Genomic DNA, 286,169 nt, shown 5'->3' on the forward strand with positions numbered 1-286,169 from the left:
CCTATACTACAGACCCTAGCAGAAAGGGTCTGATGCCTTCCTATTGACTCAGACCACATCAGCCAACCTCTTCAAGCTTGTAAAATCAGGATGGGGGTGGGGGTGGGGGTGGAGATGGAGGCGGTGATGATAGCAAGCAGACCTCTCCCAGGGCTGCAGTAGAACTGACCGAGACACCACGCGTGCACACGTTGTGGTGTTTGACACAGTATTCGGGGGTGTCATATGCTGAGGTAGGAAGAGCAGTCCCATGCAGGTGCATGGTCCTGGGCCCTCCACCGGAGCTGTGTCACCCCCAGCAGGGTGGTCAGGGCATGTTGGGAGCGGTGGAGGCAGCCTGGATCACCTGACTGCAGACAGTGGCCACTGCAGGGAAGCAGATGCAAGGGAGCCTAAGGCTCCCAGCAGGCCCAGAGAAAGGGGGGTTGCTGCCTGGCCCCATTCCTCGGCCTCCCTGAGAAGCTCCCTGCCCAGGGCCATGCTGCCACCACCCCTTCCTGCCCGCCCGATAGATGTGCGTCTCAGACCCACACCCTCCACATCCGTCCCCTGCCCGCCTGCACCGCCTGGATCCGGGCAGCTGGTTTGTGGGCGGCTGAGCTAGGAAGAAAAAGGGGAAAAGGTGCACCCGTCTGCTGAGAGCCCACCTGGCCACCCATGCCTGCCTACGCTCCATGTGCACAGTGCCAATCACATGCCCTGGCACAGGTGATGCCACACTCCCCAGGAGTGACAGCAGGCTGTTCCAGCTCAGGGCAGGGGAGAGACGAACTTCTTCTTCCTGCATGACCTACAAGTCACACACAGAGAAGGACCCTGAGGCAGGGGCCAGGAGGACAAGACCATCTGGAGATGGGGCGCTGGGATGGCCCCTCGGCTTTCTGCCCAATCTCCCTACCCTTTGTTCCCTAGGCTGCTGCTCTCTGGTTGTCATCTCTTCTGCCACCCACTTTATCAGTCAGTCTCCTACCTGCCATCCTCCCTCCCCACCTGCCACCTGCCACTCCACATATTCTAGTCCCACTCTGGCCACTGTTCTTTCTGGTCACCCACCTCTCTGTCGCTCTGCAGCCCACCACGTCCACACCCTCCCTCCTCTCTGCCCACACCTCCCTCTCCCCCTGAGACTCTTACTCACCCCTTCCCCCCACCCCCACGGGTCTTCTCATCAGACTGTGACCCCACCCCTCACCCTCCCCTGCAGGTTCTCGGTGAAAACCCTGCTGGAGAAGTACACGGCGGAGCCCATCGATGACTCCTCCGAGGAGTTCGTGAACTTTGCAGCCATATTGGAGCAGATCCTCAGTCACCGTTTCAAAGGTGGATCCGGGCTCCTGGCACCCCACCCCCAGTCCTTCCCCACTCCCCGCCCTCAGCACTGTCACCCCAGTCAAGGACATCCACTGCTTCGGATCTTTCCTCCTGACCTCGGGGCTCTGCAGAGAGCTGGGAGGTGGCCAGGGGGCACTCGGGCCACACAAAGTGGATGCCCGCCAGCCCTATCAGTGGACATGAGCTCTATGCTAGTGTACCCTCTGAACGCATGCATGCCTGTGCACACATCTGGGGGCTGTGACGCGTGCGTGGGGCACACATAACAGTGTGTGTGTGCATGTGCGTGTGTGTGTGTGTGCGCGTGCGCCATGACATGGGCCCTCTCCAAACTCCCTGCCCTGGCTCAGCCTGTGCCCCAGCAGGTCCAGTGAGCTGGTTCAGCTCAGACGGACAGCGGGGCTTCTGGGACTATATCCGGCTGGCCTGCAGCAAAGTGCCCAACAACTGCGTGAGCAGCATTGAGAATATGGAGAACATCAGCACTGCCCGAGCCAAGGTGAGGGGCTGCCCGGGGGATGCTAGGGGTGGGGGGAGCGGAGTGGAGTCAGGGTGCCGCTCCCAGCTCGGGGTACAGGGGGCCTGCCTGCTTCTGGGTCTTCAGCCCTGTAAGAGGGGTGACAGGAAAGTCGTAAGGGTCGCTCTGGGTCTGCAAACAAAGGTGGATGTGCTCTGCAGGGCCGGGCCTGGATCCGGGTGGCACTGATGGAGAAACGCATGTCAGAATACATCAGCACAGCTCTGCGTGACACCCGAACCACCAGGTCAGACCCACCTGTCAGCCTGGCCCCAGGCCCCAGTATGCATGGTCATTGTCTGAAAGCACCTTACTTTAAGTTCCAGCAGCCACGTCTGTACCTGGACCCTAAGTGCCAGCATGCACTGCCAGCTTCCCTCCCCTAGATGGTCCCGCCAAAACCACTACCAGAGTTGGTTCTGTGGGTCTCCAGGACTCTTGTGGGAGTAGGAAACCTGGTCTTGTTCCCATGGAAGTGGCTGATGGCTTCAACCTGCAGACTGCAGCCCAACACGTGCCCACTATGCCACCAGGGCACCTCCTGAGATTCCCTTTGGCACCCTACCCTCACTTCCATGTCAAAACTTCAAACTCCTCACTCACTGCCATGGAGTGGATGCCGACTCACACTATAGGGCAGGGTAGAACTGTCCCTGTGGCCTTTCTAGGCTGTGGATCTTGATGGGAGCAGAAAGCCTTGTGTCTCGAGGAGCCGCAGGTGGGTTTGAACTGCCGACCTTGTGGCTAGCAGCCCAACATGCTAACGTGCATGGCAGCCAGGTGAGGCTGATTCCTCACCACTCCCATCATGCACAGCTCTACCTTGGGGCAAGATCTCTGGACACACCTCACACATGCATCGGTTTCTTTGTTGGCCTGCTGCCATGACCTCTGGCAGACATACAGCCCCACCTCTCCCCAGATTAACTGCAGCCAGTCTCTGTTCGCACCCGGGAACTAGGGGCCCAGCGGTTTCAGCCCCGGGGTTTGCAGGGAGGTCAGGTCCCTCTGTCTGAAGCTGCTAGATGCAGCAGGGGCCTATAACCTCCCCACAAGTTCCCTCACCCCAACGTGGCCGCCCCACACCCAATCGTTATGACAGGTCCTCACTTTTCAGAGTTCACATCCATATCGTTGCTGAGCCCTTGCTAGGTGCCACGCGCCAATTTAAACGTGTAGCCTGGCTTTGGGGATCTGGTTGCCCCAGTCCCTGGGGAGTTTGCAGGAAGATGGGGGGCGGGTCGATCCTGCTGCGGAAGCATCCTTTCCAATACTTGCTCCCCCAGAGAGAGGCGAGGCCATTGAGGCCGGCCGCAGGCTGGAGGGGACGAGAGGAGGGGCGGGGGACTCGGGCGGAGAAGGGGGCGGGACCTTCAGTTCCTGCCCTGTCCCTCAGGCGGTTCTATGATTCTGGCGCCATCATGCTTCGGGAGGAAGCCACGGTCCTCACCGGGATGCTGATTGGACTGAGCGCCATCGATTTCAGGTGGGCACGGCAGCGTGAGGGGTGGGGTCACGCCCCCTCTCCTCCTCGCCTACCTGGCCCCACCCCCTGCTCTCTGTCCCAGCTTCTGCCTGAAGGGCGAAGTGCTGGACGGGAAGACCCCTGTGGTCATCGATTACACTCCCTACCTGAAGTTCACCCAGAGGTGAGCGGCTGGGCTTGTGGGGTGCTCAGGTGAGGCGGGGCTCTGCCGGGAGATGGGGGTGGGGGGCAGCCGGGACCGCATCCCTTGCCCACTGCTGCCTCCCTGAAGCTACGACTACTTGACGGACGAGGAGGAGCGGCACAGCGCCGAGAGCAGCACCAGCGAGGACAACTCGCCTGAGCACCCGTACCTGCCCCTCGTCACCGACGAGGACAGCTGGTACAGCAAGTGGCACAAGATGGAACAGAAGTTCCGCATCGTTTACGCGCAGAAGGTGCGCGCCGAGCGGCGGGTGGGCGGGTGGCAGGGCCGCCGGCGGGGGCGGCAGTGGGGCCGGCGCTGGCCGCCCAGGCTGAGCCGCCGCCCCGCAGGGCTACCTGGAGGAGCTGGTGCGCCTGCGCGAGTCGCAGCTGAAGGATTTGGAGGCCGAGAACCGGCGGCTGCAGTTGCAGCTGGAGGAGGCGGCGGCGCAGAACCAGCGCGAGAAGCGGGAGCTGGAGGGCGTGATCCTGGAGCTGCAAGAGCAGCTGTGAGCGTGCTGCTGCCCCACCCCCACCCGCCGCCCCGCGAACCCCCTGGACAGGCGTCCTAGCGATGCCACCCCATGACTACCTTCAACCACCTTGCCTGACACCAGCATTTCCTCACTGATAAACCACTACCTTTCCCCCAAGACCCCTCACAGTATCTCCAAAGATCCCCAACATAAGATCCAGTCACCCCCAATTTCACCCTCCAGGACCACAGACAGCTGGAATGGCTGCCCCAGGCACTCCACAGAGACTGCCAGCTTTACTCCCAGGCCCCTAAGCCTTGCTGCTCAATCCTCAAAAGGCCCCCGGCCTAAGCACACAGCGGCCTCTGACTTCACCCCTAGCAATCCAGCATCAGCCTATGATCTTCCAGTGTAACCCTCAAGACACCCTTCAGGGATCTGCACTCTAGTCTCCAGTAACCTCCACAACACCCCAGCCTGCCCTCTTGCCCCCATCATTAGTGTTGTCACTCCACTGACAAGTAGATCCTTTTGCTACTACCCAGGTTTTGCCCCTGACCGCGCACCCCCCTCCCCCGCTTCTGCTCCCTTCTCAGTCAGGCCTGAACTCCCCTCCCCCCCAGGACAGGTCTGATCCCCGGTGACCACGTTCCCCTGACCCAAGGCTCCAAAGAGCTCACCACGCCCCTGGTCAACCAGTGGCCATCTCTGGGGACGCTCAGTGGGGCCGAGGGCTCCAACAACCCGAAGCTGTACAGAAGGTAAGTCCCAGCCGGGGCCACGGGATACCAGGGGGCAGTGGCATCCTGGGGACCCTCAGCAGCAGCCTGCAAACCCTGCCACGTGCTCTGCTGCAGACACAGCTTCATGAGCACGGAGCCGCTGTCAGCAGAGGCCAGCCTGAGCTCAGACTCCCAGCGTCTGGGGGACAGCAAGCGAGAGGAGCCCTGGGGCCCCATTGGTGAGCCAAGTTCCTCCCTCCTGAGAGCTTAGTAGGACAGCCACCAAAAGCTTGGGTTAGCGTTGGGGCAGATGCCAGTGCCTCTGGCTGCAGTCCCTTCACCACCCCCAAGCCCCATTCCCTCTGCCTGTGGCAGCTTCGAGGGGCTCATGAACTCACAGGGGGTGGAGCTTGCTCTTGGCTCAGACTAGCAGCGCTCACCTGAACCTTGTTCCCCTTGTCCTCTTTTCTTTGGCTGCCAGGAAGCTCACAGCCAAGTTAGTGGCTCCCTGCAAGTGAATGTTCAGGACTTGAACGCATGCCCCCTTGTGTTGTGCCTGGCTGCCTCTCCCAGCTCTCCCAGGGCCTGGAGTTCCTGTCACACGTTTTTAAGCCACAATGTGTCGGATGACCTTAGACCTTTCAGACAAAGCAGGCCATGGACGTGTATCTGCCCGCCACACTTGTTTGTGACCGTGTCTTGTCTCCCCCACCAGACTGTGAGCTCCCAGAGGGCAGGGACCCCCGTCTGCCCCTTCTCTGTATCCCAGTGCCTGGAGCGCAGCCAAGTGCTCCCTGCCTGCATAATAAAAGGAGAGGCTGACCCTCTGGGGGAGACAGAGCCCCAAGCTGGTGATTACACAACAGTGTCCCTGGTGCCCAACACGGGGCATGGTGCCAGCAGGTGTTTAATCAAGGTTAATTGAAAAGGACAAATGCTCCAGGAGTGAGCAGGGAAAGCCCCTCACTTCATCTTCCCCATGCACCCCCTCTCACATCGCACGCATGCCAAGTGGCCTCACCCAGCCTCTCTCCCCAGGGAAGGACCCCACGCCCTCCATGCTGGGTCTCTGCGGCTCCCTGGCCTCCATCCCCAGCTGCAAGTCCCTGGCGAGCTTCAAATCCAACGAGTGCCTGGTGAGCGACAGTCCCGAGGGCAGCCCGGCACTGAGCCCCAGCTGAGGAGCGGCACGGCATGGCCGTGCCAGCCCCACTGCCCAGGCCATGGACTCCTGCCACCTTGCCGCAGAGCCCCCCATCCAGACATCTCTGGGAAAACCAGGACCCTTGTGTTGTCCATTTCTGCTCACAGCTGGAGGCAGCAGGGCTCTGAGAGGAGCTGACCAGCCAGGGGGACCACCTTGGGGACACTTGCCCTCCTCCTGGCAAGCTTGGTGCCTGGCTGGCTCTGTGCTGGATACTCCCTCATTCATCTCCCCTACTTTCCCCTGGAGCTGGTGGTCCAGCTTTGCCATCCCACCACCCACCCATGTACCCTCTGGAGTCATCCTTACAGACAGGGGGCTCTGTTGAGGGGGCCACGCAAATAAAAAACAGAGGACAGAAGGCAGCCTCGTCTATGGGGGCTGGGGTAGCCAGGAATGCTGCTCAGGGAACTCACCTGGGACAGCCGGCAGGGAGCAGGGACATGGGTGGGCATGTCTCTGGCTGGGCGATCCTGCTCCCCCCTCCCCCCCCAGCAGACTTCCTGCCTTCTTGCCTGGAGGAGTACCCCTCCTTGCTCCCACCCTGGCTGCAATAGGTGGGCACTCCCTATAGGAAGAAGTCTCTTGGTCCTGGGTCCAGTCCCTGGGCTCTAGTCTGGGAGGCCCTCTAAGTGGTAAGAAAGGCCCCACCACCCTGCCCCATGCCCAGCCCCTAAGGCTCTTCACTTTGAGCCCCCCCCCCGCCCTCCCCCCGCCTACCCCTACCCCTACCCCCCAGTCACAGACACTTGACCAAAGTTTATCATCTTCAGATGTAAGGAATTAATAGAGGTAGGGGAGACTGAGGCAGGCCCAGTTACAGCAAACATACAGGGGCAGGGAGGTGGGGATAAGGTAGCAAATTTGGTCTTGAACTTGGGGGGGTAAGAAAGTGAGGATCCTTGAGTCTGGGGTATGGGGTACAGCAGGAAGAAGGCCCGGTCTGAGGAGGGCCTGAGGATGGTCCGGTGGGGGGAAGCCACAGGGCCTGCCCCTCGGTGCTGAGGAAAAGGCACTTGGCTCAGTCTCCTTCAGCCCACAGCCCACCCGAGGAGATGGGAGTCCCTGAGCCCCTTTCAAGGGCCTGGCAGCCGCTGCTGATTGAGCTTCTGGAAGAAGCTTTTGCCGAACTCGTAAGTGCTGATCATAATGGCACAGGAAGGGGCGGCCTTGATGATCCGGGGCAGGAAGCCTGCATGGGAGCAGTCGTCAGGTTAGGGACACCCGGCCCAGGCCCCCCCCCCCCCAACCAGGGCACCTGCATGCACACATCCATGTACACTCACCTGCAAAGAGCCCTTTGGTGCCCGACTCGGCCTGGATCCTCCGCAGCAGCACCCAGGTGGAGTCAACCCGTGGTGGCCTCACTACCAAGGCAAGCCATGCTTAGAATCTGAGAGCTCCCAAGCCCACCCCCGACACACTCCTGGCCGGCCCCCCTCACCTCTCAGAGCCTCCACTGTGCCCAGCGCGACTTGGCGCTGAGTCTTCACCACATCAAACGGCAGAGTCAGGATGGCTGCCACCTGGTGGGCAAGAAGAGGGCTTGGCTTTTTCCCCAGGACCCCCACTGGGTCTGGCAGCTTCACCAGAGCTCACCCCCACTCCCACCCTGCTCTGCCACCGCCCCGCCCCCCCCACAGGGCCTCCAGGGCATGAGGCGGCCTCACCCTGCCCATCAGCTTGCTTACCGTCCCTGAGATTCCGCCAGCCACAAAGCTGATGCCCACGGATGTCTGGTCCTTTGGCCTGGGCCCACTCAGCCAGCTCTTCACCAGCTCGTAGTTGAACCAATACAGGGCTTGGGAGGGGGCAGGCATGAGAAGGGAGGGCTTGGGCACAGGAGATGCCCCACCTCCCCCAAGATGCCTCAGGCCCTCTCCAGGAATGACCCTACCCCTGCTGAACTCATGTCACAGGCTCAGTGCTAACACCTGATACAGTCAGTGTTCTTTGTCCCTCCCGAGGGACTCCCGTGCCCAGCCTTGCATCCCAGGGAACTTACCTGAGAAGGGCACATCCCGCAGGGCAGTGGGCCCCCAGCCCAGCCACAGGGAACGCCAGCCGCCCCTAGCCACTGCAGCCTGCACAGAGGCGCCCAGCTCCCGATAGGACACGTGCTGAGCCTGTAACTTTGTCCTCACCAGCTCCAAGGGGCTGACCACAGTCACAGTGCCCAAGCGGGCCAGAGTGCCAGCCACCATGGGGGCATAGAGGTCAGAGGTCAAGGCTCGGTCACACAGGAAGGTCTTGAGTTGGTCATACGAGGTGAAGTAGATGGCAGTGGCAGGCACAGTCATCACCCTGGGGTTATGGACAAAGGTTAACTAGTCAGAGCCCTCCTCACCATCTCCCGCCCCTGCCCCCCACCTTCACCCAGGAGGCAAAGCACCGGAAGGGCAATAGCCAGAGGAGCTACTCACAGGGTGGCTGGGAGGCCACTCCACAGGGTCCTGGCGCCCTCGTGCCGCACAATCTTCACAAAGGCATCCTGGCCAGCAGGTCCCAGCAGAGGAGGAAGAGTGTATGAGGAAAGTGGCCTCCGGTAGAGCCCTGCTGTCCCTGGGTGCCCCTGGTCACCTGCCCAGTCCAACTGAGCCCCTTAGGAAAGTCCCGCCCTCACCGTGGTGCCGGTGAACCGGGTGGGGTCATGAAACCAGGTGGTGCAGCGCGCGCTGTGTGGGCACAGGTAGAGGGGCTCCAGGACACCGTTGCAGTGCAGGAGGCACTTCCCTGTGGGTTGGAGAGAGGAGGGCACTGGGGGAAGGGGGTGGTATCAGGTAAAGGGTCTGGGACCCTAGAGTGGAGGGGGAGGGGAGGAGCCAGCAGAGGCTGAGGTCTCTGGGTGGGTAGGTGCTCTGGCTCTAAGGGGGTGCAGTGTGAGGTGGGCGGGGTGACTGGGATAAGCAACACCCCCTAGGGTGCCCTCCCTGGGATGCGGGGCACTTACATTTGGTGTAGGAGACGCTCCAGAGTCTAGAGGGCGGCTTCAGTTCTACAACACAAGGCAGTCAGCCGTGTCAGGGCCTGGGAGGGTAGCTCCAGGAGGCCCCCTGCCTGCCCTCAAGACTGCACGGCCTGGCACTCACCGGTGGCCACCGAGGGGCGCTGGGACTGCAGACGCACCTTCACCACGTCCAGGGGCGTCACTGAGGGCGGGCGATGCAGAGGGATCCTTTCAGGTGAGCAGCCATTCTCCCCCCCCCCCGCCCCCTCCCAGCAAGCTCCCTACCCTCCACCGGGGCACCTCCAACCCCAGGCCTGCCAGTCCTCCCGCACCCCATCCCAGGCCTTACTGAAGAGAGAGGTGACCACTGCTCCAGCGCCCGAGGCCACCATTTGTTGGAGGGGGCTAATGCCCCCCGGGTCCTGGTCAGCCATCTTGCGGTCTCAATCCTGAAAAGCACAAGCCCAGTCACGTGGGAGACCAAAGCACTGAACCGGGCACGTGGGCTGGGGGCAGTGGCAGGGGTACTTCGGGGCCCTAACCCGACCCTCAACCCCTCACTCGCCAGCTATGGCCTCAGAGACACCTCCCAACAAACTTCTAAAGCCGAGTGTGGTCAACTCTGCTCTGCCGCTGAGGAAACTGAGGCTCGGGGCGGAAACGACCCGCCCAAGGTCACTGCGGAGGGAATCGGGAGGGATCAGCCCAATGGCCCGAGGCTGCGAGCTGCAGCCACACGTCCCCAACGCCGTTTACTCCTCCCCGCAACACGAGGTTGGCCGGGCACTGAAGCGCAGGCGCCCAAAGGCCGGGCCACCTCCTGCCGCTCCGCTCCGATCGTGGCACCCGCGAGCCCCGAGTCAGCGGTGTGCGGAAGCGGGGCCCGGCAGCGACCAGTGTGGGCACGGGAGCCGACGGCGACGTAGGGTCCGCCGGCTTCTGGGGGCTGCAGGGGGGCGCCCGTCCCGGAGCCTGGACGGGAAGGGCTCCCTAGAGAGCGGAGGGAGGGACCGGCCGCAGGGCAGCGCCTAGCCGACCCCGCAGGTCCCGCGCGCAGGGGCGCCGGGTGGGGCAGACGACGTCCGCCGATGGTCCGCGCCCCCGGCCCAGTCCCGGCTCCGCACCCCCGGGGACCCCCACCCGAGGCCCAGAGCCAGCCTCCACCCCGAGCTCTAGCCAGGCTCAGCCCCGCCCACCTGACTCTAGGCCGGTGCTCGCGCGGCGCGGCGCCGGGAACCGGGCGGGCCCATAGGGGCTCCGCTGCCGGAGCACGGTCCGCGGGCGTCCGCCCCGCTCAGAGGCCTCCGCTTGCTTAGAGCGGTCGGGCTGGCCCCGCCCCCGCCGCACAACGAGCCCCACCTCCGCTCGCCGCGGGCCGACTAGTCGCACGCCCGGAGTGACGCAGGCCACGCCCACTCGCGTCCTCGCCCGCCGCCCTCCCTCCTGCCGGGTGCGCCGAATGCCTCCTTGCCCAGCCCAGCCCAGCCCAGCCCAGCCCTGCCCTGCCTGCCCTGCCCTGCCCTGCCCGCCCCCTCAGGCTAACTCCTGGTAGAGCGGGCTCCCCCCGCAGGTCTTGGCGGTTGCTGGCTCTACAGTGCATCCGTTAGGCGCCAGCACCGCCCTTGAAAACTTGATGGGACCCCCACTATTCGGTGCATTTGAGTTTTGGTGCTGGCAGAGTGTTAAATACACCATGACGTGCCAGGAAGAACAAATCTGTCTTGAGAGAGGTAGGAGTGGAGCAAGATGCGCCCTAGGGGTAAGGTGGGGTGTCTTGCCTCACCTTGGACATGTTCTCAGCCTCTGAAGCCCATCATGCTTAGAGGGTTAGCCGAAAAGAGGAAGACCGTCAATGAGTGGGGGTGGCACAGTGACTGCACCATGGTGAGGGTAGCCGCCTAGGGTTGTTGCCCGTGGGGTCCCCAGAGTCACAACTGTCCCCATAGACCGCACCCTAGTAGGCTGGGGGAGAGCTACGAGGACTTTCTGCATGATGCTCAGTCCAACAGGACAGCACTCAGGGGCCACGGGCCCCCGGCAGGGTTCCCGGTGACGCTTCATAACTTAAGTGCTGCTAGGAACTACTACTGGTCGCATTTTACAGGTGGTCAAATTGAGGCCGCAACTTCAACATCACGCTATGAATGAACTGCGGGGCCTATGCAGGGCAGGCTGCTGAGTGAGAGGAAGTAAAACAGCCTATAGCCGGGCTTGGAAACCAGAGGCCCTGCTCCACCAGCCCATCCCAGATACTTACCACCTGGACAAGTTGCACCACGGGTTTGGGCCTCGGCTTCCTCCTGCCAACAACCTTAAATTTCCGGTCGAAGGAACGCAAGCCAAAAACTCACTGCCAGCTAGTCGATTTCTAACCCATAGCGACCGCTGTAAGGCCGAATAGAACTGCCCCTGTATATTTTTATGGGGTAAATAGCCTGGTCTTTCTCCCGCCCAGGGGCCCGACGGTAATCCTCTAAGCCGCCAGGGCATAGAGGGAAAGGGGCAGGCGTTTCTGGGTATTTCAGGTGGTCACTTAACATCACTCTCACTTCTAAGCTCCAAACCGCTGTCTGTATTAGGTGCTGGGGTGTCAGAAATCGCCGAATAGTGACCCCGTGTGACAGTCGGTAGACATGCAATCTTGAGTGAAGCAGAGGCCCAGGACTTGCTCCTGGGGAACTGTTGGGGGGCTTAGAACCCCGAATCTTTCGGTCAGCAGCCCAGCGGTTACTCTGCGCCCCTGGCCTCCTTTGGACCCCATTTCACACCAGCCGAGAGGGAGGCTGGAAGTCTGGAGCCCAGATTCCAGCCTGTCGAGTGTGTTTCCCTCCAGGCTGCCTCCCGGATGACAGGCAGTGAGGTCCCTGATCCTGCTGCCCAGGGAGACTCATCTCTCTCCCGGCCCAGTCTTGAGAACTCCGCCTTTAAAACTTCGCAGCATTTTGATGATTTATCCTAAGAGTAACACTCAGGTTCCGAACCTGCTCCTTTAAGAAGGGCACGCCGTGACTTTGACGTCACCACTGACCCCGCCCCTTCCTCCAAGACTGGTAGCGTCAGAGCCCAGCCTGCTTGCCATCCGGGTAGCACGTGGTTTACATCGGGCCGACCGTCAGCTTTCCCTGGGAAGAGATTTTGGCGGCCCCCAAGCGACTTCTTGGCGGGGTGACTGTCACGTGTGACTGGCTAAGTGGCCTCAGGCGTCCAAAGGGCGGTAGAGAAGGCAACCTCTCCCTTCCCTTCTCACCTCCTACTGAGTTTTGAAAATCCAGTCCCCAAAGTATGAGTTACTGAACAGTTTCAAGCCAACAGCCAATCACGTATTCTCTCTTTTAAAGAAGCAAACACTAAGGTCCTTGTGTGCAGTGATGTTACTCGTCAGGAGTAGAACCGCAGCTTCCCCACCCAAGCGCCCATTCTTCAGATAAGAAAATGGAGGCCCCTGAGTTCAAATCCCACTAAGGTCACGCAAGCAAAAGAGCCAGAAGTGTTCAAATTCCCACCTGCCTGATCCCTGAGAAGCGGCACCACCATCTCAACCCCTTCCCCGACCCCAACTTCACCCCACATTCCCCCCACACAGACATACCACCACCACCACCCTTCCCAGCCAGGCTGTTCCCAGTCTGTTGACCTATTGGGGTCACTGGCCCCAAGCACTGGCACGAAGTTCAGCAGCGTGTGCTAGGCAGCACTGAGGCCCTGAAGTCAGAGCTGGCACGTGGGAGGCAGGAACCAGGTTCCAAAAGTGACTTTCTCCTCATGCAAGTGCCTTAGCCTGCTTCCCACTCAGAAATCAAGTGGATGGCGCCCGTCCTACCCACTCGTAGCAACCCTACAGGGCAGGGTAGAACTGCCCCTGTGGCTTTCTGAGACTGCCACAGTTTACAGGAGTAGAAAGCCCCGTCTTTCCCTGGTGGTTTTCAACTGCCGACCTTGCAGGTCACAGCCCAGCCTGTAACCAGTGGGCCGCCAGGGCGCCTTTACATGAGGAGATCATGCGTGGACAGCTGGGAAGTGTTTAGAGGAGTGCCTGGCCAGACCTCAGTGACCACAGCCATTATTATGACTGCCCCTCAGGACCTGGCACAGAAGGTTCCCGAAGAGACTGACTGCCTGGGGTTCCGGGCTGCCCAGGTGTCTGATGCACCTGGATTCCAGGCCCAGACAATAACTCCTCCTACCTGACCCGCCGCAGTCTACCTCGGCCACGTGGAACAGTGAGGCAGCAAATCGAGAACCTCTGCGCCTCATTTTCCCAGCAGTGACACGAGGGCCTGCTTGTCTGCTGGCCTCAAAGACAAAAGAGATCTCAACCTCAAATGTAACTTAAGGATCGTTTATTCAGTCTCGAACAGGAGAAATACAAGCCAAAGGCACCATATCTGGATGAGAGAGACCATGAGTGTGAGGTCATAATGGTGTTCAAACGTTCAAAGCCACACCGCTGCTTAAACAAGGCACGGGACACAAAGGAAACTCACCAACTCATGATCGGTGGCAAATCCAGAGATCACAGGTACAGGTGGGAGCAGGACCATGATGGGGCACATACATTCTGTTATGTGAGTTGACAGATTGGTTCAGGGCCTTCGGACCACGGCAGACAGGGCACTCCTGGAGATGACTTGTCTCGAACAAGGACACTCCCAGGCAAGTGTCTCAGGGAGAGGGCCCTCGGCTGGTTAGAGGGAGTGGAGGTAAGCCACTCTCTAATGCACTCTGCCTGAGAGTCAGACCATTCACACTCCTGATCAAAGGACACAGGTGCCAGTGGAGGTGTAATCAGTGGGAGGGGTGGAGGCGTGGAGGACTCACCAAATGGATTTTGAGCTTTCCCTGTCCTCCATAGCCTTCTGCAAACCCAATGCTGGAAATTTAAACCCTGAAACACAGCTTGCTACCATTTAAAAAGGGTAAGGTGAGACCCTGAGCCTGCCTGGCTTAGGGTAAGGTGAGACCCTGAGCCTGCCTGGCTTAGGGAGGCTCCTCACTAAAATCACCTCTGTGGAGGCAGCCTGAACAGTCAGCTCAGGGTTCTGTGGCCCCATCCAGGACTCTGGGCTCGGTAATCACAGGCCCCTTTTCCGAGCCGGAGGGCTCCCCTCCTCCATGTAGATGCTCTGAGGCTTAGAAAACCATGGAGTGGGGGCGGGGTGGTGGTGGTGCTTTGATCCAAGCCCGCTGTGGTAACTGCAGGCTGGACATTTAGAGAGGGCATCCAATAGGCAGGGGGATACCTTGGAGCTGGTAAAGCTGCGTCCCTCCTCAAAGATGACCGCAGTAAGGGATGGGCGGAGCAGGAGGCTGACAGTGCCCCTCCCCAGAGGGGGCAGGCCCCATCCTGGAGGGGTCTCAGCCAGAGGCCGCCTTTTCCTCCTGTCATGATCTCCGCTACCAGCCTCCTCCAAACACTTACACAGCAACAAATTCCTCCATGCAACACAGAGCGATCACAGAAGCAGCCGAAGGGGGTGTTGTGTGGACAGGGGGAGCATCCATCAACGGAGGCCCATTCCTCCAGCACAGTGGTTCTCCAACTTCCTCATGCCCAGACTCTCACACAGTTCCTCATGTCGTGGTGATCCTCCCAACCGTAGCAGTATTTTTGTTACCATTTCATCGCTGTAATTTTGCTACTGTTTTGAATTGTCCTGTAAACATCTGAAATGCAGGATGTGTTTTCATTGTTACAAATTGAGCATAACTAAAGCATAGTGATTAGTCACAAACCAATATCTAATTATATATTGTGAAATATTTCTTTCTAGTGACAAATAAATGACATTTTGTCTTGAGGCATGGTGTAGCATGGGTAACAGTCTTCATGCCAGGTACTCCTAGTGAGCGTATCTGCATGTGGGTGGACCCACCTGGAGACGGACAGAGGAGCGGTGTCTCGATTCCTAAGACCATCAGAAATATGTGTTTTCCGATGGTCTTAGGGGACCCCCGTGAAGGGTCGTTGGACCCCCAAAGGCATCTCGACCCACAGGTTGAGAACCGCTGCTCTAGCTCAAGGTCTCAGAGCAAGGGCAGTGTTCCCCACCCACTGCTGTCTGACATCCCCCAGGGCACAGGCAGCAGAAGTGAGGTTCTGGGGGTACTTGGTCCTTAGCCAGTGCTATCCCCACCTAGAGCTGTCCCAGAACCCCTGAGAGAGGAAATCCACAGTCCAGGTCACAGTGTTGATTGGCTCCTGGAGGGTGGGGGAGAGTAGAGAATGTCTTCCTCTTAGGGCCCGCACGTGAAATGTTCAGAGGTGAATGAAGAGTCATGATGTCCGAAACTTGGTCTCCAATGGGCCAGCAGAGAGAGGAGCCAATAGAGCAAACTGTGGCTGCTTGTGAATTTGGCCAGGGGGAGGGGTACCCTCAGCTAAGGAGGTGTGGGGTCAGGTGACGAGGCAGAGCTGTCTATAAGACGTTTGTGCACTGCCACAGGAAAATGAGAGAGCGACGCTGCCCAGTGACCGGGTGAACCTGGAGGACAGGACGCTGAGTGAAATGAGCAATGACATAAGGACAACCATCGTGTGAGATCACGATTGTAAGGAGCCAAGAAGACAGACATTCTCCGGTGGTTGTCAGCGGTGGGAGCGGAGAGAGGGGAAGCGCGTCAAAGGGAGGGAAATTGTCAGATACAAGTCAGTCTCTTCCCACCCTCCGCGAGCTTGCTGTGCGCGGCCTGGTCCAGCACCGCCCTCACCATTCTGATGCCGAGCGCTTGGTGCAGCAACAAATGACGGAGGCTCCATGGAAGACCCTGGGAGGTTGGCAAGAGTTCAAGGCCAGAGGCAATGACCGTTACTTACACAACGGTGCAATCGCGGGATCTCCAAGCGGGTGCTTGGGTGGCTGCACAGGCGAGGCAGGGGGAGGGAGCGTATGCCCATGCATATGTAGAGATCTGACAGAGGCTGTGGGCACACGTGTATTTCCTTTGCTACAAAGAGATCCACGAGGATGGCACCTAATGGGGCAAAGGGATGAAAACCGCAGACAGAACCAAACACTTCGAGGGGAAGATTGGCTGGGTCTGGTAGATCTCGCTGGAGCTAGATCTACACCTCGGTCCTTGGCTCCGCGTGAGAAAGAATTCACACTGAAGCCTGGTTCGTGATCCAAGTGAGTTTTATGAGAATTCGAAGAAGTTTCAGGTTTACACGGCACCCATAGGACTCGCCCCGACCATGCAGCCTGGCTGGAAGCTGCTCCGTGTCACGCAAAAATGTCGCTGGACTCTGGGCTCCTGCCTTTTGAAGGATTCCACGGGGAGGCGTGGTGGATGACCCCTGATCGACCCCATTGGCTGAATTGAATTCACCTGGACTAGGTGGGCCAATCCAGGTTCAGCGCCCACCCATGCCTACCGGTGGGAAACCTGAACCTCTGAGCATGTGTAGTGCGCCACTCTCCTTTGTTTCCGCAGCTTGGCCTTCTGGGCATGCGTTACCGGACATCCCCCAGCCCTACGGTAGCCTACCTAACAGGTTTGGGGCTCAGCATCCTAGTCTCCAGGGGCCACAGTCAGTTGGCATGTAACAGAGATAGTAAAGATAAAAGTCTGCATCCTACTTTGCTGAGTATGGCTGAGGTCTCCAAAGCTCATGAGCAAGAAGAATGATGAAAAAGGAAAGACATGAACACACAAGGCCATAGACCGATGGGCCACACAAACGACCCTGAGACCAGCAGAACCAGATGGTGCCCGGTGACCACTCCCAACTGCTCGGGAAAGAATCACACCCTTAGAAGAAGGTCTTGCATAGAGAGAGGAAAATGTGAGGGGGGTGGGGGTGGAACCAACATCATAAAAATCAGGTGTACTAGTCGATAGTTTGGTAGAACTCTCACACTGGCCGTTGGTCACCCTTCAGGTCTGGAATGGACCTCACACACCCCTCCCTCGTTAGAATACTCAGCCGCGGAGACCCAAAGGGCAGCATTCAGCCACAGGCGAAGTACAGAGGGGCTGCGAAAGCCTGAGGCTGGACACAGGATACACAGGGAGGGAGTGGGGTTCGCGAGAGGGTTGAGACAGAGTGGGTGAATTGTTGAGTGTAAAGCCCATGCTCTGCCCTGTTCACCTTCACCTAATTCACCATAAAAGGCTTAAAAACACTTTTTGTTCAGTGTTTCAGTAGACGTTTCCTATTTTGGATTTTAAAATCCCCAGAGTTCATAAGCACATTTTTTGGTAAGCCCAGTTCACACGGATCAATATCATCGTGAGCAGGTTGAAACTCCATGCTAATTTTCTCTTTGAGCCTTCTCAATACCCTCGCATCAGAGCTGCCCTTTGTGCCCAGTAACAATGACGCTCCGCGCCAAGTGGCTTCGCTCAAGGGGCATGCTACCCTGATGGTCACATCTGATGTTTTCATCAACGTTTCTGGTGTCTAAGCTGCAATCTGCTGGAGCTTTGGTCGACATGGACTCCACAGCAGTGAGTTTTTTGGAAGCTGCAATTCTTTGGTTATCATCACTTTGTGTGAACCTATGTGGGGTACAGAAGGGTTTTCCCCCAGGTTGTCCCCCTAAATGTATGCCGAACCTTAAGACGCTGCTTGCAACACGCGGTAAATGACTGTACCCTTGGAGGCCAATGTCAGGTGCTTTGAGGTTATCTCCCTGAGGGTATCAGCCATCTCAGGCCAGCAGACCCTATTGTCTGTCCCACCACAGATGGGGCCCACTCCCTGCTGACGAGGATAGTAGATTGTTCCCCTGAAGGAGAGCCGAGAGACAAGGTCAAGCCAACTCAAGGAAGACCAAAGTTAGGCTGCCATCTTGAATCTAGGATCCGCCCATCTTGTCACATGTGTACCCCTGGCGTCTCCCCTTCCTGTCGCATGTATGCATATTGTACAGCCCCTTCCTGTTGTGTGCGTGGTTACCTGTAATCAGGGGGGCTTGCACGCCCCTAAGTATAGATAAGCTATGTTTGCAAATAGACTCCTCTCCTCCTGCTCTCTCTGCGAGGCCCGCTGCTGAGATCATGAGCATGCTACTATGAAATGCGTCTGACTCCTGTATCTCACTCTCTCCCTATCCCTCCTATTTCCTATGACTTTACTATAGTCTTTCTATATTATCCATTGCCCCTACGCACCCTGCCCTTGTCAGAGCCCGGCTTCCTCTGACAAACCTGAACTACCAATGTTCTTGAGATGAAACAGTAATTAAAGGAAAACTGGAGAGAAACGTAAAAAAGACTTCTTGTTAGGTAGCAGGCATAGGGACTGGGGCATCCACTGCGCATGCGCAGAGGTTCCAGCTTCTGGCCAGGAAGGACTGGTACACCTAGTTATACCTGGATTGGCCCATCTGGGCCAGGTGAATTCAACTCAGCCAGTGGAGTCAAACCCCCACCCCCAGCGGAGGACTTAAAAGCCAGAATGCAGAGCCTTGAAGCCCCTTCTGCTTCTCAAGCTGCTCCACAGAGGGTGTGCAGCGACCTCCTCTGGCCTCAGGACCCCACGTGCGGGAGGCTGTATAAACCTGAAGCGTCTTCTATCTCTCAGAAAACTCACTTGGATCACAAGCCAGGCTTCGGAGCCAGTTCTTTCTCACGCGAAGCCAAGGTCCGAGGTATATTTTTCCACAAGAGCGATGTAACATTTCCACTCAGTTATGAATAATATGATTCAACATCAAAAGACTTCATACAGCAATTTTGGTGTTAATATGTACATAATCTAAGAAATAGGAACCTTACGCAATTTCCTATTTTTACATGAAAATCCTACAGTTCATTGTAGTAGTAGTCTTTAATGGAGAGAATTCTTAGAGGTGGCCTGTCGGGGGTTCACAGGGTGTACGCCTTTGGATTTTTGAGGGTGACGACCCCAAGTGCCTTTCACGAGGTGAATCTTTCCACCCTGTTAACTGAAGGGGAAATCTTAGAAATAAAAATCCGAAGAAAAATAAACACCCATGTCCTCACCCCATATGCTTCTATGATTACAACAGGCGATAAGACGCTACTGAGGGGTCGGGGTGGGGTAGGGGTGCAGGAGCCCCAGTAAAGGTGATCGCTACTCGCAGACCTCGCTTGGAACCTCTGAAGTTTTAAGGTTGGGGGGAGGGGAATTTACGCCCTCCTTGAAATATGCATATATTACGTCAGCCTACCGTCTGGTGGGAGAGCGGGGTATGGTTCAAGGTGGTCCCCAGAGGGAAATTCCTCCCAGAATTTCTCCTCTCTCCAACCTCACCCCAGAGTTCTGACATAAGGCTCTGGAGTGGTCAGCTACCCAGGGTGGGCTGATTCGCCTGGCACTTGCCGGCCAAAGGCCCACCCCCTGTGTCCCCTCTCAGCCAACCTCAAAGATTCAGCCCCTGGTTCAATGCCGTACTGCTAACCCCAAACCTGCCTCCAAAGTCAGGCTTGGCGAGCTGCTCGTGGGGTCCTGGCAGCGCTGCTCCGCACACGCGGCGTGGAGTCCGAGGGCGCACGCACAGGCGCGATGGCCATGCAGCGGGCCTTTGTAACAGTCTTACAGTCGTGTGTGCAACGGCAAGAGGAGAAGGCGTCGGCGTTGTGGGCAGGCCCGTTGGGTGGCCGGCGCATCGCTGTGTCCTGCGGCCAAGCCAGATGTAACTGAAGAGGAAAGGGCAGGTGCTGCCCTGCACTCGGCAGTAGCCTGAGAGCGGTACTGCCCCCTGCGGGACTTTGTTTTAAATGAGGGGTGGGCTTCCTATGCCCCGAGATTGGGGATCATCCCTGGCATTTGATAGGGGGCCAAGCAGGGATGGTAAATGTCTGTCATATCAGGACTTCAGGCGGACACGATTGGCCTTCACTTGGGACGCTGGGTTAAGGAGAGGGCGATGGGTGACCAGTTGGATCTGCCCCTTCACTGCTGGCCACTTGCCACCAAGCACCTTCTAGTCCATGTAGTAGCCTCACCTCTTGGGAGCTACCAATTGGCTTCTCAGTGAGACCCAGGCTGCCTGGAGCAGGCGGGCCACCAAGCCGGAGGTTCTAAGTGTGGCCAGGGCAGGGCAGTGACTTGGACCAGGGAGGAGCTTCCCTTCCTTGCTGGGTCTGGACACAAGGCTGGCTGGTATGCACCTCTCTCTCTCTCTCTCTCTCTCTCTCTCTCTCTCTCTCTCTCTCTCTCTCTCTCTCTCTCGCTTGGCTCTGTCTATATGTTTTATTTATTTTTTTACCAGTTGTATTGGCATATAATTGACATATGCAATTCCATAGCTAATCACATCAAGTAGTTAAACCGTCCACCACCATCAGTTTCAGAACAGTTTCTTCATTCTTGTACGCATCGTTAACTCCCATTTCCTTCCAACCTCCTCTGCCATCCCTTCAAGGAACATAGCCAGTGATGTACCTGTCCTCATGGATAGAAAAACATTAAAACAAAAAACCTACCCCCTCAAAAAAAAAAAAAAAGAAACCCTAACAACAATAACAAAGTAAAGCAGACAGAAACCTCAGTCAAAAAGAAAGCAGAAAATATTAAAAACTAGAGAAATGTTGCAATGGATCAAAAGGGAGATCAAACGACAAGGTGCTACATTTTAACTTGACGTCATCGACAATAATCCACTTTCCAATGTATTCTTCGTGATAGAAAGGTCATTCACCTCCCTGGCCCATGGTCAGAGGGGATTCACCAGGGGATTCATCCAGGTGGATTTCTCCTTCCCATTTTTTTTTTAAGCTGAAATAACTTTAACATGGCTCAAAAGGAGATCGAATGCAAAGGCATTACTCTTTTCTTTCTTTGATGTACTGAACATGTGTTTCTCCTTTTCCTCCCAGGTGAGCATGCCCAGTGGTGCAGCGCTGAGTGAGCCACAGGCCCAGTCACACCGTCTAGTACAGGGGACACTGCCCACAAGGAGACATAGGACCACAAGGACATCAGTGAAAGGGTCACAGGGTAGAGAGGGACTGTGATAGGTTAGAGACAGGGACATCTAGATGGCCGCTTGTTTGACTTCAAGCCTTTAAGACCCCAGATGCTGTATCTTTTAATAGCCAGGCACCATCCACTTTCTTCACCACCTTTGCTTATGAATCCATGTTGTCTTCAGAGATGGTATCAGGAAAGTGGGTATCACCCAGAACCACGTTATTAGAACAAAGTGTTCTTGTGTTGAGGGAGGACTTAAGTAGAGGCCCAGAGTCCGTGTGATCATGAGATGTTGATGGGTACAGGTATCAGAAGTTCAAAAAACAATCACATGGGTGTGAAGGAGAGGATCAGAGTGGAGACTCAAAGGTTCATCTGTTGATAATCAGACATACCCTCACACAAGGGCCACACAGAAGGGAGGATACGTCCAGGGTGCGGTACAGCACCGACAAAACACACAACATTCCTTTAGTTCTTTATACCTTCCTCCCCCCACTTATGACCTCAAATCTGCCTCACAAATCCTGCTAGACCAGCGCATGTACATTGGTACAGATCAGAGCTTTCAGAGCAAGGAATCCAGGACAAACCCCTTAAAAAGAGTAACGAGGGTAATGATTCCATGAGGAGAAGGGAAGGGAAGGGAAGGGAAGGGGGAACTGATAACAATGATGGCAGTATAAGCCCCCTCGAGGGGGACAAATATCAGAATTGTAAGTGAAGGGATATATCAGACAGTATAAAATATGTAAAATATATGTATATATGTAATAAGGGTTCATGAGGGTGGTAGGACGGGGAGGGAAGGAATAAAGAGGAACTGGTATTAAAGGGCTCAAGAAGAAAGTGGTCTAAATCGATGATAGCAACCTCTGTACAAGTTCACTTGATACAATTGTTATATGTGAGAGCCCCCAATAAAATGATTTATTTTTTTAAGAAAAGATTTCACCAAAAGAATAAAAGGAAAATAAAAAAAACACAGGCTCTGGACTCAGTCCTCAGTTCAGTTGTTGGCTCTACTTCTGGATCAAGCCAGGAGCTGCTAACCACAAGGTAGGTGGCTCGAAACCAGCAGCCGCTTCTCAGGAGAGAGATGGGCTGTCTGCGCCTGTAAAGATTTATACTCTCAGGAACCCTATGTTGCCTTTCTGTTTTGTCCTGTGGGGTTGCTATGAGTCAGTGTGTTAGTCTGGGTACATTAAAGAAACAAATCCACAGAAACTCATGTGTATAACAGAGAGTTTTATATAAAAGGGTAAGTGCACATCAAGAAAACATCCCAACTCAGTGCTGCCCAAGCCAAGTCCAACATTAACCCATATGTCCAACACCAATCCACAAAGTCCTCCTCCAGCTTACAAAACATGCAATGATGCCAACTGCAGGAGAAAGCCGAATCCGCGAATGTGTCAGCATCTCAGTGCTGGCAGGGGTCTCCACACGGCTTCTCGAGCACCCAGGGCTGCATCAGGATAGTTCCATGTGGCTTCTCAGGGATGTCTTGCCGGAAATAAGCCTGGCCAGCCGAAGCAGGGAACTGGCTAAGGCAGCTGCACCCTGGTCCGACCATCAGGAAGCAAAAGACCCGAGAACTCGAAAGGCGAGGCTCACCGAGCCATTTATCCCTCCGCCCTTCAATTAACCCCACCTGTGTTTATGGCCAGGTTGGCACAATCCACGTTGACTATCTCAGTCGGTAAGGGCCAACAGCAGCCGCTTGGTCTGGGTCTGGCGTGACTTCGTGACTTGGGGAAAGTTGCTGGGCTTCTCGGAGTCTGAGTTCTTTGTACTGGGATCACGGTTATCTTCCTCGAAGCCGAGCTCAGCTCAGGACTCGCCGCCCTCTGGAGTCTCCGTAAGCAGGGCCTGCTTGTTAAAAACTCCGACATCTGCAGACCTGAGAATAAAGAAGACCCAGCCATTGAAGAGCATGGACCTGGAGAAGGGGGGATGGAGACAGGACACAGGGAGGAAGTGAGCTAAGTGAGGGCGCGTTGAGGGGATGGCAGCGGAGGAGATGAACGAAATATGAATGCACTATTGAATGGACAACTGATGGTCTGCTCTGTAAACCTTGCCCGACTCACGAAAAGGAAACAAACGAGAAACGACAGCTCTGAGATCCAGCGTCTCTGTGATCCCCCTAAACCAAGAGAGACTGACATCGAGTTCTAATTCGAGTCCTGGACGCCCTGCTAGGTTGCTTGGCGCGGTTTCTCAAATGGATAGAATGCAAGCTCCTGCCCTTCCTTCCCTCCTAGGGCTGCTGAGAGGCTTAAGTCCCAGGAGCTGGGATTTGGGAAGGTGTCCTGTGACTGGGAAGGAGTGCCCTGGGCCCTGGTCTCTTTCTTCCTCCTGTCCTCTTAGCAGCTGCCTGTCTGCTCACTGAGGCTTTGAGTTCTCCCGGCTCATGCAGGCTCCTTGCCTCGGAGACAGCTCACTAGGTAAAGAGGGTCACACCTCCGATGTCCAAAAGGCCAAGCAAACAAAAGAACCCTCCCATTTTACTAAGGTGTTTACAAGGCTCCGCCCCCACTCATCATCCCATTTACGGCTCACATGACTAGGTGGAGACACAGGCTTCTTGTGTGTTATTATTCTGGAGAGGAGGAAACAGCCCAGTAGGCATTCCGTGACTTGTGCATGTTGTGCAGAGCAGGTGTGGCCTGACTCCCCGCCTTCCACTGGCTCTGGCTCTGCTTGGGGGAGAGCTCGGTGGGGCTGGGAGGAGCAGAGCAGCAAACTGGGCTGGGTCTCAGCGTCCAGGGGTCCTGGTGACTTGTGTGAAAATTCTGGGGTCCGGCAGACCTGGCCTCAGATTCTGACACCCTTGTGTGCCAGTTGAGTGACCCTTAATTTATTGAGCATCATGAAATGGAGACAACTCCTTAAGTATTGTAAGAGCTTGACGGGGCGTGGGGGTGCTCAGGGGGATACTCTTGATGTGGTGGTGACTGTACCATGATCCCTGATTGAATGAGTCAACTGTTAGATGATATGTAAATCATGTGCCAATAAAACTGTTAGGGGGGAGTTGTAGCAACTTGACAGTTGTTCTCTCCCCCTTCAGCTCTCTGGACACAGTAGCTTTTCACCTCAATAGTCAATGAGTAGACAGTGTCCAAACTGCCTGCTCACGTCTCCTGACAATGGCTGGGTTCTAGTTCTCCAGGGCCCCCAGGAGCACAGTGCCCACAGGTCCTCAAATCCAGAAAACGGCACAGGTGGAGGAAGGAAGGTACTCCATTTCCCTACTAGGAGTTATGACATCACCAAGTTTGGGGGTCTGGCCCCCCTAACCCTTTCAGGCCTAGTCCCTCTCTCTTAAGGTGTCCTCAGGCCTATGGCCTGCTTCAGTGAGGAACTGGGAAAGGTTGAGCGGATCCGGGTCCCCGTCTTGGCTCAGTTAAACAGGTTTTCAATCTATCTGGCTTGGTTTTCAATACCATTCATCTTAAGGAGTAGAAAAATAGGTTCGTTTCTTCTACATAAATGCAGGTGGGTGGTCATCATTCTTTCAAACATAGGAGCAATGGAAAAGGAAGGAAGTGATGGGTTAGGTTATATCTCTGCTTTAATTAAAACATCATTTTCTTGAGGACTCTTACAACTCTTGTTACAATCCGTACATCGATTGCATCAGGCATGTTACTACATATGTTCCCTCCATTCGTTTCTAGACATTTACTCTCTTGAGTCCTTGGTATCAGCCCCCCCCCCATCACCCCTTGATAGATTATAATTATTATTATTTTCATATCCCATGCTGACTGCTGTTTCCCTCCCCCCATGTTTTCTTTTGTCCTTCTGCCTGGAGAGGGGTGTATGGTTATGTGCCGATCACTGCGATCGATTCCTCCTTTCGCCCTTCCTATCACCCACTTCCCCCTACACTTCTGGTATTGCTATTCCCACTCCTGTTCCTGGATTCCGCGTGTCGTGAGCCCCCATCTCTTATCTCTACCTGTGTCCATGCTCCTGTCTAGTCTGAATTGAGAAGCAGCACTGGGGTCATGAGAGGAGGGGGTGAGGAAGCCGCAAAGAAGCAGAGGAATTTGTTGTGTTTCATCAATGCTTTACTGCACCCTGGTTGACTCATCCCTCCCCGTGGCCCTTCTGTGGGGGGATTGTTCCATTGTCTACAGATGGGCTTTGAGTCTCTGCTCCACCCCACCTCATTCTCAATAGGCTATATCTTTTGATAAAAATCTATACTTCAAATATACATATACACTACTTCAACAATGTCTTTCTACTTGTAAAATCCAGTTGTGCCCCCTTCCTCGACAGCCTGTCTCCATATAGCTCACCAACTTTAACATAAACTCAAGGCACTCTGGTGGTGCAGTGGGTAACACCCGGAGCTGCTAACCACAAGGTCAGTGGTTCAAACCCGCCAGGCGCTCCACAGGAGAACGGTTCCTGTACCCATTTTAAAGTTTTGGAAATCCACAGGGCCAATGCCACCCTGTCCGAAAAGGTCCTTTGGAGTCAGAAGTGACTCGATCTCAGTGAGTTGAGTGTGGACAAACTCACTGCCCGCCTGAGCATCCTTTGTGCCCTTGTTAGGCACGGCTGTTACTGGGATCACAGAGAGACCATTGTGTTCAAGAGTAGAATGGTTAGCTGGTGGGGCTCGGGACTATAGTCTCAAGGGACACCAAGATCAGTTGGCTGAATACAGTCAGAAAAGACAATGTTCTATATCCTCCTCTGGGGACTGGCAGCTGGGAACTTGAAAGCTGGTGAGCAGCCTTCTAAGGTACAACTGCTGGGACCCCCCAGTCTGGAGGAACATGGAAACAATTAGCCCAAGGGCCCACAGGACCATGTGGCCAGCTATGTCTCCAGGACCCTGAGATCTGAAGAACTAGATGGTGGCCAGCCATCGAGACCAACTGCTCTGCAAGGGGTCACCTTAGAAAGCCCTAGGGAGAGTGGGAGAAAGGTGGGGGCCAGAGTCCAATGGTCCATGGGGAAGGCTTATGGATGGAGGCACGGCACTCACCCCAGGGGTTCAGTTTGCAGCCCAACAATAGCCAAGTCTGTAAGGGAACAATGACACTCCCTGGTTCATCAACACTTTGTATTTCAGAGGACAGCGTTCCCAGGTTTCAGAAAGAAGGAACAGACATGGAGCCCACAGTGGGGAAGTGAGACACCAGGATGCTGGGGGGGGGCGGGCTCCTAATTCTGGGGATGAAGCACAATGCGTGTGTGCCTTGGGGAACAAGAAACTGATCCCATGCGCTGTAAACCTTCCCCCAATTCACAATAAACAGTTACTTTGTTAACCATAATGTTGACTGCAGATACTGTTAGGCTTCAGAGCAGGGGTCCTCAAACTACGGCCCGAGGGCCACATGCGGCCACATGCGGCCCGCAGAGGACATTTATCTGGCCTCCATTTATCTGGCCTGCCCAGTGTTTTTGCCCCGTTTGTTTTTTTTTTAATTCAAAATAAGGTATGTGCAGTGTGCACAGAAATTTGTTCATAGTTTTTAAAAAAAAAAAAAAACATGGTCCGGCCCTCCAACAGGTCTGAGGGACAGTGAGCTAGCCCCCTGTTTAAAAAGTTTGAGGACCCCTGCGTCAGAGGATAGATTCAGTTCAAGGTTTAAAGATCTCGGGGAGGGGTCATCTGGCCTCTGGCTCCAGAAAGCCTCTGAGCATTTGAAACTGTTTCTCCCCTTCCCCCTTTGTGCTGCGAGGGAAAAGCCCTGTTTGTTGAGGAAGTGCTGGGTACCAGGAACTCAGCAGAGATGCTGGGACAATCAGTTCCCTCTATTGTCTGGGAAGGTTCCCTCCCATCAGAGCAGGACACGGTTCAGAACAAAGAAGTCAAGCAGCGCAGACCTGACCCAAGGCTGCTGGTAGCCACCAGAAACGATGGCAACGTGGCTGACACTCTGAGTGGAGTTTTTACTTTGTGACAGAACTGTGACAAAATAAATCGAGTTATTCTTGGAAGAACAAAGACCTCAGTCAGAGTCACGGAGCCCGTTGGAGGCCAAGCTGAGGTCTGAGTCCAGCAGGCGTCAAAGCCTTCGGCTGCTCTGAGCTCCGCCCATGTTCAAGGTTTGTCAAAACAGAGCTGACTCCTGGCACCTGCCATTTGTCCCAGAGACCACCCTGGCTTTCCAGAGGCACCATGGGACCAGCCTCTGCTCCACCCAGGAAGTTCTCAAGATTGCACCAGTAACCTCACCTCGGCATACAGGAAATGGAAATGCTAGGTAGAAGTCGGAATTGACCCCGGGTTACCTGACAGCCGCCACCACCCAGAAAGCCTCCCTCCCTCTCCTGTCCCCTCCAGTCCCCTCCCGGGCTGCTGCTGGCTCCAGCTGGGCCGGTTCCCTGCAGGAGGGCCGCAAATAACCAGGCACCGGGAACCCGCCACGTGCCATGCAGTCTACAGTTCACTTTACAAGTATTGTTTCATTCAAACCTCAGGCTAACCCGAGGCAGGGGTCCCTGGCTTGACCCCACTCCCACAGCCAGCAGCGGAAGGCTCAGAAGGGCCAGGACTTGCTCCCAGGTCCACACCTCTCACCCGGCAGAGTTGGCACTGGACCTGGGCTGACTCCAGAACTGGGGTTACTCCGGAGCTGGAGTCCTTTCAGTAGTGCCCAGTGCCACCATTCGCCACGGGCACCCCAGAGGAAACGGCACTGAGCGAGAGAGAGGAGGGGTTTGCCCCCAGAAGGTGAAGGTGAAGGCTTCGGGCTAGGGAGAAGGGGAGAAGAAAGCACCCCATCATCGGGCCAACAGCCTCTCCCGAGAGCTCCCAGCTCTGAGCTTGTGTCCTTGCCCTCCTGAGACCTGGCCCCCCCACGCCATGCCCTAGGGAGGGCCAGCCCCTGCCAGGCCACTGGGGACCACCCCAAGGCCTGCAGAGCTCTAGACCCGTCTCCACCAACCCACAGCCCTGCCCAGAGTGCTCCCTGCTCCCCTGCAGGGCTGTGCGCCTCTGGGGGCCGAAGTCCCTGAGCGCGGCAGCCTGTGTAGCCTCTGCCCCGTGGCTGAGGGGCTCAATCTTCTGCTTCTTCCTGCTGCCCCGCCTGATGGAAGCTAATTGCTTCCGTCTGAGAGGGAGAACGAGTGGAGGGTCCAAAGTGGCTTGAGGGCAAACTGGCCCAGCTTGTCCGAGTTCAGCAGAGGGAAGGGTGGGTGTGGGGGCTGGAGCAGAGAAGGTGCCATGGGCCCAGGGGACTGATGGGAATTCAAGTCGCTCAGGCTAAGGACCTGAAGGCAGGGGCCACAAGAACCAGGCCCAGGAATCCCTTCTCAGGAGGAGTCGCGTTTATTGAGCTCAGGCCCCGCGCCAAGGGCTTAGCAAGCATGACCTTGCTCTGTTGAGGGAAGGCCAGTGGCCCCCCAGGTTCTCAGTGTAAGCCCAGAGATGAGTGATGTCACACAGCCTAAGAGGGAGAGACTAGAAGGTTTTCCTCGCTGGGCCCCAGGAGAACGGACAAGATGTGGGTCCTCAGTCCTTGGCTGTGAAAGCAGCTGGGGCTGAGAACCTGGCCGAGAAGGTTCCGGAGGGCCCCTCCAGTCTTGGGTCTCTGCAGAGTGATCTGCCCTCCACTACCTACCCCTACCCCTCCCCTTCCCTGCTCCTCTCCCCTACTCCCCTGCTCCACAGCAGGATTTAAAGATACTTTCATTGTATCCCTCATCTACCTAAGCAGCTACAGGGTCAGGACCTGACACTCCCACCCTCTTCTGTAGCTGGAGCAGCTGCAAGCTGGCCAGGAGCCAGCCTCCGCCCACAGTCCAGAGGAAACCCCAGGGGTCAGGACCGATTCAGATTCAGATTCAGACCAGCACATGCAAGCTCAGCTTTCAACTGGCAGGGCAGGCTGAGGAAGGAGAAGGGGTGTGTGTTAAGATTCTCTAGAGAGATAAAACTAGGTTGCGGATAATTTTATATATGTTTATAAAGATAGATATATAACACAAGAAATGAACAGTTGAGTTATAAACAGATTGATATATAATACAAGAAATGAACAGTTAAATTATAAAGCAGTATAATGGCTCAGTGCGACTCACTCCCATGAGAGAGCTGTGAGACACTGGTAGTCCTTCAAGTCTTGAGGGCCATCCGGTTGTCCTCTGTAGAGAGAGAGAGCTAGGCTATCCCGGCACAGGCAGCAAACAGCAAGGCTGTCCTCAGCTTCGGAGATGTAAATTTCAATCTTGTGATCTTAAAGGGACCTCAACTTACAGCGACACAGTCCACAGGCTACGCGTCCCACAGGTAATGTGCCCTTTAAATTGAGGAAAAGACCAAGCAAGGCAGCTGCACACTGGTCTGATGATTAAAGAGCGAGAGACAAGAAAGGCGAGGCTCACCGAGCCACTTATCTCTCTGCCCTTCAATTAATTCCACTTGTGTTTATTGGCCAGGCTGGCACAATAAACTATCTCAGGGTGGGTGCTATGTTGTGTTATAATTTGACTTTTAGGAATTCTTTGCATGTTGTTGTCAGGTGCCCCCATTCAGTTCCAACTCATGGCAACCCCCCCCACAAAAGGCCCGAACACTGCCTGCCTGGCCCTGCACCCCCCTCACATGGCTCCTAGGTCTGACCCCCTGGTTGTAGCCACTGTGGACACCCGTCTTGTTGAAGGTCTTTTTTTTGCTGCCCCTCTACTTTCCCAAGCATGGTGTCCTTCTTCAGGGACTGATCTCTCCTGACAACACGTCCCAAATAAGTGAGACTAAGTAGGCCATTCTTACCTCGAAGGGACATTCCAGGAGTACATCTTCCAAGACAGATTTGTGTGTGTGTGTGTGTGTGTGTGTGTATGTGTGTCAGGGGAAGCCAGCCCCTAACACATCATTACGGGTCCGGTAGGCGCAATTGTACAGCGATAATAAGTAAAGATCATAGTAAAGTTATAGAGAGCATGAGAAATAGAAATATTGAAATAAATGGGAGTCAGACAAGTTTCATGGTAGCATGCTCACCTCAGCCCCACTCGATGGTCCACATGGAGGGAGAGAGAGAGAGTTTAATGGTAGCCCCGGCCCCTTTTATATTCTCTGGGGACATGCAAGCTCCCTAATTACAGGTGAGGACATACGTCACAGGAAGGGGCTGTACTATAGGTAATACAGTAATGAGAGGGGGGGCTGTCTAGGGACATACACGCAATAGGAAGAGGAGGGATTGGGGGTATACATGTGACAAGATGGGCAGATCCTAGGTTCAGGATGGCAGCCTAACTTTGACCCATTCCCTAGATATCCATAGGAACCATTATCAGTAGGATGTGAACGCTTGGTCTCAGGCCTCAAGGAGGAATCGTTTATTGTCCCCAGTAGCAGGGAGTGAGGCCTGCCATATAGTCTGGTTGACTAACTGCCCTAGAGGCCTACCCTGTAGTCTGTTGACTTAACTACCCTGGGGAGGATGTCTGTAAGTGTTTGACCTCTCCCCACATGTGTGTGTGTATGTATGTGTGTGTATGTGTGTGTGTGTGTGTGTGTTGGCAGCCCGTGTCCAATATTCATCACCCCAGCACCATAATTCAAATGCATCAATTCTTCTCGGGTCTTCCATATTTATATATTGCACTTTGCTAAAAATAGTACTTGATTAAAAAAAAATTTTTTAATGAGGAAGTGACTTGCCCATGATCACTTAGCAAGTTCCTGTCTGTACTGGGACAGAAACCAGGTCTCCTGACTTAGGCCAGTACCTCTGTGCCCAAATCCAGTGCCGCAACCTCGGGCCTGGACATGAGCTGCTTTCTGCTTCACGCATCACAGCCCAGCAGCTATTGCACCCCCACACTGGACCTTCCACTGGTCACGGGGCTCTACTATACACACACACGCATACACACACACACGCACGCACACGCCCCACCACCACCCGCCGCCACAGCTCATCTCACTAGAGATGGGTCATAAGTTAGAACAGATTGGGAAGGACACCGCTTTATCGTCGCCTGCCTGTCCCTGGGGAGCCAGGCCGCCAAGGCAGAGCCACATGGAGCAGGAATCACACCCAGCTTGGGGTGGGGGCGTGCTCGGGGAGGGAGGGTCTTCCAGGGTCCTGGGCACCCTCCTCTGCCTGATGTTCTTACTGGTGTGCAGGGGCCCCATTAGCTTGCTAACAGGGAGGGGACCTGGGCCTGCACCTGAAACCGTGCAGACCTTGGTACAGAACTTCACGACAGTGGTGACAGAACATTAAGCCAAGCCGTGAGTCTTTATAAGCACGGGACCCTGTATAACTAACTACCAGGGTGCAGGGCCTGGAGGCCAGCAGGAGGCCCGCCCCTGCGCTACGCTCCCTTTGCACCTCCGATTGCCAGCCTTCTGTAGAGCGGACTCTCCACCACCTCCCATGCGCCTGAGTCCCTGACTCACCGGGTTTCAAGGGCAGAGGCAGACAGCCGGGCCTTCTCCCAGGCAGCCTTGGCTGAACTTGAACCTCGCCTTTCAACTAGGCTGCTTTCTCACCTTCCCGTCACTCCATACCCTGTACCCCTTAGCCTCTCTCCGGCCAGGTGGTCTTGTTCGGAGCTCCACCGTGCCTCAGTTTCCTCTTCTGTGATGTGCGGACGGCGGAACCCCATGCTCCCTTCCAGCACTTGCGCCTGTTCCATGGTCTGCCCTCAGTTCCCGTTCTTCCCTGCCCCCACCCCAGTGTCCCAGAAGTCCAGAGAGGAGAGGTGGCTGGGTGCGCTCAGCAGGTGGATGAACCTCTCTGGGCTTCAGCAGTGGCAGGGGGGTGGGGGGGGAGGTGGTTGTCTCCACTGAGCAGCTGGGGCTGCAGCGCCTGACTCACCCCCCTCACCCTCCCCCCTGTGCTCCACTGGCAGGGAGTCAGGAGACTAGCTGAGAGAGAGGGCAGGCATAACAGGAACTGGGCGCTCACGGCTCACAGCCGGTGACTCAGACGAGGGGAGGAAAGAGGCAGGTGTGTTGGGGCTTGTTCCCATGCCCTCCCTCCAACTTTGGTCTTCAGGTTGCCAGATTTCGCAAATAAAAATGCCGGGGCCTCGTGAACATTTGCTTTTCAGAGACGCCACTCAGCCTCCTGGAGTAAAAGGACGCTGCGTGCAATATGTGAGACACACTTGGAGTTTGCCTGGCAACTCGGCAGCCGCAGGGGCTGTGGCGGGCACCCGCGGGCAGAGCAGTCAGTGTGCGTGCAGGAAACACCGTGAAAGGGGACGGGGGCATTTGAAAACAGAGTGGTGGCGACTGAGCACAGGATGGACACAATTAACGTCACCGAGTTGTCCGGTGAGGAATTGTTAACACAGAACCGGTGTTGTTAGGCATTTTTCACCGCAGTAGGAGGAGACGAAAACAGAAATCCTAAAGGGGCAATTGGAAGGATGAGGGAGTTGCAGACAGACGTGGAAGGAGAGAGACAGAAGGAAGGTGTGGGAGCCGGCTCCCCCTTCTGAAAGGAGCCGTCAGACTGACTTGCAGGGACTTCTTAGGGAGTGGGACACGTGGCTCCATCCACCCTGGAGGCCTCGGTCTATTCTCGGAGATCTCTTCACGCCACGCTCCTGGACAGGCCCTTCTGGTGCCTCCATCCACGGTGGACGGACGGGATCCACCTGAGGTCCAGTCCTCCCTGGCCTTCACCAGGCTTAGAACCGGACCAGGAAGAACATATGTATTTATCAAGAATTCAGGAAGAAGGGGGTGGAATAGAGGAGAAAGAAAGCAAACAACCAACAAAAAAGCAGAAGTCACAAAGGCAGAGATTGATCCATGGTGTTCCGATGACACAGCAAGGCTGAGAAGGCAATTTCTGACCACAAGACAATCCACGGAACGACGGGCGACAGGCTGCAAGAGGACGCGTGTGACTTTTCCAGACCCCAGAGTTCTTCCAGTTTAACAAGAAAGCACACAAAACGCCAGTGGGAAACTGATCAAAAGAGAGGAACAGGCAATTCACAGAAGAAACGCTCAGCCTCACCGGAAATTAAGGAAATATCAATGAAAGAACCATGTGATATCTTCTGTCATTGGAGTGTTCAAAATAATAATAAACGGGCATATCTGTTGTTGTGACTAGCTGGGAAATGTCCTTCTTCAAATACCGTGTCTGGGGGATACAAAACAATTTCACATTAAAATTTCAAATCTGCATACCCTTTGCCCAGCTTTTGTCACTATAGAGTTATCTATCCTTGAACTCATAGGCAGAAAAGCATGGAAAACAAACAAAGCTATCCAGAATAATAAAGTAAAATAATAGATCAAAGCCTCTATCCGAAACAAGACAAAGCAAAAAGCAGAATATATTAAAAACTCGAACAAATCTAAATGGATCATAATGAAAACCGAATGATAGGGTGCTAAATCTGAACTCGACAGCAAGGGCAACAATCCACTTTCCGATGCATTTGCATCCCTGGTCCGTGGTTAGCGGGGGTTCACTAGGAGCTTAAGACACGTGTACTCCACCCCGCCTTTTGTTTTTGTTGTTGTTAGACTGAAACAGCCTTAAAATGGGTTAAAAGAGAGATCAAATGATATCACATTTTGACTTACCACGTCTGCTATAATCAAGTTCACAATGCTCGCTCTCTGGTAACAGGGCTCTCCACACCCCTCAACTATGGTCAGAGGCGATCCATTCGAGGCTTAATCCATGTGTGGACGCTGCAAATGGATGCTGGGCTTCCACAGTCATCCACAGCCTTCTGCAAACCTGGTGTTCACAATTGAAGCTCTGATCCCATTCCCTCCACTAGATGTGGATTATATTATGTACAATCCTTAGGTCACACAGGCTGGTGTGCTTCTTCCCTGTGGACTTAGTTGACTCAGGGAAGCCATCTCTTACTAAGTAAAATAAGCGTTTGTAAAAAACAAATAGCTTTAGTTTGCTCAGTAACTCTGGTAGCACCTTGGTAAAATGCACTTGGCTGCTAACTCCCCAGCCATTCCATGGGAGAAATTTCCAAGGAAGAATGGTGTGGCTGTCTATGTAAGGATTTACAAACAGCTTTTGAAACACTGGCAGCAGGGTGGGGGGAGGGGTGCAATTCTACGAAGCTCATGGGGAATCAGAATTATCTTGGTGATGCTTGGTTGAAAGGTCTTATTAGGGGAGTTTTGGGGTTTAAGGTTTAAAGATGACCTCTAGGCAATCATTTCAGGTTTCAGCCAGCCTCCTTGGCTCTAGAACATCCGGATCCCACGAGAATCTGAAATTCTGAAGGTGTTCTTGCGGAATTGGGAAGCTCTTCCACAGTCCTGGGGAATCAGGTGGAGGTGGGGAAGTGCCCAAAGTCCCTTATATCCACTTGGACAAGCTGTTTAGTAAACACATCTCCCACGCCCTTGGCTTCATCGCCGTCAGCATAGTTGCATATAATGTGCACATCAGAATGTTCCCTGGGATCCCACTGTCCTGTAGGAGTGATGCTCAGAAGGCCTCTCATGTCCTGTGGGCTTCCAGGACTCTCCCATGAACGAACCCAAAGGGCCTGCCTATAGGATCTGTCACATACCCGCCATCTTCCTGTAGCCTCCTGCTGCTGGGGAATCAGAGAGCCAGCTCCACTAAGACCCAGCAAACCCTCAGGCCTCGAGTCCGTTCCAGCTCACAGAAACCCAAGGTAGGGGTTCGGAGGCTGTAAATCCTATGGGAGCAGACCGCCTCATCTTTCTCTCTCGAAGCAGCTGGTGGGTTTGAACCACTGACCTTTCGGTCACCAGCCCAGTGCTTACCCAACAGCCCACCACAGCTCCTTCTTTTATTAAAAGGAAGTGGTCAAAGGAAAGTGGCTACATCTGGGGACAATGTGGGACTCTCTCAGAGCAGGTTTGTGAGCCTGTAGGGCAGGCTCACTTTCAATGTTTAGGGCTAGATAATTCTGTGTGTGTGTGTGTGTGCATTGTAGGTTTATTTAGCCACATCCCTGGTCTCTATCCACGAGATGCCAGTAGCACTGCTCCGCCTGTGAAATGCCCTCTGGGGACAAAAGTGACTGTTAGAGACTAGACTTTGTCCTGGCAATTTCAGTCCCTTGGAAGGGGGTTCCGTCCTTCCATCTGCACCATTTCTTTGCTGGTTCTGTGGTGCTTGCGATGAATGGATTCATTTACCTAATGTTTCAGGGAAATCGTGTGTGTGTGTGTTTGTGTGTGTGTGTGTGTGTGTGTGTGTGTGTGTTGTACTGAGTAGAAGCAGAAGCTCCCCTCCCTCACTTTGGGATGCACAGGAAGGCAAGTAGAAGAGACACATCGCCAGTGTGCCGGCCTGGCTCAGTTTAGCAGCAGGGGCCCTATCTGCTCCCAAGGCCCTTTCTAGCCAAGCTAAGAAATCTGTAACACATCCCACCACTGTCACTCCTTCCCTTCCGGGACTCCCAGCCACCCTATTTGTCTCCCAACCCCGGCCCGGAGTGCCTGAGCAGTACAAACATTAAGCAACCACCAATGGAGAGCTTGCTTTGAACCCGCCCAGAGGTACCTGAGCAGACAGGCTCAGGGATGCTTCTGAAAGCTCACAGCTTGGAAAGGTGTCCCGTCCTGCGGGACGTTCACCGTGGGTCCTGGAGGAGAGAGTGGGAATTGGGGGGTACAAGAGGCACGGAGAATGAGGACAAGACAATATCCTGATCAAGTCCTGTTTTAATGAACAAAGAGTCACAGCTTATAAGGGCCAGCCAAGGGGGCAGCCTCAGCTGCACATGCAGATTAGGCTACCTTGGCAACAGGCCAATCAGGGAGTTCAGGAAAGCGTGCCCTGCCCATGAGTCAGTAAGGGCTTACAGTCTTCAAGTAGGTACTCAGAGGAATGGCATGTACATGCAAATCAAGCATAGGGGAAGACGATCTTTTGCCCAATCAAGGGGATGCAGGACGATCTTTTGCCCAATCAAGGGGATGCAGGAGCATCACCCCTTGTTTGCTCAAGCTTTACAGCTGCAGTGCTCTGTCACGCAGGCTGGGGTAGAAGAATGCCCAGAGCTCAGGCTAATAAATTCCAAGTAATGGCCGGGCCTCACGGCTCCAGGCAAGTCCTAATAAATTCCAAGCAATGGCCGGGCCTCATGGCTCCGGACAGAAAGGCCGATGGGGCACAGCGCCACTGTCCCATGGGGGTCCCTCTAAGTCCGAATGGACTGTGACCACCACCACCTAGCCTCACCCTCAGTTTCAAGCCCCATCCTCAGGCTGCAGGGCCTTTATCCCGAAGCTGAGCACTTTCCCCAAGCCTCTCCTCTCTTCTGGCCCGTCTCCCCACACTCAGCTCTGCCTGTGCCAGCCCTTTGGCACTGAGCATCCCTGGCTCCGGTCACTGGCTAGGCTGTGGAGTGTGTACATTTTCCCGCTTCACTCAGCTTGTCAATTCCTAGAAGGCAGGGTGTACTGAACTAGGGAATTCTTCCCTTTCCACCCCCAGCCCAGCCTGTGTCAGGCATGTAGCACCTACACAGGACCACGGGTACTCAAAGTGACCCTGAATCCTGCCCAACCATGCCCCTCTGAGCCATCTAGTGTTTGGATGTGCTTCCCACCCCCCCACCCCCTCCAGCCACAACTTCCTCTCACCAAAGAGTGGCCAAGTCCACTCCAGCCCAGGAAGATCCTCTCCCTGCAAAGAAGACTGTAATGAGGCCTGTCCCAGAGAAGCTTCTGGGTGGGTCCAAACCGCCCACCTTTCCAGTGCTAACCCTTTATACTACCAAGGGACTCCCGGCCCCGCTGACTAGCCCCGGTCCCCTAGAGAAGGTGCTCTGGTCTCTTCTTCCCTACCCTCTTAGCAAACCCATCACATATCTCTCACCTAGTCCCATCTAAGGCACCTGGCACATGACCTTGTGTCTTAGATCTATTCTGAGCCAGTCTTCGCTCGTATCTTTGGGTGGTAAACATCTGGAAAAACAGGCCGGGGGTGCTGTGTCTCCCAGTCCTCCATGCTCTGTGGGCCATTGTAGGATTGAGCAGAGTGGCAAACGACTGTCCATGTAGTCCACTCTGACTCTGAGCCACCCTGCAGGGCACACTGGCACTGCCCCTGGGGCTTTCCGAGACTGGATCGCTCGCTTTATGCGAGTAGAAAGCCTCGTCATTCTCCAGCTCAGGAAAGGCTGACCTTTCGGTTAGCAGCCTAACACTTAACCCACTATGCCAGCAGGGTTCCTCCAGGGTGCAGAGAGATATTTCCCCCACCCGCCCCAGAGCAGAGCAGAGCAGAGCCCAGCAGAGAGGCGTGGCTGCTGGGTTCGAACTGCCAGCCTTGGATTTAGCAGTCCAATGTTTACAAGTAGTGAAGAGATGCAAACTTGTCTTAAATTTACACCCGGGCACCCGGGTCCGGTAAACGCCCTGGAAGTTGGGGTGCCCCCTAGGCTGTTGGACTAGACAGGCGCTGCCAGATTCTCCTAGACGCCTGCTAGGGGCGGGGAGGCCGGGAAGCAGGCTAGGCGGGCAGGCGACGCCGACCGAGGAGAGTCAGCGCGGCGTCACGTGAAGCCCCAATCACATGATCCCGAGGACTGGGGAGTGGAGCGGAGAGCTAGGGGGAGTCCCTGGGGCTGGACAGCAACACGGGATTCTAGGCTGGCTCCGCCTCCATGTCGACAAGCAACCAATGGAAGCGGGGCTTCCCAGCCCCTGGCCAATAGGCATCGAGGCGGGCGGGCCCCGGGGCCCGAGGCTCTGGTCGGCGAGCCGAGCGGCTGCTGCTGCCCGAGCGCGGACCCAGACGCGGGCACGAAGGCGGCGCGGAGACGTCCTGCTCGCTCCTGCTCGGGCATCTGACCGGGACGAGGGAGCCCGAGGTTCCTCTGGGGCCTCAGCGGGAGACAGGAGGAGACTCGCGTCTAGGAAGTCCTCTGGGGATTCCTGAAGCACTGGAGGGAATTTTGAGGAAGAGCAAGCTGTAACCCCGAAAGCTGCTGCCCTTTCCCCCAAAGCAGGTACCACCCGGGTCCGGATCCCGCTCCCCCGCTGTGGACCGCAGCCGGCGCCCTTCCTCTCATGGTGGTGGGCGGGTGGGTGTGTGATGGGGGATGGTCCCGCGACTGCTGGGAACGCACGAGGCGCCGTCCCTGGGCCCAGCTCAAAGGAGGTAGGGACGCGGGGGCAGTGGCCGAGCCCTGGGGCTCCTGCCTGGTGCGCGCTTCCTTCAGTGGGACTGAGACGTGGAGAGAGCTTCCGCCTCGCTCAGCCACTTTCTTCTCCCAGCTCCCGAGGGCTAGCTCGCCTCTGGGGAGTCTCCTTCTCCGCCTGGCGCTCGGAGTTGGGGGGCTGCCCCTGGTGGAAGATGACAGGCAGGCCTGGGGGCTCGGCACGCTCCGGGGCGTTCTGCTGGGGACGTGCGGGCAGCGGGTCAGAGGCCTCCGGAGTTCGAAGCCTGTGTACTTGGCAGTGTTTGAGCGACACCACGCCCCGCCCTCGACCTCAGGATATACTGGAAGCAAAAGCTGCACTGGGTCACGGGGTCCGGGACCGGCCAGTATGTGTGTGCAGGGAGCCCACTTCCGCCCCTCCCTGTGCCTGGGGCCAGCTGCAGATCCCTTGGGCGCTCAGTGGCGGTAGGGAGAGCAGAGGACAGGCACCAGTTAGCAGCCTACATCCTTCAAAAACAGCCGCTTGGGGCTGATTTTTTGCCTCGGGAAAGAGGTGGGCACAGGAAAATCAGGTGAGGATGTGACTGGCCAGGTGGGATTTCCTGACCCACTCACCTGCTAAGCCTCAAAATCTGTTGGTGACAAGAGTAGGCCTAAATGCAGTTTCCACACAGGTACCACAGTTTCCTGTATGTACCATTTGTTAATCCCCTGCCCAACCCGCCTGCTTGGGAAATGCCTCTGGCCCCCACTCGCTGCCTGGACCCCAGGCCCCTGTCTGGGACTAAGGGGCAGGGTGCCACTATGACACAAACCCATGTCCAGTAAGCCAGCCTGTGATGGCCACGGCTTGATGACAAGGAGCAGGCTCCGCCGCAATCTCTCTGTACCTTAGTTTCTTCCCCTGACGAGTAAAGATGGTGGTGGTTCTTTGGGAGGTTGGCGCAGAGATGAAACAAGATGGAATGCTCTCCTTGGCTTCCGAGGGCCACGGCCAGCAGGGTTGCCCCTGCCCCCTGAAGAGGCAACACCTGTCAGGCCAGCGCAGTGCCCTGCCTGACCGCTGAGTGTGGGGGAAGAGTTTAGGAAGGAAGACGCTAGGTTCCTCAAATTGCTAGGTATAGATGGTGGGGACCCGGGGGTTGGAGGTTGAGTTTCTGTTCTCGGTAGCCCGGAGGCTGAGGTCTGGGGTTAGCATGTTTGGGAATCTGAAAGTAAAAGTGGTGGTATGTAAGAACATGTGTCTCAGAGGCGACTCTTAGGCCTGCCACTCCCTCCTTGGGGGCAGCGGTGGGGGACAGTCAGCTGGCCTCTGGGGAAGAGCCCAGACTCTGCTATTAGCCTTACTTCTCTTTTTAGTTCTCCCCCAGGCCTGGCAGGGCCGGTGGCCACAGGCACACCCACTGGGAAAGAGGCACCTACAGGAGCCACTACAGAGGGGAACCTCCCACCCAGGTGGCCCCTGTCCCCACAGATCAAACCCACAAAAAGCACACATCCCCCGACAATCACATGTGTGTGTCTCTACACTTGCACCTGCAGAGATTCTGGTTTGAGGCCACATTGGGGACATAGATTCACACCTATTTTTTGTTTTAGTTTAAATATTTGGCAATTTTTTCCAGCAGTTTTACTCGCAAGTAGTTTACGTACTATATAATTCAATCATTCGATCATATCACGGAGAATTGTGTAACCACCCCCACATTAATTTTAAAACATTCCCCTCCCCCATGGTCAAATCACATTTAAGATGATGCATGCAGTTACAGGTCCATCCTCGTGCAGCCTCCCCCTCCCTATTCGAGTGTCAGTGTTCCTGCTTATGAGAACACACACCCATGGTGCATGTGACACATGGGGACACGCAGAAGCGGGATGTCAGGCTCCACATCTTGGTTCCTACCTGAACCAAGGGGAATGGGGCCTTGGTGGTGACTTGGTTAAAGCACTGGGCTGCTAAGCAGTTGGCACCCGCCAGCCTCTCTGAGGAGGAGAGGAAGTGGCAGCGTGCTTCCGTACAGCCTTGGAAACCCTTTGGGGCATTTGTCAGCAATTGGGGTTGACGTGCTGGCAGTGGGTTTGAATTTTAGACCAGAAGTTGTTGGGGAGGCTCAGGTGGGTCTGGACACCTGGGTGAATGGGTGGTCCGGGAGCCAAGAGCAGCATGGGCTGTGGCCAGCTGCCAAGTGTTCATTGATACTTTGTAGGTCGGCCATGTGGACCCTGGTGAGCTGGGTGGCATTGGTGGCAGGGTTGGTGGCTGGCAGGCAGTGCCCAGATGGCCAGGTCTGCCCTGTGGCCTGCTGCCTGGACCCAGGAGGAGCAAGCTACAGCTGCTGCAGTCCCCTCATGGTGAGCACCTCTCCTCTGCCCACGCGGCCCCAGGAGCCTGACTTGCCCAGATGGCCTCCCCGGCTTGGCCCCTTGGCCTCATCCTCACCCCTCTCTTCCCAGGACCAGTGGCCCTCTCTGCCCACAGTAAGGAGCAGGCAGCTGAGCACGCCCTGCCAGGCCGATGCTCACTGCTCTGCTGGCGCCTCCTGCCTCCTCACAGTCTTAGGAACCTCCCGCTGCTGCCCGTTACCAGAGGTGAGGGTGCCAGGGGCTCCGGGGGCGGGCACACGCCTGCACCGATGCTGGCCTGGACTCCCCCACTCAGGAGAAGGGGCCTGGCCGACGCGGGCATCTCTGCATCCCACAGGCAGTGTCTTGCGGAGACGGGCATCACTGTTGCCCCCGGGGCTTCCACTGCAATGCTGACGGACAGTCCTGCTTCCGCAGACCAGGTGCGCTGGGGCTGGAGTGCGGGAAGGCAGACAGGTGATGTGGGGGGCACTCAGGCGCCTTCACGCACCTGGCTTCTTTACAGAGGGCTGGGAGGGCGGGGGCCAGGACTCTAGGTTGCTAGTCCTGGCCCTGTCGAGGTCATGTGCCTGCCAGGGGAGGCACCACCCATGCCATTTGGTTGGGGCAGGGCCTGGCCTGTGGGGGGCAGTGGTGAGAGGTCACTGAGCCCTCATGCCAGTGGTTCAGTACCCTGGTAGCTGATCTCCAGGCCCTGATGTCCCCAGCACCTTACCTGACGGGTGACAGTCACTTTGCTCTCCACAGATGCCAACCCCTTGGGTGCAGTCCAGTGCCCTGATAGCCAGTTTGAATGCCCCAACTCCTCCACGTGTTGCATTATGCGAGATGGCACCTGGGGCTGCTGCCCTATGCCCCAGGTATGACTGGGGACAATGGGTGCAGAGGGACGGATCGAGGGGGCAAAGGTGAATTGGGACTGTCTCTTTGCAGGCCTCCTGCTGTGAAGACAAGATGCACTGCTGTCCCCATGGGGCCTCCTGTGACCTGGCACAGGCCCGCTGCCTCCTGCCCACAGGCGGCACCTATTCCCTGGCCAAGAAGACCCCTGCGCGCAGGACTGGTGGGATAGGTAAGGGGGTGGGATGCAGGAGCCCTAGTGCTGTCGAGGCGAAGCGCATCAGCTCTTCAGACCGGCCAGCCACTCCTGGGGGGCTTGGGGGGGGGGGCTGCAGGGTCCTAGGAAGAAGCACTACATGCAGCTTGGAACCACTGGGTAGTTCCACTCTGTACGCTGTGGGTCAGACTGCCTTGGGAGACCAGCAGAGCAGAGAGCGGCAGGTTGGGGATTCGGAGTTTGGGGAGGCCTCTTCTGAGCCCACTGGGTCCGTTCCCCTTCACTGCCCCTCCCCTCTCCATATCCAGTGGCCCTGCCCCACGCTGTCATGTGTCCTGATGGGCATTCCCAGTGCCCTGACGATTCCACCTGCTGCAAGATGCCCGGTGGGGAGTATGGCTGCTGTCCAATGCCCAACGTGAGTGAGGAACACAGCTACCTACATGGGGGAGTTGGGGGTGGGAAGAGGGGTTGTCTCCTCTCCGTGCAGGGTGGCCCAGTAGGTGCTTGCCCTTGAGTCAGGGCTCATGCCACCCCCTAGTGGGGGGTTAGGGTAGTGCCCATTGCCAACTTGGCTGGTCTTGGACCTACCTGAGACCGCAAGTCCCAAGACCCTCTCTGTCTTGCCACCCCCAGGCTGTCTGCTGCTCCGACCATGTGCACTGCTGCCCCCAGGACACCGTATGTGACCTCATCCAGAATAAATGCCTCTCTGGGGAGAATGTCACGGGCCTCCTCACCAAGCTGCCCGCGCATGCAGGTCTGGAAGCAGGCCACAGAGCCAGCCCTCTACCCCCACAAGAGACCCCACCTGGCTGTCCCAGGAAGCCATGTGGGTGGCTGGGCGGGTGTAAGCCTTTTCCCCATATGGATGGCCCTTGCTGTTTGGGCACCACGGGCAGTGCCCTCTGCTCATCGGCCGCTGCAGACCCCCAGTGCCGTGCTGATCCCACCCCACCGCCCCACAGTGCAGGAGGTGAAGTGTGACACGGAGATGAGCTGCCCTGATGGTTACACCTGTTGCCGCCTGTCAACGGGAAGCTGGGGTTGCTGCCCGTTCGCCCAGGTACCCAGGAGTGGGGAGCTGGCCTTCAGAGGGTACAGCCAGCCAAGTCTCTGTGCCCACCATCTCCCCCCACCCCACCCCCGCTCTCCCCTAGGCTGTGTGCTGTGAGGACCACATGCACTGCTGCCCGGAAGGCTTTAGATGTGACACGCAGAAGGGGATCTGTGAGCAGGGACGCCACCAGGTGCCCTGGATGAAGAAGGGCCCCGCCCAACTCCGTCGGTCAGACCCCCAAGCCATGGAGAGTGATGTCCCTTGTGACAGCGTCACCAGCTGTCCCCCCTTCAATACCTGCTGCCGACTCCTGTCTGGGAAGTGGGGCTGCTGCCCTGCCCCTGAGGTGCGTGGGCAGGGGGGCAGCACGGGGGCAGTAGCCTGGCCTGGGCATGTGGCTAGGCTGGTTCTTGGCCCTCTGGAGCCCAAGGGTGTGGTGCCGCTCAGCCAGATTTCTTTCTGGCTAGAGGAAGGGTGGACTCAACACCTCTGCCCACATCCCAGTGCCCTGGACAGCCCTGCTTCTGCTCACCCTCCATCCAGGCTGTCTGCTGCTCGGACCACCAGCACTGCTGTCCCCATGGCTACACGTGCACAGGCGAGGGGCAGTGTCAGGATGGGGACAGGATAGTGGCCGCACTGAAGAAGGAGCCTGCTCGCCCAGCCTACCTGCCCCACCTCACAGACACCAGCTGTGACCAGCACACCAGCTGCCCGGTGGGCCAGACATGCTGCCCAAGGCTGAGCAAAGGCTGGGCCTGCTGCCAGCTGCCCCACGTGAGTGCCGCTGCCTTCCCCAGGGTAGGAAGCTCAATGCTGGGGCATGGGAAGTTCATTGCCACCATGTCCCCCACCTCCCCCAGGCCGTGTGCTGTGAGGACCGGCAACACTGCTGCCCGGCTGGGTACACCTGCAACGTGAAGGCCCGCACCTGTGAGAAGCAGGTAGCAGTAGGCCAGCCCTCCTCCCGCCTGATCCACAGCCCTCCCGTGGCCTTGGGGGATGTGGCCTGTGGGGAAAGCCACTTCTGCCACGATAACCAGACCTGCTGCCGAGACAGCCTTGGGGGCTGGGCCTGCTGCCCCTATCGCCAGGTCAGTGCCACCTCCATCTCCACCCACCCTGGGGCCGGGGACCAAGCCAGGTCCTACCTTGTCTGACTCCCTCCTCTCCCCTGTAACCCCCACAGGGCATCTGTTGTGCAGATAAGCGGCACTGTTGCCCCGCTGGCTTCCGCTGTGGGGCCAGGGGCACCAAGTGTTTGCCCAGGGAGATCCTGCCCTGGGCCATCCCCGAGAGGGGCCCAGCCCAGAGACAGCTGCTCTGAAGAGGGACGGAGGACTGAGGCTTCTTCACAGTCTAGGGAGAGACCCTACTTCTCGGGGTGCCCGTTGCTCAGGCCTTCCCACCAAATCCCCCTGCCCTTCCCATCACTGGAGGATACGGGCCCTCAACCTAAAGCCTTCCCATCTGAAAGGGGGCAAAAACCACGTTCAAAGCTGCCACCCTCCCCCTGACTTCTGTAGGCCCTGTGGCCAGGTGCTCTGTCCTATCCACAGGTAGGTGGGTGGGTGTGTGCGCATGCGCACGCTCTCTAATAAAGTTTTTACACTTTCATGTGTGTTTGCCTTACCATCACCCCTCCTTACACACACACACACACACACACACACACACACACACACACACACACACACACACACACACACACACACACACACACACACACACACACACACACACACACACACACACACACACACACCCCCCCCCCCCCCAGAGAGAGAGAGAGAAGGGCCAACCCGGAGTTCTCACCAATTTAATTTTCTGTTGTCCACAGCGGCCCCATCACATTCCCTCGAGTCCCCAGAGCTGCCCCACCACCACCAGCCTGCCACTCTGCAGCCCAGGGGTGGGCTAGTCAGCAAGCAGAACCCCGCCCCTCCCAGGGGCCCCGCAGGGGTGCCCTCTCCCCAGCGCTCACATTAGCAGCTGGGTCCCGATTGCCCCTCCAACTTTCCCACTGCACCCCCCACCCCATCCCTCCCAGTATCTCCCCTGGGGGTCTGGGCCCCTCCCACCTCCCTTGCCTGGGGGCCCACGGGGGTCCCGCCCAGACTTCAGCCAGCGCGTCTCATTGGAGAGCTCCGCAGTGCATTTTCCGGGCAGGGAGGACTGGGGCTAAGAGCCCGGTACCACCCCCACAACACACCAGGCTGCACGCCCCGGGATGCAACCCCGGAAGTGGTGTCGGCAGGGTGCTATTTGACATTGAACACCATCAGTGGGCGCTCCTCCCGACGCTGCCAAGGGCTCTTCTTGTCACCAGCCTCATCGCCCACCTCCGCCCCCAGCTCATCCTCAGGGCTGGTGAGAGAGTCGCGGCGCAGCTCGCTGGCGCTGCTGCGGGAACTGTCCCCACGGCTGCGGCCCCGCCCTCGGGGCACCGTGGCCGCCCGGCCCTCGGGCGCGGCCACCTCGTCCAGCAGTGGCGTCAGCGAGTTGTCTTCCGGGGAGCAGAGGCCCGTGCGGCTCTCGCTGCTGCTGGGCTCGGTGTCCTCGCTGAGCGCCAGGCGTGGGGGCGCGGGTGGCGGCGGCGGGACGCGCTCCTCCCTGGGGGGCCGGCGGCGCGCGGGCCGTGCCTCGTGCACGTCGACCCCGGAGTCCAGGCTGGCGTCGGTGCTGCGGCCCCCGCCACCCGCCTGCAGGTCGATGTACGAGTGGCGCACCTGGGAGTTGGAGCGCCCGTCGAGAGACACAAACCAGGCGCGCGGGTGAGGCTTCACGCCCAGTTCCAGCAGCTTCTTCTCGGTCAGCGCCTGCAGCTCCCCGTTGAGCTGCGCCATGGTGGACTCGTTGAGCAGCACCGGGATGGTGACCGAGCCGCTCACGGGCGCCGAGCGCCCCCCGCCCCAGCCCTCGCCTCCCCCGCCGCCCTCACCCACCACGCCCGGGTGGCCCTGCATCAGCGGGCGCTGGGGGTCAGCCTGGGGGAAAGGGCGCGCAGGGCCCGGGACGGGGCCCTCCAGAGGGGTGGGCTCGTCGCCCGCGGCACCCCCCTCGCCTCCGAGGCGCACGTAGTGCGCGGGGATCACCAGGGTGGGCATGACGTTGCGGTAGACGCTGTCCTTGAGGTGATCGATGGAGCCGCAGAAGATGAGCTGCCCCGCCTGGCTGAGCGAGGGCGGCCGCGCCAGCTGGTCCACCGACTGCGACAGCAGGAAGTCGGGGGTCTTGCTCTCGGCAGTCCCCTTGTGGCCCAGGTAGTGGTCGAAGGGCGGTGGTGGCGGCGAGGACGGTTCGTGCAGGAAGGCCGCGGCCCCTGGGGGCCCCCGCCTGTACTCCTCCAGGCTGGGCTCCAACCCCCCAGGGCCCTCCAGGGAGCGGGCGCCCTTGAGCCCTGCGCCCTCGCCCCCGCGGGCACCCGAAGGCTCAGCGGCCGGGCGGCTGCTAGGGCGCGGCTTGGCACGGAAGAAGTCATCCCTGGAGGCGGCCAGGTCCCGGGAGCTGGAGAAGGCCGAGTGTAGTGGCCCTGGCGGCGGAGCCTCGGGGTCCCCCGACGAAGGGGGCTCCAGGGGCCCCCCACAGATGAGGTGGAGCTGGGACATGGAGGTGGCCTGGTCTCGTTTGTTGCCCTCGGAGGGCCCGGTGAGCTGCAGCTTGCGATGCTGCTGCCTGGGCTTCAAGCAGCGCCTCCTGGAGAGGGAGGGGCAGACAGGCCGTGAAGGGGCACTTGCTGCCTGCAGCTCAGCCCTGCCCTTAGAGGCGAGGAGGTGTGATGGGGTGCTCCCACTAGGCCTGGGGGTGGGTTGTCCAGAGGGCTAGGGTGCCTTTACCCCGCCGGGGCTTCTCAGAGCCCTGGTGGCACTGTGGATTAGGCAAGTGGGCTCGTTCAGACCCACCAATCGCTCCTGGAAGAAAGCTGAAGCTGTCTGCTCCCATCACTTTTAGTGTGGGATCTGGGGGATCCTTGGAGTAGACGGCAGCGGGTTAGGAGACCTGACAGCTCAATGATTGAGCACTGGGGTCACCAACAGAAAGGTGGGCAGTTTAAACCCCCCAGCTGCTCCATGTGAAAAACCTGGCACTCTGCTTCCATGAAGATTCCAGCCTGGGAACCCCAAGCCTACTCTGCCGTCTAAGTTGGAGTCACTGCGATGGCACACTTGGGGCAAAGGGTGCTACCCTGCTCACAGGAGGCTTTGAGACCCCGAGAAGACTGTCCAAGCTGACTGTGGAGGGGTTAACTCTGGCCTGGGGGTCCTGGGAGAGCTAGGCTAATAGGAACAGCAATGGATTGTCTCATGGGGGTCCTGCCGCCCCTACACCCCTGTCTCTCAGGTCACCAGAACTTGCACCTGGGTTTCCCATCAGCACAGTGAGGCTCTGATGACGCACCCTAAGGGGTCTAGGTCTCAGGCTGACACTGGAGGCGAGCGGGGAGGCAGGGCTCAGGGTGGAAGCGCACTCACCGGCAGTAGTAGATGAGCAGACACAGCAGGGTGAGCACCAGCAAGGCCAAGGCCGCCAGGATGGTGAGCAGGAAGATGGTGTGGTAGGTGCCGATGTCCTGGATGCCAGAGGTGATGGTGACCAGCCCTGTGCAGGGCAAAGGCTTAGTGTGTCAGGTGTGGGTGCCCTTCTGCCCTCAGGAGTCCACGACCACACCTCCCTCCACTGTCCCCCACTCTTACCAGCCATGGGGGAGGCCATGGCAGCTGCCCAGTACCCCAGCTGGGAGGAGACAAAGGTCCAGTAGAGCTGCCGGCCTTCTTTGCGGATCACCCCCGTGCCGTTGCGGACCCACAGCCCTGGGAGAGGCAGGGGTTCGTCTCACTCGCTGTCTCCCCACCGAAGCCCCACTTCCCTTCCTCATATCCCTGTGGCACTCACCACTCTTGGGATCAAACCTCCAGGCAGGGATGCTAGTGCCCACGGCAAGGGCATGAGGTTCTGAGGGCACAGGCAGGGACAGGTGAATCGGGACTGAGATGGGCACCTCAGTCCCATTGCCTGTCAGCAGGTGCACGCTCACGGCAGCCAGGGGCATCAGCTCCAGCCAGGAGCCATTGCCTGGGGGCAGAGGACACAAAGGCTGAAGACTAAGACCTTGGGGAGGGGGGGGACAACCTTGCCCTGCCCAGCACTAAGCAAGCATACCTGAGCTGGAGGCCTCAGTGCCCAGGAAGGCTGGGAAAGCCCTCATTTCCTGCTGGGTGCTGGCAGGTGTGAGAGACGCCCAGAGCTGGCTATAGGTAGAGCTGATTGGCAGGCAGGCCGGCCGGCACTGGAACTGCACCCATGGCTGGGAGCGCGTACCTAGTCAGAGAGAGGTGCTGCCGTGACTTGGGGACAAGGTGACCCCGTGACCAGCGCTGGAAGCAATGATCTACAGAGAAAGGAGCCACTGGGTCAGGTCATTTGGGAAGTGCAGGGAAGGTGGCGACTTTGGGAGAGAGCTGGGTCTCAAGAGAACGCTAACCTGGAAGGGACATGAACCTGAAATCCAGTCCTGGCTGTGTGACCCTGAGCAAGTTACTGGCTGTCTCTGAAATGCTGTCGCCTTATAAACCCATAAAATTAGGAGGTTTGGATCCTTAATTATGATTGCCTACTATGTGGTCCGCACCATGTCGGGTGCTGGGGGTACAAAGACGAATCAGACACAATTCTCTGCCTTCAAGGTCTCTGGCCAGGGCAGCGCTGTCTGTCCGCCGCAATAGCAATACTCACTAGAACGTTCTGCGGGAATGGAGATGCTTTAGCTCTCTGCTGTCCACTCTGATACCCTCTGGACACAGGGGCCACGACGCACTTGAAACGTAGCCAGTGTGTCTAAGGAGTGGGATTTTTTTGTGATTAAGGCATTTTTAAAACTAAAGTCATCAGTCATGTAAAGTATGTGCCTAGTGAGTCCTGTGTTAGATTACCCAAGAGAGTGTGTGTGTGTGTGTGTTGTATGTGTGTGTGTGTTGAGATGAGGTGGAGCCACACATCTAAAGACATTTCAATGTGATGTGCTAGCAGTGGTGTTCAGTGGAGTCCAGTCTAACTCCCCTCAACAGAAAGAGCCAGCCCTGCCCATCTTCACAACTGTTCAATGTTGGAGCCCCTGGTTGCTGCCAGCCCGCCACTAACATTTCCTCAGCCGTAGGCACTACTCCAGGCAGGGGATCTAGATGAACCCCTTCCACCAGTACAGCAACCTCTGCGGCAGCTGCCTGCATAGGAGCCCCAATTGCAGCAGATATTGAGGCAGAAGTTGCCCCTTCATCAAGCCCCGGCCGCCTGCACCAGCACTCCCATACTCACCCAGTGTGCCCTCCTGCCTTGCCATTAAGGTGGCGGGAGCTGAGGGGCAGCCTGTGGGGTCTTGAAGGGCAGCAAGGAAAGAAACCGGTGGGAGGGGCCTGAGAAGCTGGGGACAGTGGCGGTCCCAGGGTCCCAGCTTGCAGCCAGCTCTTTGGAGCCATGGGGGAGAGCTTAAGTTAAGAGTCAACAAAAGCGTTGGTTTAGCATGCAGGAAAACCTTCACGGTGTCTTCTAAATCTTCCCCGTTCCTCAAGATCAGAGAGGTGAAGGTGAACTGGCATGAGTGAGTTGATGGCCCATAGACTTGAGTTGGGCTGGGTGGGACACCTTGATATAAAGTTCTTTCTTATACATTAAAAAAAAAAAAGTAATTTGGGGACAAGAACTCAAGCTGAGAATAAAATGTGGGAGAGTTCCTCTCCTTGCAGAGTCCACTGTGGCTCCCTAGAGCTAGCAGATGGTGCCTGTCCTCTGCCTGGCTCCTCATTCAGCCTGCACCAGGCACTCTGTCCTCCCGACTTCTCCCAGGCTCCCACTGCGCCTCCATGACTCCCCCCAGGCCTTCCTCTCCAATGAGGGGGGACGTCTTTGCTGTCCCTCTATAGGCCTACCTAGGTCGACAGTTCCCTCCTCTAAATTCTTGAGCCCACTAGGCTCCCAGGCCAGGGTTATCAATCTTGAATGACGCTATCTGCCCCCAGCCCTCCCTTTTCCAGAGGATTTCAGGTCAGTTGTCTCTTCCATCCTCCCTCAGCATCCCCCACAATGCCTGGCCCAGCAGAGGCGCTGCATGAAGAAGTCATCGAGAAAATCAGAAAGCCCATGGGTGGACGAGGATCACTGTGGAATCACCCCTGGACTTGCACCTGGTAGATGCTCGGTACCTGTGGAATGACCTTGCATGGCCTTCTAACAGCTAGGCACCCAGTAGGTGTGCAACTGAAGATAAAGATGGCAGGGAGTCGGTTTCTAAAGGAGGAAAGGGGAGAATAGAGACCCTAAGAAGCCCCAGTAACAGTCAACAAGTATTGAGCACCTACTGTGCCAAGGTCTTAAGAAGCACTTAGCACGATTAAATTACGAAAGCAGGATTTCTTCTTACAAATGAACAGACTGCAGCTCAGAGAGGTTAAGTAACTTGTCCAAGGTCACCCAGTGAATGCATGGAAGAAGCTCATGCTCCACCTCCAGGGCAGGGGAAAGGGAGAGGGGTTAGGTGGGGTGGAGGGAAGCCTCACCTGGAGAGCCCAGTAGGATGTGCACCAGGTCCTCATAGAGGATGAGCGTGGCTGGCCGCTCCGGGAGCAGGTAGAGGCTGACAGATGCATACACTGTGGGAGGGCCGGCCAGTCAGCTCCAGAGAAGCTGCCGCCTCCCCAGGCTGGATCCTGCTGGTCCCTGAGCTCCGGGCATCATCCTCCACCAAAGCCCCCTCTGAATGCCCAGCTCAGGCAGGAGCAGCTGCTGGGAAGCACGTCTGTCCCCCACCACTGCCCCCGCCCGACTATTTTGGGAAGGGGCTGTCCCAGAGTCAGCTGCTGCCCCCTCCTTCCCCACCTGCCTCTGCACTTACGGGGCAGCTTGTCAACACGCCAGGGCACTGAGTTGGTGAGGAAGCCAGGGCGGGCAGCAGTGACCAACACCCAGGTGCCCAGGCGGTAACTGAGGGGCAGTGTGGCCACGCCGTCAGAGTCCGTGGTGCCAGCAGCCAACAGGGTTCGATTTCCAAACACATCCACTGAGGCCCGGGCCAGAGGCACCAGCTCCCCGCTCACATACACCTGCACCTTGATCAGGAGCTCTGTGGGCAGGGCGGGGCAGGGAGGGGAAAGAGGGTATCACTATATATATTATGGGCCACTTCGGTCTGTGATGCGCTTCCTCCCTCCCATCTTACCGCTTCTGAACTCAGATGATGCGGACAGTCAGTGCTGCCGTAAGTAAAGTTGGCAGCATGTCTTTCGTGCTGGTCCACGAAGTACGGGTGCAGCTACACTTAGCACTGTCCTGGATTTGATAAAGCTTACTCTAGCTCCATTTTAAAGATAAAGACACCGAGGCTCACAGAGCTTAGGTGCTTGCAGACCAGGCGCTACAATCATGTGGTGACTCTGAGATCCAAACCCAGCAATCTGCCCACGCTCTTGGCCACTGAGCCGTACCCACGGTGTCAGGGGAAAAGGCAGAGATGGGAGGGCTGAGGGAGGAGGGACAAGTGGAGAGCCTGGACCTAAAGGTGGAAGGGGGTGGCTCTAGACTGTTCTTCCTTCAGAAAGGAGGATGTTGGGCTGGCTAAGAGTTGTGGTCCTCAGACAAAAATTCAGAAGGGGACACTGGGGAATTGGCCCTGCCTGTCATTCACCATCTTCCCAGAATCCTTTGCACAGCCTATTTCCCTTCAGATTTTGGGACTCACCCCGAAAGCCAAATAAGTACCTCCTGACCCCTCCCCCTCATATGTGTAGCCTGCCCCTTCCCAGCTGGTCAGCCAGTGGATCACCAAGACAACGGCCTCATTCCTCCCAGGATATGGGCGGAAAGCTGGGGCCCTGGCAAGAGGAAGGGGAGGTGAGGAGGCTGACCCAGGCCCAGGAAAACTGGCAGAGGCCACTAAGAGGGTCCTGGGTCACCTGTGCCCTGGAGTCCAGCTGGGCCTGCAGGAAGGGTTCTGAGTCCCGATGAGTGAGCCAGGCCTTAAACTGTCTTCCCAGACAGCCCCACTGAGCTGACACAGGCACTGCCTGACCCCATGGGGGCAGGGCCCCGCCTATTAGGGCTCAGCCCACCTGTTGCTAACCATGGGCATAGGTGTACTGCTTGGGAAGGGGCCTCGGTGCAGGACCCTGGGAGGCAGAGTTAGCCAAGTCCAGCATTGAAGCCGGCGTAGGAATCAGAGGGTCACAGGGACTTGGGGAAGGCTGGGTGGGGCTGACACTCCATGTGACAGACATCCACCCCCAGGGCCAGCACCACGCCTGTCCCTGGCATCCCATCCAGCTGTCCGCCTAAGCTTCGTCCCCCGCGCCCCAGGAGAGTAAGTGGACACAGTCCCAACCCGCTCCCACTGCATGGTCCTCCCCAAAGCTGGCAGTCCCCTCTCCCCCATCCCACCCCCACCCCCAGCACTATCCAAAAGGAATTCTGAGAAGCTGGAAGGGCTGGGCTACTCATTACACACACACAGAGCAGCTGGACTGAGCAGCTGAGAGGAGGGACCTGGGAGCTGGGCACATGGTTATTTGAGGGAGGGTCTTAGGTTCTAGGGCTAGAGCTTCAGAGGAGAGGGGGCTTGGGGGACAAAACTGGGTGGGCAGGTAAGGCCTGAAGGAGGCATCAGTGACAAGCTGGGGTGGTGGGGATAGGTGGGGCAGTGCCTGGCAGATTCCCTCCCCCTCCCTCCCAGCCTGGGCTCCCAGCCAGAGGGCTAGGAGAGCCCCCAAGCCTGGCTCCATTCCAGCCAATGGCCTAGATCCCCCTCCCCTGGGGTGCAGGGGCCTAAGGGAGAGGTTTCCTGAGAGACCAAGGCCTCCTCCTACCTGCAGAGCCAACTCCAGGCCACCCCCCAGGGAGCAGGGACGACTGAGGCCCGCAGAGATCCTTCCTGATCTCTCAGCCTGACACTGCAGTGTCGCCTCTCTGGCCTTCAAGTTGGCCTCATTCCAGGAGGAAATCCGACCCCCTCCCTCCATCCGGACCCAACTTCCCTCATCCAGACGCCCCCACCCTGTTTTTCCGACTAGCTCCTTGGTGGGGGTGGGGACGATGAAGAGCAGGGGTGAGGGAGGGGAGGGCTGCCTTTGGGGTGAGGGTGTAGGGCTGGGGTGAGCAGAGGCCCCTGAGATTCCTGCTCTCCCTGTAGCAGGCGCGCCCACCCCTCACACACACACCTGGGCCCCGTGAGACCCTGGGAGGTCTTCACTGAGAAGTGACATGAAGGGGGAGCGCGGGGCGCGGGCTGGGACAGGAGTGACCAAAGGCCTGCCGGGCGAGGACCCAGGCACCTGCCCTCCCAGCTGGCCCTGCCCACAGCCAGCCAACCAGCTCAACATGGCTTTGCGACCCTGCCATGCGCCCTGAGCTGGGGATCACAATGTAGCCCCTTTTCCTGAGCCCCCACCCCCACCAGAGCCCCACCTCCATCACGATCCGATCAGCGTTTGTGGGGTGCATCCCAGTTCTAAACCTGGGGGGCCGCTGAGGGCTGTCAGGAGCAATCCCGCCCACAGCCTCACCCACTCTCCTCCCCTCCCCCCTCCTCCATTCCCTCCCTCGCTGTCCCCCGCCCCCCCGCGCCCCACCACCTCCAGTCAAGCCTGGATCAAGACGCTCAGCCCCCGTCCGGGCCCAGGGTGGCAGCCGAAGCTCGCCCCCACCCAGCCTGGCTGCACGCAGGACCCCGCGGGGGGCTGCGGCAGACAATGGCTCCAGCTGCAGCGCCTCGAGGACCAGAAGGGAGAAAAACAAGGCGAGAGGGGAGCGCGGCGCGGGGCCCGGGGCCCCCGCCCGCTCCATTGTGTGTCCCCAAGACCCCAGACCCAATGGTGCCCCTGCCCACCTTCCCCCCCATAAGCGCCCACCCCAGCTGGCTTAGCTCCCCCCGCCCCAATCTGGCGAAGAGCATACTCCCCAGTTCAGAGCGCCGCGAAGGCGGGGCTGGCAGGCAGGGGCCAGATCGAGGGGCGCAGCGGGCGACCGCGGCCCCCTCTCCACGGAGACTCACCCTGCGGGCTGGGGGGCTCCGGAGGCGACTTGCCGGGAGCCCGGGAGGCGCCGCCGAGCAGCAGCCCCAGCAGCGGCAGCAGCCGCGCGAGCACGCTGGGGCCACTCGGCGGCGGCATCGCGGGGCTCGGCCCGGCCCTAGCGGCCCATGGCTCCCGCGCGGCCGCGCTCGCCGGCCCGCTCAGCCCCCGCGCCGCTCGCGCTCCCGCTCCCGCTCCAGCTGCGGCGCCCGCTCCGCGCGATTGTCTCCGCCCGGAGCGGCCGCCAGCGCCCCCTGCAGACGGCGCCCGCACCGCGGGCCTCCCGGCGCCGCCCCCCTCGGCCCGGCTCCGCCCGCCGCCCAGCACTGCCCCCCGCCCGCCCGCCCGCGACCCACCCTGGCGCCCCCGCCTCGCGGCACTCCCACGCCCGCCACCCGGGCTGCGACGGAGCGGGCGACCAGGGTGTCATCACGGGGGCTCCAGGGGCCCGAGAGCCCCTGAGAGTGGGTGCGGTGGGTGGAGGAGGTTCTGATGGGCCTCCGCAAAGTCCAAGGACCACTGACTGCCCTGTCCTCCCCGCGCCACCTGAGCAGAGCAGGTAGCGCGCGGGCTGGGAGGCTGTGTTTCGCGTCTGCCATTCATTTTACACCGGGAAAGCGGCACTCAGCCTTCTGGTCCTCCTGCATCCTCTTCTTCCCAACGTGGGCATTTCAATCATCTAGACCTCGTGGGGTAAAGTCGCAACGAGCTATGGGAGGAAGACCCCCAACACGGGGGCGGGGCGGGCGGGGGACACAGTGGCTGCAACAATGGACTCAAACCTTAGAACAATTGCCAGCATGGCCCCAGGACCCGGCAGGTGTTTCGTTTGTGTTGGGCACAGGCTGGCTTTGAGTCCCAGCCCACCTGTTAGCAAGCACTTCACCACCACCACCGGAGGTAAGAAGCTTAGCACCTGCTTGGCCAGAGCAGGAGCACAGTAAAATCAAATTCAGTGCCACTGAGTGGATCCTGACTCACAGTGACCCTAGAGGACAGCGTAGAGCTGTTCCTTTTGGGTTTCTGAGACTTAATCTTTATGGGGACAGACAGCCTCATCTTTCTCCCGCAGAGCCACTGGTTGGTTTGAAACTGGGGCCGAGCAGTAAGCATCTCAATGCGTAGCCCCTTGTCCCACGAGGACCCCTTAGGGGCACAATAGGCGATGTGACATTGTAGCACTAGAGCAGTGGTTCTCAATCTTCCATTTTATTTTTTCCCCAAATGCTTTTCTTGGGGGCTTTTACATCTCTTATCACAATCCATACATTCCTCCAGCGTGTCAAGCACATTTGCACATAAGCCGCCATCATCATTTCCAAAGCATTCTCTTCCCGCTTCAGCCCCTGATATCAGCTTCCCATTTCTTCCTCAACCTTCCTAATCCCTGGACCCTTTCATACAGTTCCTCATGTGGTGTTGACCCCTCCCCAACCATAAAATGATTTTCATTGTTACTTCATCACTGTCATTTTGCTACTGTTATAAATCAGGGGACACTGTGAAAGGGTCTAGACCCACAGGTTGAGAACCGCTAGTCTAGGGTGAGGTGGGGCTCACCTGGGCCCAGGTAACCGGACCCATCGGTGGGCAGTCATCATCATCATCATCATCATCATCATGGAGGAAGTGCTTCTAGAAAGTCCAGGCCCGCTTGACTCCCTCCCACTGAGCCACACCCACCTGTGCTGCCAGCTCTGGCTTCGTGAACAATAGCGGCGCTGGACTCTGCTTGGTGGCAGTGGGTTTGGCTTTGGGTGCAGATCTGCCCCACTCCGGTCCCACTTCCTTTTCTTTGCTTTCCGTGTTTCTGGCGTTAGCAATTCTCAGCTCTGTGTCAGTCGCGGAAACTCACTGGGGGAAGTTCTGCCCTGTCTTGGAGGTTCTGCCCTGTCCTGGGTCAGAATTGACCGATGGTACTGAGTTTTATCATGGCCCAGACCGCATCTCTTCTAATCTCACCTCTTTCCTGTGATGCCTAACAGGAGATTGGACACCCAGGACGAGGGCCTGATGCCGCAGAGGGGAGCAGATGGCCCTCCTGGTTGGGGTCCCTGGCTGAGTCTTCTGACTTATGCATATGGGTAAACAACAACACACACTGAAATTTCTTTTCAGCAGAAATTTCCTTCTAACCAGATTTCCTAATCCTACTCTTATGTAAGCAATTTTTTTTTTTCTTGGAAGCTCAACACAGGAGGCTGCACTCACTGCTGGTGAATTTCATCCGGTTGGTTTCCACCCAAGTTTTCCAATCTGCTAAGGCTGCCTTGAGTCACCCATTGTGTGGGAGCTTCCTCCCAGTCGGCAGCCATCTGCAGGGTAAAGAGCGCCTTCCTCTGCTTGCCTTCAAAGGGTCACAACAATGGCAGGCAGCCGGGCCAGGACGGAGCCGAGGAACAGCCTAGAGCTGGCCTTCCGCTTTATCCGAATCGTCCAGGCCGAAATCTGAGTCTCGCATTTGTTCGGTCAGTGAAGAACCAACCAGAAATGCCTGGCTGAGTCAAGAACAGTTGTTGGGCCATCCAATTACAAAGGCAGGAGTTTGGCTAGCGCTCAAATATCACCGCTTAATAGTTTCCTAAGTGGTCACAGTCACCAAATGAGGGCCCTGTTCTGAAACTTGCCATGCATGGATGTCAAACTATCCTGTTCTTCTCAGGTCTTGCCTCTAGGTAAAATCAAGTACCAGCATCTCTTTATGACGTGAGCCTGTACATTCCCTAACACATATCACATCCAAAGTTCTCTCTGTGGCCGCCAGGTGCTGCATGCCTTGTCCCAGGCCACCTCTCTGACCTCATCTTCTGGGTCCCTCCCACCCCCACCCCTACCCCCACCTCCAGCCAAATGGACCTCCCTCCTCAAGTTTGTTGGCACACACCAAACCTGCACTCACCTCAGGACCTTTGCATCGGCTCTTCTCCATCTCTAGAACACCTCCTGAGGTGTCTCCAAGGCCCCTTCACCTCTCTGCTCACCTCCTTAAAGGGGCCTTCCCTGGCTGCCCGACTACCTGACACCCCATTTGCCCCCCAACACTCACTCACCCCTTCTGTTTTACTCACAGCACGTCCTGCACCGACCACACACCTGTTTATTTATATGCTCCTACCTCCACTGCTGGAAGCTCCAGCAGGAAGAGTTGCGGTCACTGTTCCATCCCACACCTGGACTAGGGCCAGGCACAGAGTAAGCGCTTGATAAATATTTAATGAATCCAGGCCTTCCCCAGGACCGCCCCCCCCCAACCGTCCTGGACCCAAGCCCTGCCATTTGAGAGCTGTCTGTCGCCCCTTCTGGGCCTCTTGTGACACCCTTCTCCCCAGAGGCCCTGCTCCAAGGTGGGGAAGGCGGCACAGCCATAGGCATACCACTGCTTTCCTTGGGCTGAGGCTGGGCCCCCCTCGCCCTGCCTGCCACGTGCCACTCCGAACCCAGCTTCTCTCTGTGGGGAATTGTCTCCCCACCACCCTTGGGGGCGTGGCGTCTAGCTCGCCCAGCCTGGCACCCGCTTCCAGGCTGTTCCTCTTGATCTCATGGCTGCAGCCACTCTGCCATCTTCCCGCCTGTGGGCTCGTCGTCCCACACCACAGCAGACAGGACACACCTGTGAGCCGTGAGGTTCTCATGTCATCCCACACCACAGCGGACAGGACTCGCTGTGAGCCGCGAGGTTCTCACTGACCAGTCTTTGGAAGTACATTTACAGACAGGGCTGTGAGGACCCACCCAGCTTTCAAGGTCCCCATTTTTTAATGGGCGGGTTCCCTGGCTCCAGGTCCTTTTGAGGTTTTCCCCTCTGTGTAATGAAAATATGGGGGAGGGGCTTCAAGCTGCTCAGCAGGGAGTAGTCTCCCCTCTGCACCCCCAGCCCTGCAGTGTTGCTGTGGTCGATTTGGACTCAGGCACAGGGGCCCTGGGGGACAGAGAGGAGCCCCCGGGGCTTCTGAGACTGTCATCTTTGCCGGAGTCCAGGGCCAGGTCTTTTACCACGGAGTCATTGCAGTGGGAGCAGGCTTTGGTGGCCAGTCGAGAGCCGATACTGTGCCCGCCCCCCCGCGGGCTCCTGCCGCCATGCCACCTTGTTAGCTCTTAGCTTACTGGAGTGCCACTCACCCTTTAACCCTTGTTTCTCTGTCCCCTGTCACTCCTTATTCTCTACTCCTAGCCCTTCCCCAAGACCACCCCTCTCTGCTCACCCCTCAACCCCAGCTCCCTCCCAGACACTTCTTCAGAGCCTCCCCTCCTCTGACCCCCAAAGGAGCAGCCCCTGGCAGATGGGGGCCCGGCCACTTTATTAGACAGCGGGACAGGGGGAGGTAGTCTTGCTCTGCAGGGACAGGAAGGACATCAAGAGGTCCCTAGGGAACAGCTCCAACTCTGGGGTGACCGGAGCGGTGGTGGTGATGGTGGAATGGAGTCCAGAAGCCCCTCACTTGTTCTCGTCCTCTTCCAGGGGTGGGCGATTCCGCTTGAAGAAGCCGGCCTGGGCGGACATGCGGTTGGGCTCAGGCTGTGGAGCTGGCCCTTGGGCCCCACAGCCTTAGGTGTCTGAGAAGCCAGCTGGCCATGGGGTCTGCTCCCTGGCCGGCCACAGCCCACTCCCCACAGCTTCACCGGTGAAGCACGTCTCCATTTGGAGAGAATGGGTACGTAATTGTGTTTGGGGTTATTTTGCTCTGAGTTTTCCTTAAATGCAGCTCAGACTTCTCCTAAACAGATGACCGACACATGGTGGTAGGCCTCTAACAGACAGTACATTCAATGTGTGGTCACCCGGGCTCGATCTCTGGGAGTAGAAGACTTGAGAGCCCCTGGGCCACCGCAGGGCAGGCGTGAGGAGTGAGCAGGGTCTACACCAGACCCTGGGGCTCCATTCCCAGTAGGGAAAGGCAGATCTTAGAGAAAGTGAGTGCCAGCCTCGTTGGCCGTCCCAGAATTCCTGAAGGCCGGACTCCCTCTCTGGGGCAACTTTTTCAGGGTCCCTCGACTTTATAGGACAGAGTGGAACCGCCCCCTGGGGCTTCCAAGACAGCCCCTGGAGAATCAAACTGTCAACTGTTTGATTAACAGCTGACTGATTAACCACTGCACCACGAGGCCCCTCGGGGAGCACAGGCAGGGCTGGAGGAGGCTCTCTGGAGACTGGCAGGCTAATAGTGGGGAAGGATGAGAGACACTCGCTTGGGCACCCTCTCCACCTGCCCGCTTGTGGGGTAGGGCGGGGCCAAGCCTGCATGGGCTGAGCCCACTCCCTCAGCCTTACCTTCCACATGGCCAGGACCAGGAGTGTGAGCAGCAGCAGGCCCCCCAACACGCCCACCAGAATCCACCAGACAGGAATGTCCTTCTCCTCCAGGGCCTGCAGCAGCTGCGTCTCCACCTGGGAACAAAGCCAGGACTCCTCAGCCCAGGTGAGGGCACCTACACCAAGCCTCGAACCTGCAGAATGGTGACCCCCCCTGCCAAGCCATCTGCTTGCATGGCCCCTTCCACCCATCCAGGCCCTGCCTCATGGGCAAAGCCACCACCCAGGTACTCACTGTCACTTCCCCGCTGGGCAGGCTGAGGGCCGGCACTGAGTAGGGGAGGGAGGAGACGTTGAACCAAGCGTGGGACTGCAGGGTAAACTGATCCAGGGGCCTCTGGACCAGGCGGAGGGCACAAGCCATGTACACACACATAAGGCCTGTTGCTTCCAAGTTTTCAAGCCCCACCCCCCCACCCAAAGAAAACCAGGCTCTCACCTAGTTCCCTAAAGTCCCTCTGCCCACCAGGAAGCCCCACCTCTAAGGCAAGCACCCCCCTAGCCCTCCCCCACCCCCGCACCTGGCGTATGCTGGACAGCTGCAGAAAGGCCTGCACCATGACCATGGCCCGCTGCCCACGTGCCATCTCCGCCAGCTCACACTGCACAACCGTACAGGGCGCTGAGTCGCAGTTCTGGGGGGGGGGGGCACGTTGTCAGTCTTAGATGCATCACACCCTAACCCCAGGATCCAACATGGGTCCAGAGGCTCAGGTAGCCCAGCCCCACCCCTAAATAGGAGTGCTCACAGTCCCCAGAGGAAACCCCACAGGGCAGCTCTACCCTGTAGGGTTGCTGAGATTGGAGTTTGGTTCCTAAAACTGGGCAGGAGGGACCCTCTCCGGGCCCACCCAACCCTCTGCCCCTGGGAGGCCCCAGAGCCCAGCCCTCTCACCATTATCACTGGGTCTTGGCGGACAGAGGGTGGCTGGGGTGCTCTGCGCTCCCGCCTGTGATGGGACAGGTGACCGGGCGACGGACTGGGAGTGGTCCCCTGCCAATTCAGCTGGGGGGGGGGGACAGAGGAGCCGTCAGGCTGGCCCCCAGCTTCCATTCTCCCAGGTGCCCTGGTTATGGGTCTGGGACCCCTGGCTTTTGTCCGTGGGCTCTCACCTTGAGCGGGTTGGGGGAGGGCTGCGGGGAGCACTGGAGTGCGCCCTGGAGCCGCACAGCTAGGATGTAGAGAAGGTCTTCTGGCCGGGACTGGCCTGGGAGGTACAGGACGATGCGCAGGTCGCGGACAGTACCAGGGCCTTTGTTGTAGAGCTGGGAGCCAGACCAGACGGGGTGGGGTGGGGGTGGGGGCTCAGACTCACGCTGGGGCCCTCCCTGCCCAGCCCACAGCCTCCTCCTCACCTCATAGGTGTGCTCCACTTTGGGTCCCCAGAGGTCTGAACTCTTCTCCCTGTCATTGTCTTTGGCCAACACCACCAGGGAGGCTGGAAAGGAGTTCCTGCAGGTCCCCCCCACCCCCACCCCAGAGTGAGCTTGACACCCTGATCAGCCTGTGTGGCCCCCAAGGCCAGGGTCCTGCCTGCCACCCGCCTTATCTAGCCCTGGGCCCTCTCTCACCCTCGCAGTTCCACCCAGGCAGCAGCCAGGATTGGCACCTTCAGCAGCGCCAGCTCGCTGTTGGGGTTCTGGCTGTTCTTGCTGGAGGGGAGGGCCAAAGGAGAGGCAGGTGAGGGGCTCTAGCTTAGGACAGAATATCAGGGGAGTCAACAACTTTCAGAAAAACTCACCACCACCCAGTCTCCACTCATCTCTACCCTCTAAGACAGAGGGGAACGACTCCTGTGGGTTTCTGAGGCTGTAACTCTTTACGGGAGTAGAAAGCCTCATCTTTCTCCTGAGGAGCAGCTGATGGTTTTTAACTGCTGACCTGTGATTAGCAGCCCAATGTGTAACCCACTACGCCGCCACCACCACTATTATCAGGGAATCTAGGGCAAGTTAGTTCTATAAACAGCATGTCATACTGCAGTTAGACCTGGGAAAGAACTTCCTCTTGGCTTCTAAACCTCAGAAAGTAGTCTCTGGGGAAGGCAGGGAGCAAGGAGGCCTGAAGAACAGGCATCTCAGTAAGACATATCTGTCTTGAGAGCATGTGAGGGTCTCTAAACAGGGGCTAGGCATGTGGAGGGGGGCCAAGGCAAGAGTACCTTCTGATCTGCAGCCGGAAGAACACAGACTCCCCAGCCTCTTCCAGGTTCCCCACACTCACCAACATCCTGATTCCTAGCTGGACCACATGAGGACCAAAGTCACTGCCCAAATGGCCCCTTTGCAGCACCCTTCCCCCCAAATAGTCTCCAGTCCTTCCCTCCCATGGTTCACATAAGCACCCATTTTACCCAGAAGCCCCCTCACTGACTCAGGAGCATGTAGCTAAGGAGTATGAAGTTAACTCAGATCGACCCCACCCAGAGCAGGCTGACCCATAGAGGGACCCGCAAAGTCCAGCTGTCTGTGCAGAGCCCGTGGGGAGAGGCAGCGTGGCCTCCACTCTCACCCGGGCGTCGTTCCTCATGGGGTTCCCCAGTTCACACATCACCGCCTTGCTCTCATTCTCCTTCCTCGGGTTACACAGGAGCCTTTCCATTCCCTGGGAGAGACGGTGTCCAGAGCGGGGGTGGTTACCAGGTGCCCTGGGAAAGTCTGCCAAGAGTTGCAGGCTGGGGTGCGGAGTGGGGTTGGTCTCTTGGGGGTGGGAGGTTCAGGGACTGTCTTGTTCTACTTTATGTACGGCATGAGCAATTTATCCTTTTTAAAATGAAATTTCCCATCAGAAATGAAGCACATCAAAGTTTGCATACAAGGGGGCTTCAAAGGGCTCATGGAAAAATTCCATTGCCTTTTAACTCCATTTTCCCATGAACTTTTGAAGTCCCTTGAGTGAAATTTATATATATGTGTGTGTGTATACATATATGTGTGTGTGTATATATATATATACATACATATATGTGTGTGTGTGTGTGTGTGTGTGTGTATAAGAATCTGTCACCATCAAGGAAAAACAAACCGGAAAGAAAGCCACTCAACGTGACCAGAGGTTTCTGTTAACTAACACTTGGTCCCTGGGTGCCATTAGTAAATTAAACATGTCAAGGCATTATAGCTTGGACAGCAAGTCTCAGTGAAATGGGAGTCAGGCTCCGGCTCTTCCCAGGTCCCCAGGGTGGGGCCTCACCTCCATGTCGCTGAAGGCCTGCATATAATGGGCACCAGGGGGCAGATGCACGGCCAGCTCAGCCTCATAGGCCCCTTCGCCTTCGTTGCCAGCATGTATCCTCAGCTCCAGCACATTGTCAGCCCCAATGAGGAGTGGGGAGCCCTTCCTGCGCAGGGAGAGGGGGGCAAGGATGAGGCCTGGGGGATCTGGTCCAGGCCCAGGGTCTTGGCGGGGAGAGGGGCGGAGGCTCGGGTGTGGGGACTGGGGATGAGGGTGCTCCTCACACTTCCGCAGTGAGCTGGAGCTGGGGCACACACAGGTCATCGTCCCCACAATCCAGGATGATGCGGGTCTGGAGGGGACAGAGCAGAAGGACGGGGGTGGGGTAAGGCAAAGGAGAGCTGTGGATGAAAAGGAGTTTAAGGATGGAGGTTGGGGTCTGGGTGCTGAGAGCAGGGTTTATGGGCTCGCACCTACACCTTGGTGGTACGTCCACCAGTGTAAAGTCTATGGAGCTGTGGGGGCCCTGCACTGCCTGCAGAGACTCAAGGTTTAGATACGGACAGCAGAGATCATCGTTACAATGCAGACACAGAGCATGGTGGGTTACACACGGGGCTGTGAATCGCAAGGTCAGCAGTTTGAAACCACCAGCTGCTCTGCAGCAGAAAGAGGAGGCGCTGGACTCCTGCGAAAGAGTTACCGTCTCGGAAACCCACAGGGGCGGTTCGACCCCGTGAGTCGGCATGGCCTCGATGGCAGGGATTGATCGTAATCCGGGCACTAATCATCAGCCTGACTGTCTGACAGAGGCCCTGCCCCTCCTGTGCTTGTGCCGATCCCCATCCGGCCCCGGCCCAGCCCCGGCCCCACCTGCTCCTGGACGTGGGTCTCTCCGTGTAGCACGACAGCAGGGGCCACTCCAGCCTCAGGCTGCAGGGACACGTTGACACTGAGCACAATGGGGCTTAGCTTGTCCCGGAAGTCAGCCTCGTCCTGGAAGAGTACAGGGGCCAAGAGTCAGGCCATCTTGACACTGCACATCCCACCTCTGGCCTGCGGTGCCCACCCTCCTCGGCCTGGCCTACTCTGAGGAAGGCCTTGGTGGTGTGGCAGATGGAACTGCGCCTCCGGCCCAGGTCCAGGTCCAGGGAGGTGCTGGCCTGCTGAGAGCCCAGCAGCAGCACCCGCCGGCTCTGCCGCGGTTTCTGTCGGTCCAGCTGTAGCTCAACATTCAGGCCTGGCAGAGCGGGCCAGTGGCAGGTTAGGGCGGGCAGGCCTTGGGGGAACCTGGCCCTTCCTCCCTCCTGCCCTGCCACTCACGCAGCTTGGAGGGGATGCTGTGCCCTGTGGCTCCCACGCATAGCTGGATGTTGAAGCTGCAGAAATTCAAGTGGCAGATCAGGGCCCAGGGGCACCCCTGAGCAGGCCCAGGTCCTGGCTGGCCCTACCCCCTAGCCCCACCTCCTCACCAGCTCACTGCTGTGTTGGTCTGGGGCAGGGTACAGTTCTTCACAGCAGGGTTCAGCGAGTCTGGAACCAGCAGCTGGACACTGGCCGTCACTACCGGCTGGGCTCTGATGGGATGTGAGGTCTGCCGCTGTAGCCGGTGGTCCTGACCTGCCCTCCCAGATGGCGTGGACCGCTACATCCTGGGGCCCTCCCCACCCTGCTCCTGGGGCCAGTCCTCACCTGTACACTGCTACCTTGCTGGCACCATAGGCTCCCACCAGCAGGTCTATAGAGAGTGGGGGTGGGGATCAGAATCGGCAATTAGAGAGGGTATGGATCTTCACCTCATGTCCCCAGGGCCCCCCAAACTGCCTCCTCCATTGGAGGTTTGGCCTAGCATGTTGGTATCCCATGCCACATGGATTAGATAGCCCTCCGCCCTGAAGCTGCCTCTTAGCACTTGCAGCTAATTCCCGCGGGCCCAGCTGGTGGCACCTGGGTATCCATTGTCATCGATGTCAGTGGCACCTCGCAGGGAGAAGCCAAAGCCGGAGCCTTCGGGGAAGGGGCTGTTCAGAACCTGGGATGGGCGGGAGCTCAGCCCCTCACTCTGACCCAGGAACACCAGCACCTGACCCTGGCCACTGGGGCCCCCATAGGGGGCGGCCACTGCAACATCTGGAAGAAACACAGGATGGTGTATTCTTCAGCCCCAGGGGCACCCAGGAAACCCTCCTGAGGAGTTCCTTCTCAGGGAAGCGCCCAGGAGACTAGTGGAGGGGTGCCAAGGTTAGTTTTTTGTGTCCACAATCCTGCAGCCTGCTTAGTAGGAATTGTCCAAATTGTCACAGCCTTGCCCACACACTGAGCTCTCTAAGTAGATGGACACGATCTCACTGGATTCTGAAAGGCAGTGGTAGTACCATTGTAGGTGGGAAAGCTAAGCCCCAGAAGAGTGACAACAAAACCCAGTGAGTCCATCCCGACTTACGGTGGCCTGGATGGGCCAGAGGAGAGCTGCGTCCCAGCTTTCAGTGGGTGATTCTGGGGGTACAGATCACCAGGCCTTTCTTTGGAGGTGCCCCTGGGCTGACTCGCAGCACCAACCTTTCCAGGTCCCTTCAGGTATTTCAGTTAAATCGCTGAGCGAGCTATTGGACATTGGTGCTTCTTCACCAGAGGCCCCGGGGCCATGTTTCACTCTGCCAGGCAAATCCAGAGCTACACTACTAACTCTTAAGATCTTTTGAAACAATGCATTTGGGTGGGCATTAATCAGGCTGATCTTAGTAACTTTGTGTATTACAGGAACGAGATAGCTGTTAAATATTGCAGGTGTTTGGAGTAGAGGTTGCAACAGTCTTCCCTTCGCCTTCTGACTTTGTTTATGGAGTTGTTTTTAAAGATAGGTTTCTTCCCCACCCGGACCAATTGGACCAATTTATACAGCATTCACCCTCATGGCCCACTCTGACCCCAGTGGCTTCTCCAAACCCCTGGCCTCCCCTCTCCCCTGGCCTCCCAGCTTCCTCTTCATGACTAGTTGGCTACCCTTGGCCATGTCCCCACTTGGAGCTCACTCACTGTCCACCTGCCCCAGAGTTGCTGAGGAGATGGAGGTTGGAATCCGGGAGACCCACGGTGCTGCCTAGTGCCCCGGGAGGCTTTCTGCTCAGCACCAATTTCACACCTGCTCTCTTCTGCCAAGGCCCCAGCCCGTTTCCCGTGGGAAGTAGCCTCCCTCATCTTTACTCCACAAAGATAAGCCATTGGCCCCCAAGGCAACCCTCTGCTCTACATCCACACCCACTTTCTTGCACCCTTCCTCAGTCAACCCCGGGGTCCATGGCCGTCCTGTACCCCTGCCACTGGGCTCACCCCCCACCCTCTTGGCTGTGCAGGGCTTTCCTCTGGATCAGTGAAATGAAACAATCCAAATTAACAAAGCCTCCCACCTACCAGTCACACTGCGGGAGGAAGAGGAGGCTGTCTGCTCCCATAGGATTTACAGCCTCAGAAACCCACGGGGCAGTTTTGCCCCGTCCGAGGGTGGCTGGGAGTTGGAGCTTGGTTTTTCCCCTTGGCCCTTGTGGGCTTCCGGCAGTCATTTCTTCTCTCTTCCCTTTCACGGATAAGCTGCCTCGAAGTCTTCAGACCTTGACCCTTGGCATTCTGGCCTCTGTCCCCGTCCCTCACTCCAAACTCACCGCCCCCTCAGATCGGCTCTAAAGGACCGAGTTCAACGTTGCTCCTTTGGGTTTCTGAGGCTATAAAGTAGGGGTGTCAAACTGGCGGCCCCTGGGCCGAATGTGGCCCCCCAAGGTAATTTTTTGTGGCCCACGATGCACTGAAATAAAATGCAATGTGTACAATATTGTCTCAATCTATCCTAAGTGCTATTTTCTTCGTAGCAATTGTTTTCTATTTTCATTTTATTTCACACCATCACGGGGCTACAAAATATCACCTTGGGGCCCCCAGTTTGACATCCCAGCTAGAAAGCTTTATAGAAGCAGACAGCCTCATCTTTCTGCCTCAGGTCAGCTGGTGGTTTCAAACAGCTGATCTCAGTTAGCAGCTCAAAGCTTAACCTACTATGCCTCTGTCCCTACTCGCCCCTACCCCACCCCTGCAGCCCTAAAATGACTCTCCCCCATGACCTCCTTTCTTTTAGCCAGTCACCCCTTCCTTCCCCTCCTGGTTCCTGATGTCTCTGTGACTCTCCTGGGTCTCCTGCTGTGAGTACCCTAAATGGTTCTGTCCCTGGTCAATGCTCATTTCACAGGCTCCACTCTTGTGAAAGTGGGGACGGCCACCCACAACTGCTCTCTGGGCATTTCGATCATGCCCCATCAAGCTCTTCAAGCTGAACTGCCGATCTCTCCCCAGCCCAGACCTGCTGCCTGGCAGGATTCCCCTGAGCTCCTGGGGGCCACCCCCCTGCTTCCAAATAAGGACGTGCTAAGTGTCTATGCATTAGCCTCACCTCGAACTCCACCACCAAATCCAACCCGTCTCAGCCTAATGGGCCTCTTTTAACCAGCCAACCTACTCCCCACTGCTCAGCGAGTCTCTGAGTCACCTATTTGGGGGAGGGGGGTTCACCCTCTGCTTAAAGGTCTCCCTGGCTCCAGCTGCTCTGAGACCCAGGTGCAAGCCCTTCATCAACAGCAAGTGGTGCTCCCTGGCCCCTCACCATTGTAGCCATCCCGGTTGAGGTCTCCCAGGGGGGCAATGGCTGAGCCGAATCGTCCATAGAGCTGAGTGCCGGTGAGCAGGAGGCTGGGGGTGCCCCGGGTGGGGGAGTACCGGGGCTGCAGGAACAAGTACACGCGCCCCACCTCGGCCAACTTGCTGTCCATGTACAGCGGGGCGCCCACCAGTAGGTCGTGCCTCCTGTGGGCATTTGTGTGGGGCTGAGGGGGATGCTGAGGGCCAGACCACATGTCACCCGCCCTCATTTTCCCACTCCGACCGAGTGGTCACATGGGGTGGGGGTAAGTAAAGGAGATGGGGGGGGCGCCACCTCTGGTGACCCAAATGGGCTGGGGTGGTGTGCCCTCTCCTCACCCATCCCCATTGACGTCTGTGACAGCCACTGAATGTCCGAAATATGAAGCCATCTGCAGGAAGGTGAGGCGAGCTGTGACCCGCCCTCTCTCAGACATTGCCCCCTCCTCCTCCCCCATACCTGGGCTCCTGGTCCCACCCAGCCTGGGCCATGCCCACTGGGCAGGCCCCCACCTGCTCTCCATGTAGGCGGTGCAGCCTCTGGTAGTAAGAGTTCAGGATCTCCACCTGCGCGGGGGAGGGGGGGGGGTTGGAGGGGTGTGGGAGGTGTGAGCCCAGGAGCGGCAGGGGCAATGCTGCGCTGAGAACTGGGGGGGCAGGCTGAGGTGCTTCAGGGCACTCACCGCTCCCAGGGTGCAACTCCATGTAGGGGCCCCGAAGATATATTCTGCAGAAAGGAGGGTCCAGCAAGTGAGGTGGGGTGGCGGCGTAGATTTCGCCCTGGGGTTAGGCGGTCCCCCTTTTGGGCTCGGCTCCCCACCCCACAGGTCCAAGGGGTTTTCTTGCCTGTAGTGTTGGGATTCCCATCGAACTCGCCCACAGCTACTGAGTACCCTGAGGATGCAGCACGAATAAATCTTTCTAAGAGAGGGTAAGCGGGAGGGAGGCGTCCGAGGACGACCCAGGAGGGGCTCTGAGACCACCCAGGACCCATCCTGTGTGGTCTAGAGAGGAACACGTCACCGCTAGGAGGGCGAGACCAAGACCCCACTTGCGTGAGTGTGCGTGTGTGTGCGCCGCTGCCGGGAGAGGGAGAGGAGGCAGGCGGTTGGCGTGGGGACTCGAGACCCTGCGTGGCTGGGAAGCCTAGAGGGTACCAGGCGTACCCCCGTAGCTATTCAAGAGGTCTTGGTTACTGGAGTCGAAAGTGAAGCGCTGGGCCGGCACGTTCGACAAGAGGGTGTCCGGACGGTAGTTCGAGACGATCTGGGTGATGGGAGCCCGCACCAGGAGCCCTAGGGAGCAGGGACAGGGTGTGGGGGCCCTGATGGCCAGTGTCTTCCAGGACTGCGGAGCCCGGTGAAGAGAGGGAGGTGTACAGATGGGTGGGGACATACCTATGAAATAATAGCCCCCGGGAGCCCCAAGCAACAGCTCTCCAGCCTGAAAGGGAAGGCCGGAGGTGAGAGGGCGCCCGGTGGGAGGGCTGTCCCCACGCCCTTCACACTCACTACTCACTACCTGGGTGACCGCCGAGCTGAAGCCCGCTTCGCAGTAGCGCTTGTCTCCGCCTGGAAGACGCAAGAAGGAGGGGTCAGCGAGAGGCGTGGCCAAGGCGGCCCGATACAGAGGCGGGGCCTCGGGTGGTGGGGCGGGGCCGGTGGATGTGGAGGCGGGGCCAGGAGCAGGGCCCAGGGGCGAGGCCTTGGAAGTTCGTGCTCGCCGGGATAGGGACCAGATGGGGGGCGCGCCTAACTGGAAGGGCAGGGGACGGGCCGACTCGGGGCCACGCTTACTAAAGTCATTATTCTTGTAAAACCCGCTCATGCTTTTGGCCCGGCAGGGCGAGTACTCGGCGCGGCGCCCGCTCTGGAGCTCAGCCACCAAGCAGCCACCTACGGGCGTCTTCCCGGCCTCCTCTGTCTTTTCCAGCACATTCCAATGCTGCCACGGGGCGCAGGCCTGGGGCAGGGCCATCGGAGAGTGGGGAAGGCCGCGGGGATCGGGCTCCACCTCCTTCCTCCCGCCAGAAGTGTCCGTGCCCCGCCTGCTCCCCTAGGCCCAGTCCCGCGGCCACACCACAATATAGTCGCGCCAGCTGACGACGGACGCCCCCAGTCCTTGGCCGGCCTTGAAGGTCAGGAAGGTTTTGGAGTCCACTGTCTGGTTCTCATCCCCTGGGAGACAGAAGGAGGAGACGCTGAGGCCAGCCGGCCCCTGGCTTCCGGCCCCCTCCATTCCTCCTCGCCCAGGACTCACTGAGGTCGAAGGGCAGCGAGGTGCACTGGCCACCCTCAGCTCGCCAGGGACACAGGAACACGCCACCCGTCTCCTCCCCGCTGCGGCCCTGGGCTCGAGGGGCGCCCACCACGATGGCCAAGCTGTGGAGGAGAGCTGGCTGAGCGCCGCGGCCCCCGCATGGCCCGGGCCCAGCGCCAGAGCGGGGCTGGACCAGCTTTCTGCCGACGGACCTCACAGACCGCGGAGACCAGCATCTTCCGGAAGAAATCACTTTCCTAAAGCAACCCAGCCAGTTGACGGTGAGGCTGGGACTACCACGGGGCTTCAAAAAGTTCATGGAAAAAATGGAATGAAAAGATAATGGAATTTTCCACAAACCTCATCTATAACAATGGTTTGATGTGGACCGAGAGGTTTGCTATTCCCGCTGAAAAGGGGCCCATCAAGCTTCATTGCCTTCCCCCATTACATCTCTACCAAAGTCAGAGGCTCACACATCCGTAGAAGATCCTTTTGTAGATGAAGGTCTTAATTAGCTCTAGCTGATGCCAGGCATTTGTTACATTTAGGAGAGAAAAGCAAACTTGAGCCATTTCTTTAAACTGTTGTGTGTTTCTTAGATGGACCGAGTCTGACATGTCTGGAACCACGTAATTGGTGCACATTGGCGTGCTTTAAAAGGTGTGAAGATTCAGATTTGTGCTACAGCGGATGGAAATGAGTTCTCACAAAAAGGATAGGGTCTAAGACTTCACATGTGGAGACCTAAGGGTTTGTAGTGACCACCACCATGCCGGTTCCTGCGGAAAGCCAGCTGGATGGAGATTTTAACATAACTAACCCAAATAAATCCTCATAAAACAAAAAAGAGATCCTTTTTTGAGAACTGACTTCAATGACGCCAGGGGGCGCCCGCGGGGCAGGGGGAAGGTTGGTGATAGACCTGAGAACCCCAGCAGATCTTGGTCCACATCACAGCTCTGTCATTTGACCTTGCGGAGTTTGTGACCTCTTATATAAAGTGGAGTAAGGCCACCCAGTCTCCGTGACCCTGAGTAAAGGAATGCGTGAGGGACTGGCATGGTGCCAGCTAAATTAAGCAAAAACAAACCAAACCCCCCTCATGGAGTCCACTCTGAACTACAGCGACCCTAGATAAGCCAAGCTCCCTGCCCTCACATCGGTTTCCATTACAGAGGCTGTAAACATGAAGGCAGACAGCCTCATCTTTCGCTCCAGGGGCCACTGGTAGGTTTGAACTGTCAACCTGGTGGCTAGCAGCCCAACAGTGCCGCCAGGGCACCCCAGTATATAATGCTTAATAAACTGCTGCCTGCATCATTCTAGGAGTACCCACAGAGCCAGAACCTGGGAAAGGAGGTCAAAGGAGTAGATATGGGTGGGAGTCGCGTTGATATATATAAAGGATCAGTGAAAGATTTGGGCCCATTCTCAATGCCCACCCCCTCCAAGCTCTAGAGCTAGGATGTTAGGTGTCGTGGAGTCGGTTCTGACTCAGAGTGAGCCTGTGTACACCAGAACAAAACACTGGCCAGTTCTGGCACCATCGTCACAGCTGGTTTTCTGTTCAGCCCATTGTTGCTGCCACTGTGTCAATCCGTCTCTGGCTGCGCCTCCACTTTACCAAGCATGATGTCCTTCTCGGGGAAACAGCTGATGTTGGCACCTGATCCCACAACCTGGTCCATTCTAAACATGAAGACTCTTGCTTTTCAAGTATCTACGAATTTGAGAATCCGGATGAGGGAAATGGTGTAGAAGGGCAAGGTGGGTGTGAATGGCAGCCTGGTTTCGCAGAGTCAAAGTAGGACCGGTTATGTGCCTGTGTTTTGAGGGAGCCAGGGAAGAGCAAGTCTTACAACTGACCCTGGAGAGAAAACGAAGGCATTGGCTTTCTCTTCCCTTTACTCCTGCAGTCCTTGTTAGTGCCCATTTCCTCCACCGAACTGGTCCCTCCCCAGTATTTCTAACCATGACATTCTGCACAGGCCTCAGAGAAATCATCTTGCCAAACTCCACCACAAATAGGAAATTCCAGGCCCAGAGATCCAGTGGAGGGGTCAGGGGGTCTCTACCCACCCCCACCCCCAACTTCCCAAAAGGCTTACCTTCCACGGTTGTCCTTGTAGAAGTCCAACGAAAACCCAAAGTGGCTGCCACTGGGGCCTGTGTAGGTGAGTGGTACCGGGTCCAGGTTCAAGGCCCAGCTTAGAAGTGGACCACAGGGTCCTAAAAGCAGGAGCCCCCCGAGGAGCCAGAGGGAATGCAGTGGACACGGAGCTCTGGCCATCTTCCACAACCTCCTAAGGCAGGCACGGGCTAGCGCTCTCCTCTTCCCTTCAGTTTTCACCACAGGAAGTCTCTTCTTATCAAACTGGTGGCCACAGTAGCTAGTGGATGGAGCCAAGGGCTATATAGGCCCTGCACACACCCATATGGTCTCCAGGATTGCCAGGAAGGGGTTGAGGCTTAGGGTGACGCAACGACTCCTCTCTTTCCCTCAGAACCGTTTATCACTAAGTCCTGTTGGTTCTGCCTCTCAACTACGTCTCAAATATTTCTCCATCTCCACTGCTACCACTCAATTACCTGTCACTTCCTGTTTGGGATGGTTCGGTCGTGAGTTACCTAGCCCCAAGTCTATAACCTTCCTGCCTGCCCTCCCCCTGCTCCCCAAAGCTGGCCGCCCTGCTGTGGCCCTCCTCAGTGACTTGGCCAGAAGTGGGAGAAAGAGCAAGGAAGCTGCTGCCTCTTGATAAAGCCTCAGGCTCCTGTATCTTTTTGGATAAGTACCTAGCCACTTCCTTTCTAGAGCTTTCCGCAGCTCCAGCCAGCCCTACTGGGCTCGCAGCTTCCCTGCTCCTCTTCCTTCCATCTTAGGCCAAGGCTGGCTGTTGCCACAGCGGGGCAGTCAGTGCTGGGAGGGGGCTGGCAAATGGATCTTGGCCTAAGGGGTCGAGGAAACACGGAGAGTATAAGGTATTTCCAGGGTATTCTGGTTCACTGGCTGAGATCATAAACTGGCAATTTGGTTTTAAGAGGATGGCGAGGCTGCGTCTTAAATACTTTTGACATCATGTCAGGAGGAGACCAAGCCCCCAAACCAAAACTCGCTGCCATGCATCAATTCTGACTCACGGCGACCCTGCAGAACAGAGTAGGCCTGTGTCTGTAGGTTTCCCAGACCTGGCACACCACCGCACCTACTCTTCCGAGATTCCAGAATCCTTTACGGGAGTAGAAAGCTTCATCTTTCTCCCGTGCAGTGGCTGGTGGTTTCAAACTGCTGACCTTGCGGTCAGCAGTCCCCCTCCAAGGAAATGATTTGTCTTCGTGGCTGCAGCAATGGACGCACACAGGAAGATTGTGAGGATGGGCAGGCCCAGACGACATTTGCTGTACATAGAATTGCTATGCGTTGGAATGGACTCAGTTGAAGCCAGGCTCTTGCTTTTTCTCGGGGAGGGGGCGGTAAGACGACAGAGTTCTTGTTTGATTCTGCTAAGGCCAGTGCCTAGAGCAAGCCTCCAACTCTTCAGACCAGCACGCAGGGCGAACCCACGCACGGTGGAGCACTGTGTCCATGAGCTGATGGCATGGTTTCTAGCTGCAGGGCCTGGGCCTACCATGCAGTAGGCATGGCAGACGGAAAGACAAAAGACCAAAGTATGCACTAAAGATGAATGCAAAAGCAGGGTCACTTGGAATGAAGTCTTGACCAGAAAGGCAAGGACGTCTGTGGACAGGAGGAAGGGACAGGAGTGTCGAGTCTAATGGGCACTGCATGCCTTTTCAAAACAGTTCTCAGCAAGAATATTGTTAACAACTTCTCCAGGTAAAGGAACAAAGGCACGTCTTCCTTTTGATGCATCGTTTTCTTCTGATCCCTCAACCTGGCCATGCTGGAACGTCTTAGTCCCTCCCTTCCTGTCCCACTTCACCCCCTCAGCACACGGTTCCCAATCTTAGCCTTCACTAGGTTCCGTGCTCCTCGGGTTTTTGAACTCCAGTGGGGACGTTTTCCATTGCTGAATTCCCAGCGGTGGGCATACATTTGTTGAAATGAGAACTGTACATACTCGTGTATTCGCCGAGTTTTTCAGCACAGTTTTTATGGTAAAATTAGATGCCTCGGCTGATATTGGGGTCGGATTGTACTCGAGTCTATACGGTACTTAATCCAGGCCCTCTACTCACCCTCCCCAACTGTCCTCAACTGGTGCCCATTAATTCAGTGCTGGCATGTGCCCCCAAGACCATCCCCACACAAAGACCTTCCAGGACAGAGCCAACTGTCCCGACAAGTGATCATCGGTCATCGCTAAGGTGGCTTTGAACTCAGATTTCATTAGCAGCTGAGTAGTGCAGCGCTGGCGTTAACTCTTACTGTTGTCAGGTGGTGACTCAGTGACACTATGTACACCTGAACAACACACTGCTTGTCCTGTGCCAGCCTATTATGTCCGAGCCCATAGTTTGCTGCCACTGTGTCAGTCCTTCTTGTGTGCGGGGAGGTCAGAAGCTTGCAGGCATCCTCCCTGAGTGCTACCAGTTGCCAGACAGCAGTGGGCCCCTCTCCCTGCTCTTAAGGACAATGGACAGGCAGGCCTGCAGTCATCTATTTGGTTCCTGTAGGTGGGGTTTACACCCTACTGATAATGGTTCCTGTGGAGATCCAGAGAACAGATCAAACTGGCTCCATGACATCCAAATTTAAGCTGCCATCCTGAATCTAGGATCGGCCCATCTTTTCACATGTATACCCCCCTAATCCCTCTTTTATTGTATATCCCTAGATTGTCCCCCTCTCATTGCTGTATAACCTATAGTGCAACCCCTTCCTGTGATGTAGGTCTTTACCTGTAATTAGTGGGCTTGCACGACCCCAAAGGTATATAGGCCTGGGTTAGCAAGAGACCTCTCTCGCTTTCTCGGCTCCTCCCTTGTCCTCTCATAGGCTCCCTCTCCCATTCCCTCGTCCTCCTTCCCTTCCCCTTCTCTCCACGTGGACCACCAAGCTGGGCTGAGGTGAGCATGCTACCATGAAATGTGACTCCATTATTTCAATCTCTCTTATGCTATGACGTATGTATGTGTGTGTGTGTGTATATATATATATATATATATATATATATAAAATTTCAACCGGACAATTGTGCCTATGGAACCCGTGATTAGTGGTGGAGGACTGGCACCCCCAATTCCAACCGCAGCTGAGGGTCCTCCTTTTTTGATGACCCTCTGCCTGGCACGATGCCCGTGGCAGTTACACAGCTGTGGCAGGTTATGTGAAGGGCTCACGTCATACAGTCCATAGTTGGCGGAAACACAAGGTTATACTTGAGCCCATGTTTTCACTTACACTACTGCCTTTTGTCTGAGAATCAAGAAGTTTCTAGACAGAGGGCATCATGCGAGCAGAGAGCAGAGATCAATCGGAAAAGCCGGGTGGGCTGGGACACGCGCCGAGAATGGAAGATGATCAAGTCACTGGAGGCCCTAGGATAAAACCCTAAGATGGAAGAAAATCGATGCACTTGAACTCCGGTGTTGGGGAAGAATATAGATTAACATGGACTGCACAAAGAACAAAAGATCTCGGAAGAAGTACATCCAGAATGCTCCTTGGAGGCAAGAATGTCAAGTCTCCGTCTCACATACGTCAGACATGTTATTAAGAGAATCCAGTCCCTGGAGATAGACATCATGCTTGGTAAAGTGAAGGGGCAGTGAAAACGAGGAAGGCCCTCATTGGTAAGGATCGATACAGTGGCTGTAACAATGTGCGCAAACGCAAGAACAATTGTGAGGACAGCCCAAGATTGGGCGATACTTAATGGTCCACAGGATGGCTGTGACTCAATGGCACCTAACAGGGAAGTTAAACTGTAATATACGTACGACCCACTACAATTCAGCGGTTCCCAACCTGTGGGTCTTCACTCCTTTCAAAGGGGTCGCCCGATTCGTAACAGTAGCAAAATGACAGTGATGAAGTAGCAACAAAAATAATGTTATGGTTGGGGTCATCACGAGGACCTGTATGAAAGGGTCGTGGCATTAGGAGGTTGAGAACCACTGCACCACATCATCAGAGTTCCCTGTAGGTGATAAGGAGGAAATAGATGTAATTCAGGCTTTTGTGGTTGGCGGGACAGAGGTACCATTACTAGAAAGGGAAATCCAGGTGGGAGAATGGACTTGGAAGGGATTTTAGTTCTGCTGGGTATTCTTGGAGTATCAGCGCTGGCCTGAGATCTAGAATCCCTCACTGAATGAAAATGTCATGGATACATAAACCACAGCTCAGGACAGTTCTTACTCATATCTTGCTTTAACTTCTAATCCAAATGTTTGCGAGTGCTCAATTTTAAGATACCCTAAAGCAGAGGTTTTCAACCTGTGGGCTGAGACCCCTTTGGGGGGGGGGGGTGTCAAACGACCCTTTCATAGGGGCCGCCTAATTCATAACAGTAGCAATATTACAGGTATGAAGTAGCAACAAAAATAATTTTATGGTTGGGGGGTCACCACATGAGGAACTGCATTAGAGGGTCCCGGCATTAAGAAGGTTGAGAACCATTGTCCTAAGGCAAACAAAAAAGTCCAAGAATCAGTTCCGGTTTAATCAGTAGCAGTAAACGTACACACCACCACCACTCTCCATCAAGTCCACGCTGACTCACTGTAACCCTATGTAGAAGCTATCAACCTAGTTCTCCTGTGGAACCCCTGGTGGGCTGGAACCCCCAGCCTTAAGGTTAGCAGTCCAAAGCTTGTCCAGCGGTGCTCTCGGGGGTCAATGTAAACATAGGGCGGGCCTGATGAACATGCTACAGTAATTCCAGCATGAGCTGATGAGAGTTCTTTGGCAACTAAGAACCCTGATCACAACAGGAGCTTATGGAAACACAACTCTTCAGTATTTCCCAACACCCTATTCTTCTAAGAAGGGATTTTTGTCATTTTGGGAAATGGTCTGATTGGAGCACATAGGTGGTTTCAAAGGTTCTCCTCAGTGGAGGGCAGAACAGCTGGATCCTAAACACTACATTCCTTTCCTGAAAGGCAGAGAGCGAGTGGGGCAAGATTTCTAAAAATCTCCCTTTCAGCACCTCTTTTGTGATGTGTAATACAGAGGAGTGGGAGCTGGAAGCTCTTAAGCATGGCAGTGCTATTAACCGGCTAAGGAGAGGAAGCCAAGGGTGAGGTAGAGGAGCACCTACAGGTCCTGCATAGGTGTTTTTCCCTTGTCTAAGACAAGAAAAAGGGAGGAAATAGAGGGGAAAGGAGGTTGACATTCCTAACCATTTTTACCTTAGAGAAACCAAACTCTCCTTACTTCCTCCTGTTCACCCTTCACCTTGGGGAATCGGGGCTTTGAAGAGCACGACACTAAGTCTCACAAGCGTCTGCGGCTTGCTCAGCGTCAAACAGCTGATATTCGTAATGCACAGCACCGCCTCCTCGCGACTTGAGTGGACAGGGAACGATCACGCCAGACTCTGAAGTTTCCACAAATCAATGGTTTATTAGAAAGTTCTTTCCCTCATTTTACAGCATATATACCTCTATCATATGTGATAGTTAAATACAGTCTGTTTATGCTTGTAAGTAAGGTTCTTTTTTTAAGTTTTAAAATCACTATTCTGGAAGTTAAAGAAAAACTGCCCCAGGGAGGCAGAGGTGGCCAGAGTATGGCTCAATCTACAAGCTAATGGGAAGCAGCATGGAAGTGTTAATACTGTATTATTTAAATATTTACATGGGCTGAAAACAAAGAAAAACGAATGCCTTCACTTAAAACGGATGATTTCATTTTTTCCAATGTTAGTCATCCAGAAAAATCATCCTTCGGAATCAGAGGAGGAGGTAGGGCAGTCAAGAATCTCCTTCACCTACTTAGCACTTGTTTCTCAGAAACAGCGTTTCGGGAATCTGAGAAGCAAGCAAGGAACACAGAGCCTTGACCCAGGTAGGCGGGGTTTATTTTCTTCTCCGATGGCCATCCAATCAGTGCTTAGCCACAGGATATGGGCAGAAATGCCCACGAGGGACTACTGCCACCAAAGGCGTGGGCCCTGCAACGCAAGCACCTCTGGGTCAGTGTGTTAGTTAGCACTGAGAGCTGAGGGAAAGGCAGGAGGGCAGGGAGCAGAACCGAGGTGGCAACTCTTCTGGGCAATGCCCTGGGAAAAGAGGAACCGTGACTGTCTAGGCTGGGCAGAGGCATGGAAAGATGAAGCAAAAGAATCCAAAGTGTCTACAAATGTGCTCACATTCCAAACAAGAGGAAGGAAACAGACCCAACTCTTTTATCCTCTGACTAGCACACTTCAGTTTCTGGCCAACCCAAAAGGCACATTAAAAAAACCTGTCAGAGGGGACCAAGTACTAGGAAGGCCAATGGCCTGCCTGGAATGAGGGGGTCCAGGGTACCACAGAGACTCCCCTCACGGTGAGCAGACCATCCCGAGGAGTCTCTCTCACTGCTTCCAGAGAAGCACGGGCTTGGACCTGCCCTTCCTCCTCGGTGGGACCCACATGTTCCTCTGAACAAAACATAAAGCATGAGAGAGCATAGCATCCCTGACCCCAAGCTGACTGCTGCCGTTAGCGCAAAAATCCCAGTGCTGGGAGCTCCGCTAATATGTAACGGTTGTCCCAGCAAAAATGTTAAACAATGTTCCTTTTTTGTTTTAATATTTTTATAGTTCATAACTTCAAAAATACATGAGCTTGATAAAATATACATGCTTAGTCATTTTTGCATCTAGCAGAAATCGAATGCTTTATTTTTGTTTTCATTTAATAACCTTTAAAGTTTCTTAATTCAACTAGGGCAAACATATTTACATAAAGCCACCAGAACAAGGATCACTTAAAGAGCCGGATGTAAAAAATATTATTGCAGTATACTACAAATATGGAACCTTTTTATATGAGCTACAAAAAGCAGCATTTATGTTTATAGAGTTCAGTGCAATTTTTTACATTAAAAAATCCTATAAATTAAGATAACATCAACATGACAGAAGGAAAAAAATACTCCACACACATGAACTCCTCTCTGGGGAAGCACACGGGTGACTCCATGGTCCACACAGCTTCTATTCATGATAGGATCTTCTTTTCTGGGATATGCAGAGCCTCTTCTCGGATGAGAGACAGGACGAGAGTGCCACCCACGTGGCTCTGTGTGGGAAGTGGAGTGAACCACAGCCAGAGCAGCATCCAAGGCCCTGCTTCCAGGCCAGACTTCCCTTTTCCACTTCACCAGGGCTAACAGAAAGTCACCAAGAGATGACCCAAAGTGGTGGCAGTTTCACCACCTAAAGGCCGGCGTGGCCTTCCCCATGGCACTGCAAAGGCAGGCCCACATGGCCCCTGGCCACTGCCAGAAAGGAGGAAAATAGTTTTAAGATTTACAGAAGGGAAGAGCAGAGGCTATACAGTAGAGGGAGGAGGGGAGTATCTAAACATGAGTTTAGAGATGTTGCTGCACAGGGTGGGTAGCACTTACTGGTGTTCCCTAGCTTAGAAACAAGGAGAGCGAGGGACAAACAGAAAGAGGGGAAAAGAAAAAAAAAAATCCCTGATAGTAAACCCAAAGTAAATTTCAAATCTGAAACCACCCCTTTAAGCCAAAAGTCAACTCTTTGGCTTTTAAAAGACATTGCCCACTCCAGCTTCTACTTGCTGGTATTAATGGCTCAATACCCCCAAGGGAAGATTCACGGGTCACCTTCCCTGGTCCTACCTGAGCTCCCATTCCCAACTCATGTGCCATGGCTAGGGGGGTGCTGCAGGTCCTGACCTGAGAAGATGGGGTGAAGTAGTGGGTGGAGGTGGAGGGCAGTGGCAGCTGCTGCAGCCGGCCGTGGGGCAAGCAGGGTCGGATAGAGGGCAGCATGGGGGACGGGGTGGAAGGTGAAGGGCCCGGGGTGGATAGCCGAGGCAGGAATGATGTGGATGGGATGGCTAGCAAGGAAGGTGGCAGGGTGACCAGGGATGATGGAGTGAGTGAGGTGGGATAAGGAAATAGGAGTCAGGTGAGGCTGGGGAATGTGATGCACTTGGGCAAGGGGTTGGGGGTGGGGGTGGGGGTGAATGCCAATGGCGGCGGCAGCTGCTGCAGCATGATGTTGCAGGATGGCATGCTGGACAGTGGTGATGGAGGTGGCCGAGGCTGTGGCTGGCTGCTGAATGTGGATGGGCTGCAGGGCTGGAGTGGCTGGGGCCAGGGCAGCCGCGGCCGGAAAGGCCTTTACTTGCTTGGCGAGTAGCTGCTGCTGGATGTGTTGCTGGGCAGCCTGCTGGAGCTTGCTGTACTTCTCCATCTCCTCTGGAGTGAAGGTGATGGGCTGGCTCTCCAAGGGGGCTAAGGAGGCATCCTCAGCCCCCTCTGCTGACTCCATGCTAGGCTCCCCACTGGGAGGTGCATAACTGGGAAAGTGCTCGAGGTCTGGCGCCATAGGCAGCAGGCTGGAGTCCACAGGGCCTGGTTGACTGCCACTATCCAAGGACTCTACGGTGTCCCCGTCGCTGGGGTCAGGGAGGTAGTTATGAGAGACGGCTGGGTCCCCAGGGTAGCAGTCAGAGTGCACTGGAGTGCCCAATGGAGCCACAGTGTGATCAGCGGGAGCGTCTTCGGACTTTGACTCTTCTGGGGACGGGTCTGATAAGGGGCCAGCTGTTTCCTCTGAGGGGAACTGATGTCCAAATGGGGCATTGCTGCTCCCTGGGGGCCCATCTTCCGCCTCGGACTGTTCGTGATCTTCGCCCTTATCTACACTAGACTCTTCACATTTCTTGGTGTTGGGTTTCCGGGTAGCTGGAAGCTTCCCTATCAGTGGAAGGACAGGCTTATTGCCAAGGGAAGGAGGGAGCTTGGGCCCAAAGTAACCTTGTGGGGGGTCCTTGAGCTTGAGCCCTGATTTACTGGGGGTGGCCAGCACCTCCTCACTCACACTGGGCTTTCTTTCTACTCTCCTTGACTGGATCTTCTCCAGGAGCAGCTTGGCGGTGACAGAGTTCTTATCTTCTGGGCTGCAGTCACCGTCTGACCCCCTTGCTGAACCAGTGGTGCTATTCCCCAAGGGTGGGCCGGACCCTTTACCATCATCTCCTCGGCCATCATCTTTCTTCCCGGGACCTTCTCGGCCAGACCGGAAATAGTGGGGGGACTGGGAGCGGTAGATCTTGGAGCGAATGAAGTCCCGGTGACCAGACCGCCTCTCCTCTGGGCTCTCGTGACCCCACGAGCCCTTCCTGGAGCCTGACCTCTGGGAAGGGCTCCTGGTACTGCGGCTGCGATCTCGGCTATAGCTCCGGCTCCGCTGCCAGCTGTGGGCTGTGGTGCTGCGGCTCCGCCGCTTGCTCCGGCTGCGACTACAGCTGCTGCTGTGGCTACGGCCCCGGGACCTTGAGCGCTCTCTGGAATGACTCCGTGACCGGCTGCGGGACTGGCTGCAACTGAGGCTGTACTCATCTTCAGAAGAGGAGTACTTGCGCCTTTTGGACCTGCGCTTGGAGCTGGCATAGTCCGAGTCATCAGAATCGTGGGAACGCTTGGAGTGCCTTCGTGAGCGGTCACTGTAGTCGCTGTAGCTGTCGTCCGAGTAACTGCGCTGTCTACTGTAGCAGCTCTGGTCGGAAGAGGCATCTGAGCTACTAGAGTAGGAACGGCGGGAGGAGCGGTGTGAGGAATGGCGCCGGCCAGACCTTGAACGGCTGCGGGAATGCTCACTGCCCGAGTCCTCCTCCTCCTCCTCCTCCTCACTGTACTGGGATGGGGCCTTCTGGTGTGGCCGGCGTGTTGAGGCGTCATCACTGTCCTCATCCCCACTGCTGGCTCGGCTCCTGTGGCTGACTCGGCTGCTGCGTTTGGGGCCAGCTCTTCGCTGGCAAGAGGAAGCTGGAGGCTCGCCTTTGTGTTTCCTTCCACCATGCTCCTGGGAACTGCTGCCGCCCCCACCTTCGTCCTTCTTGCCACTACCCCCCTCTTCAGCAGGGAGGGATCGCCGCTGAGAATCCTCTTGGGCTCGACGCCGTCTTCTGGGTGGCGCAGGGCTGCCACTTCCAGGAGGTTCTGGTTTGGGCCCCCGCTCAGAATCTGCAGGAGCTGAGGACTTGTTCTTCTTGCGCTTCCGTTTCTTGCGCTTCTTTGACTTCTCTCCAGGCTCTGCTTTAGAACTTTTCTCTTCTGGGTCGGCCTTGTGTTTCCGCTTGTGTTTGCTAGCTTTCTTGTGCTTTTTCTTTTTGTGACGGTGAGACTTCCCAGACCGTGTTTTCTTGCTAGGAAGGCTTCTCCCGGTATCTTCCGTCTCTGACCCGTGGCTGCCCCCAGGCTCCTGCTTGTTCAGGTTGCTGCTGGCAGATCCCAAAGCAGGGGCATCCCCTCTGCCTCCTGAGGTGTGCACTGCCTTCTCTTCCTCCTTGCTTTTATTCGGCTCTGCAGGAGCAAGGTCTTGTAGATGGTCTTTTGAGGGGCCTCCTATATCCTTTGGTTTTTCTGTTCCTTTAGCTCTGGCATCCTTGTTCCTTGAAAGTTTAAAGTCAAAGTATAAAGGGTTGCAACTATATGAAATGGAGGGTTCTGCCTCGGTGAAAATTAATAGTTCTGATGGCCACTGGAGGGCAGTGCTTCCATCTTTGCTCAAAACTGGGAAGAAGGGGCCCGTAGGACGTTTGGGGCCATCCTGGCTTTCTTTCCCTGCTGGGGTAGCCTGAGAAGTTTCTGTAGAAGGAGTGGATGCACACATGTGGAGCTCTAAAGCTTTCTGACTCTCTAAGCTCTGTTCGTTCCCAACCCCTCCGGAGGCCTTCTTGGTCTCAGCTTTGCTTGCAGGCTCCGAGGACTCAGTCCCACTGTTTTCCCTCTGCTGCTCGTTCAGGTCACTAACTGTCTTTTCGGCTCCTTGACCTGCTGCCACCTTGGCGCTGCCTTTAGGCTTGGGAGAATGGCTTGCTTTGCTCTCCGAGGCAGTCCTTGGGTGCGCACTGTTCTCACCTTCCGTTTGTTCACTGGCTCGCATAAACAGTAGGAAGGGGAAATTGGGTTTCACTTTGCAGTGTGCTGGGGGGATGTAGTGGTAATATTCAGGCTCTGACACCCCTGTTCCTTCTTCTCGCTTCATTTTTTTTAACTTAGATAATGTTGAGGCAAGGGACCCTCCGTCCTGGGGGTCTTCGTCCTCTTTTTGACCGTCGAGATTACCACTACCCTCAGTGTCTCCCACCTTCTGCAGTGCTGGGTCAGAACCCTTCTCATCAGCTTTTGCTCCATCTTCAGAAGGTCCTTCCTCTGCATGGTCCTTGAAGACAGATGCTATGGATTCAAGTTTGACAGGAGCTTTCTTGGCAAAGGAAAATGACACCCCCAATTTTTGCAAGGGTGTCCCCAGGTTATTCTTAATGCCAAAGCTGATGCCTTGGGAAGCTGAGCCAGGAGCCGGAGCCAGTCCAGCAGTGGGAGTCATCTGCACTGCAGTGAAAGGGCCTCCTTTTTCTGTGGGGAGTTCAGATCCCAGGCCACTAGTGGCATTGGCACTTGTGCCACTGTTTGTAGCAGAATCATCCTTGTCATCATCTCCACCTTCTTCATCTACAGCCACTGTGGTGGGCCGGAACATGGGGCCACTTCCAGGTGCACTATAAAATGTTTAGGAAAAAGAAAAGGTAGGTTTAGGGGCACATTTCATACAGATAAAACAGAAAATACCGTAAAGTCTTATACATTAGCCATCTTTTACGTTCTACACTGCACACAAGTGATGGTTTCCTAGTTCTGAGCTACCGAGTAGAGCTACCTCAGTGAAGGCTAGTCAAGGTTACCCCACACCCAGCTAGATTTCTAGGACCACTTACTGCTGCTTTTTTCTAGATCGTGCCAACATTCAAAAAGTGAGACTCACCTCTGAATTCTAACAGCCCATCATTACTATCTGGTATAGTCTACCCTGTTCCTGTTTCCAATCTCGTTGCTCACTGTAGCATCCCACTCATTAGTTCAGTATGTTATCAAATATACACTTGCAGTCCCCAAATCAATGCTCTCAAATGTATAGTTGCATTCACAAAAGTTGTATTTTAATTTAGTTGAAAATAAAAATCTAATTTCCCATTTTCGAATTCCTTTAAAGACACCATTACTATGCTAAGTCTATGATCAATGTATCTGTGTTAGAAGCAAAGAGTCTGTATCTATCTTCTGGGTACCACCATCTAAGCATTTGTTTTGTTTGTTTGTCGACAATTTCTGGGCACTAAGCACCACTGTCATGATACCACCAAGCACTTTCTCAGCTGTGACAACAGAAGCACTTCAGTGTGAACACGGTCTGTTTTTCTTTTTTTAAAGAAAACCGTTTCAGAGGCTTATTTCAGAGCTCCGGGTAGGGAAGGGAGAGCAGAGAAAGGGATGGGAGCATCCTGAGCTCCTAGGTGAGGTTCATGAGAGCCCCCCAGTTGGGGCGGGGCAAAGTCACACTGTCCAGGAGAGAGGTGGAGAGTTCTACAGCCTGGGTCTGGGAGATAGTGAGTAGCTGGGGAATTTTTATTTGGGTTTGGCTGTTTTGCCAAGTGGGCAGTTAGAACTCAGTAACAATGTAACAATGCTATCGGAGCTGCCATCCATCTGCGTCAGGGCTTCAAAAGACCTCGTCAGTTGTTGCACACCACTCAACACTGTCCTCAGGGTATTCTTCCATTTGCCTGCCTCACCAGTTCCCGTTTCTGACTAACATTCGGATCTTTTTGGTGATAATGGGCGTGGTACTCTGTCTGGCTGCTTCCTGCTGGTGGGGGGTGCTAAGGGGCATAAATACCATAGCAGGCAGAAGGCAGCTGGTGGGCAAGTAGGTATACAAGTGGAGAAGCTGGTTCAATGTGAACCTGGATAGTTCTTGTATGCACCCCTGGTTAAATCTGAGAAAGAATGGGGCTCAGCCTCACTTCCAGGTCCACGTGGACATGGGAGACGGGAGGGCAGGAAAGAGGGGGAAGGGAAGGAGGGCAAGGGGAAAGGGAACAGGGGAGCAAGGACCAGGGGCAAGAGGGCGGGAAGAATGGAGAGAGGCCAAGGACGTGAACACTTGTGTTTTAAACTGCTTGTTTGGCTCAAAAAAAAAATTTTTTTTTAAACAGGGATCTGATTGGATTATGCCAAATTGTCTCCTTCCAGGACGAAAGGACCAGGTAGTGTTTCTCCCAGATGGCCAACCGAAAGCGTGGCTTAAAATTTTTATAGTATGTGAACTGTACAGTATGTATTCCTTGCTAAGCAGAACTGAAAGGAATGTACATATTTGAATGAAGCCCTTTATTTTAACAGTCCTGAACTTTGGTACCAAATATATTCAGATAATGCGGTGGTATCCTTGAGGTCTGAACTCTTTTCCCAAGAATAAGGGAGCCAAACAAATTTGGGTAGCAAGGGATGCTTATACCTATTTATACACAACACTGTATGGCAAAACAAACTAAAAGTTCTATCTTAGGAAAATGAAATATCTGATGACGGAACATAAAAGTTTTTTTATTTCCTTTAAAAATATTTAAAATTTATTTTTAAATCATTTAATTGGGGACTCTAACAGTTATTATAACATTCCATACATCAATTTTATCGATCATATTTGTACATATGTTGGCATCATCATTTCTAAAACATTTTCTACTTGAGCCCTTCCTATAAGCTCTTCCCCCCCTCCCCCACTCACATTATCTTTTGTTTTTCTTATGTCCCCATTTAAAGCCACTCCTGAAGAAAAAAATGTACCATAATTTGTCCTGAACTAGGGAACATCTTACTTTGGTGTCTATGTCTTAAGGATGCATCCTCACAAAGGAGTCTTAAGGTGGCACAAATAGTAAAATACCCAACTACTAACTGAAAGGATCGCAGTTTGATCCCACCTACATCGCACTCAGATTAAAGGCCTGGTCATCTGCTTCAACCAGTGGAGTACAGTTCTCCTGGGGTTGGCATCCATCTGAAATTATTTAACAACTGGATCAGATTTTTATTGTATCCTTGCAATGGATCCCAGCAGCATAGTGGTTACTTGCTGGGCTGCTAAACGCAAAGTCAGCAATTTAAAACCACCAACTGCTCCTTGGGAGTAAGGCTTTCTACTCCTGTGAAGAATTACAGTCTTAGAAACCCAATATAGCAACAATGAAACATACAACTTTCCACCAGTTCCTAAATGTTTCCTCCCTGCCACTATCATGATCCAAATTCTACCTTACAAATCTGGCTAGACCAGAAGATGTACACTGGTACAGTTAGAAACTGGAAGCACAGATGATCCCTTCAGGACCAGTGCTGAGAGTGGCGATATCGAAAGGGTGGAGTGCAAAGAAACCGACCACAAGGATCTACATAGAACCTCCTCCCTGGGGGGATGAACAGAAAAGTGGGTGAAGGGAGACATTGGAGAGTATAAGATATGAAAAAATAATAACAATTTATATATTATCAAGGGTTAGTGAAGGAGGGGGGAACAGGGAAGGAGGGGAAAAAATGAAGAGCTGATACCAAGGGCTCAAGTAGAAAGTAAATGTTTTGAGAATGATGATGGCAACAAATGTACAAATGTGCTTGACACGAAAGATGGATGTATGGATTGTTATGAGAGTTGTACAAGCCCCCAATAAAAAAAAAGAATTCAGGGGATAAAATAAACCTATTAAATTCAGGAAGCTGGGAAGTCAAGACTTCAAATTAGTCACAAATTTTTATAAGCCACAATCATAGCTTCACTTTCTACTGTGGCCACAGTTCTTTTTTTTAGTCCTGGCCAGACAGTGAAAACAAGCAGATAGAGGCACACCGTTCATGAAACTTAGAGCAGCTTTAAATGCTCAGAGACTGGGTCTCCACAGTCTGGTTGTTTCAGGTGAGTTCCATCTATAGCAGTGGTTCTCAACCTGTGAGTTGTGACCCATTTGGGGCGGGGGGGTATCAAATGATCCTTTCACAGGGGTCACCCGATTTATAACAGTAGCAAGATTACAGTTATGAAGTAGCAATGAAAATAATTTTATGAAAAAATAATAATTTTATAGGTCTACCTAGATAAGGTAGGCAAGATAAACAATCTGGAGGAGAAAACAATGGGACTGACGGTTCTAGGGGGGGACATGGGAGAGGGAGAGGCAAAGGAAAGGAAGTGGGTGTTAACAACCCCAGGGACAAGGGAACAACAAGTGATCCAAAATCGGTGGCAAGGAGAGTGTAGAAGGCTTGGTAGGGCATGATCAAGAGCAATATAATCAAGAGGAATTACTGAAACCCAAATGAAGGCTGAACATGACAGTGGGACAAGATGAAAGTAAAAGGAAATAGAGGAAAGAACCAGGTGGCAAAAGACAATTACGGAGGTCTAAATATAGGCATGTGCATATGTAAATATACTTATATATGATGATGGGGAAATAGATCTATGGGCATATATTTATAGGTTTAGTATTAAGGTAGCAGATGGACATTGGGCCTCTACTCAAGTACTCCCTCAATGCAAGAACACTTTGTTGTATTAACCTATCATTCCATGATGCTCACCTTTCCGACATGATTGCTGAAGACAAAGTGGGTGCAAAAGCAAATGTGGTGAAGAAAGCTGATGGTGCCAGGCTGTCAAAAGATATACAGCATCTGGGGTCTTAAAGGCTAGATGATAAACAGCCATCTAGCTGAGAAGCAACAAAGCCAACATGGAAGAAGCACACCAGCCTGTGTGATCACAAGGTGTCGATGGGATCAGGTATCAAAGAACAAATTATCCTATCATTATGATGAGGGAGAATGCAGAGTGGGGACCCACTGTAGGCAACAGGACATCCCCTTACAGCAGAGTTGTGGGAAGGAGACGAGCTAATCAGGGTGCAGTATAGCAATGATGAAACTTACAACTTTCCTCTAGCTCTTTAATGCTTCCTCTCCCCCACTACCATGATCCCAATTCTACCTTACAAATCCTGCTAGACCAGAACATGTATACTGGTACAGATCAGAGTTGGAAACACAGGGAATCCAGGACAGATAAAGCCCTCAGAACCAATAATGAGAGTAGAGAGAGCAGGAGGGTAAGGTGAAGGTGGAGGAGAAAGTGGGGAACCAATTACAAGGATCTACATATAACCCCCTCCCTGGGGAACACACAACAGAGAAGAAGTAGGTGAAGGGGGACATCGGTCAATATAAGACATGAAAATAATAATTTATAAATTATCAAGGGTTTGTGAGGGAGGGAAGGTAGGGGAAAAATGAGTAGCTGATATCAAGGGCTCAAGTAGAAAGAAAATGTTCTGAGAATGATGATGGTAACAAATGTACAAATGTCCATGACACAATGGATATATATATGGATTGTGATAAGAGTTGTAGAAGTCCTTAAAAATGATTTAAAAATAGTAATTTTATAGTTGGGGGGGTTCACCACAATATGAGGAACTATATTAAAGGGTCATGGCATCAGGAAGGTTGAGAACCACTGATCTAGAGCATGAAAGAGAAAAAGTGCACTCAAGAAGGCAAGAACCAGCAGAGAAATACATGGATGAATTTTTTAGGTTTTAGAGTGCTTGAGTAGTGCTGCATAATGCTTAAAAGGCAATGACAACATCTGAATCTGTGCCATAGTGGTTTCAAAGCTAAAAAACAGAATGATGTTTCATATACTTACATATGTATTTATTTCTGTGTTAGTGTGTATTGGAGAATGGAAATAGCAGTAATAGTTGTATTATTTATTAAGCATCTTCCATGTGTTAGACATTCCATTCATATTAATTCATTCAATCCTTACAACTGTTAAGAAGCAAGTTGTTAATATCTGTACATCTTCGTTGTACAGATAAGAAAAGAGAACTGTAAAGAGCTTAGTAGATCAGTTGACTAAGGTCATAAAAACAGTAAGTAGAATATGGCCTCAAAAAAAGCATATACTCTTAACCACGGTATCATATATATAAACTAAAAACCTCATGGCCAATGACTTAATGCACACTCAGCGACCCTACAGGACAGAGTAGAGCTGCCTCTGTGAGTTTCTGAGACTGTAACTCTTTATGGGAGTCAAAAGCCTCATCTTTCCCCTGCAGAGAAAGTTGTTTCGAATTGTTGGCCTTGCATTTAGCAGCCCCCAAACGGACCCACGACGCCACCAGAGCTCCTCCATATAACCAAGTCTAAATAGGGTTTTAATTTTAAAGGGTCTATTAAGTCTCCTCTTTGTCACAGACTTGACATTCTATTCTGCACATGTGGGGTCACCACGAGGCGGTCGCATACAACAGCATCCCCATCTGAGAAAAGTGTCCTCTCACCACTCAGCTTGTTTTCTCTGTTCTGCCAACTCGTGGAGCCGCCGAAGGGCCTTTTCCTGTTTCTTCTCATCCTTGCGGGATCTGGAGGAGACATTTCGAGCAAACTCTCTCTGCTTGAGATCTTTCAATCTCTGGGGTAACAAAGAAAGGAAAAGAGGGTAGATGATTTAGAATGCCATTAGAATCCTGATAGCGAAGTCGTTAGAATATTTACTCTCAACCAATAGTTACAGGGGCTGGTGTAGAATACATTATTGCACTTCATTGTAATTGAAAATACAATGGCAAATTAAAAATACTCTGGGCAAAAAACACTTAAGAGTAACTGCATGTCTATTTAAGACAACATATCACTCGATTTACTGGGCAAAATGAAATGACTTTGGGAGCAAAAAGCAAATTCTATAACACTGGGGAGAAAACGGGACTACTTCATCACCTGTTCTTCCAGGATGCAAGGACTAGACACAAAGAGCATGAATAAGTCTTAACAGCGGCCAAAGAGAACAGAAAGGGATTAGGCTAGTGCAGAAAATTACCCAGGAGTGAAATCATAAAAAGCAATGTACAGCTTACATGGGGAGGTTAGTTTATGTAATCAGAACTCACAGAGAAAGCAGACTTTATTTCACCATAAGGTGTGGTTCTTTCATTTCAGCATGAAGAGCTATTTCCTGTTACTATTAAATGAACCCTTGAGGTCTTCCAATGCTGGCATGTTCAGAGCTCACCAGTCTGACCACTGCCACCTGGTCAGTCTGCTGACATTAGAAGGCGTGTGTGTGCTTTTCACTCGTTCATGGCCCTGAGGAGGGCAGCCAGGGGATGAGGAAGGAGATCAGCACAGCCAAAGAAATTAGTATTTAAAATTCAGATAACAGAATGGGGTTTGTTATTTCTAGTTTCTGTCTGTTATTTTTGTTTCTTAAAAACAAGAACAAAATTAGAAAACAAAACAAAAGCAAAACCCCAACAATTAAAAGAAATACAAACAAACAAAAACCCAACAGTGTAATGACATACTGGTGACAGAGTCCAGACATATCTACCTGCAATGAAGACAGAACAAAAATTATCCCCAACACACCAGATAATACAAAGAGCAAATAAACAAAATAAAACAAATACTTTAGGCTATACTTTCACAACAACACTATAAGAGGAATTTGACCCCAATATAAAGTGGACATTGCTTTGTGGAAAGGCACAATGTTCAACAGACAGTGGAATTTTCTTATCTATTATTTACGAAATGTGCTTTGCATTTTTATTGAACTGGGAAGAGACAAGGGTGGGAAGACACACAAAAAAAAGGCATACAGCTAAAGACACTAGTAGAAAAACTCACTCTGGTGATCTGGGCTCCCAAATTAGAAGGATTTGCTTTCAATACATCAGCTGAAAATGTCACATCACAAAGAAAAAAAGTAAAAAATAAAACAAGAGTGGAAGAGAAAAAAAAAATAAAGCAAGCATTACTACACAAGCTCTCTTAGTGAATCTGCAAACTATTATATTGAACAATTAGGGGAAGAGCCATCAACTCTAAAAGGGTTGGGGCAGAGGAAAGCACCCATACAACACATAAAAAAGTACACACACACACAAACATATACAGTAATAATTCCACCTTGGTAAATGGGAGTATCTGTATTTCTTAACAAAAAAATGGTTCCAGACATTTGGAAAAAAAACCCCACAGCTGTCCAAAAGCGGTCGGTGCTGGATCTGTCATTTACCTTTACTTTGAGGGCAGTTCAAGTAATCAGCAGGTGAAAAAACTACTTCATGCATGTGGACAGCCCAGAAGAAGTATTTTTAGGAAACCATTTCAAGATTTTAAAAGCATTTTACATAGATATGAATCCTAATCTCCTTCCATGGGGAATGGTCCAGAGGAAAAGAAGCCATTGGACCTTCCATGTGGTTATTTTAGGCCACAAACCTACTTTTCCTCTCCACTCTCTGATGAAGTTTAAGCAGAAAAAAACATTTTCTTTACCAATCTCTCTCTAGCCACCTCTCAAAACCCTGGAAAATCTATCTGCCCATGCCCAGTCTTTCCTTCTCTCTGAAACATTTTACCAATTTTAGGAGGTGTTTCCTAAATTAAAGGACATTATCCAAAAGAGCAATCACTATCTCAAACTCCAGTCTCATGCTTCGTCAGGCAAAGATTAGGCTTCCCAATCATTTACTAAGCTAAGGGGACAGAGCCATGTGCACAGGACCCTACAAGAGCCTGCCTCAGATCAACAGTGGTGAGGACCTGGAGCAAAGTGAAAGCCATCCTAGCAATACTGTATAGGCTGTAGCCAACACGCCACTACCACCTTCAGATCTTCATAGTCAAGACTTTTGGTCTCAAAAGCAGAACTGGGAACACCAGAATTTTAATCCAAACACCTTGGAGGCAGGGCTCAGGGCTCACCCATCACCCTCAACTCAAAATGTGTATTTGAGGTCTCGCTCAGGTGAGGACATTCTGAAAGAAAAACAAACAAACCATGATTTGGGAGTTTTTAGAATTTACCATTTTGTCTACCTAGAACGTATGTCTAACTCCAAATTTCCTCACGCACAAGGTCAAACTAAAGTCCCCTCACAAAATCTCTACTAACCCCTCTGGGGAAAATGTACTTTTCCTTATTTTTGAATGACCTTCATACTTTGCATACACACCTTTACTACCAACCATCGTCCTTCGGTGCTTTACAGAAAGTATGTCTCTGACTTCAGAGTCAGAGCCACTTGGGTTCAAATCCATTCATTATTAGTCAAGTGACTGCACCTCTCTGACCTCAAGTTACCACATTAGAAAACAGTGAGCTATTAATAGATTTATGAGAGTGACAAAGTGAAGGCAAAGCACTTAGCAAGTCACAACTGTTCTATCATTGCTCCCCTTCTTGGGACTAGATCTCATCTCGGAAGGAACCCTGAAAAGCATGTAGTAGTACTAAGTCTACAGACATCGCTTGGTGAATAACAGGCTTAAATGTGGGATACATAATTCTTCCCAAATAAAAATTCTACTATTTGCAACAAAAGTTAATAGGAAATAGTTTCACCTACAAGGGTCATGGAGGAGTCCTGGACGCCCAGCGATTGGCTAACTGGAAGGCCCACGGTTTGTGAACCCACCAAGCTGCTTTATGGAAGATGCGGCTGGGTCTGCTCTGTAAAGATTACTATATTGGAAACCCTATCCTACAGGGCTCCCCGGAGTTAGAATTAACTTAATGGCAATGGATTTACTAAAAAACAAACAAAAACCTTACTGCTATGGATCAATTCTGACTGATGGTGTACTAGGGATAGTTTTTCAAGACTCAAAAATATGGTCTTCCTAGCTATTACTGTCAAATAGTAGGAAGGCTAATTCTTGAGAAACACAAATCCTAAAAACTTAAAACTCCTTACTTCACGGTAGAATAGAGCCAAATATCAAAACTGGTATTGACCAAAACTCATTTTTCAGAAATGCTGTGAGCTGCCAGAGATGTGGCACCTGCCTCGTGGTGAGCCCATGTACAAAGGAACCAAATGCTGCCTGGTTCTGTGCCATCCCCATGATCAGTTACAAATCTCACAATGTGATCCATAAGGTTTTCATGAGCTGATATTCAGAAAAGAAATCATAAATCTTTCTTCGTAGTATGTCATAGTCTAGAAGCCTCAACAGCATGTCAACATGCAAACACACACCAATAAATAGGTGCTATCTGCACACAAGTGCACTGGCTGAGAGCTGAACGGAGGCTCACCAAACCACCCTTTGATAAAGGTACAAGCCCCTGATCACTTTCAGGCTTCCCAACCTTGAAAATTTTATTCCAAAAGGTAAGAAGCCTGATTCATTTGCCACTGAATGTGCAGATGGAATTCTGTTGGATTAGCACGATGATTTTCTCAGTTTGTTCTAAAGGTGGACCTAACCAGATAGGTTCTTTAGACATGTCATCAACCGCCATGCCCCCTCCCCCCTGCCAAAAAAAAAACCCTGTCAGGCTGAGCACATAAACAAAAATTCAAGTTATATTCCAAATTGAAACAGTCTGAAGGGATGAAATTGATTATTTAAACTACAAGGTTACTATGTTGCTAAGTCTGAAAATTATTATATATACTTTCCAAAGAGCTGTTCATGAATTTGCTTATTTTGGTGAATATTCCTTTACTCATGTTTTTAATAGACTTTTAAGCCCAAATCCTCATTTATAGTGGAAAATACTTAAGGAATGAACCCAATTCAAAATGACCTTGACAACTCTATTTTGCTGCGGGAAAAATCAACAGCATACTTCAAAAAAAAAAAAGCAGCTTATTTTTGGTATATAGACTGGTAGCTGGGATTTCTATTAAACTTCCCGAAAGATTAGTAGAGGTCTTTTGACCCAGCACTTAACTGTAGCACTTGGGGATAAGACCATTTCAAAAGTGACCTTCCAATTCAGACAGCAGTTACATAGCACTGTTGACAGAAAGTGTATTCTAGATCGAAATTCCTGTTTATCATCTTCTTACTCTTAAACAAGTAAGCCGAGGGCAGGAGATTCTGGTGATCTTAACAGGCAATTAACATGGGCAATGCATTTGTAGAAAGGAGCACCGACCATTTCTCTTAAATGCAGACATCAGAAGCAGAACCATCTGCCCCGTGATGCCTAACCTACAAAACCGTAGGAAGCTGGGCAACTCAGCTTTGTAGAAAACCATTTTTTAAAACGGTCCTCAAGAAATAGGGCTTTTCTCTACAATGGGTAAAGAGGTTTTAAGCGAGTTGTCTTGTCAATAACAAGAAGAGACACTACTACTGTTAGATTGTTGGAGCTGGGGATGAGTGGACACACCAATGACTACATCTTCTCCTAACGAGGTAACACAGGCCCACCTCTAGTCAAATCGCCCTATTCACCAGCAAAACAAAATTTGACACTAGAAATTTACACTTGCTTTTCACTTCACTATACTCAGAATACATGCGATCATTATCTTTCTCAAGCATTTTTAATAAACAAATTGTTCCCACGTGAAATGAATTTCAGGTATGAAAAAAGAATGGAGGAAAGAGTATTTCTTATTGCCAACCAAAATTCCTGTTTCATATTCATTCAGCTCTGAAGGAAAACCTGATTTTGTCTCTGTAAAGTCAAAAAATGTCTTTATAGCAACCCTCCTCCTGAAGCACAGGCTGAGGTTTAATTTCCCTTTGTAACTCACCCTGCCTGCAGCGAACATATCATTGTCTATGGTGCACAAGAGATGTCCAATAAACATTTCTCAAACTGCTTTCCGCTCTACCATTAGTTGGGAAAAGAATGGTAGAATACACACCACCACTCACCCATCCCTATGCATCATTTGCCAACAGAGAGGAGTAGCAAAAGGGCGGTTGTTTGGACCACAACTTCTTTTACTGGCGAAGCATGACGCAGCTTCTCAGAAACTCAAAGTCCACCTTTCCTCCGATGCCAACAATTCTGGGGCCTCTTCCCCTCACTGTGTCTTTAGGCCTTTCTCATATCACAGTCATAGCGTAGGTCTCCTCTTCCCTCAGAGACTTTGCCTTACATACCTTGGACAGACTAGCCCCTCCAGAAGGACCTCATGTTTAATACAGAGGAGCAGCAGCAAAAAAGAGGCAGGCCCTCAAGGACCTGGATGGACAGTGGCTGCAGCAATGGGATCAAGCATAGGAACAATTGTGAGGCTGGCCCACAACTGGGCAGTGCTCTCTTCTGTCGTGCAGAGAGTCGGAACCACAACGACAACTTCTTCCCTCCCACACTGGAGTAATCATGCTGCAGTTGGCAGCGGCCAGATCACCCTGATTCTAGTCTTAGTGTAGGGAGGCTTCTGGACAAGGCCACCCAGGACACCTCCATGTGGTAAACAGACACAGGAGAGAACAGCAATGTCTCAACATTGAAACACTCAAGGAAGATTATTTTGGCTCCTATGGACTTGTTTTCATTTTCTTCGGCTTGATCCCGAATTTACATACGAGCAATAGATGGTCTGGTTCCACAGTTGACCCCTAATCTGGTATTAGTTGCTGATATTGAGCTTCTACATCATGTCTTCCCACAGATGTAGTCATTTCAATTTCTGTGTATTCCATCTGGGGAAGTTCATGTGTATTGTTTTGTTGAAAACGGTGTTTGCTATGAACAAGTAGTTGGTTTGGCAAAATTCTATCTCGATCTCCAGCTTTTTTATTTCTATCACTAAGTTCATGTTTTTCAACTTCTTTTGCTTCCAACTTTTGCATTCCAATCACCAATAACTATCAGTGCATTTTGACTGCATGTTTGATCAATTTCTGACCAAAATAATTGGTAGAATTCTTAAATTGCTTCATCACTAGCTTTTGTGGTTGGTGTATAAATCTGAGTAAAAGTTGTACTTGTTGGATTTCCTTGAAGGGGGACAGATATAATCCAAGCAACATTTGAGGGTTCCGACTGCTTCAGAGTCTCGTCAACATTTGTTAGTGTGTCTTTGTTTTAGTCATTCAAGTGTATATAAAATGGTAATTCCTTTGAGGTTTTATGGATAGTGAGTTTTAAATATATGTATACGGCTTTCCAGATCATCTCTGGAGATTTGTTTTCTAAATAAAAATGGAGACAAATAAATTAACAAGAGATCATTAGGCCCAAAGCAAATGGAGCAGCATATTCCTCCTTCAGCACTTTTACTTATGAACTTCTTTCTCATTACTACTTAGATTGCTCTTACTTTATAGATAAGGATAGAACACATGGTCTCATCCCAGATTCTCCCCACGAATCACAATTAATGAAAGTCTGTAGAGGCTGAAAGCAGTTTGAAACTTAAGAACATAAGTTAAGGGGAGTCATTGTGTGCCAGAGTGAAGAACCAGGGCTGGCCATACAGAAGAGGGCACAATGTTTAGAAGCAGTATCTGTTTTACAATGGTTTCTCACGGCCACCTCTACCCAGAAGCAGTTTCCTTGAGCAATCGCAGGTTGTGAAGGCTGGGTATAAGAAGTCTATTAGCAACACAAGCAGAGTTGGTGAGTATTTTAAAGATTTACTATTTTAGTCCCCAGGTGAAGAGTTGCAAAACCATGCTCAATTTTTGGAAGACTGGATAAATGATATAAACTGTTATCAAGCAAAAACTCTTCCAAAGCAAACACCATCCATAATGGCACAAAGTATCAGTGACCCTAACATTTTCACAATTCCGCTTCAGGCTATGAAAATAAAACTAGAATATGTTCAAGCTCTTAGGTAAAGTTCCCTTTTTATGCTTGCTTTGTTTATTTCAAAAGTAAACTGTGCAGCTTTTATCAACATTGATGATTTATAAACCGACTCACATCTTTGTAATAATTAGTTCATGGTTTCTAAGGAGAAACATTCTGTAAATACCCCAAAAGATAAACTGATTTTTCATCTTGGTCCTCTTTTTTTTTTTTTAAAGAAATCAATTTATCAGGCTCTTACAGCTCTTATAACAATCCATGCATCAATTGTATCAAGCGTATTTGTACGTATGTTGCCATCATCCTTTTAAAAACATTTTTCTTTCTACTTGAGTCCTTGGTTTCAGCTCTTCTTTTTTTATTTGGGGGGAGGGGATGTCCTCTAACTTTTAAAAAGTATTATTTTGTTTTCAGTCCTAGTATTACTTTTTCTTATCTTGCCATTTGATTCACACCTACATTTTCACCCAACTGAATATCAAAAGCACTGATGGAAAAGTAACTGGATCTGCATTTCTACAATTCTGCATTAGACTTTCCTGAGAGTACACTGGTTTTGATGTATTTATTGTGCTGTTGCTATATGAGATGGAATTGAGAGATGCTGGAATGTTTACATGAAACTCTCTCCCCTTTAAAATATATATTTTTACCTCTGTGAAAATATACAGAACATATTTGCTAATTTAATGTTTTCATATGTACAATTCAAGGAAATAAATTACATCAACTATATAGTGCAACCATGACCAATATCTGCTTTCAAAAATTCCATGGAATTTTGTTTTCAAACTCCCTTATATTTTGAGCAAATATTAGAGTATCAAATGCTACACAGTATCTTGAGAGGCAAAAATCCAAGCAGCAAATAGTGGTAATTCAAAGGGAAAGTAATCTACTCCAAACCTCAACGAAGTTGAAACATAATCACTGCTTCCATTACTGAGGAATTTCTCAGGAACAAAACAAAACAAGCTCCAGGACTCGTTTCACTTTCTGTCATTTCTATCTGTAAACCTGACTGCAAATACTCAAGCTATTTGATCCCTAATAATTTTTAAAACTTATTTAAAAAAATTTTGTGAATTAGATGAGATTACATTTCCGATCATCAATTAGTATTCCACAACTTAAATCTACTTATTAGATCTCCCTAGAGCTTGTCTTGCCCTCTTTTGAGTTATTTCCCTCCCCTGAAACACTATCTTCCCCTCCACCCAAGTTAACACCTGTCTACCCTAGCCCAGAAGTCAGCAAACAGCGGCTCTTTCAGTACATTTAAGTGGCTCTGAAGTAAAATTGAAAATGAAAAGAAAACTACTATAGTTTTATTTAAAGGATATTATTCAGATGATTTAATGTGTTTTTAAAAATATATGGATGGCTCTCAAAAAAATTTTTTTAATTGCTGTGAAGGGCAGGATTAACTTTTTTGTCTCAAAAGTTTGAAGACCTCTGCTCTAGCCTATTGCTTTCCAACACCACACTCCCTCCCCATCAAAGTCTGTTTCTTTTGTTACCCAAACCTTTGTCTTCATTTTTGTTTTATAACAGGGGTAACTAACGTACAATATTTGTCTGTTTGTGATTCATTTTGTTTCACGCAACATGTTTTCCTAGTCCATCCACTCCATGAGGTGGCTTTACAGTTTCATCACTATTTCATTGTGAATATGTACCAAAGTTTGTTTACCCTTTCCTCCAGAGATGGGCATGTAGGAACTACTTCATTTTTGAGTAATGAGGAAAATTCAAATTTCTATTTCTTGGTAGCATACACTATGAGCTACTGAAACATTCATATAAAGGACTAATGCTGTCAACAAAATCATCAGCATGGTGTGGATCATAGGTTCCCAAACATAATTGACCTACCACGTTTTCAGGGGGGGAAAAATTACTCAGTGCCCCCTGGCAATTAAAAAACTTTTGTACTATAGGCCATAGTCCAAGATAGTGTTTATGTATCTGGTTTGGAGGGCCCCTGGATTGTTCCTGTGCTTCGTAGGGGACAATACTGCCTCAGAGCTAAGTAAACTCATAGCAATGACAGACTCTATTCTATACAATTTAGACTACACAAGTCATGGTGGCTGCTACAGGTTTCATCTGTTTCAGTTCTGCTGTTTAAAACTTTGGAAACAACGTCTTTTATTTATTTATTTATTCTTTTTCACCATCTGTTTTCTTCACCACATTTGCTTACGCACCCACTTTGTCTTCAGCGATCGTGTGGGGAAGGTGAGCATCATGGAATAACAACTTCTTTTATTGACCACTAAAACAGGCCTCGTAACCTTGGTAGTAAAAGAAACTTCTATTTTTTTGGAAAACATAAAAAAAGTACAGAACTTCATAATAAATCTATTTTAGGTTAAAGACTTTATCCTCTGACCAAGATAGGAACTTTCTCTACAAATAACAATTTCTTGAAGCTGCTTTGAGTGCCAGAGTTTGATGACTGACTCAGGCTAACACAGATTGTTATGGTATATTAAAGTGAAGGCCTAATATTGTCAGATGTTCCAAGATATGCCAAAACTTGAATTCCATGAAGTCTTCTAATTTTTAAAAACTTGGGAACCAAATGAGAAAGGAGGCAACATGAACACAAGGAAGGTCAAATAATATACACGTGTGGGGCAATTTGTGCCCTCTGATGGGGAAGAACCTTTAGTGACCTAAGAATTCCAAGTACGCAATAGGTCCCAGTAAAGAAGAAAACGTGTGTAAAAACACAGGAATCTGGTACCCAAGTGAAAGAGTACAATTGTCTAATAATTATGATTAAGGACTTCTTTAGTTTATTATGAGTTGAGAAAATAAGCTACACTGGACGAAATGAAGACTGAATAATTAAGTACAATGATCAGAATTCTCCAATAGCACAAATTCAATATTTAATGATTGAAATTAAAGAAATGTTATTTTTGTGCTGGGACAAATTTATTTCTGAGAAAGAGAATGTCTTTGGGATTTAAGCTATAGGTCCCTTGAAAAAGGCAGAAAAATTTCTAATGTCATATCCATTAGCAGACATGCTTTAAAAAGACATACGAAATAATTAAAGCATCAAGGAAGTAGGAATTAAAATTTTTTAATTCCTAATTTATCTTTAAATTAATAACCAAAGCAACAAAGATAGGAAAAGATGGGTACTATGTACACTGGACATTTAAGCGTATTAGAACTAATATAAAAAGGAATCCACGTGGGTTATATTGAAAGAAACAGGCGCTTAACCTGGGAGAGCCCAAAATGTATTAAAATGTACTACTTTTAAATTAGGATTAAATGACTGAGAAGAGCCAAGAAGTCCTATTAGGTTTTTGCACCTTTGAAGATTAAGTTAGATCTTAATGTCTTAGAAAAATTGAGAAAAATGAGTGAAGACTATCAAAAATTTATATCCTGAAGGAGGGTGACCACAGAGCTGCTTTTTGAGAGATTATCTGTGCTAAATAAGGATAAGGATATGTTTGAAAACCTGCCTATACTACTACTTTACCACTACCATAATGATCTGATAGAAGATGCAAACTAGGGATTACTAATACAGGGTTGAATGTACTTACCTATTATCTCAGAGTCATAATAATCCTGTGTGCCTTCCTGGAAGACAAGACAGGGTGTCTTTATGATTTTAGAGCATGAATTTGGAAAATGGTAGGTCCATTTGTATAAGTGCATGTCCATCAAGAGGAATACAAAATAGGATCTACCTTCTGTTGGGGTTACTCAACTAAACAAAGGGCAATTAAAACTCAACCAACCAAACTTACTGCCATCAAGTCGATTCCGACTCATAGCGGACCCTACAGGACAGTGTAGAACTGTCCCTTATGGGTTTCCAAGACTGTAAGTCTTATGGGGGTAGAAAACCTAGTCTTTACCCCTTAAAGGACTGGTAACATTGTGGTTAGCAGCACCATGTATAACCACTTACCAGGGCAATTAAAGGTTTCTTAAAAATTCTAAGTAGAGGGAAGTTAAACCTCAAAATTTTAGTGTTGTATTCTGTTGTTGCTTTTTAAATTCATATGCTTATAACATTGTTTCCAGATTCTATTTCCATTAAGAAAGAAGGATGAAGAAAGGCGAAAAGCTTGCATTTTATTTGCATGAACTACAGAATATCCATTAAAAAAAAACACCCCAAAAAAGCCAATTTTATACTACATCTGTTTTGTTTTAATACCTCAGGTAAGCTTTCTGGTGAAAAATAAATTCACTTGCATTTATTAGTCAAACCAGCTAAAGATTTTCCCCAGACTGCAGGTCACAGATATGTATTACTGGCCAGGCAGTCAATGGAATGAGCGCTCTAGGTCATTCAGATGAACACTTCTGAAATATTTTCAACACAACCAGTGTGGTCAAATGATATTCATAACATTGCAATTTTAAAAGTTCTTCAGTAGTTTTAATGTTTCAGCACTATTTTAAGTTATGTAGTTCTGTATGTGTATGTTTTTTTGTGGGGGAGAGTCTTTCTTATGTATTATACAATGTTTAGCAGCATTTCCTGACTTCAGCACACTAGATGCTAGCATTCCCACCCTCCCTAGTTGTGACAACCAAAAATGTCTCCAGACATTGCCAAATGTCCCCTGGCGTGCAAAGATTTCCAAAGTTAAGAACCACTGCAAAGAGAAAAGAACCGAGTCATCACAAGGTCCAGAGGGAAAAAATATATCAAATTCAAATGCACCAGAGTCATGAAAATTTCCACTACATCCATGTAGGATTGACAGCAGTATCATGGGTACATTTGGGCCCATCATCTCACATCAATGTTGTCCATGTGAAACTTTATTAGTTTTTAATTTTGTTCATTTAGTATGTAGTCTGTTTTGTTTTGAAGGAATATCCCCCCTTTTAAATAGAACGTGTACATTATTCAAGTTGAAATTGCATCTCTCTTTTCTTCCCTACTTGAAACTTTCCTCAAAAGATTTCTCACCAACTAAAATATACTTTTTGTACATGAAGTTTCTTCTGGAGTTTTTTAATTTATCACAGACAATTCTTAATTAACAAAATTCTCAAGAGTCCACAGGGACATTAAATGTCTTAACTTTTGTTATAAATTTAATAAAAAGAATAACTTCGATATCTAGATGATAATTACATTAAAAAACTGGAAAAATTAGCAGCATTCACCTTTGCATTCTTGTTTCTTGACAAACACTTCTATGAAGGATAATAAACTAACAAGCCATCAACAGATTTTGTTCTCAGATATACTAACGTTCTCTTTGAATCACAGTATCGACAACATATTAAAACAATGTTCGAAAGTGCACAGAAGTTGAAAAACTGCCTGGAATACAAATGGATCCTTTTAATAACAATATATTAATGGAAGAATCTTAAATTGATTATTTGTACAATACATTACTGCAAAAAAATATGTGATCACAGCCAGCTTCCAAATGATCCCTGTGCGTTTAGAAGTAAAACTGGTTTGCCTTCTTCTACGTGTGTACCGAAGTTTATGATTGGATGGAAGATAAAAAAGCAGTTAAGAAAAATCTTGGTTTAACAGGTTCAGCTTAAGAGATAATATCCCAGTGATGTTCATGAATCTTACAGGCTTAACAAATAAAACTACTTTACAAATAACAACTATTGTATCGTCAAAGAACCACTAAGTACTGTTACAGTCACCTCAGTTCAATTGGCTGGCAATTCCTTAATAATTTAGAACTCCTTTGTAGATCCAATCCTTTTTTTCCTAAAATTCCCCCAGGGGAATTACTGTCATCTTTACACCAGTAACGACTTAGTACAAATTTCTTTTAGAACTGATTAAAAAAAAAAAAGAATGCGTAGAAAGCATTATTCCTTTTTTCAGTAAGCTCTTCAACATGCAGCATTAGTTTTTTGTTAAAGTTAAGGCAATTTCTAATTTTCTTTTCTTCTCAATACCTAATTACCTCCCAAGTCATACTTAAGAACCAAATGACTTAGAGACAATGAAAAGTCCCAATGATATTATGTTGAATTACCAAATTAAATAAAAATTTTGAAACCACTCAAAGCCAGAATCTCTATGTAATCTTTATGCGACAACCCATAATTTTTTGTTCTACTTGAAATAGTTGCGGGGATACGAAGGGAGGAAGAGAGGAAGAGCTACATCAGGACAGCCACTACTGTAACAAGCAAATGTGCCAGGTGACCCGAGGCGAAGACCAACTGGCAAAAGCAGTCGTTCTCATCACTTTTTCTGGTGCACTCATGAATGTTCCATCAACACCAAATACAGTAGTAGTTTCTTTGCTAAAAGGTTAACCATTCCTCACCTGCTTGTGTGCATGATCATAGGAGTTGATATGGTTGTCAAATTCCTGGTGTTTCTGATACTGCTTATCACACAGTTCACAGTAGAAGTTGGCTCTGAGGTCTTCCAAGGCTTTTGCTATTGCCTTTTCTTTGTCAACATAATCCTGTAAGAACCACAAGATACAAACAAACAAAAAAGGAACTCACTAAAAGTTTAAGTAAAAGCGATAAAGCTGCCTTCCCTGAAGGGAGGAAAAAGAGTAATGCATTGAACGTTACCAGTCAAAGCTGGAGAGTGCACAAACGGTAATTTGGTGGGGGATAATGTGGATAGTTATAGTGAACAGTCATTTTCAAATAAACAAATGTTCAAAAGAGTTTCATTTATCTTTCTCTTTAGGCACTATGGTGAACTAACTATTCTGCCATTCCCTGCTCCTAAGTTCCATTCTAAATGACCTAAAAACCAAGCAGATTTCATTTAAAATACATTTTTAATGGCATTGCTGGACTTAAAAGAAGAGAGATAAAGCTTTTAAAAAAAGGCAATTGGAGAAAATTAAAAGTTCACTATGATTTGAATCTGAAACTAGACCATGAAAGACAAGGACTTTTCTGAAGACATGTGGATGACTGGGGGTTTTTAGGTTTGAGCAAGGTGAAGGAACGAAGTTTGAGAAACTTCATTAAACCAAAGAACCTGGCAGTAGTCTGGAGAGATCTCTGGACCTTTGTGTCTTGGTAGAGAGAACCACAAACCCTCAATTTTGACCCCAAAATTTCTCTAGGTTAGGACCAACTAAACATGAGTTGCAATTAAAAAAATCACCCTACCCAAAAAGAAAGCTATCATAAGCCATAAGCTATCATAAACAGATTTCAGCCCTTGACATACTGTTAGAAAGAATGTAAAATAACTATAAAATGTTTAAAAATAAGACAAAACTATACACAAACAAGAAGCACTGTAAGTAGGTAGGTGGATCCTAGAAGCTCAGGCACCAAGGCAGAGCAACAATGGCCAGGTAACTCATATCCGGGAAGGCTCTTGGGCTACTGAGGCCTATAAGGTACACACTACACAGCAGAGAAGAGACCAGCATGATTCTCAGCACCCATCTTTTGACAGGTTAACCAAACACACATTTTCTTTAAAACACAACTTATTTTATTTAAAAACAGTATATATTCTGTAATCTTTTAAGTAAGATAATGTGATACTAGATATTTATATAAAGTGTAGGCATCATGAAGGGATAGCTCTTCTAACAAAAAAATGCACACAAACGAGGAAAGGAAGCAAAGGGAAAATAAGATGAAGTGGCTAACTAAGAAAACAAAGAGGATTAATGTGTGAAAAATGGAGAAACTAAGAACAAGGTAAGTCACTCAGTCTCTAATGAAACAGGAGAGAAAAAAGCAGAGTTTAATGTTTATCTACCATGTTATCAGTGGGTCTTGCATCTTCCTTCATGCATAAACCGGAGGGTTATTTTTACCAATGATTTTGTAAATATAGGGTTTATTATTATTATTTATTTGGTAGTAGATCTAGAAAACATTTTTTTTAACACTAGGCTTATAGACGTTGCCTATATAAATATCTCCACAGCACCCATCTTTTGACAGGTCAACCAAACACACATTTTCTTTAAAACACAACTCATTTTATTTAAAAACAGTATATATTCTGTAAACTTTTAAGTAAGCTAATATGATACTAGATATTTATATGAAGTGTAGGCTATTCAGCATTATACAACGTTTGAGATACTGGCTCTACATACCCTAAGGCCTACCTGGGTCGGTCAGCATGACAGTCTCCACTGCAGTGTATGTCTTTATAGTTTATGTTTCCTTTCTAAGAACTTTTAATGTTTCCCCAAGAACATTTTTACTACATTTATATTTATTACTGAAGTAATGCTTTCATGAATGAAACTGATTTACTGGGTTAATACTCAGTTCATGTTCACGCCAAATTGACGCGTGGTTACCTGTAAAGATAGATTTACCAGGAGGAGAATTTCAAGATTCGAAGGCTTAGAGAAAATCAACTGGGGTATATGATTTGGCTCACTAAATGGATAAAAGTCAGCTTAAATGGCAGCAGGTAAATGTAAACAGCTTCTGTAGTTTTTGTTGAGGAAACTGAAATGTGTGAAAATTATGTGTTCCATAAACCTTGTGTTAAAGAGGAAATCTTGCTTTATCCCATTCTTTAATGCTAAATGTTTTGTTTAAAAGGTGCGATCATTTACTGGTTATTTTTTTGGTACAACCAAAAAATAGTGGAATGTTGAATTGTGGGAGGCTTTGACTGTCTTGTGGGAGGGTTTCTCCACTCTTTCACAACTATTAAGTGTTTGTACAAACTACATCTGAAACTGAGAGTATTTAAAATTTATTAAAAGTTTGATTACAAATGTCATTTTTGCACTTGTGCCTGGAATTGGCTTCTTTTGGTTTCCTTAGAGGAAAGATAACAATAATAGTGCTTGTAAAATAAGGATTTAACCCAGGAGTAAATTTTTCAAAACATTCCCACTTCTCCCTCTTTTTGTTCCCCCTTACCTTGAAATTATCCAACTACTGGCTAAACATTTGCAAGATAGGCCAGGTTAACTAATTTTTTCCCACCCCACCCCCATCCAGGTTAACTTTTTAGAGAAGGTGTTTGAATGAAATCTCTATCTTGAAGGTTAGCCAACTTTTAATTATGGTAGGAGCTTTAAGTAAAAAATCAAACTCAATGTCATTCAATCAATTCTAAGTCACAGCAACCCTGAAACAGAGCAGAATTGTCTCTTTGGGTTTCCAGGGCTGTAAACCTTTATGGGAGCAAACACGTCACCTTTCTCTATAGGAGCAGCTGGTGTTTGAACGGCAAAATCTACTAGCAGTACTTTTGAACTTACCTCAAGTAAATACGCTGTGTGTATGTATATCAGTTCCCTTCCCTTTTATTGGTGTGTGTGTGTGTGCACGCGCGCGCTGTTCCTATACTTGGGGAGAGAGAGATAAATGTAACTTTTAAAAAACTGTTTTTTCCTGATGACATGTCCAAAGTAAGGGAGTCAAAGTCTGTGACCTCTCCCTTCTCTGAAGCATTCTGGCTATCTCTGCCGGATGGGTTTGTTTGTTCTCCCAGCAGTCCATCCTTCACCAACCCCACATTTTAAGTGTATTCATTCTTCTATTTTTCATTGTCCACCTTTTGCATGCATCTAAGGCAACTGAAAAGATCATGGCTTGGGTCCGTGGTACTTTAGTAATCAATTTTTGTTTCATAAAACATTATTGTCTTTCACAGCAGATTTGCTTACTGTAAAAGAAATCATTTGATTTCTTGACCTATGCTTCTGTGGGAAGAGAGCTCAATAGTGTTTTTTTTTTCCTCATTAGGATACTCCCCAGGAAAGAGTAACTAAAGAGTTTGCTAACCTGGAAAAAGATATGTGAAGTCCCTGAAAAGGCAGGGAAGGCTAAGGTCTAGAAATCAAAGATATAAATATAGATGATCACGTTAACAAACGGTGACACAAGAAAGACTCATGGATGACAGTAGGTGTAACCAAGTTTACTGCAGTGAATTATAGGTAGAACAAGAAATTCCACTGGAAGATCTGCACGTTCTTTATTAAGTTATCTTTTAGAGGTAAGGAAGGAGGAAGGTAGGACAAGAGTGGCAGAGAGGGGAAGAAAGCCTGAGAATAAGAGATTAACCATCAAGGGAACTGAGAGAAATTACATATAAAGGAATTACTTGGAAGCTCTAAAAGCCAAGTAAACTTGGCAATAGTCAGTCCTCCACAGGACTTACAGAAATGTTGTATAAATGAGGGATACAAGTATTTGTACTGGCTGGGAATAAACTTTTGATAAGGAAGCATGAGAGGGATTAGAAGGAAACTGCGCTAGGATCAAAGTGCTGAGTGACCAAAGAGAAAAAGGTTGTGAAGAGGAAAGCAGTTTTGCTATCGCCTCAGCCCGAGGGCCTCCCTCAATGCATCTCCTCAGTATAATGAGCTTCCTCAAAGGTGTCCTTCCACCAAGGGACGGCAACAGCAACAGGCAGACACCGAGGCTGTGCTGGACAGAAAGCAACGAGAAACCGGCACCCTTCCCTTCCTTGAGAGCCGCCTGTCTTAGTCAGAGGCCTCTGGGTTAGGATTACCCTCCGAGCACCCTGCCATCAGTTTACATGCTGTGTCTGAGATCTAAATGCTTATCACATATATCTATGTTATGGTGAATGCAAATTTGGAGAAGAATCGAAAGATTTTGTTGATGATAATGAAGAGGAAGACAGTGATGATGATGTTGAACTTATTGCTGAATTTAGATTTTTGTCTACAATAAATAAGCATTAGAAGCAGTGCTCACTGCAATGTGTGACTAACAAGCTTTGCATCCAGATCCGGGGGATGAAGATTCGTATGATGATGATGATGATGATGATGGACAACAGTAGGAATGGAGAAGCATGTAAACAAGGGCAGGGGACATTCTTACATTTTATCCCTGCAGGATTATCCCATTTAACAACAGAAGGCCAAGCCCCACTGGAGAGATTAGAAGGTTTGTTTCCCAGTCTGTGAACAGCCAGTATAACATGGCTGGGGATCCGGGCAGAAGGCTCAATAAGAGATTTTGAAGATGGGATGGAAGTAGCTATTACGCTGATAGTTGCTGGGCAATTTGAGGGTGCAGATGTGGATCACTGAAAATGACTTTAAGACTGTGCCCTTAACTAGAGGAGACCTTGGTGCCTCCCACATTGTGGAGTCGGGCTAATGAAATGCCTTTTCCTTCTCAAAACTCACCTCACCCAGTTCTTGCTTCAGGCAGACTGTATTGTGATAGTAAATTGTCACCAGCAGAAGAAACTGAGGACGAGTTCACAAAGGTGAATTAACTAAGAGGGTATTTGTAGTTTACTGTTGACCCCGAAACTTTCTGAATCTCAGTACTTCTGAGTAGCTTTATAGTTTCTCCCTTCATGATCTGCCTCTTCTATAAGCTTAAGTGGTGAGAGTACACAGAAGCTTAGAGGTGGAAGTAAACTCACTGGGGAAGGAGAGACAGAAATCTCAGAGAAATCTTATCCTCTTTGTTTTCCATAGGGCAAGGATCTTTCAGTAATTTGGGAGCCCAGATTAATTAATTCAGGCATCTCTAGTGAGTCTCTTCAAAAACATCCCAGCCCCACAGTGTTGGGCATCTTTCACCATGCTTACCCCGTAAAACTACTTTGTTATAACCCGTTAGGTTATAGCCTTCAGTCCCCAGTCTTTTAAAGGGTCATTTTCTGTAACAGAAAAAGTGAAATTGGAATGAAGTTCTCAATGTACTTCATGAGAATTGTTTTATATTTCTAAGAGTTAAACAAATACAAGATACGACAAAATAATAATTTATAAATTATCTAGGATTCATGAGGGAGGGGAAGCAGGGAGGGAGGGGGGGAAATTGAGGAGCAGAGCCAGGGGCTTAAGTGGAAAGCAAATGTTTTGAGAATGACGAGGGCAATGAATGTACAAATGTGCTTTACACAATGTATGTGTGGAATGTGAAAAGAGTTGTATGACTCCTAATAAAGTGATTTTTTTAAAAGTTAAACAAATAAATCTGGGTTTTCTATTAAAAAGGGGAAGGAGGGGAGTAAGTACAAATGAAGGGGAGAACACCTGGCTAAAACCAAGGTTCCAAAATGTGCAACGAGGAACAGACAGAGTAGAGTAAAGGCGAGCAGACAGGAAAAGAGCTGTGGTCCGATAGGAGAGCAGGTTTAGAACTTCTGAAATGGTCACTGTTCTGTGCCGGGTCTCCTTATAACTATCAACAAACGGGATCAGTAATTCCTACCTCAGAGTTCTAATAAGAAAGAAATATTTGAGAAAAAAAGAGGCCTCTAACTCCGAAGTATTATCTTAAGATGTTATAAATAACTCATTTCTTCCATTATTTATTACATAGCCCAACAACAAAAGTTTCTCCTTGTTGTCTTGGTTTTCAGGCCTGTTCCTGGGGTTATGTGGGGCATCGATTCTAAAAATTACATTGGATAGACCGCATCAGCTCTAGTATCTTAGTATGTTTCACTCTATTTTCAGCTATTGATGCTACAATTTGTTAATTTATCATCCTAGTTTTAAATACGAAAAGAATTCAGAAGCACAAATTACAACGTAAGACAAAAAGGATAAATATTTGAAAAAGAATGACGTTGTCTATGGATTCATGGTAGTTTGTTGGTTACACAATACACCAACTTTGCAGTTCACAGTTGGCCAGCAGTGCCACCTGGGCTCCTTGCTATTTACTGTAACTGTACCTAAAACATACATTTACAGAGAAGCTGAGACGGAAGGGATAGAAAAATAAGTATCAGGCAAATCTAAGCAATTGATGGAAAAAGAGAAAAACTCTGCCCCCTTTGATTCCTATTCCCTTGCTGTTTCTGTGCAGTCTCTTGTTTTTGCCTAACCTGCCAATGTTGAGATTCTTCCAGCTCAGATCTGGCCCTCTTTTTTCAGTCTCCCCTGTTCCTAGACCCTGGAATCCTCATGACATGTTTCCTTGTCTTTCGTGTGATTAACCTTCTATCCTTTAGATCTTAAAACTATTGCTTTATTAGAGACCTTCTTTAGCCATCCAATTTAAATAGATTCTCCACTCTCTCTTATTTCCTTGCAAACTTTCTTCTATAATTTATTATACATTTTTATTTGTTTACTTGTTTAGAGGTCTGGGTACTCTACTAGACAGAAAGGACCATGAGGAGGACTATGTCTATTTTGTTTGCAAGTGTATATCCTGCATCCAGCACAGTTCCTGGCACAGATGTCATATATGGCTTTATTTAAAGTAGCTGATTTTATACTAAATATTTAGGTCAAGTTATACTTCACATGGTGTCTCTTTTAATCCAAAGATATATTTGATCAGTGTAAGTTACATGAAGTTGACTCAGAATCAAACATTTAGAATGTAAAGTGGTTTATGTCAACTCAAATGATCACTTCTGCAGTATCTATAAATCATTTATAAAGATGGCAGTAAAAATTCAAAAGAGAAACAAAATTTTTAAGTCCTTGTATAGTTAATCTATACCCAAGTTTATCTACATTTTGACAAAGAAAGAAGGAAAAGTGGCACAGTAGGTTAAGCCTAGGCTAACCAAAAGTTGAGTGATTTCTAACCCATTAGCTGCTTTGTGGGAGCAAGATTGCTTCTGTAAAGATTTATAGCCTGCAAAGCCCACAGGTAGTTCAACTCTGTCCTGTATCGTTGCTAGGAGTTGGAATTGACTACATGGCAGTGGGTTTTAAACACATAATGTAAATAATAAGTCCTTGCTTTTTAGGACTGAAAAACTGATTCTTACTACACTAGGCTGGCATATTACTCATTCCCTAAGCCTCACAAAGTTAGGGAATTCAAGTAACTTTGCTAAATTTGTGAGCAGTTAAAAGTAGTTGTGAACTTTTTAAGGTGTCTTACAGACCTTACAAACTTACAAAATTGACAGCCTATGGGTTCATGTCATTTCTGCCTCCTTTTTAGTGATATAAAGATTCTTATAAATTAATCACTTTTCCTCTTCCCATTGATCAAAATCAGGTTGGATATGATAATCTTAACTAAGCCACTTTTGATCTTCAAATACATCATCTACTTTATGGTAGAGACTAGGCATTCCTACAACACTTTAAAAGACATTTCCCCTAAATATCATTTAAAAAGCTAACTGGTAAGATGTTGAAGGTCCAGAATTTTCTGTAGCTACCAAAATTAATTTTTTTTTAAATTAATAAATTCAACTTCTTGCTTCTACACAGCAAAATGACATTCTGCTTTAGAACTGAGTTTAATTAATAATGAACAATTTTTTTAATGAATAAAATTTTCAATTATTTTCAAGCTATCTCATTCATTAAAAAGAAACAAAATGCAAAGCTTTATCAATGGGTATTATCAAGCTTTCCAAGGACTTTAAATTAATTGCTACAATTTTTCCTGCCATGACTTACTTGTGAAAAGCATCCTGTTTTCAAACACTAACTAATGAAACCCTTCCAATATATTTACCAAGTAGTATTATCTCTCTCGTCTTTATAAAGACAGTAAGCAGGGAAATAATAGACACCTGAGATCCACTGATTTCTACCAGATGTCAAACTCACGCTGCTGCTGACACCAATACTAGTCACCAAATATGAGTATTTCTCCTTCAGGTGAGCACCCCAAGCACGAGGACGACTTTAAGTACCTTGTACTTCTGCCTCAGTTCTTCGGTATCTTCTTTTTCTACCTCTAGGACACGGCGTCGTTCGGTAGCATCTTCAGCATAATCAAGCTTAATTTAGAAAGACATAATTAGTTTCAATTTCTAAATAAAAAATACCAAACCCACTGCTATCAAGTCAATTCCAACTCAAAGGACCCTAGAGGACGGAGTAGAACCACCTTACAGGATTTCCAAGGCTGTGTACATCTTTATGAAAACAAACTGTTTCATCTTTCTTCTACAGAGTAGCTGGTGGATTCAAAGTGCTGGTCTCTGGATTAGCATCTTAGGCTTTAACCACTGTGCCAGTAAGACTCCTTTAATTCCTAACAGAACCCAGATTCGTTATGGAAAAGCCACTTGCACAACTACACTATTACTTGAGAACAGAAAACTATTTTGCTCAGCTACCTTTTGTTTTATGATCATTCCACCGAGAAAAATAGCAAAAGTGTTCATTAAGCTTTCATGCTGGTGGTTCCCAACAGGCACATTTGTGGAGAATGCCAAAGAACTCAGAGTAAATAGGAAAAATATTGTAGCACTGAAAAGCAGGTATCGTGGGTGACTGTCATACATGGCTCTAGAAGGGCAAAACTTTCAGCACAAGAAGTTATTTTAAGAGTTACACAAAATTGCCTACTAAAATAAATTAGGATCTGAATCTTCAGTTTGATTTTGTCGCGTTGCCCAATTCTGGGGAAAACAGTATGCTTCTTTATGCCTTACTGTGAAAGCAGGAACATGATTTACCATCCACCTGCTCTGGTGGTACTATGGACTAGGTGTGGGCTGCTAGCCACGAGGTCAGTGGTTCAAACCCACCAGCCCTTCCATAGGAGAACGATGAAGCTATCTGCTCCGTAGAGATTTAAATTCTCAGAAACTTTACAGAGATAGCCATGAGTCAAATCAACTCAGTGACTTAATGGCAGTAGGTTTAGGTTTTTTTTTTTTCGGTTTAGGAGTAAAATAATCTCAAAATTACTTGGGGGCGGGGGCGGCCTGGAGAGGGGACAACTAAAACCACATCCCATCTAGTAATTGTGTTCTTACACTGGCTTCTGAACTCGACATTAACAACAATCTAAAATGCCACTTTGAAAGAGCTGTTGAGATCAATTTACCTCCATTTCCATGCGGCCCATGCCCATGACATCATACTTGACAACGATCGGGATGGGATCTGTTCGCCCTGTAACAGGAACACACAATTAAGGTAAGAGGTAAAGCCAAGTCAACAGCTTACTTTACACATTGGGTTTGGGTGGTTAGAGCTCTTGCCTTGGAGTGCAGAGACCAGAAAGCTACAGTGAACCAAACAAGAGCCATTCTCACAGCTTACCTTCAAAACCTGTCTCTCCCTGCTTAAACCCACCAAGCGTCGTGCCTGGTCTCCCAGCTGCGGATAATTCCATATTGCCATAGCAAAATCATCCATAAGTGCAAAGCACTCCACGCAGTGACAAAAGGAGGTTGAAATGAAAACTTTTAAAATAACCTCCCAGTAGCAAAGCAATCACTTCACTCTCATTGTCCACTAACATCCTCCCATACACTTCTTGGTGTACTTAATATTTTGGTTTGTTTTCAGAAGATATTTTACAATGAACGATGCTCTAAAAATTTCCATGAAAAGCAATGGTTGCTGCGTTTCAGAACAGAGGATGGCTTTCCACTTAAACTACTGCTCTCAGGGCCCGCTTCCTAGTGTGGGTTTAACACTGGCAGTGGTAATCGGTAAGCTGTGAAAAGGACTAGTTGCGAAGAAAACTGACTTTAAACTAATCAATCTATGCTGGAGATTTTTTATAAATGTATATTTAATCCACTCAGAACCAGCCAAACAAAGCAAATGGGGCAGACAAGCACTTTACTACCACAGCTGTTTTACATCACAACTTGCGCTGTTCATTGTGATGTAAGCCCACTGAAAGAGGACTTACCTTATCCGATGTACACCTTTAGTGAGAAAACACAATGTTTACTTCCCTCATCATTTCACTCAGGCTGGTGTAAACAATTGTTTTTTGTCGTTTTGTTTGTTATATGCACGTATATATTATACCTTTGGGCTAAAAACTGGGTTTTGCCTGACTAAAATATGAAGCATGACCAAAAAAAAAGTAAGTAAGTAAATGTTATTACTATGACTTAAACTGATTCTGGAAGAAAATAAATGAAACCATTTAAATATGACAGGCCACCTCTTCAGCTGTTCTGTATTTGCAGGATTATTTTTCATCTTAAAAAATAACACAAAAGTGAATTCAGAAGTTTAACTCTTATCATCATTATCCCATTATTGCTTTAAAATTACAAAAAGGGATATAGTGGTAAACAATTATCACAGTGAGGATAAAGTTTAAATAAAGAACCTTCTCACATCAGCAAAAAAAAATAAAATCTAGGACACAGTCTTCTTTTAGATTCTATCGGACTATCAGTTAAAGAAACAAAAATGCACTCTACCTTCTGCCCAAAGGTATAATAAATAAGCAGTGACTGCAATCTTTAGCAAAAGGACCAAATTAAAGACGGGTTATAAAAATGACCTCCTAGGTGCAATATCACTTTCATAACGTCTGAATCAGGGATTTACTGATGAAAATAAATGGTCCAATGAAATAATTCAAAATACATGTCAAAGGAATTTACTTTTTGTTGTTTTTATATCCTTTTTGGTTTGCAAGAATTTGTTTTGCAAGACTCAAGGAGGTTTTGGTACAAATTCATTACTTCTGTAAACCCCTGTTTATAAACTCTGCATTAGTACTTTTGCCTTCTAAGGCAGTCAAAATTTGTTTTATTTATAAATTGCAGTAGCAAGTGCTAGTGCCCATTACATTGTGGGGAAATCAAGTCTTGACAGTATTAGAATTTAATGTTTTAACTGATTTTTGACAGTTCTAACACAAACAGGTAACATCCCTTCTTAACATTACCCTTTAATGAACAAGGATCAGACAAGTTGCATAAGGAAAGGAAAGGAAAATGAAAAAGACCAAGCAGAAGGATGAAGGCTACAACAGAGAAAGTAAGCCTAACATATTGGTGCACTGATGACAAAAGGAGTAATTCAGTCTGAAAATAAAAAATTACCACTGCTAAGTTTACCATCACCACAACAAGTCCAGGATCATAATGCTGTAAAAAAGAAACACCATTTGTTAGGCAGAAACCATTAGGGTAGGAAATAGGCCTTCTAGCAGGCAGACAGGATGGGGGTAAAGTAACAATTGGGCTTTGTCCCTCCCCCGGATTTCAACTGAAGACAGAGAAGAACATCTTGTGCTACAGCAGCTGTTTTCATAGTGGTAGGCAGGGCCCGGGTGTGAGATTTTTGTTCTGCTTCTTGAGAACTCCACCCTCCTCCTCAATAGTGCCCTGAGAGTGAGGGGCCGCTCTCCAGATGAGAGAAGTTCAAGCTTCCACTCTCACTTTGGTAGGTTAGCATTGAGGCCCACTGTCAAGGCTTTCCCTTAAAGAAATCACATCTAAGACTGAATCAGATCAACTGGACACTGATCAAGTCATTTGTTTCACTAAAATAACTCCAGGAGGAGAATTTGGAAGGGGAGGGTGGAGTCTTCAAGACCTCTCCCCACCCCCAAAAAATACAGCAAGAAAGAGGCCTGGAAAATATCTTTGAACCCTGGTGTGTGGAAAACTTAGGTATATTTGAGTTCTGTTATGAATAAATGAAACTCAAAGGCTCTCCTTAGAACTGTATTTCCTTTAAATGAACCGTTTTCCCAGGCCTGCCAACATCTTTCTTTTTGCACACCACAAAGCTAACCAACCTTTGAAGGAGACCAGGAAGTCCAGACAAAGCAGTATCAATGAACCCACTCAGAGGTAACTCAGGAAATAAACAGCCTGGCCTTCAAAGAACTCTGAAAGTGCCATACTGCGCAGCTCAAGTATAATTTCTTTTCATAGTTAAAAAGGTTCCAGAACAAGACACTGACCAATGCATACAAGAGGCTGAAACATTAAAATATTTAAAAATTATGCTCCATTTATTCATTTGCTATCATTGATAAATCCATAAAGGTACACTACTTGGATGGGGACCTCAGGGCTTAAATGGGAAAAGTACTGTTACATGAAGGGAATTGCAATTCACGACACAGAACAAAATATATATACACTGTTGAATTGAAAACAAATTGCTTTGTAAACTTTCACCTGAACTATAACAACAAAAAAATCACTTGGGATACCTGAATGACAACATTCTATGACAACTTTTCAAATGATACATAACAACAAGTTGCCGTTGTGATTATTTTCTAGAAACCTCAACTTCTTTTAAAATAAAATGAAATTAACTAAATCCAGGTTTCCGGTTTCTTAGCTTAAAAGAAACAAATATTACAAAGTATGAGGAATATGTTGGGGTTTTTTTTTCACGCCAGCGAGGCAAATCAACCAGAATACTAAATACTCACTTCAAAAGAAATTGTCAGTATCCTGGAATCTGGCCAATTGGAAAGAGAAAGAAGAAAATATACAAAATCTAGATTATGGCAATACTATTGAATTCATATGGAAGGAACTGGTGCCCCTTGTCTCTCAATCAAAACTTTAAATGGTATTCTACTAAGCAACTAGAATTATACATATTTTGAAAGGTAAATCTTTCTGTAACAAAAATGCCAAAATGTTCATATATGCAGCTCTTGCTAAAATGTGAAAGCCTAAAGACTTCTAACAACTGAAAAGACTAAAATTAAAAACCCACTGGTTACCTATAGCTTACTCTGTTTCTAAGGATAACTTCTCATGAAGTGGTTTTGATTTTAAAGCAGCAAGGATACACCACCCTACAGAAATGTGTCAAAAAAACTGAACTGTAGAGGAATAATATTTTTAAAGAGATAACTTCTAGGGATAATTAGGAATGAAACATGAAAGGAAAGTCATAATTTGTGAAGGCAGGGGTAGCTCGATGGTATAATTCTTGCCTTTTATGTGGGAGACCAGGATTTGACTGCGAGATCAGGCACTCACTACAAGCACAGCCACGACTCATCTGTCAGTGGAAGGATGCATGCTGCTCTGATACGGAATTGGCTTTAGCAGAACTTCCAGAAAAAGACAGATGGGAAGAAATGTCTTGCAATCTACTCGTAAAAATAAGCCAATGAAAACTCTACAGATCACAAGAGTCTAACCCAAATGTGCATAAAGTTACCAGGAGATGAGGGACAACCTAACAGTGCAGCTAACAATGAGTGGTAACCATGACATCGTCTGGTTTTCAGCTACACTTCAAAAACACAAGATGAATTACTTTTACTCTGTAAAATGAATTAGAAATGGTTAAATTGTAAAGGGATTAAAACACCCCTTCTATTGTCAACAGATGTTAAGAACACTACAACTTATCTTTATTACAGTTCACCTAGGATCCATTAGCTGGTGCAAATAGCTGCTAACTGAAGGAGCCCAGGTTTGAGTCCACCCAGGGACGCCTTAGAAAAAAAGGACTGATGATAAGTAGGGGTAACCCTTGGTTAGCCATAAAGGGGCTCTCCTGCTCTCGCTCTTGGGCTCTCCCCATGAGGACCAACAGGCAGAGCTAAGGTGAGCATGCTACCATGAAAAAAAAAGAAAAAAGGACTGATGATCATCCACTGAAGACCCTATGGAGCAAGTTCTAGTCTGACACACCTGGGTCCCCGTGAGACAGAACGCACTCGATGGCAAAGAGTCTTTCAATTTACAGCGATTCATTCAATGGCTAATTGTTAGAGTTCCTACCACAGCAGTGAATGAAACAAAGTTCTACACCTCATGAATAAAAATCCTCTCAACTTGAACTTGAAGCATGAAATAGGAAGAAAACAGAACATTATGGGTCCAATTCAACAAGTTAATGTTTAAAGTTGTCTGTTAAAACAGGTATTTTTCTCAATAACTATAATAAGGTAACACATGCTATCTATGAGGAAATAGCAAGCATATTAATGATTCCCTATGTAGTTCATAAGGTTGAAAAAACAGCTTCCTATTCAAAACAGAATTCACACCATTCAGTAATATAAAAACTAGCCATAATAGGGGAAGGAGGAGAGGGGAAGCAACAGGCTAGAGAGGAGCCAGGGGAGGATAACCTGTGAGAAGGGGAAGATATACACAAACCAAGAGGGAGGTGAGAGCAGGAAACAGGGCAAGTCACTGGGATGTTTGATAAGTTATTTAAGTTGTAGAAAGCTAAAATGATGATCTGATCTGTAAGCTATCAATTAATTCACAAGTCTTATGCAATAACAATACAGATTTGATTTTCAAATAGGAATGTCTTCTAATATAAACAAATTCTCACCATTCACACTTCTAAGTTTAAGGAGTTTTCTGGCTGTTCTTGTTCTAAGACATTTGTTTGTTCTTTTGGCAGTCCACCTTCAATATTCTTCACCAATACCATAAACCAAGTGCATGTTCTCTCGTCTTCCTTATTCACGCTCTAGCTTTTGCATGCATTTAAGGGAATCAAAAATATCACAGCTTGGGTCAGCACACCTCTTAGTCCACAAAGTGTTAACTTTGCTCCTTAACACTTGAAAGAAATCCTGTGCAGCTATGTCCAATGCATCATTTAATTCATCATTTAATTCTTTATGGGCCCAAGTTAAGTGAAATCCTTGACAACCTCAATCTTTTCTGTTTATTAGTCCAGCTGTGAGAATTTGTTTCCTTTACATGGAGTTGTAATCCATACTAAAGCTGCAGCCTTTGATCTTCATCAATAAGTGCTTCAACAATTCAATGCCTTCATGGAACTGTATTCTCTATTGGTTAAGTCTTCTTTGCCTACATTAAGGACGTCTTACTATCCATGACACATCTATGGCCTAGACTCTTCCCTTTCACTAACCCGCCCTCATGCACTCTCACAGCAACTCCCTTTCAACCTGGACATGTTCTGTCTATATTCTTAGGTACTCCCTAAAGACAACTGGGCTGTAAACTGAAGGTGCTCTAGATATGTTGTTAGACTCCACATCCATCATTTCCTTGTCTTTCCCCCCTTATTTTTATTGGGGGCTCTTACATCTCTTGTCACAATCCAAACATTCATCCAGTGTGTCAAGCACATTTGCACATATGCTGCCATCATCATTTTCAAAGCATTCTCTTCCCACGTGAGCTCCTGATATCAGTTCCCCATTTATAGCCCCTTCCTCCCCCGTCTGCCCTCCCTCATGAACCCTTGAGAAGTTACAGACTATTATTTTCATATCTTACATCATCCTCCACTGCCCTTCACCCACTTTTCCATTATTCGTCCCCCTGGGAGGGGGCTATAAGTTGATTCCATTTCAAGTCTTCAGGTAACAAAAATGTATTCATCTTCCATTTATTTTTAAATTTGGAAATTTTGAAAATCAGTATCTTAAAATTAAAGATACTCGTCCAGGAGTAATGTTTCACATACACTTTAGTGTAATAAGATGGCAGTGGTTAGGTGCTTGGGTGCTAACCAGAGGTTGGTGGTTTCAATCTGCCAGTTGTTTCATGCAAGAAAGACGAGCTACCTGTATATAAAATGACAGCCTGTGAAATCCTAAGCATTCTATTCTACTCTGTCCTATAAGGTCACTATGAATCAGAATAAACTCAAAGGCAACAGTTCTGTTTTATTTATTGTTTACTTACAGATGGAGAAAATTATTATCCAAGATCAATCTAAGAATGGCAATGGGGTGTCATCTGACCTTGTCTAACTTGAGGGCAGAGAGAAAAATCAAGATCAGCAGCAGCCACCCAAGGTTAATTCCTAAGAGATAAAGGTCAGATATGCTTCCACCCTCCAACCGTTACACCAATTCTGACTGATTGCACAGACCCTGTCCACAGCACTTTTTAAACTTCTTTGCTGGGTTCAAAATTCACTGCAATGGCCACACAAAAGACACAAACCATAGTCACAATTTTGGGGCTTATTAGAGAAGTAACAAGTTACAATTTCAAGATTAGAAACACTAAGGATACAGTTCCTCTATCAGGTCAGTCTCCTCTCAGTCATGCCTCTTTCTAGATTTTGGCTCCTTTGCTCTCCCAATGTCCAGAGGTATCCCACTCTTCCACCATACATGATGCCTGAAGACACTGAGCTTTCTGTATCCATGGGTCTGGATACCCACCCTCGCCATTGCCTGCTCATCTCCTGGTTCTGCTACTTCTGCTGTCGCCACCTCTGTCATGCTTTTGCCATCTCTAGCTCTCTTTGGGATTCTAACTCTTTACGTCTACTGGATCAAGGATGTTCAACAAAAGAATCTTGGATTCAAAGGACATGCTCCTGTCCTGGTAGTAAAAATCCTCTTTCCACCTCTAGAATGGCTCATTTTAAGCCCAGTGAGATGGTAAAATTACACAGTCCTCATGTTAAGAGTTCCATACAACTTATTTGCATAGTCTCACTCTTACACAGATGTCATACACTTTTTTTTTACACTATTAGCATGCTACCCAACTCCCTTGGTGTGCTACAAGTTCCTCATATTTACAAAGTGCTACCCAATCATTTGGTGGGTGTTACAAAGACTATGGTTTGGCTTGAAAGGTCATCTAAGAAATTCACTGGACCACAATCAATAATGAAAACAAAACTCAATAGTCCTGTCTAGATATTAACCCACCAACAAAATGTGACCAATGTGAAAACAATATTATACAAATTAATACAATTATATGAATAAGCCAAAAGAATGAACTTAAAGTATAACTTAGCAAGATCATATTCAAATTAAATATAGTACAGATCACCTAATAAAAAAACATAGCAAAATAGATGGAAAAATTATTCAAATATTATTTCACTATTACCAACACCTGAAAGGGGACAATAGTACGTATGTATGTATATATGTATGCACGTATGTATGTATGTAAACTAACTGTTGAAAGGTATAAAGCCAGTGTCTATCCTGATGCCATAATGGCTTATATGTTGGACTGCTAACCACATGGTCAGCAGTTTGAAACCACCAGCTACTATGAGGGAGAAACATGAGCCTTTCTACTCATGTCAAGAGTCAGTCTGGGAAACCCACAAGGGGAAGTTGTACACTGTCCTGTAGGGTTGCTTACTGATCTATCCAATTATTTTTCGAGGTGTGATCCATTCCATTAAATCAAATATTACCTGGAGGCTTATTGAAAACACAATTTCTTGAGCCCAGGGCCAGATCTGCTGAATTGTGCTAGGTGGGAGGCTACATTTCCAACCAGTACCCAAGTCTGATAACAAAAAGTCTACTGGAAAAAGCACTAGTGTGGAGATCAGAAAACTTGTCCCATGTTACTCTTCTTTCAAGGGTTGATCTTGTGTAAACACTTAATCTCTTCATTGGCAATAGCTCTCATTCTATATAATAGGGAGAAAAATGAGACGGTATACAGATATATAGAACATATGTTATATCATGCTTAATTTTCAAACTCCTAAAATCTTTTAAACATCTGATTTGGTAGGGTTTACTGCAAAGCCATAGTGCTAACTAGCTGCAAAGATAGTTTTAAACCCATGTCAAATTATAGATGACATTGCAAAACTGGTGACCAGTGAGCCAAATAAGGAGTCCTGGTGGTGTAGTGCTTCTGAGTTGGGTACTAACTGCAGAACAGCAGTTCGAAACCACAAGCCACTTAAGAGAGAGAAAGAGGGGGCTCTCTACTTCAATAACGAGTTACACTCTCACAAATTTACAGGGGTAGTTCTACCTTTCCAATGGCGGTGGGTTTGGTTTTGGTGGGTCACATACATGTATATGTTCTGTTCATCCTGGTGGCACTGTTTCCTGGAGCTCTAAAAGAGGAATGCAGACTAAAAGAAAACCCAAGAGTATTGCTGAGTTACCCGTTGAGCTTGGAACTGAAGCTATTACAGGTAAGTAATATGCTCCCTTAAACAATCAACTACATGAGAATAAATGGTCAACATTACACAAAAGTAAGGAGGAGAAGGGAGGAGGAAAAAGGAAGTTAAATAAATGGAAACAATAACAACATAAATGAGAATAACTGATATATTATAATTGTTAACAATATCATGGGACACAATTTGTAGTTTTAAAAATGTCAAATGGAAACCTAATTTGCTTTTGTAAACTTTCACCTAATCACACATTATATTTGTTTAAAAAAAATAAATCTAAGAGATCTCCCTAAACCAACGATCCTTGTGCTAAATGCATGTACGAACTAGCAAGCACGGTTAAGCAGATGTTAAGCAGTTTCTTGCTTCCATATTCTCACATTCTGAGAAATTCAAAATCTAAATCAATCTGTTGTTCTCATTTCTTCACAGCCCCTTTAACTTCCTAATTACAATAGTCACTGCACTACATTAAATCTGTTTATTAGCATCTATCTCCCTGTTAGATATAAGCTGTGGGAAAGAGGCAGTATCTTACGTTTGAACTATTAAAACTTAGTACAGGCCTGGCATAATAAAGATTCAATCAATATAAGTAAACTTTTTCTTTTAAATGGAAAATAATAGAGACCTAGTAAGTGTGCAGATTTTCCATTATAAGCTTTCCTTTAAAAGCTTAAAGAATAATGGGGAGAGGGTATATAAAGCCTCAAATTATGCAAGCTATAATAGTAAAAATTGTCAGAAGAGAAATATAAACTGCAAGAAGAAATCTGAGAGAAAACTTTAGCACAAGACAGATTACAGTATTTCTTTTTCCCCCGGAGACCAATTACAGTCCCCAGAAATCTGGCCAATGTTCTTATGGCTCCAATTAGTCTCAAGACTCTAGTGAATTTACTCAAATTTATATTAATTATAAAGAATATATAAGAAAACTAGCGGTTCCTTCAATAGCCCAGTTGGTAGAGCGGAGGACTGTAGAGGAAACTGCCAAGAAAACTTAAGAAAAAACATCACGTTCAATGCTACCTCCCATTTTGGCAGGGGAGGGGGTAGATTACTGTCCATTTTAATTCTGTAGGACTTGGATGAGAGTGAGTCAAAAAGTAATGCTATTCTGGTCCCAGTTCATACGGAATAACATTATTTAAACATGTCTCTGTGATCAGTGGATGGCTGCATTCCAAGGGATCTGCTCTGTCAGTTAAATTTAAGGCACAGGTGGTAGTAGTGACTGTTTTGTTTTTCTTTGTTCTGAAGGAGTAACCTTGACAGATCATTTAAAAGGACAGAAGACAGTCATGGTAGCTTATTAGGAAACATTTTTAAGAACACTGAAAAGTGGACTGGAGATAAAGGCCAGAAAAGTTGTGTGAAGGATTCCCTCCCACCCACCCCACCACCACACCTGCTTATGTTTTTAAATAGCAAGGATTATCCTATGAGAATTTAGTTGGAAAACCTTATCCTGTCTACCCTGCAGCCCTGATCCTACGCTTTAGGACTACTTTTTGTTTCCCAGACTCAAAAAACAATGAGAAGGGACAGGATTAGAACTCTTGGCGGATGGTAAAACTGTCATCTAGATACAGTAGAAATTAAGGAGTGCAGAATTCTTTAAGGACTAGAGAGGAAGAAGCACCACCCTCAGAGTGTACAGACCTAAATGGAGGGCTATCTACGTCAATAAACAATAGCTTCACATTTTGGGATTTTTTAATTAATTGGGTTTTAATACATAGATCATGTCCTTCCATAGTTCAACCACAGCGAGTAGAATTGTACACCTGCTACTACAATCAGTTTCCAAACATTCTTTATCAACCTGGGCTCCTTGACATCATCTCCCTATATCTCCAACAAACCCCACCCATCCTACTGTACCCCGCTCCTCCTGGAACCTTTATTCTACTTGCTGTCCCCACAGGTTCATCCTTCCCGGGTTTCATACACACACACATACAAAAACAGAAAACCATGTAACTTCAAAAGGGTGACCTCTAATGACATAACACCTCTGATATATAAGGGGGTACCCCTTCAAAACCAGATGCACCCTGCAAAGCTATGTATTTAAGTATTTTTAGAAAACAATCTTATCACCTTCAAAGTACTCTCTACTGCACTTAAAACATCTGTCCAATCTGTGATTCCACTCTCAGAAACATTTTCAAATTCTTCTGTATGGATGGCTGGCAGCACCTCCCTAATTTTTTCTTCACCTCTTTTACAATGCTAACCTTTCTTGCCCCTCTTCATTCACAAAAAACAAAAAGCAGTCGCCTGGAGTGAGGTGAGGTGAGTAAGGTGCATGGGGCAAGAGAGACATGCTGTTTTTTGCCAAAAACTGGTGCACTGAGATGGCTGTGTGAGCAGGTGCATTGTTGTGATGGGAAAACCAGTCCCCCATTGCCAGAAATCAGGTTTGTTATTTTTGGTCACACAGATATGCAATCTTTTTAGAACTGCTAAACAGAAAGCTTGATTAACAGTCTTAACTGGTGGAAGGAACTTCTAATGCACTATCCCCCTCACATTAAAAAAAAAAGTGCACTGTCTCGATCTTTGATTTCAGATGACAAGCTTTTTTGGGGTGAGGTGATGGTGACATCCTCCACTGGCTTGATTGATGCTTGATTTCAGTAAAAATAGCACCATATCCCGTCACCAGTAATAACCTTGGAAAAAAGTCTGGGTCACTTTGTAGCTGTTCCTTTTTTTTTTTTAAGATCATTTTATTATGGGCTCTTACAGCTCTAGAGCTGTTCCTTCAAAGTACAGCACGTTTCCACTCTTTTTCCTGGTCACTCAGAACACAAGGCACAAATTTCACAACACCCATGACGCATTCCCAAATCTTCTGTTAAAATTCACTGAACCAAGCTCCAAAGACAGTCCAGATGGCTTCCCCATCTCTTTAATGGTCCACTGTTTTTGAGCACAAATTATGTAGACATTTTCATCCTTTTAGGAAGCTTACAGACAACCAGAACAAGGCTTATAACATTTAACCTTGTTTAAAACAAGAAAACCACTCGTATGTTTGAGTTTTTCCCATAGTCCTTGTAAACTCTGTTTAACATCACAACAGTTTCTGAAGCACTTTTTTCCTGAGCAGGAGGTAAAATTTCACAGCCACACACTGTTCTCTTAAATCTGACATCACAAAAAAGATTTGAGTAAAACTGCTTTTATGAGAAAATTCATTGTAGCCAAAGAGAATCTTTCCAGGCAATGCCACTTGATGCACTAACTCAGAGTGAGGTGGCTCAATGCTCGTCTAGTAGGAAAAATGCATACTATGAAAGCTCTGTTTAGCAGAGCTTTTTCCCAGTACACCCTAATATGTACCCCCCCAAAAAATTACAAACCAAAAACCCAGAAAATTCTGGAAACCAGATCAGACCCAGCCTGAATCATAAGACGGGAAATCCACTGATAAGAGTTTTGACTGTTCAAATCAGATTTATGCCTTCAATCTTCTATGCTCATCTCTCCAAGAGACTGTTCAGTGGCCACTTTCCTTCCATCCCTCAATTGTAGATAGAAGGAGTTCTCTGGAGGATTATTCCCCATGTAGTTCCACAACTGAATCTTGGGCTCCCACTGTCATCCATAGCCTTCTGAACATCAGATTCTCACCAGTCAGGATATGATATTAATAACTCCTTCGACTTGGGATTATATACGGTTTACAATCCTTCAGTGACTGATGATGGTGTGCTTGAGGTTTTTAATAAAGGTTTCTATTATCTTATAGCAATACTTCCTAACTTAGCCTCTTATTTCTCATTATCCTATTTCTCCAAGAGGCAAAAATGAGTCATATCATACTCACCTTCCCAACACAACCACTAAAGAAAGACAAAGTGGGTGCATAAGCAAATGTGGTGAAGAAAGCTGATGGTGCCCAGCTATGAAAAGATATAGCATCTGGGGTCTTAAAAGCTTGAGGGTAAACAAGCGGCCATCTAGCTCAGAAGCAACAAAGCCCACATGGAAGAAGCACACCAGCCTGTGCGATCATGAGTTGCCGAAGAGATCAGTTATCAGGCATCAAAGAACAAAACATCATATCATTGTGTGCTCACCTCCATGAAACGATCACTGAAGACAAAAGGGTGCATAAGCAAATGTGGCGAAGAAAACTGATGGTGCCCGGCTATCAAAAGATTTAACATAAGGGATCTTAAAGGCTTGAAGGTAAACAAGCGGCCATCTAGCTCAGAAGCAACAAAGTCCACATGGAAGAAGCACATCAGCCTGTGCAATCACGAAGTGTTGAAGGGATCAGGTATCAGGCATCTCCAAAACAAAAAAATTTACCATAGTGAATGAGGGGGAGAGTACAGAGTGGAGATCCAAAGCCCATTTGTAGGCCACTGGAGATCCCCTTGCAGAGGGGTCTCGGGGAGTAGACAAGCCAGACAGGGTGTGATGTAGCAACGATGAAAAATACAACTTTCCTCTAGTTCCTAAATGCTTCCTCCCCCACCCCCCATCCCATCATGATCCCAATTCTACTTTGCAAGTCTGGCTAGACTTGGTACACTGGTATAGATAGGAACCAGAAACACAGGGAATACAGGGCAGATGATCCCTTCATAACAGTGGTGTGAGTGGGAATGTAGAGGGAGGGTGGGTTGGAAAGGGGGACCCATTTACAAGGATCTACATGTGACCTTCTCCATGGGGAACTGACAATATAAAAGTGGGTGAAGGGAGATGTCGGCCAAGGCAAATATGACAAAATAATAATTTTTAAAGTATCAAGGGCTCATGAGGGAGTGGGGAGCAGGGAGGGAGGGGAAAAAATGAGGACCTGATGCCAGGGGCTTAAGTGGAGAGCAAATGTTTTGAGAATGATGAGGGCAATGAATGTACAAATGTGGTTTACACAATTGATGTATGTATGGATTGTGATGAGTTGTATGAGCCCCTAATAAAATGATTTTAAAAAGGGAAAATTAACCTGACAATACATGATATTAATGTAGCATTATTACTTTGGCAGTTGTGAAACTGATATTATATTTGTTTTTCAAAGAAATGCATATTGAAGTATGGATAGAGATGATTTATGGGATTTGCTTTTAAGAACATCACAGAAAAATGGGACTAAACAATTCAGATTGCCAATAAATAAGATTGGTATTGACTGATTAAAAAAAAGTTATATCTACAAGTTAAGACACATTAGGGCACATAAGTCAAAAGCATAGGTTTCAGTTGTTTGCTAAAAAACAAATTAATGCTCAGGACATCAATTTCTTCACCACTACGAGGAGTATTGTATCTATATCAAAGAGAATTTCAATTACATAATCCATGTGCAAGTACTCACCAAATGCTTAATAAATGTTAAGCTTATATTGGGGGTGGGGAGCTAGCTATTATTACAAGGGGCTACCACTAAACCCACTGAATAAAAACTTCCTGGTCAAAACTTACATGAACTGACTATACAGTGTACTTTTATCATCTTTTATATCTATATTTTCTTTTCCATTTCCATTGCTAATACTCTATTCCAAATCCTCATCAATTCATACCCAGACAACTGTCTAAATGGCTTTTCATTTCAAACTTCAGGCATATTTTGATCAAACTAGTATTTGTACTTTCACCACAAATATCTGTAATAACAGGAAGAGCAAAAAACATTATGTATCAGAGAATTGTAGTTCTGGTCTCAGCACTATTACAAACACATTTTGGACTACTAATTTAAGTTTTTTTTTTTAATTTAAGTTTCTTCAGCTGTAAAATGAACTTTTAAATGATCTTTAACGTCTCTGCTAGTTATGAAAGTCTTTGCTTCTCCTCTCTCAAATACTGCCTTTGGCTTACAGAATAAAACTTCATATTCCTGGAGCAGCACTCAAATCTTTCATGTTCAACATGGGTGCTGGAGCCAGGAATACCATGGTTTGAGTCCCGATTCTAGTTTATTGCCTGTTTATCGTGGGACGACTTACTAATTCTAAAGCACATTTTCTTCTTCTGTGAAATGGGAAGACAGTATTTATCACAAACTTGTCAGAAGAATTAAATGAGATGATATGCATAAAATGCTTTGTTGTTGATTATTAGCCACCATCAAGTTAATTCCAACTCATAGGAATCCCATGTATTAAAGAGCAGACCTGCAATAGGGTATTCTTCATTGTAATCCTAATGGAAAGAGCCCTGGTGAAACAGTTAAGCATTGAGTTACTACCCATAAGGTTGGCAGGCAGAACCTATGAAGCAAGGCTTGAAAGATTTTGCTATGAATTTAACATATACTTGATGTCTTTTTATGTGTCCTTCCATTGTGATGGTCTCTGTGCACAAATGGTCTCTAGCAAGTGAGTTCAGCAGTCCTGCTTCCCCCTCTCTATTAGACTCCTAAAAATGAGAGCTCTTAATGTGAACTGGAAAAAACTTTAATTTTATTTACTTACTATCTGTGCTTCATTTCTTCCCTTTATATTAAGTTAATTCTATTACAAAGGTTCTATAGAATCTTTTAGGCTAATACATGAGTCACTGACATTATGCTTGATTTTTTGCTGTATAAAGACTTCAATGCCCATTTTAGCTAAGAATTGTTATGGGGTGTCAAGTTAGTTCCTAGTCATAGAACAGATAGCTACAAGCTCCTTCTATCAATACCTTGCTTTGTGATTTAGGGGCACTGCATGTTTGTTGTCTTTCCCAACCCATTCCTATTTTCAATATTAACTTTTCCCAAGGCGGGAACCTGTATCAAGGTAGTAACACAAATTTCAAGGTCAGACTTATATTTCAATGGCAGAAACTTGGTAGCAATATGATCTTCCCGATATCATTGCTTCATTTATAAAATGAACATACTAATACCTATTATCTAATCTATTGGGTCAGTGCAAAACATCTAGGTTTCAGATCACTATTTGACAAATAATATGTATTTATTTAGCATCATTTCTTTTTCTGAAAGGAAAAGATAAACTCTAAAGGGAAATTAAAGTAGGAAAATAACAATTTAGCTTTGGTAAGGTTCTCTATTCAGAATTATATTGATGTCAATTCACTATTAAGAAAAGGTTCCTGCCGAGGATGGAGGAAGAAGAAATGAGGAGCTGACATCATGGGCTCAAGTGGGAAGAGAATGCTTTGAAAATGATGATGGCAGCATATGGGTAAATGTGCTTGACACACTGGAGGAATGTAGGGATTGTGATAAGAGATGTAAGAGCCCCCAATGAAAGTATTAAAAAAAAAGGAAAGGTTCCTGGTTGGTAAAGTAAGGTACAAAGGATTTGCACTGGACTATTAACCAAAAGGCTAGGGCTTTGAATCCACCCAGCAATACTATGTAAGAGAGGCCTGTCCACCACTTGCATCTGTAAAAATTATAATCAAAATATTATGAAGTTCTTAAAACATGGTCAAAATGAATTGGAACCAATTCAATGAAAACTGGTTTAATATTAAGGAAAAGCTATTTCTCTTAGCCAAAGAGTAGTTCTTTCTAAGAAATAAGTGATGTTTTAAAGGTCAACATTCTATTTTAACAAAGTCTAAATTGTAACACTACATATTTCTAGTCCATTCAAGTTTAGTTTAATTGATAAGACATAGTATCAATATAATTGAGACATATCTACTACAATCCTTATCCTACAATGTCCACCATTTATTTCCTAATGAAAATAAGGGGTTGTGGGTAGGAACATACAATTAACAAAGGAAACACCCTCACCCTACTCTGCCTCTGCTAAGTCAAATTTTTTTAAAACAACTTAAAAAATGTTTTTCTATTTTTAATAGCAATACAAGTACATGTTTAAAATAGATAGTTAAAAGCAATTCAGGGTAAATCTTAATTGAAATATTGAATTGTATGGTATGTGAATTATATGAAATAAAATAATTTTAAAAGTACCTTTTCCCTTTACAGTATATCATTTTCTTTGAATATAATCAAGTAAATACAAGCAAATGTAAATATATACAAATAAGCCATAGAATATATTCACTCGCAATATTTTCACAAAATGCCTGTTTCAAGGTCCACACACACTATAATGTAAAAGGCAACTTTTGTCAGTCAATGTCTTCTATAAAGTAAAATACCTGTTTCCAATTAAAAATTTTTACTTAGCACTTTAAAGAAAAATAGAGAAATCTGGAGATAGTCCCACTAAATCTAGAAGATCTTTGGAAAAACTGTCTAATGTCAACAAAAAGGAACATGCTACTATATACAACGTGTTTGCTAACAAGTATATTAATTGTTTGATAATCAAGAAATGTTTCAGCATTTTATCTGGTAACACTTTTTAAAAAGTTTTAAGTAAGCAGCTTTCTACGTTTCAATTGTGTAATTAAAATTGACTAAGGGCAATTTGACATGCTGATTTCCACACACGATATATACTTTTCCAGAACAAAGCACCAATTTTATTTAGTGCAGTGAAACTATTAACACCAGAAATAGATGACAGGGCTTCAAACTGGTTCTTTTCATTTAGCCAACAAAGCAAAACTGGTGGAATAGCCCATATTTAGAAAATGGGGGTGAATCAAAGAGTAATTGAAATAGCAACCAAAATGGGCAAAAAATTGTAGGCTAGTCCCTACTAGACACCTCGTCTCCCTCTTAGACTCCGAGGGCATGTACATGGTACACAGCAAATATATTTCTTGACAACAGAGCCAATGGGCCATGTCCTCCTCAAAGGAGGAACCACACCACATGCTCTGAATGTGTGTCACGCTCCCTAGCTGTGGCAATAACCCAGTCTCCTGATTCAGGTTCTCACAGGGACTTGGTAGACCTCTGCAGGGTCTCCCATGCCAGGGCTTTGACTGAAATGTATCCTGTTCTGGTTACGGCTCTGCTTCACTCACACAGTTTAAAAATGGGGCTGTTGAGCTTTCACTACGATGGCGATGGCTGACCAATCTGAACTGGTTCAAAGTTCTGTTCAATGGGGCTGTTTTAGTGGAAAATTTGTGCATTTTCCTTCTCTAACATGTTTCCTTTTCATACATGTTCCAGTTTCTGTGATACTATTAGATACACACGTACAAATTTACACATATCTCCTGCTTAAAATACTTAACACACACACACACACGAGGGTTTCAAAAAGTTTGTGGGAAAATGAGAATGGAATTTTTCCATAAACTTTTTGAAAGACCCCTTATATACATATACTCACACATTGGTAAGTTAAAAAGCATTGCTACAAAATCATAAAAGCCTTTATTACACAAAAATATCAAAATTTGAAGCTGTTGTTTGTCAACACATCCTCTTATCTAGGTCTACAAACTCCTGGAGGCGGTGTTTCAGTTTCTCTAACCCTTCCCCCAGAGAATCCTATGCTCCTACTAGGCTTATCTTTGAGGGCTTCTAGATTTCTTTAACATGCTCAATCCATCTTAAAATTCATTTTAACCAATAGCAATGATATATGCATAATCCCCGAGGGGAAGAACAACAGAAACGTGGGTGGCGGGAGACAGTGATGTAAGATACGAAAATAATAATAATTTTTTTGTAATTTATCAAGGAGTCATGAGGATGGGCGGGGGTGGGGAGTGGGGGAGGGAAGAGGAGCTGATACCGCAGGCTCAAATAGTGAATGTTTATAGACAAGCGGCCATCTAGCTGAGAAGCAACAAAGCCCACATGGAAGAAGCACACCAGCCTGTGTGATCACGAGGTGCCAAAGGGATCAGGTATAAGGCATCATCAGAACAAATAATCATATCATTGTGAATGAGGTGAAGTACGGAGTGGAGACCCAAAGCCCATCTGTAGGCATTTGGACATCCCCTTACGGAAGGGTCACGGGGAGGAGATGAGCCAGTCAGTGTGCAGTGTAGCAACAATGAAACATCCAATTTTCCTCTAGTTCCTATTCCACCCCCCCACCCCCCCACTATCAATTCTACCTTACAAATCTGGCTAGACCAGAGGATGTACACTGGTACAGTTAGGAACTGGAAACACAGGGAATCCAGGGAGGATGATCCCTTCAGGTCCAGTGGTAAGAATGTCGAAACCGGGAGGGTGGGGTGGAAAGGGGCAACCGATTACCAGGATCTATGTATAACCTCCTACCTAGGGGATGGACAACAGAAAAGTGGGCAAAGGGAAACTTCGGACAGTACAAGATATGACAAAATAATAATTTATAAATTATCAAGGATTCATGAGGGAGGGGGGAGCAGGGAGAGGGGAAAAAATGAGGAGCTGATGCCAGGGGCTTAAGTGGAGAGCAAATGTTTTGAGAATGATGAGGGCAATGAATGTACAAATGTGCTTTACACAAATTGATGTATGTATGGATTGTGATAAGAGTTGTATGTGCCACTAATAAAATGATTTTTTTAAAAAGAAAGTAAATGTTTAGAAAACGACGATGGCAACAGATGTACAAATATGCTTGATACAATTGATGAACGGAATGTTGTGACTTGTAAGAGCCTCCAATAAAATGATGTAATTTTTAAAAAAAACAAACTTGTTTTATAAGGGACAGCATTCCATAAACTTGTTTAACAGTGTCAATGATTTGGGAAAATATCTATCCACACATTTGAGTACTGCTAAAAACTTGATTTAGCTCTGACTTCAAAGGCTTTTTTTTTAACATGGCAACCCTCCCCGGTTTATAGGTTTATATTGAGCCTAATATGGAGCTCTGGTGGTGTAGTGGTTATGAGTTGGGCTTTAACCTTGAGGTTCGCAGTGCAAAACCACCAGTCACTCAGCAGGGAAAAGATGGGAGCAGAAAGCGAGTCCCATGAAGAGCTGCAGTTTGGGAAACCCACAGGGCTATTTTCTACCCTGTCCTGTAGGGGCACCGTGAATTAAAACTGACTCAATGGCAGTGAGTTTAGTTTTGATTTTAAATGATATTAAGAGAAGAGTATTACTGAGAGAACTTGTCTGCAAGTTCAGAGATATTTCAAACCCATTTTGCATGAAATAAACCCATAAATGTATCAACTGGGACCCTAGTTAGAAATTTTTTTTCTTACCTTATTATATTGTCTTCAGGTTGCTGTTTCATTTAATAAGCTCTCCAGGTTTTTTTTTCCTTTTGTTCCCAGTTTTTTATACCAGTTTAGAACTGTTTTTCTTCACATCTTAATACTATTAATCATAAAACTTATTATTTTATATGCCTTTGGGGGCAGGGATTATTTATTACTTCATGCTTTTTATGAACTCGTGTTAAGGCATAAAAGAATAGCTGGGGGGAAAAAAGACTAGTTGAACTCAGGATATATTCATTTCAGCCTTTAAGTAATACATCTAAATTGTGCTCTCATAGAATTGTGCTCTCATAGTTTTATCAATTTATGTTTACCAACTATAATATACAAGTAGAGTCCTGGTTGGAAGGTAGACAGTTTAAGTTCACTGGAAGACAGGTCACAAGAAAGGCCTAGAGATCTGCTTTCAAAAATCCAGCCAATGAAAATTCTGCAGACCACAGCTCTCTTCTGTGGAGTCACTAAGAGTCAAAACGGATTCAACTGTAACTGGTTTTGTTAAGTTTATGATATAATGCCTGTTTTCTAATGTTCTGGTCAGGTTAAATATTTTACCTTTTACATCCAGCTAGTGGAAAATGGTGCCTCACTGTGGTTTAATATGAGTAACATTTTCACACTTAAAGGTGATCCTGGTAGATTGTTGTAAGATTTGTAAGAGCCCCAATAAAATGATAAATGAAATATAACTAAATGTATCCTTTATTTAATGGCTTCTAGCATTCAACTTAATTTGGAAAGACTCTGCACATTATAAGACTATTAAAAGCATAAGCTCCCCATTATTTACCCTGGTAATTTTACGATTCTTTTTTTGTTTTGTTTTTTTATTAAATACTTTTATTGGGGGCTTTTACATGCCCCATCACAATCCATAGATTTATCCATTGTCAAACACATTTGTTCCTGTGTTGCCATCATCATTTTCAAAGCATTGTCTTCAACTTGAGCCCTTGATATCAGCTCCTCATTTTCCCCCATCCCTTCATTGCCCTCCCTCCCTCCCTCATGGACACTTGATAAGTTTCGGATTATTTTCATATCTTACATCGTCCTCTGTCGCCCTTCACCCACTTTTCTGTTGTTTGTCCCCCCTGGGAGGGGGTTATGTTGATCTTTGTGATCAATTCCCTCTTTCTCCCCTGACCTTTCCCTTATGCTCCTGATATCTCTATTCTCATTATTGGCCCTGAGGGGTTTTATCTATCCTGGATTCCTTGTGATGTGGGCTGTTACCTGTAGCACTGTGCATTTTTGGTCTAATCCAATTTGTAAGGAAGAAATGAGGTCATGATAGTGGGGGGAAGGAAGCATTAAAGAACTAGAAGAAAGTTGTGTGTTTCATTGATGTGATTTTAAAAAAAAAACATTTAAATCTCCAATTTACCTAGAATTTAAAAGGAGCAAAGGAGGTCTGGTGGCATCGTGGGTTACACGTTGGGCTGCTAACCACAGTGTTGGCAGTTCAAACCTACCAGTCGCTCTGAGGGAGAAAGATGAGGCTTTCTACTCCAGGAAAGACTTACAGGGACAATTCCACTCTTACATAGTTGCGATGAATCATAAATGACTACATGGTAATGATAATGGTACGGATTCAACATTAGGGTTTTTCTGAGATTCTATCCAGTTACCATAATATCACAGTCAAATAACTGAGGCTCTTTTCAGATATTGTATAGGTCCAAGCTTGGAATAAGTGAGACAGACACCTAGGGGCTTGTAGATCCTAAAAAACACAAATTATCCTGAAGTCAGATATCTAACATATATTAAGCAGACATTAGGTACTACTGTTGATTAGTTCTGGGATATAGACAGTAGTTAAGATAGAAATTTACCTATTTGTTTTCTATGCTTTTGTGATTGAGACCTAAAAGTGAACTGTCTCTTATTTAATGAAAATGACTAAATTTTTTACTATATGTACAAAAGGTATTAGTAACAGTAAGTATTTATATAGCATTTAGCAGGCTTTATAAAGTGACTTCACTTATATTTGATTTACTTCATATCCTCATAACTACTCTGTGAGAAGATAGACAAAGGTTTTAATTTTCCTTTATGGTTAAGGATAGTAAGTGGTGGTAACATCCCTTTATTCAAAGGAAATACAAATGTCAAACTCAAACCTAGACCATGTTTCTACATGCTATTAACAACATACTGTCTTCATACCCTGTACCAAATACTTTAAATACATAAAAATAAATGAAAAATTCTATTCTCAGAAAACCCAGAATAATTTGTCAGTTAAATACTCAGAGTGATCACATACTTCATTCTAAGTATGGAAAGAATATACACAAGTATAAAACATGGTCCATGGTCTCAAGAAGCCTTCAAAGACATATAATTCTTTTAAAATCATTTTATTAGGGGCTCATACAACTCTTATCACAATCCATACATACATCGTGTCCAGCACATTCGTACATACATTGCCATCATCATTCTCAAAACACCTGCTTTCTACTTGAGCCCCTGGCATCCGCTCATTTTTTTCTCCTCCCTCCCCACTCCCCCCTCCCTAGTATTTTTTTAAAGAGCAAGATTTATACAAGTAGAAAGTAAACCTGAAGGGAAGGAACCGTGTCTTATCTATTCTGTCCAAGACTTTTGTTAGCTACTTTACGTGGTTTGCCTGACTAGAATATATTACTATTAGCTCATAAAATATTTGTTGGATGTCTAACTATTATTGACTGAACCCTCTGGCAGGGCGGAATATAAAAGATCTGATTTCATTCACCTTTACCTGGGGTAAACTTTTGAGTGAAATCAGAGAACTAGCCAAATCAACAACAGCTCTTAAGACTATATATAAAAACAACAAAAGACACTATGAAACAAAGGAAGTTTAGACACCATTCTGGGCTGTGCCTATTGGCTAAATATAGTTCATAGCAAAATAAAGATTTTAAGGCACAGCATTTCATTACATTTCAAATTTTCCAGAAGTAAATCTAGTGCAACTGTCACAAAAATAGCCATCATCTACTGTTGCCTTATTCCTAATTAAACACATCTCAGGCCTCTACAAAAAGCAATTATTCACAATACTTTTTATCAACAGGTGTTTGTGTTGCTTCTTTCAGATATCTTGTTAACATCTTTCCTACAAGCATATTTTTAATTTCAAGGATAACTTACCTGCTACACAATATAATTTTTTTAATTTTTTGAGAATTTACGGAATGAGAATACTTAAATAAATTTGAAATATAAAATTAAACCCAGTGTACAAAATAACACTGTCTACCCTGCCATATATAATTTTGCTCCAGTCAGCAAGCCCTGTTCTCCAGTCTACCAATGAGTTGAGATATCTACACACTAGCCCCAAGGACTGGTACAGTTTATATACCCTTGCAAGGGTCAAATCATTTTAAATATTTAACTAAAAAACCAAAAGAGACCAGTAGGCTGATTTAGTGGGTTGATGCATATTATTTTAAAATTCCAATTCAATAAAAAGGAGAACAGAACACGTTGGCAATAAACTAATAAATGCAGAGAACTCTTACAAAACTACACATCTAGAAATTACATGAAATAACAAGTATGTACAATACTGAGGAGCATTATTATTTTCACTAGAGGGACAATGGCTTTGTTCGGTGGTTAGGTACAGTGAACAATCTTTTATGAGTTGCCTCAGTAAACCATAAATGTGTTCCTACTTTAGGACAAGTATGTTGGTATTACAGAAAGAAAAAAAGTAAGTGAAAGAAACCAGCACAATGCTTTTCACATTGTGTTGAATTTCATGCTAGAAGATAGTCATTTATGAGACTATTAAACTTGGCCTCGTTGCTGGCAAAAAACTAAGGTTCCATTCTTTTTGAAGAGTGAAAATATTGTTTTAGCCATTCAAAGCACATAAGCTTCATATCTCCCTTGTATTTTAAAATAATAGATTTATGAGTCACTAAGTGCTTACTGTAAGCCTACTGCCATGAGAGGAGATAGAAGTAACATATGTATAAAAGCTAATTCTATCTTTCAAATGGCTCAAAGTTTAAAGAGAACCAAAGTTCTAAAGTGTTCTTAAAAATAAAATTTAGAGAGCCCGCTGCGGAACGCGAAGGTGCTGCCATGGCTTCCACCGGCGTCGGCGCGAGCGCTGCGGGGTTCCGCAAACGAGGCGCCCGAGATCCCCGACAACGTGGGCGATTGGCTTCGGGGCGTCTACCGCTTCGCCAGCGACAGGAATGATTTCCAGAGGAACTTGATCCTCATCTTGGGACTTTTTGCAGCAGGCGTTTGGCTGGCCAGGAACTTGAGCGACATTGATCTAATGGCACCCCAGCCAGGGGTGTAGCCCCCCTGGACACTTGGGTCCCTTGTGCTGTACTTGAACCTTCCCCACACAGCCTCCATTTCTGTGCTGCCACAAGATTGGCCCCGAGGGCAACTGAAGTTTGATTCGGATATGCACCCACCCGCCCCTGCCTGCTGTCCCTTCCTTTGGCTCCTCTGCGGTCAAGCAGGCGCTAAAGGGCTGCTCGCTGTCATGTAAACTTGTGTGCCTAGCCTCTTCCAAGTTTCTGGAGGGGGCCATCTGGACTCGCATCCTGGGGAAGAGCCTAGTGGTATTTCATAAATACTTGAAATAAAGAATGGATACACACAAAAAAATAAAATAAAATTTAAAATTAGTTATCATCCACAGCTAGGTGGGTATTGATTTATAGCCCCTTTAAACAAAACAAAAACACTACAGGCTTTAGTTGTACTATATATTACAATGAAAAAAATCCTAGAATTCAAATAGATTGGCTAACTCCTATGAAGCTCCAAAATTCTACTCCAAGTAGCCAACTACAGAAACTAACAATGCCTCTGGATATCCCTGTATAAAAAGAAATGTTTCAGGGAGAAAGAGAAAATAAAATCCTCTTGGTACCCTCTTCTCTGTGATCATCTCCATTCAAATTGAGACAACATATTCAAGTATGCAAACCACTGGATAAATTCTTTTAAGAATCCTTTTTCAAGGCATTTATACAGGTCTAAATACAAGCATGTACATATGTAAATATATTTATATGATGATGGGGAAATAGATGTGCATATATTTATAGGTTTAGTATTAAGGTAGCAGATGGACATTGGACGCCCACTCAAGAACTCCCTCAATGAAAGAACGCTTTATTCTATTAAATTGGCATTCCATGATGCTCACCTTCTTGACACAATCGCTGAAGACAAATGTGTGTGCATAAGCAAATGTGGTGAAGAAAGCTGATGGTGCCCGGCTATAAAAAGATATAGTGTCTGGGGTCTTAAAGGCTTGAAGGTAAACAAGTGGCTATCTAGCTCAGAAACAACAAAGCCCACATGGAAGAAACACACCAACCTGTGTGATCACAAGGTGTCGAAGGGATCAGGTATCAGGCCATCAAAGAACAAAAAATCCTATCATTGTGAATGAGAGGGAGTATGGAATGGGGACCCAAAGTCCATCTGTAGGCAACTGGACAGCCCCTTACAGACGAGTCACGGGGAAGAGACAAGCCAGGCAGGGTACAGTATAGCAACGATGAAACAAACTTTCCTCTAGTTCTTAAATGCTTCCTCCCCCTCCCTGCCCCACTATCATGATCCCAAGTCTACCTTACAAATCTGGCTAGACCAGAGGATGTACACTGGTATAGATAAGAATTGGAAACACAGGGAATCCAGAACAGATGATTCCTTCAGGACCAGTGGTGAGAGTGGCTATACCGGGAGGTTGGAGGGAAGGTGGTGTAGAAAGGGGCAACCAATTACAAGGATCTACATATAACCTCCTCCCTGGGGGATGGACAACAGAAAAATGGGTGAAGGGAGACGTCAGACAATGTAAGATATGACAAAATAATAATTATCAAGGGTTCATGAGGGAGGGGGTGATGGGGAGGGGGAAAATGAGGAGCTGATACCAAGGGTTCAAGTAGAAAACAAGTGTTTTGAGAATGATGATGGCAACAAATGTACAAATGTGCTTGACACAATGGATGGATGTATGGATTGTGATAAGAGTTGTAGGAGCCGCCAATAAAATGAATTTTTAAAAAATTCATTTTCCACTTCAGTCCTCCCTCATCTAGACTCTTACAAAATCTGTGGCCTATTCCATCCAAAGGTTTGTAACTATAGTGTTCCTTGTGTTATTCACAGTAAGTACTTGTGTCCACTTTATGTTTAATATTAAATGCTCATTCGAAACAAATTTATTAAGCATCTCCTAAGAAAAAAATTTGTAGAATAATTTAAAAAGCAAAAGTTAAAATGGTGGAAAAAGCTTATTTCATGTTCTATCCTCTCGTTCCTTTTACAAACATACACAGATTACAGCTTTCCACATTCACACTGTGCAAAGAACTAGTTAACATTAGCAGTCCTCTACCCACAGGATCCCTTTCTAAAATAGTCCTTCCAAGACTAGCTGTCAGAGGTAGTGTTCACACCATGCAAAGAACAATCAGTAGTTCTTAAATTTGAGAACTCAAAAATGAATAGAGCTTGTTGGTTTCGAACTAGCAAGAACTCTGAAGCAGAAATGTTAGTAATTTTTACCTCAATGATTCATATACATAAAAGAAAAAATAAATGCAATGAAACTTTATCACATTATCTATCACACACTTTCCAGAACCTGACTGGAATCTGAGAAATGGCCTCCCTCTGAGCACTAGGAAATCTCTGCTTTTCACAAGGGTCACTTTTTCTCTCCACCATCCACATGGCTTCTGATAATAGAGCAAAACGTTCAGAACAATCACAAGCTTCAGGGCGAATTCAGCAGGGCAATATTTACAGCCTACTGCTCAATAGTTCTCTTTATAATACAGAAGACCACAATACAAAGTCACTAAATGACACAAAGAAAGCACACTCATGTACTCCCCTTTTACTTCACTCCCCCTTTACTTAATCCACTACCAAAAAAAATAAAAATTAAAAACCGGATGAGCCACATGTAACTTTGACCTGAAGTTTTAATAACAAAGCAACTTACTCGTCAAGTTATTAGCAAACATGGAGGCTTCATCGTGACATAAAATACAGTCATAGGAAAAAAGGACTATTCTAGAGGGGGCACAAGCAAACAGAAGGGGGGGAAATGCCAAACACTTTTTTAAAAGGCAACAAACATAATAAGGCACAAGATCTGCATAAAAAACAGTAACATTGTATTCTCTCCCCGCCCCACCCCGCCCCACCCCCTAAATATAAAAAACTTACCCTGAAGAGATTTTCCCAATCCCTGGCCCAGCTTCCACCCATGTTTCTGGAGTAAGCGGTGTCCAATATTATCCTGACAGACAGAACAGAGAGACAAACCAAAAATATTCCAATAATATATTCTTCCCTTCCTAGTGACATTTAAACAGGTGATGAGCAAGAGATAATTCTACATATATGCATGCAAAAAGGTGCTAATAATAGGGTAAATGTGTCCAATAAAAGAGACATTAATGTAAAAAGAAATGCTGGCTAGTATTTTATATGAGAAGAACATATGGGATACAGGTCCTTTCTGATGGTGTACTGGGCAACTTTTGTACCTCACACTACAAAGGAGAACAAGGAAAAGGGGAAGGAATACATTTATGAAATTTAAAACTAACATTAAAAAGCATAAAATCAAAGTACAATCATATCCACCACCTAGAAAGCACCGCTTTGATTTCTTTTTAAACAAAATTTACATTGTGTTTAGCTATTTTGTTTATGTGTCAGGCTTTCATGATACAAAGTAAGTTGTAAATGTAAGACTGCCCCACCACTAGAAATGAAAACACAATCAGAGCAAAATCCAGGCTAGACTTGATTGGTTTTTTAAAATATATATATAAATAAATATTTAACTAGCATGCAGCCAATATTAAACTGAAAAACAGTGAGGTTAGTAAAACAAGAAATTAAATTGATTAAACAGAAAAATAAAATGAGCTCAAGCACAGACTGAGTGATGCATTTCAACATGTAATCTAACAAAAATGCTAACATGTTAGAATGAAACAGGCCTAGCAGTAAGTTAACAGTAAAGAACCATTAGTGCATGTAGGGGTGGGGTAGGACCAACATACATAATGTCTCATCTTCCTGGGAGCACACTGGATAAATGAAGGAGGGAGTTCAAATCGCATGAAAACACCTCAGGAACAACAATTAAATGTCAGCTTTCATATAAGGCGTCAATAGGCCTCAGAAATCTCTGCAGCCTTTATCCAATTCTTTCATTTTGACAATTACTGTGAAGTATCAGGGCAAAGCTAACGTAACGTAACTGTATCAGATAACGTCATGCTACCTGTCCAATGGAAAACATTAAAAAATAATATAAGCAAAGTATTCATCACACATAATTCTATTTATATCAATCTAGCATTGCCATTTGAAAATACTTCTATTTCCCCAAATTAATTATAAAGTAGCAAAACCCCAAACCTTTTCATTAAAATCCATGAGCTACTTGTTACTTTTTAATTTCATAATCCAATGATAAAATGATCTTTCAAGTCATAAAGGAAAGAAAACAATTCATTTATTGTTATCTCTCTTACATGTACTTAAGATGATTAAGTCTCCCCAATGTTCTGTTTAAAACAAAAAAGAAAAAAATAACTCTCTCCAACAAAGTTTTGACAACATGTGAAAATTACGACAAGCAATAATTTATTTAACTCTATCGAGTGGGAGACAAAAATCATACCTTTTTAAAAGCAAAACCAACAGGCAAATGACAAAAAGTATTTCTAAGACAAAAGATACTATTTTAAATATATATACAACTAACTGCTCTTCACTGATCAGTTAACCAAAAATCTATCCAACTATGTTTGCACATTAACAACTGCACAGTGACAGTAATGCTGGCTTGTGGCGTCTACAGTTAAATGTCAACTGAACTGGGCCATGATTCTCAGTGGTTTGACGGTTATGTAGTGATGTAGTCATTCTCCATTTTCTCATCCCAATTTTCACATAATGACCTGATATTGGAACCTAACTATGCGACTAAATGAGGAATAAGTATATTTAAAAAATCATTAGTCTTCAAAAGGTCACCTGAAATTAATTTTGCTAAAAAGAATAATTACTATAAAACTCTATGGTATGTGTAACCCCAGGAGATGACGTTCATGTTACTAGAAATGTCTTCCACCATTATTAGACTTCACAAAAACATAAACCTAAACTGCTGCCTCCTCTTCTTCCCGTCTTCCATCCCAAATGAAATACCAGGAAAGGTATCACGAATTAGTATTACCCATTTATAAGTAACTTTATTATCAAAGAAATTATGTCTTTGTATAAGGAACAACAGAAAATGAAAAAAGGTAAAAACTTTTGTCGTATTACTATGAAAACAAACTTACCTGCATATAAAATTCATAACATAATTTCTACAACTGAGTAATCCTAGAATGGAAAAGGATAGCAAAATGATGCTAAGATTGCGTGATTTACTTAAGCTAATGTTTCATCTTTCACAGGCTAGTGTAACTATTTGGCACAGAGATTTCAGGCATTAAATAATGCTGACAAAAACTGTTGCCTCCTCTTTTTATTGAAGAAAACTCAATCTTTAGTGAAGTAGAGATGAGACATTATGTTAACTGTGTTATATCATGAATGCACTAAAATAAACAGACAGATGAAGCAGTATGCTATTTCCAAAAGCAGTGCAAGTGGAGTGAAAGCATTTCCATACGAACCTGGCTTTAAAAACTGGGCTGTCAAAAGAACAGTTAAATGTAACACAAAGTAAGAAACTGTCCAATCACTAATGGTCGTTTTATTTATTGTTTTTGTCTTGTTTTCAATTCACTGCTTGCAAGTAATGTATTGATTACAGAAGAGGGAAAGCATAAGTAAATTCACGAGTCAAGACCAGCTGAGAGAGTCAAGAGCAGCGTGTTGTGACTGACAACAGTGAAAGGAAAAGCATATGTTAAAAGGAAGAAAAAAAGAAAAACTTAAGGTTATACACATTAGCACCACTTTTACAAAACCACTCAAGAGAGGAGCTGCCACCTTCTCAAAGAAAACGGCAGTGGCATTTCTCTACTAAAACTTTGGGTGAAAACGGTTTTTTAAGTAAGCTAACTTTCCCGAATATGAATAGAGAACAAAATGTTGAGGGTTATAGTAAAGTTAAGAACATGCCACTCTTAGCCCTTCGGATAACAACCAAGGCAACAAAAACAATAGCTTGTCTCACAGAGTCTCTTTTTCTCAGGGGAATCACAAACTTGTAGTTTAGAGCAAATGACAAATACAGAAAACCTGGGCCTTTCCTGTCATTCCTGCTCTTTGAAGAAAAATGACAGCGCTGTGACTCTGCTAACAAGGCTAGTACTCAATGTGGTCCCCTTTGTCACCAAGAAAGAAAAAGAGTTTTACAAATGCTATTCAAAAATCTAAGCAGGAAAAAAAAACATCTAAGCAGGCTCAAGGATGATGGATAAACAGGGAAGGCCCACCAGAGCACCTCGTAACAATGTAAGACAAAAGTAGATGTTGTTTATCTCTAAATGTTCAAGTGTTTATTAAACTTTTAGTGTGAAGGAACAAAGGATTCTCAACTGCCAGCCTGGGAAAATGATTAATTTAGTCTCTCTGCTTAGGGTTATTTTTTTCAAATTATTCCCATAGATGCTTGTTACAACAATACACTAGACTGGTTCAAGTGGATAATCTACACAGATAAAAGCAATGAGCACAAAATTTATCTCTAAAAAAGGTTTTTGTTTTTTTAAGTATCGTGTATACTTGAGTATAAGCCGACCCGAATATCAGCTGAGGCACCTAATTTTACCACAAAAATAGCATTTAAAATGTGCTGAAAAGCTCAGCTTATACACGAGTATATAGGGTACTTACTTTTTTTGTCATTATAACAATGACTAGAAAATCTTTCCAGTTTTTCAAGTGAAATATACTACTGGGAGTCTAATTGTAATCTCATAGGAGCAAAAATAAGTTGAAACATTTTCTGTTTCTAGCACAGACAGGTTCAAAACTACCAAAAAGACATGACAGTGATAGCTGTTTATAATTTCAAAGCATGCAGAAAAACTGCAACAACAAAAAAACTTTTTTAAAAATCCTAATTTCAGGCTAATTAATATGGCCACTGAACTTTGGCCCTGGTAGTAGGCAAGAAGTCAGTTTTCCACATAATTGTTCCCACAAATCACTTGTTTCTCTCTTGTGCTCAAAATCCCAAATTCGTGGCAGTGTAAGCAATATCTTTGGCTGAATATAGAGTTCTTCTAATTCTGGTTACATTGTGAGCCGAGTGAGCTGAAATCCAAACTTTTATTTCACCTACGATTACCTAAATTGTCCTTTACCTTTTCTATTTCTAAACTCAAATGTATAATTAAAATGACACATTCTTATCCTTTGTTCCCTTCTATTATATGTATTATAAAAATGAGAAAGAATACAATTTTTAAACAGAAAGATCTTTGAAAGCAAGAAGTGGTAAAAACTACCAATAATATGCTGAAAAGTACAATTGCTACCATCAAATCCATGCTGACTCAAAATGACCCCACAGGCAGAGTAGAACTGCCCCAGTGAGTTTCCAAGATGGTAACTTTACAGAGTAGAAAGCGCCATCTTTCTTCCTCAGAGCAGCTGGTGGTTTCTAACTAAATTATGCATTGACCTTGTGGATAGCAGCTCAACACATTACCACTACACCAGCAAGGCGCTCCAAGAAAGCAATTAAAACAAAAACACCACCTCATTGTTTTAGCCATTCTCCAATATTTTATTAATTAAACACCAAGCAGAAAGATTCTCAGGAAATCTCTCTCTCAAAATGAAGAAACATTTTAGCAATAGCACCACCAATCTGTATAGTGCCAGCTATCAAAATATAAGTAAAAATCTACTATATATACTCGTGTATAAGCTGAGTTTTCCAGCACATTTTTAATGCCGTTTTTGTGGTAAAATTAGGTGCCTCGGCGGATATTCGGGGTGACTTATACTCGAATATATACGGTATTTTATGGCATGGCGCACATCTCAAGAGAACACTATACTAACAAATATGTCAGTGACTGGATAAGTATTAATTCCCCACTGAATTTTCATTTAGTTGACAGTTATAATCAATTTACACTAATTAGCTCATGTTTAACAGTGGCAAAAATTATAGGACTCTTGAGTGGATTGTAAGCTTTGCTGATTGTGTATTAAAGAATCTATAAGCAAGAACCGAATGCTAATAGGTGAACCCATGCAAACAAGAAGTTGCAAAAATATCCCCCCCACCCACCAAAAAAAATTGTCTAGCTCACTACAGATGGCACAATGAAGACTGGAGAGAAAAGCCACATAGTAATGCTACATCATTCAGCTCCAAGAAGCACATTATTTATAGTGCAGACCACATATGGTCACTGCTAAATGTCAAATTAGCAGTCTCATAGAGTTACAGTTTGGAACTAGTGGAGTCCACAGATCTAAACAGATATACATGACAAATCCTAATTATACACATACGTCTAAATCCCTAGATGCACAAGCTAAACAGCTTCAACTGAAGTCTGAAAACTTACATTAACTGTTAAAACCTGTTTGGTCAACCCAAAAACTATTAAGACAGAATTTTAGTCAGGCAGGAAAGGCCAATTAATGAGCTAATGGGTAGTTTTACAATGACAATGTATTTTTTTCTTTTTTGATGACCATGTATTTTGTAAGCCTATGATGCAAACATTTTGCTTTCTACATAGCTTAAAATAATTGACCCATTTTGCATCTGTTTTCTATAATAAAAGGTAAAAAAGACCACATACCCAAAATCATACCAACTAATTCTTGGAAGTATGGTAGTGTTTGTTCTCAGTTGGCTTATGGCTGTAGATCAAACTTATTGTTCACTGAATTTTAAACTTTAAGTGTGTAAAGTCTATAACGATCATGGCTGAGATCTAAAACTCTCAAAGCAGTAGCAACTTTTAAAATTAAAATTCCAAAAACACTATTTGTACTAAGTCAAAAGTTAATGTTTTCTACCTTCTCTTTACATTCAGATAATCAAGTTTTCTGACAATTTTATTAAAAATTTTCTTAATCACTACATTTTATTGAAAGCCATTTGGTTGGGAAAAATAAGACTTTATAACAAGATTATTAAATTCTTTACACCTGCTGGATGAATTTTGATGTATCTCCAACATTTGCCTACTGAAACTGAAAATACCTGTTAACATACATCTCACTATAAAAATTAGATTTTAAAAATTCACTAAAACGATAATGTACTAGTGCAGCATTTTTATATCTCATTTTTCATCTTTCTCATATGCATCAAATTTATCCTAGTTCAAAACAAAGAGACCTTAATCCTATACTCACAATAACCCTTCATACAGGGATATCCTTGGCACAAACCTGTGCAGAGACTTCCACGGTTACCAGCTGCTGTAGATTACCTTGTTAAAAAAAAAATGACTAGACCTTTAGCTCCTGAAATGATCTGTAGACTCCCAAAGCTGCATATTTCCAGCCACTTTTGAGTTGCATGCTGTAGCAAAACAGTCAGCACCTCGTAATAGATATTGCTGCAGAGAAAGATTTTAATTCAGCACAGACTTTTTCATGTGTTAGAAGCCACGCCATTCCCTCTAAGAGCAAGACAGCTCAATGTAGGCAGCCAGTCATGTAATAATAAACACTAGCATTTGGAGGGCATTCCTTAGGAGCGAGGGGACTTTTGTTTGAGGAAAGGAAGAAGGAAACACAAGCTACTTTGGTGCCAGTCATTTTATGAGTCTCTTTAAATTCTATTCCTAAATGATTTGGTAGATAAGATCCCTCCTATCTTGCGTGCCCTGCTTCCATAACACAAAGTATGAGTACAAAGTTCCTGCTGTTAGATCCTAAACTACCACATCGCACACAATGTGTAATTTTATATGTATCAGAAGTACATTCCATAAATAAATGTCCAGAGTTACATATTATACATCTCTGAACAGATATTTATTTCAAAAATTCAGCTTAAGTATATTATTTGCTATTTTAAATGGAAAAGATAATTCCATTTAGCAAATAGGCATATTAATTCTACTCAAAATTCCCTGAGATTACTCAACAATAACTAGTCAGAATTGTTCCTCTTTGATATGTGCCACAATTTATGACATGTACTAGAAAGTGAATTTCCTATCAACCAAGTATGAGACATGAAATAGCATTACCCTCACTTGACACAGTATTGAATTCTTCAGAAATCTTTAAAGGCTAGCCTGGTGGTTAATAATGAACACTAGGCTGTAAATTTAGCCTAAATTTCCTACTATGGTCAAGTCAAAGTAGCCCCAAAATTACAACCTGTACAAATATACTAACCAATCATGTACCTTACAGAATGCAGTACTGGGGATTTGCTTCTAACAGATCCAATCTTAAACTCTGACCCAAAGAGCATTTAAATTAAAATTAAACACTAATTTATTTTTCAAGTGCAAAATAGTGATAGTTTGCGGACTGTATTATAAAATCCAACCTTGTGATCATCCCCAAGATGGAATGGGACAAGGCACAAATTTCAATTGTTTTTAATTTAGCAAAGTTGGCATTTTATCCTTATGTCAAAACACAAGACTGGGCTTTTTTAGGGCATCAGATGTGATTTCTCCCTCTGCAGCATTATCACATGCGTCATCAATTACTGCCATGCCTAAGTCTAGCATCATGCCAGCACATTAAGACAGAAAGTACTATATGCAGTGTTCACTGGACCAGAAGAACAGAAATAAGAAGGGAAGGTGGGGGAGAAAGAAACCCTAGAGAAAAAATTAAAAAAAGGCAGACCGTGCAATACAAACCAGATCATGGCTGCTTAGCTAAAATGGGCCAACTGCTGTGGAAGAAAAATGTCGAACACCCCAAGTTGTGTAAATTTCTGTAAACATCTAAACACACACACAAACACACACACAACACCAACCTAATTAGGAACATAAATATATGTTGATCCTTTACTATGTTACAGTTTTGAAAATGAAAGTTACAGTTAAAATATCTGTACTCTCTAAATTGCCTTGTTTCCTGAGAGGAGAGGAGAAACTAGTATTTCCTATAGGTGAAGAGGCTTGCCTTGACTATTAAGATTCCCTCTTTATTATTTCCACTTAAATCATACCACTAAAATTCTTATTAAATATGTACACTTAAGCACAAATACTAACTGCTGACAATATTGACAAGTTTAGACAACTTATTAACAGACTGTAATTTAAAATGATGAGTTTTTAAAAATGAAAATAGTGTTAAAAAATTAGTAGGCTTGGGTTTTTGGGGGGAGCATTCTGTGTTGTTGTTTTAAGTAAGAATAAAATCTGTTTATTCTGTTGTCACTATTAATCTCCAAATGCTGTGTGAAAAGACAGAAAGGATCCATTTTTTACAACACCAGACAATTCTTATGTTACAGAAATCAAATTTGCCATGTTCCATATGAGTCTGGTGAGTAAAATGTATTAACTCTTAACTGTTTCTAAGGGAGCATTCCACACAATTGCCTTGCCCAAGAAAAGTGAAGCTATTAAAGGATCAAAATACATTTCACTCCTTTAAATTATAAAAACACTAAATTTTAACTTGCTATCTTTAATAGAATATCAGTATGGACCAAAATATTTATCCAAAAGTCTAATTTGCTTTTAGATTTCTTTGGATTAATTTCCCAACATATTAAATACTATCCTCTATCCCAAACTCTACTTGATTATTGTAGGGCATGCAGTAACTCTAAACTGTACTCTCAGTAATTAGTAAATTTAATTTCATTCACATCAAGTGTCACACGAACACTACCTCGCTAACTATGTCCCAAAATTAAACATTGATCATCTTACCGATTCTATAGGCTTATCAAGTGACGCTTGTTCAATTTCCAAGTGTCCTTCTTCATACTGATCAAAGTGATTACCCTGAAAAAAGAAGACTATAGTTATTTTTTAGCAATACAGGTCAAAATTATTAAAGCCTAATCAAACTAGAGGCTATTTTTAATTTTACATTCCTTTTATAAATGTACCTAAGTTAGGCCATAAATTCAGATATTTTTAATCTACAAGAATCATTTATTATGAGTCTAGGCCTAGTAATCTGAATTATCCTTCCACGACAAACACTGAAATTGCTAAAACACACCAGCCATTTGGAACACCAACTCCTTCCTAGACAGGAACACTGTAGTATCCTGTAAGCATAGAAGCCATGCTGTATTTAATGAATGTTCATGTACAGAATTTTTAATGCTAAACAAAATAAGTCATAGTAATACAAATAATACATAATAGCTCATGGTAATAATATACTGGTTTGATTACAACTGGTAAACATTTATCACCACTCTATTAACAGCTTCCAAATGATCTGCCAAGAGAAATAAACATGCCTCTGTAATGCTCTCTTTGATCCTATTTATGCAAGCTGCCACTGCAATAAAGACAAGACAAAACAGTTCAACTAATGATAGTTGTAGAGGGAAGTGTTCAGTACTGATAATTTTCTCTGCTCCCTTAAAAAGGAAGAGTTAATAAATTGGCTTTCATCAAAATATCAATTTTCTGATTCCCTCTGGTTACAAAATGAAGGGCATGAAGACTTAAGAGTCCTGGATTGACCGAAGTAAAAAAATCGAAAAAACTCAACTTTGCCTAAATTAATTGTATAGGATGAAGGATGACATGACACTTGACTGTTAGCCTAACAAAAAGTTACTTTGCTCTCAAAGTATAAATAAAATTCTAGTTAAATTAACAAATCTTTTAAGAGCCCTGTTGTTCTAGGTTATACATTAAGCTGTTCATTAAAAAGTCAACAGTTCAAAACCACCAGATACTCAAAGATGAGGCTTTCTAAATCCCTAGAGATTTACAGTCTTGGTAACCCGAAGGGGTACTTCTACTCTGTTTTACAAGATTGTCATCAGAATTGATTTAATGGCAATGAGTTGGGTTTGGCAACAAATCCTTAGAAGGAGATCTAACACAATTTGCTATGCTTTATCATAAATATTAGGTTATTTGATTCCTTTTTTAGACTACAAAGTCTTTAAGAATAAGAAGCGAGGCTTGACTTCTATAACTCCTACCATGTAATAAGGTTTAAGTAATACACACTGAAAAGCACTAAATAAGCATAAGAGTTAAACTGAGTGACGGTATGAGAAGTTCTGGAACTCGATTGTGGTTATGTTAAGGTTGCTTAATGCCACTGAACTGTACACTTTAAGATGATATTTTTTAAAAAACTGATAATTTTTGGTGTGCATTTGACAATAGAAAAATAAAATAAACAATATTTTGTGGAAACATTTACCCAAAAGAAAAAAGGAACAAATGGGGGCAGAAATGGGTTTTCCAAAGACAAAAAGGAGAACTTAAGCATGGGATAACGTTTAAGAAATATTCCAAGACTTTCTCTTTCCTCCGTGGAGTCCCTGGTCAGAACAAATGGTTAACATGCTAGGCTAAGGCCAGGGGAAGCAGTACCATTCACTGAGGAAGAAAAGCCTGGCCATCTTACTTCCAAAGTCTTAAAAATCCCACAGAGCACAGTGCTACTCTACACACAACGAAGTAATCAAAGGTCAAAGTTAACTGATGACAACTAACAACATTTCAGATTGTAAATGTCAGCAAACACCACATTCTTAACAAAATTCTAAGTATCACTGGCTATTTATGTAAGCTTCTTAATAATTTTTGGTATAATACAAAGTAGTATTCATATATAGTTTGAGTACAGAAGAACATTCACATATTTTTAATTTACTGGTTTTCAACTTTTAATACATGACGCTGGAAACTGGGGATATAGTGGCAAGGGGGTTAACAATAACAAAAAACCTCACAACAAAAGAAATAAAACTAAAATAAAACAAACCTCAGACCACTACAAAAACTCTCAAATTATAGAAATAAAAACCGAAAACTCTATGGAAAATCTTTGTGACTTAAGATTAGACAAAGATGTCTTAGATATGAACAAAAAGCACAATTCATAAAAGGAAAAACTGGTAAATTGGGCTGGGAGAAAATATTTACAAATACTACATCTGATAAAGATCTTATATCCATAATATTTTTTAATCTCAAAATTTAAGAGGACAACCCAATTTATTTATTTTTTAAAGGCTGCCTCATTTCTTAATATTTATAAAATCACATATATATTTTTTAGTTTAAATGCATTTTATTTTTAGACAAACTACATGTTTTCTTTTTCCTTTAAAAAAAAAAAAAAGCCTCCACTCCAAATAAATCAAGGTCAAAAGTAAATGAAGAGCTCGCGATGACATCAGTTCCGTTTGTCTAAGTCCTGGTGTCGTGTGGATGAACAGCAGCCAGTTAGGATGAGAGGCATCGGTTGTGAGTTGCCACTGTGTTAACATTTCTCCAACTCTAAGCCATCCTTAAAGAAGATCATATATGGGGTCACACCATCCTCACGGTAGTCCAGCCCAGCAACCATGCCATCTGGGTTCATGTTCTCACCAATAAAAAAACTGGTACTTTTTGAAATTTGCAAGGATGTTCTTGATTTGTTCTGCAGCACCTGTCATAAAAGGCTTTACTCTTTCTGGTTTCTGCGCTTGAAGTCTGCCTTTGATTGATTTCATGTAGTCTTTGATGTACTTCTTGTTGGCTTCTTTTGTGAAGCTGGTTTCCTGCAAGTGATGGTTCACGACAATATCAACACCAGTGACCACTGTGCTTTCTGCTGCATCACCATCGGGGGCCTTCAGCTGAGGCATTACCACCAATGAGGGAGTCACCGATGTTACCTTCAGTCCTACTGACCATCTTCCCCTCCACTTCCAGACACAGCCTGTCTGCGATCTCCTGGATCTTGTAGGTGTCAGAGAACATCTCATCATGGTTGATGAGATCCCGGTAGATGATCAGGATGGCGGCTATGGGAGGCAGCAGCAGCACTAGCTTAGCAGGAGCCTGAAGCTCGGAGTGTGCATGGCCGGAGAAGAGCGGTGCTTGGGGGGGGGGGCTGGTGGAAAGGGCTAAATTACATATAATTATTAATGGGATACAGAGTCACCCTCTTAAATACTACATTTTCTAGATGACCTTGTCTCCAGATGTGGTATGGGAAGACAACGTGATTTGAAAGCAGACAAAAATACACAGTTTTGTTTTCAAAGTTCAAAAGTAGGAACTGATACCCCACTCGAGGGGAATGAATATCAGAATAGTAGGTGAACAGATACATTGGATAGTGTAAGATATGGCAATATATATATAATAAAATAATAAGGGTTCCTGGGGAATAGGGTAGGAGAGGGAGGGGATAAAGGGGAGCTGATATCAAAACGTTCAAGAAGAAAGAAAATGTTTTGAAACAGTGGCAGATATCGTACAATTATGCTTGATCTAACTGAATTATGGATTGTTTTAATACCTGTAAGAGCGCCCAATAAAATGATTAAACCCTCCCAAAAGAATCAAAGTTCAAAAGTAGAAACAAAAAGATGCTGACGATTTCTACTAGGTTTTTTTTAAGCTTATACATTAGTCATAAAAGGGCACACACTAAAGTTCATTTTTATGCCAGTAATCTGGTTATAAAAAACTGGGCATCTACCAATTTTATACAATGTAATTATTATTTTTTAAAACTAATCAGTTGAGACAGGAAAAAAATAAGTGAAAGGTATCAAGCCATCTAGAGTCAGAAATTAAATTTTAACTATATTATCTTCTCAATGAAACCAAGAAATTTATATATAAAAGCACACGTGCTCTGCTAGCATTTAAAACTAATTCACAGTCTAAATTATAGTTTTTAAATAAAATGTCAATTTTAACAATTTGTTCATGTGGTATTGACAAGTGGCCCACCTGTAACAGCTACCTTTTTATGGACAAATAGGTGCTCAGTACTCTATCAATTTACCACAAAGGCATTCTTACTTAATACCCTCAATGATCCAAATAACGTACATTTATCTTTTATTATTCTCATTTTCAGATGTAGAACTCTGAGAGTGTAAAGAAGTTTATTCAAAGTTACCTGAATAGTGATTGCAGGAGCCCAAATTCTAACCCAAATTCAACAACCTCAGAGCTCCTAACCTTTCTGTTATACTGCTTCTTTACTTATCCAGAGAAAAAGACACAAGAACACACAGAAAATAATACATTAACATGGCAGACAATAATCCCTGTAGCACTTCTCTAGTATGACAGAATTTTAAGAACTAAAATTAAAATTTTTTAACTAAAAACAAATTTCCAGCAAGTTAATACTGCTTTTTTAAATGGGACAAATTAGGGAGTTACCATAAATTTTTTTAAGTTGCTCAGAAATGTTAATTTTAAGTTAAATGGAGGGGAGTGGGCACTAAAACAGTAGTCCACTGATTACGACCATGTGAGACTGTTGATGTAAACAAGAACCAATCAGTATTTCGCGAATGTAACAGAAGTTGTGCTATAGAATTACAACATATTATTTCTCGTTATTCTTGAAAATTAGCATTAGAGTTTAATAGGATAAAAGTATCGATGTTTGATTCGTAAAGGAACAAGTGTAGGGCTGTTAACTGCAAGGCCAACAGTAGAAACCCATCATGAGGATGAGGCGGTTTGCTCCTCAAAAACCATATCAAGGGTCATTATGAGTTGGAATCAATGGTGGCGATGAATTTGGGTTTATGCACTGCTGAAGAAAATGCCTGACAAATATCTAAAGTTCACCTTTTTAAGAAATTAGTGACTGCTGGTTTTAGTGGTGGCAATTGACTTTATCAAGCCAGAAAAGAAATGTTCTACAAGTAATCATAATTAATTTAGTTAATTGAGATTAATGACCAGTATTTACATACATAATTCATTGGTTTGCCCTAATAAATAAATAAAATCAATTAGCGACATTAAAAATTTTTTCAATCATTTTATTAGGGGCTCATACAACTCTTATCACAATCCATCCATACATCAATTGTGTAAAGCACATCTGCACATTCATTGCTCTCATCATTCTCAAAACATTTCTCTCCACCTAAGCCCTTGGCATTAGGTCCACATTTTTCCCCTCCCTCCCTGCTCCCCCCTCCACATGAGCCCTTGATAATTTATAAATTACTATTTTGTCATATCTTGCCCTGTCCATCGTCTCCCTTCACCCACTTTTCTGTTGTCCATCCCCCAGGGAGGAGGTCACATGTAGATCCTTGTAATCGGTTCCCTCTTTCCAACCCACTCTCCCTCTGCCCTCCTGGTATCGCCACTTGTACCACTGTTCCTGAAGGGATCATCCGCCCCAGATTCCGTTTCTGGTTCCTATCTGTACCAGTGTACATCCTCTGGTCTAGCCAGACTTGCAAGGTAGAATTCGGATCACGATAGTGTATGTGTTTCGGGGGGGAGGGGGGTGGAAGCATTTAGAAACTAGAGTAAAGTTGTATTTTTCATCATTGCTACATTGCACTTTGAATGGCTCGTCTCTTCCCCTAGACCTCTCTGCAAGGGATCTCCAGTGGCCTACAAATGGGTTTTGGGTCTCCACTCTGCACTCCCCCCTCATTCACTATGGTAGGATTTTTTTGTTCTGATGATGCCTAATACCTGATCCCTTCAACACCACATGATCGCACAGGCTGGTGTGCTTCTTCCATGTGGGCTTTGTTGCTTGAGCTAGATGGCCGCTTGTTTACCTTCAAGCCTTTAAGACCCCAGAAGCTATACCTTTTGATAGCCGGGCACCATCAGCTTTCTTCGCCACATTTGCTTATGCACCCGCTTTGTCTTCAGCAATTGTGTCATAGAGGTGAGCACCCAATGATATGATTTTTTGTTCTTTGATGCCTGATAACTGCTCTCTTCAGCACCTCGTGGTCACACAGGCTGGTGTGCTTCTTCCATGTGGGCTCTCTGTTGCTTCTGAGCTAGAAGGCCGCTTGTTTATCCTCAAGCTTTTAAGACCCCAGACGCTATATCTTTTCATAGCCAGGCACCATCAGCTTTCTTCACCACCTTTGCTTATTCACCCGCTTTGTCTTCAGCAGTTGTGTTGGGAAGGTGAGCATCATAGGATGCCAATTTAATAGAAGTATTCTTGCATTGAGGGAGTACTTAAGTGGAGGCCCAATGTCCTTCTGATACCTTAATATTAAATCTATAACTATAAGCACATAGATCTATTTCCCCATCCTCATATATAAATATATTTGCATATGTACTGTCTCTATCCAGACCTCTATAAATGCCCTTTGCCTCCCAGTTCTTTCCTTTATTTCCCTTTGACTTTCCTCCTGTTCCACTATCATGCTAAGGTCCCCACCTAGGTTTCAGCAATTCCTCTTGGTTACATTACCCTTGATCACGCCCTCCCACCCCCACCTCACCACCAATTGGGATCACTTGTTGTTCCCTTGTCCCTGGGTTTGTTAACACCACTTCCTTTCCCCCCACCTCCCTCAATCCCATGTCCCCCCCGGAACTGTCAATCCCGTTGTTTTTTCCTTCAGATTGTTCACCCTGCCTATCTTATTTAGACAGACCTGTGGAGATAATAACATGCACAAAAACAAGACAGAGCAAAACCAAGCAACAATATACAACAAAACAACAACAACAAAGCACTGACAAAGAACAAAACACAAGAAAAGCTTGTAGTTAGTTCAAGGACTGTTTGTTGGCCTTTAGGAGTGTTTTCCAGTCCAGTCTGTTGGGGCACATTGCCCTGGCCCCAAAGTCCACCTTCACATTCCCTGGGGACCTGGCGGCTCCCTTCCCTTGCTGTTCCGCTTCACTCCCCCAGTGCTTTGCCTTGGTGTGGCGGGATCAGATAGGGCGCAATTCCCACACTGTGTCTCAGGTGCTGTCCCCTGCAGGGCCATGGGTCAGTGAGGGGTGTCATGTCTCATAGTGTGGGGCTGGCCATGTGGTCCTCTCTGTGGACTGGCTGCTCTAATTGGGGTCATCGTCCTCAAGGCCTGGTGGGCCAGGATGTGCTCCACTCTCTCCTACTCCCCCTTCATCTGCTCAATCAGATATGTCCCTCTCTGGGAGCTGCAGATTCAATGCTGTCCTTTGAAATAAATTCTTCTGGGGGAGAGGGACAGGCGTCTACTTAGTATTTGGGACTGGGAGCTACATTTTTTTAAAGTTAAAAACAAATCAGTTTTAAAATTAATTCCTAAAAACCAAACAAACAAAAATAAACTTAATTCCTTTACAAATTTTTGCCTACTACTAAAATAAATGTAATGGGCACTTTGCTACCAAGCTCCCTGTAAATCATCCTAATGTCATGAAAATCAAGTAAACACAAAGAAGGGGTTAGGGAAAGAAGAGACCAAGAGGAAAAAAACTAATAATTTGAAGAATCCTATACATGATGCTTTTTATTTTTAAACTATTTATTTTATTGGCTTATATATTTTACACATCATACTACAATTCTTTTTTAAAAATATTTCTTTTACAATATAAGATCAAACCAGCAATTTGAGAGGTTAGACAGAAACCTTAGGGGGCAAGAAAGGTGTGAAAACAGCTGCACAAAACAAAGAATGCAATTAATGTCACTGAATTGTACATGCCGAACATGAACTGGCATAGGGTTTGCTATGCATATTCACAACAACAAAATAATTATTTGTTTTTAAAATCACTTATATGAGATGAAATGGTCAAAAATTACTCTAAGGCTAAAATGAGAAGGTAAGGGAGCAGGGAAGCTAGAAATGGGACAATCAGAATCCAATAATATCACACATGGTGAAATGTAACAAACAACACTGAATAATTGGTTTAGAAACTGCTAAATAGGAACCTAAATGTGCTCTGTAAATTTTCCTTAGATTCTGTAAACTTATCTTAGATTCTGTGAATACCTTAGATTCAATAAAATATTATCTTTTTTTTAGTTTTTAAATATCAGTTTTATTGGAACTTAATCCACATATTACACAATTTAATAGTTCAACTATTACACGAAGAGTTGTACAATCATCACCACAATCAATTTTAGAACACTTTGTTTTTCTCTGTACTCATTATAACTCATTCATGTAACTTTTTTTAATTTTGGCAAAAATATACATATCAAAACATTCACCAATTCAACAACTTCTACATGTATAATTCAGTGACATTGATTATACTCTTGTTATCCCTCTCCAAATTGTTCCACCAAATATTATCTTTAAATATATATCTGTCCAGTGCTCGTTTGGGCAGCACATATACTAAAAACATATTTGTCCAAACAACTAGCAATAGAAATTCCATGCAATCTAGCAATGCTTCTACTGGGTACACCCTAAAGAACTAAGAGCCACAAAGCAAACAGACACATGAACTCCCAAGTTCATCTCAGTATTATTTCCCAAAGAAGTTGGAAACAGTTCAAATACCCATCAGAATAATGAATAAAGAAACTTTGGTACATACACACAATAAAATACGAAGCATTCCTAACAAACAATGAAACCACAAAGCACCTCATCACATGGCTAGAACTTGAGATCACTATGCTGAGGGCAGTTAAACACGAAGGGTAAACTCTGCATGAGACCACTACTATACAGATACAAACCAAGACTGAGACTTGCACACCAAAAGGAACAGACTTTGGAGGTTACCAAGGCAGGGAGAGTAGGGAAGAAAGATGAAGCAACAAACCAGAGGCTTGACCAGTATTGACCTGTGTGAAAGGGAAGATGGAAGACCAAAGAGGGAGAAGATAAATCAGAGGAGGGCAGAAAAAGGCAGCGGAGGAAGGGTGAGGCTGGTTGATGAATAGTTTGAACTATTGATTGCAGAGTTGATTGTCTGAAATGTAAACTTTCCATCAATTCACACCTAAGGTGGGAGAGGGGGAAGCTTTTTTTCCAGATTTAATATTGTGAAAATGACAATACTACCCAAAATGATCTATAAATATAACTAGTTTCAAGTCCAGACACCAGCATCATTCTTTAAAGAGATGGAGAAACTAATTACCAACTTTATACAAAAAAAGAAAGAGATCTATAGGATAAGCAACACACTACTAAAGAAAAACAGAGGGGTGAAGAAGGGGCCGGCCTTCCAGAGACAGCAACGCAAGATGGCAGCCACCACGGGCTCGGGAGTAAAAGTCCCTCGCAATTTCCGACTGTTGGAAGAACTCGAAGAAGGCCAGAAAGGAGTAGGAGATGGCACAGTTAGCTGGGGTCTAGAAGATGACGAAGACATGACACTGACCAGATGGACAGGGATGGTAATTGGGCCTCCAAGAACAATTTACGAAAACCGGATATACAGCCTTAAAATAGAATGTGGACCTAAATACCCAGAAGCACCCCCCTTTGTAAGATTTGTAACAAAAATTAATATGAATGGAGTTAATAGTTCTAATGGAGTGGTGGACCCCAGAGTCATATCAGTGCTAGCAAAATGGCAGAATTCCTACAGCATCAAAGTTGTCCTGCAAGAGCTCCGGCGCCTAATGGTGTCTAAAGAAAACATGAAGCTCCCTCAGCCGCCCAAAGGACAGTGTTACAGCAATTAATCACCAAGAGAAACCACAGGCCCTCCCCTCCCCCATTCGATTTAAGCAGTCTTCATTTTCCACGGTAGTACATTTTTTAGATAACGTCTTGTAGACCTCAAAGTACTGGACAGGAAGCTCCCATTCAAGGGCAAGTTATCTTAAGACACTGTACATGATACTAATGTTTTGTCCATTTGAAATATATAAGTTGTGCTCTAAAAAAAAAAAAGAAAGAAAAACAGAGTTGGGAAGCTTATCACTTCTCAATCTCAAAACATACTATTACAGCTACCGTAGTAAAAACAATCTGATAGTGGTATGAGAGACACGTAGACCAATGGAACAGAATAGAGAACCCAGAAATAAATCCATCCACCTACAAGACAACTTATTTTTCATCAAAGATTAGAACACATTAAGTGGGAAAGAGACAGTCTCTTCAACAAATGGTGCTGGCAAAATTGGATTTCCAGTTTTAAAAATGTTTAAAAAACCTCAAGATGGAATAAAGACCTAAATGAAATCCTAGAACTTTAAAGATCATCAATGAAAAAAGTAGGGACAAACCGAGGGGCCCTAATATATAGCATAAATACACTATAAGGCCTTAATGAAAAAACACACACACACAGAAGACTGCATAGATGACTGGGACTTCCTAAAAACAAGAAATTTAGAGGCTTGTGTGCATCAAAAGATTTCACCAGAATAAAAAGAAAATTCAGAGACTGGTGGGTGGGTGTGGGGGGTGGGTGTGACCATGACATATAGGATATGGGATTAATATCTAAAATCTACAGAAAACTTCAACAAGAAAAAGACAACTAGCCCAATTTAAAAACGGGCAGTTTACCAAAGAATATATTCAAGCAGCCAACAAATATCTGAAGAAATGCTTGAGATCATTAGCTATTTGAGAGATGCAAATCAAAACAATGATGAAATACCACCTCACCAGAGCACTGATAGCAAAGTTCACAAAAACAAATGCTAAAGGAGGGCTAGAGAGACTGGAATCCTCATATACTGCTGTTGGGACTGTGAAACAGTACAACTACTGTGGGAAAAGGTATGGTGCTTCAAACAATTGGACATACAAATATCATATTATTTGGTATATAACTTTTACTTATTTTATAATCACTTTATTGGGGACTCTTACAGCTCTTATCACAATCCATATACACATTGTATCAAGCACATTTATTTGTACATATGTTACCATCATTTTCAACTTTTTTCTTTCTACTTTAAACCCTTGATATCAGCTCATTTTCCCCCTCTTCTCCACCCTCCCTCCCTCATGAACCCTGGTTAATTTATAAATTAATATTATTTTTTCATGTCTTACACTGACCAGTCTCCTTTCACCCACTTTTCTGTTGCCTGTCCCCCTGGGAGGGGGTTATATGTAGATTATTGTGATCAGTTCCCCCATTCTCCCCCCATCTTCCCCTTACCTTCCTGTTATCACTACTCTTTTTAGCCCTGAGGGGTTTATCTGTCCTGAATTCCCTGTTTCCAGCTCTTATCTGTAACCGTGTACATGCTCTAGCCTAGCCAAATTTGTAAGGTAGAATTGGGATTCATGAGTGTGTGGGGAGGGTGAAGCATTAAAGAAATGGAGGAAAGTTGTATGATACAAATACAAGTGGGTCTATTTTCATCGGTGCTCTATTGTACCCGGACTGCCTCATCTCTTCCTTGTGACCCTTCTGTAAGTGGATGTCCAATTGTCTACAGATGGGCTTTGTGCCTCCACTCCGTACTCGCCTTCATTAACATTGATGTTTGTTCTGGGTCTTTGATGCCTGATCCCTGATCCCATCAACCCCTCATGATCACACAGGCTGGTGTGCTTCTCCCATATGGACTTTGTTGCTTCTCAGCTTGTTTATCTTCAAGCCTTAAGACCCCAGTATTTGGCATAAATCTTATAAAAATAAAGAAGCTATATGCACACCCATGTTGATGGCAGCATTACTTACAATACCAGGAGATGGAAACAATCTAAATGCTCATTGCTGGAGGAATGAACAAATAAATTTTGGTATATATTCACAGTACAATACTACACATGGCTAAAGAATAATTATTTTAAAAATTAAAAATAAAGAATAATGATAAAACTGCAAAATACTAATGATGGACTTAAAAAAGACATTATACTGAGTAAAACTAGGGAAAATTGGGCAAATATTGTACGAGAATATAGTTTTATGGGTATTTAAAAATTAAGATAATTGGCTTTTCATACCAAAAGACAGATGGTTATCAAGATGGGAGGGGTGGTGGAAAAAAGAGGACCTGATACAAGGGGCTTAAGTGGAGAGCAAAAGCCTTGAGAATGATTGGGGCAGGGAATGTATGGATGTGCTTAATACAATTGATGTATGTATATGTATGGATTGTGGTAAGAGTTGTTTGAGTCCCTAATAAAATGTAAAAGAAGAGAAAAAAATGATTAGGGCAAAGACTGTACAGATGTGCTTTATACAATTGATGTATATATATGTATGAACTGTGAAAAGAATTGTATCAGCCCCAATAAATTGTTAAAATAAAAAAAAAAAGATGGGAGGGGTAGGGAGGAAAGGCTAGAGGGTAGACGGGTGTTAACTTTGAAGGGAAAGATACTACACTACAGGAGGAAAATGTGAAAAGGGGAGGGGAGAGACAGGGCAAACCATTAGGAGGTTTGATAGGTTGTTGAATCCAAAACTGATGATCTAATATGTAATCACTATCAAGAGTCAATTCTGACTCATAGTGACCCGTAAGACAGGGTATAAATGCCTCTGTGGGTTTCTAAGACTGAAACTCTTTACAGGAGTAGAAAGCCTCATCACTCACCCACGACCAGTTGTTTCGGCCACCCACCTTGCTGTTAACCAATGCACCAGGAGAGTTCACCTGATATGTAAATCCCTAGCTAATTCACAATAAAACGTTTGGGGAAAATTTAAAAAGTACTTTTTCCAAATAGTGGGGTATTTTTCCCTCCCTTTCTTTAGTATGCCCATTTTTAAATGTTAAGTTTCTATTTCTTGCTTTTAACAACATTTTAATAAGAGGGTACAATGTTCTAAAAAAAAAAGTAATGACATAGCTAGCAAGTTTCCTTGTCTGTAACATGAAGCTGTTGAACTAGGTGACATATCTAGGTCTAAGATTTAAGTTGTACCTACAATTCAATCTAAGGAATGTCTGGAGAAGAGCATTTAAAAAAAACACACAAAAAAACAACTGAAACCCTATTAGGCTTATAATTTCAACAATGCAAATCACCTAAGTAAACTGGGACAAAAACAAAATAAACATTCAAATAAAAACACTTCAGAAAAAAAAATAAATTAAAAAAAACACTTCAGATGCAAGATATGTGAAAGTACTAACTCTTTACAATGGCTAATTTTTAAAATTGTTTTGTATAAACTGGTCTCTTGATATAAAGAGATATACTATTTGAGCACAATACATTATTCATTAGTTTTCTGCTATCTATTAGGAAATGTTCTGTCACAAGCCATATAAATGAAGAGAACCTAGATTTTTAAAATCCACTTTAAAACTACCTATGGTGTGTTTGCTTCAGCAACACATGTGCTAACATTGGAACGATACAGAGAAGATTAGCATGGCCCCTGCACAAGGATGACACGCAAATCCGTGAAGCGTTCCATATTTTAAATAAATAAAACGACCTATGGTGGAAGAAACAAGTATGCAGAATTTCAATATGATAAATGCCATAACAAAGATATCAACAAAAAACTGGAGAAGACTTGGAATGTGAGGCAAGACTTTAAAGTGAAGGTAAGCTGGATTCCTGGCCAAGTGGGAGGGGGTGGAGGTATCAATGTAGGTAGGGAAAAAGAAGCCATTGAGAAGGTGCTAGGCAGTTGTAGGTACAAGGCTATGTAAGCCATAGATTTAATTTAGCCTCTTTGTGCAGCTGCCAGAGATCTTTAAGAAAGAGTGCTGCATGATTGCCTTTTTAAAAAACTGTATATTGAGATTTTAAAAAGGGGAGGGACAGGATAACAAATATATAGAAAACAAAGAGAAACATTGTTGGAAGAAGAAAAAGGACATGCAGATCTGGGAAGAATTGTCTGAAAACTCAGACAGCTCCTTTCTCCAGAAAGAGGAGTTAAGAATGGGTATAGAAGATACAGGAAGGGTTAAAAAGTTTGTGGAAAAATTTCACTAGTTTTATTTTTTTTGAAGCTATCTCATACAAGAAACACTGTTTCTTTCTTTTACTCAAAAGAAGCATGCAATTCATGGCTTGACACAGCATTGTAACAAAAACCTTCCTCCACCACCACCACCCCTGCCCCCTGCCCCACCCTGTAGGAACAATGTTAAATGTCAGATCCATGCTCTGAATGTAGGGTTTTATATCAAATAAATGATACACGTATCTAGCAATGCCAAATGATACGTTATCTAGCAATGCCACAAAGTACAAGTCTAAGTGCGTGCTTTAAAGTAGCAAACAAATATAAACATGAGTCACAGAGGTCACACTGTGGTAACAAGAATAAAGTACTTAAAATAAATGGAACTATTAATGAAATCTGACCCAAAATGAATAATTATAAATATTAACTAAAAGAACCATAAAAGACATGGAAAGATTAAGAAATTATTACAGAAAAGAAATAACTAAATGCAATCAATGTGAACTCTTGGATAGGATCCTGGAACGGAAAAGCTAGTAAAATTCAAATAAGGTCCATGGTTTAGTTAACAATTATATATCAATGGCAATTTCCTGCTTGGATAAGTAAGGTGCACCTAAACCAACACTACCTTTTGAGTCGATTCTGACCCATAGTGACTCTAGGGCAGAACAGAGCTGCCCCTTTGGGTTTCTAAGCTGTAAATCTTTATAGGAACAGAAAGCTTCATTTCTCTCCTGGTGGTCTTGAAATGCTGACCTTGTGGCTACAAGTCTAATTCTTAACCCACTATGCCACCAGGACTCCTTTTGGGCCTGAACCACCCACATGGCTTCATATGCATATGAAAGCTAGACAATGATTAAGGAAGAGCAAGAAGAATTGATGCATTTGAATTATAGTAATGGCAAAGAATATTAAAAATGTATGGACTTCCAGAAGAACAAATAAGCCTGTCTAGAAAGAAGTCAAGTCACGATGCTCCTTCATAGGACGACACTTTGCCTCATGTACTTTGAACATATTATCAAGAGAGAGCCCATGGAAAAGGAAATCATGCTTGGTAAAGTAGAGTCAATGAAAAAGAGAAATAGTCTAGGCTAGTTGAGATGGATTGACCCCATGGCCGCAACAACTTGCTCAGTCATAACAATGCTGAATGTTGGCGTGAACTCAACAGCACCTAACAACAAGAACAATTATGTTTACTGTGCCAGGTACACTAGCATTCTTTACACTATTTTATTTAGAAGTCTAGAATTATTTACAAACAAAAAAAAAATTCAGACTATTCCCCAAAGAATTTTGGTAAGAGGAAAATGTCAGAGTGCTGAAAATGAGCTTGCATGCTACTCGTTGAGAATGTTTGATCATATATATAATATCATACAAGGGGGTTTCAAAATATATATAGAAGAATGAAATCAAAATGTTAATTTTTTCCAGAAATTTTTTGAAGCTCTCTGGTACATATGGTGGTCATCATTAGTTGATAGACACCTTAACATCTGAATTCACAGGTAACTGGAAATAGTGAGGGAGGGGTTGCTTGTTTTTTTGTAAATCATTTTACTGGGGGCTTGTACAACTCTTAGCACAATCCATACATCCGTCCACTGTGTCAAGCACATTTGTACATTTGTTGCCATCATCATTCTCAAAACATTTTCTTTCTACTTGAGCCCTTGGTATCAGTTCATTCCCCCATCCCATGAACTCTTGATAATTTATAAATCATTATGTCATGTCTTACACTGTCCAATGTCTCCCTTCACCCACTTTTCCATTGTCCGTCCCCCAGGGAGGGGGTTATATGTAGATCATTGTGATCGGTTCCCCCTTTCTCCCCCACCTTACCCTTACCCTCCTGGTATCTCTACTCTCATTATTGGTCCCGAGGGGCTTATCTGTCCTGGATTCCCTATGTTATAGTGGTTGTTTTTAAGAAAGTTACTAAGAGGTTGACTTTTCACATTGTAACTTCTGAATGTTGCACTAGAAAAACAAAAAAGAAAATGTAATTTCAAAGCCACATAGTAATAATGATGATAAAAATCCTTCCTTCCTTCCTTCTTTCTGGAAAGGCTTTATTATTTTGGGGAGGGGGGCCAGGGGCGACACTCAGTCCTCCTTGGCAGTGGTCTTCCTCATGGAGGCAAGCATGTTACTCAGCTATTTTCTCTTCCTCTTGGCCCGGATGTGTATCCCCACCTGCTTCTTGATGCCCACTTGTCCTTGGAGACCTTGAGCAGCTCTTTGGCCCTTCACTCCTAGGGTGTGAAGCCACACACTTCCCAGATCATGTCCCTCACAAACTCGGTGTGCTTGGTAAGGCGCCCCCGGTAGCAGCTGTGCCTCGGCTTGCTCATACTCTTGGTCACCTTGGGGCCCTTGTAGGGGCCCTTGTCGAGGCCCACAGCCATAGGGTAGGGCACAGCCATGGCTACTACTCTTCGATGGCTGCCGCAGTGAAAGGAATGTTTCTTGCTTCCCACCAAAATTCTGATGATGAGGGCCTCAACAAAATTTGATTCGAAGTATTTTCTATGGCTTTACCTTGCTTTAAAAAAAAAATTAGATCGCTCAAATTGCATTAGATAATGTATCACCCAAACCAGGGCACTTCTGATACTAAAAAAGGGAGCACTATTACTAATTATGCTAAGACAAAAGGCAAAAACTAAAACAGTCATCATACTAAAAATTTCAGACCCTATGTTAGAGCATTCTTAAAATTTAGCTTTAGTGAGTGCTTAGAATAACATTCCAGTGTCCAAATCAACTTTGCTTTTCAGAGTTGAATACATTTATTAATCAGAAATTGAAGTTCAAAAATATCAGGCTAAAAGTAATTTCATTTTAAAAAAAGATTTAAAGATGCACACACACCTAAGCTGACTTTTCTTTGACTTCATCCCCCCAAAATCTCAGCATGTCCAAGGCTGAACTGCCTACGGAAGAGGTGGTCCTAGTGGAGGAAAAAGATTCTTTTGTCAAAGATAGAACAAATGTGGGAACTTCTTTATTACACATTTAGCTGTGGTGACTATTTAAATATAAACAGAATGTAAGAGGAATCTTGTTCTTTGCTAACTGTGCTGATTTTGGCAGCAACACAATCCTCACAGCTGTACCCAAGATTAATTGTACGGTAATTAGTAAGGAGAAACTAACAATGAAAAGTAAATTATCAGGATACCTTAAAATCTTTATCAAGAGTCCAAAATTTCAAATAGCACAACACAATGCTAAGAGTCAAGAAGCGAATCTTATTTCTCTTCCCTTTTCCTCAATTAAAATTTAATAAAACTTCTTCAAAAAAGAGAAATATAACTCACTGTTAAAGGCAGTAGATCAGAAATTTCTGATGAATACTCAAAACTAATTAACATGTACATTACCAAGAGTGTTTTAATTCTTGCCTGATTTTTCCTGTTTAAACTAGGTCTGAGCCAAGTTGAAAATGGTTCTATCTTTGGCAGTATGTTTTACCACATCTTTGTTCGTGATCCTTACCTTTTGTAAAAAGCACAAGTTTCTGGCTATAAGTTCCATATTAAAGATGTTTCTGCTTTCTCCTTGCTACAAATCTTCCCAACCAAAATGTTCTTTTGTACTCTATGTACCATTACCTCAGAGACTGTCTAATGCTACTGAGTAGTTATATTAGTCATAGTCTTACTTCACCACTAAAGTAACTTTTTTGTCTATAATTTGAAGTGACTAAATTCAAAATGGAGCCCTGGTGGTGGAGTGACTTATGGTTTGGATTTGGCGAGATCAGTAGTTCAAAACCATCAGCAACTCTGCAGGAGAAAGATGAGGCTTCCTGCCCCTTTAAGGCTTGATTTCCAGCCTTGGAAAGCCACAGGGGCAGTTCCTATTTGTCAAATAGAATCACTCAATGGCAGTGAGAGACCAATCCAAATTATAATGATGCTGATTTCACTTGTCCTGAACAAAAACTGGTATGTTTAGCAAAATTCATATAAGATAGCCTTATATTCCATCTATGAATATCCACTGTCATAAGTAACAGACTTCATATGTGTCCTCCTTTCCCCTACATATTCTAAAAAAATTTTATTATTAGCCCCAACAGGAAACATGTCAAAAGTAGAAACCTATTCCAAAAAGAAAAGGACATGTCTGGCTATTACTGATGTCACTTCATTGCTATTAAAATTTATTTCAATTTAAAATGTGGACAGAAACCCATGTCACTGTGGTTAATTACCTCCATTCTTCACTACTGTTTTATAACTAGTCAGATTTATCATAATTTTCCATAGCACTGTAAAAAACAAAGCTCTACTGTCAGAGATCCAGAAATCACATCACTACTCTATATTAGCTAGCTATATAACCCTGGACAAATTACCAAACTTCTCTCTCAGCCTGTTTCCCAACTGTAAAATCTAGATGCTTGTACTAGAGAACTACTGCACAGGTTGAAATGTTTAAAGGCACATTAAGTAATTAATTATTATCCTAAAGCAATGTTGAACCCATTCAATAACCCAAAGGAATAGATTTAGTAATCTTAATTTTATGTAAACTGGTAGGAAAAAGAGTTGGCTAGCAATCTCTGCAAATAGCTAAGAACTTGACAAACATTACACTAGGTCAAGGGTATAAGTATATCACACACTCTTCTAAAAATACATGTACACCTGTTTGACATATCAAATTCTAGGGATAATATGGTAATAGGGTAAGAAAGAATTGTTTGTTTTTAAAAATCAATACATTGGAAAACTTGTAACTTTTAAAAACCCTATTGTTAGCTGAGATTCATAATCACCCCATGTACAAAAGGACAAAATACTGCCCAATCCTGCACCATGGCAATAAACAGAAACTTTATTTTCAGAATTGACTCGATGGCAATGGATCCAGCATCATATTAAGCTATGACAGCATATGACAAAACAAGACTGCCACCCTCATATCCACGTTAGATGCCTCAGGTCCTTAACTTTTCCTATAATCACCTGAGTCATTCGCTCCCATGGTCATTACCATTAGGTAAAACCCAACCTTCTATAATCTCAAAATCAAACACTGTACTCTGTAATCACCACCTATGATCTCTCTAGCTCATTCTCTCTAGTACTCTCAGTTCAATCATTCTTAAATTCCACCAAAACCTACAGTCCATTGACCCTAACATCTTTGTATTGTCTCTTCCCGTCAAGCTTGGATGTTATGATCACTCTTACATAAGGGGGCTTCAATAAGTGTGTGAAAAAATTCTGTTATCTTTCAATTCCATGTTTCCATGTACTTTTGAAGTCCTTTACTATACAACTTCTACTCCTTTGTCACCAACTCAATTAATTCTCTGAATTAGTCTTTCTACTGTGGAGCCCGGGTGGTATAGTGGTTAAGCACTGAACTTCGATCTACATGGTAGGCAGTTCAAAACTGGAGAAAAACTGGGCTTTCAAAAGGGAAAAAAAAAAAAAGAAGAAAATGATTAGGGCAAAGAATGTACAGATGTGCTTTATACAACTGATGTATGTATATGTATGGATTGTGATAAGAGTTGTATGAGCCCCTAATAAAATGTTTTAAAAAAAACAAACTGGGCTTTCTACTCCCATAAACAGTTACAGTCTCGGAAACCCACAAGGGGGTCTGCTATGAGCAATGACTCAATAGCAGTGAGTTTTATATAAAATACTGTTTGACATCTACCCTCCTGATTAAACATTTTAAATAACAGCTAACTCTAGTTTTAAGGATTAAGTTTACCATTACAACTCATTTTTTCCTGGTAGCATATGGTTTATTCATTGACCAAAAAAATCAAATTCCACTTTGAGGTATAGTAAATTACTTGATACAGTTCTTCTAGTCCTATTGTTAGATTCAGAACAAAACATTGCCCAATTCTATGCCAGCCTCACAATTTTTGTTATGCTTGAACCCACTGTTCAACCCCTGTGCCAATCCACCTGATAGAGGGCCACCTTTCTTACTAACCTACTTTATCAAGCATGATGCCCTTTCCCAGGAACCAATCTCTCCTGCTAACGTGTTCAAAGACTGTGAGATAGTCTCACAATCCTCTCTTCTAAGGAGTACTCTGACTATACTTCTTCCAACACAGATTTGTTCTTCTGACAGTCCATGGTACTTTCAATAATTTTTGCCAATGCTATCATTCAAACGTATCAATTATTTTGTGGTCTTCCTATTCACTGTTCAACTTTCAGGGGCTTATGAGGTGAAAGGAAACACCTTGGCTTAGGGCAGGTGCTCCTTAGCTTACAAAGCAATATCCTTGCTCTTCAATAAGAGGCTGTCAGATGGACCCAATTCAATATGTTGATTACTTGACTGCTGCTCCCCTGAGTATTGATTTTTGAGCCAAGCAAAATAAAGCCTTTGACCATTGTTATCTTTTCTCTGTTTATTACGACGTTGCCTACTAGTCCAAGCAGTGAAGATTTTGGTTTTCTTTATATTAAGCTATAATACACACTGCAGGCTACAGTCTTTGATCTTCATCAGCATGTGCTTCAAGTTCTGGCTCTCACTTTCAACTAGCAAGATTGTATCATCTGCATGTCACTGGTTGTTAACAAGCCTTTCCTGATCCTAACCCACTGAAACCAAAAAAACCCAAACTCACTGTCACTGGATGTCGATCACAGCAACCCTGCTTCTAACAGGGCAGAACTGCTCTTGTGAGTTTCCGAGACTATAACCCTTACAGGTGCAGAAAACCCCATCTTTGTTCTATGGAGATGGTTTCAAACTGCTGACCTTGCTGTCCAACGCATAACCACTCTGCCACCAGGGCTCCTCTGGTGCCACATTCTTCTTCATACAGTCCAACTTCTAAGATTATCTGCTGAGCTTATAAGCTGAATATATATAGTAAAAAGATACAACCCTGACTCATAGCTTCCTGACTTTAAACCACGCAGTAGTTCCTTGTTCTGTTCATATAATTGGCACTTGGTCCATGTACCAGGTTGAGCATGACCACAATGAAGTATTCTGAAATTCCCATTCTTCTCTAACATTATTAATAGTTTTGTATGACTCGCCAATCAAATTAGTATTCTCTACTTCAGCCAAGATCCATGTGATGTCAGCAATGATATCCTTCATACAATGTTCTTTTCTAAATCCAACTTGAAATTCTGGCAGATCCCTGTCGATTTACTGTTGCAGCAAGTTACTGAATGATCTTCACTAATATTTTACTCGTAATCATCTCAACTCTCAAAATCAAAGCCATTTATTTAGTCAATTCTGTCTCATAGTGATCCTATAGGACAGATCCTATAGAACTGCCCCTGTGGATTTCCAAGACTATAAATATTTATGGAAGTAAGAAGTCTCATCTTTCTGCAGAGTAATAGCTCTCAAACCAAAAACCCAATTCACTATCATCAAGTTGATGATGACCCACAGCGACCCAAAGTACAGAGTAGAACTGCCTTTATGAGTTTCTGAGATTGTAACTTTTTACAGGAGCAGAAAACCCTGTCTTTCTTCTGGGAATAGCTTGTGGTTTCAAAATGCTGACCTCAAGGTTGGTGGCCCAATGCTTAAACCACTGTGCCACTAGGGTTCTTAACCATAATCTTTGTAATTCCTAAGTGACTGATAAGTAACTAAAACCAAACCAAACTCAATGCCATCAAGTTGATTCTGAATGACTGAGCAGAACTATGCAAATATAAGGTGTTTGTGACCCGCCCAAAGGAGTAAACAGATTATCAGTAGTGTAAATAAGGTACAGGGCACCATGTGGGTGGGACCATGCAAATGAAGTATATGTCAGTTTTGCCACAACAGCAGGTTTAAAATTGGCTATCTCATTCAAGAATGAGGGGATCTTACTACCATCAATAAAAAAGAACCAAGAATGGAATGAGACCCATCCTTCAGACTCCAAGGTTCACCAAACCTACTCAACCCAGGAGAGACACAAGGGGTGGGAGAGAAGCAGCAGCAGTTGTCTTCAGTAGGAGACTTGTCTGCAAAGTAGAACACAATGTGAACATCTGTCTAGGTTTCTAAGTTTGCCAACCCAGAACGAGAGCTCAGTGCATTAGAGCTGAGGCTTACTCGCATAGTAGAGTACCTTTGGGGCATTTCTGAAGTGGACTAAAAGAGCTTAACAACACTTGCCAAAGCGAGGCAGCGAGGTCAAGGGGCCGAATGTCTGCAAAGCCAAAAACAGGAGTGGGCTGCCTATGGGAGTAACAGTGCTAATCAAAGAATGTATCCTGAGCATTTATGATCCTGAGTTGTAACCTGTTAAACTCCCTAATAAGCCCTATAATCATAAAAATGGTATCAGTTCTATGTGGTAAATGCAAATCCAGCAGAGAAGTGAAGAGTGCTTGGAAATGACAGTAGTGTTAAAAGTGAGAGAGAGTTTCAGGGTAAAGGAATGTCTGATCTCTGCCTCATTGGAATCAATCATGGACTGATGTTGAATTTGATTCTCCTTTCCGCTTGTGAGGACTGCTGGTAGCACTGTCAAGTAAGCAATGGACTGTCAACCACAAGGGTAGAGGTTCAAAGCCACCAGCTGCTCTGTGCAAGAAAGATGAAGCTATCTGCTCCTGTAAAGACTGACTGCTGCACAAACACTATATAGGATCATCATCACAATTCTGTTTATTGTAAAATGTCCATGATTTCCACAGTAAGTGCTCTCAAAATTTAATTACAAGTGTTTTGGTTAAATGCCATCAAGTTGGCTCCACTCATAACATCCGTACACATATCCCTCACAATGGTTCCTATGTTTGAGACACTGTGTCAACACGCCTAAAGATCTTCCTTTTTTTGATGACCCTTCTCCCAGCAGGCTTTCCTTCTCCAGTGACTGGTTCTACCTGATAAAACATAGCATTCAATTATTGTTAGTAGGAGGAGATTAAGGAGCCATGATAGTGTAGCAGTGTTGTGTTTGGCTGCTAACAGCAAGGCCAACAATTCAAAACCACCAGCTGGTCCACAAGAGAAGGCTGGGTTTTCTACTCCGGTTAAAAAGCTACCATCTCAAAAACTCACCTGTTCTATAAGGTGACTGTGAGTTTACATCTACTCAATGACAGTGAGTTTGAGTGAAGATGAGATTTAGTCTTTTATTATTAAATTATACTAAGCTGTACAGTGAAAGAGAGGTAGAAATATAAAGTTTGGCTGTATATTGGTTTTTTTTACCCCTTCCCGCAGTCCTGGCTATATATTGTTGTTGTTAGGTACTATTCATTCGGTTCTGACCCAAAGCTATTCATGCACAAGAGGATGAAACAATGCCAGGCCCTGTACCATTCTCACAATTGTTTCTATGCTTGAGCCCATTGTTGCAGTCCTGGTGTCAATCCATCTCTTTGAGGACCTTTCTCTCCCCTTCACTGTCCCTCTACCAAACCTGATGTCCTTCTCCAGGGACTGGTATCTCTTGACATCGTATGTTGACTGACATATGTAAGTATCACCATCCTTGCCTCTAATGAACACTTAAAATATTGAGGCCTGAAGTAATCTACACATCTAGATATTTAGTAATTAGGAATTTATAAGTACTTTGGAATTAATAACCACAAGGTCAGTGGTTCAAACTCACCACCCATAGTGAGAAAAATGAGGTGGTCTTTTCCTGTACAGATTTAGTCTCAGAAACCTTAAAGAGCAGTTCTACTATGTCCTACTGGATCATTATGAATCAGAATCAACTCAATGAGCACAAGTGTGTGGGGAGAGGTTCTTGTTGTTAATTAATTTTTCTTAAATTCTTACAAGTGTTTATAAAAAGATATTGGCCAAAAGACTAGAAATCCAGGCTGATTTAGTATAGACTTTCAGAACCAATAGCTATTTCTCATTTTAGCATTTATTCATATATATACATTACAGCTGATATCAAGCTGATTTCAACTCAGTGACCCCATGTATATGAGAGTAAAACTGTGTTCCATAGAACTTTTTTTTTTAAGCTAAGAACAAACACAATTGCTCAATTCTCTCTGCAGCCCAACCCATAGATTTTCAATAACTACTTACCAAGATGTAAATCAGCAGGTCTTTCTTCCAAGACACTTCTGGGTAGACTCAAAATGCTGACCTTTCCATTAGCAGCCAAGTTAACCGTGTGTCCCACCCAGGGAGTTCAGTTTCATCTAGAGCACTAATCAAAACATGATGTGCTACTGTATATAAAGAGCCCTAATGGCACAATGGTTAAGCACTTGGCTGCTAACCAAAAGTTGGCAGTTTGAACTCACACTGCAGCTCTGTGGGAGAAAGATCCAACAAGCTGCTTCCATAAGAATTACAGCCAAGAAATCCTTCTAGAGTGGTTCTACTCTATCACGTGTTCATTATGAGACAGAATCAACACACTAACATCCAACAACATATATGTGCAGTGCCAGATCAACTTCAGCTACTTTTTCTCCTCATACATCTCTAAATTCAGTATAAAATATTTTTAAATGGATCTCATTCCTAAGAAATAATGTAGTAAAAGCATGTTTATACAGAATATTCCTTTCAGCCTGAACATAATTAACTTTTTTCATTTTTTTATACAATATGCACTTAGCACATTTGGTTAGATTTTCAGTTCAGTGAACAATTCACTTTTCAGAAGTGGAAAATGATTACAACATCTTCTGGTAGTCACTGCAATATCAAATCAATGCCTTCTTTCATACTATATGTGGTGGTTGTTTGTAATGCCTCTGATAATCACCATGAATCAGCATTCACTTAATACTAAATGGCAATGCTAATATGAAAAGAAAATTAATGTCAGACAAAGAAACAGAAAGTACCAAGTTTTTCCAGAAAATAAATTTTAATAGAATATATTCTAATAGAATTCTAAGAACTGGATAGCTCCTCTACCCTCAAGCTAGAATCCATTTTCATGAATAAATCAGTAGGAACTTATTAAGTCACAAGAGAAGATGAACCCCAGACATACGTTTCAGATTCATAATCCAAGATCTCATGAACTTCTGCTACAACTTTTTAGAAAATGGTAATTTTGAATATATTAGGAAACTACATCAACCTTCTTTCTATCATGAACCCAAACAGACAGACATCAAATGGAAATGTAACTCAACTATGATTTCATATGTACTTAGCTACTTTTTAAGTCATGAGTTTTACTTTTAATTATATATACCTGAGAAAATGTGATAGATGAATCCTTGAATACTCCTCTAGATAAAGAATTGTGTGGCATGAACAGAATAAAAGGAAAGAAAGAGGAACATGTTTTTACAAAAAAAAATTACAGCACTATAAACAATCCTGCAACTACCGGCCTAAAAATAGTATACTTGTCCAGATCTGGTTTTTCTTGGTTCCCCACCCCAGGCCTACTTTGGGGGGGGGGGGGAATACATACATGTGTGTGTGTGTATATATATATATATACACATACATACACACACACACATATATATATGCAGCCCTTTGATCAAAAATCTTGCCAACTTATCACCCAGCGAAACTTACAAATACCTCTGTGTAATATTATCCCTTGATTATTTTCACATTTTAAATGTCTTTTGCCTAAGTATGTATCATCTACCTTTCAGCTCCCCTTAGAAGCCCTGGTGATATAATGGTTATTGGGCCTCGATCCAACTTCAAAACCACCAGCAGCTCCTGGGGAGAAAGACAGGGCTTTCTACTCCCAGAAACAAAGTCTCGGAAACCATAGGGGTCACTATGAGACAGCATTGACCCAAAGGCGGTGATTTCAACTCCCCTTATTCTAACCTTTTTAGATCACTATCAAGAGCTCCTGAAAATGTACTAAGCAGTAGCATGTGCTCAGAAATTATGGCCCCTCGAAGTGACAGTTTGCACTTGACTGCCAACTTGAAAGTTGGTAGTTTGAACCCATTCAGAGCTATCACAAAATAAAAGCTCTGGCCATCCGTTTTCACAGAGATTACGGCCAAGAAAGCCCTCCGGAGCGAGCAGTTCTAACTCTGTCACACAGGGGGATTCATCACTGATTGGAGTTGACTCACCAGCAATGTATCATTTTGGATTTGGTACAATTAGACTTCTAACCCTTTCCCTCCGTCATACTATGGGAAAGGCAGTAGTAATGATTTTGCCTAAGTGTCAGTACCCTAAGCAAAGCAGACGCTGGTTTTCGAGATTAGTGGCAGCTCTTCCAGATAATAAGGAAGAAGACTCAGACAACTGGCATGCATGCACTAGAATGTAAGCTAGTTCACATCGCTTCTCAGCCTTGTGGCTAAAATCAAGTGCTGTAAACTAGTTCATATAGTACCATATAGAACATACACTGATAGGCTTCCATGATCGAAATATTTTAAAATTGCAAGCACCTCACTTAGTGGCCTTCACTAAATTATCCTGAAGACCACACCCTGATACATGAAACTCAAAGAATCCTTCAAACACTACATAAAAGTAATACATTATTTTTATTAGTATGTGCAATAGCTACTCAGTAGATTATATAATAAAATGCTTATTTTATTATTTTAAAAATATTTATCTCTCTCATGACCTTCTCACTTATCAATCTATCATCACAGCTCCTTTCATTAGAAATTGAATGAAAAAAGAAAGTTGTAATGAGAAGCTACTTTAAATCACCAGTCCTCTGCAGGTATACAAACCGAGGAGTAATCCTCACTAGCAGACAACTGGATCACTATTAGTAGTTGTGCAACTACAAAATGCTAAGCACTACATCTTTTATAGAACACTGTAATAAATAAATAAATAGATAAAAAAATAAAAGAATACTGTACAAATAAAACTTTTGTGCCTATATTTCTTATTGGTAAATGCACTTTTATCTTAAATTATAATACATATTTTCAATTAATTTGTATGACGTTTCAATCTGCAAAGGATAAACCTCAATCTAGTAAATGTAGCTATGTCTCATTTTGAAAGTGAGGTCAGATTCTTAAAGTAGTTGAAACTCAAAATGTTTATTAAGAAAATTAAAATAAACCCATCAATCTTGATCAAAGATTTCCAAAGATCAAGCATCATTTTAAAAGGTTAAACACAAAAGAATATTTACACTAAAATGAAGGTAAACAATATTCCTCTATGATGGATACAGTGTAACTTATCATTGCCCGAGGCCTCCCTAGAAGCCCTTGGGAGACTAAGAAGTAACATATCTGGACATATCTGGACAAAACAGAATAGAGTAACAACTGTAATTCTATCACCTCTCTAAAGCTCAATTACTCCTTGTGACCTGTTCTGGTTGTCCTCCACATTTGATGACTCAAGTACAATTATATAAAATATAAAACTGCCAGTAGAGCTAGCATAGCAATGGTCATCACCCCACAGAGTTCAGAAGTCACAAAGCCCAGATCTGATCCAGGCTCCGCCTTCTACTAGCTGTGTGTACTTGGCCAAGTTACTTAACTCCCTGTACCTCAGTTCCCTTTTGAAAATAGGAGTAACCAGTGTTGTTGTTAGGTGCCTCGAGTCAGTTCTGATTCATGAATAACGTAATGAAACATTGCCCAGTCCTGTACCATCTTTATCTTTTGTGATAGTTATGAAAATTATAAAATGATACACAAAAAGCCTGTAAGACAATGATTGTTATCATAAAGCTACCAAATTATTAAGTATATCCCGATAACTAGTACTTTCCATATTTAGAAAGGCTTCCAGTGGCATACTATAGTTAAGCTTCTTGCTTTTATCGCACAAAACACCTTTGAAATTAACCCCCCAATATCCAATCAATAGATAACCCTGGGGACTCAGGACCATCATCTCAGGGGACATCAAGGTCAACTGGTGGAACACAGTCCACAGTATCTATATTCTGCTTTGTTGAGTACAGACTGTGGTCTTAAAAGCTAATGAGCAGCCATCTAAGTCACAACTGTTTGTCTCTCCCCTTCTGGAGGGGAAAAAAATGATGAAAATTAAAGACACGTGGAAGCAATTAGTGAACTAGCTCAGGGAAACATCATTACCCCTCCCTTGAGACCAAAGAGCTAGATAATGACACACACCCTGCCCATCCCACTACCAACTGCTCTGAAAAGGATCACATTAGATGGTCTTAGATAGAATGGGAGAAACTGAGGAACAAACTTCAAAATCGTGAAAGAGATCAGACTTGCAGGCAGAAGAGAGACTGGAAGAACCCTAGAGAATATGGCCATTAGACACTCTTCAGGTCTGGAAGTGAACTCAAACCTGTGGCTCAATTTTCAGCCAAATAATAAGTCAGGGAATAAGGGAAACAATAACCCTAATGTGGTATGCATCTCTTAAAATAACTGACCCTTTGGGATAAAAAACAAAACAAAAACCCTCACTACCATGAAGTCAATCCCAGCTCATGGTGACCCTATAGGGCAGGGTAGAACTGCCCCTGTAGGTTTCCAAAACTGTAACTCTTTGCAGGAGTAGAAAGTCTCCCCTTTCTCCCGAAGAGCAGCTGGTGGTTTGCAACTGCTGCTAACCTTGCAGTTAGCAGCCCAACACACATCCACTCTGCCACTAGGGCTCCTTTTCTGGGACCAAAGGGGCAGCATTTACCAAGGACAAAGTTCAGCAGGGTTAGGAAAAGAGGAATGGAGCAGGAAACATAGGGAAGAGGTGGCAGGGTAATGTTATAATGAGAAAACTGCAATGAACAAGATGAAACAGACTTTGAATGAATTACTCAATGTAAAATTGATGATTTGCTCTGTAAATATGCCTTTAACTCAATTCAAAATAAAAGTTACTTAAATTTCAAATGAGTCCTCCTCTGACTCCACCCTAAATTCAAAAGATAACAAACTCTGCAACATTTATACTTGATGGTAGATTGGCAAAGTGAATTTTTGTAATTCTAAATTATCTTGCTAAAAAAATAAAGGGGAGAAAAACAACAGACATCTGGAACTTACCAGAGAAGACGGCACAGAGAAATTTCCATTGCTATTAGAACTGTTTAAAGGAAAAGGGCCTATCTACTGTGTTTGGAAAGCTAGCTTGGATTTGTCAAGCCCGTAAGACAAATAGCAATGATGACTTTCAGCAGCTTTCCTTATGTATCATTTAAAAACTTGAAAAGGTCATACTTAATTTTTTGTATGATAGCTACATTTTATGTTGAATAATCTGAACTTAAGAACCATGTCCTCTATACCACACAAAGCATATCCTACTGTGCTACTTTGCCTAAGAACCTTGGATCCAAAAATGGGCAGCCTCGATGAAAGCCAGTGTGCTTTTCTTTTTACTGACAGAGAAAATGCCACGTTAGCTATTTTTAATGAATTACTTTAAATGTTATTAGCACAATAACTTACAAACATTTTAACATCTCATGCTAGGACATCTGAATTTAAAAAGCAAACCTTTCTGGTTGACCCAATGCCAGAGTTGGTTATTTCAACACAAGAAGCAGAGCATGCAGTATCTTCAGAGAGCTACCAAGCAACTACAATCTGGTTTACCATAAACCCAATAATGAAAACATTTTCAGAGAGCACCGTCTTAGAAACTGGATACTGAAAAACTAAAAGCTAGCCAGAAGTTTTTCAGCTGACAGCATTCATACTCATACTGAAAACTGTTAGTTTTCAAGGCCTTCATTCAAGGGCTTGCAAGCCCTCCATTCTTTTGTTGTTGTTGCTTTAAAGGCTGCTGAAATTTCTGTGGTTAACAGTCATTTTCTCCTAAAACTTAGTTGTCCCTATTTATCTTTGTTCAGTTTTATCAGGTCGCCTTGAAATTCTCACCTCTTCTTAAAAAAATCATTTTATTGGGGGCTGGTACAATTCTTATCACAATCCATACCTACATCCATTGTGCCAAGCACATATGTACATTTGTTGCCATCACCATTCTCAGAAATTCTCACCTCTTACAAGTATCCAAGGGTGTTATCAATGTGTCTCTTTAAAGAGGGGCAGACTTGGCAGCCCACTAGGGCTTTGTGATGCATGCTAAAGAGTAACCTTTCTCGGAAATCAAATGGCTAAGACAAAGGGCTTCAAACTTCCCTGGACCTGCATCATATCCTTCAAGCACCTTGAGATGCTGGGCTGTGCTGCAGGCTAATAGAGAGCAGGCGCATGGTCACAAGGCTTTAACCGCCGCCCCCCCACCCCGCCCCAAAATCCCTCCCGCTGCCAAACTTGATCTAAGCGTTGTGTGCCGAGTCCGCTGAGAACTGCTGCATGGCTTTCGTGCCCTGTGTGTTTACTAACCCAAGCGTCTCAATTCTTCCAAACCCCTCAAAATGCCCTCAAACACCGCTGGAGTATCCTCATGTAGCTTTCTGGAACATCTGCAGCGGGATAAAAACTTAAGCGGCCCAGGTTCAGCCCCTGACCCAAATTGCTGTTGCCTGGATATTCGGTCCTAATGCCGTGGTTTTTCACCCTAGAAATAACCAATCTCTCAATCCTTCAGGTCTCCCAGATTGTCACGGGGACACTACCCAACCGCAAGGTAGTTGACACAGCCTGAGGACATTCTAATTCGGCCTTCCTCTCCTCCACCCCAACCCCCCAATAAGGCTGACCATCACAAGGACATTTGTGCACACCAACGTTTGCAACTGGCGAAGGAAAAAATCGCGCTTCTACCACTAGTTTGCACCCGCTCCCAAAGCCCCCTTTTATCCCCGCTCTCCCGCAGCATCTTTCTTTCGGGGGAGGGGCTCGGGGTGGTCGGCGCCCCAGCCAACCACGGTCGGCTACCCAAACGGTGGCCCAAGCCTGGGTCACAGCAACAACCTCAGAGCCCGCTGAAAGCCCACGTCTGACTAGCCCAGAACGCACCCTTTGGCCAGGCGAGGAAATGGAAGGAGGAGCAATCAAAGGGCTTTATTATCACGGTGAGGGAAGAGGGGAGAAGGCCCCCCCCCCCCAGGAGTGGTCTGAGCAAACGCTAGGGGTTCCCAAGTCCTGGCCTCATCAACACTCGCCCCCAAACCCTTCCAACCGAGCCCTCTTCCCGCCCCCCCTCGGGAGTCAGCCTTGCGCCCCCACAGGCCCCGCAGCCCCGCCGGGAGCACAGCCCCCTAGCCTCCGGGCTGGGGTTCCGGAACTCGCAGCCCCACCAGGCCGCAGCGGCAGCAGGCGGCGCCTGGAGTTTGAAGAAACAAGAGGACGCGGATGAGGGAAGATGCGGCCTCCGCGAAGCTGGGAGGCCCCTTGAGACATCGCGGGTGGGAGAGCAAGCCGGTTCGGAAGCCCTAGCAGAAGCTGGAAGGAGAGAGAGCTGGGAGCCGGGGACGAAGAAGGTTCCAGGAGCGGCCGGCGCTCTCCCCGGGTCCTCGGCAGCGCCGTGTTTACCTGAAAGTCTCGGTCCTCGTTGAAGCGGGAGAAGCGGTCCGCCATTTTGCCGCCTTCACTTCTCTCAGGACGACGCTCTCCGGTTCGCTCCTTCCCTCCCGCGACACCCGCCCCCTCTGCATTCGCTCCCCCGTTCCCCGCCTCCTCCGACGCCCACCGGACGCGCGCAAGCCGGAGGGAGGGAGGGAGCGAGCGGGCGGGCGGGCGGGCGGGCGGGGACGCGCGTCTGGACCGGAGCCCCGCCGGCGCATGCGTCCTGCGGCCCCGGGGGCGGAGCCTCCCCTCGCGGCCCCGCTCGGCGCGCGGCCTGGAGCGACCCCAGCGGCGCCGCGGACGCGCCGGCACCCGAGGGTGGCAAGCGCTTCCGGGGGGAAAGGTCAGCGGAGGCGCGGGGAGGGCGAGGCCGCCTGTGCTTCCACCTGCTCACTTCCCGGTGTGGCCGTCCCTTCGTGGCCGCTTTGCTTCCTGCGTACGCACACCTTATTTTCCTCTTAACGTAATACGGCGTTTGAAAGCTCCGTTTCGCATCCTGGTTTCCCGAGTGTAAACGATGCACAGACCAGAAAAGATGCTTCTGCCATCGGGCTGACAGTCTGTGAGGGGCGGCAGCCTAGATATAGCTATATGTTCTAGATATATACATAGATATATCTATAATTATACAGGTATAATTATAAGATAGTTGTAGCCAGCCTAGATATTTTTGTAAGTGCAGTGATGAGAGGGATCAGCTACCAAGTGACTTCAGAAACCGAAAGGGGCTGTCAGCCTTGTAAGGTCACAAAGCAGAAGGAGCATGTCTGAAAAGAGCCCGGCATTTACAATCCCTTGAGAGAAGGGGTGATTATTTCTCAAGGAACAGAAGTTGATGCAAATCAACTAAAACTCTGGGCCTCGGTTTCTTTTTGAGAAAAAAACCCAAAAAATTAAACTCACTGCCATCGAGTAGATTCTACCCCTGTGGGTTTCTGAGACGGAAACTCTTTGTGGAAGTAGGAAACCGTCTTTCTCTCGTGGAGCGGCTGGTGGTTTGGAACCACGGACCTCGCTGTTAGCAGCCAAATGTCACCACTACAATTGAATTTGATGCGATTTGCCCGCCTGCTCAGTAATCCATCCCATAGCCCTCCTGGAGGAGCCCTGGTGGCTTAGTGCTTATGCATTGGGCTGCTAACGGCTAGGTCAGCAGTTTAAAACTACCAGGCACACGGCGTGAAAAAGACGGCGCTTTCTATTCCCACCAAGAGTTAGTCTGGGAAACTCACCGGGCGAGTTCTACCCCGCCCTATAGGATCACTGTGAGTCCGACTCGATGGCAGGGAGTTGTTACAACCTTCCTAAGGCTCCCACCTAGCTCTCAGACAAAATGCATAGAACACAGTCGGTGTGGCAAGAATGCTTAACTTTTGAAAAGGGTCGGTAGTGGTGGTGGCAGCTGCAGCTGCCATTGAGTCAATTCCATGTGGGCAGAGTAGAACAGCAGCATGTGATTTACAAGATTGTGATCTTTCAGAAGTAAATGGAGTCAATCACCAGACCTTCCTTCTAAGGCACCTCTGGGATGAGTTTGAACCACCATCCTTTTGATTAGTGGGCCAGGGTTTAATCATTTCACCACCCCAAAGGCTTTTTAAAAAAGGATTGCCAACATAAGTCACATAATGGAAAAGTGATCCTTACCCTGGCCACCCTTTCTCTCTCTCTCTCTCTCTCTCTCTCTCTCTCTCTCTCTCTCTCTCTCTCTCTCTCTCTCTCTCTCTCTCTCACACACACACACACACACACACACACACACACACACACTTGAGTCGTTGTGACTCATAGTGACCCTCTCTATAAAGGGTTTGCTTCTTGGGAGAAAGACAAGGCTTTCTACCCCATAAAGAACTGCAGTCCTAGCAAAGATGACTGTATAACCCCACTCGAGGGGAACAAATAACAGAAATCTAGGGGAACAGATACAGTGAACAGTGTAAGATAGGGATCAGATAATGATAAAACAATAAAACTATGTATAATAAAAGAATAAGGGTTCCTGGGGGAGGGATGGGACAAAGGGGAGCTAATATCAACTAGTTCAAGAAGAAAGAAAATGTTTTGAAAATGATGGTGGCAGTAATTGTACAATTATGCTTGATCTAATTGAATGATGGATTGCTATAATATCTGTAAGAGCTCCCAATAAAATGATTTTAAAAAGAATTATGGTCTCTGACACCTACAAGGGCAATGTGACCCTGTCCTATAGGGTCCCGATGAGTCAGAATTGACTGGAGGGCAGTGAGTTTTGGGAACTTTTACAGGAGCAGAAAGCCTCATCATTCTCTTGAGGAGTGGCTGATGTGTTTGAACTGCTGACCTTGTCTAGTGCTTACCAGACAGTGCTATCAGAATATAATTTGTTGGAGGAAAGGTATGTATCTTCTTTTCCTTTGTTAAACTCTATCCTACCAGACCCAAGCACAATGGATACCTTCTTCTGTGGGGAGATGAAATACACACAATTCAAACATTATAAAGTGGCTTGAGGGGAAAGTGGCAGATTGAATCACATGAATGTACACCATAAATTTGCTTCTCTCTCCAAACCCCACTAGAATGAGAGTTAAGAATAAGAAGGGCATAAACCCACATGGACAAAGAGGGGAGGAGAAGGGGAAATGGCAAGACAAGGGATGTGAACAAAATTTTAGAAGCCAGATAGCCTAGCTTAGTGGAAATGGCTTTGCTAGAGTGGAGATAGCAAAGTCCTGGAGTGAGGGAAGCCAGGAAGCAAGCTGATTTACTGCCCAGCACCAGAGAAGCCTGGGAATTGGAACCTTAAGAGGGGCCTCTTAGGGGCCCTGGTGTCACAGTGATGACATTTTGGACTGCTCACTGCAGAGTCAGTAGTCCAAGACCACCAGCTGCTCTGAGGGGAAAAGGTAAGGCTTTATACGCCTATAAAGCTAAAATCCGAAGAGTTAGTCTTTGGAAATCCACGGGGGCAGTTCTGCATTGCCCTTTAGCGACATTATGAGTCAGATTGGCTTGCTGGCTGTAAGGGTTTGGGGATGGGGGTGTGCCTCTTCAAGTGAGAGTGTGGATGAGGCTACAAACCTGGGGATAGGTCGGAGGCAATTCAGGGAGGAAATAGACCCTAAATTCCAAGCGGGAGTTTTACTCTAGAAAGGCTGAACCAGAGAGACTGGCTTTTTATATATGACCCAGCTGTGGTAGGGGATGCCATGGCGAGGATGGGAGAAGACAGGAAAAAGCAGCATTCTGGAAAAAGATCACAGGATCCCTCCCTGGGGAAAGTGGCTTGCTAAGGCCCATAAAATACCTACAAGTCCCCACAATGGGAGGAGGTTATTCCCCAACAAAGATGTCATGTTCTTGCCCAAATACCATCCGAGAAGCCCAGCACTCAGCAAGCCCATCCACGCGGAGGCCTCAGCCCTTGTCAGCATCTCACCCTAAGCATAGATAGAGAGCCAAGGAGTATCAAATATTTGAGGCAACAAGAAAAGCCAGCCCTTCTCCCAGACACACTACAAAACAGCAAAAAAGAATGTAGAAGCATCAAAGATATTGAAGTAACCCTGGTCACTAGAAGGTTAAATACTAGTCTGCTAACCAAGAGGTTGGTGATTCAAACCACCACCACCCCTCCAAGGGGAAAATCCTGACCATCTGCTCCCATGAAGATTACACCCTAGAAGACCCTGTAGGGCAGTTCCACCCTGTCATAAGGAGTCACTATGAGATAAAATGAACTCAATCACATCTAAGACTAAATGTAAAGAAAGGAATGAGAAAACATCCAGAGACTTCTAATCAATAAATACAATATGATTAGGACCATCGGATTGTATGATATGTGAATTATATATCAATGAACTATTAAAAAAGAAAATGATAATCAATATACTTGGAGATATAGTGGAGCCCTGGTGTCATAGTGGTTATGCATTGGGCTGTGATCTACAAGGCCAGCAATTCAAAACCACCAGCAGATGCACAGGAGAAAAATGAAGCATTCTTCCATAAAGTCTCTGAAATCCACAGGCACAGTTCTACCCTGTCCTATAGGGTCGCCATGAATCAATTAACTTGATGGCAGTGAGTTTGGTTTTTAGACATAGAGACAGAAATCACCTTGGAGCTCTGGCGATGCAGTAGTTACCCATTCGGCTGCAACCCACAAGGTCAGCAGTTCAAAACCACCATGCATTCCTCAGGAGAAAGATGGAGCTTTCCATCCCCATAAAGAGCGACAGTCTCAGAAACTCACAGGGGTGGTTCTAGCCGGTCCTCTAGCGTCACTCTGACAGTGGTTATAGACCACATGAGGGACCGAGGATATCAAATTCCCAAGCCCACTGCCATCAAGTTGAGTCAGACTCATAGCTTCTGAGACTATAAATCTCTAGAGAAGCAAGCAGCCTCATCTTTCTGATGGTTGGTGGGTTTGAACCTTGACCTTGCTGTTAGCTGCCCAAGGTTTATCCCACAGCACCCAGTTAGAGATTAAGTAAGAACCTTTGGAAATAAAAAAATGAATGAAAAATTCCACAGAAGGGTTAGAAAATTAAGCTGAGACTTGCTTAATTTTGTCTTCTGTTTCTATTCCCATAGACAGTTGCGGTCTCGGAAACCCACAGGGGTCGCTATGAGTCAGCATTGACTCAATGGCAGTGAGTTGGTTGATCCCATGGTCCTGAAATTTGCTAGTGCTGTGTCTGGAAGTGAGTTACATTTCATCCATTGTGCTAGGCTCTCAGTAATTTCTTTAATACGTTGTTCCACTTCTCCTGAACTTCTGCAGTAGCTGCTAAAAGTCCCCCTGCCTCCATCTTTTCCCATGCGTTGTACACAGCTGCTATGGCGATCCAGTTAAAAGTCAGGTCATGTCAGTCTCCTGTTTCAACTTTTGGGAGGTTTTCCCTGCCGTTCACAGTATAAAGTTCACCTACCACCACCCTCTGCCTTTCAGGCCTCTTCTTTCTGGGCCCACCAATCTTCTAGGCGTCCTTGGATTCCCCCACCTTCCTCCTCCAGACAGGCTCCAGCTCGACCTGCTCTGTTTTGGGGCCTTATGCGTGTGCTCTTCTTTCTTCCTGGATCATTCTTTCCCAGATAGCCACAGCATTTGTGCCCTCGTCTTCTGGTCCTTGCTCAAAAATGTTAATTTCCTAGTAAAATCTTCCTGATCATAGTTTTTAAAATTATAGAGCCCTATATTCTGAACTCCTTAGCCTCTTCCGCCATGTTATTTCCCCCACAGCACTTGGCCTTTTTCCAGCATACTATATCATTGCTCACATTGACTTACTGTCTGTATTCTTCCATTAGAATGTAAGCTCCACAGAGGCAGAAAGTTTGGTTTTTTACTCCTTGGTTTTGTTTCTTCTCTATCCCAGCACCCAGAACAACAACTGGCACAGAGTGGGTACTGAATAAAGATTTGTTCAATGGAAGAGATAGAAAAAAGGAAGTAACAAGAACGTGAGCATCAATCCAATATCTGAATTGCAAGGTGTCCTTAAAAAATATATATATATGAAGAACAGTATATTAAAGAAATGACATGTGAAAAAAAAAGAAATGACGTGGACACTGTCCAGTACTGAGAGATGTCTCAAGTCTAACAAACACCCTTCTAGATGAGAACAAGAGAACACAGGAGGACAGAGGTTCCCAGGAAGGCCGCCAGCAAGACAAAAAGGAATCTCATAGCATGCCTAGTTGGTCTGAAAGAGAGATTTATTTACTTCACCACCGTCTTCAACTCTAAAACTGCCACATTTACTTTGTTTCTCCCTTAGTATGTGTCTGCCTTTGTCTTTGTATTGACCCATTTGAAAAGAAGTTGCAAATAACTTGATCCTTCATCCCTAAAAACTTTTATATGTATGGCTTAAGAATAAAATCACCCACCTACACACTGTTGTCATGTCACTCAAGAAATGTAACATTGATGCAATATTATCTAATGTACAGCCCTAGTAAAAATCCCCAAATGCTCCTCCGCCCTCTTCGCTTCTTACGGCTGGCTATGCTGGTACGCCTCTTCGTCATGCCTCGCAAAAGTGAAGAGATCAAGGGCTTCCTGCTCATGGCCCGGCGAAAGGACACCAAGTCTGTCATGATCAAGAAGAACAAGGATAACATGAAGTTCAAGGTACCTCTACACCCTGGTCATCACCGACAAGTAGGTCAAGAAGCTGAAGAAGTTTCTGCCCCCAGGTCTGGCAGGAAGGAGCTGAAATGAATCCGGCTGGCTGATGTGAACTCTAATAAAAAAATTTTCAAATTCTTAAAAAAAAATCCCAAATTATGGTCTTCATAGATACGGCTTTGGATCTAGGATCCAATCAAAGATTAGGCATTGCATTTTGCTGTCTTGTCTCTTCAACATTCTTTAGCATAACTTTGGTTGACTTTGGTTGTCTATCATGACATTGACACCTTGAAAGAATTCAGGTCAGTTATTTCGTAGAATATCCCTCGATTGAGATTTGTCTGGCTCAGGGTTAGAGTCAGTCTAAGTATTTTGCAACATTAAATAGATGGTGCTGTGTCCTTTTCAGTGCACCCCATCAAGTAGTTCCTGGTGTCAACTTGTCCTGTATTTGGAACGTTGAGTTTCATTTCTCTGTGCTGTCAGCCAGATCACTCCATTGTGCAAAAGCCTAGTAAATAATCAGTTGGAGTGGTACTCTGAGGCAATGCTAACATCTTTTCAATGGCATTGTGTTGGGGTTTTGGTGAAAACGTACACAGTCAGGTTCCCACTTGAAAATTTTCAACAAAAAAAGAAGAAGAAGAAAAATTTCACACAAATTATTTGGTGATGAGTTGCACACAACGTGTCAGCATTCTCACTGCTTTCTATCTGTTCCCTTTCCGTACTCTAGTCTCCCTGCCCAGTTATCTTTTCACCTTTGTTGTTGAGAAATTGATGACTTCTTGGCCTCATACTGATGGTTTTAAGTAGGCCAGTAATAATAGCCTTTATTTTGTGTGCCACTCCACTGTTTCTCTAAAAGGTGATCTCAGGCTGGGATCGGGTCTAGGTTCCAGTGGTGTCTCATGGAGATAGTGTCAGGGGGGCCTCTGGTCTCTACCTTTCCAATTTTTATGTTGATAAGAATTTGATTTCTTCATATTTTTCTCCCAGTTGGGACACTAGGCTAACCACAAGGTCAAGAGTTCAAATCCACCCCCTGCTCCATGGGAGAAAGAGGTAGGCTGCTCCCATACAGACTTACAGTGTTGGAAACTCCATATAGGGTCTTTATCAGTTGGAAATGATTGACTGGCAGTGGGATCTGTGACCAACTATTGTGGCCCCAGTCGGTGGTGGTAGCTAGGCACCATGTAATTCTTTTGATCTCGGGGTAGGAGAGGTTATGGATCTTGTAGACTTGATTCTTCTCTGCACCTTTGGTTACTGCAGTAAGGAGGAATTACTTGGTCTCCAAAACACAAAGCGCACCTGCCCTCAAGTTGACTGCATCTCAAAGTGACCCTATAGGACAGTGGAGAACTGCCCTTTTGGATTTCATGGCTTGTTAATCTGTATGTGAGCAGAAAGACTCATCTTGCAGATTGGCTAGTGATTTTGAACTGCTGACCATGTCGTTAGCAGCCCAGTGCATAACCCACTACACCACCAGGGCTCCTTGTAACTTGGGGGTGGTGGAGGTGGGTGAGTATGGAGCACGCGAATAGAGTGTATAAGGACTCTAAAGATGTGGTTGGTCCGTTTTGCCAGTTTTCGCAAAAGCAGGAGAGTCTCACCAAGAAGATATGACCAGAAGTAGAACCTGTCTGAGATACCTGCACAGAGAAGTGGCAATGGCAGCAGAGACTTCAGAACTGCAGCACTAAAGCCATGAGACAGAGTGCCATGGTTTCCAGCCCACAGATCAAATAAAACTGAGTGCCTGCAGGCAAGATGCTGACTTGCACAAAGAGGAGCCCTTTGGGTATTTATGAGTGTTAAAGCAGCTTTGTAACAGTTGCCAGAGCAGGGCAGAGGCCAAGGGGCCATGTGCGTAAGAGGTATGCCTGCCAGCATGGCTGAGAAGCACTGCATACAAAAGAACTGTGCCCTTAACATTTCGGAGCCTGACTTGTAACCTGTTAGCTTCCTTAATAAACCCTATAATTGTGAGTATTGTCTCTGAGATCTGTGTGGCCATTGTAATGAGCCCAGCAGAGAAGTAGAGGGTCCAGAGGGAGAGAGTTTGCATCAGAATAGGGAAAAGAAGGCTAGAGGGTAGGGGTGTGTTTGATTTCTTCTTCTTTGGGGGTGTGTAGTTGGATTGTCCTTGCCCCTAGAGAAGCTGAAGATAGTCAGATTGGGCCTCTGCGCCATTTCCTCAGTTACCTTCTTGGCAACTTTGCTTCTGGTAAGTGGGGACCTTTAGCTGTGACTTAGATGGTCACTCTCAAGCTTTTAAGACCCTGAATGCTAATCACTCCATGCAGATCAGGACTTTTGTTCCGCCAGCTACCTGACTTGTCCCATAAGACCAATGTTAGAAGGTGTTTATGTCTGACCAGTGTCTGTATCTTGCCTTCAATGAATACTGAGGTGAGTCAAAAAGTGTTGCTACACAATCATAGCAATCTTTATGAAACAAAACTCTTAAATGTGAAGCTCTTGTTTCTTTTTTTTTTTTTAATCATTTTATTGGGGGCTCATACAGCTCTTATCACAATCCATTTTTACATCCATTGTGTCAGACACATTTGGGAAGCTCTTGTTTCTTAACATTATCTTCAAGACCTAAACAATTCTGAAGGCAGGGTTTCTATCTCTCTACCCCTTACCTGAAGAACCCTGTACTCTTTGATTTCCACTACCTCAACCCACATGTTGGCGTCCTCCTCAAGGGACTCAAAGTGTGTTGCTTTTCAACATTCTTTAAACAAAAAGAAGTCTTAAAGGGCAAGATCAAGGTTATGGGGTGATGATAATCAAATTATCAAAGAGCAGCCCTTGCTGCCCTCAGAGAATGAGCAGGTATATTTTTAAAATGGAAAAAAATACCTAGGCACAACTTTTTTGGCCTTTTTCTCACCGATGCCCTTTTCAACTTTCTGAAAACGTCTTCCTAATAAGCCCCTGTGATCATCCTGGTCCTGTGTCCTTCAAGAAATTCTGACAAAATCCCCCCAAATAGTCCTCATAACTTCTGAGTTGATCTCTCAGCCCTGAATTTAAGTGGGCCAGCAGGTCCCCTCAGAAGTCACTGTTTTGATTGGGCTTTTTAAAAAGGCACCTAAAAATACCATGAAAAGTTTATTACCAAGGGAAGTTGAGTGCAGCCACCCACTGATGGCAGACGTGTTGAAGCATGGTTTGCTTGTAATAGACCCATGCGTACACAGGACCTGGAAACCCTAGTAGCAACACTTTCTGACTTACTCGAATATGTGTGCTATCCCCACCTATTTGTGTGTTTACACAGACCGATCTACAGCGACTTCTAAGAACCTCTGTGGTGCTCTGGGCTGTGCCCTGGTCTACTCCCTGCCAGGTTGGCAGTTCAAACGCACCACTCCAGCAGAGAAAATCCTGTACAGATTTGCACTCTCAGACATACTGTGGAGCAGCCTGCTTTTTCCTACAGGGTCCCTGCGAGTCTTGCCATCCTTGCTTCTAAGGAGCATTCTGACTACAAGACAGATTTTTCTGCTCCTTTGGCAGTCCATGGAACTGTCAATATTCTTGCACCATCCTGCAAACACATAGATTCTTCTTCAATCATTCGTAGTCAATGTCAAACTTTCAAAGGCATACGAGGCAATTAAAACTACCAGGGCTTGGGTCAGAGGCACCTTAGGATGCCAAGTGCCACAATCCATTATATGTGTGTACCACAGTTGAACATCTTATTATTTTTGACAGCCTTTCATTCAATTATTTGATCATCTACTGTTAATCTTCCCTCGAATCTGTTCCTACCCTGGTGGTTGCAAAATGATATTCTCTAATTCTGTCATTCCTCTACAGTGATAAGTATGGATTCCGAGAACTTTCTTCCCTTTGATTCTTCATGTGGACTCATGAATTCTCTCTCTCTCTCTCTCTCTCTCTTAAATCATTTTTTAAACAACTTTGAGACCTACTAACATCATGATTCATTCTGAAGCTCAAAATAGTCCGCACTTGTGTGGAGAGTAGTTATTAAAATTTCTTCTGCATTTTCCAAATGAAACTGAAACTCACAAATGTCAAAGTGAAACTGCTGGTCAGAAGTGGAGTCTGGATTCAGGTGGGATCTGCCCAACCCCAGAACCCCACCCTCATCCTTTACTCCATGCTACTAGACTAGAGGTTTGTCCAGGAAGCACTGGCAGCAGCTGTGACTGTAAGCTGACAGGGAAGGCTAATGGAGGCAGGGGAAGGACAAGGCAGTGAGGGCCAAGGTGGCAGCTTCCAAAGGGGAAGGAGCTGGGGACAGGCTTCAGCAGCTCTCCTTGGCTTCCAGAGCCCCAACCCCCACCCTTACTGAGTCATTCTCTTGGCAGTCACAGAGCAGGAGTGGGTAGGACTGGTTGTATGAACCTTTCGACTGCAAGTGCAGGAGCAGAGGCGGCAATATGTATGGACAGAGGGCTGGAACCCTGTGCCTATGGGAAGGTAACCTACCGGCTCAGCTGTGAAGTCAGACTTTGTTTCTTTTCCATCATGGAAAAGAGCCAGTTTGCATGGTGAAACAAAGCAGTGCCTCTCTTTGGGTCTGGGGACCTCACTGTGTCTCCTGGGGAGTCCCACCAGCGTAGGCCCCTGGTGACTGCCCCTTATCCATCCTAAAGTTCCTTCCCTTTGTTTCTCCAGGGAAAGGTAAGAAGATTTCACACCTTGTCCCTCAAACTTCTGTTGTCTCCAAGTCACACTAGGTGAGAAGGTGTCCTGCTACCCTCACTACTTTGGAGAAGAGGAGCCAGAGGCTCAGACACGTCAAACTACTTGGTCAAGCTCTCAAAAGACCAAGTGAAGCACCAGGACCAGAACCAGTGTCCATCCCATTTCATCAGTGTTCTTCAGTGCTGATGAGTTCCGACTCATAGTGACCATGTGAGCAACACTGCCTGGTCCTGCACATCCTCAATTGCTCTGTTCAAGCCCATCAGTGCAGTCACTGTGTCAATACACCTTGTTGCTGCTGCTCTACTGTACCACACATGATGTCCTTCTCCAGGGACTGGTTTCTCTTGACACCATGTCCAAAGTACGTAAGACAAAGTTTCATCATCCTGCAAAGAAAACAAAAATCTTCACAACTGGACCAGTAGGTAACATCATCTGGCTGCACGTCTTCCAAGACAGATTTGTTTGTTCTCGGGGAAGACCATGGTACTTTCAACATCCTTCTCTTTGCCAGCACCTTCATTCAAATGCATTGATTTCTTCTTCAGTCTTCCTTATTCAGTGTCCAGCTTTCGTAAGCATATGAGGTGACCGGAAATACCATGGCTTGGATCAGGTGCACCTCAGTCCTCAACATAACATCTTTGCTTTTCAACACTTTAAAGAGGCCTTGTGGAGCAGATTGACCCAAACCAATGTGTCCTTTGATCTTTTCTTTATTGCTTAAAAATCATTTTATTAGGGGCTCGTATAGCTCTTACCACAATCCATACCACATCCATTGTGCCAAGCACATTTGTACATATGTTGCCATAATTTTCAAAACATTTTATTGCTACTTGAGCCCTTGGTATCAGCTCATTCCCCCCCTTACCCACCCCCTCCCTCATGAACCCTTGATAATTTTATTTTTTTTTACTTCCTTACATAGACCATGGTCTCCCTTCACCAACTTTTTTGTTGTTCGTCCCCGTGGTAGGGTGTTATATGTCGATGATGTGTTTGGTTCCCCCTTTCTCCCTCCACCTTCCCCTTCTCCACCTGGTATTTCTACTCTTATTATTGGTCCTGAGGTGTTTGTCTGTCCTGGATTCCCTGTGTTTCTAGCTCTTATCTGTACCTCTGTACATGCTCTGGTCTAGCTGGCTTTGTAAGGTAAATTTGGGGTCATGATAGTAGAAGGGAGGAAGCATTAAACAACTAGAGGGGAAAAAAACTAGAGGAACGTTGTATGTTTCCTCAGTGCTATACTGCACCCTGACTGCCTCATCTCTTCCTTGTGACCCTTCTGTGAGGGGATGTCCAATTGTCTACAGATAGGCTTTGGGTCTTCACTCCACCCTCCCCTTCATTCACATCGATATGATTTTTATTTTAATGTGTGTAAGAGTTGATATGAGTTTTTGTTCTGGATCTTTGATGCCTGATACCTGATCTCGACACCTCATGATCGCACAGGCTAATGTGCTTCTTCCATGTAGATTTTGCTGTTTCTCAACTAGATGGCAGCTTGTTTATCTTCAAGCCTTTTTAGGACTCCAGGTGCTATATCTTTTGCCAGCTGGGCACCATCAGCTTTCTTCACCACATTTGCTTATGCAACCATTTTGTCTTTAGTGATTGGTGTCAAGAAGGTGAGAATCACAGAAAGCCAGGTTATTAGAACAAAATGGTCTTGTGTTAGGGAGTACTTGAGTAGAGGCCCAATGTTCATCTGCTACCTTAATGGTTATAAATATATGTACATAGATCTATTTCCCTATAATTATATATAACTATATTTATATATGTACATGTCTGTGTGGTGGGGTCGGATCGGGCCGGTGTCTCCAGTGCTGTCCCTTGGGCACAATTCCCGCTCTGTGCCTCCAGTATTGTCCTTCATAGCCATATGGGTCAGTGAGGGACGTCTCATCTCCTATTGCATTGGCTGCTCTAAGCAGGCCTCGGGGGCTTGGTGGTGTCCTTTGATCTTTTGATTGCTGCTTCCATGAGCATTGGTTTTGGATCCAAGCAAAATGGGACCCTTGACAACTTCCATCTTTTCTCCATTTATCATGGTGTGACCTATTGGCCCAATTGTGAGGGTTTTTATTTTGTTTACATTGAGCTGTCATCCACATTGAAAGCTGTAGTCCTTGATCTTCATCAGCAAGTGCTTCAAATCCTGAAAGTCTTCCTCCAATCCTGATGCCATGTTCTTCTTCATACAGGCCAAATGGCTTCTCTGCATACAATGCCTCCCTTAATAACAGTAGCAAGTGTTAAACATTCTCAAATTTACATGTAATTTATAGGTGTCATTTAGTAAACTCTCTAAAGAATCCAAATAACTGATAGCATAATTATCCAGCAAGGAGATGAAAAAGTGAGGCTGAAAAAAAAAAAAAAAAAGAAAAGAAAAAGTGAGGCTGTTGGTAGGTTCCCCTCCAGTTGGTCTGAGTACGTTGGGCCTCTTCTGAGGCCTAGTAATGTGTTCAAGATCACATAGCTCATAGGATTAAAGTGTGGCCAGTCCATCCCTGCTAGCACAGAGGAGGAACATCCTAAAGGTGTGAACTGGGCTGGACTTCGGATGTTGGGGGAAAGGAGTCATTCACAAGTAATTTAAAGAAAGACAGTACACTTCCCCTGGCCTAAGGAGTCCCCTGCAGTAGGTGATGGTATGCTAGGCCAGCCTCCTGGGGTGCCGCCTTCTGCATTTTTATTCCTTCACTTGTGCATTATTTATCCTGTGGCTCCTCTAGTCTGCATCCCTGCTCTGGGTGCCCTGCTGCAGCAACCGCTGAGCGTGGCAGGGCGGCCCTTGTTCTCACTGGGTTTGTGTTCTGGCCAAGGAGTAGGCAGGGAGACAGACAATACACTGGTAAACAGATGAGAACATTTCAGGAAGAACAGGGCTGTTGGAAGATATTCACACTGGGTGATGTGACAGAGGAACTAGGTGAGGCTACTTTAAATTCAGCGCTGGTCGGGCGAGACCTCGGGAGGAGGTGACATTTGAGCTGACAGCTGGATGTTAGAAACTGGGGCAGAGTGTTCCAGGCAGAGTCACAGCCAGTGGTAGCAACAAGACAACTTCGTAACAGGGTGGGCGCTGGCCCCTAGCCACCACACAGGGCCCAGCACCCAGAGGGGTTCCATATTTAAGTTATTGATTTGTCAGCAGCTTAAAATTCTTATTAATATTTCAACTAGAATATTATATCTCATTTTCCACTGGGTTCTGTATATTAGGTATCCAGACCTGGTGAGAGGCACTGTAAGAGGTGGAGGAAGAAGACCATGAAGAGAAGTAGATAGAGAGGCAGGGGCCCACTCACCTAGGGAGGCCTTGAATTCTTGGCAAGGAATTGAAACATATTCCACACATGACCACTGACAGATTCTGAGAAGAGGAGCACTGTGCTCCTGCTTGCATGTCTCAGAGATCCATCTTTGCCTGTATGTGAAGATGAATTGTAAGGGAGCCAGAATGGAAGTGAGGAGACCAGAGAAAACACAGCAGTAATAAAGTCCATGAGAGATGGACTCAGGGTTGGGGGTGGTAGAGATGGAGAGAACATAGCCTTGGTAAGAAGATGGTGGATTGGCTGTTAGAGGTGAGAGAAAGGTAGAGTTAAGAATTGCTTCCTAAAAAAAGAAATAAAATTTAAAAAAAAAAGAATTGCTTCCAGGCTGATGGCCTAAGTAATCAGGTGGAATATAAGGAGATGATAAATGGAAGGCATTGGGGGGTGGGCTGTGGACAAATTTAGAGGGAAAGAAGAGCTGTGTTTTGGACACATGAAGTTTGAGCTGCCTCTCAGAGTTGAAGTGGCGATGAAAAGAAACCAATGAGCTCTGTGGATCTTAGCTTAGAGGAGATTTCAGAGAGGGGTCAGCATAATGTTGGGGTAATTGTTAAAAATTCAAATTATTGTCTCATTGACCCCTACCAAATCAGAATACTTCTACCAGTCCATATGCCACCACTACCACCACCTTCACCACTTCCACAAGCACCTCCACTTCTACCACTGGGTTCCTAACTGTCAGCAGTTCAAAACCACCAGCTATTCCTTCCTCAGGAGAAAGATAAGGTGTCCTACTAACTTAAAGAGTTACAGTCCAAAAAAACAAAAAACAAAAGAGTTACAGTCAAAATAAATAGATAAATAGAAATTTAAGAGTTACAGTCTCAGAAACCCACAGGGGCATTTCCACCCTGTCCTATAGAGTTGCCAGGAGTCACAATTGGCCTGACAGCAGGAAGTTGGGTTTCAGTTCCATGAACTATCTTTTAACCAGCTTGCCACTTTTCTATGGGCGGCTTTTTCTTGTCCCTGTGAAGATCTTTTCGCATAGGAGAACTGTTAACCCATGATTTGCTATCTGGGATTTATTTTTATAGATAGCTCAAAGTTCTCATTTCATTTTGTTCCATTTGTTAAGTCTGCTGAAACCACGTTTACTCTCTTCTTTGAACTGAAAAATCCCCTATATTAGAATTTTCTAAGGAGTTGCATTGCTCTCTGGATTCTCTATTGTGTACAGACCCATGTCTATGCCCATAGCACTGCGACCTTGATTCAAGGTCTGCTCTGATATTTAGCCAAGTAAGTCCTCCCATTCCATGCGTTTCTTGGCACTCATTATCATAACATTTAACCTCATTTTAAACAATCCATCAGGCAAAAACAAACGAAGAACACTTTGACCTGAGCATGGTTTTGAGGGTGGGCTGGAAAGGCATTTCAGAAGGTTGACCAGTAAGGCAAAAGATCAGGTAGGGGGAAAGCCACCCTGCACCTGAAAGCAGAATTTGGTGGGGCACAGGGACACGAAGCGCAGGAGGCGAGGCTGCAGGGAGAGGCTAGAAGAGAGGCCCCACACTTTAGGGTCAAACTTATGGAAAAGGAGTCCAGGTTGGGGTGGTCACATTCCTTCATGCAGGGTTAGATGGTCCAATATACCCAAAGGTGCCCTACAGCGTCCTGGGTTTACAATAGGAATTCATGTGCTGCCACCTACAGTCCTGCTGGGGCAAGACAGTTGCCTTGAGCCTTTTTTTGGTCCTCCCAGGATGTAGTGGTTATGCTTTGGGCTGTGATCCACATGGTCAGTAGTTCGAAACCAACAGCAGGTCCGCAGGAGAAAGACTGGGTTTTCTACTCCTGTAAACATACAGTCTCAGAAACCCACAGGGGGTTGCCATGAGTCAGCATTGACTCAATGGGTGTGTTGTTTGTTTGGCTTTTCTTGGGAAGGGTATCTTAGACCAGAAGTTTTCAAGCCTAAAACTTCCCAAAGTGGGTGATAGCACCTCCTGGGGTTCTTGGGAGACTCCCGGCAGACTGCAAAAGCAGTGCCTCTGCTTTATCCTACATTATGAGCTATTGGAGTACAAAAGGTGTTCATTAGGGTATAGGTCGGGGAACACCGAGTACATTTTCTTCTAAATATGGGATGGGTAGGCCAAGTAAGCTTGGGAACTTCTGCTCTAGAGTAGCGGTTCTCAACCTGTGGGTCATAACCCCTTTTGGGGGTCAAACAACCCTTTCACGGGGGTTGCGCAATTCATAGTAGCAAAATGACAGTTATGAAGTAGCATTGAAAATAATGTTATGGTTGGGGGTCATCACAATATGAGGAACTGGATTAAAGGGTCACAGCCTTAGGAAGGTTGAGAACCACTGCTCTAGAGCCTCCAGCTCTAGAGAGGACACTCTCTGAGGTCAGTGGTAGCCAGGGGTGTAGGAAATGTCCCTCACCTGCACAGCCAAACAGCTGGTCAGACTCTGGAAACTACTTCACACCTTCTGATGGGGAATCTCCCCCCTCCCCGCTCCACTCCTTGACTTGTATGGATTTGAGGCCACTGGTTCCTGCTATTCTTGCTTTCCCTGAGCTTTCCCTAATCTGTGAGACAATAAGTCAAGTCATAAATGCTTTGATAAGTCAATGATACAAGAGAAAGTCCACTAAAGGGGAAAGAGTATGCCCTAGTTATGAAGTAGGAAAACAGCAAAAGGTAAGAAGAGAAAACATTGATGGAAGAGATGGGATTGGATGAGGTCTTTGGAATTTGGGACAGCCAGCAAGGAAGGGAGACACAGCAAGCAGAAGGAATGATGGGCATGGTAGGATTTCCATCGCTGGTACTGACGGGCTAACTAATTCAGACCAGCCTTTCAACTGAAAACAACTGTAAATACCGGATAAAAGATGTGTTTTACTATCTCTTTATCAATGTTACAAAGTTTGAGAAGATGTGAATTTCCAGGCCAAAGCCTAAGGGAAAGTGAGATCCCAGGAGGACATTGGAAGATGGATCAGAAGACACACAATGCAGAAAAGATCAGGTAAAGAGAAGAAAAAGTAGGAGACACGGGAGATACAGTTAAAAGGTTTCGTGAGAGCTCTAGAAGAAAAGAATAAGAAAAAAAGAAGAAGAAAATAATAAGATAATAGGGCAAAGGCAATATTTGAAAAGGGCTGCGAACATTTCAGTACCAATGAGGTACCAATCCACTAGCTCTAGAAGCTCAAAGAGTCCCAAGCAGGATAAATAAAACAGAATACCAAATAAATAAATAAAACAATACATACATGAGTTCATCACAATGAAACTGTAGACTGCCAGAGATTTAAAGTATAAAATAAAATGTAAACATTTTTAAAGCAGCCTAAAGGACAAAAAAAGGATTAGTTTTATTCATTTTATTGGGAGTTCTTAAGCTACCATAACATTTCATAGCTCGATCAGATCAAGCAGTATTGTACCATTGCTGCCACAGTCAGTTTCAAAACATTTTCGTTCTCCTTGACTCCTTGACTCCACTTTATCCCCCCCCCCCACCCATTTCCCCTCCAGGAACCCTTGTTTTATTTTGGTTTTGTTGTCATATCTTTACCCAGTCCAGTATATCCATTCACACACAATTCTATTGTCCACTCCCCTGAGTGGGGGTATATAGTCATCAGTGCTATCAGCTCCCCTCATTTCCTGTTCCCTCAGGGAACTATTACTTCTGTTACTGTTTCTGAAGGGTTATCTATCTCTGCTTTCATGTATCGAACAATCTTAATTATATAATGAACATAAGCAAATCTAACATGATTAATGAGGTGAAACAAATACAAATCATAATAGCAAGGTGTGGGGGGAGGTCAGATGCTTACAGACATCAGACTACTGTAGACCCTGCTCCCTGCTGTTAAGGACAATGGACAGGCCTGCAATCACTGATTTGGTTCCTGCAGGTGGAGTTCACACCTTACTGATAATGGTTCCTATGGAGATCCAGAGAACAGGTCAAAGTTAAGCTGTCCTCCTGACTCTAGGATCCGCCCATCTTGTCACATGTATATCCCCATCCCTCCTCTTCCTAGTGCGTGTTTATCTCTCTCATTGCTGTATAACCTATAGTGCAACCCCTTCCTGTGACGTATGTCTTTACCTGTCATCAGTGGGCTTGCACGCCCCCCAAAGGTATATAGGCCTGGGTTAGCAATAGAGATCTCTCTCACTCAAGGTTCCTCCTCTCCTCTGCCATCCTCGCTCCCTTGTTCTCTTGCCCTCCTTCCCTTCCCCCTCTCTCCATGTGGACCACCAAGGAGGGCTGAGGTGAGCAATGCTACCATGAAATGCGTCTGACTCCATGATTTGACTCTCTCTTCTATCTCCCATGCTCTCGATGACTTTAATATAATATTTATATATCTCCACTGTGCAATTGTGCTTACTGAACTCGTGATTAGTGGTGGGGGGCTGGCACCCCAACTCATGCCACAGTGCGGGGAGGAAATATTAAAGAACTAAAGGATAGTTATGTATTTCATCAGTGCTCTACCACATCCTACATTTGTTATCCCTTCTGGGTGGCCCTTCTGAGAGGGACTGTCCAATTAACTTGGAGGTGGGTTTTGGGTCTCCACTACATTTTCACCCCTTCACATAGAGTTGGTTGCTTGTTTTTGAACTTCTGACCCCTTTTTCAGTCGACACCCTAAGATCACACAGGTTGGTGTATTTCTTCCTTGTGGGCTTTGTTGCTTCCTGGCTAGATGGCCACATGTCTAACTACAAACCTTTAAGACCCTAGACCAGCGGTTCTCTACCTGTGGGTCTCCACCACTTCAGGGGATCAAAGGACTCTTTCACAGGGGTCATCTAAGGCCATCGGAAAACACATTATTTTGGATGGTCTTAGAAACCGAGACACCGCTTGCTCCTCTATCCGTCTCCAGGTGGGTCCACCCACATGCAGATTTGCCCACATGAGTACCTGGCAAAAAGACTGTTACCCATGCTATATCATGCTTCAAAACAAAATTTCATTTATTTGTCATTAGAAATAAATATTTCACCATATATAATGACGTATTGTGTTTGTGATTAATCACTATGCTTTAATTATGTTCAATTGGTAACAATGAAAATATATCCTGCTTATCAGATATTTACATGACAATTCATAACAGTAGCAAAATTACAGTTATGAAGTAGCAACGAAAATAATTTTATGGTTGGGGGTCACCACCACAAGAGGAACTGTATTAAAGGATCAAGGCATTAGGAAGGTTGAGAACCACTGCCCTAGACACTATATCTTTAAATAGCCAGGCACCTTCATCTTTCTTCACCACATTTGCTTATGTACCCATTTTGTCTTCAGCAATCTCTCAGGAAGGTGTGCGTCATACAATGCCACACTATTAGAACAAACCGTTCTTGTGCTGAGGTAAGACTTAAGTAGAAGCCCAAAGTCCATCCACTTTCTTGTTGCATTTGCATTTATATATACATATATAAACAAATATACCTATATTTAAATAATTACATATGTATATACATATATAGATACCTATATGTTTTTTCTTCTTTCATCTTTTTCTTTTTTCTTTCCTCCTGCCCCACTATCATGTTTACCCATCATTCACCTCTCAGTAATTCCTCTCGGATACAATTCTATTGATTAAACATGGCCAGTAAAGCTACATCTTCCTCGCCATCAATTTTAGAACCTTTACTATTCCCCTGTACCTGTCATTATTGGCTCACTGCTGTCCTCCCCCTGCCTCTTCCCCTCCCATGCCACCCAGGAACCATTCGTCCAAGACAAGTTCCTTCTAAGAAGCAATAGTTCACCTGAAAACTGACCTCACTTCTCAACAGCAAGAAAGGAAGTCAGAGATCATAGAATGCTATCTGAACATACTGGAAGCAAATAATTTCAGATCTCAAATTCCAGAGTGAGTTTTCAAATATCTAAAACCTTAAGAAATGTACTTAAGGCAGAGGAGAGGCTCACTGAAGAACATTCTAAAGGATGTTGTTCAGGCAGAAGAAAACGATCCTAGACAGAAGGTCTGAAGTTCAAGAAGGAACGAAAACTAATATTCATGGTCAAAGTATTTATGATAACCAAAAAGTGGGAAATGACCCAAATCTTCACCAATGAACACATAGATAAAGGAAGTCTGGTAACTCCACAGTCTCCATGATAAAGAAGGGACTACTGATTCTTGCAACAACATGGATGGACCTTGCAAACATTATACTAAGTGAAAGAGGCCAGACACGAAGACTATATAATTCAATGCACATGAAATGTCCAGAACTGGCAAAGCCATACATTAGTAGTTACCAGGGGCTGTGAGATGCATTTGAATTATGGTACTGGAGAAGGATGTGGAAGGTATTATGAGCTGCTGAAAGGACAAACTGATCCGTCATCGAAGAAGTACGGCCAGAGTGCTCTTTAGAGGCAAGGATGATGAGACTTCATCTTACATAATTTGGACGTGTTCTCAGGAGAGACCAGTCCCTGGAGAAGGACACCATGTTTGGTAAAGTAGAGAGGCAACGAAAGAGAAGGAGGCCCTCCAGGAGATGGACCGGCCCAGTGGCTGCAGCAAGGGGCCAAGCCTGGAAACAATTGTGAGGATGACGCAGGACCAAGTGCAGTGTTTCGTTCTGTTGTGCAAGGGCTCCCCATGGGTGGGAACTGCCTGGACGGCACCTCACAGCAACAACCTGGGAAAGAGCCATGGGAATGACTCCTGACAGATCGAGTTTCCTTCATGGGTGACGGAAAGGTTGTGGAAGTAGATAGTGGTGATTGTTCTACTAATATACTAAAGAAAAACATTTCATTGTATACTTTAAGATATGAATTTTATCAAGCACCAAAGAAAAAAAAACCATATCATCGTGAATGAGGGGAGTGCACGATGGGGACCCAAGGCCCATCTGTAGACAACTGGACATCCCTTGCAGAGGAGTAGTGGGGAGGAAATGAGTCACTCAGGGTGCAGTGTAGCATTGATGAAACACACAACTTTCCTCTAGTTCATAAACACTTTCCCCCCTCCCCCCCACTACCATGATCCCAACTCTAACTAAAAACCTGGTTAGACCAGAGGATGTACACTGGTACTGATGGGAACTAGAAATACAGGGAATCCAGGACAGATGAACCCCTCAGGACCAGTGGTGAGAGTGGTGATACCGGGAGGGAGGAGGGAAGGGGGAGTAGAAAGGGGGAACCGATTACAAGGATCTACATATAATGTCCCCTCTGGGTATAGATAACAGAAAAGTGGGTGAAGGGAGGCGTCGAGCAGTGTAAGATATGATAAAATAATAATTTATAAATTATCAAGGGTTCATAAGGGAGAGGGAGCAGAGAGGGCGGGGGGAAAATGAGCTGATTCCAGGAGCCCAAGCGGAAAGCGAGTGCTTTGAGAATGATGAGGGCAATTGTGTAAGTGTGCTTTACACAATTGTTGTATGTGTGGACTGTGATAAGAGTTGTATGAGTCCCAATAAAATGATTTTTTAAGATATGAATTTTATAGTATGAATATAACTCAATAAAAGTGCTTTTTTAAAAAGAATGAAGAGGAGATACATAGATATATCTAAACAAGTATTGACTATATAAATAATAATAATAATGTCTGATGTGGTTAAAAAAGAGAATTACAATATACTTCGTAAATGATAAATGAAGTTAAAGTGCTCTATGGTCCAGGAAGAAGGTAAGTAAAAGTATTGATTAACTTTGATGCACATTGTAATTTTTAAAGTATAGGTCTAAACCTACATTCTGTATATACCTGTACAGAAAGGCTATCATTTGTAGGGTAATCATTAGGAGAACAGAAACTAAGGTGTAGAAGTGGTAATAAGGTGTGATAGAGCCCCTTGGGGCAACCCATCAGGTCTACTCACATACCACGCTGGTGGCGACATCTTTTTCTGGAGCAAGCACACAGGCTGAAGAATCAGACAGGGCCTTATGGGCTAGCTGATTCAACATGCTCTTCAGGCAGATCATTTCTGTCATGCAACAAGTATGTGTTGGCTCCTCCTGTGTGCCAGGCACGGAGCTAGCTGCTAAGGCCAGGAGAAGGGGCTGGGCGTGCCAGCTGGAGCCCAGCCATTCAGAAGTTGGTGGCCCTACTGAGGAGCTCAGCATCGCCACCAGGAGCAACCGAAAGCCATGCAGGAATCTCCAGGGGTGGTCACATGTTCGCTTTGGCCTTTGTGTTGAATGGATTGGAAAGCAGCAGGAGTGATAAAGACAGACAGCTACTCCAGAGACCTCAGCCCAAGACAATGGAGATGGAGCATCCTGGTCAGTTGTGAAAGAGTAAGAGGTAGATGCTAGAGTGTAAGACAAGGGAGGAGTTGGGCAAACAGAGGCAGGCAGAGATGGGTCCAGAGACTTGGCAAAGTCCTCAGGCAGCCAGTAGCAAAGCCAAGACGACTAGATTGGGGTCTTTCACCACCTTTTATTTGAGACATGTCAACATCTGAGTGGAAACAGACGAATGAAAACCAGACAATCTGAAGTTGGGAGATCTGGACTGGGGGGCCTTAGCCTACATGTGGCGGCTAAACCCAGCAGAGGCCAAAACCTCTGGGGAAAGAGTGTGAGGGAGACACAGGAGCCTGGGCACCCAGCTGGACTAGCATGTGGAAGTGGAACTCACACACGCGCGCGTGCACACACACACACACTCACAGAGCAGAGCTATCCACAGACCACTCAACAGGCCTCTCTGGGCGTAAGCTTCCTGTATCAGAGTCTACGATCTCCTCTATGACCTCCCTTCCTGGTGTCCCCATGGTAATACTCTTCCCAGGAGTGGGGGTGGAGCCTGTGATTATGTGGTGTTGCTGACAGGTGGACTTTAGATGTTGCTCGTTTTGCATAAGCCTCCCCCACTCTGACCAAGTGTTTCAGATTTGTGAGCCACCTGGAGTGTCTTGTGAACAGGAAGGACTACACCTGACCCAGGCCCTTGCCCTGCCCAGAACAATATTTGTCATCCCCTCCCTCTGCGGTGGGTCCCCCAGGCTTCATGTCCAGCAGAGGGCGCCGTGACTTCAGGCAGCGCTAGTGAGGGAGCGCGGCGCTAGTGAGGGAGCGCGTGGGCGGCGGGGTGTCGGGAAGAGCTACCTCTAACCTATCTCTTTAGCCCAAAGAGTCCTAACCCCAAACTCCGTATCACGCCCAGCTCGCTGGTTCTCCAAACCTGACCCTGTTGTGTGAAGCACTTTCTGAAGGCCCGAGCCCTCTCTTCTTTGAAGCCGGGAAGCTTCTTTCTGACTGTGAATCATCCCAGCCTCATGCTGAGTCTTCACTCTTCAAATCCCAGCTGGAAACCGGTGGCCTGGCCCTCCGAGCAGCCTCCTACCAGCCACCCACAGCCTTGCCCTGAGCCCCGCCTCAAACGCCCCCCTGCCCCCCATCTTACCTCTGTCTCCAGCTGCTGGAGGACAAAGGCCCATTTTTTTTTCCACTCAGTTTTTCAGCCAAGGATTGTTTGCAGCCAGCCATTGTTCTGAGCACCTCCCGCGATCCTCACAGCAACCCCAGTGGGTTGCTATGCCCATTGGACCGATGAGACAGCCAAGGGAGGGGGTGGCTCAGGGAGGAGTCAGAGGTGAGCAAATGAGCCAGGATTCCCAACCTGGGAAATCTGGGTCCTGCAGCTGGCCGTTTCCCACAAGGTGTGGTGTGGACTTCTAACTCAAGCCCTGGACCTTCGGTCCGTGTTCTCTAGAACTGTTGTCCCAGATGGCCGTCACACTACACAGGGTTACTGAGTACGACCAGACCAAATTCCGATGTGCTGTGACTGTGAAGCACAAACTGAATTTCAAAGCTTTCATTTGAACAAACAAAAGAACTATTGATAATTTTTTATATGCAGCACACATTGAAACGATAATGTTTTAGGTCTGTAGAAATCCCCAAACCCAATCCAGTACATTCAAGTACATTCCAACTCACAGCGACCCTCAAAGGACAGAGGAGAACCGCACACTGTGGTTTCCACACTGTAAATCTTGAGAGCAGGCCGCCTCATCTTTCTCCCTTGAGACAGCAGGTGGGTTTGACCAGTCAAACTGGCAGTTAGCTAGAGGCCCCATGTGTAACTGTGGTGCCACCAATGACTCTAGAAAGCCCCAAGGGCAAGTTCTACTCTGACAAAAGAATGACTCCATCTCTAAGGACCATCCCTATCCCTGGGGAAGTATGAATTCTATTTGGGAACAAGGTCTCTTTGTTATGTTAATGAGGCCATATCCTTGTGGCCTGTGTTTTAACCCAGCTATTTTTGAGATGCAAGAGGAGACTGAGCACAGAGGACAAGGGAAGGTGCCACACCTCACGGTAAGACCAAGATTGAGAAATTGAAAAGAGACACTAAGGCCTCTCCCTAGAATCCACGGAGCTGGCGCCCTACATCCAGACTTCTGTCAGGTTCTTGAACTAGAGACAGAGCCAAGAGTGTAAGGATGGTGCAGGACGTAGCAGAGTTTTGTTCTATCGCCCACAGGGTCCCACTCAACAGCACCTAACAACACAGAGAAAATACAGCTTTACTCATGAAGGGCACCTATGTGTGGTATTTGTTACAGCAGCACTGAGAAACTGAGTCAAGAGGCCAAGGCTGGGTGGTCCTCTGTCACTAGGCCTCAGGCTGCAGGGGCCTTGGATGCAGGGCTGGCAGCTGGAGGGCAGTCCTCTGGAAGTGTGTACCCTGTTTGGAGACGGTCTGGAGACTGGGGAAGTGGCCGGCCACTCCAGCAGGGATGGGAAAGACGTGGGATGGGGGGGGGCAGAGCTTCTGCAGTTTCTGGGGGGGAGTGTGGCTGACACCCTCCTGGGAAGAAGATGCTGGCTGTGGGAGGATGGATGGCTCTTGAGCATTTCCTGCTGTTGGTTCACAAGTGCTTCCTGCCCAGGGCTCCCAACACTTGACCCCCATTAAATTCCTTCCTCCTGGGGGAGGTGGATGGCCCTGAGGGTGTAGTGGACTTCACAAGTCCAGAGACCCAGGTGTCTGAAGCCCAGTCCTGGCCTTTCTGGAGAACAACTAACGCCCCACCTCAAAGTGAAATGCCTCATAGACAGATTTATGCGCCTCTCCTCCCTCAGAATAGGACCGCATCTTCCCTCATTTTGGCCTGTTTGCCCTTTTCACTCCCTCAGCCCTGGTGGGGGGAACTCACATCCCTTCTTTCATTTATGGGACTACCCTCCCCCCAAGCAGAGGTGGTAGGATTTCTGAAGGCAAAGGAGGTCTACAAGAAATGATCCTGATTCTTTCCCATGCCCACATGAGGCCAAAGACCTTCCTAGTTTGAGGTGTGAGACCAGTTTCCAAGGAAGTGTGCTTGTGAGAGCCCATCAAAGGGGGATACACAGGTCAGATCTGTATTTTCATTTCCCAAAACTAAACTTGTCTTACAGCAGAACCACCCCGAATGACTCCTAGGCTGTAGGCTTTAAGGGAGCACCTTTCCTACCAGGGAGAGAGTGGGCTTGAGATTTAGCAGCCTCTTGCTTAGCTACTGCACCACCCACCAGGGAGGACTCCTTGATCCTAAATGCAAGCCCTAACATTGCCCTTGAGGTGATTCCGGTGGCAGTGGCTTAGTGGGTTACTTGTTGGGCTGCTAACGTCAAGTTCAGCAGTTGGAAACCACCAGCCACTCTTCAAGAGAAAGATGCCACTTCAGAAAAGAGTTACAGTCTTGGAAACATACTGGGGCAATTTTTACCCTATCCTATAAAATCTGTGAAGCCTGAATTAGGCGGCTCCATCAGTCCCTCGTACTGAAAGTGGAAAGAGGGCTGTCGGAAAGAACCCAGGCCTTCTCAATTAAATGGGAGCCTGTGCAGGGGTACACAGCCAGCAGCCCCTGCCCTACTCCCCCCATGAATCCTGCAGACCCTTAGGACCTACCTACCTACCTACCACCACCACCACACAAGCCAGCCCTCTTCAGGGTCTGGGGAGAGTCCCCTTAGAGATGACAGAATCGCTGCTCTCCACCCAAGGAGGCTCAGCTTCTGTCCTTGGGTGTACAGGGAGTGAGGGGCGGATGGGTGAGGGCATGAATGCACCCCCACCTCCTGGCTGCCTTGAGCCCCCACCATGCGGAGGGAGGGCACCCTCTGCTGAACAAAGGGAGAGCCCCCAGAGACTGGGAAGGAGGGGAAGGGAGCACCCTCAGGGGAAACAGACAGTTGGGGGCAAAGAGCTTGAAGAGGGGTCCCTAAGGTTCCCCACCTCCACCCCATTTTGAGGCCAGACTCCAAGGAGTGGATGAGTGTGCGTCTGAAATGGGCGCTGGGGCTCTAGCTAATCTTTGTACCTTTTCAAACCTGCCCCCAGGCTGGGATCAGACCAGAGGGCTCTAGACCCCTTAGCCTTCCTTCGGGATGCAGGGGAAGCTCCAAGGCAGCATTGCATCCAGGGAAAGAGGAAGGTCCCTTTATCGGGGAGGCACCTCCTCCCCTCCCCAAATGCCCCCCGCCCAGCTTCAGATCTCTTTTCGGAAGCTCGGCCCCCAAGTCTTCTACAGACCCCAAAGCTACGTCTGAGTTGCAGAAGGGGTTGCATGTAGAAAGAGAGGAGGGCAGCAGCATAAGGGTTAAAGAGGGGCAGTTGGGGCTTCCCCAGCTTCAACACCGTCCCGCCCCTCAGCCCACCCCCTATCCCCCCCTCCCCGCCCAAATCGCCCCTGTCCCGGAGCCCTCTGGGCGGTTTATCATTTAAAGAACTCCTGGGACACAGCGGCTAGACTAGCTGGTGCTGGGTGTGGGGTGGAGGGCCCAGTCCAGGAAGCTGCCTAGGGATGCAGGCCAGATTCCGGTGAGGGCCCGAGTCCCCCTCAAGCCCGTGGGGGGATATGCAAAGAATAGCTAATTGCAACTAAACGAGGCCTGGGCGTGGGGGAAGGGGCAGTCTAGGCGACCAGGGGCTACCTCCTCTTTGAGCGCTGGGTAAGGCCAGGCCAGCCCGCTCTTCTCATGTAAAGCAGCTTTTTGTCTGGGGGAGCCTGGGCTGGGGCCTGGGGCTGGGGAAGGGGCCCAAGCCATTAGCAAGTTTCTTGTTCCCCAGAATGGGAAGAGGGTGCCCAGGCCTCCCCAGAGTGCGGGACAACCCCCTCCTCCACGTTCAAGCTTTGTGTGGTGGGGGCTGATGGGGTGCTGCCCAGCAGGAGGGGCTGGGCCTGGGATCCCAGCACCCCTGAGCTGGGCTGTGGGAAAAAACTGAGCACAAAGAAGGGGGCTGGCCCAGTGGGGTCCGATGCCGATGCCGGGACGGCTGAAGTTGAAGTGCTCTTTGCTGGAGAGTACTAGCCTTCTGCCTCGGAGACCGCCCTGTGGCCTGTGGCCACGTGTGCCTGAGCTGCTCAACTGGGCCCCTTTCACCCTTTCAGACACCCCCCCCACCTCCACCCATCCCACAAATTCTGCTCTGAGGGAGGGGCGCTTGAGGGGTCTCCATCTGCTTTTTCCCTAGACTTGCTCTGAAACCTGCAATCAGGGAATGAAGCCTGCATACTGCAGGGTCCTTTGAAAACCCCAGAGCCTTGCTTTTTAATGCAGACGGCCCAGTGCGCTCCTGTAAACCCGGACAAGGAGTCCCCAAGTGGTGCAAAGGGTTAAGCACTGAACTCATAACTGAAAGGCTGGCAGCTCAGACTCACCTAGACGTGCTGTGGAAGTAAGGCCTGGCTGCCATTGGCTTCTGAAAGGTCACAGGCTTGAAGCCCCTGTGGAGCAATTCTACTCTGCACATGTGCAAGGGTGGGGACCCAGCCCGTTTTCTGCCAAGGGCCACTTGGATATTGATTTTTACATCATTCACGGGCCCTCCTGATCAAACATTTCTGGTGTTTTTTTTAAATCATTGTTTTACTGGTGGCTCATACAGCTCTTATCACCATACATACATGCACCCATTGTGTCAAGCACATTTGTACATTTGTTTCCCTGATCAAACATTTAATTAGCTCATCCCTACTGTGATGGTGAGGAGCCCCCGTGGCAGAGTGGTTACTTGTTGGGCTGCAATCTGCAAGATTGGCAGTTTGAAGCCACCAGCGGCAATGTGGGTAAAAGATGGCCTTTCAACACTTGTAAACAGTTACAGTCTCAGCCACTCACAAGAGCAGTTCTAACCTGGCCTACAGGGTCGCTGTGATGTCAGCATGGACTCAGTGGCAGTGAGTTTAGCATTTTTGTACTGTGATGGCTGGAAGTGCCCCTCTTTGGTGGGGCAGGTAATGTTAACTGGTATTAGTGATTTCATCTGATACTGATGATTTCATGGACCTTAAACAACGGCTCTTGAGCCAGACATTCCCCACCCCTGAGATGCGGGGTCACCGTGAGTTGAAAGAGACTCAACTGTAACTAATGACCACAAACTTGGGCAGGCTACTTAATCTTATTGAGCCTCTATTCTCTCCTCTGTGACATGAGGACCACTACCCCATCTTCTGGAAGTCCTTGTGACTATGTAGAGACAAGCCATCTCCATTGAAATTCCTGATTCCCAAGGAGTTTCCCCATCTTCCTGGCAACACCCCTCCCTTCATACCCACAAACACCTCAGGGAGAATGACATCTGGGTACCTCATACTCATGTAAAAACCAAACCCACTGCTGCTTCTGATTCCAACCCTTAGCAACTGTACAGGACAGAGTTGCCCTGCCCCAGGGGGGTTCCAAGGCTGTGGATCTATGTTTCCCCAGTGGAGGCCCTGAGGGGCTGAAAATGCTGGCCGGCCCTTTAATCGCAGGACCACTGGAGAACATCACAGTCACAAAGCACTTTACAATGTCCAGGATGCACATGCCATCTCTTGACAGTGTGCTACTTAATAGATGAAGCAGATTTTTATTTTTTCTTTAGCGATGAAACCAATATTCAGACCCCCCTGACTCCTACATCAGATCTCATCCCATCTCACAGGTCAGCCAAAAGAAGCCCAGGAGCCTGAGCAAAACCAGCCCTGGACGAAGCAGTCCAAGAAGTCACCCAGTATCTCCTGGTTGCCCAGCGGCCACCATGGCTCTTCCAGGCATCATGTTCTGTTCACATGGGAACCTTAGAACTAAGGGGGTCTCCTTCATTCTGTCTCACATAGGATCCCTGAGCAGTAAAGAACGGGCTGGAGGGAAGAAAGAGCAGTAAAGAGCGGGCTGGAGGGAAGAAAGGCTGTCCTGACCACTCACCCACGGAATCTTTGGAAGGGCTAAACCAGGAGAGGCTGGTAAAGTGGTGGAGAGTCAGGCCGTACCTTCCCCCCTTTTCCTGTGGACATGCACTAGGCCACCAGAATGTCCTCTCTCTCTCTTTCTCTCCCTATGCAGGGCCCCAACTCTCCTGGCCCCTCAGCCAGGTGGAGGGTGCTGATCCCCACCACCACAACCACCAGACACCCAGGGCTCCTGGCTTGGTCCCCAGGGCTGCCGGCCAAGGGGCTCTGGCATTGGGCCAGAGCCTTTCTCTCTGCTGGCTCCCTCCCCATAGGCCCCTAATCCATCTCACCCAGCAGGAAGCCCTTAAGCTGCCTTTTCAGTGGCTTCCCCAGCAGGCAGGGGGCTCTGCAGGGGGCTTAGAGCCTCTCTATGCCACCCTTGACAGGGGCTGTGTTATACAAGCTGGGGAGCACACTCCACCTCCCTTCCCTGCAAAGAGGTCATTGGCCTAAAGCAGCTTCCCGCTCCAGCAGCCTCTTTTCTAGCCCCCTCCCCAGGACTCCCCTTTTAGGATACTGCCTGTCCAAAGCACATCAAAGCCCCAGGCCAGGCCCAGGTGGGGGTAGGGACAGCAGGCCCAGGGGACAACAGGCAGGAGGCCAGAGGCTGGGGAAGTGTGGCGGCTGGCGGCAGGAGGGCCCCTCTGGCTCAGTGCCCTCAGTCCTTTAGGCTGGTCTCGCCAGCTTTCCTGACTCCAGTCCCTGCCACTCACTCCCCAGAGCCCATTCACAGCCTCCCCCATACTCAGTTAATGCAGGGAAGACCTGAGCCAGTCTGGGGAGACCTGGGCTTCTGGCCCCTCTCCTCACCCATCTCAACAGCACGTCAGATGAAAAGAGAGGGGAGAACTGAAGAGGAAAGCTGGGGTCTCTCTCTCCTCCTGGTTCTATGTGGTTGGCAACTTGTCCCTCCTGGGATGGGACCACGCACACCCTGGATCATTCTACAACAGGCCCGATTCCAAGTCTGCATCCTGAGCGGCCCAGCAAGTATACTCATTCTGATTCTCGGTTTGTAAAATATGGTCCTTGTATGACTTAGTCCCCACCCAGTGCTCTCCAGGGAAAACCCCCCACCTAGTCTCCTTCTCCACAGTCCAAACCCTAGACCCAGTCTCCGCTCCAGGAAGCCGGCCTTTTCTGGCTCGGAGTGGTTAGAGGCAGGCGAGCAGGGGGTGCCTCTGGGAGGTCTGTTTGTAGTTCAGATTCTTCTCATTCCAGAATCAGCAGGCTCTCTCTAAGGGCCCGGATGGGGGGCAGGAATCCTGGGGCACCAGCTGCAGGGAAGAAAAGTTTCCTAGGGAGAGGAGGGGGTATTTTCTTCTCCCCAAAACCTGGCTCTCCCAAATCAATCTTTGGGGTCCCCCTAGAAGCTGCCTCGACATCACGTTCTCCCCCCAAAAGGGAGATATTCAGAGGCCACACTGAAGTCCTGGTCTCTCTCGTTTGCCTTTGAGGCCTAAGGACTCTCTTACTTCTTCTGGGATGCTGAGCTCTATTTGGGGATGGAGATGGGTGGGAGGGATGTCTGGGAGCTACTGAGTTAACCCCAACTTCAAGGAAGCCCCCAAAATATAATCCCCTGCAGATTCCGGCTTTCACCTGGCATTAGCATCTTTGTCCCAAGCCACAGAATTCTTCAAGGGTCAATCTAGGAGTGACCCTAGCCAGAGGGGGTGGAGTAGGAGGGCACCGTGTGAACCCCCCAGGTCTTAGAAGTCTGACACCTGCCCTGACTCCCTGGAAATCCTTTCTCCAGTTGCCTCCACCTTTGGAGAACAAACACTAAATAAAGCCCTGGGTGCACTGTCTGCTGAGGGATCTGCTCACTCATAGGTTCAGTTCATTCACCCAAGCTTCTGAGCGATAAGATTAATGTCCCTTCTTACAGTGGAAGAAGAGTCTCGAGACAGGGAAATAGTGGATCCCTGGAGAAAAATCCCCAAAGAAGCCATTCTCATTAAAAACAAAAACAAAAAACCTTGAGAATGTTATGCTATCAGGTAAGCGCTCTCAATAAAGTGAATATATATATATATATATATATATATATATATATATATATATATATATATACATACATACACACACAGACACACACACACACAGACATACTTGAAAGGGAGAAGGTCCTCATGTCATGGAGAAACGCCAGGAGCTCAGTGTTACTGAGAGAGCCCGCTTGCCCAACAGGTTGTGGTTCCAGCCCGTGGACCCACAAGCCTGCACACCCCCAGGCCCACCTCCCAACGTGCTAAATACCACTGCTACTGAAGCTGATTCTGGCTCCTAGCCACCTCTATAAGGTTTCTGAGGCTATCAGTCTTCACAGAGGCAGATAGTGCCAACTGTCTCCCATGGAGCAACTGGGGGGTTTGAACCACCGACCTTGCAGTGGTTGAGCAATACAATGCTTTCCCCAATAGATAGCAACCTTTTATTGAACGTTGTCTTTTAGAAAGAATCCGTTCTGCTGAGTCATCCTGACTGGCATATATCCTCCACTAGAATGCACAGATGCAACATCCCAGAATAAGTCCTGCTACTCCTACCCAGAAGCCCTGGCAAACGGAATCCATCTTGAAGATTAATAACATGCATATCTGACTAGCATAGCCCTGCCCATTCCAGGCACCACCACCCCCTTTCCCTGAATTGTAATGGATAGGTAGGTATAAGGCAAGTGAACACATACTATAAGCTCCTTCACTTCCTAGGAGCAAGGGTAGTGTTGCATGGTCCATCCTGGTCTTCACTTCCAAGACGAACAAGCCTCTGCCTTTCAATAAACCTGTGCTCCTGGGTGAATTTTACCCTCACCTGACTATTCTTATTCAGCCAAAGGTAGTTGGCTGTAGAAAGGTGTCTCCTGAGTCTCAGAGGGCTTGCATGAGTCTCAGTCTGAGTCTCAGAGGGCTTGCATGACTCAGTCAATGGACTAGAGTAAAGCAGTAGAGGGCAGAACCTCAAACTTCCTCCTCAAAAGCCCCATCTGGGAATCATCGCATGATCTTCTCTTCCTGAGTCTATGTTCACACCTCTGGGCTGCCCTCTGGCAGTCTCCTTCCAGGTTCAAAGAGCAGGTGGGCCACCCTGTTTCTGTTCCCAAAGTAGTTGGGTCCTCAAATCCGCTTTTCTCACTTCAAAGGGAACAAGACAGGTGTACCAGGCCCATTCAGCTGTTGGCAAAACTGATATGCAGAGAAGCAAAGTGAGTCCCTGAAGATCAGAGTACTAGTAAGCTCCAAGGACAGGCCCTAAGTGCTTTTGCTCCTCTGGGACCATGTCATGGTCGATGTCAAATGTGGCTTTCCCTTCACTCCTCCTCTGAGTGAGGGTCTGACCACTGAGGAGGAATTAGAGAGGGTGTCAAGACAGGAAATGACTTTGGCAAACCTAGAGGCAGGAAGCTGGATGAATAGGGTGACCTGGCTTGCAATGTTTCCTCTGGAGAACTTGCTTTCTCCCCTCTCTAAGCTTGGGTTCCAGAAGGACCACAGAGAGGGGCTCAGTGGGTAAAGCCAGTCAAATAAACGCCAAGGGGTTTCCTTGAGTTGTGACTCACAGGACCTGGAGGATTTCAGTTGCAGGGCTTCCACTAGAGAGTGTCTTGAGGAGTTGAAGGATACAAAGAAGAAGAGAGGTGGGGGGGTGGGGGGGAGGGAGACTAGATGTATCTATTCAGAGAGAGAGAGAGATACTGCCACCCCAAATGGCCTCAAGCCCCCATTCGAAGCAAGTGTTGTCTGTCACCCATGCTAAATTTCAAGACAAAATCATCTAGTAAAATAGATTTTCCTTTCCCTTCTCATGTCTTTCCTCGTACTCCTCTTGGCTCCTACCACCCCCTACTTTGGGGGCAAAGAAGACCAAGGATAGATGAAAGAAGATTGGCCTCCATCAATTAGCACCCCAACCCCCTATTTGGGAGTTTCCTGGGCTTCTGGGCTATCCTGCTTCCCAAACATATCCTCCCCCGGCTCTGGAGAGCCTGGGACCCCTTTAGAAGTTCCTGCAGTCAGACTTAGTTAGAGCCCCCCAGGCTTAGCCCCTGAGGACTGGTGCTCCCAGAACAAGAACAGACTTTTGAGTTGGGGGAGGGGTCAGTCCCTTCCACCCCCAGGTTGTCACCACAAAGCAAAGTCTGGGGAAGGAGGGAGAGTGGGCAGGGGTTGGGGGGGGGGGCGGTGGCTGGCAAGCGTGATTGAGCCAGGTTCTTGCTAGTAAATCAAAGTTGGTTTCCCAGATGGAGTGGCTGCAGCTTTGATTTCTGGAGTTGCCCCCTCCCCCTCCTGGGGCTGCCTCCCCTCTTCGTCCCCCAGCTCCAGGGTTTCAATTCCTCCCTGAAAAGCAGTGGGGCCTCCTTTCAAACCAGCCCTGCTCCTCCAACCCCCAAGAACAGCTTAAGTTACAGGAAAGAGAAGGGAGGGTGGGGGTGAGATGGCCCAGCCTGCAGGAAAAGGAGATTCTGGGAGAAGTGAGGGGGAGAGGGGGAGTGGAAAGAGAGGAAGGGAAAAGAGCGAGCAAGTCAGAGGATGAGGGAAAGCATACTCTGCTGGGGTCGCAGGGGAGCCTCACCTGGAAGTCAACCTAGCTTGCTCCACCCACCCACCCCCTCCTTCATCCTCAGCAAGCAAGACTTCCACTGCCCCCACCCCTGAAGACCCTCCATGTTTGCCAGTCTATGACTCAGACTTCGACATTCCTCTAGTCTTGGTGCTGTTGGCTTTAGAAGGTTCTGGGAGACAGAATAGCTGATTTTTTGTTGGGGCCGTTTGTTTCCTTGGCCAAGAGGTTTCAAGCACTTCACTAACCAAGTTCTGCACTGATGTTTCTGAGCTGACCGTGCCTGTGCTCCCCAGACGCACTTATCACCAGGTCCTTTCACATTCATGGGGCCCGTGTTTGTCAGAGTAGAACTGTGCTTCATAGGGTTTCAACAGCCAATCTCTTTGGAAGAAAATTGCCAGGCTTTTTGTAGACTTGGGCTACTGACAATCCTTACCTAATTGATCATCTATTATATCTGTTTACATATTTATAGCCCAGTTTGCCATCCAGAAGGAGCCCACCCTGCACAGCAGAAACCATTGTACTGAGTAAGCTGAGATGATGGGCAGTACTGCCCCAGGATTTGAAGGAGAAGTGGTACTGCCCACTGGGGACACCTAGGTTCCCAGCCCACAGCAGGGGCCAACAGAAATGTTTGTCGTGGGAGAGGCGCCACAGCCCTGCTCCACATGAAGCTGGAGCCAGGTCTCTGTAGACTGGCTGCTTTGCATATAGTGGGTGCTCAATAATTTGCTGGATAATAATAATAGCAACTGTTTACCAATTTTTTTAGGTATCATGCCAAGTGAGTGTCACACGCGAACTCATTCGGTCCTTACAACTGAAACTCATTTCCTGCCACCCCGTCGGTGCAGACTCAGAGCCACCCTACCAGACAGAGGAGAACTGCCCCTGGGGGTTTCCAAGACTGTCACTCTTTATAGAAGTACAAAGCCTTCTTTTTCTCCCTAGGAGCAGCTGGAGGTTTCAAACTGCTGACCTGGTGCTAGCAGACAGTGCAATACTCACTATTACCACCAGGGCTGCTCTACAACTGAAATTAGGCAAGTAAATATTCTGACTCAAGGCTCCAAACCCCCGTTTTGAGCCTCATGGCATTCTCCAGAAGTAGAGTGCTGGCTGAAATGTCTCCTGGCTCCACTACTTCTTCCCAGTCTCCTCCCTCCTGTGCCCTATGGCTTTTAGATATTGGGTCCACCACCCACCCACCCACCCATTCTCATAGCTCTAGCCTCTGGTTAGCATATCCCCCTGCCTTGTGGTCACCTTTGTTTGGATGGACTGCATGCTCGGTCTTGCTTAATTGCACTATCTGCTTCTTCTCTGAACTCCACAGTCTGCTGAATGGCATCAGGGCTGCTAGGCACACACCTCGGCTGGCCTCGTCCCTTCCTCTCTCCTCTGTGTCCACACATCCGCATCATCTTTTGCCTGGTCTCTTGCAATGGGTTCCTGGCTGCTGATTCCAGTCTGCTCCTCCAAGCCTGTGGCCCTCACGGCTGCCCAAATGCCTGACCTAAAACCCAAATGTCACCACTCAGTCCCTTCCTTAACACTCCAGAGGATACCCACTTCCTGGAGCTCAGATTGTGTGGCAGGTATCTAAAGCCACTGTTTACTTATGAGCCTCCTAGATGCCCCTGGGGCTCTTCACAGGGCCTAAGTATCCATCCCTTCTATTTCACCCCACCTGGTCTTTCACTGGCTTTTCCCTTGGTCTGGAATGCCTGCCTTACGCATATGCATATTTCCCTTGTTAGATTGCAAATACCTGCGTTTATCTCCAGCACCTCACATGTGGTCTGCAAAGCCCTAACCGTCTAATCCCTATTATTCTCTTTTTACCCTATCCCTCCTTCTCTCTTCCCTCCAATTCCCCAGGTCCCCTCCAACCTCCAGACCCATTCAGAGTCCCTGCCAGGTTATCCCACAGCCCTGTGGTCCTTTCCTTCACAGTGCTGAATCCTGTTGCAATTTTACAACCATGGAAGTGGCAGTGTAAGGAATGGGGAACTTTCCCACAGGAACCAGGGCTGGGCTCGGGCTCATCTTGTGCCCTGTGTCGTGTATCCATAGCACCCATCCCAGTGCCTGGCCCACAGTTGCCGCTCAATACATATTTGTTAAGCACACGAAAGCACACAATCCATACAGATGGCAGGTGGGGCGGTGTGCTGTGAAGACAGAGCACACTGGGCACACCGCTGACAACAAGCAGACCTCACTTGAAATCTCTGCCTGGCCACTGTGACCTTGAGAAAGTCAACTTCTCCATCTACAAACAAACTAAAATACCCGCTCGGTCAGCGTGCACATCATTTATGTGCAGGCTTAAATGGAACTCATTTAATGCTGAAACGCAAACAAATGCTGCCAGTTACCTGTGGCATCCTAGGAGGCTGGCTGAATAAATATTTGTCGACTTACTGCTTTGAAAGGTGCTTGCTTATGAAATTGATTTTTGTCATTGGAAGTTATTTTGGATGGGTACTCTCATAGGAGTTCCATGTCAAGCTATGATCCGCAAGGTCAGCAGTTCGGAACCACCAGTATTCCACAGGAGAAATATGAGACTTTCTACTCCTCTAAAGGGTTACAAGCAGGGGGCGTGGGGGAGGGAGGTGGAAAAATGAGAAGCTGATGCCAGAGGCTCAAGTAGAAGGAAAATGTTTTGAAAAAGATGACAACATATGTAAAGATGTGTTTGACAAAATGGATACATGTATGGATAATGATAAGAGCTGTAAGATCTCTCAATAAACCAAAAACAAAACAAAGAGTTACAATCAGGTAATAATTTACAAATTATCAAGGGTATAAGAGGGAGGGGGGCATGGAGGGAGAAGAAAAATGAGGAGCTGATCCCAAGGGCTCAAGTATAAAAAAATGTTTTGAGAATGATGATGGCAACAAATGTACAAATGTACTTAACACAATGGATGGATGTATGGATTGTGATAAGAGTTGTATGAGCCCCCAATAAAATGATTTTTTTTAAAAAAAGGGTATTCCCAACCTCATTATGCACACCAAACAAACAAAAGAATTACAATGTCAGAAACTCACAGAGGCAGTTCTACCCTGCCCTATATGGCTGCTATGAGTCGGCATTGACTTGATGGCAGTGTTTTTTTGTTTGTTTGTTTTGAGAGTCTCACAACTTAATAAGCTGTTGCCTTATTGCCACTTTGAGGTGTGAAAAGGGAGGATGCAAAGCTAGGGGTAGACTTAGGAACAACATTCAGGTCAATGCTCAAGTTAAGTTTTGTAAACCTTGTATTGTGAATTGGGTGATGGTTTACAAAGCAGATCAGTTTTCCATGAAATAATCCATACACATTTTGTTTCATGTATTGATAGCAATCCCATAATGTAACATTCCTTACCCTACTTCTTCCTGATGTTTCCTATTCCCATTCCTCCTTTTCTTCTAATCCTTTTGAACATGTTCTTGGGTAAATGCTGCCTTTCTTTTGAATCTCAAATGGTTATTTTAAGGTGTTTATGTATGCCACCTTCAGTGTGATTGTTCCAATATGCACCTATTGTTTAACTGAAAATTGAGACAGGGGAGTGAATTCATTTCCAGACGTGTATGGGTGACAGACTCAGGCCTAGAGCCTGGAGGTTGCCACCAGTCCCTAGTCAACCAGTAAACCCGGTCTTTTTGATGTGTTGAACTTTGTTCTGAGTTTTTTTCCCACTTTTTTTTTTTTAACATTTCAGGTGACAAGGTTTACAAACACTCTCTACAGGAAGCATGTGCATGTCAGTGCTACATTTAGAAACAATTGCTAAAAAAAAAAAAAAAGAAAAGGAACAATTGCTCAATTAGTTGTAGTTCAGGTAGAACTACTTCTCAGAGGCTCAGAGGGCTTCCCTTAATGTCTGGAGGATGGATTGTGTGTCTTCATGTACTTAACAAATATGTATTGAAGTGCAAAGAAGTGTCCGGAGAATTCTCTAGTTCTAGTTAAGTGGATCGAGGGAGTTTCCAGAGCAGTCAGGCACCTTTTGTGACTGGATCCAGACAGCTGCCCGTATGATGGTCTGTTTGGTCTGTTCTCATTTTCAGTGCAGACAACACAGATGCGGAGACAGGAGGAAAGGAGCTAGGAGGTCCTCTTTTCTTCTTCCTGCCTCTCCCTGCGGCCCAGCTGGAGCTTGGACTGGAAGCAGAAAGCATATGGTCACAGTCATAGGGTGGAGTTGGGGTTGAGCAGCTCTCTGAGGCTTGGGTATCCACACCCCTCAAGATGTTGGCATCTTCTGAAGCCTTAACTAAGGAGAATTACTTTTGCTGAGCTACCATCCAGATGAGGGAGGCCACAGGGACATAACAGCATCCAAGGATTCAGTCAGGAAGCCAGTCAGAGAAAGGTGGAACAAAGGAGCCACAGCATGGCAGGGCAGTGCGGATAAAGTGCACACTTCGGCGCCCTAGTACAGGTGAACCAGATGGTGCCCTGACACTGGTCGCCAGCGTCTAGCAGCAGCACATTGGGCTCGGAGTTGCGGACCTGCTTCACTTTGGTAAAGAGCCCTGCCACCCCTCCCACGCAGAGGCTGGTGTTGACACACTTGCCCGAGTCCTCATTGGGCTGCTCCAGCCGGCTGTGCAAGTCGGTTGGTGTGCAGAATGGTGAGCTTCCAGGCGCCCGCGGAGGACCACACAGAAGCACGAGCAATGAATAGCAGCAAGGGTGGGGCTCTGGGAGGCATGGCTGTAGCAAGGAGTCAGAGGGCGAGAGTGGGTGCCCCGCAGCAGCAAGGGAGGTGGCCCCGAAGGCTGGGGCAGGGTGGTGCTGCCTGAGTTTTTCTCCCACTTTATCTAGGACTATCTAGTGTGACCCCTTTCAGAGTATTGGTCCTGGTAGCTAAGCACCATCTAGTTCTGGTCTCAGGTGCACGAAAACTGATGTTCAAATGGTCCATTCGTCCCTTGGAGTGTTTCCATGTATCTGTGATTTTCATCACTCTTTTCCTCAGAGGGCCATTCATGAGCTTTTATGCACTACTTTCTAAAGCAGGATGTAAAACGTTGTTTAGTTTTGTGGACTATGTATGCTCAAGGTAATTTTGTTGTTGTTCTTGTTGTTAGCTGGTGTTAAGTAGGATACAACTCGGGGTGGGGATCTATGTCTCATAGAAGAAAACCTTTCCTGGGCCTGGGCTATCTTTAAACTCTTGGTGTATGAGCCCAGTGTTGTGGCTGTTGTGTTAATCCATCTCCCTGTGAGGTCTCTTGTTTTTGTTTACCATTTCCTCTATTAACCCTGATGTCCTTTTCTAGCAAGTAGTCTTTCCAGATTACTTATCCAAAGGGAGCCTACGGGGCTCGGCTCACCATTTTAATTTCTCAGGAGCATTTTAGTTGCTTTTCTTAAAAAAAAAAAAACAACCCCTAACATCAGGAATAAGTGTTTGATCTATGAAATGACGGCATGATAACCTCTCAACTGAGAGTCTATTAATTTTCTGTATTAGTTACAGATCTCATGAGGTCCAGATATAGAGTGGCAAGTTCTGTGGTTAGAGCAGAACTGTGAAGATGCTAGTCCTAGTCTTAGCCATACTTGTTTCTTTTCCGTGTAAGGAACAAACAAACAAAAGCCTGCCAGTGGGCAGGGATGCTGTTAAAGTTATTGTTGGATTGATCTACATATACCACCTACCTTGGTGGCTTGACATCTGAAGCTGTCTCAATAAAAGTGGGTTGAAAGAATAGAAAGTTGATAGAGCAAATACAAGAAATACCCTTTTATTTCCTTTTTCTAGTCCCAGGTTGCCTTTCTGCTGGACTGGGTAATGTCAATAGAACCTGGCCCTGGGACAGGAAAAGGAGGCTGTTAGGGATAGAGATGGAAGGTGCTGGGTTTACATCAGAGATTTGCTTTCTACTTCCTATCAGATTGGATAGGGTGGGTGTGGAAGCCTGTCTTAATCACACTGGTTGCTCTGCCGCCACTCAGCTCCCAAGCTTGGTATTGACTCCAGAGCTGCCCCAGAGCCATACTAGAAGGGCATGGTTGGAAGTTTAGTTTGGGTTCTGGGGAGCAGGAAGAGATGATTTTCCCATCCCCAGACTGCTCTGTGGGGAGAAGGAAGAGGGTGTCTACTCCTCTAAAGTTAGTGTCAGAGACCCATAGGGGCAGTTCTACCCTGTCTTAGAGGGTTGCTATGGGTTGGAAGCCACTGAGTAGCCGTCGGTTTGGTTGGGGTTTTTAGGGAAGTGGAAATTGGATAGAGAACAAAAAGAAGAAATTATTTCTGGAGTAGGAAAAAGACAACTTCTCTAGGATACAATAAAGCGTAGATTCCTATTCTCTTAAGAATCTGAGAGACTTTAAATCAATCAGGGAAAAACATTATTTTGGTCCATCAAACCTAAATCTCTACTTGGGGGTTTCTTTCCTTCCCTTGTCTACTTTCTCTCTTTGTAAAATAAATAAATAACAACAATGTGTTTTCCTTTTTAAATTTCTTTTAAAAGTTTGTTTTTTTAACATTAAAAGCAATTCTTTTCTACATTGGAGCAGGAAGCAGTTTGCCAGGCTGGATATGGCCCACACTGAGAGGCAAAGGGACCTTCTCAACTCAATTTTCCTTCATCTTTTTAAGTCCCCTACTTCCCCTCCAGAGAGACAAAAGAAATAATTGATCCATCATCCAGTTCTAGGCCCAGGAGATTTACATACAAATCCCCTTTCCCTCCAGAGCTTCACTCTCAAATGTGAAATTCAAGAAAGGGGGGGGGGGCAGGGAAGAAAATCTTTCGAAACTACCCGAAAGTCTGTTGGCCATCCTCTTCCCAACCCTCCCGACCCCCCAGGTGAGAGATGGAAGAGTTAGGGAACAATACACTTTCACCACCGCCACCCACTCTCCCCCTCGGCCACAAGAACCACTTTTTCGGGGTGTGGAACCACTTGGGGTCTAGATCAAGCTCCTTTCTCTCCCTAAGAGAAGATATCCGGAAGCTGTGGGGGGCGGGGCAAAGGTGGGGAGGGAAAGGGAAAATTTCTCCAAACTTTCGTCCGGTCCTTGTAGGGCCTAAAAGAGTCATCTCAGCACTCGGGGCTGCCGGTCCCACACTCCTCCTCCTCCCATTAACCTTCGATTAAGACCTCCTCGTTAAGGCAACTGAACTTTACTTTGCATAATTAAGATTTGCCTCGAAAGAAGGGGGAGGTAAGAGGCTCGGCTCCAGGCCATTCTCCTTCACCTCACTCTCCCCACCCCCCACAACCCTCCAGCCCCAGGCCTCTGAGTTCCTGAGTTTTCTCACTTTGAGGTGCCACCGAACACAAAGAACCATAATGGACTCCTTTGTGCTCGCTACGGGGCAATTACGCCCTGGAGTCTTGGCCCCTTTAAGAGCCTCTTAAAGAGACAGGGCCTCTTTTTTCAGAAGGTTATTTAAGGGTGTGGGGCAGGCAAAGAGGAGGGGCAAGACGAACACTTAGGAGTCTACAAATGGACTGAAAAGAAACTTTTGCCCGAACTCCTTGAAGCGAGGTGAGAGAAGACTTTGTAAACAATTTTCTTTCTTTCCTCTCTCCTCTTTTAAGTCTCCTGTATTCAAAACTTTTTTTTTCACTTGGATCTGAAAATTTTGACTGGTTTTTATGGAGTTCCAGGAGCAGGAGTGAGGGGGCAAAAATGTAAAGAGCTCCTGCCCTGGAGATCGCCTTGGTTCCCAGAAGGGCAGCGATTGTGGGTCGAACGACCTGAGTCTACTGCAGATTTAGAGCGCAAGTCTCTAGCTCTCGTCGTGGCGACTCCGGAGAAACCCCGGGCTGGGCCAACTGCCCTTAATGTAATAATAGCTTGTCTCTTTAAAAAGCAAAAGCGGCGCGCGGAGGGGGGGGGGCAGTTTTGTTGGCATCTGGTTTCTGATCTCAATATGTTGTGGTCCACCAATCCAGCCCTCAGGGCTGATCCCCGGGTTTGAATCTGATTGGCCAACAGCACATTTTGGGCCGGGGCTTCGAGCTCGACGGGGCGGTTTCCAAGATCCCTTTTTTGGGGGGCTGGGGAGAGGGCGGGGCCGCCAGCGGGGGCCCCCTTGAAACGGACTAATTGGGATCGGAGAGGCCGAGGTGCGGGCTGGAGGAGGCACAAAGAAGCTAGGCGGAGGAGGGAGCGGAGAGGCAAAAGGAGGTGGACGAGGAGAGGGCACCGGCGCGCGGCGACTCCGACGGCGCAGTCCGAGCGCTACGAGCTAGCTGGCCTGCGCGCCGCCCCCTCCCCCGCCCGACCTCCCCAGACCTGCGGCCCGGAGCAAAGTTTGCTGAAAGGCGCGGAGGCGGCGGCCGGCCGCGGCCGCGAAGGCTCGCAGTCTCCGGGCCGGGGGTGGGGGCGGGGGGACGCCCGGGAGCTGGGTGGGGGGCGGCGGCCAGCATGCGGCCCCGCAGCGCCCTGCCCCGCTTGCTGCTACCCCTGCTGTTGCTGCCCGCCGCGGGGCCGGCGCAGTTCCACGGGGAGAAAGGCATTTCCATCCCGGACCACGGCTTCTGCCAGCCCATCTCCATCCCGCTGTGCACGGACATCGCCTACAACCAGACCATCATGCCCAACCTTCTGGGCCACACGAACCAGGAGGACGCGGGCCTGGAGGTGCACCAGTTCTACCCGCTGGTGAAGGTGCAGTGCTCGCCCGAGCTGCGCTTCTTTCTGTGCTCCATGTACGCTCCCGTGTGCACTGTGCTGGAGCAGGCCATCCCGCCGTGCCGCTCCATCTGCGAGCGCGCGCGCCAGGGCTGCGAGGCACTTATGAACAAGTTCGGCTTTCAGTGGCCTGAGCGCCTCCGCTGCGAACACTTCCCGCGCCACGGAGCTGAGCAGATCTGCGTGGGCCAGAACCACTCAGAGGATGGGGCCCCAGCGCTGCTCACCACCGCCCCGCCGCCGGGCCTGCAGCCGGGCGCAGGGGGTACCCCAGGAGGCCCAGGTGGTGGCGGAGTGCCCCCTCGCTATGCTACGTTGGAGCACCCGTTCCACTGCCCCCGCGTCCTCAAGGTGCCGACCTATCTCAGCTATAAGTTCCTGGGTGAGCGAGACTGTGCAGCACCCTGCGAGCCGGCGCGCCCCGACGGCTCCATGTTCTTCTCGCAGGAGGAGACTCGCTTCGCCCGCCTTTGGATCCTCACCTGGTCTGTTCTGTGCTGCGCCTCCACCTTCTTCACCGTCACCACGTACCTGGTGGACATGCAGCGCTTCCGCTACCCGGAGCGGCCCATCATCTTCCTGTCGGGCTGCTACACCATGGTGTCGGTGGCTTACATCGCGGGCTTCGTGCTGCAGGAGCGCGTGGTGTGCAACGAGCGCTTCTCGGAGGACGGCTACCGCACGGTGGTGCAGGGTACGAAGAAGGAGGGCTGCACCATCCTCTTCATGATGCTCTACTTCTTCAGCATGGCCAGCTCCATCTGGTGGGTCATCCTGTCGCTCACCTGGTTCCTGGCGGCCGGCATGAAGTGGGGTCACGAGGCCATCGAGGCCAACTCGCAGTACTTCCACCTGGCCGCGTGGGCTGTGCCCGCCGTCAAGACCATCACCATCCTGGCCATGGGCCAGATCGACGGTGACCTGCTGAGCGGCGTGTGCTTCGTGGGCCTCAACAGCCTGGACCCGCTGCGCGGCTTTGTGCTGGCACCGCTCTTCGTGTACCTGTTCATCGGCACGTCCTTCCTCCTGGCCGGCTTCGTGTCGCTCTTCCGCATCCGCACCATCATGAAGCACGACGGCACCAAGACCGAGAAGCTGGAGCGGCTCATGGTGCGGATCGGCGTCTTCTCGGTGCTCTACACGGTGCCCGCCACCATCGTCATCGCCTGCTACTTCTACGAGCAGGCCTTCCGCGAGCACTGGGAGCGCTCGTGGGTGAGCCAGCACTGCAAGAGCCTGGCCATCCCGTGCCCCGCGCACTACACGCCGCGCATGTCGCCCGACTTCACCGTCTACATGATCAAGTACCTCATGACGCTCATCGTGGGCATCACGTCCGGCTTCTGGATCTGGTCCGGCAAGACGCTGCATTCGTGGAGGAAGTTCTACACCCGCCTCACCAACAGCCGGCACGGCGAGACCACTGTGTGAGGGGCGACCCAGCGCCCCGACATCCACCAAGCCAGCAGGCGCCGACCGACTTTAATTTTTAAATCACTTTTTAAAGGGAACTCTGCCCACCAGCCCCCCTCCAGGTTTGTAATTAAAACTGTAAATAGTCTCTGTAAATTTAATTATATATTTTCTATTTAAAAAAAAAGAAAAGAAAAAAGGGAAAGTGTGTGTGTGTGTGTGTGTGTGTGTGTGTGTGTGTGTGTGTGTGCAGTGAAGGGTACCCCGGCTGAAGACTGGGGAGGGGAAGGACGTGGCATTCTCTATTTTCTTAAGTGCCCTTTTCAAAACAGCTCCCCACTTGGGTTGGAATTTTTGGGTGATCTGGCAGGGCTGGGCCTGCTGGAAGAGGCACCTAGCCTGCTGTGCTGTTTTTCTTGGCGTGGAGGAGTTAGTTGGGAGTTTGTTACCTTCAACTTCTTGAGAAGCCAAATTTGTGAACCTCCTCGCTGATGCTGGGCCTTTGGAAGCTGTCGGATTTGCAAATAAGACTTGGATTCTTCATGTTTTATTTGTTTTCTTTCGCCCCTTTTTCTCCCTTCGATAGTTCTGTCTCCTGGGTGCAATCTTTGGAAACCTCCCAATGGAGGTGAAGACGTGGAGGGAAAAACAAAAAACCTCTGGAGTGGTGGTAGGGGACAATGGCCTCCCCCCACCTGGCCCACTCTCCTGCGAACAGGAAGATCTTTCTCCTTTGACTCTCTTACTTTTCAGCTTGTTGCCCCACGCGCTTGAGTGGGCAGACAGTGCGTTGTGGAAAAAAAGTCTGTTTTGAAATGAAAACATCTTTCCCCAGACACACACTCACACCCGCACTCACACTCCCAGTACCAATTTTGACCGGTGCCTGCATTTTTAGGGAGAGCGGTAATTTTTACTAAGTATTTTGGCCTGCAAATGTTGGGGTCTTAGGATTCCTTGGCTCTCCAGGCTACTTTCCCCTGCAATCAGCTTCTCCCAGGCCCAGTATCCTCATGGGCATTTCAGGGTAGCCACTTGCTGGTTGGTTTTTTATATGTGAGTTTTTGTTATGTTTGGGGTTTATTTTTCTCAAAAAGCAATAAAGTTGGGTTGGGGTGGAGGGAAGGCAGGGATGGGCTGGTGGGAATTGAGTTTTCCTTTGACAAAAAAGACTGGTTTCTTTTCAAACTTGTGCAGTGGGAGTGGAAGGTGACATAAAAGGTGGATATGTGTGCTTTGAAAAAAGGCTCTGGGTAGGCTCTTTGTGAAGATGGGGTTGGGGTGGGGGTGGGGGTGGGGTTGAGTGTTTACATGACATTCTAGATCACAAGATTGATAGAATGTTTATAACAGATGTTTCTTATCTTCCTCCCCCCACAAATAAAAGTCAAGACTTTGGGTAAAAGCTCACAGCCTGAGAAGTGATGTATGAAGTATCTTTGACACTGGTATGCGAATTCTAGTTTCCAACACACAGTTTCCCTCAGCTATCAGGAATATTTTAGAGTTGGGACTCTAAAGGGTGCATCGGAAGGCTGAGGGATGGGGGTGGGGTGGACATGTATACCACATAAGTCAAAATTTCACTATCTCCTGCTTCTTGATAATAATGTGAATTAAAAGCTAATAATCATCATAATAAAGTTCGTTTAATTATCTTCCAGAGATCTAGGCCTTTAATTGTATTTAATAGGGTTGTAACATTTTATTAGTTTAACCAAACCCTCAACCCCACACCCCACCCCTGCCTGGTTTGGTGGGAGGTGGGGCAGTGGGGTGGAGGGGTGGGGAGGCTGGACTCTCCTAGCCCAGGCCTGTCTTTAGCTGTATTGCTGGGGCGAAATGGTACCTAACCCAGCTTCGTTGGTTGTCTTTTGGAACCAGGGAGAAAGTTAGAACCCCAGCTTCAAAGTGTTTGTGTTAGTTTATGTTGGGGGGAGGGGAACTGGAATCGTTGGGTGGTAATTGAACTCATATGTGGGCCTTTGTTTGGAATTGTATGAAGCCTGGGGATTCCAGCAGAGCCCCACCCCACCTCTAAAGTATATATATAGAGATGTATGCATATAATTGGCTCCAAATTGTACCATTTTAAGTTGAAACGAGATTATCGAATGGTGATCCATGTGCAGTCTGAACATGAGGTTCTTTCAACTATTAAAGAAGGTGGGGGGCAGGGAAGGTGTTGCTGCCCAGTAGCTCTGTTTGAAGATTCTGCAGGCACCGCACCAGGGCCACAGGAGAAAGTTAAGTTACAAACAAATTGTGAGGGCCTAGGAGTTAGAATTGACTCAATGGCAGGGAGAAAGCCCCCTCCCACCCCCCATTGAGGACTCTCACCTTGAGGGCAAGAGGAAATGGTGAACAATTGTCCTTTTCTTCCCTGAGTGGAGGTGGGAAGGAGGGCATTTGGGTCAAGATGTTCTTTCTCCCTTCTTTTCAAACTCCCAATTACCTTAGAGTAGGGAGTGGAGAGCCACCCCCCACCCCAGCTGCTCCCCTGCTGTAGGAAAACCTGCTTAGAAGAAGGGCAGCCCTCTGCTCTGTAGGAACGGATCAGGGCCAGTGGGGAACAATGCCATGGGTGTAGATCCAAAGGTGAAACTCCTGAGCTCACTGCTGCACCCGGAGGGGGTGGTGTCCCATTCCCCTGGCAGGAAAACCAGCTTTAAAGGTGTGCTTAGAGGTCTGTGTTTGCAGACCTCAAGGTCTTCTACTAACAGGAAACTTGCATGTTGTAAATTGGTTAGTCCCTCAGGAAGAATAGGCTTTTTGTCTGGTGGAAGGGCAGGGCCAGAAGGGAGCCCCTCACCTGAGCTCCTGCCCAACCCCAGGTCAGGTCTTAGACTTCATTTCTACAGATTCCCACCCCTCTCACTACTGCCTGTCCTCCAAACCCACTCTCTTCACTGATCAGACTGTGCTTTCCTCCCCTCACCCCCAGACTCTGCTCCTGAAAGCCTTTTTATTAGTTCATTCCAAACTCTGTCCTTAAAGAGGATCCCCCTGAGCCAGCCAGAGAGAGGCCACTGTGGTTTTCGGCCCACACCCCCAGAGAGGGGGGCTCAGCTTCTGCTCTACAGAACTCACAGCTGCTACTTCGGATGATTCCAAATGCTCCACAAGAGTGTTTGGGCCTTGGTTGGTTGGGATGGGGAGACAAGGCCCCAGGGAGCAGTGGGGACACCTACCTGGGGCAGCAGACTAAGCTTCTGCCTGTCCAGAGGCCAGACATCCCCTCCCTGGACTCATTTCTCTTCACATCTTAGAACTTCCTGGGGCCACTAACCCCTCTGAGAATTTGAAAAACCTTTGGACCATCTGTGACAAAGGCTCAGCCCCACATGAACACCAGTTTTGCTCATAGCTTCAAGAAGTTCCCCAAACTAGTCCTGGTCTAGACATTCTCTAGTCTTGATGACTTGTCCAAAGGACAGCTTTTCCCACCTCAGACGCCTGTGTCCCTCTGCCTCGAGTCACCTTGGCTGTGGAGATGCGAGATCAAGAGGGAAACCCTCCAAACACAGGCATCCTTGAAACCAGTTTATCCCCTCCTTCCTGCCCCTCACTCAGGTAGCAAGTTAGGCAGGTGTGGCAGGGTGGGATGAACCTGTAATACTTCAGTCAGGGGAGAAAGGAGGGGGGGAGAGTGTGGAGGGCCATCTTGTCTGCCTGACCCTGCTGCAGACCAGCTGTGAGCCTATGCGGATGTTTCACCTCTGAGCCCTCATCTGGAGAAAAAAAAATACGAAACGGGGCTATGTGCATACTAAGACTGATGGTGACGTTTGAACTTGTCTCAGCAGACCTGTTTCTTTTAAAAAGGTCTTTTCTGCAGAAAAAGCACTAGCACCCTTTGGAAGCAGCAGATAACCAGCAAAACCTTCCTTGGGGGCTCTTCAGTTCTAACCCGTCAGGACCCTAGAGGCCAGAGGCACTGTCACTTAGGGTTCCCTTGACTGTAATCGGAGAGGGAGCCCACTGCCTCATCTTTCTCCCGCAGAGCACTGCTGACCTTTCCATTAGCCACTGGACTCTTAACCGCTGTGCCCTCAGACCTCTTCGGAGACCGGCTGATGTGTATATTCACTGCCATGGGGTCGATTCCGGCTCCCAGTTGGCAGAGGTGAAGCTCAATAGATCGCGCGTCTCTAGTTATTTGGGTACATTTCTAATAGGATCACGGTATCCAACAACACATTTCTGAAAGACTTTTAAACTTTTTCTGTAGTTTTAGCAGAAGAGAATCGTCTGCTCCCAGCTTTTGTCTGGCCCTGGTTCCTCCTGGTGGAGCGGGTTCTTGGGGAAGGGAGAGTAATGGGGTAAGGGAGGGAGTGTATTCCCCCTTCCCTCTCCTCTGATTAGGACAGAAATGTCTTGGCTGCCTGAGCAAGCCAGCGAGCAAGGCACACTCAGCGGCTTCCTCTGCAGCAGCTTTGAAGCTGCTTAATTAGGGCTAGGGCCTTCACAGCTGGCTTCCCCTGTGCCTCCCCTGGCTCCTGCCCCATCCCCAGCTGCCTTGCCTGCAGGTCTTCCAAGCCATCTGGGAAGGACCCAACATTTGAGATGGGAAGGGCCAAGGAGAAGGCAGCTAAGAAAGGACAGGGTGGGACTTGGGACATGAAACTTCGGGGCCATTGCTCAGGCCTGGGACCCTCCTCATTTGGCCTGGAGTCTGGGGAGGAGCTGGCCTGGGCTATAGGATTGAGCCCTGGAACCTTTGTTTGAAAGCCAAGCTCTCAGAAGGTTCCAGCCTCCTAACCTGGCCCTTATAATTAGCCCCAATCAGAGTGTTTATGTCGGGGCCTTGTGCGGAACTCAGAATCCTGGTGATTTCATTCCAAACCTGGGGGGAGGAGAGGCAAGGGAGAGGGGTTTGTGTGGGGACAAGCAAAATGGAGGATGGGGCAGAGGGTCCGGCCCCCAAGGGTGAGGGGAAGAGGAGGAGGCCCCTCAGCTTGGCCCCTCCCTTTCCAGTGTAATTGGGGCCCAAATCTGACCCTGGCTGGCCTGGGCTGCCCATCTTAGCCTTCCGGGCAGGCAGGCTCTGTGGGTGGGTGGGCTTATGCCAATCGGAAATGGCTTGGATATAATTAACCCCACTAATCACCAGCCTCAGCCTGGTGGGAGGGGAAGGGACAGGCTAGAGCTATGGTCCCCCAGGATGTGCCAGTCTCCCCATTCTCCCTCTGAAAGGGTTTGGGGTGTGCCCAACTACAGAGCTGCTTTGGGTGGTGGAGTCAGGGCTGGCTGTGGGAAGGGAGGCTGCTCATGGTGGAATGTGACAGGAGAGAGACTGCCTGAGGTGGCAGGTTGTGAAGCAACAGCAGGAGTTGTGGGCAGGAGGGCTGGAGGGAGGATCCTCAGTCACTGCTCCCAGGTGGCACTGGGTGTGTCCCAGGCTGAATTCTCCATTTCCCTCCAGTCTGGGCCTCACCAGAAATTCACATCTCCCATGAAATTCTGTGTACTGGGTTTGGTGTCCCGTTGAGGGGGACGGGGCCTGCAGTTGCAACCAGGATTGTTTAAAATCTTACCAGGCTTCCCCTCAGCCTCCAAGGAGTGTCCAACCCCCTTCACTCACTCAGTAAAGCCTGCCATCATCTGGTCTCTGTCTGGTTTCCTGTGGCTCTCTTCCATACTCCTGGGCTTCCTGCTCCCAGAAACCTGTGTTCTCTGGACCAACCATGTCCCATGACTTGGCACATACTATTCTTGTGCCCATAATGTCCTCCCCTAATTCCCTTCAGCGTGGATATTAACTACTGTTACCTCAGAGCTCAGGGGCCTCTGGGTGGAGCAAATGATTCAGAGCTGGACTACTCTGTTAGGTGCACTGTTCAAACCCACTCAAGGTACCTTGAAAGACATGCCTGGCAATTTGCTTCCCAGAGGTGAGAACTTGATGGAGCAGTTCTACTCTGCATGCAGGTGGTTGCCGTAAGTGGAAATAGACTGGACAGCAACTAGCCACGATAGCAGCAACCTTGGGACTGGACTAAGTCATCCCCATCTGATCGCATCGTTGGCTCTCTGTCCCCAGCTTTCTGTTCTCGCCTGTCACAGCACATCCCACTGTTATTAGTTGTCTCCCTTCTGGAGTGTGAGGAGACTTTCTGGTGCAGGAAGTGTGTTTCATGACTTCTATTTCAGAGCCTAGAAATATGCCTGGTACATAGCAGGTGCCTGAGACCATAGGCTTTGGAACCTGGGCTCGAAAACAGTGCCTGGCACATAGTAAATGCTTTAATAAGTGGTGGTTGTGATCATCCATGTATTGGGTGCAGAACTTGAACTGGGGCATTTTGGTTTGACTGTGCCTGGATGCACTGTTCCCCAGCAAACACTCTAACCGCTATTCTTGCCTTCAACAGATGAAGATTAATCAGGTTGAGGCCAAAGTGTCCACCTGAGCAAAGGTTTATTAAAAGGAAAGAATCTTGTTTGTGAAGATGAGGAGGGACTGGGTGGTGCTACCCTTGCTTCCCAGAAGGGAAGCATTTACATGAATGATATAGCCTCTTTCCTATGCTAAGGACACTTTATTAAATTGGGGGAAAGGCAAGATTTCCCTGGAATGGGTTAGGCTGTGATAATCAGGTACGCACACAATCGTTCTCCGAGACGGATTCCATTTGCGGGGCTTCTGGGTGGGGGTTAGCAAGACTTATTCTGGAATGTCGTATCAATGTATTCTAAGGGAGGTTACACTGCCAGTTAGAATTACTTGGCTAGAACTGGTTCTTTCTGAAAGAGAGTTTTCAAGAAAAAAATCCTTCTCTCTTCTTTGAAGTGTTGAAGAACAGGATGTCACTTTGAACCAAATCATGGTATTTTCAATCACCTTGTATGCATGTGAACGTTGGGCAATGGATAAGAAAGACCAAAGAATTGATGCATTTGAATTACGATGATGGTGAAAAATATTACAGTTACCATGGACTGCCAGAAAAACACATCTTTCATGAAGAAGTACAGCCAGAATGCTCCCTTAGAAGGGAGGATGATGAGACTTCATCTCACGTGCTTTGGACCTGTTGTCATGGCCTAGAAAAAGACATCATGCTTGGTGAAGTGGCACAGGGATAAAGAGGAAGACCCTTGAGGAGATGGATTGACACTGTGGCTGCAGTAGTTGGCACAAACATAGTGAGTGTGAAGATGGCATAGATGTTATAAGCAATTCAAAGAAGAATCCAAAGAGTAGAGCATGTATAAGGCGTCCAGAATGCTGCTAAATAAATATGCTTAACACTGGTCAATGTCTACTTGGTAGTCTTTACAGGGTAAACAACTGCATCTCTTCCAGTTACAGTTTTCATTTCTATGGGCAAGAATCATTTCCATTATGATCAGCTTAGCTATATAAAAGTCCAAGATAAAAGAAAAAAGTCCAAGATAACCTGTAAGGCCTCTCAGCAATTGTAATCATGTGGACCATTTCAAAAATTTTAACAATTTTTTTAGATCATTTTATTGGGGGCTCATACAACTCTGATCACAATCCATACATCGTCCATTGTGTCAAACACATTTATACATTTGTTGCCATCATCATTCTCAAAACATTTTCTTTCTACTTGAGCCCTTGGTATCAGCTCATTTTTCCCCTCCCACCCCTACCCTCCCTCACAAACCCTTGATAATTTAGAAATTGTTTTTTTTCAGATCTTACACTGTCTGATGTCTCCCTTCACCCACTTTTCTGTTGTCTGTCCCCAGGGAGGGGTTATAGGTAGATCATTGTGATTTGTACCCGTTTCCTTCCCACCTTCCCCTTCCCCTCCTGGTATCTCTACTCTCATTATTGGTCCCCAGGGGTTTATCTGTCCTGGATTCCCTGTGTTTCTAGCTCTGATCCTCTGGTCTAGCCAGATTTGTAAGGTAGAATTGGGATCATGATAGTGGAGGGGAGAGGAAGCATTAAAACTAGAGGAAAGTTGTATGTTTCCTTGGTGCTGTACTGTACCCTGATTGGCTTGTCTCCTCCCTGAGACCTTTCTATAAGGGGAGGTTCACTTGCCTACACATGGGCTTTGGGTCTTTACTCTGCACTTCTCCTCATTCATAATGATATGATTTTGTGTCCTTTGATGCCTGATACCTGGTAGTAGTATCAATCTCATGATCACACAGGCTGGTGTGCTTCTTCCATGTGGGCTTTGTTGCTTCTCAGCTAGATGGCCACTTGTTTATCTTCAAGCCTTTAAGACCCCAGACACTATATCTATGGATAGCTGAGCACCATCAGCTTTCTTCACCACTTTTGCTTATGCATCCCCTTTGTCTTCAGCAATTGTGTCGGGAATGTGAGCATCGTGGAATTATAGGTTAATAGAACAAAGTGTTCTTGCATAGGGAGAACTTGAGTAGAGGCCCAAAGGCCATCTGCTACCTTAATACTAAACCTATAAGTATATGCACAAATATATATTTCCCTATGATCATATATAAATATATTTACATATGTACTAACCCACTTAGGGGAGAATATTGTTCATATCTCTACAGGGAAAGAGGGACTAGACTTCAACCCGGTGCTCCAAGATGTGAAAGCACATTTTTTTTTAAAGTAAGTTTTGAACTCAGATTATCTCAAGTTGACAGGTGCCACTCACCCCTCCAAAGAGCATGAGTGCCAATAGGGAGCCCAGTTCTACCCAGGGAAAGCTGAGAATCTTCAGGCATCTCCACGTTGGCACAACCTTTGGTCACGTATTCTTCCATATTCCTAGTTATTGGCTCCTCTCTATCCCTTGTCTGCCTCTTTCCTAACCCCTCTAATTGAGCACCCAGTTTATTCAGCCCTCTACATGGTACTCTGCCATCAAGTTGAGTCCAACTCATACAAGCCCTTTAAGACAGGGTAGAACTATAGATCCATGTGCCTATATTTATAGGTTTAGTATTAAAGTAGCAGAAGTACATTGAGTCTCCACTCAAGTACTCCCTCATTGCAAGAATACTTTCTTCTATTAAGTTGGCATTCTATAATGCTCACCTTCCCGACACAACCGCTGAAGACAAAGTGGATGCATAAGCAAATGTGATGAAGAAAGCTGATGGTGCCCGGCTATGAAAAGATATAGCTTCTGGGGTCTTAAAAGCTTGAGGGTAAACAAGCGGCCATCTAGCTCAGAAGCTACAAAGCCCACATGGAAGAACACACCAACCTGTGTGATCACGAGGTGCTGAAGGGATCAATTATCAGGCATCAAAGAACAAAAAATCATATCATTGGATGCACACCTCCATAATACGATCGCTGAAGAAAAATGGGTGCATAAGCAAATGTGGCGAAGAAAGTTGATGGTGCCCGGCTATCAAAAGGTATAGATAGCATCTGGGGTCTTAAAGGCTTGAAGGTAAACAAGCGGCCATCTAGCTCATAAGCAACAAAGTCCACATGGAAGAAGCACACCAGCTTGTGCGATCACGAGGTATCGAAGGGATCAGGTATAAGGCATCATCAGAACAAAAAAAAATCTTACCATATTGAATGAGGGGGGGAGTGCAGAGTGGAGACCCAAAGCCCATTTGTAGGCCACTGGAGATCCCCTTGCAGGGAGAGTAGACGAGCCAGTCAAGGTACGATGTAGCAATGGTGAAAAATACAACTTTCCTCTAGTTCCTAAGTGTTTCCTCCCCCCTCCCTGCCCCCACTATCATGATCCGAATTCTACCTTGCAAGTCTGGCTAGACCAGAGGATGTACACTGTTATAGATAGTAACTGGAAACACAGGGAATCCAGGGCGGATGATTCCTTCAGGAACAGTGGTATGAGTGGCGATACTGGGAGGGTGGGTTGGAAAGAGGGAACCGATTACAAGGATCTATATGCGACCTCCTCCCTGGGGTACGGAGAGCAGAAAAGTGGGTGAAGGGAGACATTGGACAGGGCAAGATATGACAAAATAATTTATAAATTATCACGGGCTCATGAGGGAGGGGGAGAAGGGAGGGAGGGGGGAAAATGAGCTGATGCAAGGGGCTTAAGTGGAGAGCAAATGTTTTGAGAATGATGAGGGCAATGAATGTAGAAATGTGCTTTACACAATTGATGCATGTATGGATTGCAATAAGAGTTGTTTGAGCCCCTCATAAAACGGTTAAAAAAAAAGAAACAAAAAGACAGGGTAGAACTGTCCCTGTAGATTTCTGAGACTAACTTCATGGTTGCCACCATTTCTTGAATAATTTCAATTTGCCAGATACTGTGGTAAGCATGACTTCTTAATTGCCATCAATTCTGACTGATGGTGGCCCCCTAGGTGTCAGAGTAGAACTGTTTCGTGGGGCTTTCAAGGCTTTGACCTTTTAGAGGCAGATGGCTTGGCCTTCCAAGGCGCCTCTGGGTAGGTTCAGATGGCCAACCTGTAGACAAGTAGAGAAGCTCTTGACTGTTTATACCACCCAGGCACTTTTCATGTGCTAGGCACAGTGCTAAGTGCTGTGTGCTCACAATATCATTTACTGCTCAAAATAACCATGAAGTGGTGCTATCTTTATCTCAAATCACAGAGCATTAAAGTAACTGAAGTTTGTGGACGTAACATGTCCAAGGGCATCTAGCTAGCCAGAGCAGAGAGAAGGCAGTCAGATTCTTAACCACAATGCTAGAAATAACAAATAGGGTCATCTCTCATGTCAACTGAAATCTATTGGTAGTGACTACCTGGAGTACTGGGTTGAAATGGATTGTGAGTTATCTGCTGGATTTAGTGAAAGAGAATGTGGGGGTCAACCAGTAATGTCTGCCATGGACATCGACTGGAGAATGAAGGGCTATTAAACGAACATGACAGGTGTTTTGTCAGGCTGACATCTCTGTATATTGTCTCCTGTAACACCTTGTCTCATCTGGCCATTTTTTCACATGGCTAAGGGCAGCCTCTTCCTTCAAGGCGTGAGCCCTCTGTGTGGCTTATACTGCCAGTCTTCGAGACTTGCTACTCAGAGAGTGACCTCGCCACCTCTAGTGCCAGCAGCACCACTGTCTGGAAGTCTGTTAGAAAACTAGCATCTCGGGTCCCACCCTATACCTACTGAATCAGAAGCTTCATTTTAATGAGATTCTCGGGATTTAATGAGAATCTTGAATAATGCACACTCAAGAGTGAGGAGCACTGGTTTAGGGGAAACCTTTTTCTACCACCTCTGCCTCAGCAGTCACAATCAACTGATTCCAGGAAGACTCTGGCTTTGGCCCAGGTCTAAGTATTTCCACCCGACCCTGTTACTTAACCCAGCAGAATCAGGTGCATTTCTGGACTCTTTCAGTAGACGCATGAAGACTCTGGACATCTTCCCCTCGGAAAGACAGGAAAAACCTTGCTAGGTTTTTCTGGCTTTTCTTACTAGAGATGTAAATGCCTTTGGATCTGCTGGTTACATACAACTCTACAGCTCAGCCCTACGTCCATCTCTGTTTGAGAATCTGAAGAGTCTCCCTGGGGTCTCAAGAACCCAATGCTAACTTTCCATTCTAGCCTTTAAGACCTCTACCCTTTCTCACATAGGGGCCCAGGGAGTTGGGGAGGCAAGGAACACCCAGTGCAGTGCAGGAGGAAACAGTTGAATTGGAAAGCAAGAGTTTCTCATTCAATCATTTGTTCAACCAGTGTTTGTTGAGTGTGCCAGACACTAAAGATATAGCAATGAATACAAGTTGTCCCCTGCTCTTGAAGAAAATGGACATTAAAACAAGTAACTGTAATGCTATGTAAGACAAATTGAACAAAGAAGCACCAAAAGACGATGGAAGGAACACACAGTCAAACGGTTCAAGAGGCAGTATGCAATCACAAACTGATGGTCCTGAAGGAAGAAGTCCAAGCTGCACTGAAGACGTTAGTGTAAAACAAGGCTCCAGGAATTGATGCTACACCAGTGGAAATGTTTCAATAACTGATGAAGCACTGGAAGCACTCACTTACCAAGGCTAAAAAATTTGGAAGACAGCTACCTGACAAAATTGATTGGAAGAGATCCAGATTTGTACCCCTTCTAAAGAAAGGTGATCCATCAAAGAAATTATTGAACAGTATCACTAATATCGTGTTAGTAAAATTTTGCTGAAGATCATTCAACAACTACAGTTGCTGCAGTACATTGGCAGAGAGCTGGTAGAAATTCAAGCCAGATTCAGAAAAAGATAAGGAACAAAGGATATAATTGATGGTGTCAGATGGCTCTTGACCCAAAGCAAAGAATGCCAGAAAGAGGTTTACTTGGTAAAACAGAAGGGCAAAGAAAAAGCAGTTCACCAACAAGATGGACTGACACACTGGCTGCAACAGTGAGTTCAGACATAATGCGGAGAAGAGCACGGTAAGGACGATTTGGGTAGGGACCAGGCGATGTTTCCCTCTGGTGTGCAGAGTCACGTGAGTTGAGACAGACCTAACAGCACATAGCAACATAACCACAAGATGGATCAGAGCATTCCATGCAGTGTGCAAAAGCACGGAGGGGTGGAAGTAGATGGCATGTTCAAGGAATGGTGGGAGAGATGGTGTGCTTGAGACATAGGATGAGTGGGGGAGGGAGAGGCAGGACTGATCTGAGTGAGGATTTGGGGGCTGATCTCGGGCAAATTTTAAATCTCGTGACTGCTTCCTTTGCCTTTGCATAGCTGTCCACCTCTGCCTGCTCTGAATAACTGTTCAGGGAAGGCAATCTCATTTCTAAACTGACTTGAGCCACTCAGAATCAGGAGATATAACACACACACACACACACACACACACAGGAGAGAGAGAGAGAGATTGAGAGAGAGAGAGAGAGAGAGAGAGAGAGAGAGAGAGAGAGAGAGAGAATGACAAACCCAAAAACTGGCAGGCTTTGCATCTCTGCCCTACCTCCCAACCCTTGGCTGGCTGGAGCCGTCTGCACCACACCCTTCCTGTTCACACCCTTAGGAGCAGCAATAGTCAGTACATTTACTTCTTGAGCAAGTGCTCTTAGGCAGAACCTGAGATTCCAAAACACAAGACTTGGCGAATGATGGTACAGGCTTGGCTACATGTATGTATCGGATATGACAGATGACTGGCCTGTACCGATGGATACCTATGTATGAATGTATGTGTACATATCTTGGGTGAGGGTTGTAAATTGATTACCTCTCAGTATCAGGAAATACAATCCCAATTCCTTCTCAGAACAAGGACTGTCCTATTGATTCTTCTCCCTGGGATTAATCTGAGAAACTTCTTTAGGGTCAGAAAGTGAGGTTGCTTTGAAATAGATCTTCAAATTCTTTAGCATACTGAGAGGGGGGTTTGCACGCCCTTAACTTGAATCTATGCTTCTTTGATCAGTCTGGGCTGCTGTGTAACATGAGCTTGAGTCATGAAAGGCCATGTAGCACCCTTGTCCTTGGAGCTACTTGAGCTACAAGCTCCGAAGTCTGACTGCCCTGAGGCCACCGTGTTGGAGAGGCCACATATAGGTGTCTGGCCAATAGCCCTACCTTCGTCCAGCTTTCCTTCTCCACTCACACACCAGACAGGTAGGTGAAGCTGCTTGAGCTGCTCCAGGCCAGGCCCTTCCATCAGCTGAATGTCATTCTGTGCCCTCGTTGACACCATGAAGAAGAATCACCCAGCCAAGCCCTGCCCAAGTTCATGACTCAGAAAATGTGAGATATAAAATTATGTGATGGCTGTTGTTTTAAAGCTACTATGTTTTGAGGTACATCACTGTTTTAAGTGTGTGGTTTTCAAAAAGCTCTATAGGTACATGGGAAAAAATCCATGAACTTTTCATTCCCTTTTCCCATGCCACTTTTGAATCCCTCTTGTGTGAATTCATTTATTCTTCGGAGGAGACTGTCGGAACTAGATCAGTTAGATCAGCGGTTCTCAACCTGTGCGTTGCGACCCCTTTGGGGGTCGAACGACCCTTTCACAGGCGTAGCCCAATTCCTAACAGTAGCAAAATGACAATGATGAATTAGAAACGAACATAATTTGATGGTTGGGGGTCACCACCAAATGAGGAACTGTATGAAAGGGTCTCGGCAGGAGGAAGGCTGAGAACTGCTGGGTTAGATCATTTTCTCAAGGAAAGCCAGATTTGAATGCTGTCACTCATGCTTGAAACTAAGGCCGTGTCCTTAACACTGCCAGTGGACTAAAAATGTTAGCCATCGAAGGAAACTTCAGGATCACTTCCCTGAACTCTTATTTTATTTTTTAAATCATTTTATTGGGGGCTCCTACAATTCTTATCACAATCCATACATACATCTATTGTGTCAAGAACATATGTACATTTGTTGCCATCATCATTCTCAAAACATTTGCCTTCTACTTGAGCCCTTAATATCTGCTGCTCATTTCCCCCCTCCCTCCCCACTCCCCCCTACCTCATGAACCCTTCATCATTCATATATTACTATTATTTTGTCATATATTACACTGTCTGATGTTTCACCCTGCCCTCTTCTCTGCTGTCCCTCCTCCAGGGAGGAGGCTATACGTAGATTCCTGTAATCAGTTTCCCCTTTCTACCCTACATTCTCACCACCCTCCAGGCATCGCCACTCTCATCACTGGTCCTGGAGGAGTCATCTGTCCTGGATTCCCTGTGTTTCCAGTTCCTATCTGTACCAATGTACATCCTCTGGTCTAGCCAGATTTGCAAGGTAGTATTGGGATCATGATAGTGGGGAGGAGGAAGTATTTAAGAACTAGAGGAAAGTTATATGTTTCATCGTTGCTACCCTGCACCCTGCCTGGTTCATCTCCTGAACTCTTATTTTATAGAGAAATGGAGGCCCAGGGGGATTAGAGGCATGGCCCTAGTATCCCCAGTCATTTTGTACAGAGTCAGTACCAGATCCCAAGTTTGCTGGTCCTCAGTCCCTGGGGAAAATCAAAGTGGCATATTCTTTTTAGCACCATGCCTGCCTCATGTAACAAGATCACCAGATTAAAATTTTTGTTTTTGAGAGTAAAAAAAAAAAATCTTGTTTTCCATTTCTTTCATTTCAAGGAAAAGTGCAAAAAAGGACTAGCTCCTCAGATCTCCTGGGTGCAGACTTGCATTCATGTACACACACACACACACACACATCCATTTCCTCAGAGCGAAGTAAAATGTTGACATCATCTCAGTGATCAGGGTATTTGCTCCCAGAGCAACTGCCTTGGCACCAAGGTCCTTTAGCAGGCATTTCTCTCATTTCTCTCGTTTTTCTCTTCTCCTCTTTCTTTTCCTTCGTGTCATTTGAAGCAGACAGACGACATGTGGTAGGCAGCTTCTAAGAAGGCCTCCATCAGAGCTGAACCTAGTGACTCACATCTAATGAATAGAATATTGCAGCTATGAAGGAATGTCATTTCAAGGTTTTAAAAAGACTAACTTGCATCTTGAACGCCCTCTCACATTCTGTTGGACTGCTTTCCTGGAGGAAGTGGCTGCCATGTGAGTCAGCTTGGTGGAAGGGTCCATGGGGTGAAGGGCTGAGACTCACCGACAAGCAGATTAATGAGCTCAGAAGCAGTGCCCCAGTCAAGCCTTCAGGTGAGACCACTGCTCCAGCCTGCTGTATAACTGTAATTTCATGAGACCTGGAGCCAGAGGGACACAGCTAACTTGTGGCTAATTTCATGAGCTATATCAATAGTAAGATAAAATATTAAGTATTTGTTATTTAAAAGTGCTCATTTAGGGTCATATGCCGCAGTACATAAAAAAGAACCTGTCTATTGAAGAAAATGTGGGGCACTAATCATCTATACATTAAGCAACAGATATTTACTCCTTCTTTAAACATACTTTTACTGTACATCTGCTTTGTCTCTGAGGATCCACAGATGAACAATACAATTTCTGCCACTCAGGAGCGCTAATCTAGCAAGAGAGGCAAACTTATAAACAGATCATTAAAATTCAAGCTTAAAAATGCTCATAGAAGATTCAAGGTATCTGGGCAACCCAGAGGATGGAGAAGATTGCCTGGAGCTACGAGTAAAGTTTAATGGAGAGGACACTTCATTTGGAGTTTGAAGAACTAATACGAGTTTTTCAGGCAGGCAAGAGGAGGAAGGACCTTTCAGGTAGCAATTTGTTTTGATCAATAGGATGCAGAAAAACTGATACTGTGTTAATTCAGGTCTAGATGTTAAGGAACCAGTCAGGCAGATGCTCCTTCTACTTTCTTGGAAACCAGTCTGACCCCACTCTGCAGGAGGAAAAAGAGAGAGCAAGAAAGAGAAAGACCCTAGCACAGCGGTTCTCAACCTGTAGGTCACAACCCCTTTGGGGGTCGAACAACCCTTTCACAAGGGTCGCCTACAGCCATTGAAAAATACATATTTCCGATGGTCTTAGGAACCGAGACACTGCTCGCTCCTCTATCCATCTCCAGGCGGGTCCGCTCACATGCAGATATGCCCACAAAGGAGTACCTCACACGAAGACTGTTACCCATGCTACACCAGGCTTCAAGACAAAAATTTTAAAAATGAATTCAAATAAAAGATTTTAATCTATAAAAAGACAAGATTTTATTTATTTGTCATTAGAAATAAATATTTCACAATATATAATGACATTTTGTGATTCATCACTATGCTTTAATTATGTTCGATTGGTAACAACGAAAATACATCCTAAAAAATACATCCTGCCTCTCATATATTTACATGACCATTCATAACAGTAGCATAATTACAGTGATGAAGTAGCAATGAAAACAATTTTATGGTTGGGGTCACCACCACAAGCGGAACTGTTTGAAAGGGTTGCAGCATTAGGAAGGTTGAGAACCACTGCCCTACACTATTAGGACAGAGAAAGACACCCAGCTAACCTCCACCTCTGCCATCCCCGCCCCAGCAGAGGCTGCAAACATGAGTGAAGCCATCTTGATTCCAGACTCAGTGTAGCTGCCCTGGCCAACACAGCATGGGACAGGCAAGCTGTTCACATGGAACCCTGCCCAAATGGCAGAATCCTGAGCACACAGACTGATGTTGAGTTAAACCACTCTGGGGATCTCAACTGATCACTGAGAGGGAAGAGAAACAATACATCCTTGGTTATCCATATCTGAAAGTTTCAAAACTGCTATTTTTCATTTGTTTGTTTTTAAAACCCCAGTATCCTTGCTAAACACCCACAGCTTTATAACCTGGAACTTCTCCTCCAGGAGATTCAGGCATCCTGAGCTATTGTTTCTTTTTGGGGTGTCCACATCAACAGCTAGGGAATCCAATGGCATATTGATTGTGGCAGTCTCAGGGTGACTGAAGAGATCAGCTGCAAAGTGTGTCTGTCGAATTTGTGGGGAGTCGGAAAGCTGCATCCAGTTATTTAGCCTTACTTTAGTTCAAGAGGCACCCTGGCGGTGTCCTGGTGACAAGTTGGGCTGCTCACCGCAAGGTCAGCAGTTTGAAGCCACTGGGGATCTTTGGGAGAGCAACGGGGTTTTCTACTCCCATAAACAGCGAAAGTCTCAGAAACTCAGCAGGCAATTAGTCCTACCTGTCGTCTAGGGTCGCTGCTTGTCAGCATCAGCTCATTGGCAGTGAGTTTGGTTTGGTTGGTTTAATTGAAGGAAAGACCTGAAACCTTGTGATTTTACAACAGCAAGCACAAGTAGCAAGTGAAGGTGATCGTGAGGAAGAAGTGGCCTGTCGGGATTGGTTCAGTAGTTTCAAAGTAAGGGCAAATTTGACATAACACTAAAGGGACAGTAGGCGTAGACATTTCATTTATTGTGTATTCCTAATTTCTAATGCAGGGCTCTATCCAACTGCCAATAAGTGCCAGGAAAAAAAATGGCTAGATGGGGCTCACCTGGAGAGAGGGTGGCTAGAAGAGAAGGAGGTCCAATGCCAGAGTTCCTGCCCCTGACCAAAGCCCTCTGCTTCTCCTTTTATGGATGTTGGAAAGGCTGCTTTTCACCCTTGCCCTCCAGTTCAGGAGCTGCCTCTATAGTCGGAGATGAGTTAAAGGGCTGCTGGTGTTGGGGTTGGCGAGCTACCCCACCTGTGCCTCCATGAAGGACTGGCTGGGCCCACAAGAACGTAGGTTGGAAGAGGGGTGGTGGTGGTGTGTATGCAGCTGATTGATGGGGACAAAGACCTGGAGAGGGCAGGGCAGGCGGTCTGCATTCTTCAGCAGGGGTGGAGGAGAAGGTGGGATGGCAGGGCCTCCAGATGGGGCTGACCCCCTTGCTGTCTGACCCAAAGATTAACCAACCAGCAAGAGTTCAGTTGGCCATTATCTACTTCCTGATCTTGGAGTAGCCCACCTCCCCACTGATGGGGGCTCCGCAGGGAAGATCCATACCCCTTTCCAGCACATTTCCCCTCAGAGCCAGAGAGGCCTGGAGACCCTCCATGCAGTTCTTGAGTGCACTTGGTGGCCTCTCCAGAGTCCACTTCTGAGGAGATGGAGTATCCTCCTCCTTATGCTCCCAAAGCTCTAGTCACAGTGGAATCTAAGAAGGGACTTAGGAGAGACTTTCCAAACTTCAAACTCGCTGTCATTGAGTTGATTCCAACTCATAGTGGCTGTGTAACATAGGGTAGAACTGCCCTGTGTTATTGGAGCAGGAAAACTCTCCCCCTTGGAGCAGTGGGTGATTTTAACCTCATGCCCGTGGCTAGCAGCCCAATTCATAACCCACTACATCACCAGAATGCCTTAGGAAAGATTCTAGTCGCTTCCTCATGCTAAGTCATGCTAAGGAAGCTTTGGTCCAGCAGGAGGAAATGATGTGTCCAATGACCCCAGCTGGTTCTTGTCGGTGTTGGCCCAGGCTCCAGATTTCTCAAGTCTGCTGCTCACACAGCTTCACTGATCTGATCCCTCTCTTCCTGCCCTTTCTAAGTCTTCTCTTCTCGCTAGCAAACATCCCACACTCAGGACACTTCCAACTTGGAGGAGGGAGTGCTGGCAGGCAGCCAACCTGTTTCCCCAGGCTGTACAGACTGGGAGGCTCCCTCATATACATTCATCCACTTCACACACCTTCAAGTGGGTGCCACTTGACACAGCTGCTTACGCTTGGGCACTGAGACACACACACACACACACACACACACACACACAACATTCCATTAATCACCCAAAGTCATAGGGTTCCTCACCTGGCCTCCGCCCTGGTGTCCCACAGTTTCTGAGAGTGCAGAACTGGCAACAACAGGACCAAGGCTGCTGAAGGCCCCCTTCTGATCCTGGATCCGGAGGTAGCATGACAAGATGGGAAGGTGCAGAGGCATCGTCAAAGGGCACATCTTTACCCACTTAAGGACTCCTGTCACTGGCTCTCTACATGGCTCACCTTGGGTGCCACCCAGGTGGCACAGTGGCTAATGTGCTCAGCTGTTAACCAGAAGATGAGCAGTGTGAACCCCCACTGCTCCCAGGGAGAAAGGTTTGGCAGTCTGCTTCCGTCCAGATTTACAGCCTTGAAAACCCTGTGGGCAGTTTGACTCTGTCCTCTAGGGTCTCCACGAGTAGAAATCTCCTCAACTGCAGGGGTTTGGGGTTTGGGAAAATAAAGGGAGAAAGGAAGACCCCATTTTTCCTCTTGCTCTCTTTGCCCCACCCACCTTTTGATAAGAATGTTTCAAGGCAGCTTCTGCCAGGCTATGGATGCCTGCAGAGACACAGCTGGATCTCTTAAAACATGAGGCCAGATAGCTCTCCTTCCTCTCCGCCCCTTTGTCACTCCCCACTCCCACCCCACTCCCTCCTCCTGGCTATTACCAGACAAGGGCACTGCCTGGTGAGACAAACTAGGTAAAACTAAGCAGACCCTTGGCACCTACTGCTCAGCGTGAGCAGCCCAGGGGAAAGGTAGGCAGGAGATTGTGGGGGGTGGGAGGGGGCAACAGGTAGGGCAGGAACAAAGATGCCCATTCAGAATTTGTTCCATTCAGCTTTTCTTCCCAGTCCACACCACCCGCAGCCTCTAGTGCCTCCCACCTCTGGAAAAGTTGAGTTGGGATTCGATCCCTGGCCAGTTGCTGGAGTTCTGGCGCAGCTGTCCCAAGCTTGGGGAGGGGGAGGGGGCCAGGAATGCTGGGGCTGAGGCCTGGGCTGCCCCAGACAGGGCCGGCTCTGAATTCTGGGAATGTTTGTGCAGCTGGAGCCCATTAGGGGAGGGAGCCGGGCGCTTATTAATCCCAGCCTTGTTCCCCGGGAGGGGCCAGGGCCCTGCACACGAGTGGAGGGGGAGGGGGCTCTGGCAAGGGAGGCTGCCCCCAGCCCTCAGCCCCCCTGCTCAGTTGAGTTTCAGACAGGAGCTGCAGAGAAAGCTTTTCTGGTGTACATGTGTGTGTGGGCAGTGTCCACGCACATGTGTGGAGGGCTAGGGATATGTGTGTGTGTGTAAGGGGAACATGGGGGGGGGGCCTGGTGACATTAGACAGAAATACTCCTGAGGAGGCAGGAGGCACACAGGGTGCTGTATGCTCCCAAGGACCTTCCCCTGCCCACCCCCAGCTTCTGAGAGCTGCCCTGGGCCTGCACAGAGAGGTGAGGAGAGCGTGTGGGCAAGGTCATGCAGGTGGAGCCCAGCAGCCCTCGGGGGGGGGGGGGGCACCATTTAGAGAATTCCACGGGAGGAGCACCTCCTGGGGTGTGCAATCTATGGAGCGGCTTGAGGACAGGCCGTGCTCCTGGGTCTGGGCTGTGGGCCTGCAGGCTGGCTTGGCTTTGAGCAGAGTGGGAACTGTGGTAGGATGTGATACAAGGGATGGTACAGTATTTCCACTTTTCATATTCCTGAATCTTCCCTTTATCAACAAACTGGGATAGGCCTGTCTTATGCATCTCATAGGATTGTTGAACAGCTCATGTTAATTCACCCATCACCCATTCAACAAACTTATTGAATGGTTACTATATGTACATACCTTAACTACCAAGAGCTCAATACTTCAGAGGGTGGGAAAGGGTTTAAAACCAACCAACCAACAAAACCTCATTGCCATTGGTCTCTGTTGACTCGCAGCAACCCCTTGTGGGTTTCTGAAACTCATGGCTTCTGGGAGTAGAAAGCCTATCTTTTCCAGAGGAGCTGCTGTTGGTTTCCAACTGCTGACTATGTGGATCACAGCCCAGCTCCTAACCAAGACACCACTCTACCACCAGAGCTCCAGGGGTGGGGTTAGTATTTGGAAAGTGCTCAAACTCGGTGCCATGGAAAGAGGCAGAGGAAGTACCATCCTCCCAGCCTGTTACATACATGTTCTAGGATGATATCTTTGGAGGCGCAATGTAGTGCGGCAGGCTCCTCTGGAGCCGGGCAGAGGCTCCCATGTATGTCCTGTGCTCATAATGACCCTGCCACATCGCTGGAGCTGAGGGCTGAGGCTGTTGAGCACTTGCTCAGTGTGGCAATACCAGAGAGGTTCATTTGACAGTGGCTCGCTCAAGTTGGGGGCACTGACAAAATTCCAGGAGCCTATTTAGGAGCGTAGAGGGAGGCTCCTTGACTGGTTTCTCATACAGACGGTGAGTTTTCAGGGCCTTTGCTGCACTATGGTCCCAACTCCTCATGGGAAACAGTAAGGAGGAGGAGCTGGGTTGAATGAAAGAAAGAGGACCAGTGAGACTGGGAAGGGCAGGCACTTTGGGGAGGAGGCCAGCTGCCTCAACCATCCCCAGAGGCTTTGGCGATCCTCTCATCCCTCATCCTCCTAAGTTCAGGAGATCCCTCCCTAGCTTAGGAAGAGCTCCCTTCAAATCTTCAGAGAACTTCCCAGGGGAGTGAGGCAGACAGCTAGCTGGAGCACATCAAAGGTTGGTAACTGCTCTGACCAAAACTTGGAGCCCTGGGATGGGCAAGGCACAGGAACAGCTGTCTGAGAATCCTGAGTCCTGGTTCATGGTGGTAAAGCCAAGGCCCACAGGCCTCAGTCATTTCAGGCCTCTGACAGTCTCTGAACTCCTTTGCCCAAGGGCCTCCCTGCTCTTAGGTCCCAGTCTAAATGGTCAAAAACACCTGGCTGTTTTAATTGAAGAGAATTATGGAGGTGAGAAGAGAAGAAGGCCCACAAAATTCTGGAGATTGTGTTTCTTGTCTTTTAGGAAACCCCAATCTAATAAACTGTCCCTGCCTGCTCAGAAATCTCACTGTAATGGGAGGGGACATCATTTGTTCTCTAAGAAGTCCATCTGATGGTAGTGACATAATTCTCTGTCCTTAAGAAACCTAGTCTGATGGGGAAGCAGGACACAAACACCTCCACCACCATCCCTGGCACAAAGAGTCATGACCTGGAAGAATAAGAGACGCTCTACCTGAGTACCACTTTGCTAGAGCAGGAGGAGTGAGTTATGTAGTGAAAGCTCTATGGTGTGTACAGTGGTGTCCATGACGACTGGGGGAAGTGCTTTATTAGACACTGAGCCCCTATCTCTTCTCTCCCCTTTTCTGTGGGGAGGGCTGTGGAGAGAGCATGTGCTGTGGACAAGGTACAACCTCTCTGAGCTTCAGCCTCCTCTGTAGGAAACATTGAGACGGCATTTGTTGATCCCTAAGGTCCTTGTCAGCTCCAATAGCCTAGACTTCCTGGTCTGGCCCTCTTCTCTCAGCTTCCTCTCCCTCCAAACCTCCCCCACTCCTGCCCTTCCTCTCTGCCTTCCATTTGTTCTCTCCTGTAGGCAGGTGGTCCAGCCAGCTGCTTGGCTTTGAGATCCCACCCACAGTGTGGTGTAGGGTGGGGGTCGGCTAAGGAGAAGATGGCTGGGTTTAGAGCTCAGGCTGAGGGCACTGAGGTGAGGCCATGGCTTTTGGTAGTGTTTCCCAGTCCCTTCAAGAAGGGAAGATTTGTGGGGAGGGGTGAAGTGTTGGAGGGCTCTCCTAGTTGGGGCTGTGGGAGGTCTGGGTCCCTCAGGGAGGCTGGGAAAGGCAGGAAGACAAGAACAGGTTGCACTCCACTTCCCCTGAGCTAGGGGACATTGGGGCTAGAGCTGGGCCAGGCTGGGCGGTTCCAGCAGCTGCTGGCTGGGTGTGCTTGTTGTGAGGGAGCTGGGGTGGGGAGGGCCATGTGGATTGGAAGGGACAGCTGGGCTGGCCAGGAAGTCTCTCTCGACTGACACCCCTCCTGAGACACTGCCCCTTCTCCCCCAACTACACACAGATCAGGATGGAGGTGGGGGTGTGGAACTCTCCACCCAGAACAAGAGGTCAGACAGAGACAGGGGAGATTTGGGGGAGGGTGGGGGTTGGGCCTAAAAGGAGGCTCTGTGATTTCCATCTGAGCCTCTCCATCAGGCTTCTATGAAAAGCGCTTGGGTCACATGGAGTAGGCGTGGCTGCTGAGGTCTGGATGGCTGCACAGAGGGGTGACTGGGAGACTCAGCTTCTAGTCTTATTGGTCCCACTGGGCTCCTACATCACCAGCCCCTGTAACAATGCTCATGGAGGACCTGGAACCACTATGGCATAGAGGGGAACATGTGAGGCTGCTAACTGCAAGGTCAGCAGTTTGAGACCAAAAGTTTCTCTTCAGGAGAAAGGCGGGGTGCTTCTCCCAGAAAGTGACAGTCTCGGAAACCCACAGATGCAACTCTGCTCTTACAGGGTTGTTATGAGGCGCTGACTCGGTGGCAGGGAGTTTTGTGTTGTTTGTTTTAAGAACCACCATGTGTGCTGGACCTCACCTTGTTTCAGTAGATCTGGGGTGAGGCCAAGAATCTGAAATGCTCAGAAGTTCCCCAGTGATCCTGATGCTACTGGGCTACACTTTGAGTAACACTCTGGTTTCTGCTCAGCTGTCTTGCCCCTCTCCCAGCCCCTGCTCAACTACCCTGCTCCTCCTCCTCCCTCCCTCCCAAAGTGCAAACCATCCCAGCTGTTAGGGGTTAAGCACATGCTGGAGGTGGCAGAGGGCTAGAAATGTACCCTGTGGTGGGAGCATAGGGAAGTGAAATGGGGAAGGGGTGGAACTGGGCTCAACCTGACTTCTGTCTGACCCAGCCCCCAGCAAGGGCTGGGGGATTCTCTGCCCACTTCTTTCCTCTCTTTCCCCGAGCAATGACCCTCAACCTGAGACAGTCCTGGGAATTCCTACATGGATCAAGCCTCCTCTGAAGACTACCCATTGTCCACTGTCTCCCAGGTCTGTGAGCTAATTATTGCTTTTCAAATATATGCGGTTGTTGTTGGGGTAGATAAACCTAAAATCATTTAGAAGTCTTAATGAATTCCTATTTTCCTAATTTTAAAAATAATAAAAGAATCACACTTAGATAAAGACCTGAACTTTTGTCAAGATGAATTGCCTCAGTCAAGCCCAAAAGCAGACTGAGGCAATCCCCAGTGAGGTTGAGTGGTCCTGGATCCATCTCAGCTGGCTTTATGCGAGTTCTCCGATAGCTGTGACTCAGTGTCCTCATCTGCAAATGGGCTTGCTAACAGTACTACCTAGAGCAGAGAGGCACGCGCCATGTTTCCTGTCTCCTCCTGCACTGTGGCTACTTTCCCATTCATTCTCTGAAACCTCCCTGTGGCCACCCCACAAGCGTGCATGCACACACACACACACACACACACACACACACGCAGCCCAACATCCACCAGTACCAAGTAACGGTTGGTGATGCTTTGGGATTGAAGAGTGTACAGAATGATTAATTGGGGGTGGGGGGGGGGAGAGAAAGCATTAAAGAACTAGGGGGGGGGGAAGAATGATTAATTTAATGTTCTCTCACTTGATTCTCAAGGAAGCTTGGTATATGGGGCTCAAATGGAGCGGTGAGGGAGGAAGGGGACACTGGCCTAGCCAGCCAGAACAGCTGAATTAACCCTGGCAATCAATGGGGTGACAGATGTCACTGCCATATCGCTCTCACGCCCTAAACACACCTTATCAAGAGAAATTCAATGACCCCTTACTAGGGCAGCGCTCTCTGTCCACAAATCATCTTGACAACATGGACAGAAGCACATGAGTTCCTGTTGCTATATACCTGCTCTTGTGTGCCGTCTCCAACAGTCGGCATGGCCTGGTCCCAGCTAGCGTTCTGTCCTGGACTCCTCCAGCAACCTCTTCTTCCCTTTGCCCTCTGCTCAAAGCACACGGGCTTTCTTTCCGTTGTCATACAGAGCTCTTGTTCCTCTAGCCTCAGGGTCTTGACACGAGCTGCAACACTGTCTCCCTCCAGACCCTGCCCCTCCACGCTTTAGTCTGGCTAACTTTTCACCTCTTTACAATGTAATACTTTTGTCTGCAGCCCTTAATGGTGTTAATTTTACATTTGATGCCTTTATCTGCCTGGATATTCCACTTGACAGTCTCTTTTTCTCCTCACTCGCTGCCCACCATTGGAACTGGAGCCTACCACAGTGCCTGGCACGAAAGCACTACTTAATAAACCTGTGAAAGTTGATGCCGTTTCTGTCAGTCAATGAATAAAATACTTCCATAGGTTAAGCAACAGACGGGAGCTTGCGGTCAATCTGGCACCAAAAGGCCAAAGCGAAACTCCCCTGTGCCTCTGCTTATCAGACTTCCCTGGGCCCAGCTCTCAGGGAGCAGTGGTTTCAGCACCCTGAGTGCAGGTGAGAGGTAAGGCAGCTGCAGAGGAGTGGGGTGAGGCGGAGGAAGCGGAGGCAGGAGAAAGCCCAGAGATGAAGAGGCCACAGAGGACACTGCTCTCTTAGGACCCACTCCAGGACCGCCCCAAGGGGTTCCGTTTGATTGCTTTGCTTTGTGACGGCTCCACGCTTTCCTCATCTCCCCTCCTCACTCCTCCACTGCCTTCCCCTGGGTCCCTGGAGTTGGGCGAGTTTATTTTCCTTGGGAAGGCTTCCTGAAAGGGGAGCCTGGTTTTCCTGACACATGAAAAGTCTCTCAGACTGCTGTCTGACCCTTCCTGCAGAGCCCCAGCTTCAGGGAGTTTGTATAACATGCAGTCACACACGTGGACACTTGGAGTGGTCCTGGCACATGGGACCCACATGCACCAAGGACCCAGGTGAGTCTATTGTATGAGCACACCCATGTGTATGCAGACATGCCCCTCTCACATGTAGAGTAAGCTGTAGTGGTTGTGCGCGCACGCGCACACTTCCCCCCTACCCCCAGTGGTGCTGGTTTTTGCATGTTCAGCACGTACCCTCATCTGACCACATATAAGCGTCACTCCAAATATCCACATGTGCTGTGTCTACTCGTCACTGTCCTGCTGTGGCGAGAAGAGTTAGACTGATGGACACACGTGGTGTGTGTGGCAGTGAGTGGTTGGTTTGGCCCAGGGCCAGCTGCAGCTTCTCCCTGAGTCAGGTGAAACAGGCCAGAGACCACCCACTGCAGTGAAGTGGGTCCCCCCCCAATCTGTGGGTGGGAGGTAGGACGAGTCTGTCTTCAGGGTCCCCTGTCTCAAGCTCTTTCAGAGTAAAAGGCACCATCTGCTCTCCACAGAGGGCTCCTGGAAATTGAGATGCAGTCTCCCCCGCACCCCACTGCCTCTGCCACTCTCATCTCTACAAGTCTGAGCCACAGGCCCGGGCTCCACCCTCTGAGCTGGGTCTCATCAGGAATAGAAAGTCACAGGGTTGCTGTAGCGCTACCAACCCTCTCTAGCATCAACGCTCGGGGCATCTCCACCCACTACTTGGCAAGGATCTCATGCACAATGCCTTATTTAATGCCCCTAACAATCCCGGAGAGCTTTCTATTCTTTCACCGGTGGGGAAAACAGAGGGAGGCCAGGAGGGATGAAAGAAACTTGCCCTGTTGCCTGAGCTCAGGTCTGCTGTCACCCTAGTTCATGGTCTTGAACCTGGTACCATACCACTGCTAACTTCACTTGCCTCGAGGTATCTTCAGCTGTGGAAATGCCTACTTGAAAAACTTCATAGAAAGGAAGTGAGACGTTTTGTTTTGATTTTCAAATGTCAGGTACAGTGTCTGGCACAAAGGGAGCATCTACGAATTCAGTTTTCCTTTTCCCTGGGGTTCCCTTATGGAGAAAACCAAGCAGGTGCGACACTTGCCCAACTGGCAAATGGCAAGGGTGAAGTCAACCAGGAGTGAGGGTGGGTAAGGACACAAGCCCCTCCTCCCACTTCAACTTTAGGAGCCTGGCCCTCCCCAAGCTGCCTATTCACTATGGGGGGCAGGACTGAAGAGGACCGAACCGCTCCACACAGACACCCCCTGGGTGAGGGGGAGAGCATTCCCATACTCCCAGACGGAAGGAAAGGAAGGGAAGGGGCTAGGTGTGGAACCTGGGCCCAGGGAGGGAAGGAGCTGTCACACACTAAAGCCTTTGTGGGATTTCCAAGGGTCTAGGTACAAACACTTCATCTATCAATGTGTTTGTCCCTCCCTGGGGAAGGGGGGGGGTGGTTATGTGGGAGGGCCCAGAGGGCTAAGGCTGGGCAATCAGCAAGGGTTTAGGGCTGAAATTGGAGACACCCCTTTGTAACCTGAATCTAGTCCTTGGAAATGCAGTTAGGAGGAGGCTGCTCTGACCGGTTGGTTCGCTGGCCTGACTTATTCTGGGCCCCAGGGAGCCTCTTTCAGAGCCTTTGATTCCCCTTCCCCAGACCCCTGTTTGTTTGAGCAGAAACACTCAACACCCTTCTCCCCTTCCAGACCCTGTGCTCTTCCTGCCAGGGTCCTCCATGATGATGACTCCTACCTCCTATGCCTGCTCACCCCCTGGCCTGCCCTTCTGTCCTCCTTGAGTGAGTTCTTAACTTCTGCTCCATCCACACCCCTCTAATTCTGGGTGCTCCTTCCTCCTGTGTGCCAAACCTTTCTCGGGTAGAATCTGAATCCCCCTGCCCCCCCCCCCCCGCCCCTCCTTGAGCTCCTACTGCTTCAACCACGGCCTTGGCTCCTACTGCCCAAACACCTATCCAGTGTCCTAGCTGAGTCTCATCCAAGTCTTGGCTAGCTGGATAAGTTCTTGGCCTCTGCTCCTCAACTTCTGCCCCCAGGCCCAGCCAAGGTGATGATGCTGGAGCTGTGCGAGAGCAATTGTCCCAGCGACTTTTTAAAAAATTATTTTATTAGGGGCTCATACAACGCTTATCACAATCCATACATCTTGTCAAACAAATGCACATATAAAATTTGTGCATTTGTTGCCCTCATCATTCTTAAAACATTTGCTTTCTACTTAAGCCTTTGAATCAGCTCATTTTTCCCCTCCCTCCCCTCTCCCTCCCTCATGAACTCTTTTTTAAAAATAATTTATTTGTTGCCATCATCATTCTCAAAACATTTGCCTTCCACTTGAGCTCTTAAATAGGCTCCTCATTTTTCCCCCTCCCTCATGAACCCTTCATAATTCATAAATTATTATTTTGTTAGATGTTACACTGTCAGACATCTCCCCCCCCCCCCGCCCTCTTCTCTGCTGTCCATCCCCCGGGAGGAGGCCATACATAGATTCTTGTAATCGGTTCCCCCCTCATGAACTCTTGATAATTTATAAATTATTATTATTTTGTCATATCTTATACTGTACAGTGTCTGCCTTCACCTACACTTTTCTGTTGTCTGTCCCCCAGGGAGTGGGTACTATGGAGATCCTTGTAATCTCCCTTTCTACTCCACATTCCCTCTACCCTCCCTATATTGACACTCTCACCACTGGTCCTGAGGGGTTCATCTGTCCTGGATTCCCTATGTTTCCAGTTCTTATCTGTACCAGTGTACATCCTCTGGTCTAGCTGAATTTGTAAGGTAGGAATTAGAATCATGATAGTGAGGTGGATGGGTGGGTGGTGGAAGCCATAAAGAACTAGAAGAAAGTTGTATGCTTCATCATTGCTACACTGAACCCTGACTGGCTCGTCTCCTCCCCGAGACCCTTCTGTAAAGGGATGTCTTGTTGCCTACAGATGGGCTTTGGGCCCCCACTCCACACTTTCCCTCATTCACAATGATATGATTTTGTGTTCTCTGATACCTGATCCCTTCGACACCTCATGATCACACAGGCTAGTGTGTTTCTTCCATGTGGGCTTTGTTGCTTCTGAACTAGATGGCCGTTTGTTTATCTTCAAGACCTTAAGACCCCAGATGCTATATCTTTTGACAGCCTGGCACCATCAGTTTTCTTCACCACATTTGCTTATGCACCCACTTTGTCTTCAGCAATCATGTTGGGAAGGTGAGCATCATGGAATACCAGTTTAATAGAACAAAATATTCTTGCATTGAAGGAATACTTGAGTGGAGTCCCAATGTCCATCTGTTACCTTAATACTAAACCTGTAAATATAGGCACATAGATCTATTTCCCCATCCTCATATATAAATATATTTACATATGTACATGGTTGTATTTAGACCTCTATAAATGCCCTTTGCCTCCTAGTTCTTTCCTCTATTTCCTTTTACTTTCCTTTTGTCCCACTATCATGCTCAGCCTTCATTTGGGTTTCAGTGATTCCTCTCTGTTACATTGCCCTTGATCAAGCCCTACCAGGCCTCCTACACCCTCCTTGCCACTGATTTTGGAACACTTGTTGTTCCCTTGTCCCTGGGTTTGTTAACACCACTTCCTTTCCCCCACCTCCCCCTCTCCCATGTACCCCCTTCCCTTCCACCCCTGGAACCATAGTTCCTGTTGTTTTCTCCTCCAGATTGTTTATCCTGTGTATCTTATCTAAATAGATCTGCAGAGATAATAATATGCACAAAAACAAGATAGAGCAAAACAAAGCAACAAAAGAAAACAACAACAAGCCAATGACCAAAAAAAAAAAAAAAAAAGCCTGTAAATAGTTCGTGTTTGTTGACCTTTAGGAGTGTTTTCCAGTCAAGTCTGATGGGGTGTCATGTCCTGGCCCCAAAGTCTATTTTTGGTATTCACTTGGGACTTCCTTGTTCTGCTCCCCTTGCTGCTCTGTTACATACCCTTAGTGTTTTGCCTCGGTGTGGTGGGGTCAGATGAGGAGCAATTCCCACACTGCGTCTCCAGTGTTGTCCCCTGTAGGGCTATGCATCAGTGAGGGATGTCATGTCTCATAGTGGTCCTCTCTTTGCATTGGCTGCTCTGAGCAGGGATATCGTCCTCAAGGCTTGGTGGTCCAGGATGTGCTCCACTCTTTCTTCCTCCCCCTTCCTTTGGTCCTGTGTGCTCTGATCAGACCTGTCCCTCTTCCTGAGCTGTAGCTTCAGTGCCGTCCTCTGAAGTGAATTCTTCGTCCCAGCAACTTTTATGATACTGGTTTTGGAAAAGTTAGTGCTATTCATTTATTTATTCAAGAAATATTTATTGAGGGCCTACAATATTTCAGAGGAGCTCAGGCAGTACAGTGGTCAAGCGCTTGGCCGCCAACTGAAAGGACAGCAGTTGGAACCCGTCAGCTGCTCAGTGGGAGGGAGATGTGGCAGTTTGCTTTTATTAACATTCCCAATAAACCAAACCCAGGGCCACTGACTCTCACTCACAGCTTTGGAGACATTGTGGGGCAGTTTTCTGTCCTCTAGCCACTGTGAGTCTGCAAAGCTATCCACAGCATCAGGCTTACTATATACCAGACACTCTGTTTGATGCTAAAAGTGCTCATGGAGCTCACAGCTGGTGCACTCCTACGTTCTGGGCAAGAGGGGCCCTGGATCAGAGCCTCTTGTTGTTCCCCATCCCACAGAGCAAGGAATCTTTGGGATTTGCTTATATTATCCTCTCTACTCTCCCTGCTAGACCATGGTCTGGAACAGCAGTTCTCAATTTGTGAGTCACAACCCCTTTGGGGGTTGAAGGACCCTTTCACAGGGGTCACCCAATTCATAGCAGTAGCAAAATTACAGTTATGAAATAGCAACGAAAATAATTCTATGGTTGGGGGTCACCACCATATGAGGAACTGTATTAAAGGGTCACGGCCTGAGGAAGGTAGGGAACCGCTGGTCTGGAGTCTCAGTCCAGTAGTATGTAGAGCTATAATGGAGCCGGACACAGAAGGAAAAAGTCTGAAATACCGATCCTTATTTTTTAAATTAATACTTTATTATGGATTTGAGTCTTTTGTTTTAGTGTTGCAGTGAAATATTCATCGTCACTACTGGGCTTGTTGTTAGGTGCTATCCAGTTGGTTCCAACTCTTGGTGACCTATGTCCAACAGAACGGAACCCCGCCTGGTTCTGCATCATCTGCATAGTTGTTCTGATGTTAGAGTCCATTGATGCAGCCACTGTATCTGTCCCTCTTGGCACTGCACCCTCCACTTTACCAAACATAATGTGCTTTTCCAGGGACTGGCTTCTCCTGTTCAAAGTACATGAGGTGAAGTCTTGCCATCCTTCCTTCTAAGGAGCATTCATTCCAGCTGTCCTTCCAGCACAGAATTTGTTGGTTCTTTTGGCAGTCCATGATACTCAAGATTCTTCACCAGGACCATAATTTAAATGCATCGAGAGTTCTTGTCTTCCTTATTCAATGTCCAACTTTCAAATGTGTATTAGTTGACTGAGAATATCATGGTTTGGGTCAGGTGCACCTTAGTCCCCAAAGTAACACCCTTGTCTTTCAGTGCTGTAAAGAGGTCTGTGCAGCAGATTGACCCAACGCAATGCATTGTTTGATCTTGACTGCTGCTTCCGTGAGCACTGATTGTGGATCCAAGCAAGATGAGATCCTTTACAACTTCAATCTTCTCTCCATTTATCATGATGTTACCCATTGGTTCAATTTTTGTTTACATTGAGTTGTCATCCACACTGAAGGCTGCGATCCTTTATCTTCATCAGCAAATGCTTCAAGTCCTCCTCACTTTCAACAAGCAAGGTTATGTCATCTGCACATTTCAGGATGTTAATAAGCCTTCCTCCAATCCTGAAACTGAGTTCTTTTTCAGATAGTCCAGTTTCTGTGATTATCTGTTCAGTATGTGTATTGAATGTGTGTGATAAAAGGATACAACCCTGACACACACCTTTCCTGAATTTAAACCATGCAGTATACCCTTGTTCTGTTTTCACAACTGCCCTTGATTCACGGACAGGTTCCACATGAGTGCCATGCAGTGTTCTGGGACTCCCATTCCCCTCAAGGCTGTCCAGGGTTTGGTAAGGTCCACACAGTTGAATGCCTTTCCATAATCAATAAAATACAAGTAAACATCTTTCTGGTATTTTCTGATTTCAACCAAGATCCATCTGACTTCAGCAACGATACCATCTGTTCCACATCCTCTTTTGAATCTGGCCTGAATTCCTGGCAGCTCCCTGTCAACCTACGGCTGCAACATACTATTGAATGCTCGTCAGCAACATTTTACTTGCATGTGATCTCAATGATACTGTGGTTTATTTTGGTTATTCTGTGGGGTCGTCTTTATTTGTAGTTGGCACAAATATGGATCTCTTTCAGTTAATTAGCCAGGTAGCTGTCTTCCAAATTTCATAACATAGTCAAGTGAGTGCCTCTGAGCTTCTCATCTTCTTGAAACATGTCGATTGGGTATCCCATCAGCTCCTGGAACTTGTCTAGTCACTTCAGTGCAGCTTGAAAGTCCTCCTTCAGCAACATTGGTTCTTGATCAGATGCTACCTGATGAAGTGAATGAATGTCAACTAGTTCCTTTTGGCACCGCGAGCCTGTCTTCTTTGGATGCTTCCTGCATCAGTCAGTATTTGCTTATAGAATCTTTCAATAACGCAACTCAAGGCTTGGCCTTCCCCTTAGTTCTTTCAGTTTAAGATAGGCTAAGCATGTTCTTCCTTTTAGGTTTTCCTTGTTATGTTGTTGTTGTTAGAATTATTTATTTAATCATTTTATTGGGGGTTCCTACAACTCTTATCACAATCCATACACACATTCATTGTGTCAAGTACGTTTGTACATTTGTTGCTATCACCATTCTCAAAACATTTGCTTTCTGCTTAAGCCCTTAGTATCAGCTCCTCATTATTCTCCCTCCCTTTCCCCTCCCCCCTCATGAAGCCTTGATAATTTATAAATTATTATTATTTTGTCATATCTTACACTATCCGACATCTCCCTTCACCTACTTTTCTGTTGTCCATCCCCGAGGGATGAGGTTATATGTAGATCCTTATAATTGGTTCCCCCTTTCAATCCTACCCTCCCAGTATCGCCACTCTCACCACTGGTCCTGAAGGGATCATCTGTCCTGGATTCCTGTGTTTCCAGTTTCTAGCTGTACCAGTGTACATCCTCTGGTCTAGCCAGATTTGTAAGGCAGAATTGGGATCATGACGTGGGGGAGGAGGAAGCATTTAGAAACTACAGGAAAGTTGTATGTTTCATCGTTGCTACACTGCACCCTGACTGGCTCGTCTCCTCCCTGAGACCCTTCTGTAAGGGGATGTCCAGTTGCCTACAGATGTGTCTTGGATCCCCACCTAATACCTGATCCCTTCAACACCTCATGGTCACACAGGCTGGTGTGCTTCTTCCATGTGGCCTTTGTTGTTTCTGAGCTAAATGACCCCTTGTTTACCTTCAAGCCTTTAAGACCCCAGATGCTATATCTTTTGACAACCCAGCACTATCAGCTTTCTTCACCACATTTTCTTATGCACCCATTTGTCTTCAGCAATCGTGTTGGGAAGGTGAGCACACAATGATATGATTTTTTGTTCTTTGATGCCTAATACCTGATCCCTTCAGCACCTCGTGATCTCACAGGCTGGTGTGCTTCTTCCATGTGGCCATTGTTGCTTCTGAACTAGATGGCCACTTGTTTGTCTTCAAGTCTTTAAGACCCTAGATACTATATCTTTTGATAGTCGGGCTCCACCAGCTTTCTTCACTACGTTTGCTTATGCACCCACTTTGTCTTCAGCAATCATGTTGGGAAGGTGAGCATCATGGAATGCCAGTTTAATAGAACAAAATATTCTTGTATTGAAGGAATACTTGAGTGGAGTCCCAATGTCCATCTGTTACCTTAATACTAAATCTGTAAATATAGGCACATAGATCTATTTCCCCATCTTCATATATAAATATATTTACAAATGTACATGCCTGTATTTAGACCTCTATAAATGCCCTTTGCCTCCTAGTTCTTTCCTCTATTTCCTTTTACTTTCCTCTTGTCCCACTATCATGCTCAGCCTTCATTTGGGTTTCAGTAATCCCTGTCAGTTACATTACCCTTGATCATGCCCTACCAGGCCTCCTACACCCTCCTCACCACCGATTTGGATCACTTGTTGTTCCCTTGTCCCTGGGTTTGTTAACACCACTTCCTTTCCCCCAAACTCCCCCTCTCCCATGTTCCCCCCAGGACCATAGTTCCTGTTGTTTTCTCCTCTAGATTGTTCATCCAGCCTATCTTATTTAAACAAACCTGCAGAGGAGATAACATGCACAAAAACAAGACAGAGCAAAACAAAGCAACAAAAGAAAACAAAACATCAACAACAACCAAAAGCCAATGACAAAACAATGATGACAACAACAACAAAGAAAAGCCTGTAGTTAGTTCAAGAACTGTTTGCTGACCTTTAGTAGTATTTTCTGGTCAAGTCTGATGGGGTGCCAAGCCCTGACCCCAAAGTCTATTTTTGGTATTCCTTGGGGACTTCATTGCTCTGTTCCCCTTGCGTTCTATTGCATGCCTTTAGTGCTTTACCTCAGTGTGGTGGGATCAGACCAGGCGCAATTCCCACACTGTGTCTCCAGTGTTGTCCCCTGTAGGGCTATGAGTCAGTGAGGGATGTCATTGTCTCATAGTGGGGCAGGCCATATGGTCTTTTCTGTGGATTGGCTGCTCTGAGCGGGAATATCGTCTTCAAGGCTTGGTGGGCCCGGATGTGCTCCACTCTCTCTTCCTCCCCCTTCATTTGCTCCCATGTGCTCTGATCAGACACGGCTCACTCTAAGAGGCAGCTTCAGTACTGTCCTCTGAAATAAATTCTTCTGGGGGAGGGGCAGGTGTCCACATAGTAGGAATTTGGGCTGGCCCCCTTTTTGGTTTTCTAAGCTTATGGAGTCCCTTAAGTTTTGAACCTGTTTCATCCTAGTTCTGGTCCAAGGAGCCCTGGTGAGACTCATCTCAGTCCTGGCCTAAGAATCCCTGGTTGCGTAATGAGTCACACATTGGGCTGTTGACCACAAATCCAGCAGTTAAAACCCCCCAGGTTTTGAACTATGCTCTATAGGAGTAAGATGAGGTTTTCTACTCCTGTTCAGATTTACAGTCTTGACTGGGGTGGGTGGGGGTTTCGAGGGGAGGAAAAAAAAAACACCTTCTCTGTTTCAAAAAAAAAATTACAGTCTTGGAAAGACTACAAATAGGAGTAGTTATAGTCTATGCTGTTTGAGTTGGAATCAACTCCATGGCGATAGCAGTTGAGTTTGGTCTGGTTTGATGCCTAGCTCTGTCCTGATCATTAATATTCCCTACCTAAGTGACTCCAGACCATTTTATGGTCCTTACCTACCCTTCTGAGAGTACAAGTGTACAAGTGTGTACAAGTGTACACACTCTGGAGTCTGAACGTAACCAAGGCACAGCGTCTAGAGAGTGGGTGAAGCTTATACACACACACGTGGGCTGGTGAGATGTAGAAAGGAACTATTGGTGGAAAGAAAAGGTGACCAAGCTCGAAGATGGGGTAACACCACCACGCTGGTATGCAAAACAACAAAAGAAAAACTCACTGCCGTCAAGTCAATTCTGACTCATGGTGACCCTATAGGACAGGGTAGAACTGCCCCTGTGGGTTTCCAAGACTGTAAATCTTTATGAGAATAGAAAGCCTCATCTTTAGTACACAGGACAGCTGGTGGATTTGAACTACTGTCCTTGAGGCTAGCAGCCACTGCTCCACCACAATTCCATAAAACTCTAAGGAATTCTAAAATGGAACCTGGCCTTCTCGGCCTAGGTATGGACGTCATAGTTTATTTGTCCGTTTACTTGATTTAAAAAAATCCAGACAGCTTTAAAAAATCCAGACAGCTTGTAGGTGGGCTTCTATTTGTACTTTTGCCTCTAGTCCTGCAAATAGTAGGCGTGGCCTTGCTCATGGGGTGCTAAGTGAGGAGAGACAAGTTATTAGGATGGAGTAGCCCAGCCACTGAATTCCCACCTGTATACCTTTACTCTTGCTCTTCCCACTGCTTCCAACTCCTACCCATCCTGTAAGTACCCCTGCTACCCTCTTTCACCTCTTCCTCCTCCAGTCCTATGCCTATCGGTACTATCCAATGGTTCACTACCTAGTAACAACCCTTGCAGTGCTATTTTGGGCTGGTTCATGTGGTTACACCTTGTTTGTTCTTCATGCCCCCTACAGTATTGAGCTTGGAAAAGAGAAGATTGGGAGTTAGCTAGAGACCTCGGTTAGGTACTGCCCCAGTCCTTACTAGCTTATTTCCATGAGCAAGTTTTCCGAGTCTCAAATTTCTCATTTATAAAACAGGGATAAAAAGGCCTGCTTGGCAGGGTGTTGTAAATATAAATTGTATTATATATAAAGGTTCTGACAAAAAGGGCAGTCAATAAAATGTTCTACATAATAATTATATTACTATAATAATAAACTAAGATATAGTTTTAGATTTATTATTAGGCTACTTTATTATTAACATGGACATTATAATTATATATTATAAAAAGCATTACATAAATTGAATGATTGAATGGAATGATTAGGAGGACCAGGAAACCTAGGGGAGTGGAAACGGACCCCTCTTTGACTGCTGCTTTTCTAACTGGAAGAGCCTGAGGGAGCCTGGGACAAGTTTGCTCTGGTAAGAGGATCCTGGAAATCCATGGTTCAGCCCTGAGCATTTGGAATGGGAGTGAGCAATACAGGGCTTAGAATTAATCCTTCCACGTGGCTAAAGCCTCTTGACCCTGGGCACTGCACTTAGCCACAGCACCCACACCCCTTGGCACAGCCCAGTCTCTACCCCACTGGCAGATGCAGCTGTGCACCAGGCATCACCTTGGTCTGCAATGGAGCAGCCAATCTTCCCAAGTGGCTCTGGGTTGGTCCTAACACACCTCAGAGTGGCTGCCCAGGGAAATCATGGGAACCAAGGGCAGAGGAGCAGGACATGACTGGATCCCCCAGGACCACCCACCCTGACCTCCTCTCTTTGGTTATTGAAAACAGATTTCCAAGGAGTTAGCAACCATGCCAGCCACTGATGTTGATTGCTGACCTTCAGCCCAGCCAATGGTTTAATCCCCAGCTGCAGCCACATTAGCATGACTAGCTAAGGAGCAGTGTGCTAGGGCAGGTGGACATGGCGTGAGGGGCTGTGAGGAAAGGGAGGTACCTGTTGTGTGATTGAGTCAAAAGACTGCCCTGAGATAGAGTGGCTCAAAACTGCATGCCCCATATTAAGACCAGCTCCCGGGCATCAAAGAGACTAGTTTGACAATGGGGAGCCTGTGTCCAGGCCTTCTTTGCCCCTTCATTTAGGGGAACCCCTAGTTAAGTTCATCACTGGAGAGTCTAGAGAGCTGAGAGTTCACCTACATGTAGCCGAATTCTAGACTGGAATCTCTTGTAAAGATCCAGTTGTTGACTTCCAGGTGCATGCAAACGTGTAAGTGGTTTGGGGTCGGATGGAGTCTTTCCCTCCATCCCCTGGCAGTGACCATAGCTGATTCCCCTCCTAAAAACTCCACTTCTCCCAGTTGGGATATGATTTTTTGGCAAGCACCTGCAAGCATTTTCCACTGGGGAAATTACAAGGTGATTACTGGTGGTGGAGAAATTCCCTTTGTCTGGGAATACTGAGCGAGCAGATGAGAAATGAAGAAAGCATCAGGGGCATAGAACTTAAAGATGATGAGAGAGAGTTCAAAAGAAGAGAGACAGATGAGCAGATGAAGTAGTGGAGAGGCGGTAGGGAGACTGGGGAGCAGTGACTCTTCGGCTCTTAGGAAATGGGTAGTTGGCCTGGAAGGGACGCTGCCTGGAGATCCAAAGACCTGCTCCTGCTGCTGATCTTCGCCCCTTTCTTCTCTGTCTTCCTTCAATTGCCTCTCCTTTGTTCCTGCCCCAAGAAATGGAAGGCTGAGGCCTAGAGTTACCTTCCTCCTCACTCAGTGCAAGTATTTCCCTGGGGAAATGCCTAAGGGAGAGTCACTCTCCACCTCACAATAGCAGCTCTCTCTCTCTCTCTCTCTCTCTCTCTCTCTCTCTCTCTCTCTCTCTCTCTCTCTCTCTCTCTCTCTCTCTCTCTCTCTCTCTCTCTCTCTCTCTCTCCTAGGTAGGCACTGGAAAGCCAGTCACAGGCACAGGGAGGAGAGGCTTTGTGGGAACCTGTAGGAACTCAGAAGTAAGCAAGCAAGGTTCTAGAACAGGATGGAACCAGTTCCACGTTCAAATGACAGAGTACACATTCAGCCAATCAGACAGGGGGAAAAGAAGGGTTGGGCTCATTTGAAGAGGGGGTGTGAGGTGAGAGAGGCACTGGGGACTAGGTCAAGGTGCTGAGGGGCTAAGATGGTGAGGTGGAGCCTGGGAAGCTGCTGGCCCCAGGTGGGTTCAGGGGCTCTAAGGGGGAGAGGCAGAGCTTTCAAAGTCTGACATAGACTTGAGCAGAACAGAGAATCTTCTGAGGGATTCTATATAGGGGAGAAGACCTCCTCCCTTTTTGTGAGCCCATGTCCCAGGTAAGGGTAGGCCTGGAAGAGATAGCACCCTGGGAGCAGTTGCCATGGAAACTGTCTTGTCACCTCCCCACCCCCCATCCACAGGCCAATCAAGTGTTTCTGAAACCCAAGGGCTCCTGGCAGCCCCACCCAACACAATACAGCCAGTACAGCAGACCCATCTCTGAAATAAACACCATATAAGAACAACAACCCCCAGAAACTCCAAAGGGGCTTTGATGTTGGGGCCAAGGGTTTTGACTAAACAAACTGGAAGCGATTTAGACCGGGAAATGCTGGCGCTGCTCTGCTGCACTGGGGAATTGAGTCAGGCCGGGACTCTGCCCTCTGACCCACCCATAACCAACCAACTCTGGAGCCTGCAGGCACCTCAGCAAGAGTGCCCAGTCTGGAAAGGAGTGTGTGCATATCCCCTGCTCCCCCTCCTTCCTCTGTGGGTCTGCCCAGTAAATGCCAGGTTATGAGGCAAGTGGGCAGGTTGGTCAGGCCATTACCACGTCTTCCCTTTCTCTCCACGTAAGTCCCCAGGGTGCACCATCCACCACTCTCCATCATGTCTTCACCGGAAAGGCCACCCTCTCACATCCTTGATCTCCTTGAACCCTGTGGCAGTCCGAGAAGTCCTGGACCTTCTCTCGTCTGCTGGCACTGGGAATGTCAGCCCCTCTGAGGAGTCGGGGCAGGGTCTTCGTGTGTGCCCAGCCTGTCCCACACAGTGCCTGATGCAGCTAATGATGCAGCACGGTTGTCTCGTGAACTGTGCTGAGTTCAAGTCCTTGCTCCGTCACAGGCTTCAGCTTTTCTTTGCAAATAAAAAAACAAAACTGGCCAAGGGCTCAAGAAGAAAGAAAATGTTTCGAAAATGATGATGGCAACATATGTAGAAATGTGCTTTGCACAAAGGATGGATGGATGGATTGTGATGAGAGCTGTGCAAGCCCCCAATAAAATGATTTAGAAAAACCCCAACTTGACATATATATATATATATATATATATATATATATATATATATATATATATATATATATATCTTAAAAAGTTGATACTCAGATCATGTGATGTTTTACATACCCACACTCATGTGGATACAAAATATACCTGAAGTTCCCAGCCTGGAGACTGGTGAGACAGATGCACCCCATAGGGCTTCCCAGGCTGTTTGCGTTAGGGAAGCAGACTGCCCCAGCTTTCTCGCTCAGAGCAGCTGGGGGTTGAAACGCCAGCCTTTTGGTTAGCAGCTGTGTGCTTAACCACTTTGCTCCAGGGCTCCTCAGGTACGCAGGGACAGCTTATAATTGCTGTTCTTACTTTAGGCTACTTCTCTGCTGGTCTGTATCTCATTTGTAGTGAAGCAGAACCTACATTTGTAACTGGGCACAAAGGGGCTCAGAAAAGGGGGCTTGAGTTTCCCTCCAAAGTGGAGATTCTGGCAGGAAGGCAATTGGTGCTCCTTCCCCCACTGGACCTCCCTTCAAGTGTGTAGTGCTTTGCCCATTAGGGAGGAGGGAGTGGGGGTGGTAGAGACTGGGTTTCATCTGGGCCTCCTAAAAGAGACTGACTACCCTGTAAGAAGGTCCTGTTCCCTTGCCCCTCACACTGTACCCTGCCTGCTTTCTCTCCCTGACATCCTCTCTCTAAAAGCCATCTGCCTTCCTGCCTTTTCCCTCCCCCTTTGTCTTAATTATTGTTTTACATTTAATCACCAAGTCTTGAGTAATAAGATCCTAAAGGAGCTAGTGAGGCCTCCCCAGGCTGGACTACACTCACAAAGGAAAACCGAAACAAACAAAACAAGGGAACCGGATGGCCCAGCCACAGGCGCACACTTTCTTCCAAATCTACACGCAGTCCTCAATGCTAACAAAGAGGGACAAGGAGCACAGGCATGCCACCCCCCCACCTTCAGACACAAGTCTGAACTAAACAAAGAAACCCCGACAAAGCAGCCTGCACACACCAATGTTGTGCAACACGCTTGTGCACGGACTCACAGGAGCCGATGACTGTACATCAAGCTTCACCTCCCAGCCCAAGCCCAAAAATCTGTCTCCAATTATCTGGCCCGTGTTGGGAGCAACAGGAAATCCAGAGCTGCCTCTGTCTTCTGGGGGCGATGCCGGGATTTCAGCCATTTCTCTATCCTTGGAAAACAAAAGCCTCTGGCCACGTCTCCTTTTCACTGCCTCCATATCAGTGGGGGCTAGGAGGGTGTGGGTGCACAGGTCGGGGGTAGAACTCTAGCTCAAGAACAACCTGACCCGCCTGGAAAGGGGTAGGGGCCTCTGAGCCCTGAGCATGATTCTTTCCAACCTTCCCCAAAACACGGAATGGGACAGTTGCTTGGGTCAAGGATGGGGGCCTATGGCATATCTTGGGGACCTGGGTAGTAACAATGATCCTACACAGCAACTTCATGGCGTAATCATGCGGCAGAGTGCAACAACCATCAGACCCGGGCTCCGGTCCCACATCTGTGCGAGCCAGCTGCCAAAGATTTCACTTCTCAGAACCTCACTTAGAAAATGGAGGCAATAACAGCCAAAGGCCTTTCAGGGTGGCTGTGAGTAATGAGTGAGTTGGTCCGAGTGCTTGTGAAGCTGAGAAAGCACCACGTCAGTGTCATTGTTGGAAACCGATGGTGTCCCAACCTGCAGCAGTAGTCGATCTGCCAGCCCCCCACCCCCACCCCCCGCCCCTGCCCAGATACGATGCTCTCTTTCTCATTCTCCAGATCCACTTGGCTAACTCTACAGTGGAGAAAAACATCTCAAGGAGCTTGCGTCCACTCCTTTATTGCTCTGCCCTTATTCGATGGGGCAGGTCCCACCATACTGGCAGTTCACTCACTTGACCATGCAGCCTGCTCCTTATCATTCCCAGTTCTTGTGTCTCTATGTCATCTGAACCCAGTGATGGCAGCTCAAGGGAGGGGAACTCCCACTAGAGCTGGGGGCCTTTCTGCTCTTAAAGGCACCTAGCCCAGCAAGTAGCTTTCCCTGATTGAGCCTGGACAATTCATTTATTTCCCTGGACAATGGACACATGACCTACTTTTCTCTGTTTAGGTGAATGTTAGAGGTTGTGTCCGTATAAAAAGACTTTGAAAAACTTGTGAGCTCCATGGTGGGAGTGGCGACACCGGGAGGGAAGGGGGTGTAGAAAGGAAGAAGCGATCTTGGAGATCTATGTGTAACCTCCTCTCTGGGAGATGGGCATTGGGAAGGTGGGTGAGGGGAGACGCCGGGCAGTGTAAGATAAGATAAAATAATTATTTATAAACTATTAAGGGAGCAGGGGGAAGGGGGGAGCGGGGAGGGAGGGGGAGGGGAAAAAAAGGAAACCGAGCTGATTCCAGGAACTCAAGTGGAAAGTGAATTTTGAGAATGATGAGGGCAACGAATGTATAAGGGTGCTTTACTCAATTGATGTATGTATGGATTGTGATAAGAGTTGTATGAGCCCCAATAAAAAGATTTAATAAAAAAAATAAAAAAGAAAAGTTTTGAAGTAGAACAAAAACCACAAAAACTTGTGAGCCCCAAAGAACTAGATGATGCCCAGTGTCCACTAGCAAGTTGGGCTGGGAAGGGGTCTCATTAGAAGGCCTGGATAGAGCAGGAGAACAATGTAGACCCAAACTCAAAATCGCAAAAGGAAATGGAAATAGGAAGGAAGTGGGCTACAAGATGTTACTTTGAGGAGACAGCAATCAATGAAACGAAACTCAATGTTTGTTGAATGGAAACTTAACCAGCTCTGTAAACTTTCATCTACTTCATAATAACAAGGTTTATTTTTTAAGTGTTAAAGAAAGGTAGTGGAATTTTCCTGTGAATTTTTAAGTCCCCTTGTACACGTGGGTGGTTCCCACAGAGGCTTTAAGGAAAGAGCTTATGAAGGACTCTGGGACCCTCTCTGAGGAGCTCTGGTGGTGCAGTGGTTATACAATGGGCTGTGAACCAAAGGATCAACAGTTCAAAACCACCAGTCACTTCTTGGGAGAAAGCTTGGAAACTCCCAGGGGCAGTGCTACCCTGTCCTGTAGGATTACGATGAGTTGGCATTGACTCGACAGCACTGAGTTTGGTTCTTAGGGGACCCTCTGTGGTTTGGAATGGTTCAGAATTTGGCACAATGCCAATCACTAAATCCAGCTTCAGCACTTTTCAGCATCTGTAATTGTAAAGTCGTTGCTGTGTTAGTCTGTAGTTGTTTTCATCTAAGCTCCTCCACCAAGTTAGGAGTTCCCAAAGCCCTCCCCACCTTCTGCCATCAAACAGCAGTGCTGGGTCACCTTCTAACACTTGAGTCTTGGCCCAAGAACACAGGAGAGCAGGACTGTGTAACAGGCTAGAATTGACGAGTCATCATTCTTCAGGGCCTTTGGAGAAGAGCCAACCTTGTTTGAAATCTGGACTTTAAAATAGAGGAAATCCAAAGCTAATATAGCAAGATGGGAAAGCTAGTTTTCCCTAACACAAAAGACCCAATGGGCTGATAAGGAGACAGTGGAATTAAGGGAGAAAGTGGAGGGGATCGGGAATAGAAGATTGAGAAGGAAGTCTGTTTGTGCCCTCGGTGGGGAATAGCCTTGAATGGGAACAAAGTCACAATCTCTTGGAGGATCTGTTTGACTTTTACTGATTCCAGGGCTTCCACTTGGGTCCCTCCCCATGGTGCCTCAGAGCAGCCCCCAGGTGCCACATGTCGCCATCTCAGTTGGTTTTCCCTTCTCTCTTGGAAAAGACAAACCAGCACAAAAAATGCCCTCCCTTCGGACTTTCTAAAACATTTGAGGTTTTCAATGTGGGCAAAGGGGCACAAAACAGTCCATCACAGGAATTAAGAGGACCCACCTGGCTGCCTTGGTGGCACAACGGTTAAGCACTTGATTGATAACCCAAAGCTCTGTGGTTCAAACCATTAGTTGCTCTGCATAAACATTACAGCCTTGGAAACCCCGTGGGGCAGGGTTTCTCCTGTGTCCTACAGGGCTACTATGAAACAGACTACAGAAAAAGCAGCGGGTTTGGTTTTTTCATTTAACTTGATTGCCTGACCCAAGCTCAGCAGGATGCTCAGAGGGTCCACCCTTGAAGCCCAGCTGAGGGAGCTGGCGTTCCAGACTGCAGCTAGCAGTGAGTCACAGTCTAGCAATGTTATCTGTCAAGTGCTGCAGCTCCCTGGGTTGGCCATGCCCACAGCTTCTTGTGGCCTAGATTCTCCCTGGGGTGTTCCTCAGTCTTCCAAAATGTGGGGATCACACTGGTAGCTTCTCCTGTACACGCGCCACTTCCTTAGCTCCAGCTGGTATTTTGGGGGATCCATCCAGCTAGTGGGGGAACCCAGCCAAAGAGATGCTGGAAATACAGGGCAACTACTCCAGAATTTGAGCTAAAACATCTTAGCAGGGGAATGCTGAAGGAAAGGCCCTGAGGAGACCTGCGTGGCAAAGAGCTAAGAGCGTCTGTAGCTGAAAGCTAAGAACAACGGGGGGGGGGGGGGGCCACTAGACAAGGTGGTGTTTCATTTTGTTGCAAACAGGGTCACTTTGAGTGAGAACTGATTTAATGGAACCTAACCATAACAACATATATGAAAAGATTTTATGGCATGTAAATTATCAATAAAACGTAAAAACAAAACAAAACAAAAAACCCTTCGAAGCAAGGGGCAAGTAAACCTGTCCAAAGAGGGAGACAATGCTAGATGTGGGGGGATGAGAGATGGCTCAGTATATCTCGACAGGTTTATGATGCATCATAAGCATCAAGAGGCTGGGCGTGGGATCTGCAGAGAATTTGCTAGTTCTTCCATGAGACTTCATTCTTCATGCAAAGGATACCCTGAAACATCACACCCAAATAATCCCTTCAACTGATTCACAGAACACAGTCATTTACCAACAACTTGAGATCCGCTTAAGGCAAACACATTGGTCCAAAAGGGACACATTTAACCTTGTCCCTGGCTTCACTCTTCATGTCTTCTTTCACTACCACTCTAAGTTTAGGGGGACTTTTTTATTAAAGCCATTTCATTGGGGGGCTCTTACAAATCTTATGACAATATATTCAGTTGTATTAAGCACATCTGTACATATGTGGCCATCATTTCCAAAACATTTCTTTCTTCTTGAGCTCTTTGTATCAGCTCCTCTTTCCCCCTCCCTCCCCCACCTCCAAACCTTGTGAATCCTTGATCAATGATATATTATTGTTGTTATTTCCTGTCTCCCTTCACCCACATTTCTGTTATTCATCCCCCTGGGGGGTGGGCTATATATCCAACCTTGTGATGGGTTCCCCTTTCTTCCCCTCCCCCTCAACCTCCACCCTCTCCCTCCCCTCATGATATTGCTACTCCTATTACTGTTCCTGAGGGTTTTCTCTGTCCTGAATTCCATGTGTCCTGAGGTCTTACATGTACCAATGTGTATACTCTAGTCTAGCTGAATTTGTAAGGTAGGACTGGGTCATGGTGGTGCGGGGTAGGAAACATTCAGGAACTAGAGGAATGATGTGTGTTTCATCGGAGTTTAGGGAATCTTATATTTTAATATATCTTTTAAGTATCATCAGATCCATTAAACAATAAGTCAGGGTCTAAGTAATTTTAAAAAATTGAAAACACTCTCATGTACACTTCTCTAATGATGCTCTGAATAGCCAAAGTAGATGACTACACCAAAACCCCCCAACTTTGTTACCCTCAAGTTATTTCTGACTCCAACACTGTAAATCTTTATAGAATCAGACTGCACATCTTCCTCCCACGGAGGGGCTCGTGAGTGAGTTTGAACCTTGGACCTTTTAGTTGGCAGCTGAGTATTTAACCACTACGTACATAACCCTGCATGGTAAAAGCTGTGTGGCTATTTCTCTTTCCAGGCTGTGAAATTAAGAAACTTGGTCAAGGTCATCTGGTTACGGAATGATAGAGTAAGAGTGAAAATTCAGGTCTTCTATCTCTGAGACAGCACTCTTTCTTTGGAGTAAGACTAGTTGTCTTCCTTCTGCACATATCTATAGAGTCACTACTACCGAGTCAACTTCCATTCCTAGCAACCCTGTGGGACAACCCTGTGGGAACTGCCGCTATAAATCTTTGTGGAAGTAGGGAGCCTCATCATTCTGCCATGGAGTGGCTAGTGGTTTAAAACTGCTGACCTTGGGGCTAGCAGCCCAACAGGCACCTCACTCCACCACCAGGGTTCTCAATGCACATATCGCTACACATAGCAGGCAGGCAGGCAGGACCTTAAGAGAGAGGCAGACCACATGAAGGGGAGCAATGCTTTTCCTCTTCTCTTTTTCATGGCTGCATCCTCTCCAAGAACTCAGATGAACAAATACTCTTCCTCCCAGTAAATTTGGCACATAACCAAGGTGCCATTCCCCAGAAAAAGGGCCAATGGAAGGTTCCCCCCCCCAGGTTAGACTTGATTTCACTGCTCCCTGGAGAGTTTGTACAGGAGGGTTCAGGGAAGCTCCCTCTTAGAGAAGTGTTTCAAGGGGTAGCTGCTGGGAAGAGGGCTCCAGGCCTCAGACGCAGCCCATTTGCCCGGAGCATGACCGGTGGCGAGAAGGCCTGGAAAGGTAGATCGGAGCCACGTCATGGAGGCCCTTGCATTTCCAAGGAAAGCAGTTGCCCTGCATTTTGTAGACAGCAGGGAGCCTTCCCAAGTGCCGGAATTGGAAGGGAGCTTCAAGAGGAAATCTCCAGCAGGAAAATGTCCATTCAGAAATCCCCAAATATGACTCCTGAGACAAAGAGAAAGGCAGTCCCCACACAGTGGGTGCAGAGTCCAGGCTACTCCGAGACAACCGAGAAGGAAGGATTTGAGGAACAGTCCAGAGATTCCCACAAAGAAGGGAACGTGGATCCTACAGTCATCTCCACGTTCACATGAGACTGCTCAGAAACGTGTTTAGCTGGCATCCACTGTAGGAAGTTTAAAACCAGCTACTCAAGAAGAAGGCACGTGTTCTGAGCACAGACACGTCGTCTACCTTCTCTCAACACTCCAACCTGAAGCGCCGACTGACTGACTCATTAGACAGCATGGGTCAGGGAGGCTCCAGACCTCCAGACACGTAACACCCACCTCTCGGTTTTGCTTAATTGGGTTACAGGAATTAGTCTGGAGAAGCAGAGAAGAGGGAAGAATCCACATTCTCCTCACTACTAACCCTCTAAAGGAGAGGTCAAGTGAGGTCATCCTGTTGACCTGAGCAGTAGCCTTTGGGAGGTTCCCAAGTCAGAGAGAACAGGGCAGGTAGGAAGTGAGTGAGAGTTAGACCAGAAGCAGCTGGAGGTGGGTGCGCCAGCACAGGGCAGGACACACAAAAAGACACCCATTGATTAGTATGGATTGCATGAACGACTCTTGGAGGTCAAGGAACACAGCACTATAAGAGAAATTCAATAGAAGCTGCTATGAGAAACATCTTTCACCAATGGGCTGGGCAATCAGAAAGCCTGATAACATTTGTGTTGGTGAGGATGTAGGGAAGAACCTGGCCTGCCCCAGTGATGCAGCTGTAACTGGGTGACCTACTGCATATTGATCGCTATTATGAGTGCATGTAAGGTGCAGGCCAGCAATATTCACCTCTGGGAGCTTATCCTACAGATATACACATACATTCACAAAGCTGTCTATGTACAAGTGTATCTACTGCAGTTTTGCTTGTCACTGCAGATGGAAAACAATGAGGGCTGGCAAAACCAATTGTGGCTTCCTGAGTCAATTAAACGTGGATATGATATGGACAGATTTACCAGATAAATGAACAGTAAGTGTAGAATAGGACACCCGGGTAGCCTTGAGGGTGAGGCAGTAGACAGTTAATCCTAAGTGGGTAGTTTAAATCCTCCAACCAGCCGCTGTGAGGGAGGAAGATGAAGCTGTGGATTCCCATGCAGGTTTACAGTCTCAGAATCACTACATTGTGAGTGAGAATCAACCTGGCGATGGTAGATTTCACACATAGTATGTGGCTGTGTGTGAGGAACAAAAGCTGTGTGTGTGTGTGTGTGTGTGTGTGTGTGTTTATATGGGAGAGGGTAGGGTGGGTGGAAAATACTTATTTGCTGATACAAGCAGAGGGAATTTCTCAAAAACACTACAAAACTTCCTGCGTTTGCTCCCAGGAAGGAGAACAGGGGAGCTGGGGTAACGATCCAATAGAGTCCCTAGTACTTTTACAATAGTATGCTATATACAATTGTCTTGTAATATAAATAAATTCAAAAGAACAGAAAGGTGGGCCTAAGTACTTTCTTGCAACAGGGCTCTTGAAGAGGGCTTGCCTCTTTTTGTTTGTTGGTCTGCAGCACCCTCTGCTGCTGGTGGTGAGCACACGCCGGGCAAGATGGGTGTGGGGACAAGTGAGCCAGAGAGAGTACACCGCCCATTGACAACCCCTAGATTGCCTCTTGGAAGAAAGACAGAGAGGTAAGACTTCTACAGTGTTGGAGTTGGAGGAGACTTGGAAAAATAATGGCAAACAGGATTACGGCCTGGTATCTGAGGTGCAGCAGAGGAGGTTATGGAGCGGGCAGGCCTGGGTCTGGCCCGGCTCTGACATGGCCAGCTGTTTATGCTTAAACACAAGATCCTCTTCAAAAGTCTCACTTCTCTATCCATTAAATGGGCTACCCCTGGGGTGGGTGCGAAGAGCAAATAGAATACAGAATGTGAGGGTACTTTTGAATTGGAAAGGTGCTATAAAATGAAAAAGGTTCATGCGAAACTAATCTGAGCCCCCTCCCCTCCACACTGCTCATTTTGTGTTTCAGTAAGAGTTGTAATATCGGGTAGTGGTTAAGACTGGGACACTGGATCCAGAATTGCCAATGTTTGAACCCAATTTCACCACACACTAAGTGGGCAACCTAACTGAAATCACTTAATTTGGGCAACTCCTTTTTTAAATCTGTGAAATAGGGTTAATAATATCTTTATAGGGTTGTTATGAGAATTAAATGAATAAATTAAAGTATCTGGTACCATGCCTGGTATACTGTGTTATGTAAACACATGTTTTATGCATTGCTTACATGTAGATGCATAGTAAGTGTTAGAAAGTAGTACCATTTTACATGTGAAGAAATTGGAGTTCTCAACCCAGTGCACCAACATGAAGTACACTGGCAAGAAGCAGGGAACCAATAGAGAGGTCTGCGGGCCAGCCCCAATATCAACTACTAAACACGCCCCCTCCCCTCCTAGGAGAATGCTCTACAGAGACAGCCCTGAAGCTGCAGCTCAGGGAGAGGGATGCGTCTGACTCAACTGGAAAGCACACTTAAAGGTCAACAAACAGACATGGAACTACTTACAGGCTTTTCTTTTTGTTGTTGTTGGGGTTTTTTTCTGTTGTCATTGTTTGTTTTTTGTTTTCTTTTGTTACCATATATACTCGAGTATAAGTCAACCCAAATATCAGCCGAGGCACCTAATTTTACCACAAAACTGCATTAAAAATATGCTGAAAAACTCAGCATATACATGAGTATTTACAGTATTTTGTTTTTCTCTGTCTTGTTTTGTGCTTATTGTTGTCTCTGCATGTCTAACTAGACAACATAGGTGGGATAAACAATCTGGAGGAGAAAACAATGGACAGACGATTCCAGGGGGACATGGGAGAGGTGAGGCAGGGAAAGGAAGTGGGGGTTAGCAAACCTAGGGATGAGGGAACACCAAGTGATCTAAAATCAAGGGTGTAGGAGGCCTGGTAAGGATTGATCAAGGGCAATGTAATCAAGAGGAATGACTAAAACCTAAATGAAGGTTGAACATGACAGTGGGGCAGGAGGAAAGTAAAAGGCAACAGAGGAAAGAACTAGGAGGCAAAGGGGATTTATAGAGGTTTAAATAAGGCATGTATATATGTAAATATATTTATATAAAACAATAGGGAAATACATCTAGGTACATATACTTATAGGTTAAGTATCAAGGTAGCAGATGGACATTGGGTCTCTAGTACTCCCTCAACACAAGAACACTTTGTTCTAATAACCTGGTATTCCATGATGTTCATCTTCCCAACATGATCACTGAAGACAAAATAGGTGCATAAGCAAATGTGGTGAAGAAAGTTGATGGTGCCCGGATATCAAAAGATATAGCATCTGGGGTCTTAAAGTCTTGAAGTTACACATGTGGCTAGCTGAGAAGCAGCAAAGTCCAAATGGAAGAAGCACTCAGCCTGTGTGATCATGAGGTGTGGATGGGATCAAGTATCAGGCATCAAAGACCCAGAACAAAAAATCATATCAATGTGAATGAGGGGAGTGCAGAGTGAAGACCCAAAGGCCATCTGTAGACAACTAGACACCCCCTCACAGAAGGGTCACAAGGAAGAGAGGAGCCAGCCAGGGTGCGGTATAGTACTGATGAAACATACAACTTTCCTCTAGTTCTTTAATGCTTCCTCGTCCCCCCACCTCTGCCCACTATCATGATCCCAATTCTACCTTACAAATCCAGCTAGACAAGAGGATGTACACTGGTACAGATCAGAGTTGGAAACAAAGGGAACCCAGGGCAGATAAACCCCTCAGAACCAATCATGAGAGTAGCAATACCAGGAGGGGAAGGGCAAGGGGAAGGTGGGGGGAGAAAGGAAAAACTGATCACAATGATCTATATTTAACCCCTCCCTGGGCGATGGACAACAGAATAGTGGGTGAAGGGAGACATTGGTCAGTATAAGACATGAAAAAATAATAATTTACAAGTTATCAAGGGTTCGTGAAGGAGGCAGGGTTGGAGAGAGAGGGGGGGAAATGAGAAGCTGATACCAACGGCTCCAATAGAAAGAAAAATGTAAAAAAAAAAAAGAAAGAAAAATGTTTTGAAAATAAGGATGGCAACAAGTGTACAAATGTGCTTGACACAATGGATGGGTGGATGTCTTCTGAAAAGAGCTGTAAGAGCCTCCAAGAAAATGAATAATAATATTTTAAAAAGAAACTGAGGTTTGGACTAAGTCATCCAATAATGAATACTAATAATTCTCCTTCCAAAGAACCCTAGACATCTTCCAGCTAGGTTAAGAAGTATTTTCTAATCCTGTACCTTGAATTTGAACAGGCTTAGATGAGAAACGTGGCCCCACTATGAGGTAGGCCTTGGGCTGCTAACTGTGAGGTCTGTGGTTCAAATCCACGAACCACTGCAAGGGAGAAAGGTGAAGCTGTCTTCTCCAGGGAGGAGGGCTGACAGCCTCGGAAACCCTCTGCAGGGTTCTGAGTCAGCACTGACTAGATGGCCGAGGGTTTGGTTTAGTAAGGGACCGGGCAGCTTGAGTGTGAAGAAGAAAAGCTTTAGTGGGAGAAGGATGGGCTTTGCAGAGAGATGAAGGGGCATGTGAGAACTCAGTAAAGAAACATCATGGGAACTAGGGGTTCCCTTAGGATCAAGATCTTAGGATCAAGAACAGGGGGATTTTGGCCCAAGCTCTGGCATTGGGGGCGTGGAGGAATTCTGAAAATGTGATGATGCATATCGCTCTCACTATGAATATCGAATATTGCCTAAGAAAAGCAATACCTCAATTGCCACCAAGTGTGTTCAGATTCACGGCAACAGCATGTGCTGCAGGCTAGAACTGAGCTCACTCCATAGTTTTCCAGGCTGGGAACTTTCAGAAGCCAATTGCCAGGCCTTTCTTCCAAGGTGTCTCTGGGTGGTTTCAGATTCTCAACTATTTGGTTAGCAGCTGAGTTGAAAACTCACCATTTGTGCCAAGGCAACATGGTGAAGTGGAAAGAGCACTAACAGGTATTTACTGAGCATTTACTACACGAGAGAGAAAAATCTGTTATACATTAATTTGGTGATTTGGGCAAATTATCAAACCTTTCAAGTCTTTGTTTTTATAATAGGGTTGGCATGGAAAACGAAGCAGGAGTGTCAGGCATCACAAGTATCATTTAAATTGCCGAGGACACTGAGGTACTCTGAGGTGACACCAGAGTTTGAGATGGTCCCTGGTTGCCAAATGACTTAGCATTTAGTTAAGGAAACTGGGCAGATATAACACTGGGTTAATGTAAAAAAAAAAAAAAAGATAAAAGAAGAAAAAAAAAAATCCAAACCCACCCAACAACTCTAGTGTATTCCAAGTGCTGGAAATGAGCAGCTTAAATCCTCTGAGGTGTAAGGCTCCCCCAAAGGTGACGCTGTGAGAGGGAACTCTGTAGGGCCATGGGAGCTAGACTTTGAGGGATCTAGGGGAGGCTGAGAAGGAGGAGGAGCCCCCCAGATAGACGAAAAACAGAGGAACTCTGCTGGGGAGGAATGGTCCTAGCACTCAAAAGAGGCAGTGAGCAGGGAGTATGGTTTGCCTGTTCTGCACCAGGCTCCACATGCCAGGGGCTTTCCCGTAAAGATTATCAATGCTCACAGCAACTTGTGGGCCACTTATCTCTATCTTCATTTTATCAACAAGAAAGGTTGAGAGTAAAAAAAGTTAAATAACTAGCTAAAGAATACTGTTAGTAAGTAGAAGATTCGCAGTCCAAACTCGGTTCTCTGACCTCAATCCACATCAAGGGACTAAAGTTACGAAACCTGGGTTTATGGTCATTTGTTCATTCATTCAGCCAATAATTATTATTGTTGATTAGGTTCTAGGCATTGGGCTAAGTCAGGTCACAGTGAACAAAACAGACATGATCCTTTCCTAATAGAGCTTTCCTTATGAGTGAACTAGACCCATTTAAAGGCACAGTACAGCCCAAGATTACAGCCAGGAAAGCCCTATGGGATAATTCTACTGTCACATGGTGTCGCTGTGAGGATGGCAAACAGCAGCAAGACTCCTTCCAACAAGAAGGTCTTTTAGTCCAGCACTATCTCCCAGAGCTCTACCTTTCCTGTCACAGCACATCCCCTCACACTTAGCAGCAAGGACTGCTTCTCAGCGTACAGGTCTTCTGGAAGTGGTTTCATTGACGGACTCACTCTATGTGAGCTGGGAGACTAAGCTCAAAAGGTCCATTGAAAAAAGATAACTATTGTTAGTTTTTAGCTAACACATCCTTGAAAAAAAAATCTTACAGTCTGTTTACATATTGTCAGTCCATTTGACCTAACTGGGTTATTATTACCACTATCCTCCAAGGTTTCATTATGTACATAAATAATGATGCTGGCTTAATAGCTTCTAACAATGTATAACCATGATCTAACATCCACCTAACAAGCAGGTAGGAGCGATGCTAGCATTGTACTATTTCCCCTCCCCTTTTGTTTAACAGGTTAAGAACTTGTACAGTCAAAAAGATCACAAGAGATGCTTAACTCAGTAGCAGAGCTGGAGCGTGAACTCAAGCTTTCTTTTTTAAAAAAATAATGTGACTGGGGCTCCTATAGCTCTTATCACGATCCATCCATCCATCCATCCATTGTGTCAAGCACTTCTGTATATATGTTGCCATCAGCATTTTCAAAACATTTTCTTTCTACTGGAACCTTTGGTTTCAGCTCATTTCCTCCCTCCCTCATGGATCCTTGATAATTTATAAATTATTCTTTTTTTCGTGTCTTACACCGACTGTTGTCTCCCTTCACCTACTTTTCTGTTGTCTGTCCCCATGGGAGGAGGTTATATGTAGATCATTGTGATTGGTTCCCCCTTTCTCTCCCCACTTTCCCCTACCTCTTCCCCTTCCCCTCCTGGTATTGTTGCTCTCATTATTGGTTCTGAGGGGGTTATCTGTTCTGGATTCCCTGTGTTGTGAGCTCTTATCTGTATTAGTGTACATCCTCTGGTCTGGCTGGATTTGTAAGGTAGAATTGGGGTCTTGATAATTGGCTGGAGGAAGCATTGAAGAACTAGAGGACAGTTGTATGTTTCGTCGGTGCTATACTACATCCTGACTGGTTCATCTCTTCCTTGGTACCCTTCATAAGGAGATGTTCAATTCTCTACAAATGGGCTTTGGGCCTCCACTCCACCCTCCTCCTCATTCACATCAATATGTTTTTTTGTTCTGGGTCTTTGATACCTGATCCTATTGATACCTCATGATCACACAGGTTGGGGCGCTTCTTCATGTGGGCTTTGTTGCTTCTCAGCTAGATTGGCCGTTTGTTTAACTTCTAACCTTTAAGACCCCAGACGCTATGTCTTTTGATAGCCGGGCATCATCAGCTTTCTTCATCACATTTACTTATGCACCTGCTTTGTCTTCAGTGATCATGTCAGGAAGGTGAACATCACAGATGTTCTAATTTTTCTAATTCCACATCTTGGGCCACTGTCCTCTGAGAATAGGGATCCGGGACTATACCATTCCAAAGATGGCCTGTCTTTCTGAAGCTGTGAAGGAGGCTAGGCTGGGCTTGGTGTCCACAACTGATTAGGATTGCTCAAATAGCCAAGCCCTGTTTTCATACTAAAAAAGCCATCTGGGCTTTAGCCCATAAATTTTACGTTCCATTTTTAAATATGCATCTTCTGAGGGAAAGCCAATCCATGTGTTTCTGATTCATTGACACTTAATTTATCCAAATAGTGCTCTCTGGTGTCTCTGAACTTCACACATTTTCTGGAAGACAGGAAAAAGGGAGACGCCAAGTCTGGGCAGTTTGGAAAGAGATGGAGCATTCACTGGGATTCTCACTCTCAGGAAAAAGATGTTGCCAGTCCAAGGTGATGGATCATAACACTTAACTCCACAAGCATGGAACTCCATGCAGAACCAAGAAGAACATAAAAGAAAGCATGAACAGATAGATCCTTGATAGCGCAGCATGGAGTAAGTCATATGTGAAAAAAGCAAGGTTTACTAATCAATGATGCTTTCCTAATCACATGAATATATCAGCTTTTTACTGTTGTTGAGGGCTTCAAGGCTCTTTCTAAGGAAACCTGGCTAAACATGTATTTGGGAATCCCAAAATAGGTAGGCTTTCATGAAAAGGCCACATGGAGGTTACTGTTGAATCAATTTTGATTCATAGAGGGCCTACAGGACACAGTAGAACCCGCAAACCTGAGTTTAAAGCTTGACTCTGATGAAATTAAAGTGAGAGACCTTCAGCAAGTTACTTAACTTGTATCATCATAATAAATTTTCACCCCAGAGGATTTCCGTGAAAATTAAATAAGGCAAGGTATATGATAAGATATTTAATTAACACATAATACACGGCAGCTATCAGTATCACATTATTGGAACACAGGGTTTTCTCTGTGGTAGTTACAAAATTTCATGTCAACTTGAAGTGTAGGGGTGGAGTCTAGCCTGTCAATCATGTCACATCCTGATGGTACCTCCTTGTGGGCATGACCTCATAAGGAGAGTCCTGGGAACCTCCCCTTCTCTCTCTGCCTTCACCTTCCTGTTGACATCACACGGAGACCTGAAAGAGCCCTGGAGATGAGTCAAGTGCCATTGGATCCACAAGACTCTTCACCCACCAGCCTGTGATCTTCCTGCATTCTGCATTATCGCTTTGGACTACATGAGTCTGAAAAGGGGTTTAGAGACTGGCATCAGGCTTATGAACTATTATTGGACTTATGGACTTGAGTTGGACTGGGCTGGGATGTGTTCCTGATATATAACTACTTCTTGATATAAAACTCTCGGTTACACCTATATGTGTGTCACTGGATTTGTTTCTCTAGTCAGCCTGGCCTCACACACTCTGAATTCTCATCAAAATGCTCTGAGCAGCTTTCTGACACCCTGCTGAGTTCAACATGAAAGTTTTTATATCACTTGAAAAGAATGAGTATAAAGACAGTGCCGGTTGCTGTGAGGGGTGGGGTAAAGAAAAGGACTAGGCTAACAGGGTCGTTGGAAAGGAAAAAACAGAAGTAGGAGAGCTATAACAGAAGTGGGAGAGACTTGCAGAAAATTACAAAGCAACTTAGCAGATCAATAGACTCCAAGTTGAGTGATGGGCTTCTCAAGGATGCAGAGGCCTCTGGGGGAGGCACAGGCCTAATAGAGGATGTCCTTAATTGGGAAAGGCTTCTCTGTAACTAGGATTTTGAATGTTTTTCCCAATCATCTTATTAGGGGCTCATACAACTCTTATCACAATCCATACATACATCAATTGTATAAAGCACATTTGTCCATTCATTACCCTCATCATTCTCAAAACATTTGCCCTCCACTTAAGCCCTTGGCATCAGCTCCTCACTTTTCCCCTCCCTCCCCACTCCACCATCCCTTATGAACCCTAGATAATTTATGAATTATTATTTTGTCATATCTTACATTGTACGACGTCTCCCTTCATCTACTTTTCTGTTGTCTGTCCCCCAGGGAGGAGGTTATATGTAGATCCTTGTAATCGGTTCCCCCTTTCCACCCCACCCTCAGGATTTTAAATTTTAAACTTCATTAATATATACAGCCAACCTGAAGCTTGGTGTTCTGTACTAAGAGAACATTTGCAGACAGAGGAGTGAGGAGTAACTTCTTCATGGTTACAGGGGTTCCTTTTGGGTAATGAAAGTGTTTTGAAACATTTGTGAATTTACTAAATGCCACTGAATTATTCACATTCAGTTAATTTTATATTATGTAAATTTCACCTCACTTTTAAATTGTGAACTTTTAAAAATAATAATTTTGAAAGACGTGTTCCTACCACAGATGAGAGAACTCCAGCTATTTAAAAATGAAAAAAAAAGTACTGTATTAGCACAGGCATAGACACTAGGTCACAGGAATAGATGGAGTCTAGAAATAGATTTAAGTATGTATGGGAAATCAGTACACATTAAATAAGATCATTTACATCAGTGGGGAAAATACAAATTGGCCAATAAATATTGTTGGGAAAACTAGATAACTATTTGGGAAAAATCTAAAGCTGAATGCACACCTCATAGTTTACCCTAAAATTAATTCCAGATAAAGTAAAAAAATCAATGTAGCGGAATAGAACCTCGAGACTGTCAGACGAAAATATGGCAGCATTTTATATAATCTTGAGATGATGCGGGATCTTTCTAAGGGCAGGGGCAGAGACTTATTTACTGTGACTCTTCTGCCAGTCTCTCACTCCCACCAAATGACCATTTCCTGCCTGGGTCTGGTAAGAAGGTGGAGGAAGACACTGATAAGACTCGCCTGTGAGTAATTGTGAACCAGAGTCCCTGGATTGCTACCTGCTGAGTATGAAAGGAGCCCTCTGAGAAGTAGGAGGAGAGATCTCATGACCAGCAACAGCCAGGAGTGGAGTTCATCCTCTGGACCTGAGATCCCTATTCAGTTAACCTCTTGGAGCCAGACGACAACTATACCATTGAAGAGCAGCAGCAGAACCAGGAGCCAGAGTACGGAACGGAATGATGGACTTCCCAAACCTATGCAACAAATAGAGCTGTGCGCTTTTGTGCAGGAAGCTGGTTTGCAGACTGGGGCACCTGTGGGCACTTATTGGAGAAGCTGGGCTTGATGACCCACAGGAGGAGCTGAGTGACTTTGAGATGAGGCTTACTGGAGTGGACTGCCCGTCGGCACTTGATTCAGGGAGGGTTGGCTGACCCACCAGCCTTCAGGTTGAGGCTCCCAGCGGATTGATATGCCCTCTTTGGAGCATTTATTAGCAGACCCGAAAGAACTCTGTAACAGGTTTTGATGAACAACTCTATCCTGAGCATTTCTCACTGATGTTACAACTTGTTGACCTCCTTAATAAACCTTTAAACCATTAATTTTGTCTGTGAGTTCTGGGTTACCATTGCCATGGCTATAAGACCTCCGAGAGGTAAAATAGAGAACATTAAGACTACACATGAAACCATCAAAGAAAAGATTGATTAATTTGACTACTATACAAAATAAAACACACAAATGAAAGCAATATCTTCATATTCTATGTCAAAAATTGTCATAAACAAGGTTAAAAGAGAAATTACAAATCGGGAAAAAAAAAAACCATAGGCTGAGTTCACTAGAGAAGCAAAGCCATGTATATAAATATTTAGAGGGAGGTTGATTTATATCAAGATTTATATCAAGAAAATGACTCATACAGTTATAGAAGCAGGCAAGTCCAAGTTCAGGCAGGTTCTAAATCCATGGATCAGATGTTAGGCTTCTTTTGATTCACATAGTTATGGGGGATGATGAATCCAAGATTGGCAGGAAGACAATAGGTTGGTGGCTGCAGGGTAAATGAATTCAAGGTCAGCAGGTCAGATGGCAGGCCACTGACAACTCGCAGGATGAGAAGGCCATATGGCAGGCAGGTCATTGAATAAATGCTCCCCACCCCCCAAAAAAAATCGAGCCAAATGCAGGATCCAGACCCAGCAAGATGTAAATTTTTCCACAGCACCCACTTATATGAAGTCAAATTGTTCAGTGTTTTCCTTTATGGTCCAGGCTTCATTTTAAGCTTAGAAAGATCCATCTCTGGTAGCTGGATGATTTTATGTCTGAGACGCTCCTGGCAAGGGGTGGAGGCAAACCTGTTAATCAACTGATACCTTGATGACACCTCCTTGAAGTGTGGCCTTTTTATGCGAGTGAGGGACTTGGAACTGTCTCTCTCTCTGCCACCCTGTGAGCCACTCGACCTGCAGAGTGGTCAGTACCCTGCCATGCTTCCACAGACTTTGGATCCAGGAGACTGCGCCAACTGGGATTTTCCTGCTTTCTGCTTCACTTTTCTGCATCGTTGTTTGGAAACTCTGTGAGTCTGAAGAGGGCCTGGTTAGCATCGGATCTATGCACTTGAACAGATCTGGGGCGCCTTCTTGATGGAGAGTTGCTTCTTAATATTAAAGTTCTTTCTTTCACGTAGATGAGTGTCACGAGTTAGTTACTCTAGATCAGGGGCGTCAAACTCAATTAAAACCATTTGGTGCAACGGGCAAGATTCACGCGGGCCCATCACATTTATAAATTTTCTTAAATTTATATTTTGAAGTGAGGATTCAGGAAAATGGGTAGGATAATTAAAACCCTATATAATTGCTTTTATTTAAACATTTATTTTATTTAATGTATTTATAAAATTAAAACTAAAAAAGTTTTTTTAAAAAACAAAACTAAAATTATCCTTTTTAACCTGAAACTTGCCAGCGCTTTCCTCCTACTAGTTTTCACTTATCTCCTATGTTATGACTGGAAAATATAACAAAGTAACTAATAAAAAACATAAAATGTCGGGCAGCTGACAAACATGATACATAATCGTAATGGCTTCCCTCTAAAAATGTCAACTAGCGCTGCCGCTAGGTATGATTCCTCACAGCACAGCCCAGAGTGCTCTTTCTAACCTTGTCGCTGTTGGGATCTGTTTACGGGACACTGAGAGTGGCAGGCATATCACTTCCAAACGTTGCCGGAACTGAGTCAGTGGGTTTATGCTTGTCCACAAGCCCCCAGGAAAGGCACTGGGCCACGTGTATACTCATCTTCAGTAGTTAAAAAGTTAATGAGGGAATTGTGTGTATGGTATTGCCTTGATATCTCCCCTAAGCGCTATTTTCTTCATAACAATTTTTTTTATTTTCATTTTATTTCAGATCATCGTGGGCCACAAAAAATTACCTGGGGGGGGGGGACACATGCGGCCCATGGGCCACCAATTTGCACCCCTGTTCTAGACAACTGGGCTTAACACATCTTCCATCACCCTGAGATTATACAAAACTCTGCCACATTTTTCCCCTTTCAAATGATCGCATTAAGGTTGTATTCCCACCCTAATTTTCTTCAACTGTGATTATATTGTGTGAGTCAGGTCATGGGGAATTTCTAGATGTTAAGTACCCAGCCACTGAGAATCCTGGTCCAGCCAACTTGATATGCAAACTATCATATCCTACTTACTCTCATGAAGGAAACACAGAAGATATGGGTGCTATAGAAAAATTTGGTGAAGAAATTAGAAGTGCCCACCTATCATAGTGTCTGGGTCTTAAAGGCTTATTTTCAAACAAGCAGCTATCTAAGTGAGATGTCAACTAAGTGCACATGAAAGAAGCATATCAACATCTGTGGCCCAAGGATTGTAAATCATCTAATCTCAAACCAAAAGAGGGAATAGTATCAGAGCTTAAATTGTGAGTTTCTGGTTTGCAGAAGGCTATGGGTGACAGTGGAAGCCCAAGATACATTTGTGAGCTCTACATAGTAAATAAGCCTCCGGTGATTTCCTTGTAACCATAATTGATGGATGAGAATAAACTGGTTATTAAACAGTATTGGAGAGATACCTATAGAGATCAAAATGACAAACCTGACTCGAACGGCTAAAACCTTGTCACTTGATCCCTCTCTGATACACTTTGGGCCTGATCTGGTTTTCAACATTTTCTGTTTTTGTTTTTCATATTGGGGTTTATCTCTGATGTATTTTGTCATTGTGGTAGCCTTCTTGAATCTTTGTTATGTGTTTTTTTGGTATATGAAACCCAGGATTGATGAACCTATCAAGACAACAACTAGAATTAGGCTTCTGGAGGGGCATGGTGGGTGGGCGACTTGGAGAAGGGGTCAAGAGAAGCTGCTATGAAGGAGTTCAAGAAGGAAGAAAATGTTTTGAAACTGATTGTGGTAGCAATTGTACAATACTGCTTGATGTGATTGAACTACGGAATGGTATGATATCTGTATTAACTGCCAATAAAATGGTTTTGAAAAAAGAAAACTATCATATCCTGTGGCTAATTTCTCCAATACATAAAAAATGTTAACAAGTAGATAAGAAAAAACCAACTTCCACACCGAGTGAACCATTTCCCTGATGGTTCTTGAGTTCCGTGTGATGGGAGGAGAGATGCCAAGGGAAGGAGGAGTTGGAGTTTGGCAACGTTGGACATACTGGCATCTCTAAACTCTGTCTCATAGCAACCAGCTTTGTACTGATTGTTGAAAAAGTCATTTGCTGACATTGTATATGTTAATAATACAGTGTTGTTAAAAGATAGAAATTTTAGTGTCTAAAGTAAATATATGTGAATATATACATCACAATAAAAATGTTAAAATCTAAGATCAAAGTTCAATATACTATAAAATACTAAAACTACCATAAAACTTTATTACAATTACATTTTATCATTGTAATTACCCTCCAATACTACTACTATTCCTCTTAAAATCCTATCTTTGCTTTTATTTTTTTTTATTTTATTTTTTTTTTATTTCTTGGATCTTTGCTTTTAAATATAGACATCCTTTGCTCTTTTCCTTGCATACTAGCATGTTAATCACATCCATGCCCATCATTTCAAGTGCATTGGTTTGTCTTATGTGAATCTCTCTGCAAAGATATAAGAACAGAAGGTTTTCACATGCTATGTATTGCTTTTAAGTAAATTATCTGATTTGAAAAGATGTAACAATGGTTTACTTGATTTATTGATTAAAGAAACAATACTATTGCATCATATATAAAACTATACTTCTTATGTTTTTATTCATTCTAATAAATTTATCTATTTCTTTTCATCTTCTCTGAAAAAATTTTAAATGTACCCTTTGCTTTTACCGCCAAGACTTTTACAATAGATCCTATCCAATTGGAATATATTCAATTGGCCCTCTTCTCATGCCCTCTCAACACAAGAACACTTTGTTCTAACAACCTGGCATTCTGTAATGCTCACCCTCCAGGCACAATCTCTGAAGACAAAACGGGTACATAAGCAAATGTGTGAAGAAAGCGGATGGTGCCCAGCTATTAAAAGATATAGCATCTGGGGTTTTAAAGGCTTGAAGTTAAACAAGCCCACATGGAAGAAGTCTGTGAGACCATGAAGTGTTGATGGAATTGGGTAACAGGCATCAGAAGACCCCAAACAAACAAACAAAAAAGTGAGAAAGAAAAAACATGTTGAGAACAAAGGTGGTCAGAACAGAGACCCAAAACTCATCTGTAGACAATGGCACATCTCCTCACAGAAGGGTCACAAGGAAGGAATGAGTCAATTAGAGTGCAGTATAGCAAAGATGAAACACACAATATTTTTCTGGTTCCTTGAGGCTTCCTCACCCCCCACTATCATGACCCCAGTTCTGCCTTTCACTTCAGGCTAGACCAGAGCATGTGTACAGGTACAGATAAGGTATAAGAGCTCACGACTCATGGAATCCAGGAACAGGAATGGGAGTAACAGTACAAGGAGAGTAGGGGGAAGGTGGAGAGAAGAGGGGATGAAGGGGGTACTAATCACAATGATCAACATATAACCACCCCCACCCTTACCCCCAGAGATGAACAACAGAAACCATGGGGGAAGGGAGACAGAGGTTGGTGTAAGATATGAAAATAATAATTTATAATTTATCAAGGAGTCATGAAGGTGGGGGGATTTGGGAGAGACAAAAGAGGAGCTGATACTAAGAGCTCAATAGAATGTAAATGTTTAGAAAATAATGATGGCAATATATGTACAAATATTCTTGATACAGTAGATTTATGGATCATTATGAGTAGTAAGAGCCCCCAATAAAATGATATTTTAATAAATATATATATATCACTTAATTTTGTTCTTCCACAACATTAGTATATTTTAAATATTAAGATCATAGTAATGCAAATCATTCTTAAAAACTTAAAAAATACTTTCTAACAGCTCATCGTTATCTATTTCTTTCAGTTTAAAACTTTAAAACTTTCAAAAAAAAAACTTTAAAACTTTCTTGTTCATTTTCCTTTTCACCATTACCTTTAAATTCTCCTCGTCCAGAAATCATAAATCCTCCCCCCTCATACATCTACAGAAAATGGAAATACTTTCATTGCTGTTCTGATGTGCACGTCAAAAGGAAACCTTTAAGAAATGCTAGATACACACACTCATAATTATGTAAAGGCTAAGAATAAAATTTCAAAAATTTTCTTCAAATTTAATGTAGAGAAAAAGACTAATATTGTAATCGTCTCTTAAAATCAAGAAGTGTTCTACTCCTTGTTACTACCAAGGATTTTCAAAATTCCCATTAAAATCTGTGACAAACAGAAGAAAAAGAAGTAATCTGTGCAACAAGTGAACAAAAATAATGGGCAAAATGTAAGTGTTCATCAAGAGAATGTTGATATATATAACTGTATTGGAATTCCATTTTATTCCCATGTTAAATATGACTATGTACACTGATACATACATTATTTTTAAAGTAAGTCCACATTACATTACACCATGATACCATTTTTATAAAACTGGAAAACTATATATAATTTATTTTTACTTATATAGCATAGAAAAAATTGTCCACAAGGATACAGACCAAATAGTTAACAGTGGATATTCTTGGTAAGGGATGCAGAATTGGAGAAGGGGGGAGAAAATCTTGCCTTTGACTTTGTCCATTTTTTGTTCAATAATGTTATTACTTTTTCCCCACATTATTACTTTTATAATCAATTAAAACAATTAAACTTTAGAGTTAATTAGAAACGAATTGCATTGTCATGTAGGAACAAAATTCGTTGGTGAAACTTTCCAAGTTTTCAATTTTCTTTTCTTTTTTTAAATCATTTTATTGGGGACTCTTACAGCCCTTATCACCATATATGCATCTATCCATTGTGTCCGCACATTTGTACATGTGTTGGATCATCATTTTCAAAACATTTTCTTTCTACTTGAGCCCTTGAGATCAGCTCCTCGTTTCCCCCCTCCCTCACCATCCATCCTTCATGAACCCTTGATAATTTATAAATCCCCTCCTCAATTTTCTTAAAGCATCTTCAAAATAAACCCTCATGAATGACCTGTGTCTTTTGAGAAAATCTAACAAGATCATCCTTTTGGAGTCCCCCTGTCAGTCGCCCTAACCTTCTGAGCTGATTTCTCGGCCTTCAATGAACCTTGGAGGTCATCCTGACTGTCCTTCATACACTTGATCCACCTAAAAACTCTGTTTGGGTGGGGCAGCATTCCCAAGAATTTGTTGCAGACCCTCAATCGTTTGGGAAACTTGTTTCATCAAAAATGTGTGCTAGCTCTGACCTTAAAATGGTTTTGCCATGGCACAAAAATTATCCTTTTTTGGAAGACACGTTACTGAGTTTAAGAGTATTAAAGTAAGAACTTGCCTGCAGCCACCCACTAACCACAGAAACGTGCTAAAATGTTTTGTTTTGAATAAATTCATATGCACACATCGTTACTGGAACCCTAGTGGCAATACTTTTTGGCTTATCATATGAGGGAGCTTCAAGAAGTTCATAGAAAAATTCCACTCTCTTTTCATTTCATTTTCCCATAAACTTTTTAAAAATGTTCAATATGTACATTAAAATGCACTTGCTTTATTTTTAATTAATCATTTTATGGGGGGCTCTTACAAATCCTATAACAAGCCATCATTCAATTGTATTAAACACACTTGTACATATGTTGCAATCAGCATTTCCAACATTTTCTTTCCAAGTCAGTCCTTGGTATCAGCAACTCTATTTTACTTTCCCACCCTTGTGAATCCTTGATCAATTATATATTACTGTTATTTTGTGTCTTACACTGTCCATTATCTCCCTTCACCCACATTTCTGTTATTCATCCCCCTGAGGGTGGGCTATAGATCCAACCTTGTGATAGATAGCCTATCTCCA

The 286,169-nt window shown here is 46.7% G+C and overlaps 7 protein-coding genes, 1 non-coding gene and 4 pseudogenes across 19 annotated transcripts in view; 8 read left to right on the forward strand and 4 right to left on the reverse strand.

The window, feature by feature from the left end:
- RUNDC3A (RUN domain containing 3A) overlaps positions 1 to 6,271 on the forward strand; it is an 8,603-nt gene extending 2,332 nt beyond the window's left edge. Inside the window, exons 2-11 of one of the 5 annotated variants that reach the window (XM_075559385.1) lie at positions 1,205 to 1,320; positions 1,695 to 1,831; positions 2,011 to 2,096; positions 3,246 to 3,335; positions 3,418 to 3,498; positions 3,607 to 3,772; positions 3,870 to 4,027; positions 4,618 to 4,755; positions 4,852 to 4,955; positions 5,755 to 6,271. In XM_075559385.1, coding sequence (XP_075415500.1) covers positions 1,205 to 1,320; positions 1,695 to 1,831; positions 2,011 to 2,096; positions 3,246 to 3,335; positions 3,418 to 3,498; positions 3,607 to 3,772; positions 3,870 to 4,027; positions 4,618 to 4,755; positions 4,852 to 4,955; positions 5,755 to 5,897 — 1,219 coding nt within the window. In that variant the 3' untranslated portion in view covers positions 5,898 to 6,271. Of the gene's footprint in view, positions 1 to 1,204; positions 1,321 to 1,682; positions 1,832 to 2,010; positions 2,097 to 3,245; positions 3,336 to 3,417; positions 3,499 to 3,606; positions 3,773 to 3,869; positions 4,028 to 4,617; positions 4,756 to 4,851; positions 4,956 to 5,197; positions 5,570 to 5,754 lie in introns of those variants that run through there. The other 4 variants (XM_075559386.1, XM_075559388.1, XM_075559384.1 and 1 more) reach the window with 4 other exon arrangements.
- Positions 6,272 to 6,679: 408 nt separating this feature from the next.
- On the reverse strand, positions 6,680 to 11,814 carry SLC25A39 (solute carrier family 25 member 39). 3 transcript variants are annotated; one of them, XM_075561949.1, is made up of 11 exons: positions 11,125 to 11,814; positions 9,217 to 9,316; positions 9,010 to 9,069; positions 8,871 to 8,915; positions 8,544 to 8,677; positions 8,344 to 8,411; positions 7,926 to 8,224; positions 7,612 to 7,721; positions 7,365 to 7,446; positions 7,207 to 7,287; positions 6,680 to 7,112 (listed from the first exon to the last, which is right to left on the reverse strand). In XM_075561949.1, the coding sequence occupies exons 2-11, from the start codon at positions 9,299 to 9,301 to the stop codon at positions 6,997 to 6,999; spliced, it is 1,080 nt and encodes a 359-aa protein (XP_075418064.1). In that variant the 5' UTR covers positions 9,302 to 9,316; positions 11,125 to 11,814; the 3' UTR covers positions 6,680 to 6,996. The 3 variants fall into 3 exon arrangements, with proteins under 3 accessions (XP_075418064.1, XP_075418065.1, XP_075418063.1); XM_075561950.1 differs by lacking the exon at positions 11,125 to 11,814 and adding an exon at positions 10,064 to 10,217 and having other exon boundaries at positions 8,544 to 8,653; XM_075561948.1 differs by lacking the exon at positions 11,125 to 11,814 and adding an exon at positions 10,064 to 10,217.
- A 25,615-nt stretch (positions 11,815 to 37,429) lies between these two features.
- GRN (granulin precursor) lies at positions 37,430 to 43,932 on the forward strand. The gene is made up of 13 exons (XM_075561954.1): positions 37,430 to 37,680; positions 40,044 to 40,188; positions 40,291 to 40,425; positions 40,538 to 40,622; positions 40,948 to 41,060; positions 41,134 to 41,272; positions 41,566 to 41,675; positions 41,894 to 42,017; positions 42,226 to 42,323; positions 42,418 to 42,663; positions 42,861 to 43,094; positions 43,181 to 43,411; positions 43,507 to 43,932. The coding sequence occupies exons 2-13, from the start codon at positions 40,051 to 40,053 to the stop codon at positions 43,642 to 43,644; spliced, it is 1,791 nt and encodes a 596-aa protein (XP_075418069.1). The 5' UTR covers positions 37,430 to 37,680; positions 40,044 to 40,050; the 3' UTR covers positions 43,645 to 43,932.
- Positions 43,933 to 44,122: 190 nt separating this feature from the next.
- FAM171A2 (family with sequence similarity 171 member A2) lies at positions 44,123 to 53,591 on the reverse strand. Of its 2 annotated transcripts, XM_075561951.1 has the most exons (8): positions 53,350 to 53,591; positions 50,203 to 50,430; positions 49,868 to 49,960; positions 47,478 to 47,636; positions 47,211 to 47,390; positions 47,012 to 47,128; positions 46,790 to 46,916; positions 44,123 to 46,013 (listed from the first exon to the last, which is right to left on the reverse strand). In XM_075561951.1, exons 1-8 carry the CDS (start codon positions 53,465 to 53,467, stop codon positions 44,579 to 44,581), a joined length of 2,457 nt encoding a protein of 818 aa, XP_075418066.1. In that variant the 5' UTR covers positions 53,468 to 53,591; the 3' UTR covers positions 44,123 to 44,578. The 2 variants fall into 2 exon arrangements, with proteins under 2 accessions (XP_075418066.1, XP_075418068.1); XM_075561953.1 differs by lacking the exons at positions 50,203 to 50,430; positions 53,350 to 53,591 and adding an exon at positions 49,514 to 49,598.
- A 4,065-nt stretch (positions 53,592 to 57,656) lies between these two features.
- On the reverse strand, positions 57,657 to 68,596 carry ITGA2B (integrin subunit alpha 2b). The gene is made up of 27 exons (XM_075561955.1): positions 68,334 to 68,596; positions 68,059 to 68,108; positions 67,935 to 67,980; positions 67,704 to 67,832; positions 67,384 to 67,431; positions 67,221 to 67,264; positions 67,051 to 67,104; positions 66,877 to 66,929; positions 66,503 to 66,702; positions 63,802 to 63,984; positions 63,547 to 63,592; positions 63,327 to 63,431; positions 63,178 to 63,233; positions 62,943 to 63,094; positions 62,728 to 62,850; positions 62,139 to 62,206; positions 61,873 to 62,020; positions 61,192 to 61,284; positions 60,842 to 60,921; positions 60,252 to 60,332; positions 60,036 to 60,132; positions 59,793 to 59,945; positions 59,575 to 59,685; positions 59,201 to 59,314; positions 58,915 to 59,016; positions 58,638 to 58,754; positions 57,657 to 57,857 (listed from the first exon to the last, which is right to left on the reverse strand). Exons 1-27 carry the CDS (start codon positions 68,512 to 68,514, stop codon positions 57,804 to 57,806), a joined length of 2,688 nt encoding a protein of 895 aa, XP_075418070.1. The 5' UTR covers positions 68,515 to 68,596; the 3' UTR covers positions 57,657 to 57,803.
- Positions 68,597 to 77,713: 9,117 nt separating this feature from the next.
- On the reverse strand, positions 77,714 to 178,164 carry GPATCH8 (G-patch domain containing 8). 5 transcript variants are annotated; one of them, XM_075561960.1, is made up of 10 exons: positions 177,942 to 178,164; positions 146,776 to 146,850; positions 140,605 to 140,622; positions 138,125 to 138,197; positions 113,056 to 113,100; positions 111,081 to 111,148; positions 109,936 to 110,022; positions 101,681 to 101,824; positions 88,135 to 88,265; positions 77,714 to 82,452 (listed from the first exon to the last, which is right to left on the reverse strand). In XM_075561960.1, the coding sequence occupies exons 6-10, from the start codon at positions 111,105 to 111,107 to the stop codon at positions 78,579 to 78,581; spliced, it is 4,263 nt and encodes a 1,420-aa protein (XP_075418075.1). In that variant the 5' UTR covers positions 111,108 to 111,148; positions 113,056 to 113,100; positions 138,125 to 138,197; positions 140,605 to 140,622; positions 146,776 to 146,850; positions 177,942 to 178,164; the 3' UTR covers positions 77,714 to 78,578. The 5 variants fall into 5 exon arrangements, with proteins under 5 accessions (XP_075418075.1, XP_075418072.1, XP_075418071.1 ...); XM_075561957.1 differs by lacking the exon at positions 113,056 to 113,100; XM_075561956.1 differs by lacking the exons at positions 113,056 to 113,100; positions 140,605 to 140,622.
- LOC142460237 (methylosome subunit pICln pseudogene) lies at positions 104,720 to 106,387 on the forward strand (annotated as a pseudogene).
- LOC142458354 (mitochondrial import receptor subunit TOM6 homolog pseudogene) lies at positions 134,990 to 135,297 on the forward strand (annotated as a pseudogene).
- LOC142458355 (ubiquitin-conjugating enzyme E2 variant 1 pseudogene) lies at positions 155,966 to 156,666 on the forward strand (annotated as a pseudogene).
- LOC142460378 (U6 spliceosomal RNA) lies at positions 160,010 to 160,116 on the forward strand. The gene has a single exon (XR_012786590.1). It is a non-coding gene; the product is annotated as a U6 spliceosomal RNA (small nuclear RNA).
- A 5,838-nt stretch (positions 178,165 to 184,002) lies between the features above and the next one.
- LOC142458758 (large ribosomal subunit protein eL38 pseudogene) lies at positions 184,003 to 184,192 on the forward strand (annotated as a pseudogene).
- Positions 184,193 to 219,054: 34,862 nt separating this feature from the next.
- Positions 219,055 to 223,702, forward strand: FZD2 (frizzled class receptor 2). Its single transcript, XM_075561962.1, has 2 exons — positions 219,055 to 222,159; positions 222,624 to 223,702. Exon 1 carries the CDS (start codon positions 220,358 to 220,360, stop codon positions 222,053 to 222,055), a length of 1,698 nt encoding a protein of 565 aa, XP_075418077.1. The 5' UTR covers positions 219,055 to 220,357; the 3' UTR covers positions 222,056 to 222,159; positions 222,624 to 223,702.
- The last annotated feature ends 62,467 nt before the right edge of the window (positions 223,703 to 286,169 follow it).

The sequence above is a fragment of the Tenrec ecaudatus genome, chromosome 10, assembly GCF_050624435.1.
Source record: "Tenrec ecaudatus isolate mTenEca1 chromosome 10, mTenEca1.hap1, whole genome shotgun sequence".
Classification (NCBI taxonomy): domain Eukaryota; kingdom Metazoa; phylum Chordata; class Mammalia; order Afrosoricida; family Tenrecidae; genus Tenrec; species Tenrec ecaudatus.

What these genes read in the sequence shown, in the direction of transcription:
- ITGA2B (XM_075561955.1), bottom strand. Translation starts at nt 68,514, where the DNA reads ATGGCCCTGCCCCAGGCCTGCGCCCCGTGGCAGCATTGGAATGTGCTG. An exon ending in TCAGCTCGGCGGTCACCCAG is followed by an intron (nt 67,981 to 68,058) that starts GTAGTGAGTAGT and finishes CTTCCCTTTCAG; the next exon opens with GCTGGAGAGCTGTTGCTTGG. An exon ending in ACCGCCTACATGGAGAGCAG is followed by an intron (nt 66,930 to 67,050) that starts GTGGGGGCCTGC and finishes ACCTTCCTGCAG; the next exon opens with ATGGCTTCATATTTCGGACA.
- FZD2 (XM_075561962.1), top strand. Translation starts at nt 220,358, where the DNA reads ATGCGGCCCCGCAGCGCCCTGCCCCGCTTGCTGCTACCCCTGCTGTTG.
- GRN (XM_075561954.1), top strand. Translation starts at nt 40,051, where the DNA reads ATGTGGACCCTGGTGAGCTGGGTGGCATTGGTGGCAGGGTTGGTGGCT. An exon ending in GCTGCTGCCCTATGCCCCAG is followed by an intron (nt 41,061 to 41,133) that starts GTATGACTGGGG and finishes GTCTCTTTGCAG; the next exon opens with GCCTCCTGCTGTGAAGACAA. An exon ending in GCTGCTGCCCTGCCCCTGAG is followed by an intron (nt 42,664 to 42,860) that starts GTGCGTGGGCAG and finishes CCCTCCATCCAG; the next exon opens with GCTGTCTGCTGCTCGGACCA.
- FAM171A2 (XM_075561951.1), bottom strand. Translation starts at nt 53,467, where the DNA reads ATGCCGCCGCCGAGTGGCCCCAGCGTGCTCGCGCGGCTGCTGCCGCTG. An exon ending in GCGTGTTGACAAGCTGCCCC is followed by an intron (nt 49,961 to 50,202) that starts GTAAGTGCAGAG and finishes GCCCTCCCACAG; the next exon opens with TGTATGCATCTGTCAGCCTC. An exon ending in CACTGAGGCCTCCAGCTCAG is followed by an intron (nt 47,391 to 47,477) that starts GTATGCTTGCTT and finishes CTCTGCCCCCAG; the next exon opens with GCAATGGCTCCTGGCTGGAG.
- SLC25A39 (XM_075561949.1), bottom strand. Translation starts at nt 9,301, where the DNA reads ATGGCTGACCAGGACCCGGGGGGCATTAGCCCCCTCCAACAAATGGTG. An exon ending in GAGCGTCTCCTACACCAAAT is followed by an intron (nt 8,678 to 8,870) that starts GTAAGTGCCCCG and finishes CCCTTCCCCCAG; the next exon opens with TGCCCTCCTCTCTCCAACCC. An exon ending in CACCAAAGGGCTCTTTGCAG is followed by an intron (nt 7,113 to 7,206) that starts GTGAGTGTACAT and finishes GCTCCCATGCAG; the next exon opens with GCTTCCTGCCCCGGATCATC.
- GPATCH8 (XM_075561956.1), bottom strand. Translation starts at nt 177,986, where the DNA reads ATGGCGGACCGCTTCTCCCGCTTCAACGAGGACCGAGACTTTCAG. An exon ending in ATTGGGAAAATCTCTTCAGG is followed by an intron (nt 111,149 to 138,124) that starts GTAAGTTTTTTA and finishes TTCCTGTTACAG; the next exon opens with GGCGAACAGATCCCATCCCG. An exon ending in CAGAGAAAACAAGCTGAGTG is followed by an intron (nt 82,453 to 88,134) that starts GTGAGAGGACAC and finishes AACATTTTATAG; the next exon opens with TGCACCTGGAAGTGGCCCCA.